Here is a 288,358-nt window from a genome sequence, read left to right as displayed (position 1 = left end):
CCCTGTGTCTTTTGATTGGGGCATTTAGCCCATTAACATTCAGGGTAACTATTGAGAGATATGAATTTAATGCCATTGTATTGCCTGTAAGGTGACTGTTATTGTATATTGTCTCTGTTCCTTTCTGATCTACTACTTTTAGGCTCTCTCTTTGCTTAGAGGACCTCTTTCAATATTTCCTGTAGAGCTGGTTTGGTGCTTGCAAATTCTTTCAGTTTTTGTTTGTCCTGGAAGCTTTTAATCTCTCCTTCTATTTTCAATGATAGCCTAGCTGGATATAGTATTCTTGGCTGCATGTTTTTCTCTTTTAGTGCTCTGAATATATCATGCCAGCTCTTTCTGGCCTGCCAGGTCTCTGTGGATAAGTCTGCTGCCAATCTAATATTTTTACCATTGTATGTTACAGTCTTCTTTTCCCGGGCTGCTTTCAGGATTTTCTCTTTGTCACTAAGACTTGTAAATTTGACTATTAGGTGACGAGGTGTGGACCTATTCTTATTGATTTTGAGGGGGGTTCTCTGCACCTCCTGGATTTTGATGCTTGTTTCCTTTGCCATATTGGGGAAATTCTCTCCAATAATTCTCTCCAATATACCTTCTGCTCCCCTCTCTCTTTCTTCTTCTTCTGGAATCCCAATTATTCTAATGTTGTTTCGTCTTATGGTGTCACTTATCTCTCAAATTCTGCCTTCATGGTCCAGTAGCTGTTGGTCCCTCTTTTGCTCAGCTTCTTTATTCTCTGTCATTTGGTCTTCTATATCGCTAATTCTTTCTTCTGCCTCATTTATCCTAGCAGTGAGAGCCTCCATTTTTGATTGCACCTCATTAATAGCTTTTTTGATTTCAACTTGGTTAGATTTTAGTTCTTTTATTTCTCCAGAAAGGGCTTTTATATCTCCTGAGAGGGTTTCTCTAATATCTTCCATGCCTTTTTTGAGCCCGGCTAGAACCTTGAGAATCATCATTCTGAACTCTAGATCTGACATATTACCAATGTCTGTATTGATTAGGTCCCTAGCCTTTGGTACTGCCTCTTGTTCTTTTTTTTGTGGTGAATTTTTCAGCCTTGTCATTTTGCCCAGATAAGAGTATATGAAGGAGCAAGTAAAATACTAAAAGGGTGGCAACAACCCCAGTAAAATATGCTTTAACCAAATCAGCAGAGATCCCAACTCGTGAGGGGGGAGAAAGGGGATAAAAAGAGATTCAGAAAGAAAAAAAAAAAAAAGAAACAATTAAAAAGAGAAAACGAATAAAGAAATAATATAAAAAAGAAAAAATATATCAGATAAACTAGTTAAAAAACGTTAAAAAAAAGAAAAGGGTAAAAGTTTTAAAAAAAATTTAGCAGAAGAAGAGAGGAAAAAAAGTTGAAAAAAAAAAAAAAAGTTTAACTGCAAGACTAAAGAATCATGGGGAGAAAGCCAAGAGTTCTGTGCTTTGTTTTCTCCTCCTGTGGAATTCCGCTGCTCTCCTTGGTATTGAAACTGCACTCCTTGGTAGGTGAACTTGGACCTTACTGGATTTCTTGTTGATCTTCTGGGGGAGGGGCCTGTTGTAGTGATTCTCAAGTGTCTTTGCCCCAGGCGGAGTTGCACCGCCCTTACCAGGGGCGGGGCTGAGTAATACGCTCGGGTTTGGTTTTGGGAGCTTTTGTTCCCTGAGCGCTTTCCGTAGAATTCTGGAGGACAGGAATGAAAATGGTGGCCTCCCGGTATCCAGCCCAGAGGAGCCGAGAGCTCGGGGCCCCACTCCTCAGTGTGCCCTCAGAGAACAGTGCCCACCTACTCCAATCTCCCTGGCCTCTAGCTGCGCTATGAGCTGACCGAGCCTGTGACGGGTTCAAGGTAACCCCGAGCTGAGAGCTCACTCCTCGGCTCTGTCTCTGTAGCTGTCTTCCCCGTTCTAATACCTGTAAGCTCTGCGACACTCAGACACTCCTGATCCTTCTGTGACCTGTGTGACCTGAGGCCACGCTGACCCCACGTGGGCTTCACCCCAGTTAAGCCTCTGTAGCAATGTCCCTTAGTGGAACAGACTTTTAAAAGTCCTGATTTTGTGCTCCGTTGCTCCGCCGCTTGCCGGGAGCCGGCCCCTCCCCCCGCAGTCTATCTTCACATCGCTTTGGATTCACTTCTCCGCCAGTCCTACCTTTCAGAAAGTGGTTGATTTTCTGTTTCTAGAATTGCTATTCTTCTTCTCTTCGATCTCCTGTTGGATTTGTAGGTGTTTGCAATCTTTAGATAAGCTATCTAGCTGATCTCTTGCTACCTGAAGTAGTCTCAGCCTACTACTTCTCCACCATCTTGACTCCCAACTCTCTGTTTACAATTTCTAATGGCTTCCCATCTTACACAGAGTCAAAGTGGAAAAGCATTGTAATCCCTTCATAGGCCCTACTAAATCTATCCTTTCTGATTTTATCCCACCTGATCTACCTTCATGTTATCTACTGGTCTCTTACATCTGGTATTACTGGCTTCTTTGCTGTTCCTTGAACACCCTAGGCATGCTTCTACCTCAGGAGCCTTCAACTTGCTCTTCCCTTTCCCTCTAGTTCCCTGCATGGCTCATGTCCCTCAGCTCCTTCAGATCCTTACTCAGATGTTACCTTTCAAGAAGGTCTACCCTAGCCATTCTGTTTAAAATTGGAAACTTTATTTGCCAACATGATATTTTCTTTGCTTATTTTGTCTTTCTCCATAGCACTCATTTAACAATTAATATTTAATTATTTTAGTATGTTATTTTCTTTTTTAGTCTATTTACACAAGGATGTAAGCTCTCGGAAGGCAGGGATTTTTGCTCATTTTCTTCATCCTGTATCTTTAGTGCCAAAAATAGTGCCTGGCATGGAGTAAACATTTAATGTGTATGTGTTAAATGAATGAATGAATAAATAGTCATCTTTTTGGTGTTTCAGGCATCTAGGCAGCTATAAAGATGGTCACATTAAAGGCAATAGATGTATTCTCCCCTAATCTTCTTTATCTTTTATTCTGTTTATAGTGTCTCCCAAACTCAGAAGTCTGAGTAGAGCCAATGTACAATAGGAAACTATGGAAGGCTCTGATATTTATTAACTACTGAATGAAGATTTTTTTAAAAATTTTGTTTATTTTTTATTTTTTAATTTAATTTAACTTTTTCAGTGTTCCAAGATTCATTGTTTAGGCACCACACCCAGTGCTCCAGGCAATACGTGCCCTCCTTAATACCCACCACCAGGCTCACCCAACCCCCCAGCCCCCTCCCCTCCAAAAGCCTCAGTTTGTTTCTCAGAGTCCAGAGTCTCTCGTGCTTCATCTCCCCCTCTGATTTCCCCCAATTCACTTTTCCTTTCCTTCTCCTAATGTCCTCGTGTTATTTCTTATGCTCCACAAGTAAGTGAAACCATATGATAATTGACTCTCTGCTTGACTTATTTCACTCAGCGTAATCTCCTCCAGTCTCATCCATGTTGATACAAAAGTCGGGTATTCATCTTTTCTGATGGAGGCATAATAAATACTCCATTGTATATATGGGCCATATCTTCTTTATCCATTCGTCTGTGACCCTGCAGTTGCACTGCTGGGTATTTACCGCAAAGATACAGATGTAGTGGATGTAGTTTTTTAAAATTTTTTTAAAGAGTTTATTTGACAGACAGAGATCACAAGTAGGCAGAGAGGCAGGCAGAGAGAGGGGGGCGAAGCAGGCTCCCTGCCAAGCAGAGAGCCCAATGCAGGGCTCGATCCCAGGACCCTGAGGTCATGACCTGAGCCGAAGGCAGAGGCTTAACCCACTGAGCCACTCAGGTGCCCCTGTAGTTTTTTTTAAGGTCACTTGGAGAGGTAGAACTAAGTAGAAGGAAGAGTATTCATTATAGACATTATTTGATTTGGGGCTATCTTCTACTTAGGTAGAAGATTCAATTGTGTAAATGAAGTGACAGAAGGCAATAAAGATGTAACTGTCCAGATGTCTTGATTACATTCTTATGACTGAAATCCACTAGTAGAGATACATAGACATTGCAATTTCTGCTAACATTGAATACCTGGGAGATATAACAGGCTATTAACAGTGATTTTCATGCAATTATAAATTGGTTCTAATAATATTTCTACTCTAGTTTTTGCCACATTCATTTTATTAATACAGTTCTTTTTGTTCATTTTATTAATCTTCCTTGGCTAATTCAAATACCATCAAAAAAGAAAATTCACACCACGCTTCCCCTCAAAAACATACTCTTTCTTAGTTAATTGCTGTCATTGTATTTAGCAAGCTATTGCTGCAAAAAAAGCTAAGATTTTTATGGCAAAATTTTTCGAACCTAGGGCAACTATAAATCTCAAGTACATTGTCACAACATTGTCTATATTTATAATTAAATTTGAAAATTAGAGCCAGTAATTTGGGTCTGATTCATTTGAGATATATTTATTTATGTCTTCCTAATATTTAGGACATATTGGCCATTCATTAGAACTTCTCTCAATATCTTTTGTCATTGATTGGGAACTTCCGAATTCAGCTTGTTTTACCAATCTAGACCTACTTTGCAATGTATTCAAAGTAACTTTATTTTATATGGGTTATAAGTAGCGAATGAAAAGCAAGCATAAGTTAATGTTTTTGGCTTGAAGTACAGAATATTTCAGAACATAAATAAATTTTCTTAGTGTGTGGTTATAATGATACTATATAAAGGCAGTTGGTCTAAAAATGCTGTTTTTTTTCTTAAAGGAGAGAGCAGGCAAAAACAACATCATAAAAATACATTGTATTTGTATCCCATAATTCTACAGATCATGTTAACTTCAGAATTTCTGCATAAAAACAGTATATAGTATTATTTTGGACTCAGGTCTTGCCCACTAACTAACGGGGAAGCTCATACCCAGATCTTTCCCATTCGGACTGGTGGTTTTGTGAGTTTTTCACATGTGCTCTAAACATTCTCTTTCTAGAGAGAGAGTGCTACAAGAATTGAGGGAAAAGTGGGTAGGGATGAGCACATTCCTAGAAATGGGAACATTTACTGCTCACTGCTGACATTACTATGTATTAGTAAATATGCAGTGTCTTAGAAATACAGTTCCTGTGACCAGCACCTATCTTACCTCTCCTCTGCTTCCCAATAACCCATGCTTCACTTTTCAACTTGCTTTTAAAAGGACATCATCTTGGGCATGTGGGTGGCTCAGTCCATTAAGCATTTGCCTTTGGCTTAGGTCATGATTCCAGGGTCCTGGGATTGAGTCCCGTGTTGGACTCCTGCTCAGTGGGGAGCCTGCTTCTTCCTCTACCTGCTGCTCCCCCTACTTGTGCACTCTCTCTCTCTCTTTGACAAATAAATAAATAATATATTTAAAAGGATATCATCCTAATCTATATATATGAGGAGAGACAGTGGTGGAGGCAGCTGTTGGAAGGTAGAATTAGGTAGAAACTAGGAGCAGGCAGAAGCAGGAGTCAGGTTGTATGAAGCCAGATAGAAACTAGTGGAGAAAAGTCAGGTAAAGTGAAGGTTATAGAGGCAGAAAAGTTCAAACGGTGACAGGTTGTCCTGAATACACAGAGGCTCAGACTGCTCGAGGTGACACTTGGGAAGTAGGTGGAGACTGTGGTGTGATATGCTTCTGACCTCAGTTTCCTATCCTCCTTGGGACCATGCGCTTGAAGCTCTGCTCTTCTCTTTGGAGAGTCTGTGTCCTTTCCAGGCCTGCAGTGTTCACACGTCTCACAGAGTCTTGGGTTGTCCTGGTCCCTTTTTTCCCCTACAGAACATTCTAGCTCAGGGTTCTAAACCTTGAGAGATTTGTTCCAGATGATTTGGTGATGTATATATGCCAAGGGATCAGTAGGTCCTACAGTGTAGGCCCCCTCTTCCAAACTAGTTCTGTGAAACTTACATCGACTCAACGAAGTGAAATGGGAATTTCAGACAGATCAGAAAGGAGACAATTTGGATAGATAATTTGGTCTTTGATGCCTCCGGAATTCCATCTCATAAGAGATCGTTCTAAAGTGTTCAACATTCAGAGAAGAGATTTACCTCAGAATCATAGGATTTTATAGCTAAAGAGGGATTATTTCTGCCAATACTTCCTAATCTCCTAATCACTTCCTGTGCATGTCTCCACAGCAGGTGCTCACGTAATGTTTGTTAACAAACAACATTGGCAGAGAAAGAAACGTTTCTGTTTTAGAATGACATCTGGTGTCAGTATTTGTGATGTGCACAACATAGTTGGTAAAATCCATAGTTGAAATAGAAAAGCAACTTTTTACAGATGTTGTGGGACTGGATTGTTATCAGATATTGGCACTTCAGTGGGTCGGTTTAATTCTCATTTGGTTGCTATAGGTACAGCATTTTTATAGCAGGCTCTATGTAGGAATGGGGGAAGTAAATCGACTACTGAAAGGATTTTAAGGCTGCTGGAAAAGCCCTCTGCCATCTGCTCCCTAAAATACTTCCCTTGTTTTCCGATGCCTGAAATTTCACAAATGGAGTTTCAGATTTCCTCTTATATTTCCTTTCCCTCTGAACACAAAATAACCATATAGATTCACCTGGGGAGGTACTAAAAACATTGCCATGCTTGGACCCGACCCCAGTGTCTGCTCTTACTAGTCTGGGTTAGGGCCCAAGTACTGGTGTTTGTTAAAGCCCCTAGGTAACTTTAATGGGCATCAGGGTTGATCAGCGCTGTCGGTGGGACACTAAGATGTGCCCATTTGCACCCGAGATAGCTGAGTATGGGCATTTTGCTTTTGTTTTAGATCAGCTATCTTCCTGAAAACCAGGCTACTAGAGGGGAGAAAGGCAGTAAAGAAAGAGAATTCTGGACACTTAGGGAAGTCAAGTGGTCAAAACCAAAGACTCAGAGTGGAAGACATGGGGTTTCTGTCTTCCAAGTGCTGTCCATTTCACTGTGCCGGAAGGCCAGCCTTGTTTGTATTGATGACAAACAGTGAAAAAATGCCAAGCAGAAGCGTCCGTTGCCTCCCTCCCGCTCCCTGGGGCATTCCAGCAGCCATCCATGTGTAGGACGGGGCTCAGGGAAAGGGCACGCATTCTGATCTGGAGGCAGCCCAGGGAGTTTTAAGATGCGTCGCCACAGTTGCTGTTGCTCTGCAAACCCATCCAGGAGGTGCATCGTCTCTCCTTTGATTGGAAGTTTCAGATTAATGGGCCTGAAAATCGAATTAGCTCAGTGACTGTTCAAAGATCCGTGGTGATATAAAAACAAGCCAGCACAGAAACCACCCGTGGTTAGTTGCCCAGAAGCTTTTTGGCTTGGAGTTTTCAGGGTTAAAGTGAATCTGAAATGGTAATATGACACGGGCAGATCAAGGTGGCGGTTATAGCTAAAATGTTACAAAATATTCCCAAGTGTCAAATGTCTTGGAGTGAGCAACCAATACCTAGACATTCTTTCTTCCCAGCTAGCAGTCCTTTGCTTTTCTTTGCTTAGATACTCCTCAAGTTTTCAAAACAGCAAGAGTGGTCAAAGAAAATACATTAATTGAAAGTGGGGTAAAGGGAGTCTTTGCGGGGAGTTAACATATCCTTTTAAATTGCCAGAGGTCCTAGAAATGTTTTCCCCCTATAATCAAAAACTGAGACGTCTCATTAAGTTGGCTCCCTGAACGTGCTTTGGAATGGGTCCCTCCAGGAGTGGATTTCCCTGTAGTAAATCTAGCATGCCCCTCTCCACTACACTAGTTTTCTGGGGCCCTAGAAGTGAGTTCTTTTTCTTTTCTCCCTTCCTTCCTTCCTTCCTTCCTTCCTTCCTTCCTTCCTCCCTTCTTCCCTTCCTTCCCTCCCTCCCTCCCTCTCTCTTTCTTTAGATTTATTATTTATTTATTTCAGAGAGAGAGCAAGAGAGAGAGAGAAAGCACGAGTCGAAGGGCAGAGGGAGAGAATCTTGAGCAGGGCTAAGCATGGAGCCTGATGCGGGTCTCGAACGCATGACCATAAGATCACGACCTGAGAGAAAACCAAGAGTTGGACGCTTAACCCACTGCGTCACCCGGGCGGCCCTAGCAATGAGTTCTAATGGTCATATGTTTTGTAAAATTTGAAAAACATAAGGTGTTTTAACAGCAATCAGTTAAGACTACTTGTTCCCCCTCCAGAATTCTCTCCTGCTGTGTGGGGTCAGAGAATGCATTTTTTGGGGGGATCTGATGAGGGGAATTTATGAGCTACTTTGCATAGTTTGCTGTCATCTGAGAATATACCTACGTGATTGCTCATCTCCCTGGCATACGCATAAGCTAACCAAACCATGCCCACTGTATGATGTGTCTGGCATCTTAACTTAAAAGCACAGTAGTAAGCAATAAACCAGCTCCTGAAACATGTAGGAAAAGGGGTAAAACAAACCTTGGAATATATGGAGCCTGAAACTACTCTGGAAAATTCTCCCAACTGTCCTTCAGATGCGGAAAATTGTAAATGGGGGTTCACACTGACACCTAACTAAAGCTGTTCTTTCTAGTCAATAACACTCCATCTTTTTTTTTTTTTTTTGATGAGAATTATATGAAATAGAATTTGTAGAAATTCCTGTGTTTATAGAGCATAAACCGAAAGCATAAACCTAGTTAGTAGGTCTAACTGCAGAGTTGCACATTTTGCACATTCCAGCACATCAGATGGAATGTCTTACCTTAGTATAGTTTGGCAGTTCCAGATAAAATTGTCTTCCATAAAGTAAAACAATCGACTATGCTCAAAGAAAGACTGACTTATTCTGCTAGTCTCTGTATTTAGGTAATGTTTCAAAATTGTGCATGAAGAAGTGATCAAAAAGAATGCAGCAAAAAAAAAAAAAAAGTAGGACAAGGTAGTGTAGAGAGGTATTTCTGGAAGGAGATAATAAATATATTATTTTTCAGGGTTTTGTAATGTTTTAATTTTTTTAAGATTTTATTTATTTATTTAGAGCATGAGAGGGGGAAGGGGCAGAGGGAGAGGGAGAGAGAGAATTTCCAGCAGACTCTGAGCTGAGCATAGAGCCTGATGCAGGGCTTGATCTCACAACCCTGGGATCATGACCTGAGCCAAAATCAAGAGCTGGATGCTTCACTGACTGAGCCACCCAGGTGCCCCTGGAATGTTTTTATTTTTAGTCAGCTTGAAAAATTTTATAATTTGCTGTGACTTCTTTTATTCTAACTAAATAGCCCTGTTACACTTAATCTTATATTCTCAATTTTGAATTCTTAAAGAAGGAGCTTCCAAATTGTGTTAAGTGGCAGGCTGCACAGAGTGTCGATCTGCCCCCTGTCTTTCTGCGGCAGCCATTTTCTCATGGTATGGACAAGCTGTAAAGTGTGAGTATAGAAGGGAATCGTGGCCCCTGAGCTAATACTTTTCTGCTTGGTCAAGAATCAGAAGCTAGGTTGTCTTCTGAACTCTGCCATTTATTGGCCAGATGGTCAGACCCATATCTCTGAGGGAAGGGAAAGGGGAGAGAAATGTTATTTAATGAGCATCCAGTAGTAAAATGCCAGGATCCTACCAGTACTTTTTCTTTATACAGTATCTCACTTCATCTTCACAAATGGTTTTACGAGTGTGGAGGAAGCTGTGATGAATGGAAAGATGGAGAACTTCTGTGAGTGAGCGCTCTGGAATTACAACGTATATCTGTCTGGCTTTATGGACGGTGGATTTTTGTCCTGACTTATAGATTTAAGACTCTAAGCTTCCTCAGCTATAAAATGAGGGTAATTAGGTCTTATTTACCTGCTTCCTGGGGTTGTGTCAGCCATCAGTTGAGGGAGCCTGTGAGAAAGCACTTTAGATATTATTCTATAAATATGAAATAACATTAATATCTGAGGATTGGAATGCAGCCCGTACGATTTGAGGTATTCAGTTATTTAACAACTCTGAGACACTGGCAAGGGGGGGCTTCTTAAATATGTTTCCCAGGTAGTGGTACGGCATGTGTTCTGTGCCAACTACCTGGGGTTAGCTGTTTCCTGCTTGGACCCCAACAGGGATGTGTCTCTTCCTACTAAATATGTTCTTGGTTCCACATCCAGGTAGAGAACAGAAGTGTAGAAGGATAATCACAATAGTAAAAAGAGATACAGAGCTTAGAGCTGAGTTTGGAGAAAAAAAATGGCACTGAATACACAGCCTATGAGAGGAAGTCATCATCCAACAAAAGCAATTATTATAGATTTGGTCATTTCCATGAACCTTGTACCTTTGTGGCATCTCAGAATAATATGGTCAAAGTATTACAGGCTCAAATAACAAGGTTACCACCAGAATTTTCAAGAAGATAAATCCAAATCGGACCAAAACAGAATTTCTCTTGGTGGGTTGGGTAAGGAAGAGTAATTCCTTATAATTCATGACTAAGAAGGAAGTTTGGTTAGCCTCAAAGATGACACTGTTGAGTTATTTAAAGAAAGTTGTGTACATGTTCATTCAGCATAAGTGATCTGAATATAGATGGTTTCTTCTGTTTAGTAGTCCTCAAAGAAACCACTGTTACTCTTCAAGGGATATGAATATAAAAGTCATCGTACATATTTCCGTAGACAGGTGCTTGAACTAGGTAGATCATACCTGGTTATTGTAGTCAAGATTCTGGCTTCTGTACGAGGTAGAACAGGGTCAGAAAAAGTACTCAACAAAGCATGTTACTGCCTGGGCTGTACAATAGGGAAGAGGAAGAGGCAGGTTCGATCCCTTGATGCCTTTCCAGATGGAAACTCTAAAAATATATTTTGAAACTTTTATGTAGTGGAGGTGGTAAAAAAAACATTTTCTAGGAAGTTATATGGACAGAGACATGTATCCATTCATTAATACCAACCAAAATATTTGTCACACTCTTTGCTATTTTATCTGCTTTTTAATCCTTTGATCTCTCTCATAATTTTCTAACTTATAGACGTTATAGAAGTGTCGAGTTCCAGGACAGTTTCTTAGAAGACGTCGTACAGGTTTCCCGTTTCATTAGCTAAATTATTCATTCCCCAGAAGCAGACCTATGTCTGACTTTATTTGGTTTTAGAAACTCAGCTCAATTTGCTGACATCGGACTTACTCAAATTATATAAGGGTAGGGATAAATTACTCAAAAGATAAAGTGATGTGGTAAAGGGTGTTTTTAGTTTTGACTTGATTCTCTCTACTTTAATGGGAGTGAGACCAATTACACTGTGTGAATTAATCCCAGTGATGCTCTAGAATCCATTAGAAATCAGCATCCCAGGCAACCTCCTGGATAGTCTGGCCATTAATTGGACTCAGATAAAAGTTACTTATTTTATTTTTTTATTTTCTTGTCTAGATATCCTCTTCTAAATTATGTTTTGCTTGGTTCTTATTTTTCATTTCTGTTTACATTTTGCTGGTTTATTGCATGGGTTCTGCCGTAAGTCATATTAAATCTTTTGTGGAAAATGATAAGGCCAAAGCAAATAATACTGGCTGTTTCCATCGATCTTGTTTGTCTCCTTTGTTTTTATCTTTTCCATCTGCCTCACAGTTATCAGAATTCTGATGCTGTGGTGGCCTGGTGCCTCCCTGTTGCCCTAACATTCATTTTCAACTCTAATCCAACTGCCGGCCATGTTTTCATAGAGAAACAGGTGCTTGGACTAGAGGATGTGCATGAAATCCTCGACCCAGACAATGGGCTGGAAGTTTAGGATGATTCTCAGTCTTTTCCTGAAGTTGATCTGGGCTGAGAAGCTGAACTTTTTTTCCTGAAGAGAGATTGGGCCTCGAGATCTGTGCATCCCCAAGAAGAAAAGCCTTGCTGGCCTGTGCATGTCATTCCAGGTGGATCTGCTGATTGTAAAGGCTTCAGAGGGGCACAGGGATCCTCCTTCTGCCTAAGAGAGCCCCAGTCCAGCTTCTGCCTGATGTTTGCAGAGGGGACTGAAGAGTTTCCATTTCTCACATCTCTGTCTGTGAATAGCAGTATTTCCTGCCTCTTGTGGTTTTCCATCACTCCCAGGTACCATATTATCTTGGTATATAAATAGACTCATGCGTATGCAGAGGAAATAATCACAATCTAAGGGGACCCAGCAGTGTCTTTGAGTTAAAACAAGCCAGAGGAGGGAGAGAAGAAGTGAGAGGGGAGAGAGAGTGGAGGGAGAGACAGCAGAGGGAGAGATAATGGAGGGGAGAGAGAGGGAGAGAGTGGAGGGAGAGAGAAGGAGAGAGAGAGAGAGAGGAAAGGAAAGGAGAGGAAAGGGAAGGGAAGAGAAGGGAAAGGAAGGGAAAAGAAACTAAAGAGGAAGGGAGAGGGAAGAGAAAATTAAGGAGAGAGGAGAATCAGAATAGGAAAGCTTCTAGCATGATGATAAAACTATTAGAGGAGACAGATGGCTATAAGAATGACCACAACAAAATGCTTTCTAAAAGACTCAAGATTCTACTATAGCTTTATAGAGACTTCCTGAAAGTTAAAAATCTGATAAATTTAAAATTTAGAAACGGAGTGGATGAATTAAGGAGAGATTAGTCACCATTGAGATCAGCCTGGAGGGTCAAGTGGAAGACACATTCAAAACAGCGAAAACACAAAGAGAATCAAATCATGAGGAAAGAGCTGAGAGATTTGGGACACAGCATCAGGAATTGTAAAATGTGGAGAATATGGATCCTACAAAGAAGAGAAAGGAACCGGTAGAAGGAAACATAATAATTAAAATAACAATTGGGAAAAATCACACTGGCTAGGAAAAAAAAGACTTGTTTATTCAGATGGAAAGTGTCCAGGCAGGATTGATTTCTGTAGCTGAGGGCTGAAGGTGAGAGGTAGAGAGAAAGAACAGGCTGGTGGCACTGGCTTTTCATTCTGCTCCCTGTCACACCCCTTTGGGAAGTACGTAGTGCTCTTTTCGTGTCATGAAGGAAACTTGTTATTTCCTGATAACGCCATGATGGTCACTCCTTAAATTTCTCATGTGACATATAAGCCTTTGTTACATTGGCTTCCACATCAACGATCATTACCTCATGGATGAAGAAGTTTTGGATAAGCATGGTTGCCATATAAGAGAATGGGTCCTGGCATGTGAGTTATTTTAAGCTGCTTTGTACCTCTGTAGGCTTGGATATACAAAATTGGCTTGAAAACTGGGTTTGGTCTTGGGAAATGAAGAGAGTGGATTTCTCTACAATTAGGATGAACTTGCCAAATTAGAAATATTCTGGAAAGGAGTAAGATTGCATGTGGCTGGGATTTGGTGTAGTGTGAAGTATCCGATGAAAACTTCCACAAGGAAATGACCCAGAGACGATAATAAAGAAAGGCATCTAATGTCTAACGCTCTTGAAATTGTGTTTCTGAGCCATAAACTCTTCATGGCATAAACTCTTCCCTCATAGTCAGTTAAATCTACTATTATGAGGAATACCACTCTTTGCATTTGAAGCAGAAAGAGGTTTCCTACACAAATATAGGTGGTTAGATAATGATTATTGAGGTTAAAGGAAGAAATCTAGGTCGTGTTTCCAGAAATGTCTTTAGGAAGACTGGATCACTGTCCTACTAGGTGACTGTTGTCTCTAAAGTCTCCATTGCAGCCTTGCTGGAAGCAAGAAGCTTCCCTTCCCCATAAACCCACCTCTCAACCCATGGAGCTGGACAGCGAGCCCTGGAACGCTGATGTTGGAGGATCTTATATTTCTGTGACATTTCTTGGCAGCAACCACAACCAATAGTCACAGGAATATGGTGTTCACTGTATTTCTGCCTTCAGAATTTTATGAAAAGACATCTGTTTAGCAGAACCTAATTTACTAACTATAGTACCCAGAAGGTGTTTGGTGCAAAGGTTAAGAGAGACAATCCAGAAAATGAAGCCAAAGCTGATTTCACAGGGTCACTGAAGTAGAGACAGAGAGATAATTGGTGTGGGCCTCCACACATTAGATGATGTGGAAGCAGGAACGTAATTCATAAACAGCAAATTGGGGTGGGGGGAAGCAGGATCTGGGGAATAGAATAATCATGTTGCCTTAATCTACAGTACAGTTGTCTTTGGGTAATTTTGATTATCTTAGGGTGCCTTGGGCTGAGTTAGGGTCATGGAATGAGTATACCACCTCCTGTAGCCCAACTCATGGCAAACATTAAGAAACCACAATGAGGGGCTCCTGGGTGGTGCAGCCAGTTAAGTGTCCAACTCTTGGTTTTGGCTAACGGTGGTGAGATCGAGCTCCGCTTTGGGCTCCCCACTCAGTGCAGAGTCTGCTTGAGATTCCCTCTCCCTCTCCTTCTGCTCCTCCCACTCATGCTCTCTCTCTCTCTTTCAAATAAATAAATGAATCTAAAAAAAGGAAGAAGAAGAAGAAGAATCTACAATGACCTGCTCTTCCATGGGCTTTAGAAACCAATTAAATTCTTTTGAAATTCAACTTAATGGAGTTGGCACTAAGAGAGAAATGAAACCTCTTTGAATACTTCCGAAACAAATTTAAATAGTCTGATTTGCTGCAGTGTCACAGAGCTGTTATGTTTAAAACTTGATGACCAAAGTCATGTGGGCAGCACACAGAGCTATGGGCTGTAAATATTCTTTCATATTTAGAGAATGTATTAGAAGGCAGGGACTATATATGGCTAGAGTTAGAAAACAACAAACAAACCAAAAAGGATGCTAAGAAGGGAGGCTGGGTGTACACTGCCTGTGCCTCAGAGTGGCTGGCAGTTGAGTTCGTCAGGCAGAATGGTCTATAAGAATTAACAGAACCCTTAGCTCCATTGAAGTAACTTATCTTAGAACTTCTGCCTATTATATTGTTCCACACTGTTGATGGTCTTAAGAAACTCATCTTCATCTTATGAAAAAAGGCAAGGAGAAGGCCAATGTTAATATATCGATGATATGCTACAAAGTTTCCTATGCAGTACATGTATGTTTAGATGTATGCTCTGAGTTGAATGGTGTGTCCCCGAAAATCGTTATCTGCTATCCTCCAGTACCTGAGAACATGAGCTAATTTGGAAATGGGGTCACTGCCAATGTATTTACTTAAGTCAAGATGAGGTCTTTAGGGTAGGGCCTAATCTGGTATGACCGTTGTCCTTATAAAAAGGGCGACTATGTACACGGATATACAGGGAGGACATCATACGATGAGGAAGGCAGAATTTGGGATAATACTTACACAAGTCGTAAATGCCAAAGATTACTAGCAAGCCACCAGAAACTAGAGGGGAGGCATAGAAGAGATTTTTTTTTTTTTCACAGCCCCTAGAAAGAACCAATTCTGCTGACACCTTGATCTTGGACTTCCAGCCTCCAGAGCTGTGAGACAATAAATTTCTGTTGTTTATGCCACTCAATTTATGATACTTCCTTATGGCAGTCTTAGCAAATGAACACAAAAGTCTAAAAATTCTAAAAAACATATAAAATAATTAATTTGTAAAGTAAAAATTAAGAAAAAGGGACATAATGACATTATATATACTGTGCCTACACTTTGGGGCTAATTATGTATCAACTTTCCAAGATGGTGGGACTTGGGCCACAAATTTCAATATGGCTGAACCAGCTGTAAGGAAGTTCTATACTGTTATAAATCAGTGAAGAATTTTAAAAAGATATCTAACCTCTTAGGAATGATACAAAAATTTCTGATTAGAAATGGAACATTTGAAGGCGATCTTTACTCAAAGAACATGAAAGCATTAAGAAAGATGAGTCAGAAGGAGAAGGTTAGTGTCATTTCAAAAACTGTATGTAGACATATTGCTTCATTTCTGACCTAAAATTTCCTTTGTGGTTTCACAATAAAAAAGATAATCAACTTTAGAGGACTGTCTAGAATGAAAATTACCTGGACTCTGCTTTAATTATATATCAAGAATAGGCCGGTAACTAGAACTGGTGCATACAGGCCCAGAGATGTCTGCTCCAAAGAAGATATAAAGAGGTCGTACCACTAATTTCTCCTCCAGGAGAAATCATGTTCAGTCATTTCTCCTTTCATTCTTTTTTTTTTTTTTTTTTTTTTTAAGATTTTTAATTTATTTATTTGACAGAGATCACAGGCAAGCAGAGAGGCAGGCAGAGAGAGAGGGGGAAACAGGCTTCCTGCTGAGCAGAGAGCCCTATGCGGGGCTCAATCCCAGGACCCTGGGATCATGACCTGAGCGGAAGGCAGAGGCTTTAACCTACTGAGCCACCCAGGCACCCATCTTCTTCCATTCTTAACCAAATCTTATATACAACACCTATTGTATTTTGTAGCAAATCTAGGGTGTTTGATTCTCCATATAGGGGAAAGCACTATTATTAATTATAAACTTCTAGCAGTTATACTTGAAAGGTTTTTTTGTTTGTTTGTTTGTTTGTTTAATTTTTTTCTTCTTCTAGAGCCCCCACATTTCTGAGTATTTTCTGAGAATGTTTTTTCCTACTAGAGTACATACTTTGTAAGAAACAGGAAATTTCAGAACCTGGAAAATATTTAACTTTCTATGTCACATGGGAAAATGATGATTATATTTTCCCCCTCTTGGGAGAGTTTACATCCTGTCAAAATTACCATCTCGATGCAGTCAGTAAAGATTTAAATCTAAATGGGAAATTCTATACTACAGGACAAGTGGGGATTATTTTGCTTTCAGTCCAAGAGAGAAACCAAGAACTTCTTGGAATTAATTTGAACTAGGACTCAAAAAAATCTTCTGAAAGTTATTTAAGTATTTGTATGAAATTTGCTAGTAGTAGCTATCATTTGTGGAAAGTTTACCACGCGCTAAGCACGATATTTAGGCCTTATGCACTTACACATACAGGATATTTATGAGGACCAAAATCCTGTATGTACAAAACTAGGGAAACTTGTAAGTTGCTGAGTGGCTGGAGTCAAACCCAGGACTAGAGTCCCCTGTCCACTAAAAAAGAAAACATATGCTGTGTTCACATATTTGAGTCTCCTAACTCAAAAATATTAAGAAGCCTCCAAAGGTTTTTGTCTATGAAGAATTAATTAATGGATGCTTGGGTGGCTCAGTGTGTTAAGCCTCTGCTTTCGGCTCAGGTCATGATCTCAGAGTCCTGGGATTGAGCCCCATATCAGGCTCTCTGCTCTGCGGGGAGCCTGCTTCCCCCTCATTCTCTGCCTGCCTCTCTGCCTACATATGATCTCTGTCTGTCAAATAAATAAAATATTTTAAAAAATCATTTATATAAAAATAGAATTAATTAATGATGGCAAACCATGAGAATTGGAATATTCTACTCTGGAACGCAAAAGAGTTTAGTATAGTCATTATTGACATTGAGGGGAGTGGAGTCCTCAGTTCAATGATACCATAAGAGTGAATCACCCTGTAGGCATATTTATTTAGACGTGTTGGTTCTACATCTTAGGAGTTCCCAGGGTGAAATCTGAAACTGATTCCTGTATGTGGAGGGCAAATAGAGACCGAAGAAAGAGGTCATTCTAGATTGGTACATGGTGGGTTGGATAAGCAAGGGAACTTCCATAGGAGGTTTGCTACGAGCAGCTGCAAGACCAGTAGATTCCTGCACCCACCTGCCAGAATCTTTAACGCTTATATGGAGGCTTTCACTGGGTTCAGTTACATATGCCATCCAGATGGTCTCAACAACACCTTACTCTCTCAAGCCCGAGTCCCCGAAACAGTTCCTACTGTGGGAATGGTAGGCGGAGTATTCCTTCCTAGAATGAGGGAAGGTATGAGGAGGCTCTGATGGCCTGGGTCCAGCTTGAGGGTCAGGTGGCAGTCCCTTCCTCTCAATGGCCATCTCCAATACACTGTGTAATGTGTGCAGATTATAATAATATTAAATACTTATTTATTCTGTTAGGTTTGCATATGTGTTTACTAAAAAAAAATAGAGGTATTCAGCATAATTATTTTGAGATTCCTCTAAGTTATGACTTGTATCAGTGGTTCATTCATTTCCTGTTGCTAAGTGGTATTCCTTAGAGTGGATGAACCACAGTTTTTATATCCATGGACTTGTCCATGGACATTTGGGGTGTTTCCAGTTTGCTGCTATGTATGTACAAGTATTTTTATATACATATGCTTTTATTTCTTCTAGGTAAATATCTAGGACTGGAATCGCTGGGTTATATGGTAGCTGTATGTTTAACTTGAGAAACTTTCATACAGTTTTGTGAAGTAGTTGTACTAGTTTAGTTTATGTTCCCATCAGCAGTGGGAGAGAGTTCCAGCTTTTCCATATTGCCCAAATACTTGGTATGGACAGTCTCTTAAACTTCAGACATTGTAATAGATGTGTAGTAGTATCACATTATGTTTTTAATTTGCATTTCCCTAATAATAGATGATGTTGCATGCTGTTCATATACTTACCTGTCATCAGCAAATCTTCTTTGAAAAGTGTTCAAAGCATTTACCTTTTTCATTTTTTTCCTCTTGTGTTGATAGTTATTTATATATTTGAATAGAAGTCCTTTTTCAGATATAAGATTTTCAAATATTTTCTCTCAGCCTGTGACTGGGTCTTTTTTTTCTTTTAACAGTGTCTTTTGAAAAGCAGAAGTTCTTTATTTTGATGAAGTCCAACTTACTATTTTTTATTTTATGGATTGTGCTTTTGATACCTAATCTAAGAAATTTTGACCTAACACAAGGCACAGAGATTTCCTCGTATGCTTTGTTTTAGAAATTTTATAGTTTAGATTTTATATGTTTATCTATGACCCATTTTTGAGTTAATATTTGTGTATGGTGTGATGTATGGATTGAAGTTTATTTTATATGTATATGAATTTTTATTTGTTGAAAGATTATTCTCTGAAATGTAGTTGAAACTTCATAGAAAGTCAATTGATTATGTATGTATTGGTCTATTTCTGAACTCTGTTCTAGCCCGATAGCTCAATTTGCCTGTCTTAAAGATGATTGACTTGATTACTCTAGTTTTATGATAAATAGTAAAGTAAGGTGGAAGAACTCTGTTTCCCCCCCCCCAAGGTTCTTTTGGCTATTCTAGTTCTTTTACATTTCTAAATAAATTTTGGAATTACTTATCAACATCTGTAAAAAGCCTGCTGGGATTTTTACTGCCATTTTGTTGAAGCTATACATACATTCATTGTGCAAGAATGCCACCTTAAGTAAATTGAGGTTTCTGATCTACAGACATGAAATATTTCTCCATTTAGTGAAATCTCCTTTAATTTCTCTTTTCAATATTTTATAGTTTTCCATGTTAGATCTTGCACATATTTTAACAGATTTATCCCTTATAAATTATATTTTTAACTGCAGTCTTCAACATTTGCTAATATATGCAAATTATAGTTGATTTTTGGACATTGATCTTTTATCCTGAAACATTGAAAACTGACTTATTAATCTTAGTAGCTACATAGATTTTCTGCAAGGATAGATTAGCAGGCATCTACGAATGACTAGGTATGTGTATGGGTGGTGGGATTATGAGGAAATTTAGGATGACCATCACATTCCTGACTTGATTTGCTGGGTTGATATTGATATCATTTATAAGGATTAGAAATATAAAGTCAATATGTTTTACAAGAAAAAGTATGATTAAATTTCCTGCTGGATACACTTAATTCTAGGTTCCCCTGGGAGTTCAATTGGAAATGTTTAGTAAGCAATCATATCCATGCTTAGGGGAATAATCAGGAATGAAACTATACATTTGGGAGTCATCACAGTAGATGGTGGTCTGCTTTGTATGAATATATAATATAAAAAAAAAGAAGAATGTCAAGGAAAGAACTATGGGGAGCATGAACTTTAATTTAGGATGAAGAGACTTAGATATTTTCATGGGCTGAGACAAGAGAGAGGAAATTAGTTTACAAGAAGACTTTTCAATTTCCTTTTCTTTAGCACTTTGCTCTGAGTCCTAATATGGCTTTGGATCCAAAAAAAAGTATGTTGATTCCCACACGGAGTCATATCTCTGTCTCTGGCTTCTGTCTGAAATCAGAGTTCATGAACATAAATCTGTTTCTCAGCCTGACATTGCATTTCTGAAATCGCAAATCTGAAACAGGTTCTATATGACAGTGAGTCTATCTATATGTCATAATTATTTTTAAAAGACTCTTATTAAAATAACCTTTTTTATAGTTATAGAAATAAGGCACATGCATGTAGTAAATTAAAAACAAAACAAGCAAAATTAAAAGGAAAACAAACATCATATTCCCACTCCCTCAGGGATCACCACAGTTAATACCTTAGTATGTATTTGTATTGTACACTCCATTTTGTAAGCTTCCTTTCTTAGTCAGTGATTTTCATCTTTCCTGTTCAGTAAACTTCTGTCTCACCTAAAACCCAGCTTATATTCAAATTTCTACAGTTGGCCAAAATGTCCCTTACAACCGATCTGTCTGAGTCAAGACCACACATCGCATTTGGTTATTATGCCTCTTGGGTTATTTTTAATTTGGTACCATTGTCTTTTCTTATGATCCTGACTTTTGTATCCCAAAATATAAGACTTAGTTTTTAGAAAGCAGCCCGCTTACTTTGATAGAGTTGTTCATTGGAACATATTGTCATAACAAAAAATCAGTAATGATGCTAGTAATTAATTACTAGTATACCAGTCAGTACTTTTGTCAAGCCAGGCTTATTTATGGAAGATACAGACAACAAGAACAATGTGTATGATGTATTAATTAGTGTTGCTTTTCTGGGCTTGGGGTAGCACGACCTGGTTTCCCTACTGTTTCTTAGCAATTCCTACGGCTCCAATTCCACAATCCTTGTTTGTTTCAACATTAACTCTTTCTGTTGTCCCACACATAAGGACTGGTAGCTGCTTCCTCTGTCTCGTGGTTTTAAATGTGTCCACAAATTCTCTGACATTAGCACTAGGAGATGGGGCCGGTGTCCCCTCTAGACCAAACATATTGACTAATCTAGTATCTAGACCAAACATATTGACTAATCAACCCACAGAGTAGAGCAGAAGGGACAGTGATGTTTGAGGGGTCACCTCTTCCTCTTGGATTACTTCCTTTGAAGCCTGAGTCATAAAGTAAGAAGTCTGGGACAGTCATGTCGTAAGGAAGGGGAGACTACATGGAGAAACTCTGTGTGAGTGTTCTGGCCCACAGCTCCTGCTGAGGTCCTAGCCAACAGCCAGTGTTGACCATCACACACACGAAAGCCAGTAAGCTTTCAAGATGACTACACCCTCCACTGCCATCTGACCTAAATGCGTGAGGGAACCCAAATGAGGGCCATCTCACTGTGCCCACTCAAATCCCAGACTTGTGAAAGATAATGATTAAAAAAAAAAAAGATTGTTGTGTTGAGCCCCTTAAGTTTGAGGTACTTTGTCATGCAAAACTAGAGAAATGAAACGGTCAGTGTCTCATTTCTGAGTTGTCTCATCATCCCTGGCGTTCTCTCTTATCTAACACCTGTTTAACAATTCTAGTAAATATTCTCTCTATGAAGTACCTAGGGTCATTGCTGTTTTCCCGACTAGAACCTTACTGATAACCCTCCCAGGCAGGGCCTACCCAAAACAGCCAGGAAAGACTGAAAAGAAAAAAAAATTAGATCACATGTTGGTCTTTTTTAGTTATATGTCTTTTGATATTTATCATCCACTGGTTTTCTAAGGCCAACATGGTAAAATGTTTCTGTTCTGTCAGAAACCATAAATATAACCTTTTCATGAAGTACAGAAAGCCACTACATTTGAATAAGTACAGGTCATAAGAATTTCAGCATTTTTTTTTTAAGTTCTTCTAAAATAAATGTGATTCCTTGGTGATATCCTTTGTTCTTTACCACAGTGAATGAACAGCCTTTTTCTTCTGTGCCTACTGCCTTAAAGGTGGGAAGGTTTAAAAACACACTTTTAACTTTATGTTTACTTTAATGTTCTTTCCTTAGGAAAGCTACAGTCTGTTTGTGTAAGATAAGAAAATGTAGTGGAGATGATTCTGGAACACAGTTGTTCTCACTACTTAAAAGTTGGCTTTGCTTGTGATCTGCAGCATATGTGGTAAGATGCCTCCTGCTCTCAGAAGTAGTCGTGCACTGTGGGGGACTTAAGACCTGGGGCTTGGATGTGTGTAGATGGGGGCAGGATTCCCAAGTGGACTGACTGCATGGGAACGTTCCTCTCAGGCTGTCAGGTTCTGCTAGGTACTATGTGGATTTACATTTCATCGCAGTGCAGTGCCTGGGTCCTGAGCTGCTGAGATTCCAGGAAGCTAGATTTTGGTGCTGGTTCCATGGAGAAGACAAACTTTCCAGAACTGACACTGACTCACTTTCAAAGCCCTATTTTGCATGGGTAGCAAGTATGCTAACATTGTTAGTACCATGATATGAATTCAGCTCCTCTGTCACCCTTACCACCAACTCCCTTGTCTCTGGTTTTGTTCTGCATGCTATCCATGACCTGGGGAAGCCTCAGCTTTCTCTAGTTCAGCATTGGGCATTGGGGTCCCATTCATTTCCTGACACAAGAGAGACTAATGTAGAAGACTAGTTGGCAGGTGGTGGGAGACCAGTTTTGCTGCCCGAACCCACAGACCCAGGGCAAGCCCCCTCAAAGCACTGACCTGCAGCCTTACCTTAATTTCTCCTTTGTTGACCTCCTCCATTCAGTTCAGTTTCTATCTGTCGCAAGTATCATTGCATCAGGTCCTTCTGGTACTAGAGCTTAGTCCTGAACCCTTGAACACTCTCCTGGGTCTCTGACAACCTGACCAGTTCTGGCCTAGCTCTTTTGCTAGCTCCCTTTTTACTATCAATTTCTGTAAGCTGTCTCCCATTTATTTGGGCACATGATGGAGTCTGTTCCCAGAGAAGGAGTCAGAACCCTGACCCTGTCCCCTCCCCCACGTCACATTAGCCCTGCATTGATCACCCTACCCAGACTCCTCTGCTGCCATGCCTCCCCTCCCCACCCCTCCATTGAACACAGGTGCTTATCTGAGTGGGAGATGAATTTGTCACACTCTTCTGGATAAACCTCTTTGGTCTGTTTTCTCTAATTCGAGTGCTGTCCATGCCTGGCTTCTTCTCTTTTTCCTTCCTCTCTCTCCTCTTTTCAGTAGGTCCTTTGAGTTTGCCTGAATAATGACACTCTTCTTTGGTCTTAATGTTTTTCTTGGCCTCTATCAATCTTCACTTTCCTGCTTGTTGTTCCAAATAAAATAACATATAAAGCTTTGCACTGAAATTTGAGATGGAAGGAAGATAAAGGCTAAGGTAAAGTTGTAAAGCCAGAGGCTACAGAGCCCAACAGGTGTGGAGTAGAAGGGAAAATAATGGAGAAACAGGTGACCAGCATCTATCAGGGGATCTAATAGGAAAGAGGATCCGTAACAATACTTATCGGCTCAGGGGGCTATATATTCAATGTACATAGAACAGCAATAAGCAAAGTGAACTTAAAACTTAACCCAAGAGTGTAGATATGATCTCTTAGGCATTATTCAGACTTGGTAGCACGGAACAGTGGTAATGAAACAACATCTCCATTGGAAACCAGTCTTAGTTTGGATAATGTCCCTAACCATCCATGAGACCACCCTGGTTCTCTTCTTTGAAAACTGATCAAATGTATTTTGATATCTAAGTTTCTAGTTCTGACATTCTGTAAGCATTGTCCATCGTCTCCCTTCTCACGATTGGGCTGGTACATTATGCATTTAGTGAACTGCTGTTTTCAGGTTCTTTCAAGAGGTACATATATCCTAGAAATGGGAGAAGAAGTATAGGTATTGGGAGGTGATGATATATGAAACCAACCGGAGCAGTTATAAAACATTACTGTGGTACAGTATTTGGCTTCTGGTTTCCTAACATTTATGACATTTGGCATCAGACTCATGAAGGGTCTACCACCATCAAGTGAGTTTGTACTACCATCTCTCAGAGACTTTTACTTTTTTTTTTTTTTCCCTACATGATGTTTCCAAAAGGGGAGTGAAACCTACTGCACAGAAGCTGTGGGGAGCACAGGTCATAGAATAAGGACGTATCAAGGATAAGAAGCCAGTTGCATTTTCTGAGCATGAAAGCAGGAACCTTATTCCAGCCAGAAGTGGGAGAATAGGAACATCAAAGAGTTGGTCTTTTCGTTCCGATACCATGATGTCTATAATCTGGAAAGCAAGAATCAGCCAGTTTTGTGCTTGAATCTCAGTTCTGCCTTAATGATTTTGAGTAAAGTATTTAGTGTCTCAGTTTTCCCATCTGTAAAGTTGGGACATTATTACATATTTCACAGGTTTACTTTAAGAACTAAAAGAGGTAACATATGGAGCATTTTTGGCACCTAGCAAATCCTTAATAAATCTGATTTCTCTCATTGTTATTTATTATTTATGAAGCATCTGAAATGGAGATTATCCAATAGTAAAAGCATTAGTATAAGCTAAAGTGAGTTTCTCACTTCAACTTATACTTTTTAAGGATCAAGGTTCTTATCTCCAGTTAGACTTCACAATTTAAAATTGCACAATTTAATTGCTGAGAAATTAAGAAAGATGTAGTTCACAAATGAAAAACCAAGAATATTTTGGCATTCAAAGCAGCCACCAGTCTAAACTTATCTAAATAGGCCATGAAAATGGAAAATGTTTTTATATCTTCCACGTTTGAGAAGCAACTTCTCAGTTCCATGTTCCAGCTATGATATTACTTCCAAAATAGCAAAAACAGTTTTCTCGGGAACATTTCTATTCTAAGAGCTAATCTTACTTATTGAATGGTAAGTTACCACCACCAAGCTTTTTATTTATCCTCTCACTTTATTTGTAAACTAATAGACAGTCACTAAAAGTGGTAAAAACATGTCTTTGGACACATAGTGCTTTTGGGTATTTGTGCCCTCAACTGTGGTGATAAAAATGTATATCCTTTTTATGGAGAAAGTGAGGCAAAACCAGATAGCATCTGTGGAATATTAAGAGCTCTTGAGAAGGAAATATTTGGGTAGATTTTCTTAATCTAAAGCATAGCTTGGGAAAAAATAATGAAGATAAGGACTTAGGGTTATATGATATTTTATAGGTATTCAGTAAACCTGTATTTATAGGTGTTCTAAAAACCATGTTTTTGAACGAATGGACTACCATCTGGTTTTCTTTCCATTGAGTATGAAACTCAGAAAAGGGGTAAATTTTTATCTTTAACCATGCAAGCAATATTTCTCTTTCCATTTGCCTTTATTGCAAAAGGTTTTTCTTTAGCGCTCTTGGGAATCGTATCAGCAGTAACTATTAATTTTTTCTCAGAAGCTGTCTATGACCTTCTGTGTCTTAGCCTAAGCATCCCTCCTACCTACTTGCATAGTCTATGGCACTTCATCTCTACCATACTGCTTCTCAGACCATACTGGAAGTTCTTGGAGGGCAGGAATTTAACAAGGTTTTGAATCCCTGCTGTTTAACATATGTGCTCAGTCAAATGGGTGGAATGGACAGCAGAAGAATGAATGAAACAAGGGTCTTGGGGAAGAAGCAGGGGCGATATGCATGCCCGCAGATGGAATGCTGCTAACGATCATGATATCAGGGTTCCTATATGGATGGGATGTACTGGGGAGGGAGGTAGCTGAGATTCCAGAGCATCTTCAAGGACTGGGTTAAGATTCTCTCCCAATTTAATCTGTTTTCCAAATCCTCCTAAGGCTACTGTGGTCTCAGAGAAACTGAAGATATATCAGTCCAGTGCTTTTTAAGGAAGAGAATTACTCTCCTCTGAGGGGTGGGGGGTGGCATTCTGAAAATGATGGGAGAGTGTTTTTCTGTTGTTTAAAATTTAAGGAGGGGTTTCCTCTGTCATTTAGTAAAGTTGGATCCAGGGATTCTAGATGTCTTGCCATGCGTGAGAGAGACCCACCCAACAAATGTGTATCTATCCTGTACAAATTCAAATACAAATATTAGCTTTAAAGTGAATTCTGTCTGATGTATGAACACAAGTTGCTTTTTAATAAAGTTCTTTTTAAAGATTTTATTTATATGACACAGAGAGAGAGAGAGAGCACAAACTGGGGAAGCGGGAAAGGGAGAAGCAGACTCCCCATTGAGCAAGGAGCCTGATGCAGGGCTCAGTCCCAGGATCCTGAGATCATGACCTGAGCTGAAGGTAGATGCTTAATTGACTGAACCACCCAGATGCCCAATAAAATTTTAATATACAGTTCATTTTCCAGGAAATGCAACTGATGTGTAAATTGAAGGGAGTATAGTATTTTTGCTTTGTTGGACATTTTATCAAAAGTTATTCTTCATTTCAGAAAATTATGTCATTGTTTTGGTCATGCAGTTGTGGACTTGACATGACCCACTCTTGCCAGTTTGCATGTGTGCCTATGATACCCAGTGATGGGTTGCTTCTAGGACTTGGCACAGGCATCAGTCCACTTCAATACATCTGCTACTATGTCATGTCCAAGGGCTTACACAATGATGTAGGTACGGGTTTTTATAAATTAGTATCCTTTATTTCTTCTTTATGCTAGAGTTAGAGTATATACTGAGTTTTTGTGTGAAGGTAGGTTATATGGTTACAAAAACCATTTTCTGAATATTTTATCCAGAAGTATTTTCAGTCGTTTTCACATTTTAGAAAACCAGTGAAGTACATACAGCTAATAGAATGTAGTACTCTCTGTGGAATATGGGATCTGCTACCAAATACACTGATTTTGTTGTAGCAACTATTCATAGCAGATGGGAAAAAGAAAATACATAATTCTCATCAATTCAGGTAGGGGGATGCAGCCAGGTAAATTTAAGAGCCAAACTTGGATAAAAGTTTTCAGATTTCAAAGCCTGGTGTGCTTTAGAATTGTAAAGAAGAAACAGTGGTGGGAATGTGTTATTTCTGTGTAGATGGATTATAGAGTCTATGCTTTTCATTTCAGATTAGTAAAGGGGATATTGAAGTATTTGGTACAAAAGGAGATTTGAAGAATGATACAGTTATGGACCATTGATACAGTCGGAGGGACTCAGACTTTTAACTAACCATATGCAGTGAATCATTGACTGAGTTATGACTTGGAGTCTGAGATAGTTCCCTGAGGCTAGAGTCCATTCATAAAATATTGAAATGTACAAGCCAGGTTATTTATCTCTATCTGTTTTTACAACAAGGGATTGCACTCAGGGCCACTGGTGCTTTGCTGACAAGAGAATGTTACTTAGTCCTCTGAAACATGAAACATAAAGCAACAGTTAGAAAAGCCAGATGAGCTCGCCAGGTTGTTAAAAAGGGGTTTTGTCCTTTTCCATTTCCCATAAAAGCCCAGCTGTACCATCTAAAATTGGAACTTATTCATGTGTTCTCCAGGTGCCAGGGCATAAAAATCAAATGTGGAGAAAGCTGAAACAAGATATTTCAAAAATAGAAACAGTATATGGGCATAGGGAAAGAAGTAAATGAAAAGTAAGTAAATGGAAAGGTAGAAAGGAAAGAGAAAAAAATCACCACATGGAAACACTTGGATGGTGTAAAGTGCACATAGGATTTATTGAACAGTGAATTTATTGGATAAGAAATGATAGTTAATCTTAATTGTTTCAGATAGGTTGGGTGCTCAGCTTCCTCCATTCAAATGATCTGGCCTATATTTTTATTTAAAAACTCAGAATGTAGGAGTTTTTATGTGGCTGGACTTGAAGCTAGGTAGCAGGGCAGTTTGGAATAAACCCAGATCTACCAGTTCTGAGTACAGTTTTCTTTTCACACTGAGGACTTAGGCATATGCAAAGGGATGCACTGAGATACATTTAGGAGGGAGCACAGTAATACTTACAGGTTTGGTAACCATGTGGAGAGAGACAAAGGAAGAGGATGGGATTGGAGGGCAAAAATTCAAATCTCCTAAAAAAGGAGTGCTATTGGCAGAAGTGGAGCTGATTAGAAAGAAGAGAAGGGGAATAATGATGTTCTATTTTAGATATTTTATGCTTAGGTAACAGAAACACATATGTTGGTAATGTCTGGTGAGCATGGGGACGTCAAGGAAATTCATGAAATAGCTTTGAACCATTAATATGTTTTCATTCCGATGTTCCATTTCCCTAAAGCCAGTCTATGTCTAATCAGGTCCAGAGAGTGAAAGCTTTTCCTGTTTGGAGTTTTGGGTCCCAGAGAAGTGTTCACCAGGGAGTTTATGCCTGGATGATGCTTTACAGAAATGAGAAGGAGCAGTTCCTTTGGTGAATTTTCCCCAGCGACTCAGTTATTGGCTGTAAGCCGCATAAATCTATTCAAAGTAGGTTCAGTAAACAGGTGGAGTAACTAGAGGTATACATCACAAGACATTATCCCAGACCTCATGAAGAGCCAAGAGCTGCAAATCCCTAGGAGTGAAGGCAGTGATTTTCTTTATCTTGCTCACTGTTGGAAACTCTCAGAACTGCTATGCTCTAATTCCAAGTAATCTTGCTGGGCCAGCCAAAGGGTAGGGTTATATGACCCACTGCCAACTTAGTAGAGCTGCGGGAATGGACACTCTGGAGAGGCTCGCCCAAGGCAAGCCATTTGAAAATACACCTACTAAGTGCCATGGGCAAAATCCTCTACTGGGAATGTGGAGGGCAGTGGGTCGTGAGTAGGTTGGAGGAAATATTGCAAGGCAACACATTTGTATAAAGAATACTGCTGTATTAGAATGTTGAAGCATTTTAAGAAAAGACTGGGTATGGGTTTAGTTGATTAACTTTATTATTATTTTACCAGCTAATTAAAATAAATATTACTATTTAGAAGGGAAACTCGTCTCAATCCTTAATTTTTAAATTCATTCAACAAGGATTTTTGGAATATCTTTCAAGTGTCTTCTAGGGATTGTTCTAAATGCTGGAATATAGCATTTATCACAATTGTTTAAGTCTTCGCTCTAGAGCAGTTTACAATGGGAAGACAGATTGTAAGAGACAAATCATTATGATGTGAAGAATAATAAGGCAGGTTAAGAGAAATAGTGGCAGATTTTATCTAAGTTGTCAGGGAAGGCAGAATGATTATATCAACTTTCTTTCTTTCTTTCTTTCTTTCTTTCTTTCTTTCTTTCTTTCTTTCTTTTTTTCTTTCTTTCTTTCTTTTAAACATTTATGTACTTGAGAGAAAGAGTGTATGCAGGCAGGGGGAGGGACCGAGGAAGAAGGAGAATCTCAAGCAGACTCCCCACTGAGCATGAGTCCAAGGCCAGAACTTGATCTCATGACCCTGAGATCATGATCTGAGCTGAAATAAAGAGTCAGATGCTTAAGCTACTGAACCACCCAGGCACCCCTCATTTATTTATTTTTACAATTTTATTTATTTATTTAACAGAGAGGAAAATCACAAGTAGGCAGAGAGAGAGAGGGGAAGCAGGCTCCCCGCTGAGCAGAGAGCCCGATGCGGGGCTCGATCCCAGGACCCTGGGATCATGACCTGAGCTGAAGGCAGAGGCTTTAATCCACCCAGCCACCCAGGTGCCCATTTATTTTCTAATGCAGATATTTTGAGTATGCAAAATAACCACTATTTAGTAATTCTGGAATAACAGACATCAACTGGCCCAGTCCCAGGCACCATTGACAGCAATCTGGTCACCCCACTGACAGTGTAACATTAAGTACAGAGATTGGGAGAAACTGGGGAACAAGTGATGTATTTATTTAAGGGTAAGTGGTCCAGGAAGAGGGAATGCTTGAATCATTCAGCACAGACTTTGGCCATTGCAAATTTATAATTTTAGAATTTCTAGAACAAGAAGAGGACTCCACCATGGCATTGCCTCTCTTAGGAATGGCACCTGAGGGCTAGCCATGTGGGGACTGGCTAACCTGCCCTGGCAAAGCCTGACTATATAGCTGATTGTCAGTATAGGGAGGGCATCACCAGCCAAAAGACCTGTTCCACACCGTGGTTGCAGAAAGATGGTATTCATGTGAGGTTGCTTTGTGGGGTGCCAGGGTGGCTCAGTGGGTTAAGCGTCTGCCTCCCACTCAGGTCGTGATCTGATCTCAGGGTCCTGGGAAAGAGCCCAATGTTGGGATTCCTTGCTCAGTGGGGAGGCTGCTTGTCCCTCTCCCTCAGGCCCTCCCCACCACTTGTGCTCTCTCTCTCTGTCTCAAATAAATAAATAAAATATTAATTTTTTTAAAAATGTGTGGTTGTTTGGTAAAAGGCTGAGCTCAATTTGTGGCTCTATTATATCTTAATTCTATTATATATCTTAAAAACACGAGGCATTCAAAACTCAAATTCTCATTCACCTGTGAGACACGTATGATGCTGTTAGATTTATCCCTGTGAAGTTACTTATCCTTTATCATTTTTGACCTGCAGAAATGACATTTTCATGTGGTGAGACCTAATATTTTATAGGCAAAGAGAGGAAAGTTCAGCGATGTTAAGAAAAATGAACTTACCAGTCTCACAACTTGACTCCTAACTAGTATTTTAATGCCAGTCGGTTGGCTTCTGGGTCTGTGGTCCTTGCACTTTGCCTCACTGACAGCTCTATCTTCAATAAAATAGATTAATTGCTTCTTTCTTTGGAGAGCTTCAGGATAGAACACAGTGATCCAGAGCGATCTGTAAAGCCCACGAATTCCCCTAATCCTGCAGAGAGCTGACCCACTGCTGGAACATTTAGAACTGAGGGAAAGACCCTAATACGCAAACTCATGAACACTAAGAGGGCGCTGTGAAGTCAGAAGCAAAGGACTCTTTTTTAAGAGGACAGGCAAGGATATTGCTGTGATCTGAATATGAAACAGGGAGGCTGACAGAACTGGCAACACTGCCCAATGGGGGTTCCTCAAATCCCAAGTTCCTCAGAGGTGTCTGAACCAAATAGGCTAGAAAACTAACTGTATCGTCCTGCAAGCAGACCAGAGCCAGGAATGGGAATGAGACTGGGAGCTAAGGGACATTTCTCTGTTTCTCTGTCCTGCTAGCACTCCCCACTCCAAACTCTGCTTCAGTTTTCCTCTGTTTATCTGCATTTCCTCTTTCCCTCTCTCTACAAATGGCTTTCTTGGCCTCTTCATGCATATGATGAAAAGTTATCCAAGAATGACCCTGCATTTTAATGCCTACAACCATGGATGAGAATCACTGCATAAAGTTAGAAGTTCTCCAGAGACAAAGCCAAACGATTAGTTAGGTCTAAGGTCTCCTGAGGCCAGGGATAGGTTTCGTGCACAGTCTCTAAGAAGGAAACATTGTACAGTAGGCAAATTGACGTGTTTCTTATACTTGGTGTCAAGCCACACTGAAAAGTTAGAGAAGGCTCTCTTCGCGCACTGCCACCACCCCCACCCCCACCGCTGCCCCTTTCTGGTGTGTCTGTGCTCAATCAAGAGCCTTCACAGCCTATCCCAACACTGGGCTCTGTCTTCCCTCTTCCCCGGCTGTCCCAGGCCACAGAAGGCTGTAGTCCTGGCTGTGCTTCAAGTAATATATGTCTGAGTTTGCAAATAATTACATATTTGCTTGCCAACATCATCATCTGATTGAAAATTAAAATTTTCTCTCACTAAGCAGCTATTTGGGTGATTATTTTGCAAAATCAACTTCTTCAGATCCCTTTTCATTGACCTGATGTGTGAGGCATGTGAGAGCCATTGGAAGCTAAATAAAGCACTAAATGAAGGCAGAGTGTTACCATCATCATCAGCAATGCAACTTTACGATGCGTTGAGGGCCATCTGGAAAGTTGGCAGGGAATGCTTCTCAAGATTTTAGTCTCAACTGTCCTTGGTCTTCTTTTAGATTTTAGAAGAGTATTGGCTGATCATTGGATATTCCTAAAAAGAATAAGAAGCCTGACAAAAGAATAAAGTCAAAGAGGCTAGTCCATTTTCTGTCGCCCCCCCTAACTGATGCTTCTTCGGAGTGTGTGTGTCCTGTGCTCACTGAGCCTGGGCAGATGACAATCTTTTGAACAGATTTCCTGTAACAAAAAGTTAGCTGGGCTTTAGGGATGGCTCATGTCTCCCTGGGCTGCAGAATGTTATTAAGGCTTGATGGCAATCTTCTAACATGATAAAAGTGAATTAAAGAACAGGAACGGTCTGCTTGGTAGCGCTGAGGGCAGTTGGAAAGCTCAGTGAAGGAGCAGGCATTAAGGAAGAAAGAACGCTGACAGAAGCTGGGCAGGCGGACAGGGCTATTTAACTCAGAGGGGTGGGTGTTCATTAATTTATTTTGGGTGAGGGAGATCTCATTTCTGAGCTAGACTACAAGCTGTTGCCAGTCTAGCTGGGAACAATGTCCTAACAGCTGTAGGAATATCATCCCATCGTCTGGGTGGCTGACCTCATATCGTATCCATCTCCTTGTGTCCAGACTCACTGTGATGTGTCGATTGGAGCCAGCGGCTCATTTTTCTTCCCCTTCAACATTATTCTTGTCTCTGTTTCTAATATCTCCAAAAACTCCCCTGGATCTCCCAAATGATCCATGGCAGGTAGAAAGAAGGACACCAGGAGTGAGTTGGATGTTATCACTCCTTCTACAATGGCGGACTTTTAAAGATATGGAGTCTTGGCTTCCTATCCTTTTAAGATGGGCCAACCACTATTCAGCAAAAAGGTTAGTCATTAAAATTCACCAAAGCAAATGTCAGGCCCACGATGTCCTGATTTCCTATCTGGTCTCTGCTTTCTCACTGTGAAAAATTACTTTCTCTCAATTCCATTGTTTCACCTAACAAAGGGCACATCTAATGATGTCCTCCCACATGCACTTGTATGGAGGCGTTTATTATAGTAATTAATTTTTCAAGATTAAAAAATGGTATGATGTATTATTATGAAATACAAACAGAAATGAAGGGAAGTTTTGGGGTAATTTTGTGAAAGTTATTTTGAGGTAGTGGGAAAAACACTGGATTTTGGTACAGAAGCTCTGGTTCAAGCAAGTCACTTAAAAATCTAAGGAGTCCTGTCTATATGTGTTAAAAGTCACCAATCTGTACTAAATGGGTACATTTTCTTTTGTATAAATGAACCTGTTTAAATATAACTCAAAAATCTGTGGAATAACTGTAGCGAGTAAGTATGAAAGTAAAATAGGCCCATCTGAAAATACAGAAAAGCACAAAAATAAAAAATAAAAACTAACCATCACATCCCAACCATGAGACAATCACATATCTATTTTTGGTTACAGTGAGGTGAATGAATTACAACCTACTATTCAGGGTGCTGCGTATCACTGGTCCATGCGAAGCCCCAGATTTCCCCTTCATCTATTCCCACTTCTATTTCTCTCTTCTCTCTTATGTACCTTTACCAAATATACATGATAGAACTGTGAGTGGCTTTTCTGGTCACGGGATCCAGAATGTATACACCCATCAGTAACTGTAGGAAGCTTTCAATTTTCCATGTCCTCCAACATTTATGTATTTAGTTTTCTGTCTCTATTTTTTAATAGAAATTTTCTTGTTCTATAATTTACTTTTAAAACTGTTTTACCATGCCTTTTTTATGTTCTAAAATAATATTCTAGTGTTATAATCAAAGCCAGACCTTAAATTATTGGACTATCATCCTTTGTTTAGCTGAGAGCCTATTTTGTGATATTCAGGTAAAATATGCTTCTAAGGACACAAACAAGTCAATAGTAAAGGGAACATAATTATCAAATTGTTAAGTTGAATTACTCAGACATGGGTAGGGATCAACTTCTTACCAGTCATGGAGTATTCCTAAGTATAACTCTGTGGTTAGAAGAAACAAATGAAACTTGGCATGTATTAAGAGGAATAATTCAGTAGGTAAAACAATAAACTGAAAAGAAAAGGAGACCTAACTTCTGGAACAATTCTATACATGATATGTCCTGACAATCATGTTGCTGGACATATGCTTAGTCAATGAAGTAAAAAACAACTATCAGGTATATCATGCCTATTACACAGAGGAAGAGTCATTGATCAGAATTACCTTATGATAGAAGGCATTAAAAAAAAATTTCCCCATTTAGCCATATGTTTACTTCCTTATGTGCTAAATTTGTGCTAAACTTCCTGTAAGGTTTTTGTTTTTTTTTTTTAATTGAGTAAAATTAAGCTAACAGTTCTGTTAAATTCTACAGTGATTCAATACTTTTCAGATGTTTGATGTAGATATTGATAATTCCTCCACTACTCACACTATCTCTGATATAAATCCTCAAGTTTATATTGAATGTGAGACTGATACTCTGAGAACATCAATGGTTTGCTATACGCTGGTTTTGGAGAATTCAACGTTGACATGTTGAGCAAGAGAGTTGATATTAAGAAGGATTTATTTCAGCATATGAAAATTAAACGGATCCATAGACTTTGATTAAGAAGTCTTCTTTGAGTCTTCAGCCTTTTATGTTGAAGATTTCTTGTGCATACAGTGTACATCATGATCAACATAAAAGAAATACTAGAAACTCTAGTGTGAGAAAAAGATGAGTGCTGATCATGATTCTCTTTTAAAATGTAACATTCTGCATTTGTCTGAGATTTCATTAGACTTTTATGTAAGGAGTGATGAGAAATACTGGAAAGATGAAATAACCTTCCATGAAAATGTTCTTTTTTGATGATAAGCTGTTATTCACTATACACTGTGCTAATCAGGACAGCATAATTCAAGTCATTTATTTATGAAGGACAAATATATTAATAAGGGAGCTCAAAGCAGACTATATACTAGGACATGTGGACATGCCTCACTTTTTTCTTGTGTATTTACTAGGAACATTATTTTCTGTGAAGAACACTATTTCTTGGGTACTACTTCTTAACCACAAACAATTGTAGATATCTTGGGAACTTTTGGAGGTTAAAATATTTATGTTCAAATTGCTCTGTGTTGGTATTTGAACTGGATATCAACTTAGAAAGGAAGAAGTAGAGCAGGCCACTTTCTGTATTGATGGAGATTAACCTTGTTCATATTTGTACAGACAGGGCCAAGGGCAATGCTGGGTACAAGAAACCTACTCAAAAGTATTTGCCAAGTAAATGAATCGGTTGGGAAATTAAGCAGTTGAGTTTGTGAGGGACAAAGTGAACATATCAAGATGGAGTTTGGTTTTCTGACTTTTGAGAGCTTACTGGCATTCAGCTTCAACTCAGATGTTTCATTATGTAGGACATAGAAAGGTGGGATAAGCAATCAATTAAGAATAATTTTATCTCACATGCCTCATTTCCTTCTGTCTGGAAGTTGGATATATTAATATTTACCTCCTATCTTTATTTTGCCCATGTCTCCTTTTTCTGGATTATTTTAAATTTATTGCATGTTGCTATCTTGCATACATTTCGTAGCCTACTTTTAGTGTCTATAAAAATTGGGTATATATAGGGGCACCTGGGTGGCTCAGTCAGTTAAGAGTCTGCCTTTGGCTCAGGTCATGATCCCAGGGTCATGGGATTGAATCCTGCATGAGGCTGCTTGCTCAGCAGGGAGCCACTTCTCCTTCTGCCTGCCTCTCTCTCTCTCTCTGACAAATAAATAAATAAATAAATAAAATCTTAAAAAAAATAATTGGGTAACTATAAATTGAAATAATAGTTTGGCAGTGGTGGCCGAGGCAGCAGTGGCAGTAATAGCTCTGGGTTTGCTTCTTGTAGCCACGGCTGCTGCTTGGACCTGGTGTTTACAAATGGCCGGCTAGGATTCTCGGCACCATTTTCCGTTTCTGTGACTGGCCTGTGCCCCCTTCCCAGGCCCTCCTAAAGAGGCAGCGCTCGAACAGCACTTTGTTTTCTGCAGTGGACGCTGATGAAATACCAGCCGAAAGACGAAGATTGGATTATTTCATTCACCAAGTCAAAACCAGTGTCTTCAATGGTTTCAGCTTATTTGGATTCCCATTCCAGCTGACCACAAAACCTGTGGTAACTTCCGCTTGTAAGGGAACATGGAATGTGACCCCTTCAGGAGAGGTATTTTCGAACTCTTCATCTTGCGAACTGACAGGTCCTGGAACAACATGCTGAAACTGGGTAATAAATCTCCTAATGGAATAAGTGATGGTAACCTGAGATCAGCCCCGCAGAGTCCTGCCTTCCTTTGGTTTTCCTTTGAACTCAGAGGGATATTAACAGAAAACCAGGTGGCCGTCATCATGGCAAAGGCCCTTCAGAGAGTTCCTTAACCTGGAAGCCTGAAGGACAGGTTGTAACGGAGGTGATTTCTGAAGAGGGTGGCAAGGGTCTGAGGTGTCCCCACTATACCGATGAGGAGGATGTTCAAAAAGAGGAAAGAGAGAAATACCAAAGGTTATTGGAGTGACTTAAAGAGGGTGGTCATGGACACTATGTTCCTCCTGTAATTCTAACTTATCACAGCTCTCAAAGAAGTCAGATGGACACAGTAAAGACCAAAGGCTGGGGGAAGAGCAAAGTCATGGAGTTATAGCAACTCAGTTTGTTCCAAAACAGCAGAGAGTTGTTGAAACAAGGGGACCTCTGTGCTCAGTGAGAAGTGAGAAGGGATGTTGTTCAAGGGGGATAATTTCTGATACAGAGACGACAGTTGGGATCAGACTTGAAAATGAAGGTAGGAGGGGACACCAGCTGGAACGTGACCTATGTGAAGAGGTGTCAGCCCCACCCTGCCTTGGGCAGTTGGAGCAATGGCTTACTCAGGAGGAAAATGTCAATACTTGAGACAAAAGAAAAGCATTGTTCAGGCAAAGAGAGGGATAAAAGGATGGATGATCTTGAACTTAAAGAGGTCATCGAAAGGGAAATCAGTAATGCCCTAGGTCATGACCCACAGGATGAGGTCCTAAGTAGCGGTTTCAAATTCTAAATCACTTGAGGGGATATCCAGACCTTGAAGAACTATCACTGGCTCAATGATGAGCTCATTAATTTTTTCATGAATCTTCTGGTGGAAAGAAACAAAAAACAAGGGTATCCAGCACTTCACACATTCAGTACTTTTTTCTATCCCAAATTAAAATCTGGTGATTACCAAGCATTGACAAGATGGATCAAAGGGGTCAGTCTCCTTGAACAGGAAGGTACATTGGAGCCTGGTGGTGATAGACCTAAAAAAAGGTGTCTTAAGTATCTGGATTCTGTGGGACAAATGGGACACAGGATCTGTGGGATTTGCCTTCAGTATTTAACGGGTTGAAAGTAAGACCAAAAGAAATATTGATTTGAATCTTTTAGAGTGGGCCCACTACAGCATGAAGCCACGTGAGATACCTCAACAGTTGGATGGAAATGATTGTGGGATGTTTACTTGTAAATATGCAGATTATATCTCTAGGGACAAACCTATCACATTTACACATCAGATGTCTCTTCTGGACGAAGACTGTGGGAAATCCTTCCTCAGTAGTTGCTGTGAGAAGGTCCTGCCCAGTCCCTCCAGCTGCTGGTGGTTCTGACAGGGAGGACAGATGTCTCCATGTACCTCATGCCTGAAGTCCCTGCCTCACCTCTGTTGTCTCACAGGCACTGAGCTGTAGGGCGTGTGCGCCGGCCTCTCCTGCACCCTAGTCCTGACCTGGCATGTGGAGGTTCTGCCTGCAACCCACGTGTGTAAGCCTGTGCCTCCTCAGAGCCCAGACGGCTTAACCCACACAAGAACAAACGCAAAAATTAATAACTTTTTTAAAAGACTTTTTTCCCCTATGAATGTGGGAAATGCAGGACTTTATGATTTGTCTTTTGTGTGTTTGTTCATGTGTGTTTGTTCGCTCACTCATTTGCTCACATGATGGGCAGTGGCTGTTTGCTGCTGCTCTGACCTTTACTCTGAATTGCCTGTTTGAGCTCTTTATTTTTGAAAGGAATGTTAATCAAGCTCCACTCCCAGCTGAAGATCTGGAGGGCAGTGGGGGTGGGGGGAAGCAGGGGAGGAAGGAAGTGTTAATGAACTTCTCTAAGGCTGGAGCAGAGACTGCCACCTGGAAGCCGGCCATCTTGTGTTGGAGTCTTGAGGATGCTGGGAGAAGACGTCTGGTCTGACAGGACAACAGTGGCTTGGGGGCCTGGAAGAGTGGAACTGGGGTCCTCCAGGCATCTTCCGAAGAGTGTCACGGTCACCCCAACAGTGGCTTGGGGGCCTGGAAGAGTGGAACTGGGGTTCTCCAAGCATCTTCCGAAGAGTGTTTTCCAAGCATCTTCTGAAGAGTGTCACCACTCTTTCTGGAATGGAGGTGACTTGGCTACTCTTGCAACTGGATTTGAAGTAACTCTAAACCCTAAATCTTCCTTTTCATCACAGATTTGGTTGAGTATAAACCTCAGAATTGTAAGGGCTGGCCTGGGCTGTTGATTTCTTTTCTTTGTTTTTTTTTTCAAAGATTTTATTTATTTATTTGACAGACAGAGATCACAAGTAGGCAGAGAGGCAGGCAGAGAGAGAGGGGAAGCAGGCTCCTCGCTGAGCAGAGAGCCCGATGCGGGGCTCGATCCCAGGACCCTGATATCAGGACTCGAGCAGAAGGCAGAGGCTCAAACCACTGAGCCACCCAGGCGCCCCAGGGCTGTTGATTTCAAAAGATATTATTCAACGTAAAAGCTGTTTTTTTCTCAAAGGTGTTTTTTTTTTTTTAATATATAAACTCGAAATTAAGTTTTGTACTCATTAGGATTTTTGTCCCCCTCCTCCCTTTCCATCCCCACTGAAATTGGGAAGAAAATTTAGTACTTGGCTCAGAGGCTGCCTGTTATATAATAATCTATTTTGCATATGAAAGTTTATGTTTAACTTTTTTGTTCATTAAAAATTTTACAGTGAAAAATGATTAAAAAAATAAATTGAAATAATAATAATAGCTGCTTTGTTTTAAGTCAAATTAGATCTCCTATACATAAGGCCTCATAAATTTGTCATAAACATTTGTAAACATGTGAGAGGTCGTTATTAACACACACTCTGCTTATTACTATTTTAAGTGAAATGAAAGACGGTTCCCCCCAGTGTAAATCCCAGCTAATGCGCTGCCCCAGCTCCTCATTCTACATGTCCCTGTTATAGTTCATGCACGACTCACCATTTAGACCCCATTTTGCCCTCTGTAAAATGAATGTTTCGCAATCCCCTATTGTCAGGCATGTTGTGAGGTTAAAGAAGCTAACAACGGGCAGTGTTCTCTCTTCTACCCAGTTCATTCCTTCTGTCCCCCACTTCCCCCCACCTGCAATGCATATTACATTCATGCTGTGAGATACAATCCATATGGGCAGGAGAACATCTTGGGGCTTTCAGAAAAGCTCTATTCTGAAATGTCTGGAAGACTGGAGCTTGTCTCCATGGAGGGGTGAGAGGAGCCAGATTCAGTGACTTTGACCAACACACAGTGACAACCAAAGGGAGTTAGATCTTGGGAAGAAAGCAGAGAGGCAGAAAAGAAGGGCGGCAGTGGGAAGATGGGAGTGGGGAGGAAGACAGGTTGGATGCCTCTCTGAGGCTGACTTTGTTAGTTAGAAAGGTGACATGCAAATAGCAAACAAATTAATAGCCCATGCTCTGGCTCCCAGTGTGCTCCAGACCCCTGGTAAGAATGCATCGCTTCTGGTAATGGAGTTATTTCTTGCCTGTCCCTCTGGATGTGGCACAGCATTAAATAAAAGTTACATGTATATGAAAATTGTAGCATATGCCCATATTTCATCAAATCTAAGATGCTATCAGCTAGAACATGCATCCTTATTTTATGAACCCCTGAGAAAGAAAAAAAAAAAAGCCTCGCTAATTTAATCATGGCACAGTATATTATTATGGCTTGAAATTTTTAAACATATGGAAAAAGCTCTTCTAGATGTATTTATATAGAGATTGTTCTTGTATATCGCTCTTGAGCATACATATAAAGGCAAAGAAATATAAAATAAATTAATTAGGATAGTCCCAAGCACTCTGAGTTTGAGTCTTATTAATCACTTTTCCTCTCAGAGTCATTGATGTGTGTGATGTTTTGCACAAGGCAGTCAGTCCTTCCTGTGATCAAAAGCACTGGTGATGGAGTATTTGTTAAAATTAAAATGCTTTGCTGTTGTCTTGGATTTTCTCCTGAGTCTGGGAAACCAGTCTTTAAGTTTTAATGTGCAGGCAGTTATGTCATGACCATTGCAGATCTATGTGAGGGTCAGATGCCCACCAATTTCGGAGACGCTAACATGTGAGAAAATACACCTCTTAGAATTGACGTAGCCCTGAGGTAAAGCCTCGGCAATGCGAAGATGCCCATATCTGATCTTGAACTACCCGAATCGCGCTCTGGGTTGAGCCTTTCAGTTATGCACTGCTGACCCTAAGATGCAGGCTTCCACAGCTGGAGAAAATAGATGGTCCCTCAATTACAGAGCCTCCAGCAGATGGATGGCTGGGCCTCAGGGTCCCTTGCTCCAAAAGCCTCCATAATTATTTCAGGAAAGGGGGCTCAGTGAATCTCAGATGGAAAACTGTGGCCGGTGTTTCCCTTTGGCTCATGCTTATCAATGGCCCTGAAGCTGCCTAGCTAAGCCTCCCAGATGTCCCCTGCTGCCCCCCACCCCTTGTGAAGCCCCAGTGTTCATGTGGGGGGGTGATACCTTCTAACGGTCCCAGGGATTGTTAATCTTCAAGCTGTCAGAGATGTAGCAGTTTTCATACAAAAGTGGGGACCATACTTTTCTCAACTCCTCATCCTAGTTTATTTCCCGGGTCTCAAAGCGTCAAGGCTTGTCCCGAGAGTCCATTGACTCTTCCAAGAGACTCCCAGCTTCAGGAGTTAATAATAGGCAGACAATATAAATGATTAATGAATTTTTATTTAGTCTCTAATATGACTTATATATTCATACTTGAAAAAGCTTCTATTTGCAAACAGAGCAGATCAAAGCCAACTCAGTCAGATTATTTTAGGGTTCCAAGTTTACATATGCAAAAGCTTTGGAAATGGCATTAACTCATTTGCAAAAGGCGATGCAAAAAGACATACCAGCAAAAGGTCCCCTTTTCAATGTGTAATTGATACTTTGAAAGATTTGACTGAACTCTCTGCTCTCTGGGGTGTGGTGCCTTCCCAGCCCAGAGTCATCATCAACATCGCATCATGCTTTCTCTTCAGGGAAGTTTTCCTGGTCATTTGGGGACCACTTTCGTGCTCTTAAGAAACTTTCTAGTTTATCTGTGGACTTGAAACTACAATCCCACAAAGAAAACAAAACATCTCTAGATCTCTGAGTGAACCCAGTCTGGTTTTTTTTTTTTTTCTTCTGTCTGGGCTCCCTGTTTTTCTTCTTCTTGCCAGTTTTAACCTTCATCTCAGACAGTAGAAACAACAGTCCCCTGTTACCCTGGGAACGGTGGTAAGATAATAGAATTAGGTTGTCCCAGGGCTCCATTTTGGCCTCATGCTTTTGGAAGAAAAAAGGCAACATGATTATGAAATATAATTTGTGATAAATTTATGGCATTTATTGGTAAAAGATATAACATGTCAAATTTTCAGTGACTTAAAAAAATCAGCGACAAGAGTAAGACAGGAAGTGTGTCTCAGGATAAGGATTTCTTTCACATATATTTTCCTGTCAGCTTTGTAGGTTTCTTTTGACATTTTATCTCTTTCATCAATTTAAAAAATAACAACTGAGAAAAATTTATCAGCAGGGTAGATTCTGGGAACATTGCTATTTTTCCTCAATACACTGGAAAATTTGTAAGAATCTTTTACACATTCTGCAGGCATATTCTCATAGGAAAATAAATTGCCACTCTGGGGATTTACATTCCTATACTACCACATTCAGCACTGACATCCTGTTGAAATCCACTGCTGATTTGGAAAGCCGCTTTTAGTTTTCTAGGTTGATGTTTCTAAGACTGTGACTCAATTTCCCTGTTCTCTTTTTCTATCCTGATTCTGGAAAAATCTCTGGGATGAAATCTGGTCTTAATGATACTTAGTAGAATCCCTCAAGTAACTCTGGATCTGATGTAGTATTTTTAATGCTTTGTTCATTACTCTATATTCTTTTTTTTTTTTTTTAATTGTGTTATGTTAGTCACCATACAGTACATCATTAGGTTTTGGGGCAGTGTTCCAAGATTCATTGTTTACATATAATACCCAGTGCTCCATGCAATACATGCCCTCTTTAATACCCGTTACCAGACTAACCCCCCAATCCCCTCCCCTCTAAAACCCTCAGTTTATTTCTCAGAGTCGGCAGTTTCTCATGGTTCCTCTCCTCTCCCCCTCTGATTCCCCCCCACCCTGCTTACTTTTCCTTTCCTTCTCCTAATGTCCTCCATGTTCTTCCTTGTGTTCCACAAGTAGGTGAAACCATATGACAATTCACTTTCTCTGCTTGACTTATTTCACTCAGCATCCTCTCCTCCTGTCCCATCCATGTTGATGCAAAAGTTGGGTATTCATCCTTTCTGATTACTCTTTATTCTTGAGTGCTGTGTTTATTCATTCTGTCCAAACTTCTCTCCATCCCAAAGTGATTGGATTTCCCTTGGATGGTTCCAAGCAGAAGAGAAGTAAACTTCCTGTGTGTAGGATAAACGTATGCACAATTTAATCCATTGATTATATCTTTATTAGGAATTAAGAATATTGAATCCATACACCAGTATCTTGGAGTAATAATACAATGTAGTTAGTTTAAAAATCTTAATACTGTAAGACATATTTATAGACATTTTCCATAGTGACAGTCTGATTGATGAAGAATGTAAAAGAGATTATTTCCCCTCCATGTTTGAAGAATCTTAGTCACAGAATACACAAGAAACTCCTTATTCAAGAGGAATAAGGAGTTTCATGCTTGAGAATGAAGGTTGACCTTATATAAAGTTCCTTGGTGCTAAGTGGGACTTGGGTTCTATAGGCAGAATACACTATTTACTCTCTAGCGTCCAATAATTTGTAACGTAGTATAGAAGGTGCCTTTAATGACACCAACAGCATTATATGACTCAGATATTTTGCCTGAAAAGTAAATAGCCATTATTTCCCACCTCACATATGAACTGGAAGCAGGACAGAAAGAGACGGAAGTAATCATGTCAGTTGTTATTTACCTCTCTCCTAACATGTGAGGTCACTTTGTTCTGACATTAAAATCTAACTTAGCTCATTTCAATTCAGCAAATATTTCTCTGAGCCCTGTTTATTTGCAAAACACTCTACAAGATATAGAGGTGAATCAAAGATGAAAATTAAACTATGAAAGTGGGAAGTAGTTTCTCTGGGGACTCTTTATTGATCTTTCTTCTGTGGTTATGTTAATTTTAGAGACTTTATATAATTGTCCAATGGAAATCCTGGGGTGCAGAGCTGAGTGGCCCAGGATGCTGAGACAGCTATGCCTACTCAGGGTCCATAGTGACAGGATGTAAGCCAGCACCGAAACCTCCTGCCCCCACTATAGCACTTAACATATGGTAAACTCTCAGTCCAGAGATGTAAAGAGTGAACAAGGCTTTGGTAACCGGAGCCCTTCTCCAGGACCTTGGTGAGGACAGACTGATTGAGCCTTGAAGCTCTAGAATCAGGCCAGAAACAGAATGGAATTGCCTTGACCCCCTGTCAGTTAATTACGCTCTCCTGGCTCCATTCTTCTCACTGTGCTCCAAACAGTATGTACTGGCTATTAGCTTGTTTAAGTAACAGATAAGAATTTATGGTAATCATTTGTTGAGCATTATGCTAAACACTTCATATATATCATTCTACTTAATTTTTCCAAACATTCTATGCAGTAGGAACTATTTGACAGATCAGGAAACTGAGATTCAATGTCATTCAGAGGTTGACTGATCCAAGATTCAAACCCCTATGGGTCCATTTTATGGACCCCTAGCTCCCGTTCATAACTAATATATAAATTCAGAAATCCTCCATCTCTCTTGTTGTATAATAAGAAAATAGTCCTGCTTTTAAAGAATACTGTCTTTAATGCACTTAGTTTCTTTTCTGGCTAGAAGTTCTCTCCACTTCAAATTAATAATTGAACTGTGAATTTTGATTTTTAAAGTCATGTTAAGAAGCGTTAAGAAGGGTTCAGTATTCCATATGCTGAAAAGTTTCAGGGACAGTTTATTTTCCCTATTTCACTCATGGTTAGTGAATCTCTTTTCCCTTCCAGTCAGCAGCATAGTTAGAATATAAAAATTGATAGGTTCTCTCCATCCACACAGGAGTTCTGAGAACAGCACTTGGGGAGTGAGTCATGGTTTATTACTTCTCGGTTGACAAGTGTTGCTGGAGAAAAGACGATTACTTTGTTAATGACAGGCAGAGTTTTGCTTTACTTCAATGACCAAGTTTTACTGTTTTCAATACCAAAAAACAAAATAGGAATGTGATAGTTATAAAATAGCAGCAAATGGAGACACGTTATATATATTTACTATGATTCAAGGGATTTTTAAAAATTATGTTCTGAAAGCCAGGGATATGGTTAAAATTACTTCTCACCATGCAATGCTAATCAGACACAGGATAGTATGTGGGGCAATATTTGGAGATAGGATGAGTAAAATAATAATTAAATTTTGGTGTCCTGTTTTTTCTACAAATAAGGAAATAATTAGATATTCTGATTAAAAAATTGACACCAACAAGAAATAAAAAATTGACACCAACAAGAAATACCCAGGTCTAGGTCTAGCTGCTGGGTTATCATTTCTACTGGGAATTGAGCAAGGAAATTTTTTTTTCTTTGAATTGATCATTAATAATATTTTCCAAAGTAGTTCTCGTTTGGCTCATGCAACATTCTGCCCTCTATTTAGCTTCTAGAGTTTATAATTTACTATTTTAAACAAACAGATGACCATTGGTGTTAAATTTATGAGTGTTTGAAATAATTCTACATTGGTAATATGGTTTACAAGTTTTTGTTTCATGTTCTGAGGGGGCTGCATGAATTAAGGAATTGGGTTAAGAAGGAAAGGTCTTGTTAGTTAGGTTAGTTAGTTAGTTAGTTAGTTGGCCCTCTTCAGAAGGGCTTTGCAGAGTAGGAGTCACAGTTGTCTTCAGCCGCTCTGCCTTTATTTAGTTCTTTGAACAAACCTGCTAATATTCGGCCCCAGGGCCTTATGTTACCACGGCTGAGGAACTGCCTCCAACTGCTCCCGCCCACCTCAAACCTTTACAAGATCGATCTCTTCCAGTTTGGGTAGACCCTCATTTAATGTCTCTTTCTCAGAGAGGCTGGCTGAGACTATTTTGTGTAAAGTAGGCTCCCTTCTTTTATCATTTCTTGTTATAGCCACCTCTTTTTCTCTGTAATGCTTATTATAATGTTATTATACCTTTATTTGTTTATTGTATATTATCTACTTTTTTTTTAAAAGATTTTATTTAGGGACGCCTGGGTGGCTCAGTTGGTTGGGCAGCTGCCTTCGGCTCGGGTCATGATCCCAGCGTCCTGGGATCGAGTCCCACATCGGGCTCCTTGCTCATCTTTCTTTCTTTCTTTCTTTCTTTCTTTCTTTCTTTCTTTCTTTCTTTCTTTTTTTCTTTCTTTCTTTCTTTTAAACATTTATGTACTTGAGAGAAAGAGTGTATGCAGGCAGGGGGAGGGACCGAGGAAGAAGGAGAATCTCAAGCAGACTCCCCACTGAGCATGAGTCCAAGGCCAGAACTTGATCTCATGACCCTGAGATCATGATCTGAGCTGAAATAAAGAGTCAGATGCTTAAGCTACTGAACCACCCAGGCACCCCTCATTTATTTATTTTTACAATTTTATTTATTTATTTAACAGAGAGGAAAATCACAAGTAGGCAGAGAGAGAGAGGGGAAGCAGGCTCCCCGCTGAGCAGAGAGCCCGATGCGGGGCTCGATCCCAGGACCCTGGGATCATGACCTGAGCTGAAGGCAGAGGCTTTAATCCACCCAGCCACCCAGGTGCCCATTTATTTTCTAATGCAGATATTTTGAGTATGCAAAATAACCACTATTTAGTAATTCTGGAATAACAGACATCAACTGGCCCAGTCCCAGGCACCATTGACAGCAATCTGGTCACCCCACTGACAGTGTAACATTAAGTACAGAGATTGGGAGAAACTGGGGAACAAGTGATGTATTTATTTAAGGGTAAGTGGTCCAGGAAGAGGGAATGCTTGAATCATTCAGCACAGACTTTGGCCATTGCAAATTTATAATTTTAGAATTTCTAGAACAAGAAGAGGACTCCACCATGGCATTGCCTCTCTTAGGAATGGCACCTGAGGGCTAGCCATGTGGGGACTGGCTAACCTGCCCTGGCAAAGCCTGACTATATAGCTGATTGTCAGTATAGGGAGGGCATCACCAGCCAAAAGACCTGTTCCACACCGTGGTTGCAGAAAGATGGTATTCATGTGAGGTTGCTTTGTGGGGTGCCAGGGTGGCTCAGTGGGTTAAGCGTCTGCCTCCCACTCAGGTCGTGATCTGATCTCAGGGTCCTGGGAAAGAGCCCAATGTTGGGATTCCTTGCTCAGTGGGGAGGCTGCTTGTCCCTCTCCCTCAGGCCCTCCCCACCACTTGTGCTCTCTCTCTCTGTCTCAAATAAATAAATAAAATATTAATTTTTTTAAAAATGTGTGGTTGTTTGGTAAAAGGCTGAGCTCAATTTGTGGCTCTATTATATCTTAATTCTATTATATATCTTAAAAACACGAGGCATTCAAAACTCAAATTCTCATTCACCTGTGAGACACGTATGATGCTGTTAGATTTATCCCTGTGAAGTTACTTATCCTTTATCATTTTTGACCTGCAGAAATGACATTTTCATGTGGTGAGACCTAATATTTTATAGGCAAAGAGAGGAAAGTTCAGCGATGTTAAGAAAAATGAACTTACCAGTCTCACAACTTGACTCCTAACTAGTATTTTAATGCCAGTCGGTTGGCTTCTGGGTCTGTGGTCCTTGCACTTTGCCTCACTGACAGCTCTATCTTCAATAAAATAGATTAATTGCTTCTTTCTTTGGAGAGCTTCAGGATAGAACACAGTGATCCAGAGCGATCTGTAAAGCCCACGAATTCCCCTAATCCTGCAGAGAGCTGACCCACTGCTGGAACATTTAGAACTGAGGGAAAGACCCTAATACGCAAACTCATGAACACTAAGAGGGCGCTGTGAAGTCAGAAGCAAAGGACTCTTTTTTAAGAGGACAGGCAAGGATATTGCTGTGATCTGAATATGAAACAGGGAGGCTGACAGAACTGGCAACACTGCCCAATGGGGGTTCCTCAAATCCCAAGTTCCTCAGAGGTGTCTGAACCAAATAGGCTAGAAAACTAACTGTATCGTCCTGCAAGCAGACCAGAGCCAGGAATGGGAATGAGACTGGGAGCTAAGGGACATTTCTCTGTTTCTCTGTCCTGCTAGCACTCCCCACTCCAAACTCTGCTTCAGTTTTCCTCCGTTTATCTGCATTTCCTCTTTCCCTCTCTCTACAAATGGCTTTCTTGGCCTCTTCATGCATATGATGAAAAGTTATCCAAGAATGACCCTGCATTTTAATGCCTACAACCATGGATGAGAATCACTGCATAAAGTTAGAAGTTCTCCAGAGACAAAGCCAAACGATTAGTTAGGTCTAAGGTCTCCTGAGGCCAGGGATAGGTTTCGTGCACAGTCTCTAAGAAGGAAACATTGTACAGTAGGCAAATTGACGTGTTTCTTATACTTGGTGTCAAGCCACACTGAAAAGTTAGAGAAGGCTCTCTTCGCGCACTGCCACCACCCCCACCCCCACCGCTGCCCCTTTCTGGTGTGTCTGTGCTCAATCAAGAGCCTTCACAGCCTATCCCAACACTGGGCTCTGTCTTCCCTCTTCCCCGGCTGTCCCAGGCCACAGAAGGCTGTAGTCCTGGCTGTGCTTCAAGTAATATATGTCTGAGTTTGCAAATAATTACATATTTGCTTGCCAACATCATCATCTGATTGAAAATTAAAATTTTCTCTCACTAAGCAGCTATTTGGGTGATTATTTTGCAAAATCAACTTCTTCAGATCCCTTTTCATTGACCTGATGTGTGAGGCATGTGAGAGCCATTGGAAGCTAAATAAAGCACTAAATGAAGGCAGAGTGTTACCATCATCATCAGCAATGCAACTTTACGATGCGTTGAGGGCCATCTGGAAAGTTGGCAGGGAATGCTTCTCAAGATTTTAGTCTCAACTGTCCTTGGTCTTCTTTTAGATTTTAGAAGAGTATTGGCTGATCATTGGATATTCCTAAAAAGAATAAGAAGCCTGACAAAAGAATAAAGTCAAAGAGGCTAGTCCATTTTCTGTCGCCCCCCCTAACTGATGCTTCTTCGGAGTGTGTGTGTCCTGTGCTCACTGAGCCTGGGCAGATGACAATCTTTTGAACAGATTTCCTGTAACAAAAAGTTAGCTGGGCTTTAGGGATGGCTCATGTCTCCCTGGGCTGCAGAATGTTATTAAGGCTTGATGGCAATCTTCTAACATGATAAAAGTGAATTAAAGAACAGGAACGGTCTGCTTGGTAGCGCTGAGGGCAGTTGGAAAGCTCAGTGAAGGAGCAGGCATTAAGGAAGAAAGAACGCTGACAGAAGCTGGGCAGGCGGACAGGGCTATTTAACTCAGAGGGGTGGGTGTTCATTAATTTATTTTGGGTGAGGGAGATCTCATTTCTGAGCTAGACTACAAGCTGTTGCCAGTCTAGCTGGGAACAATGTCCTAACAGCTGTAGGAATATCATCCCATCGTCTGGGTGGCTGACCTCATATCGTATCCATCTCCTTGTGTCCAGACTCACTGTGATGTGTCGATTGGAGCCAGCGGCTCATTTTTCTTCCCCTTCAACATTATTCTTGTCTCTGTTTCTAATATCTCCAAAAACTCCCCTGGATCTCCCAAATGATCCATGGCAGGTAGAAAGAAGGACACCAGGAGTGAGTTGGATGTTATCACTCCTTCTACAATGGCGGACTTTTAAAGATATGGAGTCTTGGCTTCCTATCCTTTTAAGATGGGCCAACCACTATTCAGCAAAAAGGTTAGTCATTAAAATTCACCAAAGCAAATGTCAGGCCCACGATGTCCTGATTTCCTATCTGGTCTCTGCTTTCTCACTGTGAAAAATTACTTTCTCTCAATTCCATTGTTTCACCTAACAAAGGGCACATCTAATGATGTCCTCCCACATGCACTTGTATGGAGGCGTTTATTATAGTAATTAATTTTTCAAGATTAAAAAATGGTATGATGTATTATTATGAAATACAAACAGAAATGAAGGGAAGTTTTGGGGTAATTTTGTGAAAGTTATTTTGAGGTAGTGGGAAAAACACTGGATTTTGGTACAGAAGCTCTGGTTCAAGCAAGTCACTTAAAAATCTAAGGAGTCCTGTCTATATGTGTTAAAAGTCACCAATCTGTACTAAATGGGTACATTTTCTTTTGTATAAATGAACCTGTTTAAATATAACTCAAAAATCTGTGGAATAACTGTAGCGAGTAAGTATGAAAGTAAAATAGGCCCATCTGAAAATACAGAAAAGCACAAAAATAAAAAATAAAAACTAACCATCACATCCCAACCATGAGACAATCACATATCTATTTTTGGTTACAGTGAGGTGAATGAATTACAACCTACTATTCAGGGTGCTGCGTATCACTGGTCCATGCGAAGCCCCAGATTTCCCCTTCATCTATTCCCACTTCTATTTCTCTCTTCTCTCTTATGTACCTTTACCAAATATACATGATAGAACTGTGAGTGGCTTTTCTGGTCACGGGATCCAGAATGTATACACCCATCAGTAACTGTAGGAAGCTTTCAATTTTCCATGTCCTCCAACATTTATGTATTTAGTTTTCTGTCTCTATTTTTTAATAGAAATTTTCTTGTTCTATAATTTACTTTTAAAACTGTTTTACCATGCCTTTTTTATGTTCTAAAATAATATTCTAGTGTTATAATCAAAGCCAGACCTTAAATTATTGGACTATCATCCTTTGTTTAGCTGAGAGCCTATTTTGTGATATTCAGGTAAAATATGCTTCTAAGGACACAAACAAGTCAATAGTAAAGGGAACATAATTATCAAATTGTTAAGTTGAATTACTCAGACATGGGTAGGGATCAACTTCTTACCAGTCATGGAGTATTCCTAAGTATAACTCTGTGGTTAGAAGAAACAAATGAAACTTGGCATGTATTAAGAGGAATAATTCAGTAGGTAAAACAATAAACTGAAAAGAAAAGGAGACCTAACTTCTGGAACAATTCTATACATGATATGTCCTGACAATCATGTTGCTGGACATATGCTTAGTCAATGAAGTAAAAAACAACTATCAGGTATATCATGCCTATTACACAGAGGAAGAGTCATTGATCAGAATTACCTTATGATAGAAGGCATTAAAAAAAAATTTCCCCATTTAGCCATATGTTTACTTCCTTATGTGCTAAATTTGTGCTAAACTTCCTGTAAGGTTTTTGTTTTTTTTTTTTAATTGAGTAAAATTAAGCTAACAGTTCTGTTAAATTCTACAGTGATTCAATACTTTTCAGATGTTTGATGTAGATATTGATAATTCCTCCACTACTCACACTATCTCTGATATAAATCCTCAAGTTTATATTGAATGTGAGACTGATACTCTGAGAACATCAATGGTTTGCTATACGCTGGTTTTGGAGAATTCAACGTTGACATGTTGAGCAAGAGAGTTGATATTAAGAAGGATTTATTTCAGCATATGAAAATTAAACGGATCCATAGACTTTGATTAAGAAGTCTTCTTTGAGTCTTCAGCCTTTTATGTTGAAGATTTCTTGTGCATACAGTGTACATCATGATCAACATAAAAGAAATACTAGAAACTCTAGTGTGAGAAAAAGATGAGTGCTGATCATGATTCTCTTTTAAAATGTAACATTCTGCATTTGTCTGAGATTTCATTAGACTTTTATGTAAGGAGTGATGAGAAATACTGGAAAGATGAAATAACCTTCCATGAAAATGTTCTTTTTTGATGATAAGCTGTTATTCACTATACACTGTGCTAATCAGGACAGCATAATTCAAGTCATTTATTTATGAAGGACAAATATATTAATAAGGGAGCTCAAAGCAGACTATATACTAGGACATGTGGACATGCCTCACTTTTTTCTTGTGTATTTACTAGGAACATTATTTTCTGTGAAGAACACTATTTCTTGGGTACTACTTCTTAACCACAAACAATTGTAGATATCTTGGGAACTTTTGGAGGTTAAAATATTTATGTTCAAATTGCTCTGTGTTGGTATTTGAACTGGATATCAACTTAGAAAGGAAGAAGTAGAGCAGGCCACTTTCTGTATTGATGGAGATTAACCTTGTTCATATTTGTACAGACAGGGCCAAGGGCAATGCTGGGTACAAGAAACCTACTCAAAAGTATTTGCCAAGTAAATGAATCGGTTGGGAAATTAAGCAGTTGAGTTTGTGAGGGACAAAGTGAACATATCAAGATGGAGTTTGGTTTTCTGACTTTTGAGAGCTTACTGGCATTCAGCTTCAACTCAGATGTTTCATTATGTAGGACATAGAAAGGTGGGATAAGCAATCAATTAAGAATAATTTTATCTCACATGCCTCATTTCCTTCTGTCTGGAAGTTGGATATATTAATATTTACCTCCTATCTTTATTTTGCCCATGTCTCCTTTTTCTGGATTATTTTAAATTTATTGCATGTTGCTATCTTGCATACATTTCGTAGCCTACTTTTAGTGTCTATAAAAATTGGGTATATATAGGGGCACCTGGGTGGCTCAGTCAGTTAAGAGTCTGCCTTTGGCTCAGGTCATGATCCCAGGGTCATGGGATTGAATCCTGCATGAGGCTGCTTGCTCAGCAGGGAGCCACTTCTCCTTCTGCCTGCCTCTCTCTCTCTCTCTGACAAATAAATAAATAAATAAATAAAATCTTAAAAAAAATAATTGGGTAACTATAAATTGAAATAATAGTTTGGCAGTGGTGGCCGAGGCAGCAGTGGCAGTAATAGCTCTGGGTTTGCTTCTTGTAGCCACGGCTGCTGCTTGGACCTGGTGTTTACAAATGGCCGGCTAGGATTCTCGGCACCATTTTCCGTTTCTGTGACTGGCCTGTGCCCCCTTCCCAGGCCCTCCTAAAGAGGCAGCGCTCGAACAGCACTTTGTTTTCTGCAGTGGACGCTGATGAAATACCAGCCGAAAGACGAAGATTGGATTATTTCATTCACCAAGTCAAAACCAGTGTCTTCAATGGTTTCAGCTTATTTGGATTCCCATTCCAGCTGACCACAAAACCTGTGGTAACTTCCGCTTGTAAGGGAACATGGAATGTGACCCCTTCAGGAGAGGTATTTTCGAACTCTTCATCTTGCGAACTGACAGGTCCTGGAACAACATGCTGAAACTGGGTAATAAATCTCCTAATGGAATAAGTGATGGTAACCTGAGATCAGCCCCGCAGAGTCCTGCCTTCCTTTGGTTTTCCTTTGAACTCAGAGGGATATTAACAGAAAACCAGGTGGCCGTCATCATGGCAAAGGCCCTTCAGAGAGTTCCTTAACCTGGAAGCCTGAAGGACAGGTTGTAACGGAGGTGATTTCTGAAGAGGGTGGCAAGGGTCTGAGGTGTCCCCACTATACCGATGAGGAGGATGTTCAAAAAGAGGAAAGAGAGAAATACCAAAGGTTATTGGAGTGACTTAAAGAGGGTGGTCATGGACACTATGTTCCTCCTGTAATTCTAACTTATCACAGCTCTCAAAGAAGTCAGATGGACACAGTAAAGACCAAAGGCTGGGGGAAGAGCAAAGTCATGGAGTTATAGCAACTCAGTTTGTTCCAAAACAGCAGAGAGTTGTTGAAACAAGGGGACCTCTGTGCTCAGTGAGAAGTGAGAAGGGATGTTGTTCAAGGGGGATAATTTCTGATACAGAGACGACAGTTGGGATCAGACTTGAAAATGAAGGTAGGAGGGGACACCAGCTGGAACGTGACCTATGTGAAGAGGTGTCAGCCCCACCCTGCCTTGGGCAGTTGGAGCAATGGCTTACTCAGGAGGAAAATGTCAATACTTGAGACAAAAGAAAAGCATTGTTCAGGCAAAGAGAGGGATAAAAGGATGGATGATCTTGAACTTAAAGAGGTCATCGAAAGGGAAATCAGTAATGCCCTAGGTCATGACCCACAGGATGAGGTCCTAAGTAGCGGTTTCAAATTCTAAATCACTTGAGGGGATATCCAGACCTTGAAGAACTATCACTGGCTCAATGATGAGCTCATTAATTTTTTCATGAATCTTCTGGTGGAAAGAAACAAAAAACAAGGGTATCCAGCACTTCACACATTCAGTACTTTTTTCTATCCCAAATTAAAATCTGGTGATTACCAAGCATTGACAAGATGGATCAAAGGGGTCAGTCTCCTTGAACAGGAAGGTACATTGGAGCCTGGTGGTGATAGACCTAAAAAAAGGTGTCTTAAGTATCTGGATTCTGTGGGACAAATGGGACACAGGATCTGTGGGATTTGCCTTCAGTATTTAACGGGTTGAAAGTAAGACCAAAAGAAATATTGATTTGAATCTTTTAGAGTGGGCCCACTACAGCATGAAGCCACGTGAGATACCTCAACAGTTGGATGGAAATGATTGTGGGATGTTTACTTGTAAATATGCAGATTATATCTCTAGGGACAAACCTATCACATTTACACATCAGATGTCTCTTCTGGACGAAGACTGTGGGAAATCCTTCCTCAGTAGTTGCTGTGAGAAGGTCCTGCCCAGTCCCTCCAGCTGCTGGTGGTTCTGACAGGGAGGACAGATGTCTCCATGTACCTCATGCCTGAAGTCCCTGCCTCACCTCTGTTGTCTCACAGGCACTGAGCTGTAGGGCGTGTGCGCCGGCCTCTCCTGCACCCTAGTCCTGACCTGGCATGTGGAGGTTCTGCCTGCAACCCACGTGTGTAAGCCTGTGCCTCCTCAGAGCCCAGACGGCTTAACCCACACAAGAACAAACGCAAAAATTAATAACTTTTTTAAAAGACTTTTTTCCCCTATGAATGTGGGAAATGCAGGACTTTATGATTTGTCTTTTGTGTGTTTGTTCATGTGTGTTTGTTCGCTCACTCATTTGCTCACATGATGGGCAGTGGCTGTTTGCTGCTGCTCTGACCTTTACTCTGAATTGCCTGTTTGAGCTCTTTATTTTTGAAAGGAATGTTAATCAAGCTCCACTCCCAGCTGAAGATCTGGAGGGCAGTGGGGGTGGGGGGAAGCAGGGGAGGAAGGAAGTGTTAATGAACTTCTCTAAGGCTGGAGCAGAGACTGCCACCTGGAAGCCGGCCATCTTGTGTTGGAGTCTTGAGGATGCTGGGAGAAGACGTCTGGTCTGACAGGACAACAGTGGCTTGGGGGCCTGGAAGAGTGGAACTGGGGTCCTCCAGGCATCTTCCGAAGAGTGTCACGGTCACCCCAACAGTGGCTTGGGGGCCTGGAAGAGTGGAACTGGGGTTCTCCAAGCATCTTCCGAAGAGTGTTTTCCAAGCATCTTCTGAAGAGTGTCACCACTCTTTCTGGAATGGAGGTGACTTGGCTACTCTTGCAACTGGATTTGAAGTAACTCTAAACCCTAAATCTTCCTTTTCATCACAGATTTGGTTGAGTATAAACCTCAGAATTGTAAGGGCTGGCCTGGGCTGTTGATTTCTTTTCTTTGTTTTTTTTTTCAAAGATTTTATTTATTTATTTGACAGACAGAGATCACAAGTAGGCAGAGAGGCAGGCAGAGAGAGAGGGGAAGCAGGCTCCTCGCTGAGCAGAGAGCCCGATGCGGGGCTCGATCCCAGGACCCTGATATCAGGACTCGAGCAGAAGGCAGAGGCTCAAACCACTGAGCCACCCAGGCGCCCCAGGGCTGTTGATTTCAAAAGATATTATTCAACGTAAAAGCTGTTTTTTTCTCAAAGGTGTTTTTTTTTTTTTAATATATAAACTCGAAATTAAGTTTTGTACTCATTAGGATTTTTGTCCCCCTCCTCCCTTTCCATCCCCACTGAAATTGGGAAGAAAATTTAGTACTTGGCTCAGAGGCTGCCTGTTATATAATAATCTATTTTGCATATGAAAGTTTATGTTTAACTTTTTTGTTCATTAAAAATTTTACAGTGAAAAATGATTAAAAAAATAAATTGAAATAATAATAATAGCTGCTTTGTTTTAAGTCAAATTAGATCTCCTATACATAAGGCCTCATAAATTTGTCATAAACATTTGTAAACATGTGAGAGGTCGTTATTAACACACACTCTGCTTATTACTATTTTAAGTGAAATGAAAGACGGTTCCCCCCAGTGTAAATCCCAGCTAATGCGCTGCCCCAGCTCCTCATTCTACATGTCCCTGTTATAGTTCATGCACGACTCACCATTTAGACCCCATTTTGCCCTCTGTAAAATGAATGTTTCGCAATCCCCTATTGTCAGGCATGTTGTGAGGTTAAAGAAGCTAACAACGGGCAGTGTTCTCTCTTCTACCCAGTTCATTCCTTCTGTCCCCCACTTCCCCCCACCTGCAATGCATATTACATTCATGCTGTGAGATACAATCCATATGGGCAGGAGAACATCTTGGGGCTTTCAGAAAAGCTCTATTCTGAAATGTCTGGAAGACTGGAGCTTGTCTCCATGGAGGGGTGAGAGGAGCCAGATTCAGTGACTTTGACCAACACACAGTGACAACCAAAGGGAGTTAGATCTTGGGAAGAAAGCAGAGAGGCAGAAAAGAAGGGCGGCAGTGGGAAGATGGGAGTGGGGAGGAAGACAGGTTGGATGCCTCTCTGAGGCTGACTTTGTTAGTTAGAAAGGTGACATGCAAATAGCAAACAAATTAATAGCCCATGCTCTGGCTCCCAGTGTGCTCCAGACCCCTGGTAAGAATGCATCGCTTCTGGTAATGGAGTTATTTCTTGCCTGTCCCTCTGGATGTGGCACAGCATTAAATAAAAGTTACATGTATATGAAAATTGTAGCATATGCCCATATTTCATCAAATCTAAGATGCTATCAGCTAGAACATGCATCCTTATTTTATGAACCCCTGAGAAAGAAAAAAAAAAAAGCCTCGCTAATTTAATCATGGCACAGTATATTATTATGGCTTGAAATTTTTAAACATATGGAAAAAGCTCTTCTAGATGTATTTATATAGAGATTGTTCTTGTATATCGCTCTTGAGCATACATATAAAGGCAAAGAAATATAAAATAAATTAATTAGGATAGTCCCAAGCACTCTGAGTTTGAGTCTTATTAATCACTTTTCCTCTCAGAGTCATTGATGTGTGTGATGTTTTGCACAAGGCAGTCAGTCCTTCCTGTGATCAAAAGCACTGGTGATGGAGTATTTGTTAAAATTAAAATGCTTTGCTGTTGTCTTGGATTTTCTCCTGAGTCTGGGAAACCAGTCTTTAAGTTTTAATGTGCAGGCAGTTATGTCATGACCATTGCAGATCTATGTGAGGGTCAGATGCCCACCAATTTCGGAGACGCTAACATGTGAGAAAATACACCTCTTAGAATTGACGTAGCCCTGAGGTAAAGCCTCGGCAATGCGAAGATGCCCATATCTGATCTTGAACTACCCGAATCGCGCTCTGGGTTGAGCCTTTCAGTTATGCACTGCTGACCCTAAGATGCAGGCTTCCACAGCTGGAGAAAATAGATGGTCCCTCAATTACAGAGCCTCCAGCAGATGGATGGCTGGGCCTCAGGGTCCCTTGCTCCAAAAGCCTCCATAATTATTTCAGGAAAGGGGGCTCAGTGAATCTCAGATGGAAAACTGTGGCCGGTGTTTCCCTTTGGCTCATGCTTATCAATGGCCCTGAAGCTGCCTAGCTAAGCCTCCCAGATGTCCCCTGCTGCCCCCCACCCCTTGTGAAGCCCCAGTGTTCATGTGGGGGGGTGATACCTTCTAACGGTCCCAGGGATTGTTAATCTTCAAGCTGTCAGAGATGTAGCAGTTTTCATACAAAAGTGGGGACCATACTTTTCTCAACTCCTCATCCTAGTTTATTTCCCGGGTCTCAAAGCGTCAAGGCTTGTCCCGAGAGTCCATTGACTCTTCCAAGAGACTCCCAGCTTCAGGAGTTAATAATAGGCAGACAATATAAATGATTAATGAATTTTTATTTAGTCTCTAATATGACTTATATATTCATACTTGAAAAAGCTTCTATTTGCAAACAGAGCAGATCAAAGCCAACTCAGTCAGATTATTTTAGGGTTCCAAGTTTACATATGCAAAAGCTTTGGAAATGGCATTAACTCATTTGCAAAAGGCGATGCAAAAAGACATACCAGCAAAAGGTCCCCTTTTCAATGTGTAATTGATACTTTGAAAGATTTGACTGAACTCTCTGCTCTCTGGGGTGTGGTGCCTTCCCAGCCCAGAGTCATCATCAACATCGCATCATGCTTTCTCTTCAGGGAAGTTTTCCTGGTCATTTGGGGACCACTTTCGTGCTCTTAAGAAACTTTCTAGTTTATCTGTGGACTTGAAACTACAATCCCACAAAGAAAACAAAACATCTCTAGATCTCTGAGTGAACCCAGTCTGGTTTTTTTTTTTTTTCTTCTGTCTGGGCTCCCTGTTTTTCTTCTTCTTGCCAGTTTTAACCTTCATCTCAGACAGTAGAAACAACAGTCCCCTGTTACCCTGGGAACGGTGGTAAGATAATAGAATTAGGTTGTCCCAGGGCTCCATTTTGGCCTCATGCTTTTGGAAGAAAAAAGGCAACATGATTATGAAATATAATTTGTGATAAATTTATGGCATTTATTGGTAAAAGATATAACATGTCAAATTTTCAGTGACTTAAAAAAATCAGCGACAAGAGTAAGACAGGAAGTGTGTCTCAGGATAAGGATTTCTTTCACATATATTTTCCTGTCAGCTTTGTAGGTTTCTTTTGACATTTTATCTCTTTCATCAATTTAAAAAATAACAACTGAGAAAAATTTATCAGCAGGGTAGATTCTGGGAACATTGCTATTTTTCCTCAATACACTGGAAAATTTGTAAGAATCTTTTACACATTCTGCAGGCATATTCTCATAGGAAAATAAATTGCCACTCTGGGGATTTACATTCCTATACTACCACATTCAGCACTGACATCCTGTTGAAATCCACTGCTGATTTGGAAAGCCGCTTTTAGTTTTCTAGGTTGATGTTTCTAAGACTGTGACTCAATTTCCCTGTTCTCTTTTTCTATCCTGATTCTGGAAAAATCTCTGGGATGAAATCTGGTCTTAATGATACTTAGTAGAATCCCTCAAGTAACTCTGGATCTGATGTAGTATTTTTAATGCTTTGTTCATTACTCTATATTCTTTTTTTTTTTTTTTAATTGTGTTATGTTAGTCACCATACAGTACATCATTAGGTTTTGGGGCAGTGTTCCAAGATTCATTGTTTACATATAATACCCAGTGCTCCATGCAATACATGCCCTCTTTAATACCCGTTACCAGACTAACCCCCCAATCCCCTCCCCTCTAAAACCCTCAGTTTATTTCTCAGAGTCGGCAGTTTCTCATGGTTCCTCTCCTCTCCCCCTCTGATTCCCCCCCACCCTGCTTACTTTTCCTTTCCTTCTCCTAATGTCCTCCATGTTCTTCCTTGTGTTCCACAAGTAGGTGAAACCATATGACAATTCACTTTCTCTGCTTGACTTATTTCACTCAGCATCCTCTCCTCCTGTCCCATCCATGTTGATGCAAAAGTTGGGTATTCATCCTTTCTGATTACTCTTTATTCTTGAGTGCTGTGTTTATTCATTCTGTCCAAACTTCTCTCCATCCCAAAGTGATTGGATTTCCCTTGGATGGTTCCAAGCAGAAGAGAAGTAAACTTCCTGTGTGTAGGATAAACGTATGCACAATTTAATCCATTGATTATATCTTTATTAGGAATTAAGAATATTGAATCCATACACCAGTATCTTGGAGTAATAATACAATGTAGTTAGTTTAAAAATCTTAATACTGTAAGACATATTTATAGACATTTTCCATAGTGACAGTCTGATTGATGAAGAATGTAAAAGAGATTATTTCCCCTCCATGTTTGAAGAATCTTAGTCACAGAATACACAAGAAACTCCTTATTCAAGAGGAATAAGGAGTTTCATGCTTGAGAATGAAGGTTGACCTTATATAAAGTTCCTTGGTGCTAAGTGGGACTTGGGTTCTATAGGCAGAATACACTATTTACTCTCTAGCGTCCAATAATTTGTAACGTAGTATAGAAGGTGCCTTTAATGACACCAACAGCATTATATGACTCAGATATTTTGCCTGAAAAGTAAATAGCCATTATTTCCCACCTCACATATGAACTGGAAGCAGGACAGAAAGAGACGGAAGTAATCATGTCAGTTGTTATTTACCTCTCTCCTAACATGTGAGGTCACTTTGTTCTGACATTAAAATCTAACTTAGCTCATTTCAATTCAGCAAATATTTCTCTGAGCCCTGTTTATTTGCAAAACACTCTACAAGATATAGAGGTGAATCAAAGATGAAAATTAAACTATGAAAGTGGGAAGTAGTTTCTCTGGGGACTCTTTATTGATCTTTCTTCTGTGGTTATGTTAATTTTAGAGACTTTATATAATTGTCCAATGGAAATCCTGGGGTGCAGAGCTGAGTGGCCCAGGATGCTGAGACAGCTATGCCTACTCAGGGTCCATAGTGACAGGATGTAAGCCAGCACCGAAACCTCCTGCCCCCACTATAGCACTTAACATATGGTAAACTCTCAGTCCAGAGATGTAAAGAGTGAACAAGGCTTTGGTAACCGGAGCCCTTCTCCAGGACCTTGGTGAGGACAGACTGATTGAGCCTTGAAGCTCTAGAATCAGGCCAGAAACAGAATGGAATTGCCTTGACCCCCTGTCAGTTAATTACGCTCTCCTGGCTCCATTCTTCTCACTGTGCTCCAAACAGTATGTACTGGCTATTAGCTTGTTTAAGTAACAGATAAGAATTTATGGTAATCATTTGTTGAGCATTATGCTAAACACTTCATATATATCATTCTACTTAATTTTTCCAAACATTCTATGCAGTAGGAACTATTTGACAGATCAGGAAACTGAGATTCAATGTCATTCAGAGGTTGACTGATCCAAGATTCAAACCCCTATGGGTCCATTTTATGGACCCCTAGCTCCCGTTCATAACTAATATATAAATTCAGAAATCCTCCATCTCTCTTGTTGTATAATAAGAAAATAGTCCTGCTTTTAAAGAATACTGTCTTTAATGCACTTAGTTTCTTTTCTGGCTAGAAGTTCTCTCCACTTCAAATTAATAATTGAACTGTGAATTTTGATTTTTAAAGTCATGTTAAGAAGCGTTAAGAAGGGTTCAGTATTCCATATGCTGAAAAGTTTCAGGGACAGTTTATTTTCCCTATTTCACTCATGGTTAGTGAATCTCTTTTCCCTTCCAGTCAGCAGCATAGTTAGAATATAAAAATTGATAGGTTCTCTCCATCCACACAGGAGTTCTGAGAACAGCACTTGGGGAGTGAGTCATGGTTTATTACTTCTCGGTTGACAAGTGTTGCTGGAGAAAAGACGATTACTTTGTTAATGACAGGCAGAGTTTTGCTTTACTTCAATGACCAAGTTTTACTGTTTTCAATACCAAAAAACAAAATAGGAATGTGATAGTTATAAAATAGCAGCAAATGGAGACACGTTATATATATTTACTATGATTCAAGGGATTTTTAAAAATTATGTTCTGAAAGCCAGGGATATGGTTAAAATTACTTCTCACCATGCAATGCTAATCAGACACAGGATAGTATGTGGGGCAATATTTGGAGATAGGATGAGTAAAATAATAATTAAATTTTGGTGTCCTGTTTTTTCTACAAATAAGGAAATAATTAGATATTCTGATTAAAAAATTGACACCAACAAGAAATAAAAAATTGACACCAACAAGAAATACCCAGGTCTAGGTCTAGCTGCTGGGTTATCATTTCTACTGGGAATTGAGCAAGGAAATTTTTTTTTCTTTGAATTGATCATTAATAATATTTTCCAAAGTAGTTCTCGTTTGGCTCATGCAACATTCTGCCCTCTATTTAGCTTCTAGAGTTTATAATTTACTATTTTAAACAAACAGATGACCATTGGTGTTAAATTTATGAGTGTTTGAAATAATTCTACATTGGTAATATGGTTTACAAGTTTTTGTTTCATGTTCTGAGGGGGCTGCATGAATTAAGGAATTGGGTTAAGAAGGAAAGGTCTTGTTAGTTAGGTTAGTTAGTTAGTTAGTTAGTTGGCCCTCTTCAGAAGGGCTTTGCAGAGTAGGAGTCACAGTTGTCTTCAGCCGCTCTGCCTTTATTTAGTTCTTTGAACAAACCTGCTAATATTCGGCCCCAGGGCCTTATGTTACCACGGCTGAGGAACTGCCTCCAACTGCTCCCGCCCACCTCAAACCTTTACAAGATCGATCTCTTCCAGTTTGGGTAGACCCTCATTTAATGTCTCTTTCTCAGAGAGGCTGGCTGAGACTATTTTGTGTAAAGTAGGCTCCCTTCTTTTATCATTTCTTGTTATAGCCACCTCTTTTTCTCTGTAATGCTTATTATAATGTTATTATACCTTTATTTGTTTATTGTATATTATCTACTTTTTTTTTAAAAGATTTTATTTAGGGACGCCTGGGTGGCTCAGTTGGTTGGGCAGCTGCCTTCGGCTCGGGTCATGATCCCAGCGTCCTGGGATCGAGTCCCACATCGGGCTCCTTGCTCATCAGGGAGCCTGCTTCTCCCTCTGCCTCTGCCTACCATTCTGTCTGCCTGTGCTTGCTCTCTCTCCCTCTCTCTCTCTGACAAATAAATAAATAAAATCTTAAAAAAAAAAAAGATTTTATTTATTTATTTATTTGACAGATGGAGATCACAAGTAGGCAGAGAGGGAAGCAGAGAGAGAGAGAGATGGGGGAAGCAGGCTCCCTACCGAGCAGAGAGCCCGGTGTGGGGCTCGATCCTGGGACCCTGGGATCATGACCTGAGCCGAAGGCAGAGACTTTAACCCACTGAGCCACCCAGGCGCCCCATGTTATCTACTTTTTAAAAAAATATATATATTTTATTTTATTTTTTTTCAGTGTTCCAAGATTCATTGTTTATGCACCACACCCAGTGCTCCATGCAATACGTGCCCTCCTTAATAACCACCACCATGCTCACCCATTCCCCCCCCCATTTACTTCCAAAGGCAGGGAACATGCCTGTTGTGTTCAACTGTATAGATCTAGCAACTCTCTAGTATTTTTTAGGTGCTTGATAAATATTGTTAAATGAATAGATGATTGAAAGAGTACATCTGAAGGAAGAGAAGAAGGAACTTCTTTCTGAAGGCAGGTGGCTAACCTGGCAGAGTGAGTAAAATGTAGGGAATAATAAACTGATACGAGGAAAAGGTGGCAAATGGAGTAGTAAGAAGTTGCTGTATTAACACTAAGCAGCTGGGAGCAAAGAGTAAGCAGAATGAGAGTGGAAAGTGTTGAGAATGTGGTTGATGTCTTCTCCTGGAGAGGACTGTTGATTTGGTTATTTCACGGAAATGGGATTATATATTAGCTTAGGATACACTGCATTGAACTCTAGCTATTTTGTTTCAGCAACGTTACCAATGGAAGGCATGGGCATAATTTTACATATCTTTATATTTGCCATAGTGGCTAGCTGTGTCTTATCCTTGGGTGGCATGTAGTAGCAACTTGTGGAATCATTGCCCGAATGGAAGAATAATTGCAAAGTTACCTGCTGAAAAGAGCTTATTATTTTTTTTTATCAGTCTAAGATAAGTATGTGAATTGCAATTATCAAAATGTATTCTCACCGCAGCAGATACCTCCTTATACTTGTGGCAGGCTGGTTTCCAGTTTACCGGACTTTCAGTTCACCCTTGAAAGAGAGATGACTCTCAACTAGTCTCATTTTAAGGTAGTATATAAGTATATAAATAATAGATATGCATACATACACATGTATATAGGTATATATATGCACGCTACATATTTTAACATCTATGTTTAAAATATCACAAACTTTTTAATCATCCTATTGAAATTTTTCTATCCTTCAAGTGTATTTATTGATTGCAATCTTGTGTAGTCCTTGTCTTGCCTTATTCAGGCTAAAATTCATTGTTTCCATCCAGAGGACACATGGTATATATAGACATCGTCACAAACACATTAAGTAATATGTTGCAGATACTCTGTAAGCCTGACTCACTAAGGCAGATATTGTTATCTCCATTCTACTAAGGGGAAAATTGAAAATTTGGGTGATGGAAAGAACATACTCACTGAGGTATGCTGGAATTTGAACCTAGGCTTTTTGACTTCAAAATTCTTCTCATGCTGTAGCACTCTGTCCAAACCAAACATCTAGAAAAAGGGAACAGGAGCAGAATACATAAGGAGTCCAGGGCAAAAAATAATTGGGATGATCAAAGAATTTTGATTTTTTTCTTGATTAGGCTAATATTCATGCCCTCACCACTCACTTTGATGTATTTTAAAGATCTTGACATTTGGCTGTAAAAATGAATTATTTTTTCGCTTCTTCCCCATTAAGTATTTCACTTATGCTCTCTTGTTATGTACTTTGATTATACTCTCTTTTACTTTGCCAAGTTAAATCCTCTTAATATTGTCACTTAGAAATAGTTGATATAGTGCTAGCTCTTTCTCTCTCCCTTCCTTCCCCCCTTCCTCTCTCCCTGCTTATTTTTCGGGATTATATAGAATTCTCTAATATTTGATTCCTAATTCAATTAGCCATGAAGCAGACATTTCTATTTTTCTCCCATCTTTTTCTTCAGTGAGAGTTCTATATGAAGAAAATATTCAGAATGAAAGTCATCAACAGGGCTCAGAGTTGGGAAATTATAATGTTACTGAAATACTGCTTTTCAACTTGACAAAATAAATATTATTGAAAATTAGTAATATGCACTATTGGCACTGGTGAGAGTGCAATAAAGTAAGAACTCATATGCTAGGTGAAGTGTAAATTATACAACTTTTCTTATCTGTAATTGGCAATTTATGTCAAAAGCTTGACATAAAAAAATATTCTTACCTCATCAATTTTACCCAAAGGAATTGACACTAAAGAACTACTTAGGTATATCTACACTGATTTTTGAACAAGAACATTCAGTGCAGCATTATTTTACTGACTATTTTAAATAATTTAAACATCTAGCCATCCAGAAAGAGAAAGAAAATATTGTACAACTATTGGAAGGGCTTTTAATACACACATTAAATTCATGTTTTTCAAAATAAAGATATAGGAAATGACTCGCTATATAATGGTGAATGAAAAAAGCAAGTTGTTAAATATGGTATAATTTTATATATACGAGCACTGACAAACAACCCTTAAATTTCAACCTCCAAGTGCTTAACACAGTAAAGGCTTATTTTTCGCTTATAACATAGTTCAGTGCTGGATGGCAGCGGGTGTGAATTTGTGACTCTGACAAGCTCAGTAAATGGCTTCAGTACTGCTGGGGTCATTCCAGCTAGCAGATGGGGGAGGAAGAGAGAGGTCATGGGCAGGGGACTCTTTCTCTTAACTGCCTCGGTCCACAAATGATGCATTACTTTTGCTCACTTCCCATCAGCAAAAGCTAGGCACTTGTTCCTTCTCCCTTTAAATTGCAAGAGGCTGGGCAATATATAGTCTTGTGACCATCAGAGCATCTCATCTTCATACCCACTGGAAGATATTTCACAAAATTATTATTATTTTTTTAAAGATTTTACTTATTTATTTGACAGACAGAGATCACAAGTAGGCAGAGAGGCAGGCAGAGAGAGAGAGAGAGGGGAAGCAGGCTCCCTGCTGAGCAGAGAGCTCGATGCGGGCCTCGATCCTAGAACCCTGAGATCATGACCTGAGCCAAAGGCAGAGGCTTAACCCACTGAGCCACCCAGGCACCCCCAATATTTCACAAAATTATTAACATCTCTAGTGAGGTTATTTGTTACTTTTCTTTTTTGGTTTGACTTTTATTTTCAGTGCTGTGCTATTATTGTCTGGATTTTCTAAAATAAGTGTAAGTTAAGTTTATATCAGATAAAACTATAAACATTAAAAAAGCTTGAAGTGCAGTATGAGGGCCAGCTGTGTGTCCTCGCTCTGGAGGTTGACAGGTTGGGGCACTCCCCATAGTGTACATTTTAATATGGTCTTGTATCTTAAGAGATTGTTCAGTCACTCGTCCAAGTGTCAGCAAACCCACGAGCACAGTGTTAGGAGGCCGCTTCTGTATGCATGGGTGATTTGGATATAATATTTATTAAGACAGATCACATGGACTGCTTTGCCTGATCTGGCTGGCTTGGAGGATCTTCCATTCTTCCCTGATTATTTCATTAAGTTTCCTTCCAAAACCTTTCCCTCTGTCTGAGAGTATGTTTGCTGCTAGCCAAAGTGGAAAAGTAACAAGGCAGATGTTCTCTCTTTTCATAGTTTGTTAAAAAGTTATTCTTTGGCAAAATCACTTGTGCACGAAGACGTAGGTTGAAATGCATCTTATACAATACTGAAGAAGTCTAATAGATGATTAAAGAACTAGTATTCAAAGCTCCATGTTGGCATGTAGTCCACTGCCCATTTTAATGATCCTTTGCTAACAGGGGAAAGAACAGATGATATAAGCCCTGTGGGAAGGCTATGACTCGTTCCAGCCTAAACATTAGATTCCACATTTTATCTCTGGCCTTCACCCTTGACAGTGAATTGTACAGATCTTTGTCTGCTAACATACTTTTCAACACTCATCACTGGCTTCAAAGTTGGAATCTTTCATTTCCTTGCCCCACACTTATTTTTTGTTTCATTGCATGCCGCTTTCTTGCACTTGTCCTGTTAGAGTCCCCCATAGCTATTTAATATTTAAAGGCTGGGATCATTTGCAGGTTTTAGTTTAAAGGTAACCATAGCACACACAGAGACATTCATTATTAATAGAGGTGCACTGTAAGTCTTAGGACTCTTCTTTCCTTTCGATGTTAGTTTCGTATGGATGCTGCTGTCAGGAGAATGAAGCTCTGATATTGCTATGTGGCAAGTGGACTCGTGCAATCACAGGGATCCAGAATTATGTAAACAGTGTGTGGGGGTGGAAGTGATCATGCTCAAGAGGGACATAAAGCCAGAAAGTGACAGGCCACGGAAAGTCCGGTTTCGGATCGCGTCATCTCACAGCGGGCGGGTGCTGAAGGAGGTGTATGAAGACGGGCAGCCTTCGGGCTCTCTGGATTCCGAATGTGCCAGCATCTGCGGGATAGATGGACTGAGTGAGTCTGATGGACAGCAAAATGGCCACATGGGATCGGAAAGCGATGAGTGTGAGGACGACCAGGATAGCTTGCTGGCGTTAGCAAGGGCTGCCAGTGAGAAGGGTTTTGGAACAAGAAGAGTCAACATTTTAAGCAAAAATGGCACAGTCAGAGGCGTCAAATACAAAGTGAGTGCCGGCCAAGCTCTATTTAACAATTTGGCCAAAGTACTGCAGGTAAGTCGATGCACTTTGCTCCCCCTGGGCTTTGTTCCTAACTCACCCTCTCAGTACCTCTGCCCTCCAGTTGAAAGCAAACCTCTCTTATTCATGACTCCTACATACTTCATGAGTCACTCCCCCATTGAAGATATTGTCTCAACAGCCATCGGTTAAAAATAGGGTCATTATGCTTAGCAAATTAGATGGATTCTCAAAGCCAAATTTCTAACATTTAAGTGGTCTTTTCTTCCAGTGTGCAACGGCTGAAACAATGCATCTGTTTCTTAGCCAATAAGAAAAAAACAAAAACAAAAACAAAGACAGACTATAGTGTTCAAAACATCTGAGCACAATTTGGAAGTTAATTTCTGGTTTATCATCCTCGTTATGGCAGATCAGCATTTATCATCTCTCGTATAGATTTTAAAACAGAGAAGTTGGAGTGCCGCATTCAGCTGCACTCGCTTAAGTTGGAATGATATGAAGTTGTAAAGACGAACTTGAACTTTCTCCTACTGCTCTGGAAGTTGCAGGCTTTTTCTGAGGTGGATTTCTTCATTCATTTGCCCACAAGAACTCTAGAGTGGCACTTGAAGAAGTTATTCCTCTATAATATATATGGAGTGAGATCCAGGTTTTATACTAAAAAACATTAGCCTTTAATATGTGATAGATTCTGCACAGTAATGTAGGAATGTATTATTCAGGTCCTGGGGCCTTTGGCAATGATCTAATGTTTAGACAAATTTTTAAATTGCCCGGAAGCACTGGTAAATGATTTTTGGTTGAAAATAGGCATCATTATTTCAGGAATAGAAGTCATAATCACTATCATTAAGGTAGCAAACCAATATTTTTCATTGTAATACCATTTTATATGATTCTCAATATTTAAATAAAATATCCTTGATGAATTATTCATTGCCTCTGCATTATAGAAGGATACAGTAGTGGTAGGGAGAAAGGATTTTAACCAAAGGTATTTGATTATTTTTCATTTTGAAGGAAGTATTTGGAAGGATCATAACACCAGGATTTTAAAAAAAGAAATCAAAGGGTAAAAACAGTTAAGATCAAAGGTTCTTTTCGTACTTAGAATTTACCCATGAAAGATTTCACTGATTAAGGCTGGAGGTGGGGAACTGATGACTATGTTTGACTAGGTTGGAAAAAATCTTGTATAGATTTCTAGAGACGTGACTATTACGTTGAAATCATCTTGGTGGTGGCTGTGTTTTACCCACTGCAGAAATTATTATTGCCAAGGTATAGACCAAGACTCTATAATAATAAAGTTTAAAAAATGTTTGCATTTATTTTGATTAATTTAGTTTTTAGTTGAATCATGATTTGAATTGCTTTATGATCTGGAGAGTTTTATAAAACTGCTGCACCAATTTTAGAATTTTAATTTGTTCAGATCTCCCTAAAAAACTGATTTATGCATAAATACTTAAAATTTTCAAATCCTACAACAAACAAACAACTTTTCCTCCCTATGGCTTTGTCCTGGTAGAGCTAGAAATCCACCCATAGGAGATAAAGGAAATTCCAAAATCAAATCTTAGTACTAGATTAGTTTACAATAGTTTACTTGTATATTTTCCTTTTTTTTTTTTAAGATCTTATTTATTTATTTGGAGAGAGAGCGAGCGACCACGAACAGGGGGAGAGGCAGAGGGAGAGAGAGAGAGGGAGAAGCAGACTACGCACTGAGTGGGGAGCCCCAACATATGGCTCAATCCTGGGACTCTGAGATCATGACCTGAGCGGAAGGTAGATGCTTGACGGACGGAGCCACCCAGGTGCCCCTACTTGCATATTTTTCTATGCATAATTCCATCACCCCTTTTCTTAAGAAAAAATCCAATAAAACTGTCATTTCCTAATAATTTACCACTACTCCATTTACCCTTGGCTTTCAGAGAACAGTAGTGGTTACTAGCAGAGGCCCCTCAAAGTCTGATATTTAATCATTTTTTTCTAGCTGGCCCTTCGTCTTTATAATGTGGGCAAACTCATCCATTTTGACCATCATCATTAGTTTCATCGTCATCATCACCATCACTGTCACGGACTGTTCTCTGATTTCTCCAGGAGGAAACATAAGTTAACAGAGCACCTACCTTGGATGGGGGCTGCCAGATGCACTATTTTAGGAGACTCCATTCACATGATGTGTAAAGAGCATCTCTTGGGGTGATGCGATGAACCTAGCATTATATAGAGAGCTAACTTGGATGCTTGCTGTTTCCTAAAGGATAGGTATGTCATAAGGAGTGACAAATGTCTTAGGCATATGCCTTAGGGTGACTGACTAGGTTTCCTGCAATGCAGTAGCAGAGAAGCCCCAGGGACGAAAAACAGAAGTTACCATTCAGTTACTCCTATGGCTATGGGACCAGATATGACTTCTCTGGACCTCTGTGTATTTTCTATATCCCTCAGAAAGTAAGCGGCAAACTTAACTGGATATAACTGTAATTTGGCAATTTCTCTCAGGGAGGAAAAAATGAGGAGTGGTATCTTTGATGTATGATTAAGATTTCAATGCACAATCTTATTGAAGAAAGGAAGTATAATTGAAAAAAAAAGGTCTTTCTTCCTGTTTTAAGTTATAAAATCTTAAAGCACTCAACTTGAAACTTGGGGAAACCCCAAATATAAATAAAAGCTTCCAAAGAATCTGTAAATTACTTGGCTTCCTCTCTGTTAGTTTCCCATTCTGTTACTCCTGTCTCATAGAATATTGGCATGTATCTTGCTAAAATTTCAACTGTGCAGAGAGTAGTCTTTGAAATTACTTGCCTCAAACATTTATACACTTCGTTGGCAGTACTTATTTTTTTTTTTTAAGATTTTATTTATGTATTTGTCGGGAAGACAGAGAGAGAACAAGCAGGAGGAGTGGCAGACAGAGGGAGAAGCAGGCTCCCTGCTGGGACTCGATCCCAGGACTCTGGAATCATGACTGAGCTGAAGGCAGTTGCTTAACCAACTGAGATACCCAGGCACCCCTCTTAGTTAGCAGTGTTAATTTAGAAAGTTATCTATAAAAGGGGTAGTAGAACAAATTCCCATTTCACTTTACCCTATAGAATCCTGGGTGATGGAGGATGTGCAAAAGTTTTTGTGGGTAGGAAGGGACCAGAAGGTAAAAAGAAAAGAGTCACTTGGATGCTTAGTGGGCCTTGTAGAGGGTGTGGTTCATTGTTTCATTTGTGAATCACTCAAGGACTCCAGCGGGTCTAGATTATGGCTCTTCAGATAAAGATGCTTGGGTTTCCCATTTCTCCCAGAAACGACAAGAGTATAATGCTCAAGAGAGGCCTGTTTGGAAATCTGAAAACCTGGGTTCTAGTTGTGGCCTGGAATATGCATTTATTAGCCACTGTTTCGGTTGTTTGTGCATACACTAAAGTTTGAGCATCACTGACCTAGCATGTGAAAGGGAAATTCATCTAGTTTACTAGCGTTAATAAAAATATTCCTTAATGTCCTTCATGTCTTTAATATTTAAGGGGGAAAACAAAGAAGTTGTGTGTTGATCTGTTATTTGTTCTTCTGATCATGTTAGATTACCAGGAAAGTCTTTCCTGAGCCAAAGATAAATAAAGATATCCTGACGGACTTGTTTCCTACTGGTATCCTAATTTATCAGTTAATTGGTTTAGAAATGGCTCTTGAAATTAACAGAACATTCTGATGTAGGTGTTCTGTTTTACTTCAAGATATTTTGCTGTAAGGATAATCCTACCCAGATAAATGGTTTTACTCCTCATAACTGGAAAATTTTAGAAAAATTTTTTTATTTTTTTTTTAAAATTAGTTACTTCATGGAAGACAAATTACCAAACCCCTATATAGCTCATAGCTCTCATCCACTCAGAGCACGATTAGATTTGAGATACACCTTGATCTTAGTAGCAACATATTTCCGAAGTTTCTTGGAGTGGGTCAATGATGCAGATAATTAAGGTCATTTGGTTTTTCTAATATTTTCCTCTGGGATTAAATTTCAGATGGTAATTAAGAATCAGTAATCTTGTCTTGACCCTGTCTTCAAACTTGTGTAATCTGCTGTATACTCAGAATCTTTCTCTGTAATTTCTATAATTTTCATCCCCTTTTTTTACACATTTAAAATTATTAGAGAAAAATAGAGGCAAAAAGGAATTTATACCACATACTATAATTTGCTGGCTCCTTTCTAAAAACTCAAACGTATAGCTTTCATCTTTGTATGTACATGAACATTTGTGATTAATGTGCTTATATTTATGAGCATTTTAACATCTCAAGATAAGGAAAATAAAAATAATCATACATTTGCAGAACAATTTGCATATTGCAAAGGTTTTCACATACATTATTTTACTAGATTGTACTGAAGATTGTTGTGAAATAAGCAGGAATATGACTATTATAATACCTGTTTGTTGAAAACTGAGTGTCAGAGAAATTAAGTGTCTGGCCCAAAGCTAAAAACATGAGAATTCTGCCTTTCACTATGTAGGCATAGTTTATCAAAGTACAATGCTATATACAAGAACACTCAACCTCACCTTTTGAAATGTCATAATTACAAATATAAAGATTGATAAGACTAAATCATATTATAACATAGTTATCATAGTTACCAATGTTATGATATGATTTAGTCTTCTGAAACTTCAGTATCTGGTTAGCAGATTTAATTTTTTTTAAAGATTTTATTCACTTATTTGACAGAGAGAGAGAGAGAGATCACAAGTAGGCAGAAAGGCAGGCAGAGAGAAGGGGAAACAGGCTCGCCGCTGAGCAGAGAGCCCGATGCGGGGCTTGATCCCAGGACTCTGGGACCACGACCTGAGCCGAAGACAGAGGCTTAACTGAGCCACCTATAACTATAAAGGCCATGTGGATATTTTGGCACCTACGGTTCAAGAGTTGGCTGCCCTTGAAAAGGAGGCTCAGACATCCTTCCTGCATCTTGGCTACCTTCCTAACCAGCTGTTCCGAACCTTCTGATTTTAACATACACTGAATAAGATTTGAATAATAAAAGTCTGTAGTCCTCAAACTCTAGAACAGTTGTACTGCTTCCAAGCAGTAGTATTTAGAGTAACAGGAGCTATTAATGCTGACTCTTGCATGTCAAGAAACATTAATCTTAGGAATTCTTCATAAAATGGCAACCTAATGAGAATAATAAATTTGATGACTATATTAAAAAAAAAAAACAAAAAAAAACCAAAAAAAAACCTAGATGCCTCTGGTTAGCAGATTTTAAAATCTATTGTTTATTGAACATTCAAATTTTCACTCAGGGAAGGTTTTTCTGCAGAGTTAAATAGCTTCTACCCAGTTTTAGATTGTATTTTTAAATGAGCAAATCTTATCATCCCTATAACATAATTTGATTAAAATATTTTGAGATTGCAAGGAAGAGTGTGATGGTTTAGCTCAAGGAAGACCCGTCCTCAGCGCTGTTCACTAACTTTAGGAAGGATGATTAACTGAAATTCCTGGCTGTATGTATTATTATTCTTCTCTGGTTCACTTCATCTAGCTTTAGCAATAGAATAATATTACACTGAAAACCAGGTGATTCTCTTGATGACTCCTGGGTTCTAGTGGGTTATTTGGATCACACTGGAAAATAGTAACAGTAATATTAACTATTGATTAAGTACAGACACACTGTTCTTATTATTTATGTGCATTGCCATTTATTTCTCATAGCAACTTTATGAGGTAGTATATTATTAATAATAATTTGAGCATCTTCTCTGTGTATGAAACATTGTTACAGGATTCAGTGTCACATTTATTCAGAAAAAAATATTATGTAATGTTCTATCAAAATAAGCATTTCGTAATGAAAATATTGCCTAATGAAAATATTGCCGTAATGAAAATATTGAAAATTAGCTATCAGGAAGCAGCAAGAAACTGTAGGGTTTTTGATAAAATTCCAAATGATGCAAGAAACTACATTAGGAAATTGGGTGACTGTTCTCCAAGGAGGAGGAAAAGAAGCACCAAAAATGGGCTGGTACTACTGATCTATATTTTTTATGTACAAATAAGAGTTGCCAACTGATGGGCCTGGGCGTCCTGTTGTTACCAGACAGAGAACTGATTCTAATCTTAGGTCAGCTGCTCACCTTGTGAATATCAATGCCCGAGAGACAAATGACAGGTTGGTTTATTCGGGAAGCCTCAACTTGGGGAGACGGTGGCTAATGTCTCCAAGACCATCTTCCCAGTCTAGGGGAAGGTGGGGCAGTGGGGGGTGTGTTTATAGCAGAAGGCTTGGGAAATGATGGGGGCTGTGGGCAGGAGAAGCTGATGCTCACACAGTTAATCATATGTCAACATGGCCCTGAACAGGCGGGCTGGCATCAGTGGCAGGTGTTTTTAACGGGGCTAGACCTTAGCTTCCGGGAAAGTCTGGCCGTTTATTCCTCAAGGCCCGTGAAACCTTAAGCAGAGGAGGTTGGTTCTGCTTCCAGCCAATGAACTGTAGTTAGCAGGCAAGGAGTACATCAGCTTGAAGCAAGGGGATGGTTCAGACTCGCTGGTGTGCTGTGACCTGACCGCCTTCCACATACCAACGCTTTGCTACTCTTGGCCACAGCATTTGACGCTGATACTGTTGAGGACCTCAATAAACGTTCTTTCTTTGAGTTAATGAATTAAGCAAAATTCTCTTCCACAGTGATTATTTTCTTCTTTTCCATCTCTTCCGGGTTTGGAGATTTCCCATATTGGATGTGCCAGGAGCACGCTAGGAAGGTGCACACATGAGGTGTGTCTTTCCCCAATGTCAGCTTTATTCAGTCGGAAAGCAAAGTGAAATCACATTTATTTATTTATTTATTTTAAAAAAGATTTTATTTATTTATTTATTTGACAGATCACAAGTAGGCAGAGAGGCAGGCAGAGAGAGAGAGAGAGGAGGAAGTAGGCTTCAAGCTGAGCAGAGAGCCTGATGTGGGGCTCAATCCCAGGACCCTGAGATCATGACCCGAGCCGAAGGCAGAGGCTTCAACCCACTGAGCCACCCAGGCGCCCTGTGAAATCACATTTATAAAGCAGGTTCAGGATTCCAAACTCAGTGACATTTCACCATATGATTAAACCTGACTCCTTACATAGCACACAGAGGAGGAGAGAAGCCAAACCCCACAGCAAACAAGACAACAGAAGAGGACAGGAAGTTCACAAATCAAACGTGAAGTCGGTCCGTGGGTGTGCAGTTGAGATAAGGCCTCGGTCTGATCTGAGGTCAGCTCTCAGCACTCGCTGCTTCTGATGTTCAGGCAGGGAAGGATCTCGGTTCTGTTTGGAGATCCACTGGGCAGACCTTCCACAGCAGTTGCCTTTTTGAAGTGGTCAGACATAAAGGGGTCAGGTCTAAAGAGTCTGACAGTCTGCTTCCCAAATCCTTCCCTTTGGAAATTGATTTAATTGGTTTTGGGTTCCCGCAAACCTCCTCTGGTTCTGCTCCTTATCAGTTCTGGGGAGTCAGCTGATGTGGGTCCCAGGGACATCTCCTAGCTGCAGTACCTTACCTGCTTACGTCATTGCTTGACACAGGCGTCTCCTTGACGACGTGAGAGACTCCATTTTGTTCTCTACAGATAGGAATAGATTTTGCATGGTGAGGGTTAGTCACTTGCTCCATTACATTCTTTCTGTTGTAGGTTATCTTCTCTATTCACTCAATCATTCTTTTAGTTACCATTTACTGCATATCTATTATAGAGCCGGCACTAAACTAGATAATGTGAGGAATAAAATCCAACTCTTGGCTTCATGAACTATTGAGTGGTGTATCGTGAATGGTTGTATAAAGTGATTTCTGTAAGAATTTGGATACAAAACTTGACTTTCTCCTCCTTTTCCAGAGGATTCTCCTTCTCTCTTTTTTGTTTCTTTATTGGCCTAACATAGCCTCTGCTACCCATTCTTCATTTCTCCAGTGCTTATATTTTCCTCCATTTAGTCTTTCTTTTATTAGACCTTCATTTTGTTGTGTTCCTTTCTTCAACTTTTCTTGCTTTCTTTCTGATTTAGTTCCATCTCACAGCCTAAGAACTGAAGGGTAATCTGCATAACTTGTGACTCTTCCCTTGATCCTACAAGGCTCCAGAAGTCAGTAACAGTGACTCCGACCATGAGCATTTATCCAAGTTCTATGGATCTTAGTACATTAGTTCAGTGAGTATCTTATTGGAATAATTCTTATTCTTCCCTATTCATCAGACCACTTGTATCATCAGGACATGGGATTGTCACGACATTTTAATTTGTGGAAGCTTGAAGCTTCATCCATTAATTTACCCAAATTCTGACATTGTAACAACATGCTGAGCAGAACCACAGATTCCACAAGATGACTGGAAATTGCTTAATGAACTCTTACTGGCAGCTAATGGTTACCACATAATTAGGAAATTAGCATTCTGATGTTTCTAAACATTATAAAAGCAATAGAATAGCAGGATTAGACAAACATCCTTTGGGTGGCCCTATGCATGCTTACAGAGTTTCTGATATTTTCTCTTAAATCCAGTACTTTGAATTTAGTATAAAAGCAATATAAACATTGAACAGTCTATAACTTGACACATTATATAAATGTGTCAGTTCCTCAATTGCTATTGCCTGGAAGGAATTTTAGAAATTACAGAACTAAAATTTTATGCAGGAATTTTTGGTAAGGGATGTTGGTTCACGTGCACAAGTCTATTCAAGTAATAGCTAGGATCTCATTGCTCAATAATATTTTTGCAATAATTCGTTATCTCCACCTAATTTCTGGCAAGTTATTTATGCCTTCGAACAACTTGTTAGGAAGAAAGAGATGAGATGCACATTTTGTTCATGTAATTCTCCCTCATAGTTAATAGAACAAATTGTAGTAGTATTCTGTATTTTATTGATTCCTAAACAACAAAATTAGAATGAGTTCCCAACCTCTGGAGCTTCCCAGGTAAAATCGGAAACTAGCTCCCATACATGGAGGGTCAGACTGACAAGGAAAGGAGGCAGGCCACTCCAGATTGGTAGGTGGCAGGTTTAATAAGCAAGGGAGCATACATGTGAAGCTTGTCTTGAGTGGCCACAAGATGAGTAGATTTCCATACCTGCCAGAGTTTTAAGTTTATAAAGAGGCCTTAACTGGCTTCAGTAACAGAAACTCTCCAGATGACCTCTGGCACCTTATTTTCTCAAGGCTTCATCCTTAAAACAGCTCCCACTGTGAGAAGGGTGGGCAGAGCATACCTTCCAAGGACAGGGGACAAAGTGAGGAGCCTGTAATTTCCTGTCAGCTGACAGTCATGTCTTCCTGATTAACTCCTCCAACAGTTAGGCCATGGAAGAATTGGGTAAATTCTCTTTTGCACCTTTTAAGTAACTAGGTGTATGGAATTGAAGATCTTTATTATATGAAAATTCTGAAAGCTTGACTTTTCCACAAAATGGGTAGAGTAGTGAAAGCCAGGTTATTGATTTGCAAGAGATGGTTTTTGTCAGAAGAGAAAGCACAGGGGAATTATTTTCTAACAAGTCAGTGGAGCTCAAACAGGGAGAAAGAGTGCCAATCTGGTGCAGACTGAATGAGGGTCACTTTAGAAAGGGAGAAGAGTTGGATGGGCTGTGACTTCAGGGCAAATTGGCAGGTTTAGAGATTGGGGGGTGGGCTTCCTGGATTAGAACAAGGTCAGCATGGACAAGAACCCTGCTCACAAGTGCCCCAGAAGCAGCCCGTGCTGGCAGAGCAGCTGTGCTTACCTACAGGTGCCCTTGGATGTAGAGACAGCTCTGCGTGTCCTCTCGTGACTGACTCATGAGCGCCGTCATTTGACAGCTGTCAGCACACTCCTTGGGAAACGTCTGGCAGAAGTGATGCCCTCTCATGTTTCAAGATTCTGCTGAGCTCCTTCCATTCTATTCCGAGTGAAAACTTCCCTTTTCAGCAACACAGAACTCCTGACTGTCCCCACAGATAAGGAGCAAGACCTTTGGCAACCACATTAATTATGTGGTTATGAGAAAGAAAAAAGCCTGTGATATTCATACTTAGGGGAGACGGAACAACGATAGTTACTCACCTAGTATATTACTGTCTTATTCCCATTGACACATTGCCACGAACTTGGTGGCTTACAACAGCACAGATTTATTATTTATGGTTCTGGAGGTCAGAAGTCTGGAATGAGTCTTATGGGACCAAAAGCAAGCTTTCTATAGGGCTGTATTCCTCCAGAGGCTTTATGAGAGAATCTGTTCCTTGCCTTTTCCAGCTCCTGGAGGTTTCCCACATTCTTTGGCTCCTGGTCCTGCCTCACTCTGACCTTTGCTTCTGTTGTTATGTCTCCTTTTCTAACTCCCCATCTTCTTTCCTTTCTAAAGACCTTTGTGATTATACTGAGCCTACATCGGTAATCCAGGATAATCTTCCTGTCTCATGATCCTTAGTGCAATGATGTCTGCAAAGTCTCTTTTGCCATATAAGGTACTATATTTGCAGGTTGTGGGGATTAGGACAGAAGGATTTTGGGACAGTCATTAGTCTGCCAGCCATACCCCCGTAGGTGTGGTAAACTTATTTTGTCTATGAGAAAACTACAGCTTTGTGGTTGTTTAATTTTTTTCTAATGTGTGTCACACATCAATACACTTCTGCCGTGGCCACGTGAGGATACGGCCCTTGACTTAAGTGTTGGCCACATGACTCCCTTTGGACAACTGAATGATCATGGGTGTGGCACATACAATGGCTGAGTTTTCCCTCTTGCACCCCTTCCATCACCAAAGAAGGGCATGCTGCAGGAGGCTGGCCCGTCCTAAGGGAGGGAGAGACATGAAGAACAGACCTGGACCCAACCAACAGTTTGAAGCCAAATCCTGCACAGCTTAGCACCGATCTACCTATTGCCAGCTAGACTCATGAGTGAGCAATAAGTGCATAGTGTTATACAGCACTTGGGGTGGTTGGTTAGGCAACAGAAGCAAGTTGGTACAAGTTCACAGACACTGAGTGCCTTGCTCAGAGTCACACAATGGTAAGTGATAGAATTATTGGAAAGTTTGTCTTCAGAGCTTGGGCTCTTATCCACTAAGCAACTAGTGCCCAACCACTCATTGGATACCTGATTCTATCATATCTCTGCCAAGATCTTACAAAGTCTAGGGGCAAGAGATTCAGAGACCTGGACTCAAGTCTCACCTCCCATGGGTATTGAACCTACCCAAACTGATCACACCAGGTAGGGGAAAGCCATCTCATCCACTTCTGTGAGTATAGCTTAAGACTAAATTAATTTTTTGGTGGCCATATCACACTGGTGTGTTGTTGGCTTGTTGACTCATTCCAACATCTTTTCTCAGTGAAAATATTCATGAGGTTAAATCTTTCAATCCCATAAAACATCTGTTTTTATTTAATATAATCCTCGTTAGCTTTTTTCTGTGTTTATATACAAGATTCTATGTTCAACAAAATTTAATTTCATTGTGTTAGTCCAAGATGTTAATCCTTTTGGACTCTGGCCTTGTAACTAGCCATGCCTTAGCACATATTTAATGGAGTCGTTGGAACACAGTTTTGATTATGGTGAATTATTAGCATGGAGTAATATTACGTGAGTAAGAAGAAATGAACTTAAAGGAAATAAAGCATCCCTAACTAAGTGGCAAATGTATTTTAGTAAATGTTAGAAAGCAATACATTTAAACTAGTGGACTTTTTCTAGCATGGAAAAAGAAGAGAAATAAATGAAGTGTAAGTGGTTATACCACAGACTGTCAGCCTCCGGGGGTTTCCCTTTATGACGTTCTTTAACAATGGTCTTTACACACGACTCATACGGTGCCAGAAACTTGGTTCAGGAAGGGAGTCATTTGTCTCCTAGGGGTCATGGATCCTATTGCCTATAATCTCAGAAAAATAACTGATTTCTGGGAAGCAGGTCGCTTGTAGTCATGGCACAAATTTTGTATGTTGGGTCAACTCGATCAATACTCAGTAGGATTGGGCTTCTAGAATCATGGAACTTCATTCGCCATTAAAACTTAGCAGCAGGAGCCCAAAGGCTGAAAATTTGCCTCTCTGAGCACCTCATGCTTTTAACTGTAGTTTTAGGACAATATAAAGTTAGGCGCATTTGTCAGGCAAAAGAGGTATTAGGAAATCTCGTACAAGAGAATACAAATAAACCCACCATCCTTTCCTGAGGTGACCAGCTCTCTTTTCAATCATAAGAAAAACTAAATCATGGAACTTTGAGACACAGCATCCTAGAGGGTCTTACTTAATCACAGAGGTCAGGGCTCCTCCTCTGATTGTGGGATTTTTCTTTTCATATAGATATATTTTTTTCTTTTATTATTCCTCTTAGTTCATGCCTACTTCAGCCTCCTCCATGGCCAGTGCTTTCTGCCTCAGTTACAAGTTGGCTTTCTCAAGAAGTGTTTTTCATATTTCTGAGATGTTGGAAGTGTAAATGTGAGGCACAACCAACCACTGCTGGAAACAGCATTTGACTTGATTTTTCCATACCAGATTAAAAGTGACTAATAATTTGCCTTCTGTTTCTCGGAGTGGGGGGTACAGGAAGTCCTATAGTAGTCATCACTGGGGCTTCTTTTCCTACCAGTTGTGATCTGCAGGAGATGCAGTTTTGCGAGAGGCCAGAAAACCTAGAAAGGGTCCCGGTCATGGATTCCGGTGTATCCATCATCATCTTGCTAGTTCAGCCCCGTGATGCTGCACTGATGTTGTAGGAGCTCACATGGCCCTTCACATAAGTTCTCCCCCACCCCCTGCCTTCTCATAAGTTCTTTCTCACAATGCCCAACTTGTACTTTCTCTAATTCTTGAAACTACCCAACTTCATCTTGTTTATGTCCAGGCCCTTGAAAACATAGCTCTAACAGTTATTCACAAGGGCAAAAAATCTCCCCAAGTTTCTAAGAATCCTTACTTTCCTTTGTGGGAGAAAAAAGAAAATACCATAATTCTTAAGTCATATCTTAAATGATTTTTGTATTCTCTTTCCCTTCATGAAGGGGTCAGAACACTATTCTCTGGAGGGAGGTGACCTGGTTTCAGATGCAGAGTCTGCTGTTTCTGGGGAAATTTATTTAACTTTTATAAGACCTAGTTTTCTCATTGCTGAAGTCAGGATAATGATTGTGATGATTTCCTATGAACTATTGTGTAGAAATCATTTTGCACAATGCCTGGCATATTGTAAGTACTCAATAAATACTGTTATTATTTTTATTATCCATTTTTAAAAAAAAAATTTTTAAGTAGGCACAGCATAGAGCTCAACACGGGACTTGAGCTGAGATCAAGAGTGTAATACTTAACCAACTGAGCCACCCAGATGTCCCTATTATCCATCTTCTAAACAAAATGTGAATTGTAGGGGAGGAAGTCATGCCTCTGCTCTACAAGGTCCTTCTAGCTGGACTTAGAGAATCAAATTGACATAAAACAGATTAATAGGAGAAAATAAAATTTAATAGTGTATATAAGGGAATCCACACAGACATGGAAATTCCAAGGACAATGAGGCAACATGAAGTTACATGAACTAAGTGGGGGGGGATGTCTGAGTTTACAAAGGGAGAAAGGCCATTAGCAGGAAGATGAAAGGAGATGTTTCGAAAAACAAAGTTTGCCATATTATACAGTTAAGAGTCTTAGGTAAAGGGGAGTCTCTGTTAATAACTTCCTTCCTGGTATAGGCTCTCCTTTCCAATTTAAATTTAGGCAATTGAAGATCGGGAAGAGAGCTTTTCCTTATCTACTGGGTTTTGATTACTTTTAACTCAAAATGATGTTCATGCCAAAATGGCCCCTCTTAGAGACCTCTTAGTGACCCTGTCATTGGTCCCTATAGAATCAGTCATTGCTAAGTACTCTGATAGCCAGTGAGACACAAAGACAAATAAAGCATGATTTCTGTCCTCAGAGGAACTCAATTACTATTATAAGTATTATAATATACTTGTAAGTATATACTTACGTAAGTATGCTTACACTTATATACTTATAATATATGTATTTTAAGAATGAGTATTACAAGTACTCAGAGCTTACTCGGGGACAGGGGCAGGACATCTGAATTCTGTAAATCTTACAGAAATCTTGTTCCCCTCACACAATGTCTTTTAAGGGCTGCTTGAAAGCCCTGGGCCACTCCTTAAAAGCTATTATGGTACTGCAAGTTTTGTTGGCTGAACTCCTTTCCTTTGGGAAATCTCAGCTGCTGCCTTTGAACTTGGCTTAGCCTCTGCCACACAAACCTGTTTTCCTGAGGCCATTTCCTCTGTGATTCAATCTTGGCCTTGGCTCTGAGCTCCGTCTTTGTCTTGGATTCTGCAGTCTTAACCTCCTGTGACGACTTGGCCTTGTGTTTGCCAGCCTGCCTCTTGGCTCTAAACCTGTGAGCTCGGCCAGTCACCCATGCACCTTGTGTCTGAGCATTCCTGTACAACACCTGTGATCCTAAAAGCCTGGCCTGCCTCTCCCAGGCAGAGGTGGACTCTTTCTCTCCTTTACTAATAGCCTGGATTGACTTGCTACACCTCTCAACACCAATCAGGGTATTATTTGTAAATATATGGAATGGGTTCCGCTCTAAGCCACAAAGCAGACTACTAGACGTGGCTTAAAAGATTCAGACATTTGTTATATCAGTTAAGAAGTCCACAAAAGGCTGGTGTGGTGCTCAGTTAGTTTGACGGCTTGATAATAGGGTGAACAACCCATTTCCTCCTGTTCTGCTTTCTTGTCCTTAGCTTATTTGTGTCTTTCCCTCATGGGTTCTCGATGACTGGCGTAGCTTAAAGCCAAGCCAGAGTCAAAAACAGAAAAAGAAGCATAGCAAAAAAGAACATTCTATACAGGTATGCCCCTTCTACCAGTACTTCTATCTAGAAGTTCTGTTTTCCATTTCATTAGTGGGAAGAGGGTCTCATGGCCACTGCTTGTTATGCCAAGAGGCTGGGAATGTGAATATGTATGGCATTGCCTCTCTGGGGGAAGGGAGCATGGAGCATGGGTTTGGAAATAACTGTTGGATAAATAAGCAACAGTGTCTGCCACACCATTACTCAAGAACTTTGATAAGATTTAATTTTTATTTTATGCAATTTAAGTCACACTAGGTCATGCTACTTGAATTAGGAAACCACTTTAATAGTGACCATATTTCATAACATTTATTCTGCCTGTCCTTGTTTTTCCCTGTCTTTCCAGGTTCATTTTCTCTTATTTATTTTATTTCATTTTATTTTATCTTATTTTTTTCAGTATTCATTCCTTTTGATTTGTGGCTGCCGTCCACCTTTTCTAAGGCCTAGAGCTTTTTTTCTTTTCTTTTTTTTTTAAGATTTTTATTTATTTATTTGACAGACAGAGATCACAAGTAGGCAGAGAGGCAGGCAGAGAGAGAGAGGGGAAGCAGGCTCCCCGCTGAGCTGAGAGCCCGATGGGGGGCTCCATCCCAGGACCTGGATCATGACCTGAGCCTAAGGCAGAGGCTTTAACTCACTGAGTCACCCAGGCGCCCAAGGCCTAGAGCTTTTTACCTGATTCTATTATTCTAACACCAGCACTTCACAGACCTCAAATGACATTACAGGTGGTAAACAATTTATTACTAACTAACTGCTGTATGAGTCTGTCTGTTAGTTATCTGCCATCATCATAGCAGGGCGCTAATTGTATCAATTTTCAAAAGATGCATGCCACATCTCATTTGAGCGGAGCCATCTGATACACAGAGGAGCGTCCCCCAGACATACATTGCTTTATTTTTCCCTTCTGCTTGCCTACTTTGACTCAAAAACAAAAGAAAATAGAGAACACAATGAGTTACAGAGTCGCAATGATCATTCCCACAGCTTCTTCCTTCGCTGTCCCTCTCCCGCCTCCCCCTCCCTCGCAAGCCAATCACCTCAGAGGCTCTGCAGTCAGTGACGTGGAACTCATTTCACATTTGAAGAGAACAATGATAGAAAAGCTCTCTGCATGCAGAGCAGGGCAGACTCTCTCTCAGCAAGCCTTTCAGCAAGGCTGCTCTGACTGTCCCGGTTCTTCTAGTCACAACACGCTTTTTAAGACAATTATTTCAAAGAATATTATTCGTATTGGTAATCAGAGCAACCCTTTATTGAATGGCTACCTGTGACAGAAATTACCTTAGGTAGCTTTCTAACAATACTGTTTCTTGAATCCTCAGCACATTTGCAAGCTGGATATTAACTTATTTTGCATGATAGAAGCTGACAACTTCCCAGTGGGATTTAAAGGACAATGAAAAAAAAAAATTTGTCCCCACACGTTTTGGTCTTCATTTTGATCCGCTGCCTGAAATTCTTTCCATTATTTTCCCCATTCTCCTGCTTCAGCGATCTATTAGGCGAGTTTGAAGTCGTTAGGAGCAGAACCTGAGATTCGGTTCTTGTGAAAAGTGATTTATTGAGGGAGTAGTCTCAGAAGAAAGGGGTAAAGGAAGCAGGTTAGGGCAGGGGAAGAAAACTCAACAAGGGAGAGATCTTGGCCAGAGACCAGCTGCCGTCTGGAGACTCAGAATACATGCAAATTGCATCGTGGGTTTGTTCCCACCTTGCAGGAAGGGGCTGGCATTTAGTATGCCATGCCGGTGTCAGTCTGTCACTGGCCATTGGCTGTCCTAGTAGGCATATTTTATGTGTGTGTGTCAAGGCGTCATCCATTCTGCTGAGACATTTATCCAGAGAAAAGAAAAGCTGTGAGGTTCGAGCAGCTAATACTCACAATGTCGGGGCTGCAGGGGGAAATGGGTCAGCCAGCCTGGTGAAAAGGAGCCTGGGAGCTTCCACTATAGTCTACCTCTTGCCTTGTTCAGATTTACTTGCTTCTTCCATGAAGTGTATTCCATCCAGGCACAAACTGGCCACAGCGAGTGGAAGAGTTAATGGGATAAGTTATAACCCCCCCACTATCGTTGGTCTTGAAGTGATAACTGGTATTTATTTTGTCCCTCTTTTATCATCCATTTCAGACCCCCTCCTCCTACCTCTTCTGCTGCTCTAGGTAGTTTGCTTGGTTGGGTGGCACATATTTTAAGTCCTTGTGGAGTCTGAGCCTCTGATCACTACGTCCTTGTCAAGCAATGGTTGCTGTACCTGACCACTTACATTTAAAACCAAGTGAGTACCAAGAGAGGCTCCTGAGAACCAGATGTATTTTTGTCTGTCCCTAATATGTAGCAGCAGTTCTATCTCTTTGAGACAACCAGGGTCAAATCTTTCTGCCAGTACAGTAACTTCTTTTTATACTAACTAGAGTACTGTCATGGCGAAACTATGTCAACGGTAGCTCTAAGTTTAGTGAGCCTCTCACTGTGTTACTTGGTGGAAGTATTTCCTTCTGGGACCAAGAACTTGAAACTAATCACACCTCAAGTGGTAGGAATTCCCCAGCTGGGTACCTAGGAGTAATGGTGAATGGGACCATCCTTACATCTTCCCATTTGTTCCTGGACCCATGAATTCTAGCTATTGGCAATATAGCACCATAGAATAACCCCTGGCTTAAGGTGTAAGTGGCATCCTGAAGAAGGATACCCCTTCCCACAGGCTGTCATCTCCAAGCTGATGCATCATCTGTACCTTCAAGATGCTGCTCTGAAGACCTGTCAGGTGGTAGGTTCTGGACAATATGGTACATGGTATGGCATGGTCTTGGTCTGATCCAGAGCCCTAGGGATTGGTGCTGTGTCTGTTGTTGTGGCTGCCTAAAGATTCTAACAGAAGGCCCTTCTTCCCTAAAGATACTCGAAGAACGTGGAATCTGCTGGGTTGTAGGAACCACACTTCGGGGTTGCTTGTATTTCAGCCTGTAGCTGGTCTTTGTGTGAGCCCTGGCCCAAACAAGCGAGCTTCTGTGCCACGTGATAAATGGAGGTGTCCTTTAACACCTGAGGAGGTCTACCAAGAACTCTGCTTCTTTCTTAGAGGTAGAAGGAGCAAAATAATTTGTCTTTTCCTTTTGAGAGGAGGTTCCAACATGCCTCAGTCCACCAGACTCCTAAATAATTCACCAGGAGTTGAAAGTTCTTGGCTCTTTGTGGGATTTATCGCCCACACTCTGGAGCAGTGTGTCTTATTATATGCCGATCTTCTTGTTCATTAGGTCTTATTAAGATGAGTTATTAGTCCTGGTAGGTCACTGTGAGGTCCTGTGTCATGTCAGTGGTCGGCTGCCCTTACCCCCTGCTGTCTCCTGGATAAAGTGGCTCCCATTCATCTGAGGGAGTTATCGTCTACTCAGAGGAAGAGGCAGCTGAGAAGAGTTCGCAGCCACCATTCACAGCAGCTGAGGACAGTGTACCAGCCTGGAGAAGGGGAGGGATGTGAATACACCCTAGCACCCACCACACCCTGTAGACAGAAAATGGTGTTATCTGGAGAGGAGGGAGGAGAAGCGTTGGATGGGGAAGGGATCAAAATTCAGGATGCTGGGATCTCTCCTGAAAAGATTTCATGGAAAGGCCCTGAAAGGCAGTTAGCATTTTGAGAAAGAGAGGAAACTGGAGTGCTGGTTGTCTGTGTTGAGTAGCCAGCGGCTTTCCTGTGGAAATGGCAATGGTGTTGGGGAGAGAGGGTTGTTAAATATTCAGGAAGTTAGTGAGTCAGTTGTGAAACACTTGGCAGTTTGAAATTGGCTGTGGTGGGAGTATTCCTAAAACAGAAATTGGCTAACACTGGAAATTGGGGCTTTGTTCCTCTCCCTGAAAGTAGTTTACCAGCACACCATTGTTATTACTAAAAAGTTTCTGAAAAGAATGTCAAAACAGGAAAAGGTGAAGAGTAGGAGAGCCCCCAAACCTCAAACTCTACCAACATAATAATTTATCCTAGAGCCAAAGCTAGTCCCGGCACATTTTTCTTTTCCACAAAATGCAATCAGAAAGTGCCATCTGGTTAGTCATTTTTAAAGGCCATTATTGTCATTTTCTCATTAAAAGAAATCCATTTACTTCCAGGGTTTTTTCAGTAACTTTATGTTGCCATAGATATGAAGAAACTCTCCCCCATTCCGTTTCTCAGCCTCCTGTGGATTTCTTCCTCATACAAATGAAAAGCTAATCATGTTACTCTCCTGCTGAAAACAAACCATGGCTCTTTGTAGCATTTACATATAAAGTCAAACTGGCTAGTCTGCTGTATGAGCCTGAGTTCTTCTCAAAAGCAGAATATGAAATAAGGACTTGCATGCAGGTCGTTTGTTAGGAAAGTGATCTCAGGGCAGGAGGGAGAGCTGGAGGAATGTGGAAGAAGTAAGGAGATAAAACCAATTCAAAGGTGCATTGATTACAGCCATGAGCAACTAGGGTTTCTTTGAGTCACATCCTGCTGGGGCCTTCCAAGGAGCGTCTAAAACGCCTTTCAAAATCCACATCAACAGGAAGAAGCATTTTTTTATGGGCACTTTCCCTTGGTGAGAATCGCCCCAAGAGATCTCTATCCCCCCACTCACCACACATGCATTTCTAGGCTCCATATGCCTAAAAGCTAAGGGGTCTTCTTTCAGGGCCCACCCTGAGGAGCTGGAGAAAACCCAGAGCTCAAAGCAAAAGATGTATAGCACAAATTCACAGGGAGTATCTCTCAGAACAAAAAGAAACAAAGTTCATGTGGAACTGTTTATCGAAGCCATGGTTGGGAGATGGAACCGAAGAGGCAGCTGATACACATGACTTACAAAGCTTTCCTTGATTTCTATTTTACTCTTCCAGTCTCATCTCTGGACATGGTAATCCTTAGAGCCTATATGTATCAATATAGTTACTCTAACAATACTTTGCCCTTTTATATAATCTGATTTTTTTCCCCTTTGTTTTTGGTGCATGCTGATTTCTCTTCTTAAAATCTTGAAATGCTGCCACTTTTCTCTCTTAGTTAACTCAATCTTTTAAACTAAACTCAGATGTGCCTCTTTCCTTGAAGCTTCCACTTTTCCCCCCAGTTAGTGTTAAATGCCTCTATAGCTCTTGAAATTCCCTTATTATAGCTCTACTAAAGCCCCATTACAACATACTATAACTCTAACACAGAAATCTGTTTACTGCTGAGCCTGCCACAGAGAGATCTGTGAGGGACTATATTTTAAATTTCCATATCCTGGGTGCCTAGCATAGTACTTGCTACATAATATATGTCCATAAATACCTGTGGACTGAATGAATTGAGTACATTTTGATTTTGCAATGGACTGCTTTTCCCAAACAGAGAAAATCTAATCTAATTTAAGGCCATTCCAAAACAATGGAACATGGATATATTTTGAAAGAAGTTTACTAGATGTCTAAATATGTCTTTGATATATATAAAATCAACAAAGCAGTAACAATGAAATTAAAAAAAATAAGCAATAAACCAGTAATAATAAACATAGGACTCCTACTCTCAAGAATTAGACACAAACACATAACATTATGAATAATAATATATAACATATAACATTATGAATAATAATAAAGGGGAGAAGATGACACACTGAGAGACGAAATACTGTAAAGTAGTATGGGTGAATAGGGAAATAACTAGCAGAAAATATATTTACTAGGAGGTCAGAGGGTTCTGAGGTCTTCTGGGGAATGAAAGGATAAGGAAGTTGCCTCATTTCTAAATATGAGTTAGTAATTATACTTAATTTATGTGGGTATTGTGAGGATTAAAATAAGGAATATGTTTATAGAGATTAGAACAGTGCCTGGCATATAATGCTTTATTACATATGGTATACTTACCTTGGAAAATGGGGAGGTAGTCTCAGCAGACATAAGATATGTTTGGGAGCCAATAAAGACAGTTTGAGTGTGGAAATGGGGTGAGGTAAGACTGGAGAGTTGTTTTGGATTCTTAGTGAGGACCCAAAAAGTCAGCCCTAGCCAGCAATGAGGGCAAACAGAGATAAGGTGACTGTATGTCTTAGTTTCCCCTGCAGTTTAACTAGTGCCTTGGTATAATTCTTAGGACACCTTTCACTTTTCAGTGTCTTGTTTGGACAAAAGATATCTAAAAAACCGATATTTAAACAAGGGTCATAGGGATTTGTGGAGATTATCTGGCATAAATACGTGACATACACTGAGAAAAACATTTCATGGGTTGGTAACAAACTGTTGTTTGTTTAAAATCATATTTGTTTCCATAGAATCATAAAAATCCAGCACTGAAAGGGGCCTGGAGATAGATGGTAGAATTCATTCTTCATTTTTTTATTGGCACATTGTAATTTGCTTTCAATGTATTTGGAAATGTTCAAAGAAATATGTGAAGCTGAATTTTTTGCATAACCAACAAAAAACAAACAAAATACAAAAAATAGAAGGAAGTCAAAGCTCATGGCAAAAAAACTACAAATAGCTCATGCATATGGGAAATGCTTTACTTCATATTCAAATGACAGCTCTGAACTATTTTCATATGCCAGATTTGGAATTGCATACGTTCGTCAATACTTTAGTATGGAAATGGCAGTTTTTGTGTAGTGATGTCAACATTCTGCACTTTGCCCTTATTATCTAACACACATAATTGAGAAATTGGGAAACTAAAGTACTGATAATGGTGATATGAACATGGTTCTTATGACTTTAATAAGGCAAAATTTAAAGTCATCAGTTGTACTTGAAAAAACAAATCAATCTAGTGTTGAGTCAACCTAAGTCTACTCACTGGGCAGGAGTAAGAGATGCAGGAAAGGACTTCCATGAGCCCTGTTGGCTTGTACCAGCTTGAAACTGGTCGGAAGCTATGTAAAGCTGATCACCACAGTGGGGAATAGGATATGTGAGATGTGACACCATGAGGATCTGAAGTGGTGTGTGAGAGGCGTCTGATACAAAATCTTCTTTAGATTGCCTTGGTATTTTCATTTCACCTGTACTGACTTCTTCTTTGAATTCAGTTCATTTTCTTCACACATTTGGAATTAGGGTGTGCAAGGTCACCTCAAATAGGACATTTCTTTCTCTCTCTCCACTGACCAGTCTGGTAGTTTTTGGCACCATCACTTCAGTCCAGAAGCATATCTTAAATGGTTACTTAAGACTTTTGTTCTCTGGTGATACTGGTTATGTTTTGTATCCAGTTACAAAACCAGGAGGTAGCTTGGCTCAGGTTCTTTTTGGCAGGGCTCTGTCTTGCTATATTTTGTATAAGCTGTATTTCTAGGCAGCTAATGAGTTTATCCCTCCTCCACCCCCTAGTATCTGTCACGAGATGGTAAGTCCTAGCCTCGCCTCATTTCAAGTAATGAGTCTGGCTTTAGTCTATTGCTGTGGGAACTATGTCACTTTATCCCCACCTACCACTTCGTTTCTATTTCTGGTCCTTGATGTGAATATCTTCTTTTGATTTTTTTTTTTTAAGATCTACACTTTTTCATTTTTTTAAAATATATTTTTAAAAAGATTTTATTTATTTATTTGACAGACAGAGATCACAAGCAGACAGAGAGGCAGGCAGAGAGAGAGGAGGAAGCAGGCTCCCCACTGAGCAGAGAGCCCGATGTGGGGCTCCATCCCAGGATTCCAGGATCATGACCTGAGCCAAAGGCAGGGGCTTTAACCCACTGAGCCACGCAGGTGCCCCTACCCTTTTTTCATTTTAATCTCCCATACTACTTGATGCATTGAGTTGGGGTGTATCTATACCTAAAGTTACTAGGTATAGTAACTTTATAGTAACCGCTATCTTGACTGGGCATCTGTTGGAAAAATGATTTTGAACAGATTTGAGTATCTCTTCCAGGAAAACTACTAATCAAGTATAAATATAGAACAAAAATGTTTCCATACATGCAAAGATTCAGGAGCATTTGCCTTCCTCATATCATTTCAGGAAATAAAATTAAGCATGCACTTTTACAAAAAAGAAAGGTACAAACCAAGAGATGAGAAAATTTTGGAATTTAGGAAACATTATGGGTTACTTGAGACACATCGACACATTAATCAAGAGAAAAGAAAGTAAATTATAAACATCAGGGAAAACCACAGGCTGAAAAATAGTCATGAGCCGATATGTAGCATATGCAAATTTATCATTTTGAGATGCTAGTCAATGTTTTTTGGTCTTTCATGCCGTTGACGTTTTGAAGAATACAGTTATTTAGTAGAACATTCCTCAATCTGGGTTTCTCTGATGTTTCCTCATGATTAGATTCAGGTTACACATTTTTGGCTGGGATATTATATAAGTGATGTATCTTTTGGGGGGTATCACATCTAAAGGCATATGTCCATTTATTCCTTATGAATAACATTACTTGTGATAACTTTATTATGGTATTGTCTAGTATCTCCACTGTATAGTCATTTTTCTTATTTTATTTAATTTTTCTTCAGATTCCTTTTTTTTTGTTTTGTTTTATTTTGTTGTTGTTTTTTATTATGTTCAATTAGCCAACATATAGTACATCATTAGTTTTTGATGTAGTGTTCAACAATTCATCAGTTGTGTATAATACCCAGTGCTTATCACAACATGTGCCCTCCTTAATACCCACATCACCTGGTTACCTTATCCCTTTCCTCTGTAACTCTCAGTTTGTTTCCCCAAGTCCAGAGTCTCTCATGGCTTGTCTCTCTCTCTGATTTCTTCCCGTTCAGTTTTCCCTCCCTTCCCCTATGGTCCTTTGCACTATTCCTTATATTCCACATATGAGTGAAACCATAAGATAATTGTCTTTCTCTGCTTGACTTATCTCGCTTAGCATTATCCTCTCCAGTTCTATCCATGTCAACGCAAATGGTAGGTATTCATCCTTTCTGATGACTGAGTAATATTCCATTATATATATGAACCACATCTTCCTCATCCATTCATTTGCTGAAGGACATCTGGGCTTTTTCCACATTTTGGCTATTGTAGGCATTGTTGCTATGCTATGTGGACTGGGGTACATGTGCCCCTTCTTTTCACTAAACTGTATCTTTGGGGTAAATATCTAGGAGTGCAATTGCTGGGTAGTAGGGTAGCTCTATTTTTAACATCTCGAGGAACCTCCATACTATTTTCCAGGCATCTGTAATGTCATTTGCAAATATCTTCTTCCATTCAGTGGGTATGCTCTTAGTTTTGTTTACTGTTTCCTTTGCTGTGCAGAAGCTTTATATCTTGATGAAGTCCCAAAAGTTCATTTTGGCTTTTATTTCCCTTGCCTTTAGAGACGTGTCTTGAAAGAAGTTGCTGTGGTCGCTGTTGAAGAGGTTACTGCCTATGTTCTCCTCTAGGATTTTGATGGATTCCTGTCTCACATTGACGTCTTTCATCCATTTTGAGTTTATCTTTGTGTATGGTGTAAGAGAATGGTCCAGTTTCATTCTTCTGCCTGTGGCTGTCCAATTTTCTCAGCACCATTCATTGAAGAGACTGTCTTTTTTCCATTGGATAATCTTTTCTGCTTTTTTGAAGATTAGTTGACCATAGAGTTGAGGGTCCATTTCTGGGCTCTCTGTTCTGTTAATAAATAATTTATTGGGAGATACTTTGAGGTTGTGTGATTATCTCGTTACTCATCAAATTTGTACACCCAAGATTAAGTACATATTGATGATTTTTGCCTAAATTTTTAGAATTACGTTTGCACAATGAAGATTTTCCCCCTACAGTGCTTAGTATTCTTCTGTAAGAAATATTTTGTTTCTCCTTTGTTTATAGATTTATTTATCCATCTATTTATTATTAGCATGTAGACTTGTGGACTCTTATTCACTGGGTTATAATCCATCACTGTCCTTATTTATTTTAATACTTTAAATCTTCCAGTTTGGACCAGTAGGAACCCCTTAAAATAGCACTGGTCTCTTTCTGACACAACTTAATCAATTTTTTAAAAAACTTTATTTATTTGACACGGAGAGAGAGAGAGCGCAAGAGGGAACACAGCAGGGAGAGCGGGAGAGGGATGAGCAGGCTTCCCACTGAGCAGGAAGCCCAATGTAGTGCTCAGTCCCAGGACACTGGGATCATGACCTGAGCCAAAGGCAGATACTTAATGACTGAGCCACCCAGGTCCCCAGCCCCAATCAATTTTTTTTTTATTAACATATAATGTATTACTTGTTTCAGGGATACAGGTCTGTGAATCATCAGTCTTACACAACTCACAGCACTCACCATAGCACATACCCTCCCCAATGTCCATCACCCAACCACCATAACCCTCTCACCCCTCTCCCCTCCAGCAACCCTCAGTTTGTTTCCTGAGATTAAGAGACTCTCATGGTTTGTCTCCCTCCTTGGTCCCATCTTGTTTCATTTTTCCCTCCCTTCCCCTCATGAAAACCTGCCCAGCCTCTCAAATTCCTCTTATTAGAGAGATCACATGATAATTGTCATTCTCTGATTGACTTATTCACTTAGCATAATACCCTCTAGTTCCATCCATGTCATTGCAAATAGCAAAATTTTGTGGTTTTCGATGGCTGCATAGTATTCCTGTGTGTGTGTGTGTGTGTGTGTGTGTGTGTGTATCACATCTCCTAATCAATTTCTTAAACAATTTGATTAAATTTCTTAAACAATTTGATTAAATTGATTAAATAATCAATTTCTTCCTGACTTTTGGCTTAAGGCCTTCCAAGCTCACTTTATACCTTCTCTGGTCATCTCAGGAATCAACCACTTCTTCAAAGAGCCTTGGTACCTTTTGGTGCAGAATGGCATTAGGAAACCAAAATCTGGGTAGTAGGCTTGCTCACTGCTGCTTTTCTGTCATTACTTGCCTGTCCTTTCAGTGAGCAAATCTAATGATGATGGTGGAGGGACCTCTTTCGTAATCTGGATTTTTTTTTAAGTTAATTTGAAGCTCATACCATTCTTTCTCTCCTAGTAATGCTGATGCTTGAAATGTATCATTTTTGCTCCTTGTTGATCTTACTTTTGGCGGGGAGAAGGTGCCCAGTGATTTGGACTCAGGAAGCCACCACCATTGGATCTCAGAACCTCTGAGATCCAGTCTTTTGGTGTCTTCCTTATCTAGGGCACTTTCAGTTTCCAGGGTAATTAAAATTTAAATGGAGATTTTCAATGAATTAATGTATATGCTGATAAAAACCTCAAGACTGGAAATCTATGCTCTCTCTCCCTATGATCTTTTACGTTAATAGTGTGTGGTTGTTTAGAGTCACAGAAGAAAGCTTGGGGGAAAATAAAGCTAAGGATTATTTCCTTAAAGAGAACACTGATAGCTTCTATAATTTGCTTTTATACAAAGCAAGAGGCTGCTGCTCTTTTCCCAATACATTTGGTATTTTCTCTCTCTTTCTCTTTCTGTGTGTGTGTATCCTTGGCATTTATGAAAGTCTAATCTGATCTTATTGCTGAGAGCAGAAATACAGAGAGGAGGGAAAAAAGTATCTCATTTCCTCCAGTATTGATAGCACAAATGAGAACTTAGTGTTGCATTCCGATGAGATTGTGGCTTTCATTAATTTCACACTCACAGCTGATGAATGAAAATTGTTTTGTTGTACTAGGCAGACTGCTCCTGCAGAGTAATTAATCCCAAATGAAGGGCTGGAACAACTTCCACTGAAAATGCTCTATGTCTGCAGCTCAGCTGAGACTCGAGAACGAAGGCTTTACTGGCAGCAACTCGTGACTTCATGATTCCTCTCGCTTACACGGGGAGAGTGACAAATGGAGACACTGACCCTTGTTTTAATTAAAGAGACTCTGAAACAGGTGGCCAGGCAGGATGAAGGAGGTACAGAGGGCTTCTTAGATAAGAGCTTCTTAGAGCGAATACGTTTGACTCTAAAAGATGCTGTCCTGGGCGGAAAGGCTACCTCAATACTAATGGATGGAACGGGAACAACTGGGATTATGAAGCGCCCACAATAGTCCTCTTCCAGGGAAACAAGACAGGAATTAGACGAAGTGACAGGAAGGAAGGACATCCTTGAAAGAGGCCCCTTAATGTTTAGTTTATTAATGTTATGAGATACAATACGGAACCTCACTGGTGAGTATGTGTTTGAAGATTCCAGCATTGCCAGTGCTGACTCGTATCTGAGTATAGATCCAGTGGTTTGAGATCAGTTTTATATGCACCTAATATTTCTCCCGAAGTCGCCCTGGTGAGCATTTTCCTTGCCATACCAGCTTCACCTTCACAAAGGGATAAACCCGGGGTCACTGTCATGTATTTCTTGAGCAACTCCAGCCCTGACAAAGCTTTGTTTTTTCCTTGGAGCGCTAAAGTTCCCAGAGAGAGTTGAGCCCCCTTGCTTCTTAACATGTCACGTAAGGACCAGCAGCTGCACCTGGAAGTTTACTGTAAGAAACAGAATTTTTTGTTCCACTGGACCTGGGGAACCAGAGTTGCCTTTTAACAAGATTCCCAGGGGACTCCTTTGCAAACCACAGTTTGAGAAGCACCGCAGGAGAGAAACGGATCTCACCCTTGACTTTGTGGTATCCCTCCGCTTTCCTCCCCTCATTCCAGCTCCACGTTCTGCCTCCCGCTGTTGCTGGCCGCAGCCGTCGTTCCTTATTGTTTCAGTGTGTCTGTCTTGCTCCTTTCTAGACTGCATATTCCCCAAGAGCATGTCTTATATCTTCCAGAGTGCCATTTTACTTGGCTTTCAGTAATTATTGGTTATAATCAGTTAACTGGTAGATTTGATTGATTAAAAAGTGAACATGGGGGGAAAAAAGAACCCATAGAAAAACCCCCTGCTTCTGCCCCTGCAGGTGCCCATGTGGTCTGTGATGAAACTCTGTGCTTTCTTTTGAAGGAGAAGATGACAACACAAAGGATACTTGTCCCCAGATCCCCCATCCCCCATGCTTCTTCCCATCAATTTTATAACAAATTCTTGTACCTTGACCATCTCTCTTCTGACACTGGAGTTATTTGCCAGTAGGTGTCTGAATTTACTCACATGAATAAAGTCCTAGAACCCTCTCCCCTTTGCATCTTTTATACATGCTAAATGTTGGGGTGAATCTATCTAGGTTCAAGCTGGGAGCTCTACTAGCTGACATTTTAATAATAACTATCATATGACTTAATAATACTCTGGGTTAAAAAAAACTATTAGTTGCTAATATTTTTAAATCAGGAGTTTTTACATAAATACAGGTTAGTAGCATCACTTGACATATCTGGGCCTGCAATTTCTCAGGTGACATCAGGTCAAGCTGTGTAGGGGACACAGTTGCACTTTCCAAAAATGCTACTTCTTGTACTTTTTATTATGTCTCTAACCCAAAGTTCAAGAGTCCTCGGGATTTATCCTCATATCTACTCTGTTGGTTTTTTATACCTGGTCCAAGTTCCTCCTGTTTACATTGCCTGCTTATCTCCTGTGGGCGTTTGAATTGGAGACCACAGGCTAGCTTCTTAGTCTCCTTTCTTGGACATGGTATTTTTAAGGTGTGCCATTTTCTTTTGCTTTCTGTTTTGTAAAGGTGTACCGTAAAACATCATTCTTTTCCAGGGTATACCTGGGGTACTGTGATTCCAAACACAGAAAGATTCAGACCTTTCACATCAGTGCCCTCAGAATTCGGGATTTGACAGAATGTGAAAAATACATCTGAATGATATAGAAACCCACAAGCCATGTTTTCTTGATTGCTCTCACTGGACTCTTTAGAACACAGGAAACCAGCGGGCACTGGCCAATTCCCAGCACGTACTATGTACTGAGTAAATAAACAAGCAAACAAACAAACATCAATTCCCCAAACCCACCCTTTATTTTCTTCCCGGAGCTTAAAATTTTAATTTATAGGGGTGTAAATTTCTATAATAGTTCTTCTCCACTTCCATTAATGATTTGGAAATCTGTCCTTGACTTCTGTAACTCTCAAGGAGGCTGATTACTACTGGTTTGCTTGGAGAGATATGGAGTGTGTAGAATTATCATGTATATCTCCAGCACGCCTGTGGAGTGTCTCCACTGAACAAAGCATTATGGCTTTTGTGGCACAAGGGAAAGGACCTTAGCTCTCAGAGAGAGAAGCAAAAAGTCTGACATACGTGTGAAGAGAAGGTAGGGAGTTAGGCACTGCTGGCCATCCAAGGGAGGGCTTTTCTGCAGTGTGCTTCTTCTGCATTTCTGGCAGGAAGAGTTTATTACAGGATAAGGGATACACTGACTTCTAGAACTGACTGCCTTACTTGGGAGTCAGCAATTGGGAAGGTGAAGGGGGAGGTGTGGGGGGAAGGATGAGCCCTGAGCATAGACAGTGAATACATTCCTTGGCAGTTATCCAAACTAAAGACAAAATTTTAATATTTCTAATCATATGCTTACCCATTCAGCCAAAAAGGCTTTTATTTTACAGCTTATGATGAACTAGTGTGAGAACTAATTTGCTTCCCCCGCCATCTGCCCTTAATGCACACATCAGACAGCACAGCGTTCAAAACCAATTACTAAATTATGATATATGTGTTGGGACAAGGTGCCACTTAGAAATAGCAAATAACAGTGTAATGTGTGGTAATCATACGTAGAGGAGCTGGAAGCTTAGAGAATGTGTTGACATGGTGTGTGCAGAACACCCATCAGAAGGTATGTTCAGAGGTTCAGCTTCAGGTCCCACCTCTGTGGAGTGCATGGGAGTGAGTCGTCCACGTTATCAAATTGGAATAATCCAGAAAATCTGCCTGCCTTCCTTCCTTTCATCTTTCCTTCCTTCCTTCCTTTTCCCCTCCCTTCTTTCCTCTTCTCAGTTCTTGCAAAAATTTCTCAAAAGTAATTTTCAGGAACTCAAATGTTGTATTCTTTTCTCATTTCCTGCACCAAGCCATTATATTAGTCCTGATTAAATCCTTATTATAGTGATCTTAATAGCTCTTCTCTCTGGTTTTTCTGCATTTCAATCTTTAGTAAGCAAAGGCCAATAAATTACTGCCAATAGGCTTTGCTCTAGGGGTATTATCCAGACCTACAATAATTTCCTTTTAAATCTCTGTCCCAGAAAATAAATAACAATGAGGCGTCCACACAGGTTCCATTTATACCCATATCCCCAGTCTTACCCATTTCTAGATTTTCCTCTTTTTGTCTAAGGACCATCTAAATTTGGGACTTCAGAACAGTACCATGGTTCTGGCTACCGAAGATCCCACTGCGAGAAATACTATGATGGAGGATGGTGAGTATTTTCTCGTTAGAAGGTTGGCGTGGGGCCTCTTGTACATGGGAAATACTGCAAATGCATACACATACACACAGACTTAGTTCATCTCTAAATAGTTTTTTGAATAGTCTGAATTTGGTGAGATTCATGTAATAAATGGTTTTATTCCTTTTAAATCACTCTCTTTACACGTTTTTCATCCAATGTCTTTATTTCATAAACATCTCAGACAAATCCCATAATTATGCCAAACTTTTCTACTCCTAAGACATTACTTCTCTTATCCCATTCAATGCTTTTATTTCTCTTCCAGCTGATTTGACTTAGGGCTGGAAGGACTTGGAGAGATGAGAGGGTGTGTTCTGCTTCTAGAACATGCCATCTGCCTTCCCTTCCCTCACCCTCCTCCCTTTCCTAAGTCTCCATGCTCATGCTTCAGGAAGGAGAAAAGTGATTGAAAGTGACAAGTGTTTCTCATTTATCTCTTGGCTAATACTGGTTGGCTTTTGCTAGATGTCTCTAGGGCATTGTTGCCTAGCCCTAACATCTGTGGGGCCTGGGGCATGAGTACAGATGGAGGTCTAGGCACCCTATGCCTAATATGAAAGAGTTATATATCAAGCCAACAAAGTATAAAAGAAATGTATCTGTATGCTTGATATATGTATATATATATGAATATATATATATATATATATATATATATATATATATATATGAATGATATGATATGAATATATATATTCATAATGATCTTCAAGGCCAGGTTAAAATTTAAAATTCTTGAATTCCTTGCAGTTTTGTGTGTTAACATGAGATGAACTGTCCCAGCCCTTCTCTCCACCCATGGTCCCAAGTCTACCATCCTTATCTTCCAGGCCTAGATCTGTTTTACACTGATTGTGGCCTTGCACACTTGTGTGTAGTTGCTGGAGTTAACATGTTCAAGATCTGTTTGACTTCCTGACACCTGCTTTGAACAGCCATGCTTTGGTCACCATTTGGGTGGAGCCATTGTGTTCCTCAGGGAAGAAGTCTTTGTGGGCTCTGGATAGGCACATCCCTTTGTCCCTCACTTTACAGGGAAGGGCATGACTATCGGAGAGCAAGAATAGGGTTCTCTACAGAGCAAGCTAACAGCTAGCTATGTTAAGGATCCTCTCTGCTCCTCTTTGTCTTCTGTTGATATAAGGTGGGGTGGGCGGTGTTGAACTGAGTGGGGGAGGTGGTTGGAGGATAACAGAGCTCCTTTATTTCTTAATAAACCCAGGAGGGTCTGTTGGTCTCCAATTAGTAGGTGATTTATGCTCCTGTTCTCAGTTTATAGTCTCAGTAGCCATTCCAGGACCAATAAGAAAACCTTTCAATAACCTAACACACATGCAAACCAAATATCTTTCCTATTAGAGTGGGTAACTTTACCAATTAAAAAGAAAAAGGACTGTTTAGCCAAATATTTACCTTGATCTTTGCTTTTTGTGTATAGAAATTTTCTTTTACTTCACAGTATACAAATAGCATAATTGTAATTTGGCTTAAAAACGTGTTCCGAGCAACATGGAAATTACCAATTTAATCCCTTCTCTTCCTAGCTTCGCCCCATGCTTCTGCATCACCATCTGTCACTAGGATAGGTGATGCACACACACAGTATTCCTGCAAACACCAATTCCTAAAAAATCTCCAAAGATGTGTCAACATGTTTGTTTGTTTTTCAGAGACATACATAATAGATATTGCTTACTTACTAAGCATCATTCCATAGGCGAGGTGATACCTACCTTCTGGAGGGTATCTTCTCTCTAATCTTTCTCACTCAAGATCATCTCAGAATGCTAGTGACTGAGCATGAAGTCGTTATGGGGATAACCTTGAATTCATGATACTTTATATTAAAAGGTAAATCATTAACAAACACCATTGTTACGATTGGTAAAAATTACCACAAATTGCACAACTGATTGTGATACTAAAATGACAAGCAATTCCCTTGATGATCTAAAGTAGAAAAGGCAATAGACAGCAGGAATTTGTAATAAACACGGAAAATCTGACTTTGGGGAGGTTCCCTAATTTATGGAAGGTCCTAGATAAATAGTCCTATATTTCACTTTCAGATTCAATAGCATTCAGTAGCTGCTACTGCCTTGCTTTCATATAGATATCAAATTTTTAGAAATATTTATATGAAACAAGGTGAGAATTTTGTAATAAACACATGTGTGCATGTGTACACATGTGTGCATGGAATATGCCAGGAATAATGATTGATGAATTGATAGTTTTACCTATATTTCACAACTAATCCTTAAAACAACTCAATGAAAGAAGTAAAGATAATTCCACTTTATATATAAGGAAACAGAGGCTCAGAGAACTTACATAATCTGCCCGAGTACATACACTTAAAAAGCAATGAACTAGTATCTTCTACTATGGAAAATAGTATGGAGGTTCCTCAAGAAATTAAAAAAAGAACCACCATACGGTCCAGCAATCCTACTTCTGAGTATATATACAAAGGAAACAAAATCACTGTCTTAAAGAGATACTTGGATTCCCATGTTTCTAGCAATGATATTTAACAATAGCCAAGGTATGGAAATAACCTAAGTGTCAGTCAATGGATAAATGGATAAAGGAAGTATGATATATATACAATTGAATATTATTCTTCCTTCAGGAAAGAAGGAAATTCTGTCATGTGAGACAACATGGGTGAACCTGGAAGGCATTATGCTAAGTGAAATAAGCCAGACAGAGAAAGACAAATACCACATAGTATCACTTGTTTGTGGAATCTAAAAAATATATTAAAATATTTAAAAAATATATATGTATACCCATAGAACTCGTAGAAACAGAAAGTAGAAAAATTGTTGCCAAGAGGTTGACAGTGGGGAAAGTAGGGAGAGGTTGGTAAAAGGGTACAAACTTTCAGTTATAAGATGAGTAAGGTCCGAGGATCCAATGTATAACATAGTGACTATAGTTGATAACACTGTATTGTATAATCAAAATTTGCTAACAGAGTAAAACTTTAATGTTCTCACCTACACAACAAGCTAAGTATGTGGAGTGGTCAATGTGTTAACTCAATGAAGGGGAATCCTTTCCATGTCATCATGCTGTATACTTTTAAATATCTTACAATTTTATTTGCCAGTTGCACCTTGCTAAATCTGGAAACAACAACAACAAGAGAAGCAATGAAATTGTGTCACAAATTCAGGACGTTCTAACTCCAAAATCAGTTTTCCTTTCCACCGTTTACTTCCCTCCCATTTTCTTTTACTGCTTTCCTTAACAGAAATGTAGGAGGTACTTATTCTGTGCCAGATGTGTTTCCAGGTGCTATGTATACACCAGGGGCAATCCAAAGTTCCTGACTTTGGCTTGGAAAGGCAGATGGTAATCAAATTAAAAAAAAAAAAAAAAAAACCTAAAATAAGTACATAATGTACCTTCAGATGCTGGTAAATTTTATAAAGGAAATCTCCAAAAGATAAGGCATTTGAGAAAGAGGGTTGAGGTAACAGGTCAGGGGAAGAGGTGAAATTGTTCTTCAGATATGAAGGTCAGGGAGGTCTAGAAACTGATGTGCTTTATAAGGCCTTGACTGCTTTATTGAAGTGACTAAATTTCACCATGGCCCTGTGAACAAGATGCATTTGTCAAAGAAGACCCTTGGTTGCTTTCTGCACTTTGTAGCTTCATGGTTTTATGCAGCAATGTCTGCATCTGCATCCGTTATGAAAAAGAAGTGTATGAGATGTCTTTAAATGCATGGGAAAGCATCTCAGTATACATAAAATGATTTTAAGTCCTTACATGGCAAGTAGGTACAGATCTTGTGTTTAGGTTGAATGCTTATTTAACGAGGACCAATATTACATGTTTCAGAAAGAGGAAGAAAATTAGATGGAAGAGAGAGAGTAAGTGAGAAATTAGGTATGGCATTAGGGCAAATTGCTAACGAAAGCAGAATGTGAAACCTATAGATACAAAAACAAAAGTCTCAACTTTGTGTTACTCGGGAGTGTATAAACCTTTGGACAATTCAATTCTAGAAGCAAATAAAACATGAGTCATTTTATGAAATGCCTCAGCATTGTAATCAGAGGTTCATTTTAAGAATTGCAGCATTCCGGGGCGCCTGGGTGGCTCAGTGGGTTAAGCCGCTGCCTTCGGCTCGGGTCATGATCTCAGGGTCCTGGGATCGAGTCCCGCATCGGGCTCTCTGCTCAGCAGGGAGCCTGCTTCCTCCTCTCTCTGCCTGCCTCTCTGTCTACTTGTGATCTCTCTCTGTCAGATAAATAAATAAAATCTTTAAAAAAAAAAAAAAAAAAAAGAATTGCAGCATTCCACCAATAGATAAATGGATAAAGACACACACACACACACACACACACACACACACACACATATCCATTGCATATATATATATATATATATATGCAATGGATTATTACTCAGCCATAAAAACAAATGCTATCTTGCTATTCAAAACAACATGGATGGAGCTAGAGATTGTAAATCTAAGCAAAATAAGTCAATCAGAGACAAATACCATATGATCTTACTAATATGTGGAATTTAAGAAACAAATGAGCAAAGGGAAAAATAGGGAAGCAAACCAAGAAACAGATTCTTAACTATAGAGAACACACTGATGGCAACCAGAGTGGAGGTAGGTGGGGGCATGGGGAAAATAGGTGATGGGGACTAGGGAGTACACTTACTGTGATTAGCACCAGGTGTTGTATGGAAGTGTTGAATCACTATATTGTACAGCTGAAACTAAGATTACACTGTATGTTAACTAACTGGAATTAAAATAAAAACTTTTTAAAAAAGTATAAATTGCAGCAGACCAATTAACTGAATTTTGCTGATTTTAATTGCCTATTATTTTTTTCCAGCAATTTGATCATTATTGTAACTTATTTCAACAATTTCCTTAATCTTCTCAGAGTGACACTCTCAGATGTAACTGCCTTTTTAAAAATGCTGAATCTGTACATATAAAAACTTTACAGTCAATTTCCTTCCTTTAAGTTATAAATGAAATGGAAACACTTGGGTTTGTACCCTTCCACCATGTTTGAAGGGGATTTAATGAGGTGGAGAGGGAGGACAAGATGGAGAGAAACTACTTACTTTGATGGAGGCAAATAGTGGAGGAATGGGTTTCGTCTAATTCATTTAATCTCATCAACCATTTTCACCACCTCCAAGAATCAGACCCTGAAGCTAAGTTGGACACTTCTGGAAGTAAATGAGCAAAAACTTCAGTATAGGATACTTCTTCTAGGTAGGAAAAGTTCAGATAACTCTACCTCAGTAATTACTTCATTAAATACTGCCATGAGATAAACTGCTTTGATTGAACATTTCCAATCTCCTTGAGAGATAGGGTTTCTTTCAAATGGGTTCTAACCTCCTCTCTCTATCCATCTGCAGATACATAATTGATATTTGTTTTAAAAATTTTTTGAGTATAGTTGACACACAATGTTACGTTAGTTTCAGATGTATACATAATGATTCCACAGTCTTTTACATTATACTCTGCTCATCACAGGTGTAGCTAGCATCTGTCACCATGCAGTGCTATTACAATACCACTGACTATATTCCCTATATTGTAGCTTTCATTCCTGTGACTTATTCATCCCGTGACTGGAAGCCTGTACCCCCCACTTCCCTTCACCCATTTTGCCAAACCCCTCATCTCCCTTCCCTTTGGCAACAATAGCTTTGTTCTCTGTATTTATGAGTTTGTTTCTGCTTTTTGTTTGTTTATTGATTTGTTTTGTTTTGTTTTTAGATTCCACATACGAGTGAATTCATATGGTATTTGTCTTTCTACATCTGACTTATTTCACTTGGCATAATACCTTCTAGGTTCATTTTTGTCACAAATGGCAAGATCTCAACATTTTTTTTAAAAGATTTTATTTATTTATTTGAGAGAGAGAGAGAGCACAGATGGAGAGGGAGAGAGGGAAGCAAACTCTCTGCTTAGCAGGGAGCCAGATGCAGGGCTTGATCCCAGGACCCTGAGATCACTACCTGAGCTGAAGGCAATCACTTAACTGGTTGAGCCATCCAGGTGCCCCAGATCTCAAACTTTTTTTTAAAGCTGAGTAATATTCCATTATATATGTAGATTACATCTTCTTTATCCATTCATCTATCAATGGACATTGGGGTTTCTTCCATATGTAGGCCATTGGCAATAATGTTACAATAGCATAAGGGTGCATATCTCTTTCCAATTAGTGTTTTCATTTACTTTGGGTAAATACCCAGTAGTAAAATTACTGAACCATAAGGTATTTATATTTTTAATTTTTTGAGGAACCTCCATACTATTTTCCACAGTGGCTGCACAATTTCGTATTCCTACCAACATGCACAAGGGTCCCTGTCCCCCACATCCTTGCCAACACTTATTGTTTATTGATTTTTTTAAAAAAAATCTAGCCATTCTGACAGGTGAGAGGTGATATCTCATTGTGGTTTTGATTTGCATTTCCCTGATGTTGACATCGTTTTATGTATCTGTTGGCCATCTGTATGTCTTCTTTAGAAAAGTGTCTGTTCAAGTCCTCTGCCCATTTTTTAATTAGAGTATTTGTCTTTTTTGGTGTTGAGTTGTGTAAGTTCTTTGTATATTAGATATTAACCCCTTATCAGATGGAGTGTTTGTGAATATCTTCTCCTATTCATTAAGTTGCCTTTCATTTTATTGTTGGTTTCCTTTGTTGTGCAGAAGATTTTTATTTTGGTGTAGTCTCAATAGTTTATCTTTGCTTTTGTTTCCCTTGTCTGAGGAGACATAGTTAGAAAAAATGTTCTGACAGTCAATGTCCAAGAAATTACTGCCTATATTTTCTTCCAGGAATTTTATGTTTTTTTTTTTTTCTTGTGTTTAGGTTTTTAACCAATTTTGAAGTTTTTGTGTATGTATGGTGTAAGAAGGTGGTCCAGTTTCATCCTTTGTAGGCAGCTGTCCAGTTTCCCAGCACTATTTATTGAAGATGCTATCTTTCCCCCATTGTATATTCCTGTCTCTTTTGTCATAGATTAATTAACCATAAAAGAGTGGGTTTACTTCTGGGGTCTGTATGTTGTTCTATTGATTTATGCAGCTGTTTTTATGCCAGTATCATACTGTTTGATTACTACAGCTTTGCAGTGTATCTTGAAATCTGGGATTGTGAGGCCTCCAGCTTTGTTTTTCTTTCTCAAGATTGCTTTGGGTATTTGGGGTCTTTTGTGATTCCATACACATCCTAGTAGTATTGTTTTCTAATTCTGTGAAAAATGCTGTTGGTATTTGGTAGGAATTACATTACATCTGTAGATTGCTTTGGGTTGTATGGACATTTGAACAGCATTAATTCTTCTAATCTATGAGTATATCTTTCCAAGTGACAATATATAATATTTCTATATATAATATCAGTCACTGCAAATAGTGACAAATAGTGACAGTTTTAGTTCTTCCTTTCTGATTTGCATGCATTTTATTTCTTTTTATTACCTGATTGTTCCCAGTAATGTGCTTAATAAAAATCGTGAGAGTGGGTATACTTCTTCCTGATTTAAAAGGAAAAGGTGTCAGTATTTCACCACTAAGTATGATGTTAGCTGTGGGCTTGTCATATAGGACCTTTACTGCACCGAAGTACATATTTAATAAATCCCTAAATAACATATTGATATTTAGTGATTTTCTTCTTTCCATTTCTGCTGGAGTTACTTATTCTCCATTCTTATGCTTATTGAGCATCTACTGTGTTTTTTTAGTACATTGTTGCCAATGTAAAAACTGATCACTATATACTATAAATTCTGGAGTTTGTGGGAGAAAGAAAATAAAAACAAACCATTATCCAAATCATTATTATTATTCTGAACTGTCTTATTTGTCTTTACCTTTGTACCACAATTGACATGACCTAATACAGAATGGGACCCTCTTAGAGAGCATTAGTTAGTCTGAACCAATCTAAAGGATCCAGAGATGAGTTAGTTTAGTTTGTAGGGTAGGGATGACCAGCTACTAGTTTTCACTAAGACTTTGAAGAGTTGCCTAGGTTTTATAGTTGAGTATGAAATACAATGTGTTCTGTTTTAGTAAAGTGGAGTGTAGTTGTCTTGCTCTGAGCTGAGTACCATGACCAAAGGATCTATAGCAGAGCCAGATATAGATACAGATACTAGAAATGATGATGCAGAAATTTATTAGGCCAAATTTGAGGGGAAAGTACTCTAAATCCCCTCCTAAGACTATACTTCCAAAGGAATCCCTCTGAGTCTGGCACCTGACAGTATTCATCAAACTATAGTTGATAAATTTGCTATGAACTTACATTTCAGACACTTACTGAATGTTTATGTGCTAAATACTACAGTAGACATTTGGGGGAAGATGTTTAAGAGTCAATTCCTTTTCCCAAGTTCTTTACGTATTACTTGGAAGAGACAGATGAACATGTGAAACAAAAGTAATAGCAAAAGATGGTTTGATTGTTTTTCAGAGTCCACAGTCTCTCATGGTTCATCTCCCCAGTCTGAGGGTTTTGGAGGGTCTGGGGGTGGGAAGTTGGATGAGCCTGGTGGTGGGTATTACAGAGGACACATATTGCATGGAGCAATGGGTGTCGTGCATAAACAATGAATTCTGGAACCCTGAAAAAAAATTTAAAAAATAAATAAAAATTTAAAAAAGACTTCACTAAAAAAAATAAATAAATAAAAATAAAGATGGTTTGAATGCCTGGATTCAAGGTAGAAAGGGATACAAGTAAGTGGAAAGTGGAAAAAAAAATCCATTTTACTAAGATCTTTGGAAAGCTTGGAGACCTGAGATAAGCTTGCTTTGAAATCCGGGAAATAAAAAAATAGAATAGCAATGTGCTTTGTTGAGGGGAGGGACATTTTCCTGTCAAGGGTAAATGTTTGTTTTAGCTTGGGTTCCCCAGATAAGGGTTTGAGTGAAGTCATCACAGGAAGCCCCAGTAGAAAAGTGGAAATTAAGACAGAGTAGGGAAGGAAGGAAATAAACATTGTTATTGAGCAAGTTACTGCTCTTGACAACCAGAGGTCAACCCTATAATATAGTATGCACTTCAGAAGGGCAAGGAACCTGCGATATATATTTTCCAGCCCTCATAAATCAGTGGTGGAGGGCTGTTCCACACAGGTGTTAACTGCCCAGAACTCCCGGCTGAGAGAAAGCCAACAGGTAGAGAGGTCACAGGTTTGTGTCCTAGGATCAGCGGCATACCCTGAAACTGCACAGCATGGGGAGATTGTGGCGGGGTTGGGGGGGGGCGGTGTCCTACTTTTGGAGCATGTGTGGGGAAATAGTCCTGCAGAGGCTCTCAGATTTGGCATTAAAAGTATTCTGATACTTAAATCTGTTAGGAATTGACTTTGCTGCAGGAAATGTAGAAGATACACACTCAGCAAATGACACTAGAAGGTATTAGTCCTGGGGATGTTCGGGAAGCTTGGTTTCTTATGTCTCTCCATTTTCTCTTAAGAGATGTGTTTATATTATCAGCAGTGGTCTTCTGCCTCCCCAGGGTGAGGTCCTGATGGTCAGGGGCTTACCACAACCTTTATACCAGTAACTGCTTTACTTGGTGTTCTAGATTCTTTTATGAGATGTCAGTCAGGTGCCACAAGAGAGGACAGAGGAGAGGCTCAGGAAAACAATGCTTTTTATACTCATGGCTTCTAGAGACAGGAGGCATGGTGTGACACGCAGAGCCACATGCAAAAACCATGAGGGTGGACATGAGGCAGAATACAGAAATGAGGAGAAAGCTTGTGTCGCAAACTTTGTTGGGGTTTCCATGGGGAATATAAAGTAGGCAGGGTAAACAGTTTAGAATTGGCTAGTTTGAATAATTTTGGCAGACTCTAAACTACGGGAGTGGTCTCTAGTTGTCCTAGTGGCCTTGGGGTGATTAAGGCAGAATATTGTCTCTTGGGGTACACAGATAGAGGCAGGGTTCTAGACTGGTTAATTTGCATATCTAAGTCATGCTCTTGGCTGAATCTTTTACCATCTCTAAAAATTGGCCAGCCCCAGAAGGGGCAGTCATTCCCCAGACAGAATTTTGCTTTTTTAAGATGTGAAACCATTACAATACATGGAAAACTAAAAATATGTGTATGATAAACTCTGGAACTCCAGATACTATCTTATTTGGTTGCAGAAATTGCTCATCTGGATTTAATGTCTGGGTTCTGGGTATAATTTCTTAGTCTGCCATCAGCACTCTCTTACTACATTGCCCATAGTTTATATAATAACAATGAGCTATCGCATGTAGGCAGTCACCTTGCAACCACGAAAATTAAGACCAGTCTATGAACAAGAGCCACCACTTATGTCTTGGATGGCAAGGCCTGGGAAGGATTCATCTCAGCAGGCAAAACTATCTCACAAGGAGGTTTGCTCAGTGGTGTATTCCAGTGTGTACGGAGAGCAGAGAACTATAAAGGAGGGTACTTTCAGTAGCACTCATGAGTCTCAGCATGAGGACCTTTGGCAATAATGACTTCATGTTGCCTTCTCAGCAGAAATATTGTCAGTAGACAAGAGAGACAGATGGTAGAGGAGAGGAGAAACGTGGCAGGCTCAGATGGCTGCCTAAGCAGTTGTACTCATTAGCATATGTGAGTTCTCTTATAAACACCTAGATTTGTTTGCAGAAGGAGTTGGAGGTTGCTGTGTGTGTGGGGTGGTGGACATGGTAGGGGGCTGTGAGGAGGTGGAAGGCAGAGAAATGCTTTTTCTTATAGTAACATGAAGGTAGGCTGCCTGGGCACTCAAACATTTTTTTTGTATTATGTAGGTCACATTTTCATGCAATCTCCAATAGAATGATTTAGCCCCGATTCAATGAATGGTGGGAAACCCAGTATTCCTCAAGATTATCATGCAAAACCACCACCACATCACCAACAAAAGAGTGCTGGGTGCTTTTATGCTCTCTTTACATATATTATCTCCTATATTCTCATGGCAACTCCTTGGAGCAAATTCTATTATAATTTTCATTTTAGAGGTAAGGAAACAAGTGTAAAGAGGTCAAATACTCATCTAAGACCACTGTTTTAGTCAGGTTGGGCTGCAATAACAGAACCATAGGGGCACCTGGGTGGCTCAGTGGGTTAAGCTTCTGCCTTTGGCTCAGGTCATGATCTCAGAGTCCTGGGATCGAGCCCCGCATTGGGCTCTCTGCTCAGCAGGGAGCCTGCTTCCCTCCCCCATGCCTGCCTCTCTGCCTACTTGTGATCTCTGTCTCTCTGTCAAATAAATAAAATAAAATCTTAAAAAAAAAATAACAGGACCATTAACTGAGTGGCTTAGGCAATAAACATGTATTTCTCATAGTTCTGGAGATTGGGAAATCCAAAATCAAAGTACCAGCAGATTTGTTGTTTAAAGAGAATATATTACCAGGTTCCTATTTTCTCACATGGCAGAATGAGAACAAAGGAGTTCTGTGGGATCTCTTTTATAAGGGCACTAATCTCATTTAAGAGCGCTCCATCTTCATGACCTAATCACCTCCCAAAGGCCCCACATCTAATACCATCACATTGAGGGTTAGGCTTTCAACATATAAATTTGGGGGATATGAGTCCCTCGCATTCTGCCCCCACCTTCTAAATTCATGTCCTTCTCACGTGCCAAATGCATTCACTCTATTTCAACAAGCTCCCCCACCCCAATCTTGACTCTTTCTAGCATCAATTTAAAGTATAAAGTCCAGGGGTGCCTGGGTGGCTCAGTGGTTTAAAGCCTCTGCCTTCAGCTTGGGTCATGATCCTAGGGTCCTGGGATTGAGCCCTGCATCGGGCTCTCTGCTCAGCGGGGAGCCTGCTTCCCCCTCTCCCTCTGCCTGCCTCTCTGCCTGCTCTGCCTCTCTGTCAAATAAATAAGTAAAATCTTTAAATCTTTAAAATCTTAAAAAAATAAAGTATAAAGTCCAAAGTTTGATTTAATTATGACCTAAATGAGATATGAATGAGACTCATCTTGAAGCAAAACTCTTCTCTAGTGTTGAAACTATGGAATCAAATAAATTCTCTGCTTTTGAAATACAATGATTGTGAGAGGCATGGACCAGATGTTCTTATTCTAAAAGGCAGAAATAGGAAAGAAGGAAGGCTGATGGGTCCCAGCAAGGCAACTCCCTGATATCTTAAGGCTGGAGAGTAATTCTCTTTGGTTTGATGCTCTGTCTTCTGGCTCCACTGGAGCAGTGATCTTATCTTCTGAACCCACTGGGACAGAGGTCCTACCTTTTGGACCTATTAGGGTAGTAACATCACTGCCAGAGTTCTGCAGAGCCCTGCCTAGTCCCTGGCTTTCTGCAGTGGCACTGCTCATGTTGCAGCTGTATCAGAGCTAGAGATGTGACCCAGAGCTCTACAGGGCAGACCAGCCCCACAGCTCCGTTAGGCACTGGCCCGGCCCTTTGAAATCAAGGTGAAGGCAGCCTTGCCTTTCTGGGCCTGTGATGGGAGTAGCAGCCCTAATATCTGAATTGCCTTTGAGGTTCCTCTTCTCTTATCTTGAAGAATATCCCATGCTTGCAACCAAAAAGTGCTCTGGTCTGGTCCTTTGGGATCTAAGAAGTCCAACAGTCTTCTTTCATTACTCCTATAGTCTCACCTGACAGTGTTTCTTCTGGTCTAATCCCATCTCTGTTGCTGGATTTTGTTGAGACAGTTGATTAAGTCAATGATTTTTCCCATCTTTACTAATCTCCTTATAAACAATTGCTCAGGCACACCATTGGTGTTCCCTTCCAAACATGCCTTCTCATTTTTTTTTTTTGCAATATGGACAGGTTGAGAATTTTTCAAATTTTTAAGTTCTGGTTCCCTTTTGTATAACAATTCCATCTTTAGCTCACTTATTATAAGCAGGCAGAAGGATGTATGCTACTTCTTTAACATTTTGCTTAGAAAGGTCTTCAGCTAAATATTCAATTTCATTGTTTGCAAGTTCTGCCTTCCACAAAACACTACAACCTGAATATAGTTCAGGCATGTTCTTTGGCTCGTTATGACAAGGATGGTCTTTTCTTCACTGTCTAATAACAAATTCCTCATTTTCATCAGAGCCTCTGTCAGAATGTCTTTATCATTTGTATTCCTACCAACTGTGTGTTCATGACCATTTAGGTATTTTCTAAAAGGGTGGTTCTTCTCTTTCATTCTCTGGTGGTCTTTTTCTTTCTGAGCTCCACTTAGAAACACCTTTACAATTTTGTTCGTGGCAATTGTGGCTTTTTCTAGCAGGTACCCCAAACTCTTCTAGTCTTTAACCTGACCCAGTTACAAAGCCACTTCCACATTTTCAGCAGCACCCCACTTCTCAGTACCCATTTTTATCTTACTCATCCACGCTGTCAGTACACAGCAGGACTGAGCAATGAACCCAAGCAGCTCTCTGTGCTCTGACCTTTGTTATTTAGTGGATTTTCTGTCTACTCTATGTCCATTCTTTATCTCACTTCTGTTTATGTGCCCTTCTTGACCAACCTGCCATCACCCTCCAACATTTTTTTCATTCCCTCAAAATTCCATTAACAATAGAAGTCCGTTGTGCATAGGAGATTGTTAGTAAAGTTTTGGAGACTGAGGGAGGGGGATTCCAGGCTAGCCCAGTGCAGGTAATGCACCAAATTAACACTTAGTATTTGACACCAGTGCTAAAAAGCCATCAGCTGTTCTCCATTATGGGGGATTTCTCCAGACCATTTCTTTATCTAAGTCAGACCTTATCTCCTTTCTCTCTAGGTTATTCCTTGCAGCAGATTAGCTTTAAACCTCTTTTCTAAACCAAGAAGTGGGCCTGGGTTTGCATATCCAGAAATTGGTTTTGGATATATTAATTTTGAGATACTCATTAAGTTCCCTGTGTTTCCTGTCCCTTCTTTCCTGTTATTCATCTATTTGGCTTTCTGGCCTCTGGCATCCAGGTCATAGTGCTGCTGTTGACTCTTACTGAAATTGAGACTGGGAGCCAAAATAAAAATTTGTGTTTTTTTCTAGTAGTGGTTTGCTCGGATTGAAGTTTAATGGTGTCAATGAAGTCTAGGTTAAAAACTAAGGCTTACAGATAGTAGTTCAACAAAAGGTAAAGTAAAATATTGTCTGATTTCTTCTCTCTACATCTTTTCTTTTTTGTGTAACATGTATATTGAATGAGCTGCATTTGTTATAATATGAGCCCCAAACCTCTATGCTCCGTTTCCTTGATGTCTTTCAAACTTACGGGATAATTTTTCCTGAAATTTTGCAAAATTTTCTGGCAGTTTACCCAGCTGTCCCTTCTTAGTAAGTAAAATTTCGTCTGGCCTGGTCACAGGTCATTTCCATAAATAAACTGCTCAATCTAGTGCAATAATAAAAACTTTTGAACTACATTCAAAGTTAATTTTTTTCTGTCCTCCAGTTGGGAATTCTTGGGTCAGGTCGGCCTGCCTTGGAGAAGGAGATGAAGACTTCATCTCTGTTTCCCTACTTTCTTCTTACCACTTGTTCATTACACTTTGCCTTCTTTAGGGTTTTTGTTGGGGGTGAAAGCTTGGTCTCAGGTGGCTGATTCAATGTCATCTGTGATGGTATCTTCTAGGAGTGTCCCCATTCCAAGGCTGATTCTGCCTCTTGTGGGCTACCTCTGTTTGTCTATGATATCCCCTCTGGGTCCTTTCAACTGATATCTTCTAGATGCAGGCAGCATTAGCCCCACCAGGCCTGAACAGATTCCTTCTTCAGCCTCTGGCATCCAGCTTCTTATGCCCCATCCCTTGAATGCATTTCTCTACAGCCGCATTCCTGGGCATGATTCACACCATCTCCAGGTGATTACCTGATTCATGGCCCACATTTGGTCCACAGAGAGAAAACACTCGAACCTCCCAGAGTTGGTTTAGTGCAGTTTGTTCTCAATGCCACTTCTTTATCAAGCAGCCAAAGCCTCTCAGCCAGTCTCTTGCCTGTAGACACTTTCATAAACTCCAAGAGAAGAGAGTCAAGCCAAACTCTCTCTGAGTGTTTCTCTTTAAGTTCCTCTCTGCCTCTAACTAGGTAAAAGGCAGAGAAATACCACAACTCTTCAAACATACTCCAAGAAAACGCTCTCCTTTTTTTCTTTTTTGGCTTTGATCCATTTAGATACTTCAGGTCAGTGAGGTTAGGGTTGAAGTTGGCATTAGCCCTTTTTCATGCTCTATGCATACGGATCACCTGGGGAGGCTGTTAACCTAGGATCTGATGTAGGAAGTTTTCATTGTGGCCTGAGATCCTGCATTTCCAACGGGGCCTCAAGTGATGCTTTTGTTGCTATTTCATACAGCACCCGGTTACCCATTCTAGAGAATATCTTTTTAGGATACAGGAATTGTTTTGCCACATATTAACATATTTCCACTTTAGGTCACAGTCAAAATTGTTACAGAAAGAGTCCCATCCCATCCTTCTGTCAAATGTCCAATGGTGAGCTAATGGCCAGGAAACCTTTTAAATATGTTATCATGCTGGATAAATAGTTTCTTATCTAGGTGCTCTTTTGGCCTATCAGTTTAAAATCGACCAAGTGCCTCCTATGAGTCAAGAAGTCTTCTAGAAGCTAAAGAAACTACCATGTTGCAATATGCAAACAGGATTCTAGCTTATTCATTTAATTTGCCACTCCTTTTTGGAAAGTCAACACCAAAGATTGGAAAGCTGGTCACCAGTGTTTTTCCTTATTCAGTATCACCCACTGAAGTTTCAAATGCGGTTAAGGGCATCTCAGAATTCATAAAGGTAAATATTTAAACATGGATCAAAATCTCTCTCTCTGGCCTATAAAGCATACAGAGAAAGTTTGCTTATCATCACGATCAGGTGAGTATCCTCAGAATGCAAAACCTAGGAGGTACTGTTAAGGATCAACCACAGGTGGCTCTAGAATGAATAAATGAGTATTTTTCTGAGTGGCAGCACAGGACTCTGTGCCACAAGTGGGGCCTAAGAGAAGTGTGATGTCATGTCTGTCCACACAGTTGTTTGCAGTTTATTTGTTGAAAGAGAATTTATTTCCTTTTGCCCTGGAAAGACCAAGGCTAAGTATAAAAGGAATTAAGCGGTCCTGAGTTTTAGAGAGCTAACAGCAGCTGGAGATGCCTGCCTCCCAGAAGGGTTTGCTGGGAGAACTTAGCCCTTCATTGACTACCATCTTGCCCCTTGAGGTGGAGAGGAAAGAAGTGGGCTGGTGTCTCCTTCTTTTTTAAGCTAAGGAAGGTCGGTGGAGAGAGTGATGAGAGAATCATCTATGATTTTCAGGAGCCTCAAAGTAGGAGAGACTTTGCTCGACTTAGACACATGCTTTATGAGAGAACCTTCTAAACTGCTAATGTATATTAAAGCACAGGAAGAGGGAATTAAAGAAAGATGGCATAATGAGATATTACAAGGCAGAGAGAAAAACAGGACACACCCCACATCTAATTCCTAGTTTAAATAGATACGGAAGAGAGGACATCCTTCCATATGTTGGCGATTGAGGGCAGTGATACCGGAGTCTTGCTGCAACCAGCGAATTATGGAGGAAAAAGGGAAATATGAGTCCTAAGGATGTTGCCTGAATCCATAAGCTGGAGGTCATCCAGAAGAAATGGTTCCATTTTACAAGGGACTGCCAGAGTGGAGGAGTGCCACTTGTTAGAGCTGCACCTATGCCTACCTACCTACCGTCCTATAATGAGAACGCCTCTGCCGCCTCAAGGGGAAATCAGCATGCCCACTTAGTGAAGTGAGACATTTCTCCTTTTTCCTCTTTCTCTTCCTTACCTATAAGGTGGAGGAGCTGGTGCTCTGAGAAAGGAAAATGGGGAGCAAAGAGCAGACTCCATGATTCCCCTTCCTTCTCCTGAGTCAGACACAGAGATATTTTACCTTAACAGGAAGGAGGAAGAGAAGAATCTGCTTTAGGTTTGAGACTGAAATTGTAAAATCAATAGCACTACTGAAAATATCTAAATGACACCACTGTAAGTCAGAAAGGAGCAGAAAGTTATGGCATCCTTAAGGAGACCTCTTCTTTTTGGTGGGACTTTGGTGGGATAAAGCACAGTGAGGGGCCATTAACTGAAAAACATAAAAGTGTTATGTTCAGTGGAGAATATACTGTAATATACCCATTACATATGGATGATATGACACTATAGCTATTCAAAAGTGCCACATGGTTTAGCATATCCTAAGTGCAATTTTGGTAATAGAGAAAATAAGCAATAAAAAGGGCAGAAGAGATATGCTGAACAATTTTGTGAGGAGACAAATGGTAATTCAGTTTAACACCCAGCCTCTGCACCACACGCACACGGATTGTCTCTTTTTTATGTCTGAACACATGGATCATCACTTCTTTTCATAGAATTAATTTAGTTTTCTTGAGAATGCTAATCTACAGAGAGGATTTTGAGGCTGCACCTAAAGAAACATGTTCTCTGTCCATCTTAGCTAACAGTAAACTACACATTTTCCTAGTCCTATATTTGCTCTGTCACATGACACAGTTAATTTCTTTTGACTTGACTTCTATTTTGTTTTTTATGAAATAGTTTCACTTACCTTTTCTCCATGTTTGCATTAGACCCACATTTGAATAAACTTTGAGAAAAATAAAAGCCACATACGTAATAGCTCAAATTAGTGCTGTTGGGTCCATTATCAAAGGAACGAGACTGAGACAAAGTGAAAGTTATGCAAAGCCTTATTCTATGCCAAGCATTAGAAGTCAGACTGACCGGCCAGGGCTGCCTCCGAGGAGAGCAATGATCCCTTGGTCTTACAGGCTAGTTTTATAGGGCACAACTGCAGACCTCTACGTATGTGGCTTTGGCTGATTGGATGTCTCCTACCTGTGTATTTTAGTAATGGTTACCCGAAACCAATACTAGTAACTGCTGAGGTGTTTATTAAACAACAAAATGGCCTTGTTTTAGGTATGTGTTTTAGCAACGGTTACCCGGAACTGGTATCAATAACTGCTGAGGCATTTATTAAACAACAAAATGGCTACCTAGGCAACATGGAGTCACTATGGCTAAGTAGGCCCAGGCAGACCCCAGGGGTTTAACAGGTTTTAATGTGGAATTGGCCCCAACAGTGCCTCGGACAGATTCATGTACAGATAGGGGCTTGGATACGAGATGAATGGTGATGAGAAGACCCCATCAATGAGCTCAGAGAAAGCTGGACAAAGATTATTCTTATTGTTAATGACACTTGTCTTTGAGATGTAATACATTTAGTTAAGAACACTTCCTACCCAGGATCTGAGTCTGACATTGGGATTTTGGTTGGAGGTTGTGGTGACTCCATTCACTTGGCTTCTGGTGACAGGAGGAAGATTATTGAACATGTTCCTTGAATATACAGATGCTTTTGGAATACCTGAAACCATGGCTACTGAGGAACATGTTAATGCAACATGTATTTGTCGTGCACCATATGTGAAACATTATGTTTGGCAGGCTACCGTCAAGTGAAGGACTTATTTTTTGCTTCAAACAATTATGTAAAGGACATGGCACACACAAGCATTCAGAGACAAACAGTAGCCAAATTAGCATTTTCTCTACCGAAGTATATGAATTTCTAGTACTAAGGGTTGGTTGGGAAAGAAAAAAACAAATAAAAATTGGATGGTCTGTGGAAACAGATTTTGAGATATATTGAATGAAGTCATTGGACATTGTACAGCCAAAGGCAAAGTAAGTATCATAGACAGTAGGAGGAAGAAGAAAGAAAGAAATGGTCCGGGCCAGGAGAGGTCAGGGAGAGCTTTGTACAATAGTGTGACTTAAGCTAATCTTTGAAAGAGGGAAGACGTTGGAAAGGAGGGAAGGAAGAAGGCATTTCAGATAGTCCGGTAAACACAAGCATCTCAGAAATCAAACTAAGCTCCAGATGAAGAGAGAGGAGCTTTGTATGAGCTGAGTTTCATGGTGAAGGAGTCCAAGATAGGGGTTGGACATGTAATGAAAGATAAACAGACAGTACAGCAGAGCAGTATGAATGCCAGGCAGAAGCATCTGGAGTGATGAAGAAGGGCATTTTAAGTTTTGATTAAAGTTCTTCCTGAATGATCTGAACGCACTTTCTTATTTGGAAATCTGGTGTTCTTTCAGATGTTAATATGTGCTTCGTGAAAAACTGTATAATGACCACACAAAGTGTCTTTACTTTAGGACTTCTCAGTCTTTTTGCTAAAGTACACTGTGGCTTTTCAAGAGAGGAATGTATTATTTCATTAAAAAACCCCCACTACTGGGTATTTACCCCAAAGACACAGATGTAGTGAAAAGAAGGTGCACATGCACCCCAGTGTTCACAGCAACAATGTCCATAATAGCCAAACCATGGAAGAAGCCCAGGTTCCCTTCAACAGATAAATGGATAAGGAAGATGTGGTTCATATGTATGATGGAATATTACTCAGCCATCAGAAAGGATGAATACCTACTATTTGCATCAACATGGATGGAACTGGAGAGAATTTTGCTAAGTGAAATAAGCAGAGAAAGACAATTATCTTATGTTTTCACTCATATTTAGAATATAAGGAATAGTGCAGAGGACCATAGGGAAAAGGAGGGAAAACTGAATGAGAAGAATTTAGAGAGGGAGACAAACCATGAGAAACTCTGGACTCCAGGAAACAAATTGAGGGTCACAGAGGGGAAGGGGGTGGAGTGATGGGATAATTAGGTGATGGGCATTAAGGAGGGCACATGTGGTGATGAGCACTGGGTGTTATATGCAATTAACGAGTCACTGAACTCTACATCAAAAACTAATGATTGGGGCACCTGGGTGGCTCAGTGCATTGAACCTCTGCCTTCAGCTCAGGTCATGATCTCAGGGTCCTGGAATCAAGCCCCACATCGGGCTCACTGCTCAGCGGGGAGCCTGACTCCCCCCACTCTCTGTCTGCCTCTCGGCCTACTTGTGATCTCTCTCTCTGTCAAATAAATAAATAAAATTTAAAAAAAAAACCCCTAATGATGTACTTACTATATGTTGGCTAACTGAACATAAAAACAAAAAAACAAAAAAACCCTCCCATTCTACTTTTCTGTTTTTCCTGTGGAAAAAATTGTGATTTTATGAAATTAAATTGGGAAAATACTCTACCAGGTATTTTCCCACTCTTCTCTTGGATGAGGGGAAGAAGAATGAGAAGTATCCTTCTTGGAGTGACCATGTTTCTTTATCAAATAATAGAAATATTAGAAAAACAAGACTGTCATTTTACTTTCTAATATAATTTCAATAAAAATATAGTAAGCACAATATGCTGTTATTTGAGAACACATACCAAGCTGAAAATGATCTTTAATGAGAGAACAACATCTAATTCTTTAATTTTAATTAATAATTATTTGAGTTATAGCAAACTATTAATATTTACATTATTTTGTAAACTTTTCATGACTAGTGTTAGATTTTTTCATGCTTATTAGCCTTTGCTTTTTAAAAATTTTATTCTATTTTTTCAGTGTTCCAAGATTCATTTTTTATGCACCACATCCAGCACTCCATGCAATAGCCTTTGCTTTTTTAAAAATAAATGTTTTAAGGGAGGAGTCAAGATGGCGGAGAAGTAGCAGGCTGAGACTACTTCAGGTAGCAGGAGATCAGCTACATAGCTTATCTAAAGATTGCAAACAACTACAAATCCAACGGGAGATTGAAGAGAAGAAGAACAGCAATTCTAGAAACAGAAAATCAACCACTTTCTGAAAGGTAGGACTGGCGGAGAAGTGAATCCAAACCGCGGGGGGAGGGGCTGGCTCCCGGCAAGTGGCGGAGCAACAGAGCACAAAATCGGGACTTTTAAAAGTCTATTCACTGAGGGACATCGCTCCAGAGGCTAAACCGGGGTGAAGCCCATGCGGGGTCAGCGTGGCCTCAGGTCCTGCAGGGTCACAGAAGGATCGGGGGTGTCTGAGAGTCGCAGAGCTTGCAGGTATTAGAATGGGGAAGCCGGCTATAGAGACAGAGCCAAAGAGTGAGCTCACAGCTCAGGGTTACCTTGAACTGGTTGCAGGCTCGGTCAGCTCGGAGTGCGGCCGGAGGTCAGGCAGACGGGAGTAAATGGGCGCTGTTCTCTGAGGGCGCACTGAGGAGTGGGGCCCCGAGCTCTCGGCTCCTCCGGGCTGGAGACCGGGAGGCCGCCATCTTCATTCCCGCTCTCCGGAACTCTACAGAAAGCGCTCAGGGAACAAAAGCTCCTGAAAGCAAACCCGAGCGGATGACTCAGCCGGGCCCCTGGTAAGGGCGGTGCAACTCCGCCTGGGGCAAAGACACTTGAGAATCACTACAACAGGCCCCTCCCCCAGAAGATCAACAAGAAATCCAGCTGGACCAAGTTCACCTACCAAGGAGTGCAGTTTCAGTACCAAGGAGAGCAGCGAAATTCCAGAGGAGGAGAAAGCAAAGCATGGAACTCATGGCTTTCTCCCCATGATTCTTTAGCCTTGCAGTTAATTTAATTTTTTTTCTTTTTCAGTTTTTTTTCTTTTCTTCTGCCAAATTCTTTTTAACTTTTACCCTTTTCTTTTTTAACGTTTTTTAACTAGTTTATCTAATATATATATATTTTTTCTTCTTTATATTTTTTTTATTCATTTTCTTTTTTTTAATTCTTTTTTTTTTTGTCTTTCTGAACCTCTTTTTATCCCCTTTCTCCCCCCATCACAATTTGGGATCTCTTCTGATTTGGCTAAAACATATTTTCCTGGGGTTGTTGCCCCCCTTTTAGTATTTTACTTGCTCCTTCATATACTCTTATCTGGACAAAATGACAAGGCGGAAAAATTCACCACAAAAAAAAGAACAAGAGGCAGTACCAAAGGCTAGGGACCTAATCAATACAGACATTGGTAATATGTCAGATCTAGAGTTCAGAATGACGATTCTCAAGGTCCTAGCCAGGCTCGAAAAAGGCATGGAAGATATTAGAGAAACCCTCTCGGGAGATATAAAAGCCCTTTCTGGAGAAATAAAAGAACTAAAATCTAACCAAGATGAAATAAAAAAAGCTATTAATGTGGTGCAATCAAAAATGGAGGCTCTCACTGCTAGGATAAATGAGGCAGAAGAAAGAATTAGCAATATAGAAGACCAAATGACAGAGAATAAAGAAACTGAGCAAAAGAGGGACCAACAGCTACTGGACCACGACGGGAGAATCTGAGAGATAAGTGACACCAAAAGATGAAACAACATTAGAATAATTGGGATTCCAGAAGAAGAAGAAAGAGAGAGGGGAGCAGAAGGTATATTGGAGAGAATTATTGGAGAGAATTTCTCCAATATGTCAAAGGGAACAAGCATCAAAATACAGGAGGTTCAGAGAACCCCCCTCAAAATCAATAAGAATAGGTCCACACCCCGTCACCTAATAGTAAAATTTACAAGTCTTTGTGACAAAGAGAAAATCCTGAAAGCAACCCGGGAAAAGAAGACTGTAACATACAATGGTAAAAATATTAGATTGGCAGCAGACTTATCCACAGAGACCTGGCAGGCCAGAAAGAGCTGGCATGATATATTCAGAGCACTAAACGAGAAAAACATGCAGCCAAGAATACTATATCCAGCTAGGCTATCATTGAAAATAGAAGGAGAGATTAAAAGCTTCCAGGACAAACAAAAACTGAAAGAATTTGCAAGCACCAAACCAGCTCTACAGGAAATATTGAAAGAGGTCCTCTAAGCAAAGAGAGAGCCTAAAAGTAGTAGATCAGAAAGGAACAGAGGCAATATACAATAACAATCACCTTACAGGCAATACAATGGCACTAAATTCATATCTCTCAATAGTTACCCTGAATGTTAATGGGCTAAATGCCCCAATCAAAAGACACAGGGTATCAGAATGGATAAAAAAACAAAACCCATCTATATGTTGCCTACAAGAAACTCATTTTAAACTCGAAGACACCTCCAGATTTAAAGTGAGGGGGTGGAAAAGAATTTACCATGCTAATGGACATCAGAAGAAAGCAGGAGTGGCAATCCTTATATCAGATCAATTAGATTTTAAGCCAAAGACTATAATAAGAGATGAGGAAGGACACTATATCATACTCAAAGGATCTGTCCAACAAGAAGATCTAACAGTTTTAAATATCTATGCCCCTAACGTGGGAGCAGCCAACTATATAAACCAATTAATAACAAAATCAAAGAAACACATCAATAATAATACAATAATAGTAGGGGACTTTAACAGTCCCCTCACTGAAATGGACAGATCATCCAAGCAAAAGATCAACAAGGAAATCAAGGCCTTAAATGACACACTGGACCAGATGGACATCACAGATATATTCAGAACATTTCATCCCAAAGCAACAGAATACACATTCTTCTCTAGTGCACATGGAACATTCTCCAGAATAGATCACATCCTCGGCCCTAAATCAGGTCTCAACTGGTATCAAAAGATTGAGATCATTCCCTGCATATTTTCAGACCACAATGCTCTGAAGCTAGAACTCAATCACAAGAGGAAATTTGGAAAGAACCCAAATACATGGAGACTAAACAGCATCCTTCTAAAGAATGAATGGGTCAACCAGGAAACTAAAGTAGAATTGAAAAAATTCATGGAAACAAATGATAATGAAAACACAATGGTTCAAAATCTGTGGGACACAGCAAAGGCAGTCCTGCGAGGAAAATATATAGTGGTACAAGCCTTTCTCAAGAAACAAGAAAGGTCTCAGGTACACAACCTAACCCTACACCTAAAGGATCTGGAGAAAGAACAAGAAAGAAACCCTAAACCCAGCAGGAGAAGAGAAATCATAAAGATCAGAGCAGAAATCAATGAAATAGAAACCAAAAAAACAATAGAACAAATCAACGAAACTAGGAGCTGGTTCTTTGAAAGAATTAATAAGATTGATAAACCCCTGGCCAGACTTCTCAAAAAGAAAAGAGAAAGGACCCAAATAAATAAAATCATGAATGAAAGAAGAGAGATCACAACGAACACCAAAGAAGTACAGACAATTATAAGAACATACTATGAGCAACTCTACGCCAACAAATTTGATAATCTGGAAGAAATGGATGCATTCCTAGAGACATATAAACTACCACAACTGAACCAGGAAGAAAGAGAAAGCCTGAACAGACCCATAACCAGTAAGGAGATTGAAACAGTCATCAAAAATCTCCAAACAAACAAAAGCCCAGGGCCAGACGGCTTCCTGAGGGAATTCTACCAAACATTTAAAGAAGAACTAATTCCTATTCTCCTGAAACTGTTCCAAAAAATAGAAATGGAAGGAAAACTTCCAAACTCATTTTATGAGGCCAGCATCACCTTGATCCCAAAACCAGACAAGGATCCCATTAAAAAAGAGAACTACAGACCAATATCCTTGATGAACACAGATGCAAAGATTCTCACCAAAATACTAGCCAATAGGATTCAACAGTACATTAAAAGGATTATTCACCACGACCAAGTGGGATTTATTCCAGGGCTGCAAGGTTGGTTCAACATCCGCAAATCCATCTATGTGATACAACACATTAATAAAAGAAAGAACAAGAACCATATGATCCTCTCAATAGATGCTGAAAAAGCATTTGACAAAGTACAGCATCCCTTCCTGATCAAAACTCTTCCAAGTGTAGGGATAGAGGGCACATACCTCAATATTATCAAAGCCATCTATGACAAACCCACCGCAAATATCATTCTCAATGGATAAAAACTGAAAGCTTTTCCACTAAGGTCAGGAACATGGCAGGGATGTCCATTATCACCATTGCTATTCAACATAGTACTAGAAGTCCTAGCCTCAGCAATCAGACAACAAAAGGAAATTAAAGGCATCCAAATCAGCAAAGAAGAAGTCAAACTATCACTCTTCGCAGATGGTATGATACTATATGTGGATAACCCAAAAGACTCCACTCCAAAACTGCTAGAACTTGTACAGGAATTCAGTAAAGTGTCAGGATATAAAATCAATGCACAGAAATCAGTTGCATTTCTCTACACCAACAACAAGACAGAAGAAAGAGAAATTAAGGAGTCCATCCCATTTACAATTGCACCCAAAACTATAAGATACCTAGGAATAAACCTAACCAAAAAGGCTAAGAATCTATACACAGAAAACTATAAAGTACTCATGAAAGAAATTGAGAAAGACACAAAGAAATGGGAAAATGTTCCGTGCTCCTGGATTGGAAGAATAAATATTGTGAAAATGTCTATGCTACCTAAAGCAATCTACACATTTCATGCAATTCCTATCAAAGTACCATCCATTTTTTTCAAAGAAAAGGAACAAATAATCCTAAAATTTATATGGAACCAGAAAAGACCTCGAATAGCCAAAGGGATATTGAAAAAGAAACCCAAAGTTGGTGGCATCACAATTCCGGACTTCAAGCTCTATTACAAACCTGTCATCATCAAGACAGCATGGTACTGGCACAAAAACAGACACATAGATCAATGGAACAGAATAGAGAGCCCAGAAATAGATCCTCAACTCTATGGTCAACTAATCTTTGACAAAGCAGGAAGGAATGTCCAATGGAAAAAGGACAGCCTCTTCAATAAATGGTGTTGGGAAAATTGGACAGCCACATGCAGAAAAACGAAATTGGATCATTTCCTTACACCACACACGAAAATAGACTCAATGGATGAAGGACCTCAATGTGAGAAAGGAATCCATCCAAATCCTTGAGGAGAACACAGGCAGCAACCTCTTCGACCTCAGCCGCAGCAACATCTTCCTAGGAACATCGCCAAAGGCAAGGGAAGCAAGGGCAAAAATGAACTATTGGGATTTCATCAAGATCAAAAGCTTTTGCACAGCAAAGGAAACAGTTAACAAAACCAAAAGACAACTGACAGAATGGGAGAAGATATTTGCAAACGACATATCAGATAAAGGGCTAGTGTCCGAAATCTATAAAGAACTTAGCAAACTCAACACCCAAAGAACAAATAATCCAATCAAGAAATGGGCAGAAGACATGAACAGACATTTCTGCAAAGAAGACATCCAGATGGCCAACAGACGCATGAAAAAGTGCTCCATATCACTCGGCATCAGGGAAATACAAATCAAAACCACAATGAGATACCACCTCACACCAGTCAGAATGGCTAAAATTAACAAGTCAGGAAATGACAGATGCTGGAGAGGATGCAGAGAAAAGGGAACCCTCCTACACTGTTGGTGGGAATGCAAGCTGGTGCAACCACTCTGGAAAACAGCATGGAGGTTCCTCAAAATGTTGAAAATACCCTACGACCCAGCAATTGCAGTACTGGGTATTTACCCTAAAGATACAAACGTAGTGGTCCGAAGGGGCACGTGCACCCGAATGTTTATAGCAGCAATGTCTACAATAGCCAAACTATGGAAAGAACCTAGATGTCCATCCACAGATGAATGGATAAAGAAGATGTGGTATATATACACAATGGAATACTATGCAGCCATCAAAAGAAATGAAATCTTGCCATTTGCGACGACGTGGTTGGAACTAGAGGGTATCATGCTTAGCGAAATAAGTCAATCGGAGAAAGACAACTATCATATGATCTCCCTGATATGAGGGAGAGGAGATGCAACATGGGGGGCTAAGGGGGTAGGAGAAGAGTAAATGAAACAAGATGGGATTGGGAGGGAGACAAACCATAAGTGACTCTTAATCTCACAAAACAAACTGAGGGTTGATGGGGGGAGGGGAGTTGGGAGGAGGGGGTGGGGTTATGGACCTTGTGGAGAGTATGTGCTATGGTGAGTGCTGTGAAGTGTGTAAACCTGGCGATTCACAGACCTGGGGATAAAATATATGTTTATAAAAAAAAAAAGATAGAAAAAATGAGAACCAGAGTCAAAAATCTACAATGTATATAAAGATGATCACAAAATGTATCAAGGTTTAAAGCTCTCTAAGAATAAATCAATGTACAGAAAAACTAAATTTGACTGCAAAGGAGTAACTATTTCTGTTCCTGATTTGCCCAAGTAAAAATTGAAAAGTATTTTCTATTAAAAAAGGAAAAATAAATTATTGAGCAAAAGACATTTTATGAAAGAGGCTATCAAAAGCCCATAAGCACACGAAAAGATGATCAACATCATTATTCAACAGAGAAGTGCAAATGAAAACCTAAAATAAGATGCCACTTACCAACTACTAAATGGTTAAAACTAAAAAGGCTAGTAATTCTAAGCATTGGCAAGGATGTATAGCAAGTGAAATTCTCAGATATTGTTGATGGGAGTGTAAATTTATATAATAACTTTGGAATAGTACTTGATAGTAACTCTTAAAACTAAATATGTGCCTACTATGACCAATAATTCCACCTTACATTTATACCAAAGAGAAATGAATGAATATGTCCACTAAAAAATAAGACAAGAATTCTTTTTTTTTTTTTTTTAAGATTTTATTTACTTATTTGACAGAGAGAGACACGGTGAGAGAGGGAACACAAGTTCGGTGAGTGGGAGAGAGAGAAGCAGGCTGCCTGAGGAGCAGGGAGCCTGATGCGGGGCTTGGTCTCAAGGCCCTGGGATCATGACCCGAGCCGAAGGCAGACGCCCAACAACTGTGCCACCCAGGCGCCCCAAGACAAGAATTCTTAACAACTTTGTTCACAATCACCAGAAACTAACACCCAAAGGCCCATTAATGGCAGAATATATCAATATTTTGTGGACTATTCACTTGCCTACAAGTTAAAAAGAAAAGGGACCATTGATTAATACAATTAATATGAAAATCGTGAGCAAAATGATGACCAAAAAAGGACAGTCTTTTTATAACAAAGCCTTTCTGTAAAATGTAGTAACTCCTAAAAGTAATCAGTCAGAATACTTGTTTTAGGAGGGAATTGTAGATAGGTGGGTTTTGATAGATTAGAGGCAAAAAAGAGCCTTCTGTTATGCTGGAAATATCCTGTGTCCTCATCTGTATAGCGGTTATAGCTACACAATGTGTGTGTGTGTGTGTGTGTGTGTGTGTGTGTGTGTGTGTGTAGAAACTCAAAACACATTAACACATAAACATGCATGTAAAAACTGATCACTTGAGATTTCTGTACTTTATAAGTGTGTGCTGTACATCAATAAAAAATGAATAACTAAAGGGTTACCTTGGTGGCTCAGTCAAAAAAAAAAAGTTTTATTTAGAATAGTTCTCATAGAAAGATTGTGAGGATAATACAGACTTCCCATATATCCCACATCCAATTTCCTCTATTATTAACATCTTAAAATTAGTATAGTGCATTTATCACAATTAGTGAACCAATATTGATACGTTATTATTAGCTAAAGTCCAGTGTTTATGTAATGTCCTTTTTCTGTTCCAGGATTTCATGTAAAATAACACAGTACACTTAGTTTTTCAGACTTCAATTGGCTTTAATAACTTTGATAATTTGGGGGAGTGTTGCATAGATAAAGAATTTCTCTCTGTTGGGATTTGTTCAGTGTTTTTCTCAAGATTATACTGGGGTTATGTGTTTTCGAGAGGAAGACACAGATATAAAGTGCCATTTTCATCATATTATGTAAAGGTACCCACTATGGACCTGACTTTTCACAGATGAAGCTGACCTTGACCGCCTGGCTGAAGCAGTGCTTGCCAGGTTTCTCCACTGTACACTCACCCTCTTTCCCTACCTCTCCTGCTGTACTCTTTGGAGGGAAATCACCCTGTGCAACCCACGCTTAAGGAAGGAAAACTTCCCACGAGTTCTTTTCCCTCTCTGCCTGGCGGACCTTGGGGGATCTTTACTGGTTCTTCACTGTGAGGACCTGTTGGGGTTCCTGGAAGTAAAACTCATGGAAGTATGGAGGTCCCCCTAAACCAGCAGCTCCTTGGACTTGCACACTGTCATGCTAGTCTACATTTAGCCACCAGCAGTTTATCAAAATTTTCCTTTAAGTGTCCTACCCATTTATGGCTCCAAAGACTTGAATTCTAAATAAGCAGAGCTCTGCTGTGTCTCTGAATCCATCTCCTTCCCTGGCTTCATTCATGGTGGCGGTTGGCCCTGCCACCTCAGTTCTTTGGTGGACGCCTTCCTCCCAAAACTCAGGGATTTTAGTTTTGTCCAGCTTTTATCTGTTTCAAGGATGGAAGTGACAACTTCCACGCTTGTACATGTTGGAGCAGAAACGAGAAATCCGAACGATCAGATTTTAATGGTTATCTCACTTGGCATTTTGGATTAAAATAAACTGTTAATTCCTGTGATCTCATTGCAGTTACAGTACAGTCCAATAAATGGGTCAAAGAACAGTGTTGGTTTTAGGAAATCTCTTCCATTTCTATAATTTTGATTCTATGACTTTATTAACTTTCAGAGGACATCAATCAAACACTTCTTAACTTTAAAAATTATTAACATTTTAGATAATTCGCTTTTTGTGAAAAGGTACCCGCATTCTTATTTTCTAGCTTGTTAATAACAACTAGTCCTCTAAGTACACAGTGCTAGTTCAGCAATTTAGAGACATCAAAATAACTTTATTTATTACTTATGGGATAGAACATTAAATAATGTTCACATACAAAATATTTCCTAACTTTCAAATATTATTTTTATCTTTCATTAAGTCTCTTGATTAAGGTTTATAACTTGAATATTTAATCCATTTTAAAAATGATTAAGCCTGGTTTGCTCTATTGCATAGTGCTATTGTAATTATTTTCTTTAAGTGGTATTTTAGGCATTTATTAGAAACGAGACTTAAAAGGATTTTTTATGAAATGGAGAAATGCTTCTGACAATATGTAGCATAAAACATATCAGTTAAAAACCTAAGTGAAAAGCAAATCTGAAGTATACAGTACGATCTTGGAATCCAAAATGCATAGAAAACTGACCAGGAAAATATGTCAAATGTCGGGAGTGGTGTGTCATTTCCAGGAAGCAAGCTCATGTAAGTAATAACTATTTCTTTGGTTTCTTTATACTTAAAAAAATTAATCCAGGGACGCCTGGGTGGCTCAGTTGGTTAAGCAGCTGCCTTTGGCTCAGGTCATGGTCTCAGGGTCCTGGGATCGAGTCCCACATCGGGCTCCTTGCTCGGCGGGGAGCCTGCTTCTCCCCTCTGCCTCTGCCTGCCATTCTGTCTGTGCTCGCTCTCTCTCCCTCTCTCTCTGACAAATAAATAAAATATTTAAAAAAAATTAATCCAAAGCAAAATTAATATATTGTAATCACAAGACTTGAGGAAAACATAAGGCAATTGCAACATAAAAATGGATGGATTGGCTTGGATAAATTATTTAAACTCTGTGTTTCCATTTTCTCCTCTGGAAAAGAGGGATTATAACCACATGCCCACCTCATTGAGTAATTATGAAGATTAAAATGAGTTATTATAAGTCAAGTCTTTAGCTAAGAGTCTGGCATAGAGTAAGAACTAGAGAGGGGTTAAAACTTAATTAATTAAAATATCTTTGCTTTCAGGTGATTTCAATGACCATTATTTGTTATTTTAGAATCACGTATGCTTAAAGCTGAAAGGCACTTGAAAAACTATCTAGTTCAGAGATCATAGGTAACTTGTGGGCTAAATTTGACTTTCAGAGGTTTGCTTAAGATACTGTTTTAAAATTATTTCCAATTCAAATGCCATTTTTTTTTTTTTTTCCTTAAGGGGGAGAGGAAGGAGGAGCAGGCAGAGGGAGGGAGAGAATCTTAAGCAGGCTCCACACCCAGCATGGAGCCCGAGGCAGGGTTGGATCCCAGGATCCTGGGATCCTCACCTGAGCCAAAATCTAGAGTTAGACACCAACTGAGCCACCCAGGTACTCCAATTCAGGTGCCTTTTCGGAGGGTCTGAAATCCAGTCCTGTTAATCCCCACCACAGCCTGTTGCCTTCTGTTATCATTTTGCTTCTACATTTGCTTTACCTGCTCAGCTCCTGAGAAACTTATGAATTTGTGGCCCTTAATCTAGTCTGCTCCTATCATTTGATAGAGTGGCTAGTGAGTTCCAGAGGGATTTTATAAAGAGCCCGAACTTGTGACCAAACTGGAAATAAGATCTAGGACTTCTGATTCCTAGGCTGGCCTTATCCCCCACAGTTTCTGCTTTACTTGGAGTTGCTTAGATCAAGTCCCTCTTTAATGACAGTTGACCGAAGGGCTTCAGATGGACCCATCATCTTATAATACATGTCAGTGGGGTGAGTGTAAATTCTTAAGGACAAAATTACCTTCACAATTAAAAAAAAAATACACACAAAACCCAAAAAGCTAAAGAAAGCAAAATGAATAGACTTAATGTGTGTGGCAACGTCCTCCTCCCCCTTTTAACACTATATAGAGGGGTCAACCTAGGAAACCATCAAGATGATTTTTTCTTTTTTTAATTAACTTGGCATGTCCTTTAAAACAGCGTTTTGAGTACATCATTTGAAAATCTGCTCACAAAGTTTTCAATTCAAGCCTGTTCCTGTGCTGTCCTTAAAAGAGGAAGTAAAAGAAACAAACTCATAAATACAGAGAACAAACCAGTGGTAGTTGCTAGAGGGGAGGGAGTGGGGTATGGATGAGACTGGTGAGGGGGGTTAAGAGGTACAAACTTCCAGTTATAAAATAAATAAGATGAAAATTCAGCATAGGGAATAAAGTCAATAATATTGTAGTAAGTTTGTAGGGTGACAGATGGTAATTACACTTAAGTGTGGTAAGCATTTGGTAAGGTATATAATTGTTGAATCATTTTATTGTACACCTGAAACCAATATAAAATTGTATGTCAACTGTACTTCAGTTAAGAAATATAAAGTTCTGGGGCGCCTGCGTGGCTCAGTCATTAAGCATTTGCCTTCAGCTCAGGTCATGATCCCAGGGCTCTGTGATCCAGCCCCAAGTTGGGCTCCCTGCTCAGTGGGGAGTCTGCCTTTCGCTCTGCCTCTGCTCTTCCCTACTGCTGGTGCTCTGTCTTGCTCTTGTGCCTGTATGTGTTCTCTCTCTCTCTCAAATAAATATAATTTTATATATATATATATATACATATATATATATATATATATGTATATATATATATATATATATATATGTGTGTTTTGTTTGTACTTTAAAGAAAAAAGAGAGTAAGCTAAAGTTACTTGTGTGGGACTAGAGCATCATAATTAGAAACTTCTGGTCATAAGCATGGTAATAACAATGAAATCATTTCTACAAAATATAAGAGGAAGAAAAATGATATCCTTAATTCTGAATACTCCTTATCTGGTGAACTGGATGCAATGAAGCCTATACAAGCAGAGAAGTTGGAGAAGTTGAGGTTTATGTAAGATGAGATGAGGGTTTTAACAGTGATTTGGACTTTTGTATAAGATTTCATTATCTTCAAGGTGCCAGGATGGCTCAGTTGGTTAAACCTCTGCCTTCAGCTCAGGTCATGATCCCAGAGTCCTGGGACCAAGTCCTGCATCAGGCTCTCTGATCACTGGGGAGTCTGCTTCTCTCTGTCCCTCTGCCTGCTGCTCCCCCTGCTTATGCTCTTTCCCTCTGCCAAATAAATACATAAAATCTTAAAAAAAAAAAAGGATTTCACTATCTTCTGTCACATTTCCTTTACAAAATGGGGAAAGAAAACAAGACAGTGTAGGTGCCTGAACCTGACTCACTGTCGGCTCCGTGGGAGGTTTTAATTAGAAGCTCTTCTCTCCATAAGAAAGAGAAAATGAGAAAAAGGTGTCAGTCTCACCCATTGATAGTCATAGGAATTAGGTACATTTCCTATGAAATGTTTGTTTACTCTCAAGGGACACAAATAGAATATGCTGTTTAAAAATTCTGTCTTGCGGCAAAAACGTGGAAAGACTTCAGGTTTCAGTGATTTGCAGGTTGTCATGTTCATAAGAATTGTCTGGGGTTCTTGGTGTAGAGTTAGGGCTACTGCTCCCTAGTCAGAATCAGTGGGGGTGGGGCCTGGGACACCCCCACCCCCACCCCACCACCACCCGGGCATGTGACGCAGGGTATCTACAGGCCTTATTCTGAGAAGTGATGAAAATGCATCTTGTTTCCTATAAGAATTTTAGAAAATTTGATTTTCTTCTTTCCTTTTTCCTTTCCTCTCATCCTCCTTTTCTCCTTCCCTCTTTCTCTCTCTCTCTGCGTATCTCTCTCTTTTGCTATGTTCAACTTTATTTTAGGAGCAGACAATAATACAGAGATGGAAAACTTGAAGATCTGACGGTTGCCCTCAAGGTATTCACAATTTATTTGTCAGACGTAATGCCATTCGTAGGTAATGTAGGAAAGCATACACTGAAGGGTAAGGGGAGAATAGGAAGGTGCTTGTGAGAGAAAGGGAGCCAAACAGCCCTTGATGGAAGGGCTGAGATGTGACAAGTTAGCAGAAGACCTTGCATCATCAGATTGGGGGGCAGAGATACTAGGTTCACTTCTGTTTTTCCACAACATAACTGCAATTTAGGGCAAGTCATTTTATATCTCTGAGTCTCAGCTGCCTCATCTTTCAAAGAAATAAGGAGTGTATATATAAATATGTATATGATCAGTAAGTTCTCAGGAAGAAGATTTGAAGAAGATTATTCTGACATTGATAGAGAGGAGATAATGCATGGGATAGAAAAATAGGGTTAGACAAGTAAGTTAGGGTATAGTAATCTAGGCAGAAGGTGATGAGAGTTTAATGTTGCATGGGGACAGTAAGAACAACAACAATACAGATGTGAGAGAAATTTATAAGGACAACCACAGTAGAAACTGATTTATGATTGGGTCTGATCAATAGAGAGGAATGGATGGAAGGTGAGTTCAGGACCCAGTAGAAGGTGAACATCCCAAAGTCAGAAATGGAAGATCAGAAGAATATGGGTTTGGGGAAAGGTCTTATTTTAGACTTGCTGAGTTTGAGGTTATGTTAGGATTTTTAAAAATATTTTTATTTATTTATTTGTGGAGAGAGGGAGAGAAAGAGAGAGAGAGAGAGAGAGAGAGAGAGAGAAAGAAACAGATTCCCCATTGAGCTCGGGGACTGACAGGGGCCTCAATTCCAAGACTCTGAGATCGTGACCTGATAGTTGAAGTTGAAGGCAATCAAATAGGTTAGTCCTTCAAGGGAGATAATTTTACAAAAGATACCAAAGATTCAAAGATTTAGTCTTTTTTTTTTTTGGTAAAAATTTTATTCATTTATTTGATAGACAGAGATCACAAGTAGGCAGAGGGGCAGGCAGAGCGGGGGGGAAGCAGACTCGCTGAGCAGAGAGCCTGATGCGGGACTCAATCCCAGGACTCTGGGATCATGACCCGAGCCGAAGGCAGAGGCTTTAATCCACTGAGCCACCCAGGTGCCCCTATGTCAGGATTTTAAGAAGGAAATGTTTGTTAGACTAGCTCAGGTGAGAAGAAAGGAAAAAAAAAAAATTATTGACCTTGGAGCCAGGAGCAGGAAGGTGATAGTTGAAGGTAATCAAATAGGTTAGTCCTTCAAGGAAGATAATTTTACAAAAGATATCAAAGATTCAAAGATTTAGTCCTGAGAAATGCCAGTGATCAATAGCAGTTACTTACGCATGACTGTACAAGATAAGGCAATGCCATCCATTTTGTTTAAACCTCATAAGAGCGGGGTGATGTGGACGCAGGAGGCTTTTACCTACTATATGGTTGTGAGAATCAATTTGTTATAGATCATTTTACTACAGATTAGCAGAGATGGGATTCACAACCTAGGTTTCATACCTCCAAGTTCAGAATTCTTTTTTTTTTAAAGATTTTATTTATTTATTTGACAGACCGAGATCACAAGTAGGCAGAGAGGCAGGCAGAGAGAGAGGAGGAAGCAGGCTCCCCGTTGAGCAGAGAGCCCGATGCGGGGCTCGATCCCAAGACCCCAGAATCATGACCTGAGCTGAAGGCAGAGGCTTAACCCACTGAGCCACCCAGGCACCCCCCAGTTCAGAATTCTTAATACCAGGAAGTCAAAAGAGAAGAGACCAGCCAGGCATTTCTGAAGTCTTCTGTCAATTATTCTATTCAAGCCTAGGTGATATATGAGTGTAGAAATAGGCTTTGTCCCAAACATGTGAAAACTGCTAGAAAGTCTGATTTTACCTAAGGAGGTTATTTTGGAAAGATGTTTATTTCTGGAGAGAAAAACATGATCACTATAGTCCGTTGAATCTGGTGAAATCCTGGGTACTGTAACAGCTTCTTTGTTTGGTTATGACAAACATGACCAAAGCAAAAAAAAAAAAACCAAAAAAACAAAACAAAAAAAAACCCAAACAACAAAACAAAACAAACAAACAAAAACCAAACACACACGCACACACACACACACACACACACACACTCACACACGAAGAGGAATTTATTTATTGGCTCATGTAAATAAACCATAGCCATGGCCGGGGTGGAGAAGGAAATGAAAATGAATATACTATTGTGAAACTTTCTCTCCGTCTGCTTCTTTCTCCTTTCTTCTTTCTCAACATTTGGGTGTGATGAGAATACCACGCCTGGCACCTTCTATGCTTACATTCTCATAGCTTGGGTAACAGAGAGAAGGATGGTTTCTCTCTCCCAGGGCTGGCTGAGGGTATGACTGTGGCATGCAGGTTTGGTATTTCTTTGGAAGGTGGTTGTTTTCTTATAGACATTTAGATACCATTTTAGTAGCAGCTGCCAGGTGGATGGTGGAGGACAATAAAGGCAATAGGCGAGCCTTTCCTCAGGCATGGCTAACATCTGTATAAGCATTTAACCACATTTAACCACATCTCTGCGTTACTGGAGAGACCTATGTAGAATAATGATGCTCTCTATTCTGTTTTAAAGGTGGTTAGCTATTTTTTAATCCTACCTCATGCTTCACTGCTTTACACACACACACACACACACACACACACACACACACACATTTAAAGTACTTCTTCGTAGTCTGTATTTTAAAAGATATTTTATTTATTTATTTGACTGAGAGAGAGAGGGAGAACAAGCAGGGGGGAGCAACAGTGGGAGAGGTAGAAGCAGACTCCCTACTATGCAGGGAGCATGATGCAGGGCTCAATCCCAGTACCCTAGGATGATGACCTGAGCCAAAGGCAGATGCTTAACTGACTGAGCCCCCCCAGGCGCCCCCATAGTCAGTATTTTTAAAATCATCATTAATTTGAATAAAACTACGTTATTTAACTTTAATGGCAAATGCAAGTCTTTTGGTCTTTTCCTTTTCTATATTTTATTGACAATAATAAATTGAGGACATGTGAAATCATCCTTTGGTGATTGGTTTGAATGCATCCTATTTGCTACTATGCAACACTCAGCCTTCAGGTTTTCTCCTGGCAAGTGGTTTCAACTTAATCAGAGATAACCACTATAAAACTATCCGGTCCTGGATTCCATACACCTATTGCAATGACCAAGCAACAACAACCACCTGCGTTTTCACCTTGAGTATTTTGCTAGGAGCAAATATATTATTATATCATAAGCTTGTTAATGACATAGGAAAATATTCACTGTAAATATTTCCTTAAGTAACAATCAATCTGATAATAAAATAGTGTGGTTTTGCTTCTTTTGGTTTGCTTATTTTGGATTAAAAACATCACTTTGGAGAGTTTTCTTTTTTCTTGATTTTCTTCTATCATGCTATATTGTGTTATTGTATTACATTGGGAAGTACGTATACTTTAGGATCCGATGGTCAGAGGTTTAAATCTTAGGTTGTTCTCCATTCAACAGAGATATGCTTAGTACATCTGATTATGGTCCAGATATTCTACTAAGTGTAGAGGATGCAAAATTAAATAACACAAATCGTTCAATCTTAGGAAGCTCATAGTCTCATGGTAGGGGAGGGAGGGTGGTGCAGAGTGAATGTTGGGGGTGCAAAAGTGGGACAGCATGCATCCCATTGGAGGGAGGAGGGGGAGAGGCTCCCTTGAGAGGTGTTGCTGGCCGTGGGTTGTGTCTGTTGAGAAAGAAGAGTGAACAATGGAGGAAAGTGTATTCTAGGCATAAGGATGACAGAAGAGAAAGTCAGAGGAACTAAAAGACATGACACGTTTTGGTAAAAATGTTTTGCTGTGTCTGGAAAATTTGGCACATAGTTGGAATTTATAAATATGAGTGAAATAAACAGTTAGTGCATGGCAATGAGTGTTATGGAAAACAAAGTCAGGGGACAAAATAAGAGCCACATCACAAAGGGCTTTATGTATTTGACCTTTATCCTGAAAGCTGTAGGAAGCAATTGTTTATTATTATTTTATGCAAAGACATGACATGAGCTCTGGAGAATGGATAGAAAGGGTCTACTTTAGGGACATGGATGCCAGTTGAGAGGCTGTTGCAATCCGGATGAGAATCTGTGGGAACCCTAGTTAAAGCCATAGGAGGGGGGACAGAGAGGAGACAGGATTGAAACATACAAAGAAAGAATTGATAAGAGTGCTTTAATTATAGAGTGTAGGGGGCAGTGATAAGAGAAAGCTCTGAAGGAATCAGGATTGTTCCCAGATTTCAAGCACAGGTTCAGTAGGTATAATGACAATGGTGAGCTTAGCTCCAGGCATTCTGAATTCAAGTATAGAGGGTATATCTGAGCAGAAATATTCTATAGATAACTGGATTTCCAATCTGGATTGTTGGAATGAAGTCAGAGCCGAGGCTATATCCTTGAGAGTTTATTACTCTTCAATTAGCTCTTGGAGATTTGGATGAGATCATCCACAGAGAAGGAGGTAGACCAAGCTGAGAGCCCATGGGAACTGGAGTTCTTAAGGGAAGAGGGGCTCTAGCTGAACATGGAGAGGGAGTAGCCTGACATACAAGAGAAAATCTAGGAGAGGAGGCATTACTTATGCCAACAGGAAAAAATTTTTATGATTATGTGCCTTGAGCAAATTTGCGATCTCTCTGTGACTTTTTTACTTTGTCGGTGAAAATGGAATAATGATATCTGTTGCATTGTATGTTATGAGGTTTGTAATGACAATAAATGCATTCATTTGACATGATGTCTGTGACATAAAATTCATCAGTTTTTTTTTTGTTTGTTTGTTTCCAATATTGATCAGGTCACTAATAAAATTGTTCATGATAAGATCTTCCACTTAATAGGACTTATTATTTTGTTCAAAAATTTGGTCATATTTCTTTCCTAATAACTGAATCTCCAAAATTCAAATAATGAACTCCAGTTAGGAGCTCTGGTATCAAAGCAAGCAGTGTCTGTTGAAGAATATTTCCAGAAGTTTATTTTCTTCCTTCCAATAATATTGTGATTAATATTATTTAAAAACACCTGCACTGGGGGGCCTGGGTGGCTCAGTTGGTTAAGTGTCTGCCTTTGGCTCAGTTCATGATCTTGGGGTCCTGGGATTGAGTCCCGCTTGGGGCTTCCTGCTGAGCAGGAAGCTTGCTTCTCCCTCTGCCCTTCACTCCACTGTGCTCTCACTCTTTCTCTCAAATAAATAAATACAATCTTAAAAAAAAAAACCCACCTGCATTTCATGCTTGAATATGCAATCAATATCAAGTAAACTTCCTCTACAAAATTACATCAGTCATCCCAAATAGTATGGTATATACTTGAAAAAAATAGGACTTGTAAGGTTTTGAGCATTATTCTTCACATCTGCTTCTGTGGGCTTTGTGTGCCTTAAAATTTAGTTGCTTTTATTAAAGCAACCTAATTTAGGGAAATCTGAGAAGAAATGGAAAGGCAACATTTTCTTGCCTTTGAAATCTTATTTGTTTGTTCTCTTTGAAGCTGAACTGAAAAATTAGCTCGATGCTTTTGGGGAGAACACAGACAAATTCAACCTCTGGCTTTAGGTAGAAATTTCAAACATATTCATTTGTGTTTTGCTTTTCATGTAACACAAAGTACCCCCCTCATTTGGTCATGCTTAGTGTCTGGTTTTCAGAGCAATTTCTAAGGCTTGTTTGGAGGAAGCAAAGCATATTTCTAGCAAGTAGTAGAAAAGACAGAAAAAACACACTGGATAGATAAAGATCAGGTGAATTTTTTTTAATGCACTTGCTTCTTTTTTAGTACCCTTTCCATTTATTCAGTAGCAACTTGGAGAATGTTCTACTTACAAGTAATTGTATCGCAGGTCTTAGACGAACAATGTGTTTCATGCCTACCTTACTAGAATTGCCTCGTTTCCTGTTTATAAAGCACACTGATAAACACAATGAGGAAAATGTAGCTCATAACCAGAAGCTCGAGTGTATTCTTGACATCGCCGTACCTTTGTTCAAGTTGGATTAGATGATCTCCAAGTTTCCCTTCTGTTTTAAGATTGTATAACTTGCAGTCCTTTTATTCCTATACCCATGATCCAGTATCTTAAAATCTGTCTATCTATGGTAGGCTAAATAACGAAGTGGCCCCACCCCCAGCCCCGGCAAAGGCGTCTATGTCCCAATTTCTAGAACCTGTGAATATGTTACCTTAACGGAAAAAGGACTTTGAGAATATGATTGAGTTAGAGATCTGGAGATGGGAAGATTATCCTGGATTATTGGTTGGGCCCAATGTCATATAACAAAGGTCCTTATAAGAGGTAGGCACAAAGATCAGAGTCAGGAAGGGAATGTGGCAATGGAAGCCGAGGCTGTTCTAGCATACTTTGAAGATGGAGGAAGGGACTAAGAGCCAAGGAAAGCAGGTGACCTCTAGAAGCTGGATAAAGGAAGCTAAGGGATTTTTCCCTAGAGCCTTAGTGAGGCGCATAACCCTGTTGATCCCGTGATTTATTCCCAGTCTCATTTGGGACTTCTGACTTTCAGAATAGCAAAGCTATTTTTATTGTTTTAAGTCACTCAATGTGTTTATGGGAATTTGGGAATTTGGGGAATTTGGGAATATGGGAATTTGGTGCCTCAGCCCTAGGAAACTAATACACTATGTATCTAAAATCCATATATATATATCTATGGATTTTAGATACATAGTGTATATATGGATTTTAGATACATAATATATATATGTATATATATATATCTATGGATTTTAGAAACATAGTGTATTAGTTTCCTAGGGCTGAAGCATATATAGATATAGATATAGATATATCCTGAAGTTTCATATATGTCCTGTATTTGTCCCTCCAATTCCTTGTTCTCTACAAGATGAGATGAGGTATAGATAACATTCAAACAGAGTCAGTACTTGACCAATAGGACCATATAAAGATCTGAGTTCTAAGAATTACTCAGGTCAAATACTAGGACCATCATAAGCTAGTTGTCTGACTTTAGACTTGTCACATACTTCTTTGTGCCTCAGCCTCCTCCTCTGAAGAGTTAGGATAATGAGTATACCTATGTTCCTTGTGGAATTGAAGGACTCAATGCTCATAAAATACATATATCAGCTCTGAGTGGCAGCTTCCAAGCTTCCCATAGAGGGCTCCCCAGCAGTTTCTTCTCCTGTGTGCAGTATGTGGAGTCTGGGGAAGAGCATGTTTAGAGGAGGTTGGAATCATGACAAGCAGAATAGTCTGGGGGACATGAGTTATACGTGGAAACCCAAGGAGGAGGTAGGAATAAGGATTTGCCTGAGGCTAGGTCCGATTTTCTCGACTTCTGAGTTTTCCCTGCCTTTGTTGCACTTGGTTCTCAGTCTATTCTGGGAATTCCACAGAGACTAAGATCCCTTCCCTTCATCACCCTGATATTTATGGAACCATCAAGCTGAGGGGAGATGCAGGTATTTCAACCTCTAAAGTAGGTTCTGATCACATCCAAACCCACGAAAAGGGACTGATTATTCAGGCATTTTCTTGGATGGTGAGAATTGAGGAAGAGTTTAATCTTTCCTTGTTTGGTTTTTATGATATGTATATATTTGGCAGAATGGGAGGAAAAAGGCACCTGTATCTTTAAGAAAGAGCACTGGGTTTTTGCAAAATACAAAGACGAAAGGCATGGAAAAAATGGTCGAGGCAGGGCTATCTAACCACTTATTATTCTGGAACACTTTAGTTCCTTTTCTTCTTGTTTTGTAACTTGAATTTTTCATAGGATGTGAGGGGAAGTATATTTTTTTCAATGTTGCCATTTGTGGTATGTTCCTAATTCATTTGCTCCCTGGCTTTTTACTGTTGTAAGCATATCACTTCGGGATTGGATGCTTCAGAATATGATGATTTGGGCACTTACCTTGATGTCAGTGTTAATCTGAAGTGTTATTTGCAGAATAGCAAATGCCAATCAATCATATCTGTGACAATGTCTATAGAAACCCAAATATTTCTATTGGAGGAGATGCTTTTGTTTGCTGGTAGGAAGGTGGTTTCCTGTAGAGGCTAGTTCCTTTTCTCCCATCTGTGTGACTGGGCAATGACGAGAGCTGCTATGTTTCTGAAGTATTATAATTTACAGTATGCCTTCAGAAGCATTTTACATATGCCCCTACAAATCCTTTGTGGGCTAGATTACAGCTATTCCCATATTAGAGAAGAGAAAACCTAGGTCCAGAAAAGTAAACTGATTTCCCCAAGTTCATACAGCTAACCAGAGCATTGACTCGAGATGGGTTTTCTTTCCACTATGTGTTGCTTCCCCCCCAAAAGTTGATTCAAGTAAGTAAAATGGGAGTCTCAGTTTCCCCCATATAAGATGTATGTACAGATTCTTTAGACTAGATGCAACATCACAAACTCAGATCAAAAGGAGCATTGCAGGTAATGTTAATGCAAGAAATTGTCTAGATGTAAGGGAATGGTTATTACATGTGGCTTCTAGAGACATGTGCCCCTCAAGGGGGTAGTTTCCACCAAGCTTCAGTTACTGTTTTTGCACAAGAAGGCAACAGAACTAATGTTATCAAATTCTGCTTTTTCAAAAACAGGCAAAAATCCAGATTTTCAAGTGAAATCTCCCTGTGTTTGTTTAGAGCTAAACTGGCAGAGCTATGGCCTTTTCTAAGGTCTCTATAGCAGGGGAATGGGACACCTTCATTTTCATGAACTCAGATGTGCTGTAAAATCAATATCATTTCCATTTAACTCTTTGGAAAAATCTTTTTTGTTTGTTTGTTTGGTATGGAGAATTCATTAGGTTCATTGACTTTTCAATTAATGTCTAGGCCAACTCAATAATTGATTTGGACAAATAGATAATTCCTAAAGTAATAATGTAAATTCATTTATTTACAGGATCTTAGGGCATTACAAATATAGAAAACACACTATCCAGAAATCCTTGCCTGCTAAGATTGTGCTCATGCATTTCTTTCACGCCACCTAGGAGGCACCCAAATTTAGAAAAGGAAAGATTTTTATGGCATCTAATATATATGCTCCACTTTGTTGTTTTCATTCTTAGAATTGATGGCATATTCAGTCAGATGTAAATTGTAATTTTAGTCATTAAAGAGATTGATCAATTGATTATTATTTATATGGTTATTATGCGGGGCTCAATCCCAGGACCCTGAGATCATGACCTGAGCCAAAGGCAGATGCTTAACCAACTGAGCCACCCAGGTGCCCCAAAGAGATTTATATTTTGATCACTGTGTAATTATGAGATTTAACTTTGCCATTCTAGCTTATGAGGTTGATGACATATGTGAATTTGGACTTGGTGTTCTGTAAAAAGGTGTGTGCAAATTGACCTCCCACAGCCAAAGAAGCTGTGAGACTGAAGAAAAAGGCCCATAACTCCAACTGGATGAGAAATAGTTTATTAAGGAGACCTGTGGACAGAGGTCTTGGGCTGCTGCAAGAGGAGTGGATCTCCATAGCTCCTCTTTCCCATTAAGACCTGCTTGTGTAGCCTACAGCCTGAGAGTACTGCTGGGGAGCCACTGGGGGAACTGTTTGAGAACAGTTGTGTGTCATAGTCATAGCTGGGATCAAGGACAGTATGCCTCCAGGGTGTACCTAAGGGCCATTGTGTGGTTAAGCAAAAAGAAAGAATGTGGAGGGAGGGTGCTGTGCTCAAGAAGGCTTCAGGTCACCGGATGGTCGTCATGGCAGATTTGTCCAAGATGATGTCAGTCTGGTTCATACAGTTGGTTGTAATGATAAGGGTGATAGTGTTGCTGCTGGTGTTGTCAGTAGCATTTTACAGTAATAATGATAGTAAAAATCCAAAGGTGCCATTTACTGAGTGTTTATTATGCATCAGGTTTCATGCCAAGGGTTTTTCTATTCATTAAATCATTAAGTTCCCATAAATCCTCATGAAAGAGACATTAATGTCCCTATATTACAGATCAGAAAACTGAAGTTTAAAGAAATTAAGTAACTAGTCCACAATTATCCAGTTGTTAAGAGGCAGATTCAAATCAAGTTCTTATTAAATGTATGCAAAAGAGGCCAGAAGCTATTTATTAAGTACCTACTATATACTGGGTCATATTTGGGGTTCTTAGTTCTAGTGAGCCAAACTAAGTTCCTGCTTTGTTGGGGTTATATTTTATTTGGGGGGAACCAAAAGTAAATCAATAAACAAACACAATATAATGTCTAGAGTACTAGGTATTCTAAAGGAAAGAATTAGGTATGAAGATAAAAGGCCCATTTTTTTAATGAGATGATGAGGGAAGTTCTGTGTAAGGAGGTGACATCTATCCAGAGATAGTAGAATGACAGAGGGATGAGCAGTGGTAATTTCTAGGGCTGTCTCTGTGACAGACCCTCTATGGTATAATCCACCACTCAGTTCTAGAACAGTACAGCCCATTGGTTGGTTGTATTTAAGAGGATTATGTAAAGCATCTTCTTATGGTAAGAGCAAGGACTTAGGAAGCAGACCCAGATGGAAATTTTGGTTCTGGTCCTTTTCCCCTGAGGTATTTGGGCACCTTAAGTTCATTCCAAGCTTTTGTTCCCTTAACTGTAAAATTTGAATTATAATCCTTATGTCATGATAAAGGAAAATTGCACATGTCAGGTTCTAAGCACTACATGTAGATACACAAGGGTCATGTCATAACTAATGTTATTATAATTATTTTTATAACCTGTGTCTTATGAAGGGACACAGAGAATTTCCCTGGGGTACATCCCAGAACATGTGTACAGCTATAGGGGTTTACAGAATAGCATGGAGAGGGAGAGACACAGAGAGAGATGTAAAATTCCCTGCCCTTTGTAAAGGTCTACAGCCCTGCTTCCACGGGCATGCACCTGCTCTTTAAGATGGCAGCTCTGGAGCCAGGTTGGCCTATTGCCTGATAATCAAGAAGTCTGGGTCTGGTCCCAGTTTGCCTTCTGATATGCTATATGGCTCTGAGCTCATCACTCCTCCTCTTTGTTTTCAGGTAGAGGAGAAAAGATCTCTCCACCTTCTCCATCTCAAAGGAATCTCTTTAGCCTGAAAAAAAAATGCACCTCTTGTGATGTTACTTCCTATTGTATGTGGGAGCGTAAATTAGTGAAGAGGCAAACCTCTTTAAATCACAAACATTATCTCACAGGCAATGACTTAGGTCTATAGCCATCTGTATTTGGGCAACAACTTTATTCTGGGGAGGGAGTAATAAAACAAGAGGGTGGTTCAGTGGTTCATCTTGGCTCAGTGGAAACGTGGATTTTGGAAAGGTGTACACCAGGGTTCCAGGTTTCTAAATGGCTTAATTTTTAACTCTGTCATCTTGTTTAGGACACTTATTCCCCCTTGAACTTAGGTTCTCCATCTGTGAATAAAGCAGCCACAACATGTCAGGTATTATGGGGATTAAATGAATGTAAAGTTACCAGAATTATGTCTGCCATGAACATCTTAAAATGTGACTTTTCATTTTTTTTATTATGTTCAGTTAGCCACTGTATAGTACATAATTAGTTTTTGAAGTAGTGTTTAATGATTCATTTGTTAAGCATAATACCCAGTGCCCATCATAGCATGTGCCTTCCTCAATACCCATCATCCTGTTACCCCTTTCCCCACCCTCCTCCCCTCTGAAACCCCTAGATTGTTTCTCAGGGTCCATAGTCTCTCAGGTTTCATTTGCCTTTCCAATTTCTCCTCCTTTGGATTTTCCTCCCCTTCTCTATGTTCCTCCATGCTATTGCTTATGTTCCACATATGAGTGAAACCATATGATAATTGTCTTTCTCTGCTTAACTTACTTTGCCTAGCATAATACCCTCCAGTTCCATCCATGTTGATACAAATGGTGAGTATTCATAATTCTAGATGGTGAAATAATATTCCATTGTGTGTATGTACCCTATCTTGGTTATTCATTCATCTGTTGAAGAGTATCTTGGCTCCTTTCATAGTTTGGCTATTGTGGACACTGCTGCTATGATCATTAGGATGCATGTGCCCCTTCTTTTCACTACATCTCTATCTTTGAGGTAAATACCAGTAGTGTAATTGCTGGATCATAGGGTAGTTCTATTCTTAACATCTTGGGGAACTTCCGTAAGGTTTTCCAGAATGGCTGTACCAACTTGCACTCTCACCAACTGTATAAGAGTGTTCCCCTTTCTCCATATCCTTGACAACATTTGTTGTTTCCTGCTTTGTTAATTTTTGCTATTCTAACTGATATAAGGTGGTATTTCATTGTGGTTTGATTTGTATTTCCCTGATGGCTAGTGACGTTGAGCATTTTTTCATGTGTCTGTTAGCCATTTGTATGTTGTTTTTTGTTTTTTTTTTTTTCCTGAGAAGTGTCTGTTCATGTCTTCTGCCCATTTTTTGACTGGGTTATTAGTTTTTTGAGTGTTGAGTTTGAGAAATTCTTTATAGGTCTTGGATATCAGCCCTTTATCTGTAATAACATTTGCAAATATCTTCCCCCATTCTGTGGGCTGCCTCTTAGTTTTGTTGATTGTTTTCTTTGATATGCAGAAGCTTTTTATCTTGATGAAGTCCCAAAAGTTCATTTTTGCTTTTGTTTCCCTTGCCTTTGGAGATATGTCTTGAAAGAAGTTGCTGTGGCCAATGTCGAAAAGGTAACTGCCTATGTTCTTCTCTAGGATTTCAATAGATTCTTGTCTCACATTGAGGTCTTTCATCTGTTTGAGTTTATCTTTGTGTATGGTGTAAGAGAATGGTCCAGTTTCATTCTTCTATAAGTAGCGGTCCTGTTTCCCCACCACCACTTATTGAAGAGACTGTCTTTTTTCCATCCGATATTTTTTCCTGATTTGTCAAAGATTAGTTGACCCTAGAGTTGAGGGTCCATTTCTGGAGTCTTTATTCTGTTCCATTGGTCTATGTGTCTGTTTTTGTGCCAATGCTGTGCTGTCTTGGTGATCCCAGCTTTGTAATATAGCTTAAAGTCAGACAACTTGATCCCCCCCAGCTTTGTTTTTCTCTTTCATCCTTCCTGTGGTCTTTAGGGATCTTCTCTGGTTCCATACAAATTTCAGGATTTTTTGTTCTAGTTCTTTGAAAAATGTCAATGGTATTTTAACAGGGATGGCATTGAATGAGTAAATTGCTCTGGGGAGGATAGACATTTTAACAATGTTTCTTCTTCCAATCCATAAGTATGGAATATCCATCTTTTTGTGTCTTCCTCAGTTTCTTTCATAAGTGTTTTATAGTTTCTAGAGTATAGATCCTTTACCTCTTTAGTTAGGTTTATTCCTTGGTATCTTATGATTTTTGTTGCTTTTGTGAATGAAATGGATTTCTTAATTTCTCTTTCTATAGTTACATTGTTAGTGTATAGAAAAGCAACTGATTTCTGTGCACTGATTTTGTATCCTGCCACATTACTGAATTGCTGTACTAATTCTAGTAATTTTGGGGTGTGACTTCCCATTTTATTTTTTATTTTTGTTTAAGAACTGCATTCCTGGAGGTGTCTGGAGGCCCCTATTTCAGGACACCTTTTCAAACCAGTGCCAGGCTGGACAGGCAAAGGGTCAAGTGGAAATAACCCACTGGATTTGCTCCAGCCTTAGGAGCTGGGTCTGCTCCAAGCTGATCCTCTGTCAGGGAGCAGTGGGGACTGATTCTTGGCCTGAATTCAGTGGCAGTTCCTGTGAGTGTAGGGACTCCAGAATTGACCCAAGATGACGAGGTATGACCATTTCACAGTGCCACTTGCAGGACAGTTGCAGGCTGAGGACATACATTGGCTATTTGGTAACCTCTTTGTCTTGTTCCCAGCAATTTCCATCCCTTGCCAACACATCTACTTTTGCTGCAGGCTCTTGTGAGGCTTCAGGCCACTCCTAAGATTCATCTCTTTAATCAATGGAAAGGAAGAAATGGCCTACCTTTATTATTATCTAGGTCGGCTCTCTCAAAACAAGCAGGCTGCAAATCCCAATGGCTTCTCAGCACTGTCTCAGAAGCATCCATCCTTCATTACGCTATTCCCATGGTAACCTTAGGCAGGGAGAAGAAGGACAGTTAACCATTGAGTGGCTATTTTTAGATTTCTGGCCAGATGCTTTGACAAATCTGTTGAGGGAAAGAAAATGAAACGAATATAGGAGAGGATTTTTTTTTTTCCCCAAAGACAATATCATTTAAATTCATATTATAAAACTGGAAAAGACCTTGAGAAATCATTCAACCTACAACCTCTAGGAAGATCTACTTCCAAATCAAACCAAAAAATTTTTCAATAAGATCTTCTTTAGAACATTTTACATAATAGCTTATTCTAAATAGATAACCAAATTTTCTAACTTGATTTTATCCTGTGTTGAATTTCAGTTCTCAGACCAACAGAGTTGGGAATAAGACTGAATATGATTGCTCAAGTTGTGGGCTACACAACCCTGAGGGAATAATTTATTTAGACCATGCTAATAATGACATCCCTGAGGCTTGTGCTGTGCACATTCTGTGCAACTATCTACACTGGTCATATTTCACTTACTTTTTTTTTTTAATGTAAATTCCTCCCTTCCTCCTTAAAAACCTTCAGGAATTTCCCATTACTCTGAGGTTAAAGCCCATGGATCTTTAAAGTGGTTATAAAAGTACAACATGTTATCTATCCTGCATACCTGTCCAGATTCATTTAGTACTACTGTAGTTCTCTTTCTCTGTGTTTTGGCAAAAGCCTTTCAACCAGAGTCTCAAACATGCCATTTCCCTCCCATCTCAAGATCTTTGCACTTATCTATAATACTCCTCCCCATGCTTTCTTACCTAATATCTCTAACTCCTTCCTGTCCTTTAAAGCAGAGCTCATTTACCAGAAAACACTTTCTCAACCTCTGAAACAAGAAAAGCATACACCTTCAATAGTCTCTTCTAACAACTTGTGCATTTCTTTCCCAGTACTTAACAGTTTGTGAATCTATATTTATTTATGTAACTTAAAAAAAAAAAAACCACAAATCTATGAGCTTCAGGTTGTAAGCAAATGATATTGTTTGCTCACAATTATATATCTACTACCTGTCACCATGTATAGCAAATAAATAATTCTAGTAACTGAATAAATGACTAGCAGTTATTTTAAAGGGACATAATCCCAGTTTCTCTTTAAGTCAAGCTGTCAATGTGATTACAGTAGGGTGCCTTAAAATGTAATGTGCATCCAAATTCCCCAGAGAACTTGTTAAAAATGCAGATTCTTATTCAGTAGATCTAGGTTGTCATTCATTCATTCATCCAAATTCCCCAGAGATCTTGTCAGTAGATCTAGCTTGTCATTCTTCATTTCCAACTCGTATGTGACTAGCTCTAGAATTTGTAGACTGAAATCACCTTAGGAGCTTAAAAAGAACAACAACAAACAATTCTGAGATTTCATTCCCTGGTGATTCTGGTTTAATTGTTATGTACTTGGCCTGGGTATGGGGAATTTTTATAAACTCCCCAGCTTAAAACCCCCCAAAACAAAACCTTCCCGGTTTATTCTAATATCCAGCGATCTTGGAAATTCACTGATTCCAGGCAAAGTTCAACCTTAACAGGAGGTAAAGGAATATTTTTGTTGCCCTTTGTATTAAACAGCATCCAACATGGCTACCTGATAGGGGTCCATCTTGTTACTGTTTTTTAAATGTGTATCTCTTAGAGACTCACAGCAAAGTGTTACCTAGCATTTGTTGTGTGAGTAGAGATAATCCCATAGGAGTTGGTTAATGTGGCAGCAGACTGGTCTGATCTTAAACTTTCCCACCTCTATTCACGGGGGAAATTTATGTCTTATCAACTATTTCAAAAGTAAGTGTAGTTATTGAAAGAAGTGTTACATTTTGGTAGAACCAAATGCAGTTATAGTATTATACAACCAGAGGAACAATGCATACTCACTCACATAATAGCATCAGAGAAAAGAGAACTAGAGTGCACTTCCAAAACCTGCAGTATTTGTAGTGAGTTTGTTGATTTCCTACTTGCCTATAACCAAGAACCTGAAGATGAGCATAGGTTTGGGCATTTGGTTACTTTCTCTGAAGATCAATGCTTTTTTTTTTTTTAATTTAAGATTTTATTTATTTATTTGAGACACACATACACACAGAGCATGAGTAGGAGAAGAGACAGAGGGAGAGGGAGAAGCAGACTCCCCACCAAGCAGGAAGCCCGATAGGACTCTCGATCCCAGGACTCTGAGATCATGACCCAAGCTGAAGGCAGATCCTTAACTGACTGAGCCACCCAGGCGCCCCGAACAAAGATCAATGCTTTTTAATCTAGAGCATAGTAATAACAGCCCCCCCTTTCTTGTCATTAATTACACTGTTTTATTTTTGTTTGTGTTTTTAAGTTTGAAACTTCCCCATTGTGGAGTGTAATCTTTTACACTAGGTAGCTGAGCACAGTCGTACATGTCGAGCTCTACACTGGTTGTTTTCATAGTCTTGATTACTTAGCCTCCTCAGCAAACCTGTTAGGTAGATCACATTTTATAGATGACAAAATTGAGGCTTACTAGTTCACTCTCTTCCCCCAAATACAAAGATGGCCAGTGGCAGAGTCCCATTATATCTGATGCTTTCTCCACCCTGGTGTTAATTCATGGTGTCAGGCCAAATTCGACCTTCAAATATATTGGTCCAGTGGTCTCAATACATTTTTAATGAGGTGCTGCCATTTAGAAAGCAGAAAATTTTCCATAAAAATCCAGATTCCAAGCTTATATTTAGAATAATTATGTCTTAAAAAAGTAAAATAAAAAACTAAAATAAAATCATGATATCTGACAATATTGAGTAACATGCCTGCCAGCCCGAATCTTGTGGGAAGCTGAGTAACATTTTTCTCTCCCAGCTGACTTTCTACGTCTCACTGATAGCTCTTTTACTCCTGGCCTGGCCCAACATTGATGACACTTGTTTGACCCCTCCAGGTCTCTGGGTTTTCAGCTTAGCCTCTGAACTCTATTGAGGGAAGAAGTAAATTTTATTATCAAGAAAAAAAAAATGGCCTCTTCCTTGGTGAGGTGAAGACCATTGCATTGCCATCTTTATGATTTAAGACCTTCTCAGGACTCTGTATATTTGCACGTAATGGGCTGATTTCTTTGACTACAGAGTGGTGAAGCTTAGTATCCTTTCTTCTGATTCTAGTATTTAGCTATCTGGATTGTTTTCCAGTCAAAATTTTGACTTCAGAGGGGTTTCTAAGTTGTGTGGCTGTGTTGCAACAACTGTAGCCCCATGAAAACCCACATATCCCTTGGACTCAAGGTACAGTTGTATTCCCTTTAGTGTCCTTCAAGGAAGACTGTGGTAAAGAAGAAGAGGCTTTTCCCTAATGTTGTCAGGGCCTAGCAGTGCCGGGCTGATCATCCCAGGAACTTAGTCACTGATTTCTGATGTAGCAGGAAATGTAGAAAGCAAGATTCACATGTAGGGAGTCTTCTCCTTGGTTTTGAGAGCTGTTTGCCTCTGTTGCAGTGTACCCGTTTCATTGTTTCCATTCCATGCCTGGCTCTGACCCACTGCCCACTAGGTTGTTGGTTTCTCTGCACTCCCTCTGAGTTATTCACTCCCTCTGAGTTATTCAATCTTTGGAGCGCCTTCTCACTGCGTGTCAGAGCCCTGTCACTCGACAGAGTGCGGGCACATATGCTGTGCTGCTGAAAGAAGATACCCATCCTCTTATTCCCAGAAGATGGTGGCCCAAGGATAAGGCGAAGGATTTTTAAACGGTTAAATGCTAACCTGACTGTTCTGTTACGTATTTCACTTGGGTTTAAGAGGCCAATCTGGTAACTGAACCCTGTCTAGGGAACATGAGAAAGATAATTCAACTATCCCTTATTTTACCACATGGCATGCCATGTGAGACATCATTGGTTTTAAGATATGCCATTATTTGATACGCCACTGAGAACAGAAAAAACACTGTCAAGTAAATTATGTCATTTAAATTATGTTGATTGTTCTCCCTTTCTCAAGTACAGATTTTCTAACAAAAACATGTCTTAGGATTGACAAATATGGCACTTCAACTTCTATTGCATGCCTTTAATGTAGAAGACAAGTGTCTTCTATGTGTGAAAATGTTAATTGTCTTAATAAGATAGAAGAAAGTCAATGAAAATATTTACGCTACCATGTTCTTCCTTCAGCAACCATCAACTGACCTAGAATTTGACCGCGTAGTGATTTATACCACTTGCCTTCGTGTGGTACGGACAACCTTTGAAAGATGTGAACTGGTTAGAAAGATCTTCCAAAACCATCGAGTAAAATTTGAAGAGAAAAACATAGCTCTGAATGGTGACTATGGAAAAGAGTTAGATGAGCGATGCCGACGTGTTTCAGAAGCCCCTTCCCTCCCTGTCGTGTTCATTGATGGCCATTATCTTGGGGTAAGTACTCTGCTAAGGAAAATCTTCTTTTTTTATTGAACCCAGCCAGGGTTGTTAGAAATCTGTAAGCCTATGACAAGGTGACTTGCAACATAACTCCCAGGACATTTGCTATTTTTTTGGAGTTCAGACCAAAGGGATTGAAGCACTTATTTCTATCCCAAATGATGTGTTGCTAACAGTGTTCATCCCTACAGAAGCATGGTGAGATAAAATCAGCATGAAATTGCCTTTTTTAATAGGAACACATTTTTCACTTGTTCAATTGACTTGAGTTTTGCATTATGAAGCTTAGCATGTGAGATACAAACTATTTTTTAGTGCACATGAGAAAAAGGGAATATTTATAAGATACACATTTATGAATTCTCTTACACCCCATTATCAAACACTCAGTTTCCTACCTAATGAAACTAAGATGGCAGTCCCAAAACAAAATCAGTAAGAAATGAGGCCTGGAACCAGAATTTTATTTTCTTGTTGTTTAAAATTATTCTGGATTTTGGTAATTTGGCAGTGTGAGATCCAAGTTTAGGCTTGCCATAGCAGAACAGAGCAAACTCCTGAGCATCAAGGAAACATGACTGCCTCGTTTCTTTTTGAATAATACTGTTAGCGTAATTAAGCCCCACTGATCTATGAACAGGCTCCCTCACTAAGAAGCCCAAGAAGAGGGCTCTGGAGAATGCACTTTATAAAGGGTAAGAACAAAGAGCCAAGGGACGCCAGAGGTTGAGGGGGTGGGACTGACTCCCCCAGATCACTTATCAGAGAACAAAGAGCTGCCTTCGGATGGCAGATGGATATTTGGAGCTTGGCTTTGTTTTGCATTTGGTCTTAACCTTCCGCTTTCAGAGATGGTTAGAAAAAACGCAGAGCAGGAAATGCTCATGTTTTGTTACAGGGAAACTGTTCTTCTGATATCCTGCCTAGAGCCATAGCTGTTAGAGGCAGCCTGTCATCTGATGGAAAGATAAATGGGGAGAAGCCATGATTCACTAGCTATGCCTTCTGCAATTTTACTTTTAACTTGAGTTGGACACAGACTACATTTTGAAGAGGAGGAATTTAGATTTGAAGCATTGAGCCTCTTTCGTTATATTTCCACATGTACCCTTAGGTCCCAGAAAGCCGCAACAATGGCAATGATAGTAACGATAACTTAATAATAATAGTAGTAATAACGTTACTATACTGTGTTCTTAGCTTTATACATTCATCTCATCTAATCCCCAGGACAGCCTTAGAGAACACTTCTCTGCTCTACTCGGAGAGGCAAGATTGGCCTTGTTTCAAATTCCTGCTCTGATACTTCTATGTGATTCTGGGTAATTTATAAATCTTTCTGTGTCTTGGTTTTCTCATTTGTAAAAGGAGCATGGTGATAGAACTTTTCTCACAGACTAATTGTGAGGATTTGACCATATATAATATATAGAAGTACTCAATTCTTATGCTTGGAAAAAAGTAGGTTTTTAATAAATAGTAACAATCTTTTGTTACTTAGTTATAAATCAATAGTAACAATCTAACTATTCTTGTTTTGCTAAAGAAAACATTAATTATTTTGCTCCAAGTCACATAGCTGGTCAAGTGACAGGACCAGGACTCAAAATTAGGTCTGACTCTCCAAACCCCTGCTTTTTTGCACATTACCTCAAAGAAAGGGATGTCTCTCTCTCTCTCTCTCTTTTTAATTGGAACATTTCACAGATTTGTGTGTCATCCTTGAGCAGGGGCTATGCTAATTTTCTCTGTATTGTTCTAATTTTAGCATATGCGCTGCTGAAGCAAGCACAAGGAAGGAATCTTTGATACTTTGTGGATATGGTCTTATACCTAGGACATGGTTTGGCACAAAGTGCTCAGAAACGTATATTGAATGGGTGTATGAATGTTGCTATACTCTTCTCTCACATTCTTTCCTCCTCTCCCTATGACATTCTTCTACCAGGAAAGAATCTGATAAACTTACTCCCCAGGGAGAAAATCACTGATAAGAGTGATTTTAACTGGCAAAATTCTTCTGATGATGTAAGATATTTTCCATTGTAGAATTTTAATTTCTGTGCAACTGCCCAGTTAAATTTAGTGGGTGACTGCCTCCTTACACAGGTGTAATATGGTTGGCCTTACCTGACACCCTGCTTTTGACCATACTTACCTTCTTCCTTCTTCTAAGGCAATCCAACAGGCAGTGATGCTATTTTTCTTTGCATTTGATGCCTAGAGGCAGAGGGCAATGGACAAAAGAAACAGGGTGCAGGTTCTTTCCCAGCTGCTTTTTCTGTGATTACTTTATTAGCACACAGTGGCCTAGAGAAGGAAAGATCGCACAGGTGTTAGTTACCTTGTTGATTCTGCCATTTGAAGCTAATGCCCCAAATCTGGAAAGAGACCAGAGGCAGAGATTTTGTTTTCCTCTTTCTTTTTTCTTATAAATGGAGAATTCTTCAAAATCTATAATTTGAAATGGAGGTAAGCACTCCAGAAAACAACTTCTACAACAGTTTATCCTCCTACCACAAAAGTGTCTTGATTTTAAATTCCAGGGCACATTTGTAAATGGAAGACATTGCTGGAATCATAGAGCCTTCTCCCTGCAGTATTCATTCATCTGAAATGGAAGGACGCCCTCTGCTGGGTTTTGGCACATGGTGAAACATAATTTTTAGGGAGGAAAGGACGCTGATGTTGGTAATTTCCTTAACATCTGTGATGTTTTAAACAGTCACATTAAACCACTTGATTTAGTTTAAATTTAGATGAGTGAGAAAAATCGAGATGTATGCATCATCTGTGCAATACAACTTTTTTTTTTTTTTTTTTTTTTTAAGGAGGGAGCGAGAGAACTAGAGAGGGCCAGAAAATGTGGGAGATAGGGACAGAAATAGGCCTACGGAGGCAGTGAGATGGGATAGGGAGAGCATGAGACCATTTTGTAGCCCCCTTATTTCCCTGCCATCATTGCCACCAGAGCCAGAGATGGGTGGCACCAAGGGAATTCACTTATCTTCACTGAGGGGAAGCTCGCAGAGTTCAATGGGCAAGAGCAGAAGAATTGACAAAAATGCTGAGCTTTTTTTCCCTGACAACTTTGATTCCCAGCCAAACTTCTATGTAAAGATGAAAGCAGTGATGTAGTCAAGGGAAAGAAATTACTTTAGAAAACAAAGCTCCTCTGCCCTGAGATGCTCCATCAGGAGAGGATGGGTCAGTCAAAGAGTTGGAGGCTCAGAGGGTTAGAGGAGAAGCAAGTTCATCTTGAAGCTTGCTTAAAGTCATTGTCCTGTTGCTTTCGCATTGGGAGATCTTTACACAAAAAGATTGCATTTCAATTGTTCGGACAAAGATGATCTTGGAAATTCTAGTAGGAAATAGGTTAGAAGTACTATCTTAATTCTAGACCAACCATAAAACTTTATAGTACAAATCCATGAAACCTACATTGGAACTGAGCTATAAAACATGGAATGAATCAGAGTGGGGACCCTGGTAACAGAGGAATGGAAGGACAGTGGATCTAGACAGGTGTTTAAACTAGCTGATGTTGAGCGGTGACTGATTTATAATTCTGTATCCATTGAAAGTTCTGGGTTTTTCTTTTTCTTTTTTTCAGTTTAAGAATGAAGGAATTGTTATTGAGTACATGTAGTTTATACATGAGAAATATAGACTCTAGGCATGTTTTTAGAGACAACTTGCAGAACTTCTCTGCAGAAATGGCCTCCAAGGAACCTCTGCCACAATCAGAAAGTGGCTGGCTCTCTAGAAATGCTGTCTTTGGTTCTCTCCAGCAAAACAGATGATTTGTTCTCTGGCCCCTTTTTCTACTTAATTCTGTTCCTAAGTAAAGCCTTGAGTGAGTGTATCTGTGGTTACTGAACAGTCACATATGTAAACAATGAGGGAAAATGAGAAATGTGGTTTTTAGCTTTCTGGCCTCTACAGTATAGGAAGACATTCTAGAAGATGATTGGATTGATTACGAAGTGAGCCAAACCATAGTATCTGCCAGATATGCTGTTTTCATTTATTTTGTTTTGTTTTAATCAGAATATTGAGGTACAATTTAAATATAATAAACTGTATCCATTTAACTTATAATTTGATGGGTTTTGGCAGATATGTACACTCAAAAATGTATCAACACATTTGAGATCAGAGCATTTCCATAACCCTCCAATATTCCTCATGTCATTTGGCAATCTCTGCCTCCAACCTAAGTCCCCTGGTGATCATTGATCTTTCTGTCAATATAGTTTTCTTTTCTTTTAATGACTTTGTCTGGTTTTGGTGTCAGGGTAATGATGACCTCATCAAGTGAGTTTGGAAGTGCTCTACTTTCTGCAATTTCAATTTCTTGTTCTCTTTATTGCTTAGTGTAGAGCATTAAATCATTTGACATAATTTTCTCTTTATGTGAAGGACTTCTTATATGCTACTATTTTAGTGTGGGTCTACTGTAGATAAATTCTTTTAGCATATTTATGTCTGAAAAGTTTTTATCTCACCTTTGTCTTTTACAAGATATTTTTGCTGGGTATAGAATTCTAGGTTAAAACTTTTTTTTTTCCTTTCCTTTCAGTACTTAAGAGACATTGCTCCTTTGTCTTTCTGTTTGCATAATTCTGATAAATTATATGCTGTCATCCTTATTTTTGTTCCCTGTATGTGTATCTTCTCACATTGCTGCTTTCAAGATTCTTCTTTTTGGGATGTCTGGGTGACTCAGTCAGTTAAGGGTCTGCCTTAACTTAACTCAGATCATGATCCCAGGGTCCTGGGATCCTGTCCCACATCAGGCTCCTTGCTCAGTGGGGAGCCTGCTTCTCCCTCTGCCTGCTGCTCCCTCTGCTTGTGTTCTCTCTCTTTGATAAATAAATAAATAATATCTTAAAAAAAGATTTTTTTTCAATATTGGATTTGAGAAACTTGATTATGATATATTTTGGTATAGTTTTTTTCATGTTTCTTTTGCTCAGGGTTCATTGAGATTCTTGGATTTTTTTTTCTTCTTTTTAAAAAATCAAATTTGGAAAACTTTTAGCCATTATTTTTTCAAATAAGATTTAGGGTTTCCCCCCCTTCTCTTCTTTTCAGGCACTTTACTTACATACAGATTAGGCTGCTTGAAGTTGTTCCAAAGTTCACTTCATTTCATCTTGGATTATTTCTCTTGCTATGTCTCCTAGATCCCTAATCTTTTTTTGTAAAATCCTATCCAGATTATTTTTTTTAATCTCAGGCATTGTAATTTTATCTTTAGACATTTATTTTTTTAAATATATATTCCGTATCTCTACTTAGCACATTCAATATTTCTTCTAGTTTTTTTTTTTAACATATGGGATATAAGTATAATAACTTGTTTTAATCTTCTTGTCTGACAATTCTAATATCTGTGTCAGTTCTGAGTTGGTTTCAGTGGATTGATTTTTCTCCTCATTGTGAGTCGTATTTTCTACTTCTTTGATTGCCTGGTAATCTTTTATTGGATTTTGCATATTGTGAATGTGACCTGGGTGGGTTAAAGTATTCCTTGTTGGAATATTTTTGTATTCCTATAAATATTCTTAAACTTTTTGCTGGGATGCAGTTAAGTTAGCTGGAAAAATTTGCTATTTAAGGTTTTGTTTTTAAGGTTTTCTAGACAGAGCCAGAATAATTTGGTCCAAAGCTAATTATTCTCCAGTATGGAGGCATAATATTGTGGGATCTTTATCTAAAGTCCCATTGATTATAAGGTTTTCCAGTCTTGCTGATGGGAACAGGCATTCTTCTCAGCCATATCTCTAGGTACTGTCCCTTTTAATCTTTTTAGGTTCTTTTGCCGGACATTAGTAGTTTTCTTTCATGCATGTGCTGATTTGTACTCTGCTGAACAGAATGTGGGCTCTCTGCCTATCTCTAGAGGTCTCCATGAAGCTCTTTACTCTCTTGTACTTTGTCCTGTAAACTCTAGCTGTCTTAGTCTTCTGTGTTTTTAGGTTTATTTCCTCAACACAGGGTATCCACCAGGTTCTGCTTGGATTCCCCCTTCACCTAATTTATTTCCTGCCTCTCAGAGATCTTAGTTCATTTTTGCCTAGTGTCCAATATCATGCAGACAATCCATTAAAAGTCATTGTTTATCAAAGTGGATCAGAAATTGGTCCACTCTTAGGCAATGTAACAAAGGAAAGTGGAATTTTCAGGCTGGATATCTATGGTAGTTGTGAATCACATTCTTTTCTGAATGACAGTGATTCCTTTATACACACAAAATAATCCCTAAACAAAAAATAGCCACAAACTCTGAAGACTTAAAAGTTGGGAATTTTATGGTCTTTTTTCTCACATGAAAAACATAAGGGAAGATGTTTTAGATAGGGCATAAAGTTCATGATTTCACCTGGGACCATTTTCTGTTTTATGGTATTGCCATTCTTAGCACATGTTGTCTATCTTTGAGGTTTCCCAAAGGTTCAAGGTAGTTGCTGAAACTCTTGACATCATACCTGTATTCCAGGCAGGAAGGGTATGAGAAAGAGAAGAGAAAAGAGAAGTGCATCCTATCTAAAGGAGCACTCTTCTGAAGAATTCTTCCAGAAATCTCACCCAATTTCCATTTACATTTTATGGTTCACCTTTTGTTGCTAAGTAGGCTGGGAACTGTGATCTTCCAGAGGGACACATTGATATGTTGAAAAAAATCAGATTTTTTTTTTTAAGAGGAAAGGAGGAAATCACAGATATCAAGTAGGTAGTTGGTGTCTGCCACACTAAACAAAACTTTTTTGAGTAGTTGATTAGAATAAACTCCATGCTTTGTGTTTCACACTAATTCTTTCCTTGAACCAGACAAATCCCTAGTATTTACTCTATTTAAGAGGGTTACAAAGATGGTGGGAGGACTAGTGGGGAATGTTGGGTAAATTTGGTTTCTTTATGGGAATGTGTTATGATGTGAAATAATAACTAGTGTCATAAACAATCAATGTAATCAATGTAAAGTTAAATATTTTGATAGATTTTGAGACCATTATATTTTAAACCTCTTGAAAATATTTACCATATACATATGAGAAGTGTTTTCTTTTTAAGATTTTATTTATTTATTTGAGACAGAGAGAGAGGAGAGAGAGAGCACACACACAGAGGGAGAGGGAGAGGCAGACTCCCCACTGAGCAGAGAGCCTGATGCAAGGCTCAATCCCAGGGCCCCAAGACCATGACTTGAGATGAAGGCAGGTATTTAACTGACTGAACCACCCAAGTGACCCAAGAAGTGGTTTCTAAATGTTGGGGTCATATTCTTCTTTGAAAATCTAATGAAAGTTATAGACCTTCTCATTATACATGTATACAATCTTCTTTATAATATCAGGGCTTTCTGAGAATTTATCCCTAGGTGCCCAAATTTTCATTAAAAGGATTACTTCAGAGATGGTGCCTACTGGAGTGTACTCCACTTCTTGGTTGTCTTTAAAGATTTTATTTAGTAATGTGACCCACTTCATCACAAGTAAGTACAATCATAGCTCATTTTGATATTTTAATATATAATTATGGAATTGATAAATTTATATCTTTATCTTTCCTCCCTATCCTCTTCCTCCTTCCCCTCCCCCCTTTTCCTCCTCCTCCTCCTCCTCCTCCTCTTCCTTCTTCTCTTTTGGAAGTCATCTTTATTCTTTTGTGGTCATTTCCTTGATCATTAGCAACTTCATCAGAGGTCTAGATGGATGAGAATCTCCTGAACATTCAAATCTACCCCTATTGTCTTGGATCTTATTCATAATAGGCACAGTAAATGTTTAATCTTCAAGCCTCCTTCTTCAAAGTCATGAAGTAGTTGTTCCTGACCGTTCACTCTATTTCAGAAAACACAGAGATGGAGATGTCTGAAATTTAGGCCTTAAGTCAGGTTCTTAGAATTTAAGTTAAGTAATATCTTCTTGTGTGATTGTTTTTTTGTTCTTTTCTCCTGAATATCGGAGGATAGTTTTTATTATCGACAACAATGAGAATAAGAGTAAAAGCTAACTAGAAGGGATATACTCTTCCAAGCTTTTTGCCTGCTTTTTTGCTTTTACATTGTAAAATAGTACGATCATAGTACTATTGTACTATGTATATAATACATTGTAAAATACTACTATCACCCCTCCACCCCAAATTTTGCACCTGAAGAAAAGTAAGGCTTAGAGAAGTTAAGAAACTGTTTAAATACCCCAGATCACAAGTGACATAGCCAGGATTCAAATTTGGCTGCATATAACTCTAGAGATCAGACCCTTTAAAATCAAGGCTGCAGAGTTCTTAACCCTCATCTACATGGCTTTCAATTCTACTCTTTAGCAGCACATTCCCACCCTGAATTACTTCATCACTTGAAACTGCTCCACATTCAAGATCTTGAACTTAGAAATGTCTTGCTGTGGCCATGATTTTCTGCCCTTGAGTCTCTCCCCTTGTCTCCCTATTAAACTTGCCTGACCATCAATGTATTGTTTGTCCTTTCCCTTTTTTTGCTTCTCTCAGTTTATAGTCACAATTTTGGCTTCACTTGTTTCCCTACTTTACTGCTTTCAGGAATATGAGAATACCTCGTTTAGCACCACCTGCTGGAAAAGCTCTCTTAGGCTCCATGTTTGTCCATTCCCAGTCCTATGCAACCCCCTTCATCTGTTTTTCCTCTTTTACTCCAGTACAACCCAGGGCATTTTTGGAGAAAATCTCAGTCACAGCAAAGAAGTCTCCAAAAAAGTTGTATTGTCAGCATTATCTAGGGCCATTATCTATTATTCTTATTAATATCTTTTTGGTTTTCTATTGCAATCCACATAACCAACTGCCCCAATGTTTTCTAATTTCACCAAACAGAAGTCCCATTGCATCTCCTGCTCCCTCTTTATCACATCCATTATTATCTTTCTCTTTTTCCAGTCTTCAGGTCTATTTGTAGCTCCAGTCTTGTAGGGTGTTTTAATTTTTGGCGTATATTTTACTTCAACATTAAACGCACACACACACACACACACACACACACACACACACACCACACCATAGAATGATTCCTCATTATTAGTTACTTGATTCAGTTCTCTGGTTTTGATTAGTGACCCCACAATTTTCCCAGTCGCTGACACTCAAAAGCTCAGTTTTCTTTTACTCCACCATCTTTCTCTTATTCATATCTGGTCTCTTGCCAAGATTTACATTGTATCCTATGGGATCTTAAGTTTCACATTTTGGGAGCTCCTCCTGGAAAATAGGAGTAGCAGAGTAAAGTGGAAGCAGATAGCTGGAATAAGTTCTTTTTTTTTTTTTTTTTTTTTTTTGCTGGTATGAGTGTTGGTCAAGTTATTTATCCTCTTTAAAATGAAAGTAGTAGGGTGCCTGTGTGGCCTAGATATTAAACATCTAACTTTGGCTCAGGTCATGATCTCTGGGTCCCAGGATTGAGCTCCACATCAGGCTCCCTGCTCAGCAGGGAGTCTACTTCTCCCTCTCCCGCTGCCTCTCCCCCCCACTTGTGCTCTCTTCCTCTCAAATGAATAAATAAATTCTTTTTTTAAAATTTGTAGATAAAATAATAAAATACCTACAACATTAGGTATTTTGAGAATTAAATGAGATGAAGCATAAAAACTCATAGTGCCTGGAACATGGTGTATCTAAATAATCCTTTGCTGATATTATTCAGGGAGAAACTTTAGAGAAAGCTTATATTTAGGGTGTATAGGTGGAAAGAAAGGGAGAGAATGAAAAGAATTAAGATAGGGCTGGATCAATAAATCATGGGAGGATAAAAGGTGGAGTATCATTCTAAGTCTGTCCTCAAACATCAATGTCCAAATGGTCTGATGGGGACAGGATGCTGCATAGCACCTGAGCTTTTGGATATTGGTAGTATTTTTCATATGAAGCAGGTTTTAGGCCAAATGCCATTCAGATTCATGTGAACTGTTGTGTGGGCTGTTAAAGATATTCTGTCTCTGTTCGTGACACTTTCCCATGAATATTAAACATAATTATTTAAATGTTATATTTGTTCTTCTCATACCAGATAAATTGTTAATATTTTTACTAACAGTGATATCTACAACATATTAGTGAGAATTTTTTATATATATAAGGTTTGAAAATTATTAGCAACATACCTATTTTCTCAAGATAAAACATAAGAGTTATATATAAGAAACTCTACATCTTAATTATTTCCTTACATATGACACTGATTTTTTCTCTTTTTAATAGTAAATCTCATTTTTCCTTTATTCAACTGAGAAAGCACTTTGTTATGTGAAAATACCAAAAAATGATATCTGATTTATTCTTTATTATTAGAGCAAAGCTAATCCATTTAAACACCTGTGCCCAAGTAAGAGGGGGAGAGCTGATGGAATTAATTTCTTACATTCTCCTGGTAGCACTTTTCTTTGCTCATATCCTCACAGATCAAGAGTAAGTTGGGATACTGGTGGGGCAATGATCATGATGAGGTTGCAGAAGACTTATTCTATTTGATTTTGTAAAGACAAATGTATATAGATGCATACAGAAGCCTAGAACCTTGCATTTAGAAGGAACCTTAGATAGCAGCTTGTCTAGTGTTTCTCTCAGTGCAGGAATTCTTTCTACCACATCCCTGGGCAAAGATGAACCACCTTTGAACACATCCAGTGACAACAACCTCAATATGGTTCAATGCAACCAATTTTATTGTAGTACCCTTTTAAATATTAGAAAGTTCTGCCTTCACTTGTGGGTCTGAGTTCTCCTACTGAGAATGATGCAAATTCAAACTGTTCCCTCATCCATAATTATAATTTCATGTTCAAAAGTGTTGGCAAGTTTTCTCCGTGGTTCCCTTGACTCTTACTCTTATCTCCTGGATGTCTGAACTTCCACATCCTAATTATTCTCCTTAGGACACAATCTAGTCTTTAAGTGTAGCACCCAAAGCTAGAACCAGGCTTCTAGATGATTATCTCTATGAACATTATCTATTGCTCTACTAATGGAGCTTACATTTACTTTAAACAACTATGCCATACAATTGATCTCATTGAGTCTCAGGCTATTAAAATACTTATGTAACTTTTATGCAAACTGTTTCTCAAGATAAAAGTCCTTATATCCTTGGTTTTTAGATCCATTTTACTGGGTATCAAGATCCCTTTCCCAATGGTTGTGTGGTTACTAGACAGTAACTAAGACAATAAGGAAATACAATTTTTCTGTGAAATACAGCCCATTATTTTTGATGACTATCATTCTCTTTTTATAAGCAGTCTGGTGCTAGTATCATTCCTTAAGTCAGGAAGCAAAGAATTTATTAAGTAACTCAAAATTCTGTCTCCAGAGAAATGTGGTCATGGACTTGGACAAATCATAATCGAAGTTTGGGCTGTATGATGGAAGTAGCCATATCAGCTAGCTTTTGCTACATGACTAACCACCCCAAAGCTTAAAGGCTTAAAACAACAATTCTTGGATAGACCGTAATGTTGGCTGGGTTTGGCTTCTCTCTTCGGTCTACTTGTGGCCTGGCTAGAGCTCAGTGGTCTAGGATGGTCTCACTTACATGGAAATTGGTTCCTTGGATTTTCCCCTCTATAGTAGCCTAGTTGGAACTTGTTACGTGGTGGCAAAGGGGCTCCTAGATGTGAAAGAGGCAAGCATCAAGGCTCATGCACATTTAAAACCTCTGCTTAAATGATGGTTGTTTTTGTCCTGTTGACTAGAGCAGGTAGTAGGGTCAGGGCCAGATTCAAGATGGAGAAAACACACTCCGCCTATTGCTTAGAGGACCACCAATATCACGTTGTAGAGTGATATGCACACAATGAGGCATGAACACATTGGTGGCAATTACTGAAACAAACCACCAAAGTGTAAAACTTTGACATCCTCCATCCTGGCTTTTTGCTGGAGTCAGGTGTGTTCACTGACATTTTCATGTTGGAGGATTGCACACTTTTGATTTGCCCAAGTCCATTAATCACGCTTTAACATTGCATGTGCTCATGAAATTGGTTTGTGGAACAGTTTGGGATTCAAGGCATAGGTGTGTGGAACTAAGTCAAAGCACCAATCCTCTTCAGATTTCCATAGTCACACACCATCACCTTATTCCTACAATAATCCAATAACTTCCCCACTAACATCTTGTGATGTACTTGGTTCATTGACCAAATCTTTATCTTCAGCTTTGCTGATTTGTTTCGCTCTCATCTTATTCTTGCAGAGGAAATGCAGAAGTAGTATGATTATGATGTTTTCATCTCATATTTTGGGTGCTGCTCTTAAATGAATGCCATGAAGAGTCATATAGCAGGAAGCACCTGGAAACCTGTTTCTGCGCTCTTCAACTTTTACTCCAAAAACTTAAGAATCAGTTAAAGGGAGATTTGGAGTCATCAGGCATTGAGTATTCTGAAATTATACACCCAAGGAAAGGCTTCACCACATATATATATATCCTGGCTTTGTCATTTCACAAATTTCAATGCATTGTCCCACTTGATCAAGACTTTGCCACCTTTCGTTTTGCCTGCTGTAATTCTGTGTATGGTGGGATACTTGCATTGTGTCTGGTAGGTACATTGTTTAGTGACTTGCATGATATATCACAACCTGAGTCTTGAATTTGGTGCTATGGACCTAGGTAGTCTGGAAATATATAATAGTTGTGTCTGTTTGTGACTTGGCCATAAGTTAAAAGAGGACACAGAGCATGCCACCTAATAAAGGGTCTAAAAGCCAATTTCCCTGTATCTCAATTTAGATGTAAATTGCTAACTATTCCCAATCTGATTGAAAAGAAAATGTATTTGTGCATTAACAGTGTTTTCTTATTTGGATTTAAAGACATAACGTAAGCATTTAAGATCTTTTTTTTTAATCTTAGAAAATGAAAAAAAAATAATGCACCATTCTATGAGTAGGTAAAAGTTAATAGCAATTTAATGAACATCCATTTCTAATAGAACTTGAAATCAGTAAAGAAAAGCTTTGGTTGGTAATGAACTGTATTTCTGTTCTTGTGAGCGTAGAGATTTAGTGTTCTCTCAACCACCAGAGGGCGCTCACAATGTAAGAAAACACATTGAATATATAGCAGAATAAATGAGATCAATTAAAGTTGTGTCTAAAATACATGGATAATATCAAAGCTTTGAACCCAGATTTCCTTTTAAGAAAAGATAAAAAAATTAGCAGGAACAATTTTAAACTGACCATTCAAAAACTTAAAACAAATTTAATAAATAGTTCATACTTTGGGGGCTTAACCTTAAATCAAACATTTATACCATTTATTTATATTTTGAATGGGAAAAAAATAAAAGCGAAGTGCATGTATTTTCTCTGAGAGTTTCTGGCCCTTAGGATCTATTTTTTCTATAAACATCTAGTTTGTTACCATGATATTATATATGATTACAACTGAGCAAACATCTCACACAGGGATTTGACAAAGTAAATAGCTCCTGTGCCAAGTGGCAGGCTTCCTTATGCTCAGGTAGGATTGTGATACACTGCGCTGTGTTTTGTTTTGTTTTTAATCACTCTTTGTGCTCCCAGCTTGGCTGAACTCAGCCCAAGATGCTTCTCTCTCCAAAAACAAAAATTAAGCTAAAGACTTGACCATATGTTTGGTCCTAGTGGTGTTTATTCTCTGGATTAGATTCAAAGAATCAATAGAATGAGTAAAATGAAGCAAAGCACCTGTCTAATAATAAGCTCTGAAATGCTGAGGTAAAAGCTGCACCCTGGGCTTCCTCTTGGGTGTAATGAAGTCCATCTTGCAGGAAATCAATAAGGTTTGGTGGCTCCTGTGGCCAGTGCTCATCCATTTACTGTGGATTTCAGCAATGCTCTCTGACTCCTATAGCCTATTTGAGGATCTGAGGAGGTGAATCAAAATTAGTGATTATCAACGTGCTCTCTGTGGGGCCCCAGAGGTTCCTTCAACCTTTCCTTAAAGGACACCTGATGGGTGTGAGTGGGAAGGATTTCAAGCTCTCCTTGGAATACCAAACTACACCCTCCAATCCACATGTTTTATAGTATACCTATGGTTTCTGTTGAAAGATTTGAAATAAACAAAAAGGTTCAGTTGAGGAACTTGGGAAAACCCAGAAACAAATGGCTACAATTCCCTTCAGGGATTTTGTATTATTTGTATTTTCCGGAACTTGGGTCATATCACTAAAATGCGGGGTGGGAGTCGTGATCTATATCAGGTAAGGGCAGCTTTGGATATGTCTCTTTGAATGGCTTCTGGGCTATCATAAAAGTAGTCATCCTGAAAAGCCTAGAAGGAATAAAGTGAACAGTCATGGAGCACACGTTGGGCACCCTCTGTATACAAAGCACTGTGCAACGTTGTAAGGATTCAAAGATTTTAAGTGCACAGTCCCTGCCATCTAGGCTCAAAACGTGAGATATGTGTGAAGGGGAGAAGAAAGTGAGCATGATATAGGCTAGGGCACTCTAAGCTAGTTGTGCTAAACGCTAAGTTCATTATAAAAGTTTAGAAGGGGAAGAGAGAAATATTCCAATCAGGGCAATGAGGGAAGGTTCTAAGCAGGAGATAGCATTTGAGCTGTGCTTTGCAAAATGAGTAAGATTTTAATCAGAGGTGGTGGGAATGTGTCCCTAATCGTGTGCCATATGTGTTCCTAGCATAAGAGATTTCTAGAGAGAAATCTAGTGTAATTTCTAACTTGTGAACATCTTTTTTTTTTTTTTTAAGGTATTATTTATTTATATGAGAGAGAGAGCACCAGCATGAGCAAGAGGGAAGCAGGAGAGAAAAGCAAACTCCTTACTGAGCAGAGAGCCCAAGGGAGCCAAAGTCAGATGCTTAACCAACTGAGCCACCCAGGCGCCCCACTTGTGAATATCTTTGATTCTTTCTAATGAAGTGTGATTCAGTTTAGTTCTGGGAAAGATCCAGGTGATGAAATGCAGGGTAAAAGAATTCTGGGGACTTACTGGGTTTTCCTGAAAGAATAACAGATCAACTTAGACCTCTATAAAATGGTATTACCTAGGAAAAAAGTTTTTATGAGCTTTCTCCGATGTACAGCTTAGCTCTGTGTTGATTACATTCAGCTTCCCTGCTACCATTGTGGCTGACAGTCAAAAGCCCGGAAGGCATTAGCGTCCACTGAGGGCAGGAGGTCCCTCTTTGTTCTTCTCATTGAGGTCGTCTGATGTCACCCATTTTTTGGACAGTGCTGTGCTCTGGAGCTTGAAATGACTTTAATCTGACCCTTAGTCTTCTGGTTTAACCTTGAACATGTCAGGAGAACTTAAAACATATGGTCAAGAGGGTGAGAAGGATCTGGGTGCTATCTTGGCTCTGGGAATTCTTGCAAAAAATCATGGCTTCTATATGTCTGTTGTGTTTTGTCCCTGAGGAAAAAAGGGTAAGATTTAAATTTTCAGATTTTTATAAGTTAAAATGAGAAATAAATCAATTCTATTCTTTCATTGACTGAGAACACTGACACAGAATGACACCCAATCTCAGTCCCTTCTCCAGCAAAAGATACAGTAAAAATAACAATATGATTTTTCCTGAAGATTGCTAAGTTCAGTCTGCTCTTTCACTTTGGGTAGTACAGAACTCAAGTGAAACGGAGTTAATTCGCAATGAATATTCATTCAAGATCGTTCTTTTCCCTGGGTTCAAAAATATTTATTTTACTTGCATTAAATTTTTAAAATTTTATTTGCAATTAAATTGCCTTGCAATTAAAAAAATTAAAACTAAATTACCTTGCAATTTAATAAATGGAGGTTGAAAATATAATTGAATGTTTAATTATATTTTCATTTTGTAGAAATATGCTTGATACATTTTCCTGAACTTCTTTTTGACTAGTTTGGTACTTTGGAAATGACTGATTGATTAATACATGAATGAGAACCTATTGTGTGCTAGGACAGGCCTTTTTAGTAGCAATATGAACTGTGATGTTTGCATGCTAGACACTTGTGGTAAGACTCTGAAGACAAGAGTAGGTGGAGTATTCTTTGTTCCATAAGGATATTTTTTCAGGTTACAAGTGCCAAAGGATATAATAGGAGAAAGAGATCAATGAAAGATCTCTTTCTCATCTGCAAACACTTCTTTAGCTCATAGAATTTCATTCTTTCATACTATCTATACATTTAACTCAACTTTCTGAGTGACCTTGAGCACATTAACTTAGCACTCTGTATGTCAATTTCCACATATATAAAAGAGAAATAATCCTTTTTGCCTCATAGGTATTGTTTTAAGCAATGGAAATATGGAAATGATAACATCACAGTCTCTGTCTACAAGGAACTCAAGAATTGGAAGGTAGACATGGCACTGACAGGGCAATGAAAGAAGTATGTGCTGTGTCTGTATATTAGGACATCTAGAGGCACGAAGAGTAACTGCCCGAGATAATCTGTGAAGACTTCACCAAAGAAAATATACCCAGTTGGGTCTTTCAAGTGGACTAGAAGTTCATAAAGCGGGCAAAGGCAGGAACAAAAACATAGAATGTGCAAACTTACAGACATTGTAGTTTCTGAATAGTTTGGTATGGCTAACTTAGCAGATGGGTTTCAGTTATGGAATTCCTTGTAACAAGTCATCCCAAAGTTTAGTGACTTAAAACAACGATTTGTTGTGTTTCAGAATTTCATGGGTTGACTGCACTCAGCAGGGTGATTTTTCTGCTCCACATGGCATCTGCTAGGGCCACTCACTCAGTTGTGTTTAGCAGCCAGTTGGGCTGGGCTGGGAGGTACATGGACCCTTCACTTAAAAGTCGTTGTCATCTTCCTCCTTCTTTCCTTCTTCTTCTTCTCTTTTGCTGACACAAAGAGCTCCTTTGTGCTCCTCCACTTGGCCTCTCCAGGGAGCTGTCTAGGGGTTTTTCACAACATAATGATCTCAGGGTAGTCAACTTTTTATATGGCATCTGACTTCCAAAAGAGAAGAAATGGAAGATGCTGGACTTCTTAAAGTCTGGACTCTGAGGTTCCAGAACATTGTATCCCCCCGCTTCCTCAAGGTCCAAACAAATCACAAGTCCAGCCTGAATTCAAGTGAGAGGACAGACTCCACCTCTTGATGGAGGGAGGGAAGAAAGTGATGGTGGCCATCATTGGATATTATCTACCACAAATATATAGAGGGAGCTGTGGGAGGTAAGATTGGAGAGGCTGCTGGAGGTAACGGAGTCATTCGCAGGTTGTGCTCTGTTTTATGGAGCTGGTTGGCTTTGCTTATATTCTTCTCGAGCCAGGCTGTGGTGGTAGAAGGTATCAGGAAACGTGCTCAATATTTCCCACCCACATTATAAACTTCCCTCAAAGGGTTTTAGAGTCTCCATAATTATGAAGTCTCTTTTTAGTGGTTTTATATATTTTTATTATATATACCACATTTTTTGTCTTTCCTCTGTTATTGAGAATTGGGGCTCAGCATTGTAGAAAATACTGCAATAAATATCTGTGTGAATGTAATTTTTACATATTAGACTATCTTTTTTTAGAGAACTTTCAAAAAATGAGAAAATTAAAGCCAAGGGCATTAACATTTTAGTGTAATTCAAATTTAGAACAAAGCACATAGACATTTTAGTATAATCAGGACTTAAGCTATTGGTATTCTCTGCTCACTTTCTTGACTGTCTGGTTAAACTTGATTCTAAATTTACAGCTTCATTATTTTCTCTTTTTTTTTGCGTGGATAGGACACTTTTGATGTTCATTGTGTCATTTCTTTGAATTTACTTGGGGAAAAGAATATGTAACCTCCATATAACCTTTTAATTATATCATTATATCATTCAAATACTCTAATTTTTATTTTAATCTCCTTTTTTCATAAATACGTAAGGAGAGCTATTGTATTTTAGTCTTCACCAGTGTGACTTCATATATTTAAATATGTAGAAATAGATATGTTCATGGTTTTTCTAAACTCACCTTTGATAAATCAATGCTTTTTGGCTTGAATTTTTCTTGTGTTATATCACTGCTCCCAAAGCCCAGTCCGTATCTCCCATGGCATATTTATGTACTTTGTTTTCATTTGCCTGTATTCTTTTGCTTAGTAATGTCAATTTAGGTACCTCTTTTGTAAACAAAAATATAATTGGATTTTATTTGTCATAATCTGTGAATCTGTTTCAGTAAGAGAATTCACCTATCACTAGAATTTTCTACTTTAGTGTTGACATTCTATTTTATGGTTTGTGTATTTTTTTTCTATTTTCTTTAAAAACAAATCCAAACTCTTCCTTTTGTTAAATGTACTGTGCTCTCTTTGCAGTCTAAGGGGAACATGATGGGGATAGCATCAGAGGGATTTGCAAGAATAAACTGCCTCTTTCAGTAAGGCATCTCGCAGGTGCTTAGAGAGCCCTGTGAGCAAGTGTGAACATCTCAGTGGTTCCTGAGTCAAAAAGCCCTTCTCTGTAGCTAGTGATACATATCAGTGTTTCTCAATTTTTTTGTTTTTCATCATTGCCTCCTAGTTAAGTGTGTATATACTTATAGAGTATATATCCTTTCCTCCCACCCTTAAGAATCAACTTTCAGGGCACCTGGGTGGCTCAGTAGGTTAAGCTGCTGCCTTTGGCTCAGGCCAGGATCCCAGGGTTCTGGGATCGAGTCCTGCATCGGGCTCTCTGCTCAGCGGGGAGCCTGCTTCCCTCTCTCACTCTCTGCCTGCTTCTCTGCCTACTTGTGATCTCTATGTCAAATAAATAAATAAAATCTTAAAAAAAAAAGAAGAAGAATCAATTTTCACCACCTTGGAGACAACATTGTCCCTTTGGAGGACACTTGCTGGACAAAGGTCTCCTGACTGCCACTCAACTCTGAATGAGTGGATGTTTGGAAGTATTTCCCACTTTTCTCGCAGGCATATAGCCCCTTTAATGGCAGAGTTCATGGAACTTTCAGTCCTTTTTGCTCTTTCTTTTACAACATTTCCTTTACCACCCTGGCATGTGGATGTTACCCCTTCCTAGTATTTATTACTAAATCACATTTCCCCTAACACTTACATTCTTTTTTCTCTTCAGGGGAAATTTGGTAGTGGAGGATAAAGGAGTTAGACCCATAGGGTTATGCCATAATCTTACCTAGAAACTCATGGCTGTTTCCTAATAAATTTCTGGAACACAACCGTAGGCATGCTGTTAAAATGAAACTCAGCAAATGTCCTTCTTCAGAAAGCTAAATAATTAAATATGATTGATAATTTGTAATCAGGAGAAAGAGGAGTGCTACAAGTCAAACCTGGGATCATCATTTTATTGAGTGTCAATTTCTCTGCACACCAAAAGTCATTCTTTAAATTAATTACAACACAGATGACTAATTTATTGTGATTTTGTGCTTTATATATTTTTACATAAGATGTATTATACTGCCTGCTATTTTTTTTCTTTCTTTGAAGATTACCAACACTTTATTATTCGGATACATAGTTGTCACAATTTCCCTGCTTAGAACTCTAATATTAGTGTGGAGAAGAGTTGAAAATAAGATTTATTTACATTACATTAAATACATTCATAGCAGATCATGCTATTTCCTTAATGACCTGGAAACCCTTGTCCTGGTTTTCATACTGGGACCCAGAAGCCCATAATGTTTAGTAGTTTGATTCAAGCACATAGTGTGCTAAGTAAATGACTTTGCATTGTTCACAGCTGTCAGTGCCTTCAGAATATTAAAGTGAGGTGGTTGTGGGTGGGGGTAGAGTTCACACATTTTAATATAATTACTTAAATGTAAAATATAATTAAATGGGTTTCTTAAAAAGATTTTCACAGTTTTTATGAAGATGAACATTTTTGTATTTCTTTTGGTTTATCGAGTTTTAAAATTTCTTATATTTCCAATCTGGGGAGAAAATGAGTAAAAATGTAGTTTTTCTTAAAACCTCCGTCTCTCTCTCTTTTTTTCCTCCTTTCCTTTCTTAGTCCCCATTTCACATACTACATTTCAGCTTTGAAAATGGCCAATGTGGCTTTAATTAGTGGTGGGATTTTCTTCTTTCCTCCTTTCCTTTCTTCCTTCCTTCCAACTCCAGTATATTTGACCTCTCACAGGCAAAACATACTTGATACTCGAGGAACAGCTGAAAAATATGCTCCTGGCCAGATGGAAACCATTCTTGCGTAACATCTCAGGAACACTCCCTTCATCTTCATTATCTATTTCCTCCCTTGCTTTTCCTGGACTCTGGGTTTTTCATTCCTTGATGCATCTCTACCTTGAGCTGAAAAAGTGGGAAAATGTAGTGAGGATGTAGACTTTTGCTTTTTGCCTATCATGACAGTTTCGGAACAACAAGCTTTAGTTTTCAATCACTTAATTTCAACTGAAAAATGTTGACAGGCTCCAAGTAGGCTGTGCTGGCGGCTGTGTACATTCTGAAGACTGGGACAAACGTGTCATCTCTTCTCTCTCTCACTGGCTTCTTAGCTGTTGTGCAAGAAAAGGGACCAGAACTCTGTGAGCACAGCCTTTACCTGATAATGCCCACTATAATAAGGCATGGCAGCATTTTAATTACTTAGGGAAGGAGGAGGAAATGTTTTATAGGACTTCAGCAAGCATAGGTCAGAGGAAATTCACTAGGTTTAAGGAATATTGGCCCAAACTGATTCTTGAAGGAGGGATTATTATTTTTTTTTTTTTGTAGATTCGCAACAACTTTTGGATGATTTGGACCATATCAGGAAGGATGGAGAGGACGGGTTAGGGGCTGAAGTTATTATGCAGCAGGGTAGGGGAGAGAAACAGCTTCAGAAGACAAAATAGGGGGCCCAAATGAAAAATTTTCAGTCTTTCAATGTATGTCATTCTAGATGATATAAGGAGTTGATAGGAGGAAATAAAGAGACAGAGATTCTGATTGACTCTACCCCAGTGTAGTACGTAATTCTAAGATCATCAAAATTCTTTTTTTTTTCTCAAGATTTTATTTATTTTAAAGACAGAGATAGAGAGCAGGAGCATGGGGAAAGACAGAAGAAGAGGGAGAAGCAGATTCCCCACTGAGCAGGGAGCCCCATGTAGGGCTCCATCCCAGGACTCTGAGACCATGAACGAAGCCAAAGGCAGACAGATTTAATACTTCATTGAGCACGTGCTGCCCTTCATTTTATCCCACAAATTATATTGGGTGCTTCCCGTGTACGCAGTGTTTCTCTCACAATCTAGTGAAATACACAAATCTTAGCAGTCATTCTAATAATCACGAAGTGAGAGATACGTTCTGGAGGAAAAAATATAAGGTCTTTGAGAACGTTTAATAAAGTACTTCTACCCAGACTGGAGTGTTAGGGAAGACTTTCCTGAGGAAGTGAGAGGGAATGGGCTATAAGGGGGAATAGACGTTGGAGAGAAGCAGCCGATTAGATTTGAATTTTGAGAAGTTCATTGTCAGCTTACATGTAGATATTTTCTTTTCTTTAACATTTTTTATTGGGGGAAACAAGAGATGTTTGAAACATTAAAAATATAGACTACATGGGATTTTTAGGGAAAATACCCAGTATGATACTGTAATGATGGATACGTGTCATTAAACATTTGTCCAAAACCCTGGAGGGTACAGCACCAAGTGTGAACCCTCATATAAACTCTGGACTTTGGTGATAACAATGTGTCAGTGTAGGCTCAACAGCTGTAATAATGTGTCCCTCTGGGGCGGGGATGTTGATAGTGAGGGAGGAGGGTCTGGATGTGTGGGAGCAGGGAGTATATGGGAAATCGCTGTACTTTCATCTCAATTTTGCTGTGAGCCTAAAACCACTCTGGAAAAAATTATGTTTAATAAGAAAAATAATAAGAAAATAAGAAATTTGTCTTTAAAAGAAAAATACATGAAATACATAATATTACTGCCTCCATCTTTCTACAGTACCTTCCAGTATGTATATACATATGTATATATATATTTTATGGTGACATTTCACAATAAATGAACCATTTTTACTTTCTTTTTAAACCTAATAGTTTACCAAAACAGTGTTCATCTTTTTCCCTAGGGCTTATAATTAAACATGAGAAGATTTTATTGCATATCATCGTGGTGACATATTTGAATTTGTTAAAACATTTCCTTCTTGTTGGAAATTAATCTTTCTAGTTTTGTGGTTTGTTTTATAGATAATGTTGGCTATAGATTTTTGTTCCTGGTGAATTATGTTTTTAGGACAAAATCCCAGAGCTGGGAATATTAAGCTATAGTTGTATTTTAGCTAGCAAATGTGTCAATAAATTTTAGTTTTGCTGCTTGAGACAATTTCCAATGTAATTTTTATTAGTAAGAGTTTTTAAGATGTTTATTTATACATGTGTTCTCTTTGCATGTGTAGAAATGATCCTTATAAAAATATTTCTGATAGTAGTAACTCTTTTTCACTTGTTTGTTTTGGAAGGGAATGAGGCAATATATATTATTTTCCCCCTTTTTGATTTTGCTGCAAAGAGGTAATTTGCACGACTATGTACCAACCACTAGGAGTCACTAGTTTACCACATCCACGCCATAAGATTCTGTACCTACAATTCTGAACATGCCCCTGAATTGGGTGGCTTGGGTATGCACCTCTGGTGCCTTTGCTGCCTTAAAAAGTATGTGAAATGGGGTTACCTGGGTGGCTCAGTCAGTTAAGTGTCTGCCTGTGGCTGGGGGCATGATCCCAGGATCATGGGATACTGCTACCCCTGCTGTACTCTATCTGACAAATAAATAAATAAAATCTTAAAAAAAAAAAGTATGTGAAATATATGTATGCCATACTTTAAGTCAATACAATGAATTGGTAAATTTGGGAAATGACATTTTAAATTTTTAATGCTTCTTCCCTTCTAAGGTAATGTGCAAGTCAACAGAATTTTACCTTTGAAGAATTGGGGGGCCCATTCAGCCAGCTCAAGACAAGGTCTCATTGAGTCTAAGGACTTAGCAGTTGTTTAAAGCAAAACTATGCTATCCTTGCGCAGGCAAAACCAGAGGCCTTAACTACCAGTGTTGAGTCTTACTGGAGAACACTTCAGATATAAGCAACCTGAAGCTTTCAGATTTCTTCATTACCGTGCTTTATCATGGGCAGCATTTAATCAATAAAGAGTAGATATTATTTTTTCAGATTACTGTGGTTACTCTAGAAACCTGCAGAAAAATGTATATATTTTCTCCAAGCATGTTTTTAAAGATGAAATTTAAGGTCAAAATGATTTCATCAGAAGCAAAATTATTATGGAAGTGAAGTGGAAATTTAATTTGATTTATAAATCCTGCTTATATGCAGTGTCACAGAAATCTATCTCTAACATAAATAGAGTTACAGTCATCTGTCCTTGTGACTTGTGGTTTGCTCTGCTGTGGCTAATACTGTCTGATTAAAAATACACATTATGGCAGGGTAGAAATAGCTTTGGTTACAATATGACAGGGAACAAAGCAAAGACATAAATTTACTACATGCATTGCTATTTTATGACCCTAATAAGTCATCTTTAACTTTGACCTAAAGTTACTTGGAGAATAAATCATCTTAGTTTTTTTAACTTCTGCTTTTTGATATGTGGACCTTTTGGTTTGTACAATGAAGAAAACTTGACTAATAATCTATGTACTTGAAAGATTTATTTTTGTAATTTCAGTGTAATAACAGATTTGCCTGTGATCAGTTTTTACTTTTGCTTTAAAAATTGTCAAGTATTCATTGTACTGCAAATCTACATAGCAAAACTGTAAATTCTCTAAGTTTATATTTATCATGGAGAGCGGTCATCCGTAATTATAGTGTTTTGCAGATGACTGTTATGCACCCTCAAAATTGTAACTATAGAAGATGGCAAAATAACATCCCAACTATATAAAAATATAAACTCCAGTAGGTGCTATAAATTTTATGTTAATATTTCAAACTAATAAGATAGGCATTAATCAAATATGAATGTCTTATAATATGCATGTGTAGTCCTCTTTTTTATCTCATCACTCGCAATGGGATGATCGCCCTCGACTACCTTGATGATCCCTTGACTACCAAGAACTCTGGATTCTACATCCTGAATATTGGTTATTTCTGCTTCTTTTCCTTATATCCTAATTCAGGCTCCTATCATGTTTAGTTTGTAGCCATTTTGACTATTGAGCGAATAAATGACATACAAACTTCTATGTATACTATTTACGGACCTCTTAATTGATAGGTGTATAAAAATATTCTATATTAATAGCAGATTATTACCCAGAGGTATGATACACTTTGGGGCAGATGATGTCTTAAAAGAGATCACTGAAAGTTGAAATCTGGATTACCTCTATGCTAGTTTTCCTTTTTTTGCCATCTGTGAGAAACTTCAAATATTTGGTGAAGTTAAGGGTAAATTCTAAAATTGTAAATGACTGAATAAAAAGTCATCAAAGTGGCCAAGTTTTATAAGTTTTTGTTTTCTTATTAAAAAAATAAAACAAAGAAAATACAGCAGGGTCTGTCCTTGGTCAGGCATACTTGAATTCCACAATTGTATTTCCCAGCAGAGAATCATCTAATCTAAAAATGTCATGTGTGTTCTGACTACTCCATAATGCAGAGGGTTTTGTTTCAAGGGACAATAACCTCTGAAAATGGAAATTTAAACAGAAGACATTTTTGTAGCTTTTGGATCATTCTTCTTGCCTCTAGTCGTTGTTCACTTTTGTCTGTCACAGATACATTTTGAGAACTGACTTCAAAAACCTATTAGCCAATTAGTTTGGCTTTCTTGACTGTGCAATGCAACTCGTGTTGTTGATTTGATATTTGGAACCTACATTTGGCCCTTCTTGGGCATCAAGAAGTATTTTCAAATGACAATTTAGGAACAAATGGCTTCACAGAAGCAAAGCCCAGGCGATGCCTGGGACTCCTGATCCTCACGGATATGGGTGACCTTCAGTTTAGTTGCAAAACTGCATTCCTGATGCATGTCCAAAATCCTCACCAAGACCTTTTGTGAATTCTTGAGGGTGAAGGGGGAATGAAGTAGAGTGATCAGCGTTTGTTTTTTTGTTTGTTTGTTTTTGATGCTCTGAATTTACCTTTCTTTTTTTAAACTTATTTATTTTTATTTATTTATTTTTTAAAGATTTTATTTATTTATTTGACAGACAGATCACAAGTAGGCAGAGAGGGAGGCAGAGAGAGAGGAAGGGAAGCAGGCTCTCCGCTGAGCAGAGAGTCCGATGTGGGGCTCAACCCTGAGACCATGACCTGAGCCGAAGGCAGAGGCTTTAACCACTGGGCCACCCAGGTGCCCCTAAACTTATTTTATTTTATTATGTTTGGTTAACTAAGATTGCTTCTGCCACAGACGTATTTCTTCTCTGTGCAGTTTCTGTCCTGTGCCGTGGTGAAATTGGCGTGAAACTTAGCTGTTCTCCTGTTTCTCTGCACAGGATACCTCCAAAGCAAACGGGAGCAGAATTTACTAAAGACTTTCTCTGCACTAAACAAACAGGCTTTGAGAGAGACAAATGCCAATTAAACATGAGCTTCTTTAAAGTTGTTTTGGCTGCGGGGCCCTTCAAGTTCTTCACCACAAAGCCTTAGATGGCTGCATTTATCACAGCCCTGCCCACCCTCTTTCCATCTCCCTGTTCTCTTTCTCTGAAAGCAAAAACAAAGAATCTTTCTTGTCTCCTACAGAGCAGTGAGACGTCCTCCTTTGCCACCTCTGGGCTTCTACAGTCCTTCTGTCCTGACCTCAGACTCACCTTTTCCCTCAAGCTACCCCCCACCCCCAACAAAGCATATCCTTGAAACAGCTTTTTCCCTTAAAGGTATCTTGCTTGGGGTGACAACAAGAATTTTTTAAAACTCATATAAAGTTTGCCATTCACTGAATTAAAAAAAAAAAAAAAAGCACTTTTAATTCACTAGTAGTTCAGGAAAGCATTTGGCGGGCTCCCTATTTTGCAAGTATCTGTAAGCAGATGAGCCCACTACTTTCCATTTCAGATGGTTGCTGGAGTTCAATTTCACCTTAATATCCCCTTTGTTACCTGTGGTGATAGATAAGCCTGCAGTGGTTGTGTTATTATCAAAACATCGGTGGGAGGAGGCTGAGTCTATTACCAACTCATAATTTTTTCAGTCTTCCCGTAGGGATACTATGTGTAGTTGGAGGCACTTTCCTCCCTTGATTCAACTCTTACCTCTTTGTCAAAGATTATTGGATACCTTTGTGCAACCGCCGAACTTGCTTCCCTTGATCTTCAATGAGCTGTGTTCCTAATAAAATACACGTTCAGGGAGTCTCTGCTTCATTTGTCTGCCTGCTTTAAAAATGGTTGTCTAATTTGTTCAGTTTTTGAATTCACCTGAAGCAGGGACTAAGGCTCATCTCGCCTCTGTGGGTGATGGCTTGGCCTGAGGTTTGGTTCTAGACTTTACAAAGGGTCCTGCTTGCTCTCGCAATTGGGTCTTGGACTCTTGGAAAGTATAGGTTGTAAAACACTGAATTCAGGAGTCAGTGTCATTTATTCTGCGTTATGAGGAAAGGTATCTGGAAGTAAGTGGAGTTTTTCTGGAGGAGAAACCTATGTATTTGTATACTTCAAAATGTAAGTTCTTAGCAGTGTACATACCTTACCTGGGGCTTCCAAATGCCGTGCTTGTCGTTGTTGGGCATGTGTGTGATATCTGTCTTATATTTAGCTGATTTGTTCCTGAATGCTGGTCTGGGTGAACCGGTGCTATGATTTTTTCTCTGCTTTTTTATCCTGACCAGAAATGTCAGGGGCAAAGAGATGACAGTTTATTTTGTTCTCATAGAAAAAGGTACTGATACTTATGGTCTGATAGAGACAAAACCGGTATTGAACCGGAATTCAGTTTCTGAGTGTTTGCTGGCATCTTTTATTTAAAAATATGCCCATATATATGCAACTGATGAATTACTAAACTCTACATCTGAAACTAATGATGTATTATTTGTCGACTAATTGAATATAGATTAAAAAAATATATACATATATACACATAAAAAATATGCCCATGTTATGGTAGCCTTTGAGAAACTGGTTAAATGCATTTTATTATTTGTAGCACATTCTTTAGCGTTAATTCTATGCTCCCTTGTTTGTGGACTGATATGTATGTATTAACTTGAACAATAACAAATTGCTGAGGTTTGATCATTTTTGGCAATGATGGCAATACCATGTCATTCAACCTTATTTTGTCCAAGAACAAAAAGCCACTGCAGGAAGGGAGTCTGTGACCAGATTGCAAACTGTACCCATCAAGGAGACAGGCCAAAGAATTCAACCTTGTTGTACCCAATTATCCTAACACTAATATCTAAGGTAGGCAGTACTTACGGGTGCATGGGAGGCCAGATGTGGGTGAGGTTAGGTAAGGAGACCAAGCATCCTGCTTTCTGGCCTTTGGTTCTGAATCTTGAGGATTCTTCCCCACCAGGAAGTCCAAAGCTTTGGAAAGGAAGCCACGGCATGGTGTTTCACTCAGCAAATATTTATGAGAAACTAATAGGAGTCCAGCCCCATGTCGGATGCCAGCTATGCACAGTGTTGAATGAACTAGCTATTGTCTCTGCTCCCGTGCAGCTTACATTCTACTGGGGGGGATGAGCAGGTAAATACATATGTACTCAATTATAGACTGTGAACTGCTAATAGGATCTGGGATTGCTAGTAATTAGAAAAAGAGTGTAATTAACTTGGGTGATCTGAGGAGGTGTAAGGATCTGGGACTCGAGGCTAAGACTTGGAGCATTGCAAGGAGGCCATCACAAGAGGTCCTGGGAGTTGTGCATTCTGATGGTAGAGATGTATTGTGTGCATCGACGCACATGCCAGTACGCTAAGGCATGAAAAAGTTGGCCTGTTCTAGGAGCTAAAAGAACATGGAAGGAACTTCCAGTGGGAAGTTTGTGAGCTTGAGACTGAGGTGAGGCTGAGGTGGGTTGGAGAGTTTGGGCCATTTACACAGGATCCTGTCGTTCACGGTAGGAGATCTGGCTTCTGATATGAATGGAAGGCAGAGGTGTTCAGTGCTTTTGATCAGGAGACTGGCGAGTGAAGTGACCCTTCTGACTTGGTAGAATATTACTCTGGCTTTCCCTGGGGCAGAGACGTGGAGGCATACAAGAATGAAAGCAGGGAAAAGTCCAGCCGTTGGAGTAGGATATCAGCAGTAGAGGTGGTGAGAGATGGGTGGATTCCAGAAGAACACTGCCGGTGAATCAACAGGATTTACTGGTTGGGTTGGATGTAAGGTGATGAAAGGTAGTGTCGAGGTTGATGGCTAGGATGCTGACTGGAGGAACTGGCTGCTTGGTGGTGCCTTTTATAGGTTAGTAACTCGGTGCTTTGGCTTGGAAAGCCTGGGTAGTTTCCATGCGAGGGTTTACCGGGTCTTAGAGGTTGCCTCATTTATGCATTCTAATAAAACCCTTGGCTTTTATTCTCATACCTCATAATACTTGAACTGGTTAATTTCCTACTTTCAAATTTTTTTTTCCTATTTCGTTTTATTTTTAAAATGTTCCTGGGACTCTCTTTATCTTAATTTTCTTGGTCTGTGGGGGCAATATTTTATTCCACTAATATCTTTTTCTTAGTTTTTATTTGCTACATTTTATCTAGTTTTCATTGATTATATTACATTTCTTTTTACTCTTGGAATCTACTTTTAGAAGTCCAATGCGCTATCCATTGCGCCACAGAGCCGGAATCTACTTTTATATTGTACTTTTTACTGCTTCAAGTATGCTTTCATTTCTTTTAGCTTATTTCATCCTTTGGCTATTAGGGTATTATTTCTTATCTATAATCGCGCTTGCCTTACTAAGGTTGGTAAGGTAAATGGTCATTTCACAAATGACTTTTGCATTAGTCCACCTTCTGAATAAGAGCACTACATATTTACCCTCTGGTTTTGCTCTGGAACAGACCTATCCTTTAACAGATGGCCTCTATTTACAGGTATTTACTTTTGTGCTTCAGGGAGGCAAATAGGAGATACACTGGTCAGAACCTTAGAGCAGAAGTTTGCCTTCCCTGATGACATAAATGAAAGGCTGAAACTGTCTAGGGGACCTAAGACATGACACGATCTAAAAGTTATGTTCTTTATCATCCACCATCACTGAACATCAGGCAAAATTTGTAATATATTATTATCATGGTGTGTGAGGATAATAGTAAAAGTTATAGGAATAATAGTACAATGGGCATTATTTATTGAGTACTTACTATGTTCTATATTAAACTGTGGCTTAATATGTTAGCATTGTGCTTTATTCTCATAGCATCCCTTAGAAGTAGATATTAAAATATATATAATATATATATGAATATAATATATATATATTTAAAAATGGAAAAAGTGAAGTTCAGTGAAGAAAAGTATAGACTTTGGAGCCAGATAGATCTAGATGTGAACCTTGACCCTGACAACTGTTAGCTGTGGGGCAATCTTGAACAAGTACTCTTGTGACACACTTTTCTAAACTCTTCGAGTTTCAGTTTCCCTATTTTAAAACTTAGGATTTTAAAAAATGTTTTGCAGAGATGCAGTAAAGATTAAATGGGTAATGCTTATAGTGCTCATGGTCATGGTTAATGGGAAGTTCTCAATAGACTGACTACTAGAGGCTTCACTTAGGGCCATTGCTCGAACCCCTCCCTCCCCCACTCCTTAAGAACTGTCCTCCTTGCATTGTCCTACCCCTGTAACAGCCAAGATTCACAAGTGATGAATCATGGGAGCATTATAACTTTGGGAAAATCCCAAGCTTGCTTTCTTTGGAGGCCACAGAGGCCAAAACAAAGGGAAATGACAAAGGAGTACCAGGCTTTGTTCTCAGTCCAGATTTAGAGACCTGAGTTTTATTCATCCTTCCTGACCTGCCTACACAATTAGTTCCTTGGTGTCCTTCTCCCAAGAGAAGAAATTTCTGGCAGGGAGAGTTCCTAAAGGAATGGGGAAGGAGTCAAAAATAGCTATTCGAAATCTCTCTGGACAAGGCTATTATTTCTACCCTGTTTTACTTCTTTCCTTAAATCTTATAGCTGAAAAAAATTCTTAAATTTTGAACAGTACCTGGGAGTTTATGCCAGGCTCCAACTCACATCTATGTTATCCTCATCCTATCTCTATCTCTCTCTGTCTCTGTCTCTATAACCCAATGTAAATCTGTCTCTGTCCATCATCTGTCCAACTATACATCCTTATGTATGTATACGTGTATCTATGTATGTATGTGTTTTTCCACCATTTATACAAATCAAAGATTATTGGTTGAAATAAGGTAGATATTTATTTGCCTCTCAACTGAGTTTGAGCTGGTAGTGGCCCAACGGTATAGATTGTCTCTGCTCCATGAGTGATTTTTATCTTATTGTACCTCCCTTCCGGTCAAGTCCTCACTTCCTGGTAGAAATGGCTCACCTTCATTACACTTTTTCTGGCTTGTTAAAAGGTAAAAACAGTAAGTATAGAACGAGCTGCTTGCTTTTAAGCGTCTGGCCTGGAAGCTGTACGCATCACTTGTGTTCACATTTCACTGGCAAGGTCTCACTCAGACCCATGGCTACATTTAACTGCACAGGAGGCTGAGGAAAACAGCCTTTTGCTGTAAGCTGTGTGTAAATGAATTTCAGAGGATTCTCTGACGAAAAAGGAGAATAGATAGTGACAGTGAAGTGGAGGTAATTAATATTCTCTCCTCACCAATAATAGGAGGAGGATAGTCCCACAATAAGGAGGTCACTGCTGTTGATTTAAGAAAGAAAACAGTTGACAATGAGGCTTTCAAAATAGATCTTTGGAATTAGACTCAGTGGAAAATCCATTACTTCTACTAGTCTGCTGAAAACAACAAAAATAAACAAATATGATTCTCATTCCCAAGGCTCTATATGTGCCTGGTACTATGCTAAGCATGTCACATGCCTTCCCTCATTTATTTCTTACAACTCTACCCAATACAGATATTTCCCCCTTCATTTTATAGCTGAGAAAACTGAGATTTTGGGGGCTTAAGTAACTTGCCCAAGCTGCACACCCAATTAAGTAGCAGAGACAGGATTTAATATGTGGCCGAACCCACAGTTTTAACTCCAGCAGTTCAGCCTTTCCAACATACCTTGTTACCCACGCAGTTCATTTCTTTTCACCCAAGGCTTTCAGAAACATTCTCATGTATCCTCTTGCTCTGAAGACACGTAATAAATGGACGCAAATGGCGAGCAACTCCAGTAGAAAGAAAGGAATCATGTGATTCATGGTTGGTGGGCTGGTTACTTTCTGTTTTCCCTTCCAGATCCATTCCCTCCCTTTCACTCGCCTGTTCTGAGCCAAAGAAAGGCAAACTTGACAGATGCCCCCACACAGAATATTCTGCCTTCTGACTTCAGTCAGAGGGAGTCTAAGGGGGGAAATCTGAGTGAGGCTGGATGGAGAGGCTGTCTATGTTCTCTGCTCCCTTCAAGCTGAAATGTAGGTCTGGCAGTTGCCGAGTTCGTCTCAGCCCCCTTCCCATGGCTATCTCTTTTGTTAGACTCTGCCATGTAATACCTTCCTCAAGATTGCTAGACCTAGGGTTAGTTACAATTTAGTTTTTGCCCATCCCCAGTGTTTCACCAAGTGAAGTGTTTACTAAATGTCGCCCACACTTCTGTGGATTATCCTTTCATTAAGTGCTCCTCAATTAAACTCTGGGCATCCACGTTTCCTGCTGGGATCTGAAAAGATGCATTAGGTTATTCTCATGAGTTTAAAAAGAACCATTATTAGACAACTCATGACTCTTTAGCATTATAGTACCTTATAAAAATGGGACATCTGTTTCATTTCATGACCCCGAACTTCAGGACGATGCAGAAAAGTCTTTCTGGGTAACAATTAGGTAGGGGTGATTATTTCACTAAGCTCATAATAAGAAAGATAGAGTAATTTTTATTGAATAAATAAGCTTCAGTGATGAATCTTCAGTAGCTATCCATGTCTAAATATCCTGGGATCCCCTCTGGGATTTAGGTCTATTTAAGTAGGAGCTCCCTCCTATTAATGGAATTATAATTGACATTTTGATCAACTAATTATATTTCTCAATTCCCCTCACCATGTGAATCTTTCTCATATATTTTTCCTGCTGAGTGATTAAATATCCATGTTATCCAAGAAAAATAATCAACTCAGTTTTTTTTCAGTAATATTGTTCACTGACTGTCCTTAGTTTCTAACTTTCCAGAGAGCCCTAGATGAAAGCTAGTTAAATCTCTCATAATAAAGAATACTTCAGCAATTCTACAACTTAGCTAGAAAGTCCTCAAATTTCCTATCACCTTTTCTTTTCCTTTTTGTAATTTAAATTCAATTAGCCAACATATAGTACCTCCTTAGTTTCAGATGCAGTTTTCAACAATTCAGACAATTCATCAGTTGCATATAACACCCAATGCTCTTTATACCACACGCAACTGTTCTTTCTAATAAGTCACTTTCATCCCAGTTTGTATGACACTCCACCTCCTTTTTTTTTTTTTATTACATCCTCTTTACTTTATGGTGGTATCATCCAAAAACTAGGTAATAATCTTGTTGGTCTCCACTTTTCTTTTATTATTTACTGACTCTAGATAGGAAATGTTTGCAGACCAAATTTTGTACACTCAAAATTAATCTTAAATTAAAATATGTCTAAAAGACTTCAATAATAATAATTATTATTATTATAATAGGCACCTACCATTTCTTGAATGCCTACTGTGTGTCATACAGTGTTCTAGACTTATATATCAACTCATGTAATCCTTACAATGACTATAAGCATAATTATACCCAATTTACAAATAAGAAAACTGAATCTTAAAGAGTTTACATTATTTTTCTAAGTTAAATTAATTTGTAAGTGGGGGCACTAGAATTGAATCTGGAGTCTTATTCAGAAAAACCTTTGGTTGTGAAAATTTACAACTGGGACTACATCAAACCAAAAAGCTTCTGCACAGCAAAGGAAACCATCAACAAAATGAAAAGGCAACCTATCAAACGAGAGAAAATATTTGCCAATCATATATCGGATCAAAGATTAATACCCCAAAATGTAAAGAACTCATACAACTGGGGAGCCTGGGTGGCTCAGTGGGTTGTCTCTGCCTTTGGCTCGGGTCACAATCTTGGGGTCCTGGGATCGAGCCCCGCATTGGGCTCTCTGCTCAGCAGGGAGCCTGCTTCCGCCCCCCGCCCCACCTGTTTCTCTGCCTACTTGTGATCTCTCTGTCAAATAAATAAATAAAATCTTAAAAAAAATCTCATATGACTAAATAGCAAAAAGATAAGCAATCCAAGTAAAAAATGGGTAGATGATCTGATTGGAAAATTTTTTTTTTTCAAAGAAGACATATAGATGGTCAATAGGTCCATGAAAAGTTGCTTAACGTTACTAATTTTCAGGAAAATGCAAATATAAACCACAATGAGATATCACCTCACACCTGTTAGAATGGCTATAATCAAAAAGACAAGAAATAACAAGGGTTAGAGAGGACGTAGATATAAGGGAACACTTGTGCATTGTTGGAGGGAAAGTGAATTGGTGCGGCCCCTGTGGAAGATAGTATGGAAGTTTCCCACAAAATTATAATTAGAACTACCATATGATCCAGCAATTTCACTTCTGGGTATTTATCTAAAGAAAACAAAAGCACTAATTCAAAAAGATTTACGCACTCCCATGTTCACTGCAGCAAAGTTTTCAATAGCCATGATATGGAAACAACCTCACTGTTCATCAGTGAATGCATGGATAAAGAAATTGTGATACACATATATGTTATAGGTATATGTATAATTCAGCCATGAGAAAGAATGACATCCTGTCATTTTTGACAACATGGATGGAATGGAGGGCATCATGGTAATCAGTGAAGTCAGACAGACAAAGACAAATACTGTATGACCTTACTTATTTGCGGAATCTAAAGCAGAAACAAAAAACCAATGTATTCATAGATACAAAGAACAGATTGGTGGTTGCCAAAGGTGGACATAGGACAAGGAGGCAAAATAGGTGAAGAGGGTCAAAAGGTACAAACTTCCAGTTATAAAAAACTGCTGGGGCTGTGATGCGCAGGATAGTACCTATAGCTAACAACACCGTATTGTGTATTTGAAGGCTTCTAAGAGAGTAGATCTTAAAAGTTCTCATCACTAGAAAACATGTGTACCTATGTGCTGTGGTGGACGTTAACCAGACTTATCGTGGTTATCATTTTGCAAACATATACAGATATTGAATCATTATGTTGTATACCTTAAACTAGGAAAATGTTATGTGTCAATTATATCTGAATTAAAAAAAAAAACTTCTGGTGAACTTCAGTCACTGCATTCTAAAAATCCGTTTATGCAGAGAATTTTGTGACACAGTAGACAACAGTCTTAAGTCTATTAAATAAAATAGTCTTCTGGCTTCTAGCTTAGCCCCTAGTACTATTTTTTTTTTTTTTAGATTTTATTTATTTATTTGACAGACAGAGATCACAAGCAGGCAAAGAGGCAGGCAGAGAGAGAGGGGGGGGGGGAAGCAGGCTCCCTACTGAGCAGAGATCTGGATGCCGGGCTTGATCCCAGGACCCTCAGATCATGACCTGAGCAGAAGGCAGAGGCTTTAACCCACTGAGCCACCCAGGTGTCCCGCTATCTTTTTTTTTTTTTTTTAACCTAGTGACTTGATGTCACTTTTATATAATTTGATATTAATGTTAAAGGAACAAGAACACATAAATAAATAAAGGCACAAAAGAGATAGACTTTTGAATAGAAAAGAGAACAATATATCCCCGTGATCATCTACTTGGATGATATGGCTTTATTATAAAAAGATCAAAATGGGCCCCCATGAGAAATTGTTCTTTATAGCTACACTGAAAAAAAAAAAAAAAAAAAGATGGCTGGGCATTAATTACCCAAAACCTAAATCACTGTCTTTGGCAGGCATTTTTTAAAACCCCAAAGTCCGTATTATATAATTACACAAAACAAGTCCACTAGTTTACAGTTGATTTTGTAGTTTCTTCTTCCTGCCAGGGACACAGAAGACCGTGCTCTTTAGAATGAGATTCTCTATGGAGGTTTTACTGTGTTTTATAAGACACTGGAGGGATACCGCTACACCTGCTTTGAACATTTTCCAGGCCTAAGTGTTTGGTGTAGAACTCCAGGGTCTCAGTGGAGTTTGCTCATGTCCTGGAGATGATCCAGAGCTGATTCCTGAAGTAAATTCTGCCGTTGTCAGCAGGGCTCAGGTGGCCTGTCTCCAGGGTTGATGTAACCTCCCGTTCTGGTGGGCACGGCAGCCCCAGAAACAAAACATTTATTGAGAGCATCCTTTGGCAGTCGCCGTGCTAGGTACTGGTTGAGCTCCTTGAATGCCAGCCCTGCCATCTGCTCTCCTGATTACACAGCAGAAAGATCCTTTAGCAACTGACACTAGGCAGTCCTAGCCTCCCCATCTTCGTCAGACCGTAGCCTCCAGGGGTTGGCTCTTCGCTTCTCATCAAGTGCCTGGCTAAAAGAAGCGATGGTTAGGGGAAAGCATTTGCACCGTGTTCATTCCTCTCACTCCTCTAGGGGTCTGGCATTCTATCATCAACCCAAATCAGCTTGCCCATTTACCTTCACCAACGTGCATTTTGATTTATGTCTTTGCTTTTCTGTCCTTTTTAAATCAGCCGTCACGATAAGAAACAGCCATTCGGAATTTAATGCTGTATTTACTAGAAAATGGCTGACGACATTCATGTGGAAAATACTTACTGAGTGTCTCTGGTGCCCCATACAAAGCACTGGGTCCCTGAAGAAGTCGCAGCCCCTGTCATCACTGCTGGGCTCACTGCGCAGTGGGACATAATGTGGTCTGAGAGCCCAGAGGAAGCAATACTGATTTTTGTCTGGGAAAATCAAAGAAGCTTCATTGATAGGGCAACATCGCGATGGGTTTGGAAGGACGTCGAGAAGTTTTCCAGGACAGTGTGGGAGGATAGAAGAAATGTTGGGCAAAGATACAGAACACATGTATTGGCATATTATCTCATGGAAGGACCTGGTATGTCCAGGAGAAGGAGAGAGATTCAGAGTATCATGAGTATAAGGTATTAAAGGACAGGGCTGGGAGGGCTGGGACCACCAGATCTTAGAGGTTTTTTCAACCATGCAGAGGAGTTTGGGTTTCATCCCCATCACCAGAAGATACTGCAGCAAGCAATGTAAGGTGTTCAGTAAAACAGGGAGAAATATATGGCAGGGAGGTAGTTAAGCAAAAGGCAAAAGGAGTCTTGCTTGAAGCCAGCAGGAAGGATGAAAACTTGCCCTATTTGAGTCAAGAGCCAATTGTCTGTGCTGGCATTTATTTGGAAACTGTTTTTATGGTTAATGAAAAAGCAGGGATATTATTTATTATAGTAACCAGATCATCTAAAGTATTATAGTAAGGCATTGAGTTGTTTGGTGACTATGCTAAGAAAAACTTTGTTTCAACCCAGGAGCTGGCTTAGAATTAAATTAAAGGCTCAATCCTAGCTATCATTTTGAAATGTATTTAGAATATTTCTTATGTCCTAAATTTTTATTCAAATTTTATTTTATTATATCATTGTATGGATCTTTCATTGTGGGCAACTTTCTTAGCAAGATGAAGTGGTATGTGAATAAATGTAAATAGAAAACAAAACAAAATAATATATAATATATAAGCATAACTCACAATATGCTCATATATATATATGTGTGTGTGTGTATATATATATGCACACACACACACACACACACATATATATATATATATATATATATATACATATATATATATATATGCACCTTAAAAGTTGTGTTTGGTTTTGGTTAATGAGAACATTTCTTTAGTTCTTCTGGACATCTCGGAAACAGGTCAGTGGTTTCCAAACATGGTTGTTCAATGTGGACTCGCAGAGCCTGGATATCAGCATGGAAATATATCAGCCTGGAGACAGCTAAAATCTATATGTGTGATTTTAATTAATTCTTCAGAAAAAGAATACTTGTTTGTATTTGTTTATTTTGGTTTTTGGTGATGATGTTTGGAAACCCTTGACCTACAACTCTTCACAGAGATCTGGAAGAGTATGAATCCAAGCTGGCTTACACCGACTTTATCTTCTCCTCAGCTTATTGGTAAAATTGATGGTTTACACTGTGGCCTGGTGTCTTCCCTCCGTTTCTTCCAAGGCACCAATCCAAAATACTATGTGGAATCTGATAGCATGTTTCCTGGAACGTGGTTTTTCTTATTTTGGATCAAAGGAAATGGTGACCACCAAAAGTCATGTACATATGATAATTGGTCACCTTATTGCCCTAATTAATTTCCTTCCTTCCTTCCATCTATGTGTTCAGTTACCTATTCTTTTTCATAAAGATAACAACTTAATCATTACTTTATAGAGTTTCCCCTAATCTTGTTGATTAGGTTAATCACACCTTTCTATATATACTTTTACAACATCTTGTACTGACATCTCTTTTGTGGGTATTTATGACAGTTATAAACTTACATTTTTTGTGTGATCTTTTGTTTACCATCTGTCTCCTCCAAAAGATTTTAGGTTCCCTCAGGAACAGGGAGCCTTTTTATTTATTGTTTAGATCTCTAACACTTAGCACAGTGCCTAACCCACCATGGAGGCTCCAAATTGTGTCTAATGTGGAAATAAGTGAGTGAACACGAGTATGGGTAGTATGGTGGCACACTTTTGCACATTCATGGATCAAAAATGGTGGGTGAGAGTCTGGCAGTCCTAATCAGCAAGGGGCTGATATCTTTTCTCAACTTGTTCTTGTTCCTTGAAAGTGTGAGTCTCTTTTTGGTGACTTATATGAGAAACGATTATGGAGTCTTGACTTACCTTAGTGTGAGGAACTTGTTACATGTAAAATAAAGTGGTTTCTTCACTTGTCATAGCTCACTGCTCAGAATTTTAAGGTGGGAAGAATTTGAGAATAGAGCTAATTTTATGTATTGAAGTTGATAATGAGCTAACCTTTTTTCCTGGAATATGCAATGTTTTTGAAATAACCAAATAAGGCATGACACTGACATAAGAACAAAACTGGGCTGTTTCTTGGGTTCTCCAGCACATTTAAATGGATTGTTTAAAGTCATTGCAGTGGAAGCTTGCACTCGCTTGATTTTCTTGTCAACAGCGAATCCCAATCATAGACCATCCTGTTCCTCAGACTAGGATTTATCTGTAGCATTTCTTCAACTAATAAATTCTGTCAGTGACTAAGCATCATGGAAAGAGTGCAGGCTTAGAGGCAGGGGGACCTGAATTCAAGATCTGACCAGGCTTTGTGTTGATGAACTAAAAGGTACTGGCCATGTTCCTTATTTTCTTCAAGCTTTACTTTCTTTATTAAAAAAAAAAATGAGATAATAATGCTTACTTTGCCCTGATGATGAAAAGTGTCAGCTTCTCTAAAGCACCCAGCACCTTCTTGTGATCATTAATTTCAAGATTGTATTAATTTTCAGAAAAAAATTCTGAATCAATTGGAAAAATACATTAGAAATATTCCCATTGGTGTCCTGGAAGTCCTGGTAATCTATGCCAAGGAACAGAAAGACTAGTTAATTGCTACTTTCCACTTGCGTGGAACTGAATGGTAGACTTACATTTTAAAAGCTAACCAACTCACACGTGATACTCTTAGCCAAATACCACCCAGGAAAAGAGTGTTCCCTAAGAGTGTCAACACTTACCAAAATACACTCCCTTTTTTGGACACAAAAGTGTTTTTATAAACCAAGTAATAATTAGAATGTTTTTGATGGAAAACTGCAGGGAATGAGACCTTTGGAACAGCAAAATGCAGTGCAGAGCCGGGTAGGTGGAGAGATAGCCTGAGAAATGTTCCAAGCCTCAGGATGGGAGGAATCTCATTTTTTCCCGAGACTTGCCAGTGAAGCTGAGATCCCCATCCTGCTGCTGCTTCGGAGCAGAGAGGACAGCGACTTCGTTGTCCTGTCGTGTAAAAGCTTGCACTTAGGTTCATCAAGGACAGGGTCAGGTGGAGGTTGGGGACGCAGGACCCAGTGGGGAGGCGGGGATTTTGACTACTGTTTCCGTTCAGTACTTGGCAAAAAAGCAGAGTGCTCATTCCGAGGAAATGATCTGAGGGCCAGCCGGGCGGACTTGTGGGCGGATGCCATATTGAGTAGCTGCCATGGAGAGAGGGACCGAGTACTCAGCTCCCCGGTCTTAGGTACAGAGCAGAATTTTTCCCACCTTCAGCACTTAGTATATCGGCTATGCACCAGACCCCAGGTGTGTCTTGAAGAGCGGTGACTATCATGCATTTAGGTATATCGCTTAATGTGAGCAAAGCCGGTGTTTCTATTGAAACGCAGAATCTGCTCTTGTATTACTGATGGTGCTGGAATTATTTGGCTGAGGCAGGGCGAATTTCATGTATTGACGGGTAATGAGAAAGCCCTTTGCAGGGCAAATTTCATGTATTGATGGGTAATGAGAATGCCTATGCATTGTATTCTAAACAACTAAGGCTCCGCTGACGGCTGAGATAAGAAAAGTGCTGGAAAGCAGATGCATGATAGCTTCTCTGGTACATTCATTTTGTCTAGGGTCATTGTGGTGCATGTGCTTTCATTGAAGAAAAATGAGTCATATATTCTCCTTGCTGAATTTGTTCATGGACCAGATTCCCCAGGAGCTTTTTCCATTTTAGCGCGTAGCTGACTCCTTTAAAGAAGTCGAATGCAGCCCAAGTAAAATAGTGCCAGTTATTGCTATGATTTAGAATTCCATGTTTCGTTCGGTGCTTTTGTTACCTTGGTTGCCACTGTAGGTATGTCTGTCTGTACTCCTGGCCAAGCCACCCCCAATGGAAACAAAATAACCTGATCTATATACATTCTCTGTAGTCCTGGGTATTCATTCGTAGTACTTTTTAATATATCAAGTTGACATTTCTGATGGTGATTCAGATGACATGAATTTTATAAGATAAACTGAAGTAAAATAAAACCCAGAACTCAATGCTCCTCTACACCAGTATGAAAATTGCCTACACTGTCTTAGAAACCCCCCTTCAGCTTCAGGGTCCGGATCAAATGCCGCTAACCTCAGAACACCCTCTCTGCCCTCAATAAGCAGATCCTTTCCCCCATGTTAGGATTTCCTCACTGTCCTTCTCTGCACTGCCCACTTGACACTTTTCTTTTCCATTCTACATTGTGGCTGGTTTTGTTGGGTATTTGCATAAAAACCTATTCTAACCTTCTTAAGAACGAAGAGCTTTAAAGAATTTTTAAGTGAGTCCTTGTGTTTTCTGCCCTGCCCAGCACGAATTGAATCCAAGAACTACTTACTGTGTGATGCGATTTTTCCTGCTCTTGTTGATTAATCAAAAATTGTTTCAACCTCTCTTCTGTGCCAGCAGTTGTTATTCTGTGCCAGGGAGATGTGGTGAACAAGGCATACATGGTCTCTGCCTTTGATCAGAAGTAATTTAAATCTTCCTTCTCAATGCCTCTACTTTGGGAAATCGAGTAGGAGAATATAAGAGGCTGGACAGGAAAGGAGAAAAGAAGAAACACTGTGAGTTTGTTGGAAAGCGCAAACGTTGTCCCTGTTCTCCTTTTCATGGTCAAGTTTGGGACTGGCTCAGGTTTGCATTCAGAGTTCTCCTGCTCTGAATCCTTTCTGGAGTTCCATATGGCACTGTTTCCTTCCATGTTGCAGGCTGAGTCCTCCGGTATTTCTTAGTCCCTGGGACTTTGGAGCCAGGCCTCTGGGAATGGACCTCTCAGAACCCAACCTAGGGTTAGGGTTAGGGCCTAGGAGCACGGAAGGTCTGACCAGCCAGCTTTGTGGTGACCTTCCCCGAGGGCCGAGTTGAGGGCATGGGTTAGGGTGAGTGTCAGGCTCAGGTTTTGTGTCAAGGGGGCTGTTGAAAGTGTCGGTTCTCTGGGATTGGCTCAGGTTTGTTCTGAATCCTTTCTGGAGTCCCAAATGGCACGGTGTCCTTCTGGGTGGAATGAGTTCCCTGCTTGTGCTCAAACTCCCATTCTCATTGTTTTCTGCCTGGCCCTGGAATTGTTGCTTAATCTCACTGAGGCTCACTTTGTGCTATTAATAGAGTCTACCACTTCCAATCAGATGATGTTGGGTGCCTGGTTCATAATGTGTGCTTAATTATGTAATTAATTAATTAATGTGTCAGTGTTATTAATTTCATTATTACTATTAGCTGCTGCTATCTTTACATGCATGGCTATAAGGGTTATGTCAGCACTGATGGGAATAGGGTGGAGACAGCCCCAGCTGGGAATTTGCTCAATGGTCTCCTTTCCCAGGTGGCACAGTGGCCTTCAGGCTCTCTGAACAACTCCGAGGGTGTGCTGGAACCTTCCATATGTGGACCTAATCTGACAGTTGTGGGCTTCCTGGCTCTCACCTCCTGCTGGCAGTCTTCCTTTGGCTTCCACTAAACCTTAACAAATGGGAGAATATGTGAAGGGAAGAAGAAATTTACTCCCCAATTTGGCCTCCTGGTTGTAAGTTTACTTAGACCTGAAGGGAAGAATGGTGTTCAATATCTTGTGGATTAAGCTGTTTCCTGGCTAGAACTTTGTTTCCTCCAATACTAACAAAATGGATTTTCTTCCCCCCCAACCCTTTCTTGTTAATAGGGTGCTGAGAAAATTTTGTCAATGAATGAATCAGGAGAACTGCAAGACCTCTTAACCAAAATTGAGGTAATTGTGCTTTTAGCATCTTATTTTTAGTAATCAAAATGTTAAACACATTCTGATTGTAATTGAGTTTTCCTAATTCAATTCTTCTCTCCATGTTCTTTCAAATATAGAACAGGATATGTGTGGCAGTTTTAATTTGATATCACCTGCCATTAGATTTGTTCCTGCTGGAGTGACTTTGGTGTTAGCTTCTACCAACCTCATACTATTAGCTGGGAATTCCAGTCAGCATTATTAGAGCCTAATTCGTCATAATAGAGATGTTGATGAAATGTTTCAGAATCAGGCAATTGTTTTGAAGCACATTTACAATTTTCATTTAAATTATTTTTTCCATGGACCAGCTTATCATTTCTAAAGATTACAGGAAAATGGTTTCTCCAAAAGTACACACTTTAATTTTGTTCTAATCCTTATGATTATAGCATCAGAACAGTGATTGGTTCAAATATATAATGTATTAAATCAAAATATATAATGTATCAAAAGAGGAAGCCCTCTGTTACACTATTTTATCAGCCTGTTTCTATCGGTAGGAAAGTCATATATTTTCTTGCCCAAACTGGGACACTTTGAATATGAAAAGGCTCTACTAATAATTGTTCTGGGCCAGCACACATGAACCAGGGCATTCCCAGGTGAACTGGGCAATATGGCCACCCAGTATCTATATGCTAGTACTGGCTCTTCTTGCTTTAGTTTCCTTTACTGACCTCATGTCTGATTCTCTACCATTTTTTGTATTTCACTTGAAAGAGAGAACTATGTGTGGCTTCTTCCTACCATTCCTTTGGGCAAGCTGTCTAGTCTGATTAGAATGCTCTTGGTCCAGCTCCTCATTTCACTCCACCATCTTCAAGACCCACATAGAGTATCCCTTCTTCCCCCAAATCATACCTGGTTCTCTCTCACCTTGGAATTCCTATAACCCTCTTTTTGTTGGATGCTTATCACTTTTTTTTTTCTTTTTGCTTTTTTATTACTTTCTATGGCTATTTGACTCATGTCCCAAATGAACTATGTGTTCCTTGGTTTTAGGAATCATGCCTTTTTCATACTGTGATCTTTCCCAAGGACAAGCACAATGAGGGCAGGTACTCCATATTCTGCCACTCCTCTCAGCTTGAAAATCTGTATGGATGGATTTATTTATTTTTTTCCTTTTGTTCCTATACTCGACTCCAACCCTTTGAAACCATTAATCTGGCATATCTTTTTATTTAAATGATTTAACTTGGTTAAGGTGTGTCATTTTCTGTGTACATTTTTAATTTATGTACCACTGTTATATACTGTACCTAACGGTATTGCAAATTATTTTTACTAGGTGCTATGTTTTTAAGGATCATCTATGTTACTATATGAACATTTAATCCATTTCTTCTAACTACTCTAGGGTGGAAATATTTTATATCTGCATTATCCAAAGTAGGAGCCACAGGCTATATATGGCTACCAAGCACTTTATAGCTACTATTATAGTGAATAATATGGCTAGTGTGACTGAGAAACTGAAATTTTAATTTTATTTAATTTTCCTTATTTAAAATTAAATTTAAATAGCCCCATGTGGCCAGTGGCTCCGTTTTGGACAGTGCCACTCCATGGTGACCACCCACTATTTTTTACATACCTACTCTTCCATTGATGGATACCTAGATGTCCTTCAACATCCTTCTCAGACAGTGCTTCCAAGAACAGCCTTGAACATATTCCCTTAAGAATTTCTCTGGGAGTAGAAATTGCTTAAGTATACACTTAAGAGACACATCTACTTGGAAAATACACTTAATTTTCCAAGTAGATGTATCTCTGAAATGGTTCACTTTGGAGATATTCCCTCTTGTAGAGAAAGAAGTTTAGTGTGTTGCCACATTCTTTTATTTGTTTCTGCATTCTTTATTTTTTTACATTTTTCTCTAATGTACTGTTCTCTAATTTCTGCTAGGGTAGTAAGTGTAAATATATATTGCCTTCCTGTTCTAATTTATATTTTCCTGATTACCACTGAGTTTAGGTATCTCATTTATTCTTGTTAGATTTTGGATTTCTTGTGTGAATTGTATATTCTTACATCTTACATCATAAAAGTTTTTTTTTGTTTGTTTGTTTGTTTTGGTTGGTTGTCAGAAGCTCCTTCTGTATTCTAAATATTAATATTTTGTTTGCTTTAGTCATTGCCAATATTTCCTTTCCTTTTTCCAGTTTTTTTCATGATGTCCTTCATCCAATAGAAATCCTCTGATATAATCAAATTATTCTTCCTCATAATGAAGTGAACTTTCATCTTAAGGTCACAAAGGTATTATCCTATATTCCTTTCTATTAACTTTATATTTCTTATATTTCTTAACTTTATATTTCTATTAACTTTATAATGTCTCACATCTAGGTCTTCATTCATATGGAATGCCTTTCATTTTTTCTTTTTATTTCATTCTTTTTCTTTTTTCTTTCTTTTTTTTTTTTTTGTGAATAAAATGATAGAAGTTTTTGAAGTGAAGATACAGAACGAGTTCTCAGGAGTGAGAAGGGTCCTGACAGGGTTGCCCTTCATTTTCTTACTTATAATGAAATAGCTTCCCCAAATCACCTACTAAATAATCTACCATTTTTTCATTGCTTTGTTGTGCCAGTTTTATACCATAGTAAATCCTCATGTACATTCAGGTCTTGGTTTGAGCTCTCTAGTCCGTTCCATTGTCGGTTCTTATTGTACCAATATCATACTGTTTTTATTTCTGTCATTTAACAGCATCTTTTAGAGCATAAAGGATACATCTTTCTCATTACTGTTCTTGAAGATTGATGATTGGCTTAGCTGCTCATGGACTTTTGTTTTTTGTGTCTATAATCCCTTAATTCAGATTGGTTAACACCATCATGCTATATATATAACCTTTCTCTCTCAGCTCAAAGAATTTTGGAAAGAAGCTTTTGTCTCTTCACTAAGTCTGTCTCTATTCTACAGATGACATAAATAAGGTGCAAATATTTAAGACGTTTCTTGATGTTGAAAAGAATTGTATGGTACTGGCTTCTGCTGTTGTAGTTGCCGTAAGGTGCTATAACTCTGTTGGGCTGCCTTTCCCGTATGGCAAAACTGGTGGAGAAATTGTGGCCATCCAAGAAAGCCCTAAACTCTGCCTGTGAAAGAGGCTAGGGATTAAGGCAAACTAACCTAGGTAAAGATACCTTCAAGAGAGGCAATTGGAAGAGCCAAGAAAAGTGGCTAGGGATGCAGGATTCAGGTCTAAACCAATCTCATTCTTCAAGTTGACTTTTGGCAGTGGAGTAGGAATTAAATATTCATGAGGTTGGAAACATTGGAGACTTAACTATGTAGCAAGTAATATTCTTGATGTTTTACATGTATTAAGTCATTGAAACCTCACAACAGTTCTACATGTTGGGTTCTGTTATTGTCCCTATTTTATTGACAAGGAAATGGAGGCACAGAAGATTAGATCACTTGCTAAAGACCTTACACATAGTGTTTGAGTCATGATTCCAATCACCTTGACTCCAAAGCATGAATCTATGCTTCCATGATTCTCAAATTAAGTGGCATATAGCTGTCTGCGATATCTGATCATATGAGGTATGACCGAAGGCTCAAGTAGACAGAGCATTACATCCAGGGAGCAGGCTAGATTTTAACATTAGGCTCTGAAACTAGGGATGGGGCATCCTGAAAGATAGGTAAATTGGTCATAATTTTAGAGAGAAACCAGACAAATCTTGCCAGGTTCTAGCTTGCTGTAACTTGGTGCTACATGGTAGATGATGCCTGTCCTAGTCCTCATAATTCAGGTCCTAGTTTTCAGTAGTTATTCCAAATGATGGTGAGCAAAGAGGCAGAGCAGTTGCAGTTGCAGTTAGACCATTAAAAATGGAGTCAACAAATAATTTAAAATTTCCTGGTTGAAGAATCTTAGCATACATCCAGCCCAAGTGAAAATGGCTCTGGGAAGCCGAGTGAGCCTGACTCATTGATGAAGATTGTCAGTGGACTTACACATGAGGAGCTGATCAAAGCCAGCAGAAGCAGCTGGAATATTGCAATAGCTGGTATGTATACTTGTGCTCAGTGGAGCTAGGTGCACCAGTGGGGTTTCTGTTCCTGAGATGAAATTTGCAGGGGATTCTTCCAGTATGAGAGTATGAGCTCCATGGGGACACAGTATGAGCAGTATGTGGACACAAGATCCTTGTCTACTTTGTTCTATTCTTTTCTTCTAGTGCCTAGAACAGGGATTGGCAAATAATAGACAATAAATATTTGTTGAGTGAAAAGATGAGTAAATCCTCCTTCATCCAAGGTTTCTTTTTTGAGAAGGCAAAGCAGTGAACTGTTGAAAAAGGAGAGAAAAATTATTATTTTATGTAGGATAATGCTTGGGTGAGAAGGATGAAATGAAAACACCATTTGAGTGAAATTTATTTATTTATGTATTTATGTATTTCTTCATATGAATAAACAAGCTGAAGATTAGAAGCAAAGAAGTGTTTCAGGCTCCCCCTAAACAATAACCATGATGAATGGCTGATCCTGCTGGTGTCCACACAGAGAAAGCCGGGGGAGCCTTGAGATGTATTAGCAAACACCTGGTTATGGCAGATACTGCATTAAAGATTGCAGATGGTAGAGAAGCTCCAAGTACGCTTTTGCCTTGCTATTTTTTTTAAAGATATGAACAAACATTCTTGTCATTTCTAATGAGATTGCCAATATAGTGTCCATTGCCTGTACTTTTTTCTTATAAAATCTGACTCTCCCCTCAGGGCTGGTAATTACTTATTGTTCATGAGGAACAGGGGTAAGATTTTCAGCTACACATGGAGCATGCTATGGCTATTTTTACAGGGCATTGGAGCTGTCAGAAAGTGTTCTAAACCTCCCTGGAGAAGCGTAGCTCTGGATGATCGCCCTTTCCGCTGGGGGTGCCCATGGCATGGTTATAGACCACTGCAGCAGAACACCACCTACTCACCTGGGAAATCAGGCCATGTACTCTGCCTGCCTTTCTCTGAAATCTGAACATCTTTTTAAGTACATTTGTGGCAGTCCATCACCCTGGGTTCAAGAATCAGACTCATAGGTTTAACTTACACATTTAGGATCATGAGCTACAAATTTCCTTTGTGTCTGGATTTTGTTCGGTGGCTTCTTTCTCAAGTCTGCAAAGGAGGACACTGGAAACTCTGATTATCAGGAAAGATTGTGTCTATTACCAGTCTGATCAGACAGAGAGGTGTTTAGCAGCCACTTAGCAAGCATTTGCTGAATTAAATTGTTGAATATAGTTTAAAACAAAATACACAGACAGAGGTAAATTGTCCAGAGATGACTATATGCCAAGTGTGCACTCTTTGACAATTTCTTATGTGGATAAATTCGCTTCATAGACAATCTGGGTGATGAGGCTTATGGTTACAGGAACTCAGATAAATTACTTCCTCTTTGCTGGAATACTTAAGAGTCTTTCCAGCTCTACTAGAATAGGAGTGGGCAATCTGAGGTTAAAAATAATAAATACATTCATTTCCTAATTTCAAGGAAAACATTGAAAGCCTTTGATGTTTCTGTATTAGATAAGGGGAAAATCTCTTTATGTTTCTGAATTTGAGTTTGTGCTACAAAGGAAATCTATTTGACAACCATTCATGACTTCCACCCTTTTCTCCTTGTGTCCTTGGTCCTTTGTTAGAAAGTCTGGAGTTCTTCTGTGCTTCTATTCAGATGATTGCAGTATGGAGTAGACTTATTCAAAGACCTAAGGGTGGGGTTGAGAGCTACTCTGAAGTGAACAGGAAAGTGTCTGGCTCACAGCTTTATCCCCAGTGCCTTGTACAGTGCCTGGCAAGTAGACACTTAGTATTTGTGGAATGGAGGAATACATGAAAGTGTCTCATCTACTGAGTGTCTATTTTTTTAAAGTCTCTCACCAAGTATATGTGAACAGAAATAGGTAAAATGGGAGAATGACTTCTCCCTCCTTTCTTTTTGAATTTCACCCCAAAGGGACATGCCTTTACCCAAACCACTATTCAAAGGAGGGTCATTCTGTAGACTCAGTCCTCCGTGTGCTATTCTCACCCAGGTCTACATAGTTTCTCACTTTGCTGGGCTACAGGGCATGGAAGAGCTAATTGCTTCAAGTTCAATGTTGCTGCAGTAAACCTCTTCATTGAATGTGGAAGTCTGCTTTGTTGCTAAGAATAATGACTATTGCTACGTTTGGTTCTTCCTTCTTCCTCCTTTCTAGAACATTGTGCCTGTTCAGGGGACTTTTCTAGTTCTTTTGACATCTGTCCTGAGGGCAGAACCATCTCCTTAGCTGCATCTAATACATCGAATCCAAGCCAGTTCTTTTTCTTTGTTGAGACTCTTTTAAGTTGGAACCAAAGTCTAATGAAAGTATAACGTTATAACAAAAGTGCTCTCTGAAGGAGACAGCTAGAAATGACTGAATTATTTATTTTTATTGGAAGAACAAATGGAGTAGATTGTGCTGGGTAACTTAACCAGAATGAGATTCCTGGAGGCTAATGGAGCAGTGCGAACTCCAGACCTGCTCACCCCACCCCACTTCTGTTTCAGTCACAGCACGTATCGTTTTAATTCTTTTTGGTTTGAGGATCCCATGTAATACAGTATTGGAGACAAGCATGGATGTAAATAAAGGTTAAAAACTACTCTTAAAGAGGAAAGACTGTGGGATTTGCTCTTTTTTGGTTGTTTTCATTTAAATTTCAGTTAGCATACCGTATAATATTAGTTTCAGGCATACAATAGAGTGATTCAACATTTCCATACAACACCTGACGCTCATCACAAGTGCACTCCTTAATCCCTATCCTCTATTTAATCCATCGCCACCCTGCCTACCCTCTGATAACTATGTTTGTTCTCTATAGTTATGAGTCTGTTTCTTGGTTTGCCTCTCTCTCTCTTTTTTTCCCCAATGATCATTTGTTTTGTTTCTTAAATTCCACATATGAGTCAAATCATATGGTTTTTGTCTTTCTCTGACTTACTTTGCTTAGCATAATACTCTCTAGCTGCATCCACATCATTGGGAATGGCAAGATTTCATTCTTTTGGATGGCTGAGTAATATTCCATTGCATATATCTTCCACATCTTCTTTATCCATTCAAGTATCAAGGGGCATTTGGGTAGTTTCCATAGTCTGGCAATATTTGGAAAATACCCATACAAAAATTTATTTGTAGTCTATCTGAAATTCAAAATAACTGGGCATCTCATCTTTTTAGTTGCAAAATTTGATAACCTTATTCTGCTTGGAACCAGACCTTGTTATAATTCTAGCACGAATAAGTGAAGTTCCGGACTCAGGGGCCCTGCAGGACCTTTCTTTAGAACTTAGGCCAACCCAACATTTGTTCTGACCAGTCAGGGCTCTTGCTGTACAAGTCATTATGTATTTTTAATATAAACTTCTAACATAGCTCTAATGAATGTCAAGGGCCTATCTTCATCATATTCTTTCTAAAATTCACTAAGAACACCATTATTTACTAATTCTCTTATAATTTGCTTTTTTCCCCTAACTTTTTATTTTATTTTTTAAAATTTTTTATTTTTTAAATTTCTTTTCAGTGTACCAGAATTCATTGTTTATGCACCACACCCAGTGCTCCATGCCACACATGCCCTCCATAATACCCACCACCAAGCTCACCCAACCCCCTGCCCCCCTCCTTCCCAAAACCATCAGTTTGTTTCTCAGAGTCCATAGTCTCTCATGTTTCATCTCCCCCTCCAGTTTCCCTCAACTCCCTTCTCCTCTCCTCCCTTCATTTCCTATCACTAGGTTTGCTTTTACTCGAAGTTGTTGGATTTTTTTCTAAAGACTTTTTAATATTATGCAAAATTATTGATTCACTATACCATGTTTTGGTCAATTCTTGCAAAAAGGAATAACAAAAACCCACCTAGAAAGTAATTAGATTGCTGTACACCTTAATCTAACTTTTTGGGGGCAGTTTTGAGTCTATAATCTTGATAAAATTCCTTGTTTGCTTCATTCAGCTTGCCAGCCACTACTTTCCATCAAAGTAATTCTGTGCCACTAACAATGAGATATTGCATAGATTTTGCCATCTTGATCTAATAGCTAAGTCAAACTGTAACTGCAAGTGAACTTTGCCATATAGAGAAAATGTATATCTGAAAATGAATCTGGGAACATACAGATTTTCAGGCAATCATGCCCTTCATGTTTGTTCTCCAAAGTGCATTCCTTAAGGTATTAATTGTGAGAGAATCATAGTTGTTTCCTGGGAAAACGGTTATCGTAGCTGTATGAGCTGGAGAAACGATGGATTAAACCTAGTTAATGGTTTCCTTTCATTTGGGTGCTTTGGGGACTTTAGTGTGTGCAGTTGTGAATCTCCAGAGAATAGCCATATGTATGTGTATGTAAAATATGTTTGTCTGAGTGTGTTTCTGTGTGTGTATATAGATTGTATTTCCCAATCTTATTTTATTTTATTCTTTCTTTCTTTATTTTTTAAAAAAGATTTTATTTATTTATTTGACAGAGAAAGAGAGAGATCACAAGTAGGCAGAGAGGCAGGCAGAGAGAGAGGGGGGAAGCAGGCCCTCTGCTGAGCAGAGAGCCCAACGGAGGACTCAATCCCAGGACCCCGAGATCATGACCTGAGCTGAAGGCAGAAGCTTAACCCATTGAGCCACTCTGGCACCCCTTCCCAATCTTATTTTAGCAATTATTCCCTTCACAAAGCCAAGCTTTCAAACACTGCTGCAGACTCCTATTTTGCAAGTCAGAAGCTTGGTCTTAATTCACTTTTCTCTCTGTATTCATTCTGTAATGACTCCTGCTTAATCTCCCCCCACTAGTCCCACTAGTGGATGCCAGCAAAGGATATGTGCTCAAAGAAGCAAATAGAAATGTGTGTGAATAATTTTCAAAATATTATCCTCAACACACTGCATAGTTATTTTCATTCTAGTAGAAGGGTGTTTTATCTTTACTTGAGGTAGAGTGGTAGATAGCCATTGTGGGAAGTTTTATGGACTTAGATAAATGTCTTAAGATTTCAATGCCTATTTCCTTAAATATAAAAAGAGGGTAAAGATGCCTGAATTACCTGCTTTGTAGTAGAAGGTGTCTGTATGTGTAAAGGATGAGCTTAGGGAAGGTCTATGCAATAAGGCATTTGAAAGCGCTTTTAAGAAACCAAAGCATTATTCAAATGTGCAGCACAACAATAAATCTTCAGTTGACAGTGGCTCCTCCACTATTCAGCTTTTAATTTTCTGATTTTCCAGACTCACTATTAGCGATACTCTTCTATAAACAAAACTAGAAAACTGTTAAGAGTTACTAAAGGGAAAGCTACAGTACTTTCCTCTAATGCAAATAACCATTTCCTGAATTGCTTGGTTTGTAAATGCATGTTTCCATAAGATAGATTTCCTGGGTTATGGACCCTTTCATCTAAAATGTACCAGTCATCACGAACCAAGGTTGTGCGGTTGATGGCCATCAATGGGATAATAAGTAGAACTTCAGCAAGCTTCCCCCTGGGTCTAATGTGCATAAATGGTCGGTGATTTCAAGTCCACAGCCATATCATGCCAATATTATTTTACGACCATCCATAATACAGAACTACAGGAAGACTGACTGAGTTGTTCATGCTAACACGTCTTCTGTCCTCCCTGTTCCTCTACAGAGAGTACAGCATCCACATGAGTGCCCCTCCTGTGGAGGCTTTGGCTTTCTTCCATGCTCCGTCTGCCACGGGAGCAAGATGTCAGTGTTTCGAAACTGCTTTACAGACTCTTTCAAAGCTCTGAAGTGTACTGTCTGCAACGAGAATGGTCTTCAGCGCTGTAAGAGCTGTGTTGGTTAGGTGGACCTCCCACCGGGGGAGTACCTCGATTTATTAACCAAAGTCAGTTGTATGGTTTATACTTTTTTTTTAAAGGTCATGTTTATGGACTAATCAGTAAACTTTGTTTATTGTAATTGCCTTTGTTTTGAATTTTTGCCATGGCCATTTTCATCGATTTACTAAATAAAGGTTTGTTTCCCAACGATGTGCCATGCCCTGGGCTAGATTATGGTTTCTGCCTGGAATTAATGGAGTACCCAGGAGTATCCCAGGATATCCGAACTCTGATTTGCTAAATGTGTTTGATTTTTCTGAAGAGAAGACAGAATATATCTAACAGTGCCTATGGCCATGTCACCCTTTTGTCTAAAATGAGTTAATCCAACTCCCAAGATGCATAATGCACTTCTGTGTGTCTCAGCTACAGAGAGGAAGATGGCTCTGGAGAGTGGAAAAGAATATAATCATATTTATACTTAGTAGAATTTTTTAAAGCTGTAAAGCAGTCTTGGAGTTGATGACATTAATGATAGATCATTAACGTTATCGGGTGGATTTCTTGGTGATGATTTAAAAGCTTCCAGAAGACTTATCTGGACTTAGTTTTTTAAATATTTGGTTTGTGCTACTATCACTGAAAGCTTTCCAAAAAGGTGCTATTGTACTTCCGAGCTGGACATAGTTTGAACACCTAGGCACCGTTAGCAAAGTGGACAAAAAGAAATTTTGTTGTAATTATTGGTCGATGCCTACCTGTACATGTATCTGTATCCTGATGGATTCCCTTATGAATAACTTTAATAAATCACTTGCTCAATATTTGTGAAAAGGTAATCAAAACATTATATACTTTGACATTAAAGAAAGCTATAATCTTTACCGAATACTTTCTTATTGGTGAAGCATGGTATAAGGTATGGTTTTTATTCTCATGCAGCTTACACTCTAAAAAGGAAGAAAGTATTAAATAAGTATAGGAAAGATGAGTCTTATACCATAACAAATGGTACAGTATGCTATGGGAATTACAGCATGAGAACCAACCTAGATGTGTTAAAGATGGTAAGAAAAGACTTTCTTGAACAGTTGATGTTTCAACTCCTGCATGAAGGATAATTGGAAACAAGTTAGCCACAGAGCAAGGTTGACTGGGCTCCAGGTAAAGGTAAAGGAATAGCATATGTGGAGACCCAGAAGTCAGAAAAGTTGTGTGTTGGAGGAACGGTAAGAAATCCAGTACGGGGAGGGACAATCAGTAATAGAGGAACAGTTTATAGCAGGCTAAGTCTTCTACTAATAACACATTTATTTTGAACAAAATAATGAAAAATAAACAACTGTCAAAGGCTTTGGAAAGCAGCTACTACCGGAAAGGAACTGGAAGGGATTCAATCACTGGGGGAAGGGAAACAAACAGAATGAACTTACATTTATCCAGCCTCTCTGAGAACACTTCCCAGTTTGCACAGAATATAGCTCATAAAGAAACTGAAAACTTATTGGATTAAAGAAATAAATATTGACATTTGGGGTTGCAGGATGCCTGGAACTGAATGGAAAATTCTAAGAAATGAGAGAACCAGAGGGGAGCCACCAAATCTGCTTATTAACTCCACTTAAATCCCAGGCTGATTCTTAACCTACTCATGCAGAGTAAAATTCTGGGACCAGTTTCAATGCATGTGGGTTTTCTCCACACCACCAAGCAATTCTCTGTTACTAGCTGGAGGTCCTACAGTTCTACTCAATTCCGACACTGTCTACTGGGAGATGGTATCAGATCCAGAGGTTAAGGGCCAGTCCCACAAGATGGCCCTCCCATCACCACCATTTCAGATGTCTATCAAAAGCCTAGGTTGTCACCTGTGCTTCCAATCAACCAGCTAGACATACGAGGTTCCAAAGACCTCTCAATCTGAGATTAATTAGAGAACTCAGAGAAACATCTTATCTACCAGATTACCAATTTATTATAAAAGGTTATCACTCAGGAGCACCAGATGGAAGAAACACATATGGTGAAGTGTGGGGAAAGGAACTTCCAAGTGCTCTCTGAACATGTCACTCTCCCAGCATACCCACATGTTCCACAACTCAGAAGTGGTCCTAAATTTTAAGGGTTTTAGCTCTGTGCCAGAAAAGACACAAAGATCAAATATATATTTATTATAAATCACACTATCACTCAGAGGAAAGAAGTAGCTGAGAGACCAGATAGTAGAGCAGAGATTTCAATAGCTGCTTATGTTGCAAAGTCAGAATCTGGAGTTCAAGTGTTAAACAGTATATATTTCCTTAAAATCCCAGAAGAGCCCCATATTTAGAGTTAAGCCCAAGGATTAAGGGCTATATTGTAAAGCTAAGTGAAAAAACAAAACACCTTTGCCTTCAGAAGACCAAAAACAAAATTTCTGTGGTATCATTGTATCTTTGGCTGCTTGCTAGAGCAAAACTCAACACTTGAACTAAAAATAAAAAGGAACTCATTGAGTATGAAAATCTATAGCTAACATTATACCTAATGGTAAAAAGATTAAATCCTTTCCTTTAAGATCAAGAAGAGTACATAAATGTCCACTTTTAACGGTTCTCTTCAATATTATGATGAAGGTCCTCTCCAATGAAACAGACAAGGAAAAAAAAGGTCATAAAGTTTGGGAAACAATAAAGCTCATTATTTGTAAACAACACGACTGGATTGTAGAAAATCCAAAAATATCTACAAATTACTGAACTTCAAGGTGAAGTTAATATTGTTGGATTTGAGGTCATTTTATAAAAATTAGAAATAAAATACATAAGAAACAAACAATATAAAATTAAAGTCATACAATTTATAATGTTATCAGCCATCTTTAAGAATGTGGAATACATTTTACAAAATATGTGTAGGATTTCCCATTTAAAACTACAATGTAAACTTTGCTGAGAAATTATAGAACTGAAATACAGGAGGAAACATCCCGCATTTTGGATCGGAAGATGACATTTTAAAATACATATAGTTTCGATGAAATCTCAACTAAATTCCACCAGACTTTTTGCAGAATTTGACCTGTAATTTTAAATCTATATAAAAATGCAAACAATCTAGGGTATTCAAGAAAATGTTTAATAAGTAGAGTGAAATAAACAAATAGACTGGAGAAATAGACACACACAATAAGGTCAATTGATTTTCAAGAAAGATGCCAGTTCAAGACACTGAGGAATGGAAAGTCTTTTTGACAAATAAGGCTGGAACTATTAGATTCCCATATGGAAAAAAATGACATTGAAAACTACTACTACTACCATTGCCACCACTCCAGCTATTGGCCTCTAGTAGCTAGAGGCCATGGATGATGTTAAATATCCTACAAAATACAGGATAACCCCACCTCTCAGTAAGGATTCTCCATCCTGAAATATCAATAGTGTCAAGACAGAGAAATTCTGATCTAAATGTTAATGCTAAACAAGGAGAGTATCTTTATAGTCTTGAGGTAGGCAAAGCTGTTTTGAATAAGTCACTAGACACCTGACTATAGAAAATGATAAAATCTCATTAAAAAGAAATGAAGAGGGGAGACAAAACTGGGAGAAGATATTTACAGTACAAATATCTGTCCAAAGACTTCTATTTAGGATACATAAGGAACTCTGAAAAATTATTATTAAAGACAATCTAGGGGTGCCTGGGTGGCTCAGTGGGTTAAAGCATCTGCCTTCAGCTCAGGTCATGATCCCAGGGTCCTGCAATCAAGCCCTGCATCAGGCTCTCTGCTCAGCGGGGAGCCTGCTCCCCGCCCCCCCCCCGCCTGCCTCTGCCTACTTGTGATCTCTGTCGAATAAATAAATAAATAAATAAATAAATCTTTAAAAAAAAAAGACAATCTAATAAAGAAGTGGGAACTTCACAAAAGAAGACATTTGGATGGCTGAAAACAAGGGAATATATTAGTCATTGGGGGAATGCAAATTAAAGCCACAATGCAAAATTACTGTATCACATTTAGAATAGCTAACCTTTTAGGGGCGTCTGGGTGGCTCAGTCAGTTAATCATCTCCTCTGACTCAGGTCATGATCCTAGGGTCCTGGGATGGAGCCCTCCCTGCTAAGTGGGGAGCCTGCTTCTCCCTCGCCCTCTGCTCTTCCCCCTGTTTGTGCTCACTCTCTCTCTCTATCTCAAATAAATAAAGAAAAAGAAATCTTGAAAAAAAAAAAGCTAACTGTTTAGAAGACTGAAGATCTAAAGTGTTGATGTAGATGTGGAACAACTGGATCTCTTACACATTGCTAATGAGAATGTTAATTGGTACAACCAGTTAGGAAAATCATTAGATGGTTTCTAATAAATGTAATTGCACACTCAATAATTTTACTCCTAGTTATTTATTCAAGAAAAATAAAAAAACCTATGTCCACATTGTGTACATGTTTCATGGAATCTATATTTGTAATAGGCAAAAAGCAAGATGCCCACTGACAGGAGAACTAATAAGAAAATTATGATATATTAATAAAGGGGCATACTACCCAATAATAAAAAAGGACCAAGCTATTGATTCTAGCAATAACATGGATGAATCTGAAAAACATTATGTGAATAAACTAAGCCAGACCTGAAGAACATATACTATATGTGATTCCACTTACATGAAGCTATAGATTAGGACAAAATCGATCTATAGAACAATTGTCTCACAGGAGGGAAGGGGCAGAAAGATGAAATTAAATATGACTGGACCAGAATAAGACAGCGGTGCAAATTATCACTAGTTGAGATTAGATTTCTCTTCTGTCAAGAAAGGGGTGGAGAAAGGGGAACCCTCTTACACTGTTGGTGGGAATGAAAGTTGTGCAACCATTTTGGAAAACAATGTGGAGATTCCTTAAGAAATTAAAAATAGAGCTTCCCTATGACCCCACAATTGCACTATTGGGTATTTACCCCAAAGATACAGATGTAGTGAAAAGAAGGGCCATCTGTACCCCAATGTTCATAGCAGCAATGGCCACAGTTGCCAAACCGTGGAAAGAACCAAGATGCCCTTCAATGGATGAATGGATAAAGAAGATGTGGTCCATATACACTATGGAGTATTATGCCTCCATCAGAAAGGATGAATACCCAACTTTTGCATCAACATGGACGAGACTGGAGGAGATTATGCTGAGTGAAATAGGTTAAGCAGAGAGAGTGAATTATCATATGGTTTCACTTACTTGTGGAGCATAAGGAATAGCACAGAGGACATTGGGAGATGGAGAGGAGAAGTGAGTTGGGGGAAATTGGAGGGGGAGACAAACCACGAGAGACTGTGGACTCAGAAACAAATGGAGGGTTTCGGAAGGGAGGGGTTTGGGGGTTGGGTGGTGGGTATTATGGAAGGCACGTATTGCATGGAGCACTGGGTGTGGTGCATAAACAATGAACTTTGGAACACACAAAAAAATTAAATTAAATTAAATCAAGGAAAAAAAAAGAAAGAAAGAAAGGGGGAAGAGTTTCTCTAATCAATGAACAAATTCTCCTCTCAGCTCCAATATGGTTCTGAGATTCTGTGAAGCAGTACAGTCTATCCAGAAATTTCCTGAGTACTCCAGCACTGGCTATGTGTCAGCAAATCCAACCACAGTCCCCACGTCCTCCTTGTCTGGGGTATAACCCAGATGGAGAATTAAAATAGTACAGGGGATTCTAATTTTCAGGTCCCATTTTGGACAAAAGCTCTCTTTCAATTGCATTCAGGAGGAATTTGTTTTTGTTTCTTTTTTTCTTTTCTCATGCATTGGCATGGAATTAAAGTGTTATGTTTTCTGCTGATTATTTGTGAGCCTCTAAAGAAGAACATTATGGAAGAGTAATGAAACAAACAAACAAACAAAAAAACAACAACAACCTCAGACATCTCATAGAGTTACAGAAGTTAGTGAGAATAATAAGCTTATAAATAGGCTTATTTAAACATAAACTTATGTTACCCTTCTGAAAGAACTTGATTTAGAAGTTTCACGTCTATCCATTTCTGTTTTATAAAATATAAATAAGGGATCTTATCTATATTTATCCCACAATGCGTTCCATGCAATTAATTAGAATATATAGGAAAGTATATCTATTTTAAAAACACAAAGCACTACAAAGAAGCATAGAACAACCTCATAATTACCATAATTTTATACATCAATAGTATCTTTTTATTAATCAGATAAGGAAATGAATTAACATTTATTGGACACCTTCTGTAGGCTTGGGTTTTTAGAAGGTGTCTCACTTGTTCTTTACCATACTGGGAAGAAACTGATTCAGAATGTTAATTCATTTTCCTAAAGTCTTGAAATTCATATTAATTTGTGGTATTATCCTAAGTGTTCATGTGAGCTGGTTTTATTTCTGGTGTAAAGTGGGAAATCAATGAAGCAAATAACAAACTTGCTCAAAGATAACATGTACACAAAGCAACAGAATAGGAATGAAAAGTCTGCCCCATGCTCCTACGCTGTTAGAATTTCATACAATCCCGCCTGCAATTCTCCATGTATTTCAAAAGCCAGGCAGGGCTGGTTGTTGGCAAAGGACACATAGTGATGCCATCAGGGCTAGGATGGTCCATGAAAACATTTTTAACAAAGATTCAAGGTGGGGGAGAGCTTAAAAAAATGATATATACCTAATAAGTATAAATGCATATTTGTTTTTTAATCTTCTTGTCATCCCAAGGTCTTTTTTAAAAAGGCTAAATTATTGCAAATTGATTAGAATTTTGGCTGGTGTTTCATGCACAAGCCTCACACCCAGTAAAGAAGTCAGTCTGGAGTTCTTCAAAGTGGAGTGAAAATTTAAAGACTATTTGGGCAAGTAGTCTGAACGTAGTATCTTTTTAGATTTGGGTGATTATTTCTCCTGATCTTTTGTAGTTTCCTCACTCACAATAATTTGACATTTTTTTTTTAGTACTTGATTTTATAAAGTTATTTCTAAAGGCATTAAACTTTTTTCCATAGAATAAACATCTCTTTGCTCTCATAGTTAACCAGTCCATGTGACATTGAGTTATAACAATTTCACTTAATTAAAATTAATGTGATTTAGTTATATAATTATGTATATGATTACTAATGCAGTTATAAATCTTACTGATTTGGGAAGAAACAACTGAATCCTGGGAGATCTATTGGTCCGCTGGCAGAAGAGCATTTCTCCTGGTTGCAAGCATCAGCAGGCAGAGAGCATCAGAAGGAATGTATTACGAGGGAATGGGGAGCATCTGCCAGCCTGGAGTGTACGTGACGTGGAGGCTTTAGAGGACTGATGTGACCTTAACAGTAACCAGGGGCGCTGTTGATAATATGCTCAAGGTTATTTGCCATTACCTTCCACACCGCCCTTCAGGCTTATCAGCAGCTGCTATCTAGCTTAGCTTCCTGAATTTCTAACACAGGCTGTGTTTGGCCTGCGGCATTTGACCAGAGACTCAATTACCCAGGAAGGCATGTTGCTCCCCGCAAGGCTGGAAGACCCCCACACCTGCCTTCCTGAGAGAGTCTTTTCCTGTGTCTGGCTTACTTCCCTTAGTGTAATGCTCCCTGCATGATCTCACTTATGTGTAGAATCTAAAAAAAAAAAAAAAAAAGGAATACATAGAAGCAGAGCGCAGAATAGTGGTTAGGAGGGTAGAGGTGGTAGGCAAAACGGGTGTCAGAAAGAATGAGGAAGTAAAAAAGTTGCATTATGTAGGATGAATAAGTCTTAGGGATCTCATGCACATCATGATGACTATAGTTAATACAAACGCACTGAATACTAGAAATTTGTTGAGAGAGTAGGTTTCAGGTGCTTTCTCGGACACACACACACAAAGGTAACTATGTGAGGAGATGATATGTTAATGAGCCTGATTGTATTAATCCTATCACTATGTATGTGTATACCAAATCAAAATATTATACACCTTATGTGTACTTGATATTAAACTTTTTTTTAAAGACTTTATTTATTCAACAGAGAGAGAGAGAGATCACAAGTAGGCAGAAAGGCAGGCAGAGAGAGAGGGGGAAGCAGACTCCCCAGTGAGCAGAGAGCCCGATGTGGGGCTCGATCCCAGGACCCTGAGATCATGACCTGGGCTGAAGGCAGAAGCTTAACCCACTGAGCCACCCAGGTGCCCCTTTATATTAAACTTTAAAAAAATAATCCTTTTTAAAAAAGAGAGAGTGTCAGAGAGCATGAAGCTATGCGGACTTGTGCTTTACTGGAAGCAATCTCAAAGGATACTTATCAAGAAGCCCTCTCCTTTAGAGAACTGTCAACCTCTTTGGACATTCCTTGATGAGACAAAGCTTTCCTTTTACTCTGGGCAGGTATTCTTGTCTTAAAGCACAGTTCCTCCAGGAAAAGAAGGATCACTCCTTCTGTCGGAAATGTCTCGTTCTGGTCCCATTCTGAACTTTTTGGATTCTTTCATTAAACTTAGCACAGAACACACTGAAAAACTCAGAACGCACGATTTGGTGGCAAGGTGACTTTGAATGGGACTATAGCTCTCATAAAAGAATGTAAGATGTCCTGAAAAGCATCGCTTATATGCAGCAAAACTGAAGACTACTCTTAATATTAATCAATATCTGGAAAATCCATATCGATTCTCTGCACCGCACCTGCCCCAGTTAGCATTCTGCACTCTTCTCATTTTTTCTCTCTCCATTTTCTGTGATCTTAACCCTTTTCTCTCTGCAACCTTGTTTGAAGAATATCAAAATAGATGTTATCTGAGGACTCGAAATCAAGGTGAGAGAAAACAAAAAGTGCAAAATCGGGAAAGTGGTGGCATGGAAATCTGGAAAGAGGGCTTATTCATTACAATAAAAGAAAAAATGTTAAGACTGGTGGAAGTAGTGACCTTTTAAATTTTTTTTACACTTTGCCGATTGGCCCACATATTGCATATACTGTGTATTGCTTCACATTTGCTGAATAAAGCCATCGGGAAGCCCGACAAGGCCCTCTGAGGAGCCCCAGGACAACACCTAAGGTGCTGTTTCCTGGAGAAGCAGATGCCACCTCATTGCTCTGAAGTTTACATATTTGCTTCGACCTTTAGAGGTCTATTTTGAGTGGTTTGCTGTCTGCTGTAGAGTTTACCTGGAGATAGAATTGTCAATACATCTTCTGTCACATTTTTGTGTGCTGGTTAGGAAATATTACAGCAGGCTTTATTCTTAAGAAAGAGAAATGTATCTGTTTTTCAGAACATTCTTCCCTAAGGTAAAATTGTCTGTTCTCTTTGTTGGGTTTTTGGGTTTTTTTTTTTTTTTCTTTTTCCAGTAGTTGCCATGAAGCCTGTGTCATTATAAATACATGAATGGCTACCAGTTGCTGCATTTCCTCCACCAAACTTGTCCTCTTCCCACTTTCTTCTCCTTCCATGTTTCCAGAAATGAGAATGAGGAAGTAATTGTGGAAAACTCCCTGAGTTTCTGGAACCCAAAGTAAGCATGTGACTCTCAGTCAAGAGACATACCAGGCATTGTGAGGGATGCAAAGTGAGAATAATGCAGCTTTGTCTTTACCATGGGACACAAACCCTATAACAAAATTATTGCTTTTCAGATGTCTGGTAAGGGCACTAAATATTATAAGTTGCTCAAAGAAGCAGAATATATAACCATGGAAGCCTTCTTGGGGGGCTTAGCATGAAGCAGGGCCTTTGGCAATACCTAGGATTTCTATTAGCCAAGATAGAGATGGAAGTCATGGCCCATGGTCTGTCTGTGAAGTGCCTGGCAAGATGGCAAACATCACTCCATGTTCCAGGTGACCCCAAAGATGATGCTTCCAGGCCAGGAGTCACTGGGGTTCAGAGCACAGGCTCTGGATTCTGACAATCTGGTTTTGAATCCCATTTCTGATATTTACGAGCTGTGTGATCTGAGGCAATTTTCTTACACTTTCTGTGCCTCAATTTTTTAATTTGCAAAATGGGAGTAACATTAATACCTAACTCACAGGGTTCCTGGGAGAATTAAAGTATTTATTTCAGTACCTGCCACATAAGATTAGAGATAGTTTAGAAACTGGTCGTGAAAAGCTTTGAAAGCACAAAACTTTGTATTCATCCTGGAGGCAATGAATACTTTTTCAGTCAAACTATTTATTCCTTGAAAGACTGGTTTGGAAAAAATAAAGTGATTATATTTTAAAAGACGTATTGGGGGTGGGGAATAATAACTCAAGAATTCAGGGTGTGGTATATATACTTTTAACCAATGACAGTGAATGGTGCTGGGTTGTTTTATTTTGCTTGTAATAATCAGAATACATTAAAAAAGAATACATGAACCTGGGAACCAAGAGGTAGAAGTAGGAATGGATCCTGTAAATATTAGTCTTATGGTTTAGCTCAACATATTTTCATCTTTATCCCCATGATGTGACACTATTAATATCTTAGCTTTTGGAGGAGCAGTGCTGGCATCTGGACCCAAACAATGGTCTATTGAACTGAAAGTTGAGACTTCCATGAGGCCATTTTTAGCTTATGAGGACACCAAACCTACAGAAAATAAGTTACTTTTTGGCTGATTGATAGATCCTGTTTGTCTATGGAGAATAGTATGAGAGCTTACATCACATATGCAAGAAGGAGGATATCTGGAACTCAGGACATTTCTTCTAGTTACTAGTAACTACAAGTAACTCACTGATAAAGGGTAATGGAGGATTAAAGTCCTGTAATAAAAGAAGGACAACTAAAAAGTAAGATAACCTGCAAAGAAAGTTTTGGGTCACTCTACTAGGAAAAGAACCTAGTCCACTGAGGTGTTGACAGAGGGCAGACTTAACATAGAATAAGATGAGCAAGAAATTTGGAAACACACACCAAGTGTCATGACCCACTGTAGAAACAATGATCAGAGTAGCTATTGATATGCCTTAAGTGTCCCCATTATCTCTATATGTATCCATATACCTTTGTCTTTTCTTCCCCCTCACCTTCCCCTGCTATTGTGCAGAGTGCGGAGTTGGTAATTAATTTTATAACTGAGTCCATATTTAAATTCATATCAAAACCTCATCAATCATTGTCAGTCACTGTCTCTGTCTCTGGGTTAGTTTCATTCCTTCTTTAATGCAGCTATAATTTCATTTTGGGGCCTAGGAGTAACCTAGGCTAGAATCAAAGATGTGGGTCCTTGTTCGGGGCGGGGGGTAGATATTTTCAGCATAGCACATAGCTGATGAGAAAAGCTTTTTAACAGTCGGTAACTTTATTGTGTTTTGGAGAACAGGGTCTGGAAATGAGAGTGTGAACTAAAAAGAACAGGGTGGTGATTTTACTATATCCTGGACAGGAATCTGGATTAGGGAGTGTCCCCTGCTAAGAAAAGACAAGCACCCGTCACTGGACTCTGCAGGATACATCTTCAGCAGTGACTGGTGGCTGTGAAAATCATACCCCCAGTGGAATGATCAGATGCTAGCTCAGGAAACCAGGATCTCCCCAGAATTTTGGAAAATTCAAGGGCTTGCAGAAATTCTTAAGTGAGAGATATTTATTCCCTGATGATATGGAAGATGCTTATTTGAGCAATTGCTTGCAAAAATCAGTCATGTTGCAGTAGGCTTTTAGGCCAGGAGATTTTCTTTGCCTGGCTGAGTTGCAGGAGTGATTTGCAGTGCATATAATTACTAACTTCTGAATATTAAATTTATACATGACCCTTTTTTACAAAATAAAGATAAAACTAAAGGGAAAAAAACAGCACAAATGCACACTTTGATGTTATTTAATTTAGAACTTTTCACCTGTATTTGTATGAACTTGTGTACATTTGGATCATTCTTTTTTATTTCCAGCTTTATACAAGTATAATTGACAAATAAAAATTGTATGTATATATACATTGTGCAACGTTCTGTTTTGATATGTACATGCATTGTAAAATGATTACCACAATCAAACTAATTAACTGATTTTAATTACCTCATTTACCTATCTTTGTACATGTGTGTGTGCTTGTAGGGGTGATAAAAACATTTAAAGATCTGGCCTCTTGGCAAATTTCAAGTATACAATGTAGGATTACTAACTAGAGTCACTATGTTGTTGGGAAAATGGGGAGATGTTGGGAAAAGGACACAGAGTTTCAGTTATGCAGGATAAATAAATTCACCAACAGTGAACAAGGGTTCACTTTTTTCCACATCCTTGTCAACACTTGTCTCTTGTCTTTTGAATAATAGCTATTCTAACAAAAATGAAGTGATATATTGTGATTTTGACTTGCAATTTCCTGATATTAGGGATGTTGAGTACCTTTTCATGCATCTGGTGGCCATTTGCATGTCTTTAGAAAAAGAAAAGTCTATTCCTTTGTCCATTTGAAGATCCTTTGTCCATTTTTAAATCAGGTTGTTTTCTTGCATTGAATTACTTGAGTTCCTTATATGTTTTGGATATTAACCTCTCAGATGTATGGCTTACAAATATTTTCTCCCATTCCATAGGTTGTCTTTTTGCTCTGTTGATTCTTTTGCTGTGCAGAAGCTTTTAGGTTTGACCATGTCCCACTTGTCTATTTTTGCTTTTGTTGCCTGGATTTTGGGGTTATATCCAAAAAAATCATTGCCCAGACCAATGTCAAGCAGCTTTTTCCCTAATAGTTTTGCATTTGACTTACCTTTAAGTCTTTGATTCATTTTGAGTTAATTTTTTGTATGTAGAGTGAGAGAAAGCTCCAATTTCAGTCTTCTGCATGTGGTTATCTAATTTTCCCAACAGCATTTGTTGAAGAGATGATCTTCTCCCCATTGAGTGCTCTTGACAACTTTGTTCAAGATTAATTGACCATATATATGTGGATTTATTTCGGGGCTCTCTATTTTGCTCCACTGGTCTATTAAGTCTGGTCTTATGCCAGTTTCATGCTGTTTTGGTTGCTTTAGCTTTGTAGTATATTTTGAAACCAAGTACTATGATACTTTGATACTTTCAGTTTTATTCTTCCTTCTTAAAGACTAATTTGGCTACTTGGTTTCTTTTGTGGTTCCAAATGCATTTTAGGATTGTTGTTTTCTATTTCTGTAAAAACACACATTGAAATTTTGGTAAAATTGCATTTCTTGGGTCAGTGGGTAGGTAAACTTGATGCCTGGGTACACAGAGTCCAGCGTGGAGATTTGCTTCATAGCGATAATCCTGGAGACCAAGTCCATGGAATGAAGCCTAAAGCCTGGGTCCATGAGGTCAACCTGATACCAGGGTATCTGTGGTGCCTGAGTCCCTGGGGATGAAACTTGTCTTGAGTCTGGGGCTGGCCTGTCACCCAAGACCATGGAATCAGGCCTGGTACCTGGGTCTCTGAGGATGAGACTTGTCCTGAGTCTAGGGCTGGCCTGGCATCTAGGTCCATGAGGCAGGCCTGATGCCTGGGTCTGTAGGAGGCTGGCTTATTGCCAGAGCAGGTTCGTTGCCTGATTTCTTGGCCATAGAACTGCTTCCTGAGGCTGTGAGGACTGACCTGGAGCTGGGTGTGCTAGATTCTGGGTCCAGAGAAGAGGACCTGGACTCTTGATTTGCTGGAGCCTTGGGCCACAGAGGTCGTTCAGGTGCTGGGGTAGACAGAGAGCCTCGCACGGTACAGCTCTTTGTACTGGAGCTGGCCTGGCTTTGAAGAGGGGTCTGGAGGTTGAGGTCCAGGGAGAAGTCTGCTGTTCATGTCACTCTTCTTCTCTCAACCCACAGGGAGGGTATCTCTCTCTGTGCTTCACTACCTAGGCTTGGGGGAAAGGTGATGCAGGAAAGGTGAAACTGTCCTTCCTACACTCTTGAATGACTCTTTTCTTGTTTCTGTGCTCCATCCAGGTGCCATAATCTCTCACCTGGAATCCTTAGCTCTTGTGAAGGTATTTTTTGCATGTATAAGTTGTTCCAATTGATGTTTCTATGAGGGGACAAATGATGGAAACTCCTGTTCTGCCATCCTGCTAACATCACTCTGTATCTTTCTGTATGTTTATTTCCTCTAGCTAATTTTTAGCATTGTATTTATTTATTTGACAGAGAGATAGATAGATAGATAGATAGATGGGGGGAAAGAAAGAATATAAGCAGGGGGAGTGGGAGAAAGAGAAGCAGGTCTCCCGCTGAGCAGGGAGCCTAATGTGGGCTCAATCCCAGGACCCTGGGATCATGACCTGAGCCAAAGGCAGAGGCCCAATGATAGCCACCCAGGCTAGTTAATTTTTTTATTTGCAGATCAAGAAACAAAGAACTATCTCTTCTTCAGCACTTTATTTGAGTTTGGCTTAAATGTCACCTCAACCAGAGAGCGCTTTCCTGACTATCCTATTTAAACTATCACTTTCCCAACCCTGTATTGTTTCCCACTTTTTTTTTTTTTTCATAACACTTATTGGTACCTGGTATTGTAGTGTATATGTAATTGTTATTAGGGCACAAATTTTGTTCACTTCATTATCCCAAGATGCCAGAATAAAGACAATTTTGTATAAAAACTCAGTAAATATTTATTGAGTAAATTTATTAAAATACATAATTCAGTAAAGTTTTATTTATTTATGTAGGTAATTTAAATATTTTGTTAGAATTATTGTTATTTATTCTACCCGTTTGGCTTTTTTAATTATGGTAGAATTACTTTTTTTTTTTCTTTTTTCTTTTTTTTTTAAGAGAAGAAAAGAGAGAGAGGTGGGGAAAGTGCAGATGGAGAGGGAGAGAATCTTAAGCAGGCTTAATGTCCAGCATGGAGGCCCACACAGGGCTTGGTCTCACAACCTCAAGATCATGACCTAAGCCAAAAAAATCAGGAGTCAACACTTAACCAACTGAGCAACCGAGGTGCCCCAATTATGGTAGAATTAATTTCATGTATTCTCCTCCTTTCTTTTGTTAACATTATTATGATGAATGATTATGTTTTCCAATTGTATTTTTGAGTGATTTATATGCAATTTTCTTTCTTTCTTTTTTTTTTTTTGGAGAAGGGGGATGGGGTTATGGACATTGGGGTGGGTATGTGCTATGGTGAGTGCAATTTTCTTTTTAAAAGTGGCTGTTTTTTGAAGGTGTTTTGTATCGGTCATTTTTTGAACTTTATTGCTGATTCTTAAAATACTGAAATTGATTCACTTGAATTTTCTAGAAATATATTTATATAATTGGGTGCTGAAAATGGTTGATTGATTGGTAAAGTAATATAATATTCTGTATAGATTGCAACCCTTCTGTAGGTGTTAGTAATATATTTTAACCTTTATATAGTCAATGCTAAGCATAAGGCTTAAATTATACTATATTCCTAACTAATAATTGCCGAGTGACTATCTGATCGCTGACACATTTTTTTTTTAATCTCTTGCCACCCAAACCTGTTAAGTATGGAAACATACCAAGGCGGAAGAGCCTAGGAATTGATTCTCACTGCAACTGGTCAAAATCTGTAAACAAATCATTTGTTTCTTTTTGGTCCCATTCAAATCCTCTTATAAGGAGCTAGAAGAGGAAGAGTAAATGAAGTTCAGTGACCTGACATGTGCTACAGTCATGCAAATGACTACATTTGTTGTCAGGTTGAGGACTTTTAGGTTTCTATGCTCCCTCTATTGTTCCCCTCTAATCTGAGCAATGCTCAATGGCTCAGAAAGAGGAGGGTAAACCACACTCAGGGAGTCAGCACATTTATCCATTTTCTCCTTCCAAGTGTAATTACCACTCAGTAGATCTAGTGGCCAGAAAAAGCTCTATGAAATATACAGAGATTAATTTCTTTGCATAGATTTTCCCTGGATGGTAGTGATGAGGCTTCTGAAGACCCACCATCAAGTGAATACAAAGTATTAGATAACCTCCAAAGCTATACCCATGGAATCACTGAATTTAAACGAGAGTCTATATCAACTGGTAATATTTTCATCTTCATAAAACCATCGGCAAAATTCCATGTTTTTTTCCCTTCATAATAGGGCAGACGAAATTCTTGCCAATAGTATTTTGTATGTACTTCCTTCCTGAAAACATATAAATATTTTATAGACAAAGTGCAGCTATAACATGAATTAAAAAGTGTATATGTAGAAGTGGTAATTCACTCCTAAATTTTACTTCATGGTTTGAAAAAAAATTATTACTTTTCTAAATAGGGGTAAGGCAATCACAGTTCAGATTATAAATGAGAAGTTTTTTAGGCATTACTTAGAATTTCCCACGCATGGCATCAGTCTACATCTAAACATTTTTTGTTCTTCAGAGAGAATTAATTGTCCCTCTAGTTTGCTAACTGATCCCTGATGTTGTATATGGAAAAAATGCAATGTGCTTTCCAAATGCCACAGGGATGTTAAAAGGGAACAAATAGATGAAACTCATTAGAATACTCAAGAAAGATTATTGAAAAATATTAAGACAGGATTAGAGGCCTTTAGTTTATAAAACAAAAGAAATAAACTATCTCTATGACTTTTACACTTACGTTTTAAGTAACATCAGAGATACAATTATAATCCATGAATTTTGCAGTTTCTGATAACCTGGGTAGCTTTCTTCACACTAGAGCATATTCACTACTATTCTAGCCCCTCCAATTTTTTTTTTTTTTTTTTAATTCAGGTACTGTAAAGTTCAGTGCTACACAGTAGAGCTCATACCTTCTGGGATGTTTGAAATTGGCATACCATAAACATATAATGAATGTAAAGTTAAATTATAGAACATCTGACTTATCATTGGAATTTATTGTTGTATAAGTGTGTTACTATTTTTCTCACTAGTTCAAAGCATTCGTTCAAAGTGCAAAGTGTTTGCTTTTCTTACACCAGGAATCTTTTAATTTGAAATCCAGCAAGATGCTATGAAAGATATTCATCATTATTCAAATACAATAGACAAACCTTAAAATTAAAAAAAAAAACAAACCAAAACTGGAATGCTATTACTTTGTGCTTCTTCTAATACCTAGCTCTGCTTATTTAAGAAAAGTGACATAAGACTTACATATTACTTGGTAGATTCTATTAGTGCTGACATTCCATCTGACAGCTTTGAAAGAGATTTTAAACTAAATTATTCAGTGATTTTTAAAAATAATGATCCAATGAAACAAATATGAACAAAAATTCACAACATGTGTAAATACATTCCCCCACCCCCTCCATATACTTTCTCGGACTGTATTTGTACAATGTTATTCCGAATAATTCTATCAATTATTCTTTGCTTAGGAAGTCCAAACATAAAGGCTACTAGTGTTTCTAGATTTTTTTTTTTTTTTTTTTTGGATGACAGTATAGGTTATGAGCTCAAACACAGTATGGAGGGTTTGACATTCCGAAATCAGAACAAAACCCACATGAGTAGATAATTTTGACAAGGAAATTGATGGTAAGTTTTTAGTAAAATGTCTTTTTCTGAGATCTACTGTAGACATAGGCTTTTTTTTTTTTTGAAATTCTTGTTGCCTCTTATGTTCAGAGCTTAAATATAGTTTGAGGGGGATGCATCTCTAACTCTTCTCTAACGGACTCTCAGTTTTATTTCACTTTTTCTGCATAGATGACAGCCTTCTGCCATTTTCTGTTGCTCATGGTTCAGAACATGGGAATAGAAACCTTTGTTTTTTTTTTTTCATGTTTTCTTCCTCTTCAAACTGTTGTCTTAAGAAGAGCCAAGTGATAAACCAGAGTATTTGCTAAATATGTGTCTCCTGCTGATACCCGGGACAGTTCCCCAGTAGTTTGAAAAGTAAAGTCTCTAAAAAGCCCGTGTCTGAATTTTCGATAAGTGAGGATGACTTAGAGTGTGTGGTATCATATCTGCCTAAGTTATGGGAAACATCGAGAATCAACACATGTAGTTATTATGTTTATAATTTTTTCCAAAATAGGGGACAGCGAAGTTGATGAACACATTCGAAATTAAATGTGATTGAAATAAAATGGCCAGTTTTTGTTTTGTAGTCTTACCAATATTTTTCAAACTGTTGCCAACATAGCAGATCTAGGTGAAATGCAATGACTTTTTTTTTTTTTTTTTTTTTTAATGGTCTGAAAGGAGGTGTGGATGCTGGTGAGCTGTATTTTTGCTACTATTCTTCATTGCTTGACACACCTTATCCTGGAAGTCTGCCCTGTTTTAGTGTAGACATTATTCTATAACAAGAAAACAAGTTAAGGAAATCTCTGCCATTTGAAAACCAAATTTCCACCTGAAACCATAATAGGGCTGTAATAATAAACTTAACCAACTGGTGGGTGTCAAATTCTGCTGAAAGACTTTCATAAAGACAGGACTTGATAATTATGAATCTATCCTCATTAGTATCTTCCAATTAACTAAAAACATTATTTCATCACTTCAAAACAGTCTAGCCAAGAGAATAATAAACTACCAATAGACATGTTTATTTTAATGTGTGACAGTCATAGTAGAACCCAGCGCCTTGGGATTCAAAGTGAAAAAGAGGGCTTCAACGGCTAGGTTTCAAGGAACATGCAAATTTGAGCAGGACGGGCCACTGAAGTGTGAATGAAAGTATTGCCTTTGGCCGGCTCATTTGGAGCCCTTTCCTAGCTGTGCATGTGTTTTCCAAAACCATTCATCTCGTATTGAATTTTCTGCAAACATACAGACACTTTGGCCCCATTGCACAACCCACCTAATGCTTTATTCATTTGATTTGATTTATTTATACTATGCCTATTTCTCCTGGTGCTCTGATGTGAACTTAATATAAATTCAATATCCAAGGCAAACCCAGCAGCCAAACTAGTTTTAATGAAAGCAAATACTTGCTAGCAAAGTATGGAAGGATGAGTCAAAGTGTTATATGCTAAGGATCCTATCAGGAGTGGGTACTGAAGGTTCCAAAGGAGTTCTAAAGGTGTTCCAAAAATAGAGATCTTTTTGCCTCTGAAAGCCTTTAGAGCACACAGTTGGGTTGGCAGTCACATCCAAAGCAGTGCAGAAAGAGAGAAAGGTAGAAGTTTTGAAGGCAGCTTTTCCATGTTGACTGCACGGTCAGGTTTTTTTTTTTTTTTTTAAGATTTAATTTATTTATTTGACATATAGAGAGAGACAGTGAGAGAGGGAACACAAGCAGGGGGAGTGGGAGAGGGAGAAGCAGGCCTCCTGCTGAACAGGGAGCCCAATGCAGGGCTGGATCCCAAGACACTGGGATCATGACCTGAGCTGAAGGCAGATGCCCAACCAACTGAACCGTCCAGATGCCCCGAGGAATGTCAGTTTTCAAAACTAACTTATATCTGTTGCCAAACTTCATTCCCACAGGCATCTGGATAGATGAGGGGGGAAAATACATTAAGAAAGTAGTGATATGGGGGTGCCTGGGTGGCTCAGTCGTTAAACGTCTGCCTTCTGCTCAGGTCATGGTTCCAGGGTCCTGGGATTGAGCCCCACATTGGGCTCCCTGCTCAGCAGGAAGCCTGCTTCTCCCTCTCCCACGTCCTCTGCTTGTGTTCCCTCTCGCTGTGTATCATATAAATAAATAAAATCTTTTTTTTTTTAAAGTAGTGATATTAGGGGTACTTGTGTGGCTCAGTCATTAAACATCTGCCTTCGGCTTGGGTCCTCATCCCAAGGTCTTGGGATCAAGACCCACGTTGGGCTCCCTGCTCAGCAAGAAGCCTGCTTCTCCCTCTCCCACTCCCAGGGCTTGTATTGCCTCCCTTGCTGTCTTTCTCTCTGTCAACGAAATGAATAAATAAAATCTTTAAAAATAAAGTAGTGATATTGTACCCTTCTAAAAAGAAATACAATGTTTTTTTTAATTTTTTAAAATTTTTATTTATTTTTTTAAATTTCTTTTCAGTGTTCCAGAATTCATTGTTTATGCATCACACCCAGTGCTCCTTGCAATATGTGCCCTCCATAATACCCACCACTAGGCTCACCCAACTTCCCACCCAATGCCCCTCCAAAACCCTCAGGTTGTTTCTCAGAGTCCACAGTCTCTCATGGTTCACCTCTTCCACTGATTTCCCCCATCTCACTTCTCTCTCCATCTCCCCATGTCCTCCGTGTTATTTCTTATGCTCCACAAATAAGTGAAACCATATGATAATTGACTCTCTCTGCTTGACTTATATCACTCAGCATAATCTCTTCCAGTCCCGTCCATGTTGATACAAAAGTTGGGTATTCGCCCTTTCTGATGGAGGAATAATACTCCATTATATATATGGACCACATCTTCCTTATCTATTTGTCCATTGAAGGGCATCTTGGTTCTTTCCAGTTTGTCGACTGTGGCCATTGCTGCTATGAACATTGGGGTACAGATGGCCTTTCTTTTCACTACATCTGTATCTTTGGGGTAAATACCCAATAGTGCAATTGCAGGGTCCTCAGGAAGCTCTATTTTTCATTTCTTAAGGAATCTCCACACTGTTTTCCAAAATGGTTGTACTAACTTGCGTTCCCACCAACAGTGTAAGAGGGTTCCCCTTTCTCCACATCCTCTCCAACACATATTGCTTACTGTCTTGTTAAATTTGGCCATTCTAACTGGTGTAAGTAAGGTGGTATCTCAATGCGGTTTTAATTTGAATCTCCCTGGTGGCTAATGCTGATGAACATTTTTTCATGTGTCTGTTAGCCATTTGTATGTCTTCATTGGAGAAGTGTCTGTTCATGTCTTCTGCCCATTTTATGACATGATTATCTGTTTTGTGTGTGTTGAGTTTGCAGAGTTCTTTACAGATCTTAGATATCAGCCCTTTGTCTGTAGTGTCATTTGCGAATATCTTCTCCTACTCCATGGATTGCCTTTTTGTTTTGTTGACTGTTTCTTTGCTGTGCAGAAGATTTTGATCTTGATAAAGTCCCAAAAGTTCATTTTCGCTTTTGTTTCCTTTGCCTTTGGAGACATATCTTGAAAAAAGTTGTTGTGACCGATGTCAAAGAGGTTACTGCCTATGTTCTCCTCTATGATTCTGATGGATTCTGCCTCACTTTGAGGTCTTTTATCCATTTCAAGTTTATCTTTATGTATGGTGTAAGAGAATGGTCGGGTTTCATTCTTCTACACATAGCTGTCCAATTTTCCCAGCACCATTTATTGAAGAGACTGTCTTTTATCCACTGTATGTTTTTTCCTCCAATTAGTTGATCATAAAGTAGATGTTTTATGGGACTTCTGAGTTTGAAAACTTTTGAAAAGTTTGGAGTGAAAGTGACCAGACTCCAGATTATATAAGCACAATTATTATTTAAGATGAAAATGATGTAACTGAAAGCCTGGAATTTAATTTGAGAATTACTAAGAGCATAAACTTTGGACCACTGTGCATTCCATAGCATATAAATAACAGCTGATAGCAGAATTTGATAATCTTTTTATCAGACATGGTACAGGGACCAACACAGAAGCCAAGCATATACAGATATTAAGGTTTGATCTATGAATTAAAGAGATACACAGGTGTTGGAGGAGCTGGAATCCAGGAAGCCAACGTAGAGGGAGTTAGCCTGAAATGTCATATAGATGGTTCTGAAGTCCTCCCCTGGAAGCTGCCATACTCCTTAAGCATCCCCAAGAAGATCTTATCAACAGGCTCGTTCATCAGTGGTGAGGCTGGTGGTTCTTTAACTGCCTACAATGGCTGGGCCTCATGATGTCCACACATCTGACAGCAACCCTCTCTGGAAAACAAGGGCTCCTTACTAATCTCACACAAATGCCTTTCATTGGCAAGCTCTAACCCAGAACTTCACAAAGAAAAGGATGGCAGAAAATACAGAATATAGTCCTTACCTTTACAGTCCTTCCCTGTAGTCCTGGGTTAGATGTCAGAAGTGATAGCAGTCATGATAAATTGACAGCAAACTCTCCAGCCTAGTTTTTGAAAGCAACTTCGTAGAAGGACAGGAAATTGTGTTTCAGATATAAAAACCTGAAAAACCTCGGCACTGGAGGGAGAAAATTGGACACTCATTTTACAAAGTATCTTATACTTGCACAGACAAAATATAGAATTCTGGAAGTCTAATTTCTTAGTGTTTGGTAAATTACTTTAGGGATCCCAGTTATTAAAGGATATGACCTAAAAGGACAATTTGCTTTAAAATGGTTGAGCTATAAGTTTTTGTGGTAAGCATATATTGAGTATCTGTCCAGCTCATGAACCAATAGACTCTCCTTTGCTCTGGAAATTTATGACAACCCTAGTCCCCAAAGCCACATAATGAAATCTTGGTTCATAGTTGATTTGACCGTGGGAAGGCAGCTGGCTCAAGGGAGGTTGAAATGATTCTTCCTCCAGGGAATTTTCAGTGAGCCTGCTCATACCAGATCTGAATTTGGTAACTCTGGGTTAGCCAAATTTTGCTGCCATGTGGGCAGGGAAGTCGATCTATGAAGAGAGAGAAATAAAGTCCAGAGAGAAGCAGGCTGAGGAGTATGATGAGAGCCCTAGATCTCTACAACTCCTACAATTCCATCTCTGTTGGAGACAGAATTGTTGCTCTTGGGTTCCGTGAAATATCCCTATGTCCATATAGTAAATTCCATCTCCTCAGCCTGTCTGACCTATTTTTTTTTTTTTTCCCCTTTGGTGATTTGTGAGCTGGTTCCTGTTACTTGCAACATAAAGCAACAAGGGATGTTTATTACATTTAAAATACTATTCAATTTAGAGAATATCTATTATATATTATATAATTAAATATCTATTTAATTCAAGAGAGGATCTAATGAACAAAATAATGCCATTATAGCTTACTGCTTTTCTGATTTATTTGGTCATTTCCAAATTTTTATTTTTCCTGCTGTCCTGTGGTTTATGAACTTTTAATTGACCTCCGTCCTCCTGAATCCCATCTTCCCAACTGATAAGAAGATGAAAAGAGAAATAAAATCTGCAACTCAAACTGTGTGGTTTGGACTTGCTAAAAGCAGCATTAAATGAGAGATAATTAAATTTAATGACAAAAATGAGGTTCTAGTAAGACTTCAAGGTAGTCTGTTCCTAAGCCCGAGAGACAAATAAAGCACAATATTATCTCTTGGCAATATAATCAAAGCTCTACCCCAGAGAGAATGCACTAGATTTCACATCAAATGACAGATTGCCAATTTCTATTCAACAAGGGCATTGGCCACACTGGTAAGTGTATTATTCCTAATATAAAATATTGTAATAGGTATTAGGAAACCTGAACTAGCAATGGCAGATTTAGAAGTGAGTTAAAAATTTGGCAGAGGAACGTTTATTTGTGACCGATTTTCATGTAAGTTTAAGAGTGAGAGAAAGCTAAAGACCAAAGAGAGCAACTTCTTGTTGGCACAAGTCTTGACTTAAAACTAAATAAATAAATAAGAAATGTAGATTATTGTCGAGATCGACTTCATCCTTTTCACAGGAAAAAAACTATGACAATCACTTCATGTATTATTTCTAACCATTGTTTTTGTATTATACCATTAAAGCTACTTTTATTCACTTAGGCCAAGACACAAAATGTGACCACGAAAGCATTCAACAGGAAACATTTATGCCTTAAATAATTCAGCCCGCAAAAGAATTTAGATTACTTAGTTTCCTTTAAATAATTTAGGGGTGGCACTTAGGGCACTGATTAATCCACCTATGAATTGAGGAGCAAAATTATGGTGCATAATTTTTGATATTTAAATCTTAGATGTCTTTCCTCTTTTATTCCAGTATCATGAATCTGAAAAGAATTGTTTTAAAAGGAGTGAGTGGGGAGTAAACTCTGAAATACCAGCTCTGAACAGCTTCTCAGTACTCCTTTGAGTGAGTTCTCTGCAAGGAACTGAAAGATTATAGAATATAAGGCCCATCTGCTATAAACTTTGCTATACTTTTCCTGCAAGACTCATATCACATAAATCATTTTCCCTTTCCTAACACTATGTATTTCTTTTTTTTTTTTTTCAGGTTTTTATTTTAATTTTAGTTAGTTAACATACAGTGTAATGTTGGTTTCAGGAGTAGAATTCAAGGGATTCAACACTTACATACAACTCCCAGTGCTCCTCACAAGCGCCCTCCTTTGTCTCCATCACCCAGCTAGCTCATCCTCCACCCACCCACCTCCCTCCATCAACCCTCAGTTTGTTCTCTGTCCTTAAGAGTCTCTTATGGTTTGCATCCCACTCTCTCTCTCTTTCTTTTTTCTTCTTCCCATATGTTCATCATTCCTATATGAAGGGCCACTGTCTCCTTGAATGTTTGATGCTCTTAAAAGATGATTGTACTGTAACAATTAAAAATGCTTTTAGCTTTAGGAGAATGCGTAAGTTGTGTTCAGGTACATTAGAGTCATGATAAAGCTTTTGGTGCCAAACATTTCAAATAATTTATTGGAGATCTGGATAATGAAGCCAGAGTTCTCCTCCTTGACCAAGCCAATCAAGCCATTTGCTAACTGAATTTGTTTGGTGTTAAAACACATTATTTTAACAAAACCTAATTAAATAAACTATTAGGCTAAGGAACACCACGAATAAGCAAATTTACATAATGAAGTGGTTTGGTTTAGAAATTTTGTTTTTATACAGAATTTTATTAAAACATAGCATTGAAATTGAGAGACATAAGTAACTTAAATACTTATAAGCTTATTATAGTTATTAGCTGATTTTCAGTAAACAGGTAATTTACCATTTTGTGGCTGTTTATTAAAAATAATTCCAAAAAGAACAGTCGCAACTAGCTTTTTAAAATTTGTTTTTATTGACATTTTTCTTGCTATTTTGTTTCCTCTGTTGTCATTGCTTCATTATTACCAGAAATATTTTATTTTAAAATCAACTTTAATAAGATATAATTGCATATAATAAAATGCAGAGGCACCTGGGTGGCTCAGTCTGTTGAAGTTTCGACTCTTGGTTTCAGCTCAGGTCCAGATCTCAGGGTTGTGAAATTGAGCCCCATACTCAGTGAGAAGTCTGCCTGAGAGTCTCTCCCTCTCCCACTTCCTCCCCCTCTGCCCTTCCAGCTGCTTGCACACGCTTGTATGTGTGCTCTCTCTCTCTCAAATAAATAAATAAAATCCTTAAAATTCAGATTTGTGACTTTTCTAAAAAAATATTTTATTTATTTGACAGAGAGAGAGACAGCAAGAGAGGGAATATAAGTAGGGGGAATGAGAGAGGGAGAAGCAGGAAGCAGGGTCCCCACAGAGCAGAGAGCCCAATGTGGGGCTAGATCCGAGGCCCCTGGGATCATGACCTGAGCCGAAAGTCCAGACCCTCAACAACTGAATCACCCAGGTGCCCCCAGATTTGTGACTTTTGACAAAAGTGTTCATCGGCCTAACTACTATTCCAATGAGCACAGCACATTTCCATCCTTCCAGAAAGTTCCTTTGTGCCACTTCGCTGCCCATATCTCTGATCTTCCACCCTCCAGAGCCAGGCAACTACAGATTTGATATGTATTATTATAGTTTAGTTTTTCTTGGTTTAGGATTTCTTATCACTCAGTAATATGTATTAACACAGTAATTATTTTTTGTGTCTGTTTTATTTCATTTGGCATAATGCTTGTGAGATTCATCTATGTTACTGCACGTGTCAATAGTTCATTCCATTTATTTACAGTGGTATTATGTTGTACGAATATGCTACAATCTCTTTAAACACTTGTTTTTTTGATGGACATTTCAGTTGTCTCCGGCTTTTAGCTTTCATGATATTTACTTCTAATTTGTTATTTATTAAAAGAATTCAGAAATAATTTCAAACTTAGATAAAAGTTACAAGAACAGCACAAAGAATTTAATTTTATTTTAGTTATTTAAGAATTAGTTGACAATATAATATTTCCTTACCCCAAATACTTTGGTGTATAATTCCTACAAACAAGAATATTCTCCTACATAATCAAAACACAATCATCAGAATTCACATTGCTACATGATCACCATGGAATCTACAGAAGCTACTTAAATTTCACCTGTTTTCAAAAGAGTTTAAACCAAGGTTGCATGTCAAAGTTCTTTTTTTTTTCAATTGAAATAGAGTTGACATACAATGTTGCATTAGTTTCAGGTATACAATAGAACGTGTTGCAGTTTTTTTAAAGCCCTTTAACAAAAAAACAGTCGACTTAGTTTTTCTTGTCTTTCCAGATCTTATTTTTTGAAGAATACAGCCAGTTACCTTCAGTGTTCCTCAGTTGGGATTTTGTCTGATGTTTTCTCATGATTAGATGTAAGTTATACATTTTTTTTTTTTGGCAATAATACCAAAGAAATAATGTGTTCTTTTCACTGTATCCTATTAGGTGGTACACAATTTTAATTTGTTCAGTTACTGGTGGTGGTAAGTTTGATCATTTGATTAAGCTGGCATCTGCTATGTTTCTCCATATAAAATTATTCATGTGCCCTTTTGTGATTAATAAGTATTTTGTAGAGAGGTACTTTGAGACTATGCAAATTCCCTTTGCTCATAAACTTTAATCATTTTAGCATCCACTGATATGTCTTGGGTAAATTAATATTACTATGCCAAATTGTGATTTTCTAATTCTAGCATTCACTCTACATTTATAAGTTGAGATTGTGCCAAAAGAAAATGTTTTCTTTTATCAGAATACTTTTATTCACTTATTTATAGGGTATGGCTTCATGGGTTCCTATTTTTTATATAGTGTTTAATTTGTTACGGTCATTATTTATTTTGATATTCAAATTGTCTTAAATGTGGCCAAATAATCTTTATAAGCTAGGCTTTTTGTTGTTGTTCTTTTAGCATGTCTCCATCATTTAAGCATTTTCTTCTTTCTTTTTTAAAACTTTTCAGGTTCATTTTTTATTCTCTGCCCCAGCTTTAAAAATAAGCCATTCCACCAAAAAGTTCTAGTTCCTTTCAGTAAAAACCATGATCTATATACAAGTTGTGCTTTTGTTATCAGGCTGTAACTACTCTAGTCCTTCTCAGTGGACAGTTAAGGGGAAGTATGTATGTAAATACATATATACATTTAAACATATAAATATTTGTATAATATTTATCTATCTACATCCACATCTATCCATGAGTTCAACTGATTTCTTCAATTCTAGTTCTGTAACAAAGTGTTCATTTTAATTTACTCCCTTTTCCTATTTGAAATTCTCTTCTTTGGAAAAACAGAGGTCTTATTGTTGTGGGAAACAAAGGCAAGAGAAAAAATTAAATTTTTCTATTGCCTATGGCCCACTGTCAAGTCTCTGAAACAGGTAGAGTGACCTTCCTCTAGAAACTCAGTTCCCTTGATGTTGACACTTTGCTAAGAGCAAAAGGCAGTCTTAGTTTAACATTATTCCAACCACCCATTATACATAAGTCAGTCTACTTTAACATAAAAATTCATTTAGAAACTTCCTTTATCTCTGTGCCCCACCCCACCAAGTTATATGTTAACAATTATCCTCTAAGCATATGGCCCACCAATAGACATCTGAAGGGTCTCATAACTCAGGTTTTACTAGACAATAATAAATGACTTTTCCTCAACAATCCGTAACTCCTTCAAGGTCCTGCAAACCTTGCTTCTAAAATTTCTTAGAGACTGACACTCTTGCTAAGCCTGCCCAACTTGAAAGTATAGAATCAGTCACCTCTCACAATTCCAGTGCAGCTCCTTCTGCCCTGTTCCTGTTCCTGTGCTTTAAAAAATCTTTTTGCACAAAGACGTCTCAAGAATTCTTTCTTGACCATTTGCTTGAAACTCCAGCATTTCCACTTCTCCAAAACCTTCAATCTATAACTTAGTGAATTCAGCCTCTCAGCATGTTTCCAATCACCTACTGCCACTATCACAACCCCCTTGCTCCTTATGTGGATGCTGTCCTTATCTTGCTGGGATTCTGTTAACAACCTACCAGGGGCACTCACTAGTGAGTAGACACACTCTTCATCTTGTTGACTCCAACATCTTATGCCAAATGACTGCCACTGTCCCCAACTCTGACTGCTCCCTCCTAATAGCTAGATTATTTAGAAGAAAAAAATGAAGAAAAGAAAGAAAGCAGACAGAAGTTATATTTAAGGAGTTTATAATCTCAAATGGTATTTTTTTTTAAGTTATCTATTCAATCACTACTTCAGGGTAACTAACAAGATAAAGAGGATGAACTATGGTTTTTCCATTTTTATATAAGAAACATGTTGATTAACATATTATTCATTTGTAACTATTGTATTTAAGAACTATCAGATCAAAATTTGGTACCGAGAGAGGAATTGGAATTCATCATCCAGTCACTTTAGAGCTCAAGTGGGATGACAAAGGTGGGATGATGTTCTCAAAGTCATATAACTGGTAGGCATTAGAACATTTGAGTTTAATTAATAAAATAAAAAAAATTATATCTTTGGTTTTTTCCCCCCACAATATACTTAGTTTTTCATAAATGCCAATAAAGACCTTTCGGAATGATTCATTATTTCTGTGGTATAAGCAAAAAACAAAAACCAAAAACAATAACCATCATCTATTGAGTACCTACTATATGGCATATACTATAGAAAAGCTTTCCATAAGCTTATTGTTAATCATTTGGATTTTATTATTTATAAATTATAAGAACACTGACCTGTCAAAAGGTTAATTAATTTACCTTGAGTTATACGTTTGGAAGTGGTAGAATTAGGATTTAAACATAAACGTGTATGATTCTAAATCTCTTCTACTATGTTGAAGAACCTTGCTTTATTTTAAGCAGAGGACCATTAGTATTAATGAAGTTGGCTTAATAAAAACAAGGAGTTTTTTGTTTATATACTTGAAAAGCCCTGGGCTAAGTCTGATTTCAGCTGTAGCTTGATCAAGCCACAGCCTCAAACTAGGGCCTTGTCCCATGTTATTTTTCTGTGTCTCTCAGCTTTGCAATGCTCTCTTCCATATGTTTTCTCTATTCTCAGTGTCTATGAGAGGGAAGTTGATTGTAGGAGTTACTGTCTACGTTGAACCAGATTTCAGGTCTGGGGAGAGAGAGGGAGTCTTTTTCCTCTGGATTCTTGGCAGAAGCTCCATCATGTTTCACTATCTCTGGCTTTGTCATGTGTTCATCCCTTGACTAATTACTATGGATAATTAAAGCTGTCTGCTGAAGCAAATCTCCCAAATTCCCTAGCATGGCATTGAAGTAGGTGTAAAGGAAATTTGGAGTACTGTTTTAAAAGAAGAAAACTGAAGGGATGTTAGGTGGCATAAGCAAAGGATATTTACTAAATGTCATAAAGAATTATTACCAAGTAGAGCTTCTGATTCTATTGTAGTTAACTGCCATTCACACTGCCCCAATGGGCCAATATACCTCACACAGCACTGTCTTGAATGTGCCTGAGGCTTTATGGTTACATCACAGCCAAGAACATGGGTGTCCTGGGGTTCAGAATGGCGCTAGAGTAGCAAGCCATACTTCCACAAGCCTCCATACTCTGCCAGTGTCTCAGCTGCAAATTTTAGTCACTTTTTTCCTGATCTTTCTTAATTCCCATAATTTACTATTAGCGTAATTTTCCCCTGTGATATCTGCTTTCACTTGGTTCCAGATTCTGACCACCTCTCTGATTTTCCCTCTCTGAAACAGATAATGAAATTTTAAAAGTAAAAGAGTCAAGTCCTAAATTTCTGATTATATTTCCATATACCCATTTGGAAGGACAAGCTTAACATGAAACATCATGTATCACATTTCTTTTTTGGATCTTTTAGTGAGTATAAGGCTTACTTTCCACAGATAATCAAGTGTATTTATCTTCCCATTAAGTAAAAATTCAATATATTTTCCAATTTTCCATAATGTCCGGTGAACTCTTGCAAAGTAGTTCTCAAGCTGGGTGATTTTGTCCTAACCAAAAGTATAAAAGATAGAAAATGCCTAAGTGGAAAATTCGATTTTTTAAAATGCCATAATTAACATCAGAGATAAGAATTAGACCATGAATCAGTTAACAAAGACTATACGGAATCGTTAGTTCACATCATGCCAGATGTTGGGACCAGTGTTTTCAGCCCATTGCTATTGACTCAGTAACTTCTTACCTGGATATACTTCAATCGTAGACTTGTCTCCTTCAGTTAAAACATTGTTGTTGTTGTTGTTTTCCTTAAATGGTTATATCTTTCCTGGTTAAAATTTGACCATGCATAAGAATCAAGCACTGGCTAATTTTTGGATCCCAGAAGTGTAGTGGATCTTTGAAGAACTGGAAATCACTGACAGTCAGGGCAGCTCATCGGACTGGATGCCTGTGGTCCTCGGGCTGCCAAGCAATAGAAATTGACTAGAGGCCAAACGGGAGTTCCAGGCAAGGCTTTTACTGGGACTCATGTTGGAGGACAAGGGAGGCAACACAAAGGAAAGGGTCCTTCTGGCTGGTTCCTTGAACAAAAGCTGGGAAATATTTAAAGGGACTGAAGCAGGAAAGGAATGACATTTAAGCCCTTAGAGGTGGGGATTTCTTGGGACCTGAGCACTTAACAGGTCAGGCATTATCAGGAGTTGTATATCTAATTAGCATGTTAAACCTCCACCTCTGAGTGTCACTTTTAGTATGATAATTGGAAAGAAAATCCGTGAAAGGTCGGCTCTGGGGTCCACCTTGACAGAGACTGATGCGGTTGGCTTTTATCAGCCTTCTTAGTGGAGTCCTTCCTTTAGGGACGCACCTGCATTGTATGCTTTTCAAGGGGCGGAGAGTTTCAGCCGTCCAGGAAGGCTGGATTTTGCAGTCAAGGTTGAGGGGACTGGAGCCCAGTCTCTGCTCTGTCTCCTGACCACCAGTGTGTGGGCTGTGAATTTTAACCACATTTTATTTTACCTGTTTCACATATACAAACAAAAAGAATTCCGAACCACAGACTCGTGAGTATCTTTTTGTCATCCTAGAAGCAGATCGTAAGTTACTCTAACTGAAGATGAATATGTAATCACACGTTTACACTGTTCACTTGATTTTCTCAAAATTTATACCATGATCTTTGAGCCTTAGGAGAAATTATAATGTCTACAACCTCCATAATCACTTGATTCATAATTTGTTTGAAATTAATACCAAAATACTGAGGGTGAATCCTTTCAACGTGCCATTAATAATGAAAAAAAAAATCCATATTCCAAGACACTTAAGGGTTCAAGATTGTGTGTTCTCTAGTTGATTAAAAGGAAAAGTAACTTTTTTTTTTTAAGAGGGAGTTTCTTAAGCTCCACATTCCAAAATAGATGCGGCAAAGTAAAAAGGGATAGGAGTATGACAAATTAAAGGATCTAAAGAATTCTTTAGAGAATGCATTGAAAAAGAAATTCATTTCTCCCTCAAAAGGGGCTGCTATGCGGGGCCAAACTTAACCTGCCATTTCCCATTCTGAAATATCGTGATGTGGAAATTCTTTTTAAAAAGCAAATAAACGAACAAGAAAGGACAGATTTTATGCATCCTTCAAAGTACTAAAAAGCGTTAACTATGAATAGCAGCAGTTCTTTCCAGTTATGACCACGTTGGTAAACGATATCGAATGTGGGATTCATCATGATCTAAAGACATTGATAGTATAATAATTATTGCAGAGAAATCCTTCATGACATGCATATTACCCAAAGATAATGGCCTTCATTGCATTGTGTTTGAAGAGCAGCTGGTGTTACCTGTAAATCTCTAAGTGTCTGTCCACGCTGTAGCACATACTGTGAATTATGAATGAACGGTGGTACATATTGGCAGTAGATGATGTCCTGTTTCCAACAATGGTGGTTTATTTTGTCTCCTCATCAGCATCCAACATATTGCTTGGCACAAAGAGGCACTTAATAAATGTTTGCTGAGTTGGATCAGTAATCACCCCATAGTGAAGTTCTTACTGTATTGTACTGTGCTGGCTTATTTACTTTTAATTATTTGTTTGATTATTTAGCTTACTGAGAGTAGGTCCCTGTCTTTTCAATACTGAGTCTCTAGAGTCAAATGTCAGGCTTGGCACCTATCAAGAATCCAGTAAACATTTGTACCACAAACAAATGAAAGTTGAATTAATTATGATGCCCTTGAAAAGTACTAGGTGAGAAATGCCTCAAATGTGAAAAATGAAGTCACCGAAACCAGAAGTCTGTGATGGATTTTTCCCAAAGACAGAGAACGAATCGCTGACTATAATTTAGCTATTTGGCTTTCTATTAACGTGGCTTATGAATCACATACATAGGCCCGTTTTGCCTGTTACTTTAAAATCAGAAATGCTTAATCCTTCTGCAATAGCTATTGCTGAACAATAAATCATTCACTTCCAATGCCCATTGCCCCAGAAAATTGTCTACTGGGAGAGTACAGAAACCATTCGTTTCCCCTGGTAATAGTTCCCAGTAAAATAGAAAAGATTCGAAAGAGATTTCAAGTGCTGAGATAATTTCTGTCTTACTATTTATATCCGTATTGTTTTTCCTCACCTCATGTAACAGTCCTTTTGAGGTTTTGGTGGTTTTGGGGTCGACACAAAACATCTCTAGTCTGTAAAATGGTCTTCACAGTTTTCTTAGTGTGATGAAAATCACAGCTTTTCATCTTTCCCTTATAAATGCTCTGTTTAGGTCTGTGACGGCGACGGGGGCGGGCTGCCCAAACAGCTTTGCTTGTCAGTACGTCGCTCTTCACCTGAGATCAGTAAGGATTTCCTGCTGGCTGAGGATTCTGAGTGTCTCCAAGGTAGGCTTGTTATGTCGCACGGCCTGTGGTGACGCATCCCCACAGCACAGATGTGGAATTAGGTAGGTGTCGGTTTATATATCACATGCCACCGAGATTTTCCATGTACAGGATTATATGTAGGGAGATTATATATTAATATATAGTATATATATATAATATAATATATATATAATATTATATATATATAATAAGTATATTATATATACTTATATATAAAAATATAAGTATTTGAAATTTGCTTTCAAAAACATTACAGGATGATGGAGAAATATAATGACAAGTTTTCTAAAGTGAATGCTCTAAGAAGGGAAGGGGTTATCTTTTCCTTTATTTTCAACAGGGAGGATGTGTAACATTCATTAGTCCTTATAATACTGGAGCATTTATCACATCCTAATTTATATTATTCTTGTGTTTACATGCCTATCATTGCAGATACTGCCAGGGCCCCTTCCACAGGCCCTTGACCCAGTCTGGCCTCCACACACAGAATGTTAACTCTGAATACCTCTGACTCTTGGTCTGAGGGCTGTTTGGCTGCCCATGTGCTTTTGGCTCAAGAGCAAGGTGGGCTGAGTGCTAGAGAATTAATACCCCCAGAAGCAGCCTACAGCTAATGATGGGCAGGAAGTTGAGGAATGGATATACCAGCTTCTCTGTCCCTTGTCAGGGATAACTCTGAAGTTCTTGACTCTTTGTGTATGCAGTAAAATTCTATCACCCAGAGGGTAGGGAAAGCACCTTTCGGACTCTCTTTACTCCCTTGTTTTGCTTCCCACTCCCTGTGGTTGTTTCCTGGGATTGCCTCCCAAATAAACTATTTACGTTTGAATCCTTGCTTCAGAGTCTGTCTCCGATGGAACCCATAGCCTAGATTATACTGCAGTGAACTGAGCCGAGATCCCAGCTGCTCTATCCATGCGTCTCACATCATAGACCAGAACAGACTTGTACAGAGCTGGAATTCAATGCGGGTTGAGTGACTTTCTGAGTTTGCATACTAACTAATTTTGCTATTAACAAAGATTGGCATGCACTATTAGACATGCTCCTAAGAATCTTCAAGACACGCTATTAAGAAGTAGGTATCCTACTCAAATGATAAAGTTATCAAGTATTGAATATCTCTACTGGTTGCTAGATTCTGAGGTAGACCTTTAGAATGGGCACCTTATTTTATCTTCATAGAAACATAAAAAACTGGTTAAGAAGGACAGTGTCTCTGGGGCCAGACTAGCCAACTTCATGGTCCATTGAAACTTTGGAAACTTCAGGAAAAAAAATTTTCCTACTTATGCCTGTTTCCTTTCTTAGAAAATGAGATGAAATTACCCACCGTGCAGGGTTTTTAATAAGATATGTGCCTTTAGCCAATACCTCACATGTGTAATAAATATTAGCTACCAAAATAACTAATATGATATATCATGATGAAGAGAAATGATTCATCCTATTAGAGTTGTAATAACTGTGGCTCAGAGAGCTCAAGGAATGTGTCCAAGATGGTACAGTTAGAAAGTGTCAGAGTCTGGGCTGGACATTTTGTCCTGAACTTGCATACCCAACTCCATCCTCTTTTTCCTGTACACACTACTTACTGTCTTCATCCTGACTGCTACCACTGAAACGGTTATGTTGAGAGAAGAGCTGCTTGATCCATCATAAGTGCATCACTGGTTTTCTAGTCAGTTTTATCATTCCCCACCATAGTGTCCCTTCCTTCCTACCCCAGCTTTCTTACCTCTGGCCAGACTGTGGGTATTCTTGCACTAAGACTTGTGCATACTGAGCTCTGCCTGAAATGCCTCCCCTGTTCTACCCTCCACTTCTTCTTAACTCATAGTTGTTGTAGGTGTCAGAAGAGATTTTATGTCCTCTACCAACCCTCTCTTGACAAACCCCCCAAAGCCCGAGTTAAGTACTATAGGTGGATTGTAGATGGACACAAGATGTTTGACACTGCTCCTTTTCAAGATATGGAATAGGAATTTGACATGGGCCTTCCATTCATGCTCACTTTGACCAAAGGCCCAGATTGTAAGAGACTGGTAATGTTGACTCCTTGTGTCTTGAAACATTGCCTCTTACAGCTCTGAACCTCCATATGAGATGTCCTACTACAGTGGTCATATTATGAGGAATCTGAAGCTAGCAACATGCAAAGGGTGGAGAAAAGAGATAGAGATAGAGACCGGCAGACAAGACAGAGAGAAGTATGTGGCCAGCCTGCAGCTGTTCCAGTCCTCAGCAATTCTAATTACGAGAGCTGAGGTCTCAGCCATTACGGAATACGGACAGGCCATCCTATATGTGCTCTGCTCAAACAGCTGACCCACCTAATTATGAAATATAAAAACAACAGATTGTTTTAGCCACTCTCTTTTGGGATGATTTGTAACATAGCGGTAGATACTGGAATTGATACCCCTCTGATTGGCTTCCATGGTGCTCTGTCCTTACCCTACTGTAATGCTCATCACAGTACTTCATAATTGTTTCTCACTGTATGTTTCTCTCATTGACTAACAAATACCCCAAGTGCAGAGATGGGGTCTGGTTCACCATCATTTCCTGGCATAGATCCGATGCTCCATAAATATTTGTTGAATGAAGAAATTTGATATTATTTTTTGATACGGAATTATGGGAGATTAAAAATAATTTTTGCATTATTGATTTTATTAATAATAATCCCTTTAATTTTTTTTCCTCTCAAAATTCCTGTTATCTTCTTCATTTTTTCATTAAATATCTATGGCACATATGCTATATTGTGGACATGATGGTGAGGGTTGGAAATTACAGCAGGAAACAAGGGTGCCATAGCACTTGCTTTCCTGGGAATGATCTTACAATTTTGCAAGGGTGACAAACAAAAATTTGCATAACTAAAAATATAATTAAAAGCTGTGGGAATGGATGCTTATACCAAGCATTTAGAGGGAGGCATGAGATAGCTTGAGAGGTCTGGAAGGCTTGCCAGAAGAAGTGACTGGAAGAATAAGTAGACACTAGGCAAAGAATTGAGGGGAGGTTGGGGCAGGGTAAACATTCTAGGGAGAAGAAGTGGCTTATGGGAAATCTTTGAAGTAGCCAAAATCTTTGCAATTTAAGGAACTGGAAGAAGGCCAGTGGAGCTGAATCTCTAGTGTCCTTTAATTCTCAACATTTCAGAATACCTTCATTTTTTTAGTCACAGATTTTTTCTGTACCACCCCCAAGTTTTTTCAATATCACAGACCTCTTATTCACCTTGAAGAATCAAAGATATTTTTTAAAAATTAAAATCTTAATAAAGTTAGTTCTAGCTGACTCACTTAGAGGTAATTTTTCAAAAGTTCTTAGATTTAAATATTCTTTTGTCAGCTTAACTTTAATTTCAGGGGTTTTAGAGAAAGAATAATTATATGCTGATTCTGATCTCAAAATGTCACTGAGAATAATTAACCAGAAAAGAAAGGGGTATTGTATTTAAATATTTTGTACCAGAATAAAGTAAAAAAAAAAAAAAGTGGGTCTTATTCTTTTGGATTTTGAACATTATCTATGAATGCCTCCACTCATATTATTTAATGTTTCTAAGTATTTAAATAAAAATCTAAGGACATTCAGGTTTTAACAGCTATATGTAAAATAGAATTTACAGTAATTTCATTGATGTGAAGTGTTATTGAAATATTTACTAATTTATAATGTAAATGCTTACAAAATAGTAAGGTTGGCATAATAGCAACAGTTTAATGTTATCCCTAAATAAAACGGATGAGCTTAAAATCTCCATGGTTTTAATTTGTAATTTCTTGCTATTGTTTTGATTGGCTGAATTAAATGACATAATGTAGTAAAATACTCAGAAGATTACTTATCATATAGTAGTAAGCATGAACTTCTTATCATTGCTCATTTGCACACATCTTCTCTATTTCATTCCAAATACTTTACTAACATTCATCTATAAGAACTTTAAAAGCATCTGATATGCAAATAATAAGCTTTTATTGATTATTAATCAAAATGTGGATTGGCCCCACAATACGAAGACCTGGAAGACTCTCCTCTTAGTAAACAGAACTCAGCATCTCTTATGACAAAATAAAAATCATTGGATGGTTTATTTCTGACTAATTCAATTCTAAAAATACTCCATATATTTCTTTCTTTTTCTTGCTATTATTTCTAAAAAATTGCCCAATTCTATTGTTATGACACTTTAGTGAGAGGAGAAAAGGGTACTTCTCATCTCCATGGCTATAGGGAGAAGTGGTTTTCTCAGTCATTCATTCTACCTTTCTTTGCTGCAGTCTGGGCTCTCAGTCCCTAAGAAGACCATGAATCCTTCACTGGGATGAGATATATAATATACCCCAGTGAATTTATATATATATAATATATAGATATTATATATATATATATAACTAAATTATTTCAGTTTGAACATCCAAGTTGCTGTCTTGTCAAGGTCACGGTTGTACCTGCAATCCAGGAAGATCATTAGTGACCTTGTAGAGAGAAGATATTCAGAAAAGTGCTACTGGTAGATAGGAGAAACAAAGTAACAATTTATTTTGATTCCTTTACTGGGGGTGGATGCAGAGGTAGGGCCTGTACTATAATTGTAATAATTCAGAGGTAGTGTTTGTAGACAACCTGTTGCTAACAATAAAATCATGGAGAAAAGAGTAGAAGGGAACTAAAGCCAGGTAATAACCTAGCATAAAACAGCACATCCCTTGCTTTTTAAAATTAGCTCACTTTTGAGCATTCCGTTTCCTTTTGTTGGAAAGAGGTGGTTGGGAAGGGGCTAGACAATTCGTTCGCACCAAATCATCATTGTTGCTGCCACCTTTCTCCAGAGAAGGGCAATGCACTGGAGATTTCATCGGAATCTGTCCAGGTCCTAAAGACAAGAAGGTGTCCTTCTTGTTATCTGTTATCAGTGACACAAATCATTGTAGAGACATGCAGGAATCCCAGTTGGTTCTGCTGCTTTGGGTCATACCTGAAGCATGAGCGTCTTTTGAGGCTGGGGTCTCATGGCTAAAATTCCTAAGGGGATGTGTAATAACCCCTTCCTAAGTCTGGCCCCATCTTGAGATATTTACCTGAAGCAGTGTACAAGCCTTCGCCCCAAATGACAACCACAGGTATCTGTCTCTTATTTTGGTCTTCAGAAAGGTCTTTTTCCAGATCTTCTTTTTATGTATTTCTCAAATGGACTCCTCTAAAGTCAAATTTCTTCTCTATTTCTCCAGGAAACATACCTCAGTTTTGTCAGGGGGTTTGGCTTTGGGAAACAACAGCTGACAAGGGAGATGTTTTTCCAATAACTTCTGCTTTCGGTACTCCTACAACATTTCCACTAAGTGAGAATGTACAGAGCAAGCAGCTGAAGCCTAAATGAACGAAGGGATAGCAGAATGTACAAGAACAACAAAACAATACTTCAAAATTCTATCTTGAAACACAGAGACAAAAGCAGCAGAAGTCAAATGAATATTTTTTGGTTGCTCTGATCACATTTAATGATAGAAGGAAATTTAAATTCATAGAGGAATTAAAACAGTGAGATAGATATACAGATATAGGTATATACTTTGAAGTCTCTGAGGATGTTTTGAAGTGGGATTAATTTTTTTAGACCAAGTTTTAGCTGTAGCTTCTATCCTCTGAACAATGGGCTTGAGATACTCAAGATCCATCAGAAGAGTGAGCTCAATTATTTCTCAGATTCCCAGACTTGTTTTTAAAATTTCCAAACTTGTGCTAGATCAACACTCCTTGTGCTTGGAGACTTACAAAGGCTTTCATAAGAGCAGTTATTTCCACTTCTCCCCTCTGGCCCTTCTCTTACAGATGCAAATATTTTACTGCCATCTTCATGAGCATCTCACTTTTACAAGTATACACAGTAATTTGGGCCAGTGCCTTACAAGTCTCCATTCATATATCGTTGAAATCCATCTCTCCATTTCAGTACCTCTCCCAACACAATAACTGGTAGGCAGAATAATGGTTCCCAAGATGTCCATGTTCTAATCCCTAAATTGCAAGTAAGTGTATGACATGACATGGCAAAGGGGAATTAAAGTTGTTCATCAATTGACCTGAAAATAGAGCTATTACCCTGGATCATCCACCGGGCTCAGTATAATAACGAAGATCCTTATAAGTGCGAGAGGGAAGCAGAAGAGCATCAGAGGGAGGTGTGACTACAGAATGGCCAGACAGGTGTGATGTTGTTGAGTTTGCAGATGGAGGAAAGGGGCCACAGCTGAGGATACGGGTGGCCTCAGAAGACAGAAAATGAAAAGAAACAGATACACCCCTAGAGCCCCAGAAAGGAAGATGACCTGATCAGCACCTTGATTTTAGCCCAGTGAGACTCTTGTCAGACTTGTAAGCTATAGAGATGAATGGTAATGAATTCGCGTTGTCATTATTTTGTGATAATTGTTCCATAGAAAATAAATAGAAAATTACTATGATAAATAAATTTACACGTAGAAAACTAAGGAAGTCTTATAGTAACATATAAAGTCATATGGTCCATGTAAAACATAGGTATTTAAGTTAATGTCTGCACCACAGTTTAACTTCTGACTTAATATTTGAATAATTGAAGAGCCTACTTGAAGTGATTTTCCTTGGGGGAGAATTAGCTGCATCAAAGAGGAATTAAAATCCTTAATCTTGAGAACTAGAGAACTGTTTGCAACTTTCGTACTGTAGCTTTATTTCAGTCAGTGTTTCAAATACCTTGGGGTCTACTCTCAGCTGGGGCACGTGAGTAGAGAGAAAAACTGAATCAGTACTGCAATGCAGTCCCATAGTGAGTAAGAAGAGTTGGAAGACTGTGGAGAACTTTATATAACAGGACACTTTTAAGAGACAAAATTGGTAACCAAGATGGAGAGATGAAGAGGCTTACATGGAATGGCTTGAACCGTTTCAGAGATGGAGGATTATGTTGAAATGGTGATTGAATAGAAGGGGTAAAAATATTGAACTATAAAGCAATAGACATGTGTCTCTGTTTAGGTTCTTCTAATACTATGTGACTTGATTTCTTTATTACAAATTTCTAAATGGTCTTTTTTAAAAATAAAATATTTAAGGTAACCTATAAACCACATGATGGCTGCAATTAAAAAAAAAAAAAGCTTTGGGTGCCTGGGTGTCTCAGAGGGTTAAGCTTCTGCCTTCGTCTCAGGGTCCTGGGATCGAGCCCTGCATCAGGCTTTCTGCTCAGCAGGGAGCCTGCTTCCCCCTCTTTCTCTGCCTGCCTCTCTGCCTACTTGTGATCTCTCTCTCTGTGTCAAATAAATAAATAAAATCTTTGTTTTTTTAAAGCTTCATTATATTTCTCAGTCTCCCTTGCTGTTAGATGTGTCCATGTAACTGAGCTCTGGTCAATGAAATGTGAGCTGACATGAGGTACTCCCAGTCTAGGCCCATTAAAAAACCTCCTGTTTCATGTACTTTCCTTTCTCCAGCCACTAGTTTAAAAAAAGAGGAATCCAAAGACTCAGATAAAAGATCCTGGGCCCCTAATGTATGATCTGCCATCCTAAATTGGTCTATGATTTAAGTGAGAGGTGGAGTAGCATTGTGCTAAGCCATTATAATTTTGGTGTTGTAGGTTGTAATAATTAGCCTGTCCTGAGTGGTAGAGGTCCTCCTTATCTTTCTAGAGCTCAGTTTCCTCATCCATAAGATTCCTCTTAATTCTATGGTACTGTAAGCTTTAAGGTTATAGAATACCTCATGAGTATACACTCTTGGGGGGTGAAAAATGTTTAATGCTGAATCTGGGACCAGAGTACATGTTGGTTTGCAACCCTCCTTGGGAGCTTCCCAACTTCTTTGGGAGCTTCCCAGATGTAATCTGAAGTTGCCCTCCATACATGGAAGGCAGGGAGAGACCAAAGAAAAAGGCAGGCCATTTCAGATTAGTAGGTGGCAGGTTTAATAAGCAAAGGAACATACACATGACACTTGCTTTGGGCAGCTGCAAGACAAGTAGATCTTTGCATCTGCCTGCCAAGTCTTAAAAATTTATATGGAGGCCTTAACTGAGTTCAATAAAGATATCATTCAGATGGTTCCACACCATATTATTATCTCAAGGTTGTGTCCTTGAGACAGTTTCTGGAAGTAAAGAAGGCAAGGAGAATCTGCATTCCAAGGTCAGGGAAGGGGTGAGGAGCTTTTGATTGTAGGGGTCTAGCTCACAGGTCAACCAGTGGCCATGTCATCTTGATGACCTTTCTCATCAGTAGATTTTGGTGAGGCCTGGATATATAGGTCTCTTCTTATTCTATGTATGAAGCACATTGGTAATACATGTGTATGTTCTGATTTTTTTTTTAATGATAGATTGAAAAGAATGCCATAAGTTGCTAAAAATGGTGGACAAGGAGTCCTTACCATCTATGACCAGTTTACTATTCTGAAGGTTCAAGGTGAGAGGTTTGGGGAGGATGGGAGTGAGTGACTGAAGGTTTTGGGGAAGGAGGAAAGCAGTCTGCATGAGGGAGTATCAGGAAGAAGACTGGTGTTGGTCATATTCAATTAAAGATTGTCAATGTGGATCATGGCTTGAAATTCTAAAGTCCATCTACAGGGAAGTATATAGAAACTAGAGGTGGATGGCAACAAAGAATGCCACTAAACCTGAGTAGAAATATCTAAAGGGCAAATAAAGACATCCAGTGACATCAGAGAATGGTTTAGAGATGAAGACTGTGAGCTTGAGGTTGGACATATCTGAGATAGAAATGGGTCATAGTTTATAAATGAGACTTAAAAGCAAGCATAATTCACCCAAGAAAATAATAAAAGGTGGGATGGTATTGGGTCTCAATTGGTTAAGCATCTACCTTAGGCTCAGGTCATGATCCTGGGGTCCTGGGATAGAGCCAATGTCAGGCTCCCTGCTCAGTGGGGAGTCTGGTTCTTCCCCTATTTCTACCCTTCCTCCCTTCTTCCCCTCCTCCCCTGCTTGTTCTCCTTCTCTTACTCTGCTCTCTCTCTCTCTCAAATAAATTAATTAAATCTTTTCTAAAAAGTAAGATGGTGTAGTGGAAGGGAAGCTGGTTCTCTCCTTACCCAACAGTGGGATGACCCTGAACAAGACCTATCCTGAGTCTCAGATTTCTCATCTTCACAGATAAGGATTTTATTGCCTGGCCCGTCTCAAGGATCTGTTGGGGGATCAAATGAAACAACATTTGTGGGAACACATTCAATAATATGTAAAATTCTATTTCAGAGTAATTAGTTGAGGTCATTATCCTCTGACTCTAGATTCACTAAGTGAACCTAGGCATGACCTGGCAGACTGTGAAAAGGAACCCAGGGGTAGAATGCAGAAAAAAATCTTAAGATGTGCATATGCGTTGTAAGGAACAATTCTATTATTTTAAATTGGGGATTTTGATGATCAGTCTAGTATGGACATGGAGAAACACTACAGCATGGCATTTGAGAGTGAGATAAATTTATCATACTCACAGGTCCTAGAAGAAGGAAGCATAGCACACCATAGCACATAGGAGCACCTCCAAGGGAGTGGGCTCAACCAAGCAGGGGTGGGGAACTGAGAGCAGGAGAGGGACTGTGGGGAAGTGTTTCCACTGGGCAGATGGCGGAATGCTCAAGTGAAAGGTATGAGGGGATTTCACTGGTGCATTTCAGTGTCACTGGATCACAGTCAGGGGAAGGACCAAAGTGGAACTTGTAGCAGAGACCAGCCTTAACCCACTGGGTTGGTTTCCTGCACAGGGTATTCACAGCCTATTTGTGGGCAAGTTGAGGCCTCAGGAAAACATGGATTCTTTAAAACATATAATACGATGTACTTGTTCCTACTGGAGTGCCAGCTTTATCAAGGCTCCCATGGCTCATTTCTCAGTGATAACTAGGAATATGCAGAGAAAAAGCAAATCAGGTGAGGAGGGACTTTTCATCTCAATTGGATTTTGCCCTAATTTGGGTAGACCCAGAGCGTGGGCTAAGGCTGCTCCTCCTTCTTTCGTGTTTGTTACTCACCGCTTACTAGAAACTAATATTTACTCAACTACTGGTCTCATATTGATTAGAGAATGATCCAGGTTTTAATAAAAAAATTAGTGAGTATAGCCTCACAATAAAAGGCACTGGCTCTGTGGCCAGACTGAGTGGGTTCAAATCCCGGCTCCTCCATTTATTTGGTATATATATATATGTATTTAATTGTTCTGTGTGTTGCTTATTCACCAGATAATTCTACATTTTAAGTCATAGGGCTGTTGTAAGGGTTAAAAGAGCTCATATATGTAGTTAGAAGAGTAGTTGGCATATACAAAGTACTTAATAAATATGAGCTATCATAATTTTGTTTTATTTACTTTTTTCCAAGAGAGGAATTCTAGTGTAGTGAGGAACACCGAAATATGGCTCCCAAGATCTGAATTCTTGTCTTATTTGTCAGGTAAAAGTGACAGAAAGAAAAAAAAAATAGGCTAGATGAAACAAAAAGAGAAGGAATTTATTGGTTTATGTAACTTAAATTTTAAGAGTAGGTCTGGTTTTGGGCACAGCTAGACACTACAATCAAGAGTCAAACAATGACCCCAAATGATCTCCTTTCTCTCGCCCAATCCCTCATTTCCTCCTCTACCCCCTCTTTTTGTTGGCATTGCTCTTCTTTAATTTTGAGTTGGTAGGCAGACATTTTCCATATGACATACTTTCGATACTCCTGTTTCCACTAAGCAACTTATATAGGAAAGGAAATAAAAAAGAGATTTCCTCTTTTTCCTTGACAAATCTAGTAGGAGTTCCAAAACACAACTTATCAGTTGTGTTAGCCACATTAAATGTATATGCCTGAAGGGAGGAGGAGTGGTGGTTTTTCCCAAACAAAATCAGAATATTATTTTTAGAATAGGTACTAAGTGCCAAGCTGATAAAAGTACAGCAGAGTTCTTCTTCTTCTTCTTCTTCTTTTTTTTTTTTAGGTTTTATTTATTTATTTTTTTAATATTTAATTTATTTATTTGAGAGAAAGAGAGAGAGAAGCAGACTCCCTGCTGAGCAGGGAGCCTGATGTGGGACTCAATCCCAGGATCCTGGGATCATGACGTGAGCCAAAGGCAGATGCTTTACCAACTGAGTCACCCAGGCACCCCACAGCAGAGTTCTAAAACATAGACCCACCTTTGAAACACACTAGCTATTTGACTATGGACAAGTGACCCAAGCTTTCTGAATTTTGTTTTTTCTACTATGTAGTGGGGTTAATACCAGCTTTGCCTAAGTCATTATGTCAATAGGAAGGATAAACAAAAGAATATGAAAAACCCTTTGTAAACAAGTTAGTTCAGTAAGAGCCAAAGGAAGCAATATTATCTTCAGCTTGACTTCTCGAGGGTTTAAAACATATGTCACCACCACTATTTCCTATTCATTTAAATTGATGTGCTTTAAAATATTGGCTTCTTGAATTCATTCAGGAAAATATTAAGCCAAGTAAGAGGCCAACTGGACTTCTATAGATTCTATTAATCACATCACCCCAACTCAGCGCACTGTCATCTATCATTACTCTGTGTTGATTAAAGTGTCAGCCAGTCTTCAATCCATTTCACGGGAGCACTACTAGTGCTAATTCATTCTAATTAGTGAGACTCCACATCTCAGTAACAGAGCAAGAGACATTTTGTTCAAGAACACTTTCTTCCCCATAGCGTAGTAACCGTTTCTTCCTTGTGTCTATTTTGCTGGATGTGCTTAAGATGGCTCTGAAGTTAACCTATCACTACATGCCTTACTACTTGTGGACCTCTCCCAGGTAAAAGTGACCTAATTTAAAAAAAAAAAATTATTTATTTATTTGACAGACAGAGATCACACATAGACAAGAGAGGCAGGCAGAGAGAGAGGAGGGGAAGCAGGCTCCCTGCTGAGCAGAGAACCTGATGTGGGGCTCGATCCCAGGACCCTGGGATCATGACCTGAGCCGAAGGCAGAGGCTTTAACCTACTGAGCCACCCAGGTGCCCTGTGACCTAATTTTTTTTAAAGGTATTTAATTATTTTGTCAAAAATGGAAACAATATGAGTGCATGCAGGTTTTAGGACCATTCTCTGACACGTAAAGGACGTCCTACAACCCAAGCCCCAGCAGCCTCTTTTGCACCACAGCATCTTGTTATTGCTCTAACCGTAATGATAGATGAATGATGCTTTTTGTGAAAAATTGCTTCTGGCCTGCTGCTCACTACATCCTTATTGAACAACCCTCATGTGGTAGATATGATATTCACCACTCTACAGGTAAGCAAAATGAAGTTCTGAGTACCAAGGTGTTTTGCACGGTGTTACACACTTTGGAAGTGGAGACTCAGTCACAGATCCAATGGCAGGGAGCCACGGGATCCTGGACGAGAAGGGCGAGGGAGCTGAGCCCTGCTGGGCTGCGTGTGGAGCGGCTGCTTCCAACTGGCACTTTTACTCCCTGCGGGTGGTTTTGCTCAACAACTTGGACGTGCTGAGCTTTCAGTAGTGAGTGCAGGAAAAGGGCATCACCGTGTTCCTGGAGCTATGAATCAAGTCACGGTCAGCTCAGGTGGGCCCATCTAACACCCAAAGGGCTGTTTCTGAAATACAGGCTGCAGGTTGCCAAGCCCAGGAATGAGTGGCTTTTAGTCGTTTCTGTAATATGCCCTAAAGATATTTTGAGCAGTTTTACTGATGTGCAACAAGCGGCGATTTGTAATTGTATGTAGGTAGAGGGAGCAGTGTATGAGGGGAGAAGGGAAGGAATCTTCAAAGGACAGAAGGACATTTTGGGAATGACAAATATTTTCTTTATGTTGACTTTAGTTTCAAGAAACTTACCCCACGTCCCCTACTTCCAGGCACCCACTGAGCGACTTTCTGTTACGATCATCTTCAGTTTTTAGAAATTTATGTAAATGAAATAATATATACTCTATTTTTCCCTCCACGTTAGCATAATGATTTTGAGATTAACATCTATGCTGTTGTATGTATTTATACTTCATTTCTTTTTGTTGATGAGTAGAATTTTGATGTATGGATAAATCACAATTTGTGTATGCATTCACTAGTTGACGTCTATGGCAAATGAAATTGCTATGGATATCCATATACAAGTCTTCGTGTAGACTGAAACTTTAAATTCTTTCCAGCAAGCATTTGGAAGTCAGATGGCTGGGTCGTAAAGTAGGTGCATAGTTAATTTTTTCAGAAACTTCCAAAGAATTTTCAAAAGAGATTCTACCATTTACATTTCCACCCATGATGTATGAAAGTTTCCGTTGCTTTACATCTTTATCAATACTTGGTAGAGTCAATTTAAAGAACTTCTTTTTAGCCAGTCTAATATGCCAATTTGCATTTTCCTTAAGGCCTAGAGACTAATGATGTTAAGCATTTTTTCCATATTCCTATTTGTCATTTGTATATCTTCATTTGTGAAGTGTCTGACCAAATCTTTTGCCCATTTTTAAATGTTTGTTTTCTTTTTATTGACTTTTGAGAGTTCTTCATGTATTCTGGATACAAGCCCTTTTCCAGTATGTGACTTGAAATATTTTCTCCCAGTCTTGACTTGTAATTATCTTCACAGTGTCTTTCAAAGAGCAGGGGTTCGGAATTTGATAAAATCAAATTTATTATTGCTTTCTTTCAAGGATTATGCCTTTGGCATTTTGCTAAGGATTTTACAATTTTTTTATTATTTAATTTTATTGATGTATAGTGTTTCAACTATTAGTTTTGAATAAATAGCTAAGAAATTTTTGCCTAATCCAAGGAAACAAAGATTTTCTCTTTAGTTTTCTTCTAGAAATTTTATAATTTTTAGGTTTCACATTTGCATATAATTCATTTTAAGTTAGTTTTGTATATGATTCAAATTATGAATTCAAATTAAACTTTTTTTTTTTTGCGTATGGATATCCAATGTTTCAGTACCATTTGTTGAAAAGATTATTATTATTATTATTTTTTTTTTTTTTAGTAAATTGCCTTTTGCCCCCTTTCAAAAATTAACTGACCATGTATATATAGTCTACTTCTGGACACTTTCTATCTTATTCCAATATTTTTTTCAACAAATCATTTATACCAATACTACATGTCTTAAATACATCAGCTTTATGAAAAATCTTGGAGCAAGGTATTGGTGTTCCAAACTTATCCTTTTTCAATTATATTTTTGGCTACTTTAGGTCCTTATGAATTTCCTTGTTTTATATGTGTTTCTGTTTAAATACACTTTATATTATATATATATATATATATGAATATGAATATTTATGATTTAAGAACATCTAACTCATGGTCAACAACACTATAACTAATGCCTGAAAAAAGCTTGTCTAAAACACTTCTTTTTCTTTCTTTCTTTCTTTCTTTTTTTTTTTTTTGGTGGTAAAACTCATCACAGCCTTCTTGCACAAAGGAATACTAGATAACACTTCAGGCTATGCTTGGAGACTATTTTAAGCAATAAAATCACCAACAAAGAGTGTGGAACTGTGAAAAATGTGGCACTCAATAATGGTGAAAAGAATCCTTGTTTGCCGTATAAGAGTTGTAACAAAAAAGTAGCGTGGCCTCGTTCCATCTCAGCTGGACACACGCACATCAACCAGCTCACTTGTCTGCTGCTTTGAGCATGTCCAGAAATAACTAAGAAAGTGCTCTGAGTACTTATTTGAGGGTTACAAATATAATCGTTTTCCACACTAATACATTTTTTATTTTATTTTTTGGATACTTGGGTTTCAATCACTCTTACGTTTCTTAAGGAAGAAGTTGAGGTCATTGATCTGAGACTTTCTTTTTTTCTGATAAGTCTTTAGTGCTAAAAATTTTCCTCTAAGTACTGCTTTAATTGGATTCCATGAATTTTTATACACTGTGTATTCATTTTCATCCATTTTAAAATTCTTTTTAATTTCTCTTTCTCTCTCCTTTGATTCATGAATTGTTTAAAAGCATGTTACTTAGTTTCAAAATATTTGAGGACTATCCAGAGTTCTTTCTTTCTTTTTTTTTTTAAGATTTTATTTATTTGAAAGAGAAAGAGAGAGTGCACACACAGTAGGGGAGAAGGAACAGAGGGAGAGGGAGACTGACTTGAACCCCAAGATCATGACCTGAGCCAAAGGCAGACACTTGACTCAGCCACCCAGCCACCCAGCCACCCCAAATTCCTTCTGTTTTTTATTTTAACATTCTATTTTTACGGGAGAATGTACTTGTAAATTTATTGATTATTGTTTTATGGGCCAGAATATGGTCTATTTTGTCAAATTTTCCATGTTTATTTGAAAAGAACTTCATTCTGCTATGATTAGGTGAAAGATCTGTAAATGTCAGTTGGATTAGATTTGTTGATAATGCATTTCATGTTTTCTCTTTGATTCCTGAATTTTGTATTTTTTAAAATAATTTATTGTGTGGGTGCTAATATTTCCAACTAGTCATGAATTTCTTTTTTTCTTTGCAGATCTATCCATTTTTGTTTAATGTATTTCAAAATACTGTTATTAGGTAAAGAAACATGTAAGATTATTATCTCCATTTGATGAATTGATCATTTTGTTATTATAAAATGGTACCCTTTATTCCTGGTAATATTCTTTGCTCTGAAATCTATTAAAAATTTTTAATTTTAATATTTTTATTTTTTTTACTTTTCATCCATTTGTCTCATCCATTGTTTCTAATTACTCCTTATTTTTTCTATATGGGTATCAAATATATTTATTTTGTTCTATTCACCTTTTACCTATTTATTCACTTTTCCTATCTATCCTTCTAATCTATAATCTGGGAAAATCACTCTTTGTTATCTTTTACTCACTAATTTGTTCTTTATTTGTATCTAAACTATTATTTATTAACATATTTAATTAAATGGTTTAATAACTGCCTTTCCCCTTTCTATTTGATTTTTCTTTAATAGATGTACATTCTTGTTATTTATCATAGATTAATTTACTCCAGTTTCTCTGAAGATATTAGATTATTTTTTAAAAGTGCTTTTCAAATTGTTTGAGAATCTGTTTTATGTTTGTACATTATGTTATTGAGTTTTTCATGTATGGTCTATGATATTTGATTTTCTCAGATATTTTGAGGTTATTAATTACTTGCTTTTTTTTTTGCTTTCTTCTTAAAGAAATGTTCCCCCACTGCTTTAGAATAAGGTCAGTTCCAGATCTGTGGAAGTAAATTCTGTTTAGAGCTGTATCCCTAGTTTTCTTTTAGGATAGAATCTCCATTTCTCATCTATAAGAAAAGAGAATTTCTGTTTTATTATAAGGGGGAAAAAAACAGCAAGCACTACTGTATTCCAAGTAAGATGTGAACCTATGAAGTAGAGCTGAAAAGACATGTCCAATAATTAGTTTTGTGATGCATAACTCCTCTTGAACTTTTAAGGCTTAAAAGTTGAAGTTGCCGAGGCTATAACTGGAAAGTAGAAAAAAGTATTTCTTCATACTCCGGTATAGTGAATTTGAGAAGGCCGTTGAGAGTCCTGGTCTCAATCCCCATGGAGGAAAGATTGGTTGTACATTATTTTCATCTCAAGCCCTTGGAGAGAACTTGAAATTTTTCCTGGAGTTCAAGGGCTACAGTTAACTTATGTTTGAGCTATTCCTTTGAGAGACTGAGGTTAGTTCTGAGGAAAGGTAGTCATTTGGCCATAACCTAGACTCCCAGAGTCACATACACCAAATCATGTAAAAGCACTCTTTGTGGATGAGACATGGGCCATGCACAGAGGGAGATGGTCTGCAGTCAGCTAATATCCTGCCAGAGAAGCCTGCCTACAGTGGCATCTTACCTGGGTTCCCCAAACTGTTGGGATTCACAAGTCTCCTGCAAAAAAGTGCAGCACCCATGTCAGGGATCTGCAGTGAGACATTTCAGCAACTGGAAGCAATATGAAAAGTATGTCTTGAGATAACCCACAGAGACCCTTAAAAGGAAAAATAAAAAGTCAGTTTTGAACATTTAACACTTCCAGAGAAACCAAATCTCCTGAAATATCATATAAACTTATATTATCATATAAACTTCTAATCTGTTCTCCTCCGCTGGGGCCAGGCACTAGAGCAGACACCCACTGAGCTGGGAGCCCAATGCAGGGCTTGATCCCAGGACTCGGAGATCATGATTTGAGCCAAAGGCAGATGCTTAATCGACTGAGCCACCTAGGCACAACTGGATATACTTTCATTGCTTAAGAGTAAATATCAGGAGTGGGATTATGGTACCATTTGGGAGGTATGTTTAATATTTTAAGAAACTGCGAAACTGCTTTCCCAAGTCATTAAAACCATGTTGAATTTTCCAGCAATGTATTAAAGTCTCTGTTGTTCTGTGATCTCTGCAATAACTGGTGTGTTCAGTCTTCTTAATTTTGGTCATTCTAATAAATGTGTAGTGGAATCTCTTTATGTTTTTAATTTGAATTCCCTAGTAATGAATTTTGGTGAGTGTCTTTTCATGCATTTATTTGCCATCTATATATCATCTTTGGTGGTATCTGTTTAAATCACTCCCAATTTTTAATATGAATGTTTGCTTATTTGTGAGGTTTGATATTTAAAAGTAAATATTTTGTATATAAGTTTTTCAACACATTTATACTTTGCAAATATTTTCTCTTCACCCTTAGCTTAACATTCTCTTAACAGTGTTTTTCAAAGAACAGTTTTTAATTCATTCTTTTAAAGATTGTGCTTTTAATTTTATATACAAGAAATCTTTGTCTAGCAAAGATTTCTTATATATAACATAACTTACAAAAGTCATGTGCATACAAAGTCTTGTACATGAATGTTCACAGTACCTTTACTCATAATAACAAAAACTGGAAACAATAGAAATTTCCATCAATGAGTGATTAGATTTGTAAATAGTGGTATATCCATTCAGTGGAATACTAATCAGCAATAAAAAAGAATGAACTATCAATACATACCATAACATTGGTAATGTCAAAATAATTATGCTGAATTAAAGTAATAAAAGATTACATGCTATATGATTTCACTTATACAATATTTTAGAAAATCCAAAGTAATGTATGGTGACAAAAGTAGATCAGCACTTGCTTGGAGATGAAAGTAGAGAGTAGAAAGGGAAGATAGGAGAGATTAAAATGAGCACAATGAAACTTCAGAAGTGATTCACTATCTTGACTGTGATAATGGGTGTGAAAGTACATGTTTATACTTTCAGGTATCACAACTAATCAAATTATATACCTTAAATACATGCAATTTGCTGTATTTCAATTATTCCTGAATAAAGTTGTTAAAAAATTGTGTGGAATCTGAGATTTCTTTCAGACTTACAGAAAGAATCCACCAAATTTTATTAATTTATTAATTTATTAATTAATTTATTTTAAAGATGTTATTTATTAGAGAGGGAGAGCACAAGTAGGGGGAGCAGCAGGCAGAGGGAGAAGCAGGCTCCTGTTGAGCAAGGATCCTGATGTGGGACTTAATCCCAGGACCCTGAGACCATGACCTGAGACGAAGGAGATGCTTAACTGACTGAGCCACCCAGGAGTCCCATGAATTTGCCAAGTTTGAATTGACAATTAAAGATAAAGAATAGAATTGTTTTCTGAATGGGTTCCAAGTATTTTCCTTATTCACTATAATTTATTATATTTATATAATTATTATATTTATATAAATAAAATTATTTACATAATTTAAAAATGAAAAATCTAAGTGAGACTCAGCAGAAAAGTAAAACAAATGACAACTGTAACAACAACAAGAATTTGATGGTTTACACACTCTTCTGCCTTTTGCCTCTGCTGGTTCTGTGAAGAAGAACTAATAACCAAGCCAGTTAGACCGCTGGTAACACACTGATCAGATTGGAAAGAATCAAGTCAAATTGAAGTATAACTTACAGCCACAAAGAGAGCAAATGATATTTCTGTGATAGAATGTGACAGTTTAGTCAGAAACTGTAAACAATTATGCATTTTGTAAATGGTGTGGTAAAAAAAAAAACAAAAACGGAGGTACTTAATAGAGAGAAGAAAATAAGGTTAACTTGGAAAGAGCCTCTTGGGTGGGAATTCAAATTCACTGTATCTTCCCAGTAGGTATACAGTTTGAAAACACAAGTGATATTAAAGGTAACAAAGGTTTTAATCTACTGTTCTGGTGAAAGCTGGACAAAGCTTACTAATGACTATCGAGGCTGACTAACATTAACAGGTATAAATATTCTGTAGTAGCTAGGGTACTAATTATGGCCCAGTTTATTTTCACACTCAGCTAGAATGAACTCTATATCCTTATCTGTTTGCTTGACAAGAAGCTGGTATCATGTTCTAGGGGGTTCCCATTTATGAATGATTAAGGACTCAAAGGGCCTATGTAATTCCAAAAGGAAGTTCTGTATGATTTCTCTTTCCAGCAAGAGAAAGCCCTCAGTTCTTCAGTCCATCTCTGCCATTGGTATCCTCAGTTCTAATTCCCCCAGCTAATCAGATACTCCCAGTCTGTCCAACACGGGGGGTGGGGGATGGTGGAAGGGGGTGTCTAGGTTGTAGCAAAATTTTCTTGGATTCCACATCCAAGGAGGGAGACATCACAAATTACAATGTTCTTCTTGTAATTTTCTGGCTTTTGGTTTTCACAGTTACAGCTCTAAGAGTGTGTCCTGGCAGGCACACTTCCATGAACAATCAGTCTAAAATAGAATGTTTCTATCACAACTGAAAAAAGTCAGTAAAATAAAAATATGTCTTTTAAATACTGGCTTTCACTCCTGAGGAATCAGTATATGTTCTCTTCAGTCCTGAACACTCACAAGCTATCTCTTGTTTGTAGGCTTCAGTAGCTCTAGGAGTTAGTTGTCTGTAATTGACAACACACAGCTGATTCTAATAGAATCCCTGGAGTATCACCTATGACAACCCGGTACTTGCTCTGCATACAAGGGCTTCCCACCCAGCCAGTGGCCCATCCTACAGGTCTTCAAGAGCAGAAGCCACCAGAATGCTCTGTAGCCATGTTTGAAACTTGTTCCCTTATCTACATGTCTGTCTTTCTCTCTTCACCTCTGACCAGGTATTCCTCTTGTTGTGCAGTCATGGTGGGGATAAGAAAGAGTAGCATGGATTGGAGGAGTAAAGGAGGGAGTGCTTCATAGCTCATCCAAATACGTTTTTAAGTTAAAATTAGCCTTAAAACAATATGAAGAGAAATTAAGAAGTATTTCCTAACACTCGTTTCTATTCGTAATAGTAGAAAGGTGTCATATAATCATGTGAGTATTCCTTAAGGGAGGCTTCCATGTCCTGTAATGTGTTCATTTCTTTCTTTCTTTCTTTTTTTTAGTAGGCTCCATGGCAAGCATGGAGCCCAAAGCAGGGCTTGAACCTGAGATCAAGACCTGAGGTGAAATCAAGAGTCAGATGCTGCTTAACTGACTTAGACACTTAGGTGCCCCTGTCCTGAAATGTATTTTATCTCAAATTTTTTGAAATTAAAATAAATACAAAAAATCACATTTTATACAGAATGAATAAAACTGTATCACTCATAAAATATAATATAAATATTAAAGCTTTTTTAGACCAATGTACTCTGAGCCCTAAACCTGGAAATGTCTATTGACTACCGTTTGTTTTTACTTCAGTATCACATCACAAACCATGCTTGGTTTCTATCCTGGGGAAAGGCAGGAATCTTAAGGGAGGTATTCATATTGTCTTTGTGCCGAATTCTCATTGAGCATTTAACTTAAGCCTGAGGAAATGGCAAAGAGAGACCTAAAAAATTACCATACACTGTATTTCCCTTGAGAGTTTCCAGTGATCATTCACATCTTAAGACTAAAATTTTGAAATATTTTCTGTTAAATTGAAATGCATCATACCTAAAATGTGAGGTTAAGTTTAAACTTTTCTTTGGAATTTGGCAACCTTCTATTCATGTTGTACATAAACAGAGTTCAAAGCAAGGAGAAGGTCCTCTTTTTGTTGTTGTTCCTCGAAAACCCATTTTACCATATTGCTCCAGCAGTAGTATATTTTTTGAAACGTATGTCACATGTGAAGGACTTGAATAATGAACTGTTGCAGTCCTTTTTTTGGTAAAATCATGTGTGATAATTGACAAAATCTCAAGAATGCAGTCTCTTTCTAAAGATCATACTAAATATAATTGTAAATGTCAAAAAAATTAAAAAAAGGAAAAGAAAAAGAAAGAAATCACGTCAAGAACTTATACCCAAAGGACTTAAACACAGGGGAATGGTCACACAAGAAATGTGATGGTGATAAAGACAAATGGGGTGGAGAAGCAGTCTAGAAATTAGCCATGGGAGGAAGCCTGGACCATCTAAAGAGGGAAGAGAAAGTGTTATTGGAACTAATGTGCTGTCGTCCCATTCACTCCATCCTTGTTACCAATGAGCAAGCTGGAACCATGATACACTATGGAGTTGTTGCTGGGAGGGGGTGAAGTACCCTGGTTTCTCCCTACTTCCCCATCTCCCAGGAGCTCTTCGTTGGCTGACACCTTCTGGATGCCCACTGTTTGAGGAATCTGTAAAATACATCTTGTAGGGATCAGATGCCCTGTAATAGGAGCAAAGGAGGAACTGGGGGACTGGATTTGGGAGCAAATCGATCCAGGATCAGCACAAAAGGATACGAGGAAAGTCACTTATGAATTGATACACGTTAATAAACATAAGATATATAATGTATTTTAATAAACATAAAAGTCAAAATGGAGACTGTAATATTAATTATAGGTGCAGAAGTAAAACGAAGTAAATATTTATTTATTTTTTTAAATGAGAAAAAAGGAAATAGATAATAAAATGGTTTGGAGAGTAAAAACAAGGCAAGAAAAATGGCAAACTTGTACATATGTTTTGAATTTTGGGATAGATAGAATGAATTTGGATACACCTCATTTGTGACATCTTCTTATTATGGAATGACTAGAAGAAGGTTGATTATTCAAGAAGAAGAACCTTGAGTAGGATTCTTCTAGATCAGGGCTCTGTAAACCTTTTCTGCAAAGGATCAGGTAGTAAGTATTTCAGGCTTTGGAGGGCCATATACTCTTTGGTGGCGACAGCTCAGGTCTGCCATTGTAATGCAAAGTCAGCTACTGATAAGACTTAAATGAGTATGGCTGTATTCCAATAAAACTATTTCAAAAAAATGGTGGAGGGCTGAAATTGTCTCATGGACTGTAATTTGCCAACTCTGTCTAGAAAGAGTTTTATTATAAAAAAAATCATTTCTTCTAATTTTCAATGGTTAACTTAGAGAGACAAAAATGTATCTCATATTCAGGATCACACAGTGAGCTCTGGTTTCAGACTGCTTTGGTTTGAATTACAACCCTGACACTTACCATCTGTGTGAACTTTGCTGAATCTCTCTAAGAAATTAGGTTCAGCATGGCACTGACCTCAGACAATTATGGTAGAAATCATGAGATTATATGTGTTAAGCACTTACACAAATAACAATTATGCATGGCATATAGAAAGAGCTGTTCTTGTATTTGCTGATCTTACCAATTCCAACTTTCATTTTTTCATAGATATTTAGTTGTAAGGGAATGTATTTATTTGAATTAATACATACATTTAAAGACATTTATCAATAAAAATGAGGAAATACTTAACATTTATTCAGCAGACTTTATTTCATTACATGTTATCCACAAAATTATGAATAACAAGTATAGTCACATTAGAATCCAGTACACTAAAGAATTTATGTAAGCAGTGAAAATTATAGGATCCATGGGCACAAAATAGGACAGTTCAATGTATTTGTTAAATGCCATGTAATTTGTGCATATATTAAATATGGCAGATACTCAGAAGAAGGAATAAGGCAACTCACAAATGGCCAAGAATGCCTATGTACTAATTATGTTAATAAGTTAAATTTACTCCAGTTGTCTTTTCTACCTCCCCAGTGATCTCTGTAATGGAATCACTTTCTCCATAATTAACTTTTGTTGAAGAATTGGGTCAAATAAACAGCAGAAATGTACACATAGTCAAAAGTTCAATTTAGTACATTTTTTGAGCATTAAAAAAGATTGAAATTTAGAGAAAAAAGGGTAACTGAAGATTTAAAAGACGTCTTCAACAATTCCATTTTAGAGGTAATCCTGAGACCCAGCAAGTGCCCAGTGGCACAAAGCCAGGTAGGGAGAGAACCAGGATGGGAACTCTAGTCCCTTAACAACCAAATGCCCTAATTTACATTTTAATTAATTTTCCACATCAATATTGAATCTCTCTAAATTCTCCCAAATGTTCAAATTTAATATTCCAGAGAAATTGATTTTATTTTTTCTTTATTTCTAATAGGGGTCTCATCCATGTCAATTCAGTCAAACTGGTTTAATATCTTCTATCCAGGACACCATGCCTACTCCTTAAAAACTTATAGCTATAAAAAGATGACGATGCTGAGAGTTGTTGGGGGGGGAGGGAGACCATAGTTGGATTATGGACATTGGGGAGGATATGTGCTGTGGTGAGTGCTGTGAGCATGTAAACCTGGAGATTCACAGACCAGTACCCCTGGGGCTAATAATACATTGTATGTTAATAAAAAATAAAAAGTAAAAAAATGACGACGTTCTATACAACTTACCTGTGTATTGTACATGATACTGGACACCTAAGGCATCACGATAGACATGGAGCTCATGGCAGAATAATCAATCAACCAGCTCACCTAACACACCTAAAGATTTTATATATGCTCAATCAATGTTACTACTTAAATACCATTTTCTCTTTTTGTTTGATTGATAAATTCAGCCAGGACTACAAAGATTTTTTTGAGCTATCTTACTGAAAAGAAAGGTATTGGAATAAACTCAGTTATGCATTCCTGAATAAAGCTAGACCAGTATAAGAAGTTCCCACCACATTCACTCTAGGACACAAAATAGAAGATTGTTTCATCGTCTCGTCTCATAACTTTTTTTTAAAGATAGTTTGCTTCTGGTGCCAAGAAAGAAAGACTACCAGCGACCACTTACGGTCTTGAAAGGATTAACCGTGAAATAGAACCTTTAATACAGCATATGGCCAAAACAAGGTACACAATAAATGTTTTTATTTTGTTTCCTTTTATTATTTAGCCTTTTGAAATTCTCATCCCTTTGAAGCCAGTGCTATTATTTAGATTCTATAGATAAGTGTCTTGGATCTAAAGCAAACAACAACTTGTCCAATGATGAAAACAAATTGAATTGAGTCAATATTAGGTTCAGAAAATCCCTAGAACTCTGTTTAGAGATTTAACATAGTCTATTGTAAGGGCATAAAAAACTCAGAAGATTTAGAATGAGAGACCACCACTGCACCATCCAATCTATCACTCATTTAGGGAAGTATTTCTCCCTAAATAATTGCTTACAACAATTGTAATTTTTAAGTGGAATTTTATTCCCATTTCTAGGCAAGCCTCCATGGTCTTTATTCCTTGCCTGTCTCCAGAACTCACTCCAATGGGGAGCCATATCTCAACACGTTAAATAAAGAATCATCTAATGCAAACTCTGCCACTATAATTCCCATTGAAACTCCATTAAGGAAAGAAAAGCTGTCAAGTATAAAGTCTGCTGATCTCTAGGGATGACTTGGAGGACATTTTTCCTTTAATGGCCTCATGCTTTGCCAAGCCATAATTCACTTATATTTCTGTCAACAGCTTCATCAGTGTGTGTGTTTGACTTTCCTGAGAATGACATTATGGCAACTTTCCTTACTATGCAAAGTTACTGCCTTGAACACTCCATGTGGGAAAACGGAAGCTTTTAGTCAACTCTGCTGTGAAAAGAGACATTATAGAACTTGGCTCTTGTGTCATAGGAAACATTTTAGCTTCTTGAGCAACCCCAGGATGAAGTAGACAAAGAAACCAAGTGATTCTAACCACCAGAAACCATAGGAATTCCCCTGAAGTGCTTTTCTTGTGTTGCTTTTGCATCTTTAAGAAATTGAATTTAGTAACAAGTCTAGTGGATCTTCAGGGTTAAATAAGTCATGAAATTATTGATATAGGAAGAGAATAAAAGGGACTAGATTTGTTCTTATTTTTAGCCTTTTAAAATAATGTAGGAAATACTGAAGTTATGTTTTGCGGGGTGTCTGCCAAGAAAACTGAGAGAAATATATCCTTCACTAGAGAGTGGATTTAAGTAAATGAGCAGTGGAATAGAATTTTGATATTTCTATATAAAAACTATAGATTAAACATAAATATCTGCACATATATATATATATATATATACATACATACACACACACTGCTGTATATGTATATATGTATATATACACACATATGTATATAGCAGAATATACATACATACAAACATATGCTCACATTTGTGTGTTTATCTGAGAAGGAAAACCAGTTGTCAAAACTGCTGTGGGGATGGCTTAAGAAGAGTCTAGGACTCACACCAACATTGATTTCCACGTATCATGACTGGGTGGGAAGGAATTGGTCAAGTGGGAATTTGGAAATTTGTGCCATGACTCTTCTACTCAGATATGGATATCCAGAAGTGAGACTATGCTTCTTGCTGCCAGTTTCAGAATCTTCAACATTTTTCTCCAATAAGTTATTCCCAGAAAGAGCTCAATGTGTACATTAGAGAGCTATAAGGGTAGTTGAGACACTGTTTGGACTAAAAGAGAGCACAGAGTAGTGGAGGAACATCTTGAAGAGAGAGCATTCTTGCTTGTCAATGATTTATAAGAATAATAACAAACCTATGAGACCCAAGGGAGGAACAACATATCTAAAATATCAGAAGTTGCTGTTACCAAACTGTGCTATAGGCAAGAGACTATGGAGAAACCCTGGTAGGATGTCCTTTTATGGAAAAAGGCCTCCATGGTCCTCGCTATGTCTCCAGGAATATAATATTCCCACAGGTGAAAAGGGGTGTTTAACATTTGTGCTCTGTGGGGTTTCCAACTCACAGAGCCCGAGTCAAGGATTCAGGTGCCTGTGTTCTATTGAGGAAGGAATGGGAGCTCCAGAACAGCCAAGGAAAGTAGTTTAGGAAGGATGTGGTCTCATCAGGAATCTAGCTTCTGCCCAATTCCAAGGAGAGTGTTGGAACATGAATTAACGAGGCGGACCAGCTTTTTAGCAAGGAGGAGTCTCTTGAATCTTCGTGTCACTGGCTGCAAGTTGATCTGGCTGGGGTTACAGGAGGAAGCACAGAGAAAGGAGGCACAATCTCTCCAGTAAGGTGGCTCCCGCTGGCTGAATAAAATTCTCCAGAGAAGGATGGAGCTATGAACTACAAGTAGCTAACATGTAGAAGGGGATCAGAGCAGCATAACTAAGCATACACTACAGTTTTCCATTTATGTACCCTCATATTTCTGGTGGAATAAAAGATTATTATAAGTTCCTTTTTGTTTTACTTCTTCCTACGAAATTATGAAATAGTGTCCTTTGAGTCAGGAAATATTCTATCTTATGTCTCCCAATTACAAAGGCTGTGATAATTTTTTTAAATTTTAACACCACAGATTTATCAATCTTTCCCTTTGAACTTCTTTTAATTATTATTATTTTTCATCTTACCTGTTTTTCCACTGTGAAATCCTCTTCAGTATTATAGACTAACGGAGAACAGTTAAAACTTTCTCCACTGTGGAGGCATTCTGGAGGTCTGCTGGTCTTTCTGAGTCATTGTTTCTTCTCAGTATCACTAAGTTTTAGTGTTCCCTGTGTCATTATTAGTTTTAGAAAGTGAAGACCAGAGAATTGTCCAAAGAAACATAAAACATCTAGATACATGTTGATTTGCCTATAGACGAATTAGGGGAATCTGATCATAATCTTATTTGAGGCTTAATATTATTATAGTATTTGGTATAGAAGGCCTTGAATAAAAACTAAAATTATATTCATGATCATAGTTTCTTCAGAATTTATAGAGGAAAGAACAGAATATTTCTCCCTCTTATAGATTGGAAGCATGGCTAATTAAAAAATTAGTGACTGTCAGTTGCCCACCAAATGTTTACCTCCTATTAGTTCTTCACTAAAAGTACTTGGACCTTGTTTGAGGTAGCAACATAGCAGGCCCTGGGTGATAAGTCTTAGTTGATATAAACCAACCATGAGAGTTATTTTTCCACTTTTCTTTTTCCTTTGTAGTTTGGGATGGCCATGCCACTCCCTCATGAGATTTAGTTGTACGATTAATTCTTCTGGGAGTTGGGAGTGGGCAGTTTGAAAAATACATACCTTGGTTCCTTCCCTTTTGTTCCTGGGTTGCACATGTTATGTCTGAAACTTAGAGAAGCCTTTTGTGACTACGGGGGAAAGGCTGAGTGAATTACAAGGGCACTGAGCTGTATAGATTAGCTAAATAAATAGATGGATTAATTAATTAATTAGCTAATTAAAAACTGTGATTTGAGAGAAGTAAACTCCTAATTAAGTCCGCTGTGTGTCAGGTTTTTCTTTACATACAATTGAACACATTCTTTTTTTTTTTAATTTTTTAAAGATTTTATTTATTTATTTGACAGAGAGAGATGACAAGTAGACAGAGAGGCAGGCAGAGAGAGAGGAAAGGAAGCAGGCTCCCTGCTGAGCAGAGAGCCCGATTCGGGACTTGATCCCAGAACCCTGAGATCATGACCTGAGCCGAAGGCAGCAGCTTAACCCACTAAGCCACCCAGGCGCCCAATTGAACACATTCTTGATAGGTGTTTCACAGTTTAAGGGCCAGTATCTTGTTGCTCTTCTGTGGACCTTGGTATAAATGCATAAAGAAAAGATTAGTTAAAGTTAATACAGATGCTCTATTATTTCACCCAATTTTAATTCACTGCATGCCATCATTACATTTGGCATTTTTCTTGCTTCTGTATTTACCATTTTGTTATCTGCCTACACCACTAGAATGCAAGTCCTCAAAGCATGGACTTTGTTGGTCCTATCCACTGTAGCATCCCCACTTCACAGAACAGTGCCTAGTGCAGAGTAAACATTATCCCGTGATATCTTGTTCATTCAACAAATGCATTCCCAGGCCATGTCAAATCAGAAACTAAGACTCAGAGTCCAAAGCTGAAATATTTGGCCCGAGGCTTGCACAGTCAGAAATTTCACTCTCAAAGAGTAAATAAAATAGGGTCAAAGAGGAAGGTTGGGTTTCAGCTGGAGAGAAGTGTAGCAGAAGGACACCTGGGACTGGAGAAAAAGTTTTCTAGGTAGCAGAATCCTCCAAGAGAGAAAGGAAAATAGCTTCCATTCCCAAACCAAATGGGACGGATTCACAGAGGAGCTGCCCTCGATTTTAGACACCAGCCTTTTGCCAATTTCTCATCTTAGGAAAGTCTTCTGCTTATCAGACCTGGGTAACTGTATAAATGTTGAACAGAAAGTGGCTGTGAGTAAAGAGTTAGAAAACCTTTCATTTCTTCAATATGAGAATTTGATCTTCAGTCATATTAACTTTTAGTTCTTAGGTTAACTTCTGTGAACTTTCTAGTTCTTTCTCTGAAAACCCGATAAAGACAAGAAGTCAAGTATGTTACTAGACAATATTGCTTATGGTTTAAACACCCTTTTATTGGCAAATTTCCTTTGGAATAGGATAAATTATAAATGAACTACAAATACTGGATGACAAGGTCATATTTTGGGCTTTTCTGAATGCGATGATTCTTAATGGTGCACATCTCTTATAGGAATCTTGAAAAAGATACCTGTGGAATTGGTACAGATAATAAAATCCTCCTTTACCTGCCCAAAGTGAGAATAATTTCTGTGTACTCGGACAAAACAAAGAGGAGGGCATCTAAATGGCCATGTGGACTGTTAAACACAGCTATAAGGATTTCCACATCTCCCCTCCCCCCCCAAAAAAAACCCCTGATGCTGCCGTTCTCCACACAACAGCAGTTTATTATTTTAGTTATTGTGCCTCTAGAATATTTTCTATTATTTGGAAAGGCAAGTCGTTCTGAAGGAAAATTTAATAAAATATTATGACCTAGATTATGGTGAAACATCTCTCCAAAGCATATTTTTCTTCCATAAGCCCTTTCTTCCTCTACATCTAGGACTCATGCTGAAGATTAACTTTTCCCCAGACTGACTGAGTCTCTTATATCTTCAGTAAGTGTTTGCCAAGTCACACTGGTGATCTCTATTTGTTGGCAGAGATGGGGCTTAAAAATTCCCCAAATGCAGTCACCTACTTCTCCATGAGTCAGCTGGTAATTCAGAGCTCCGTTTTATTCTTACCAATATCTTAGTCTACTTTGACATAATATTTAACATATTGTTAGCATTTTTTTTGCAATTGACAGGCTCTTGAGTGGTTACTGCCCCATGTAGATGACCTAGATTATGTGCCTACGTTTCTCCTATTCCAGGAATTTGGTGGACCATATGGCCAGATATGCTTGGCCAATGGTTTTCAAACTGTAATTTGTGGGTCATGAAATCAGTTTAGTGGATCACAGGCAAGGTTATTTTTGTTTGAAGAATATAAAGTAATAGAACAGAAAAGAAAATCCGAAGTCACCTAGCATGTAGGGAGAGTAGATACTGTCTTGTGAAACTTAATTTTAGTCATGTAATATACACAGACACATTCTTAGAAACTGAATTGTGTCCCCCTCAAATTACTATGTTGATGTCCCAACTACCAGTGTCTTAGAATGTGATTGTATTTGCATAAAGGGCCTTTAAGGAGGTAATTGAGGTTAAATTAGGTCTTAAGGGTAAGGCTGTAATACAATAAGACTGATATATTTATAAGAAGAGGAAGAGATACCAGGGATGTGTATGAATGGGGGAAGGCTTATTGAGGACACAATGAGATGGTAGCTACCGGCAAGCCAAGGAAAGAGAGGCCTTGGAGAAACCAGACCTGCTGACACACTGATCTTAGACTTCCAGCCTTCAGAACCATGAGAAAATAAATATCTGAGGTTTATTCTACACACTGTATTGTATTTTATTATAGCAGCTTTAGCAAACTAATGGACACATTCATATTTGGTGTACTGGCTCACATGTAAGGTGTGTTTGTAGAAGTAGGTTGTGACCAAAGATGTTTGAAACTCCTGAATGAGGGTACCTGGGCGGCTCAGCCGATTAAGCATCTACCTTTGGCTCAGGTCATGATCCTAGGGTCCTGGGATCGAGTCCTGCATTGGGCTCCCTGCTTCTCCCTCTGCCTGCTGTTCCCCCTGCTTGTCCTCTCTTTTTCTTTCTCACAAATAAATAAATAAAATATTTTAAAAAGTGGGCTCCTCTTCCCACCAGCTGTGTCTTTTAATGGGGTCTACATGTAGGATTCCCTGCTGAATGAGCCCTGAATCATGTGCTCTCTTTTCCAAAGGGAGTACCTTTCTTTCTTCTCAGATTTGTGGTTAGTCAGTGTTGTAGTCCGTTTGGGCTGAATAGCATAGACTAGGTAGTTTACGAATAACAGATTTATTTCTCATAGTTCTGGAGGCTGGGAAGTCCAAGATCAAGAAACTGGCAGATTCAGTATCTATAAGAATCTGCTTTCTGACTCAGAGATGGCTATCTTCTACCTGTGTCCTCACAGGTGGGAAGTGGAGAGGGAACTCTCTGGGGTCTCTTTCAGAAGAGCACTAATCCCATTCATGAGGGCTGAATCACCTCCCAAAAGCCTCACCTCCAAATACCCTCACACTGGGAATTAGGTTTCAACCTAAGGATTTTGAAGAGGGTGTGAGCATTCATTCAGTCTATACCAGCCAGTTGGTGAAACAGCCGGCTGATCCTCATGCCTGTTTTCTCCTTTACTATTTCCAGGTCTGAGTTTTCCAGGCAGATACTTTAAATTAGGAAACAGTGATTTTTTTTTTAAGTTTGTCTATTCTATTTATTGGCTATTCTATCAATGTGTTCAGATATTTGTTAACAATAATATGATTGTAACTTTTGTTGGTTTTTTCCATCTTTAAAGTATGGACTGGAATAATGTGAGTTAACCTGCATGAACTAAAAATTTGATTTTTTTTCTTTTTAAAGATTTTATTTATTTATTTGACAGAGAGAGAGATCGCAAGCAGGCAGAGAGAGAGGGGGAAGCAGGCTCCCTGCTGAGCAGAAAGCCTGATGTGGGGCTCGATTCCAAGACCCCAAGATCATGACCTGAGCGGAAGGCAGAGGCTAAACCCACTGAGCCACCCAGGTACCCCTAAAAATTTGCTTTTACTTACTAATGCATACATTTCAATACCCCTATGAGGAGCAAGGTGGGCAAGGGCGTTCTGACAGATTATGTCATGATATTGAATGACATTAAGTTGTAGTCTTCTGAAGTGCCAGTTCTTTCCCTTTTGAAATGCTTACGTCTTTGGATGATTTGGATGCATTTCTACTGAAACAGAGAGAATGCAGAAAAATGTTTAAGGTATAGGTCAGTTTTGACAAATCACTGATTTGGCAAATTATTGATACTTATATCTAACTAACATCAGGAAGAATGACATTCTAAATACTAACAAATTAAGCTTATTAATTTGATAGGGGTCCTGGTAGCTGCATAGAAGAGAACAGTAGATGCGGTAATTTAGAGTTACATCTTTCAGTTATCCAGTCTTACAAGCAACAGTGTCTAAAACTGAAAGCACACTAAGTTTTTTTTTTTTTTTAAAGATTTTATTTATTTATTTGAAACAGAGAGAAAGAGATCACAAGTATGCAGAGAGGCAGGCATAGAGAGAGAGAGGAGAAAGCAGGCTCCCCGCTGAGCAGAGAGCCCGATGCGGGCCTCGATCCCAGGACCCTGAGATCATGACCTGAGCCGAAGGCAGAGGCTTAACCCACTGAGCCACCCAGGCGCCCGAAAGCACACTAAGTTACATTTAAAATGTATGACCTTAGATTTAACTGAGGATCTCGGAAAGAATCCCACATTCTAGATGGTTGTTACCTATATTGTCTATCACCTCTCAGGGTTCTAAGATGAAATATTTTTTTTTTAGAAATGACTTTTGAGAATAGCTTTGCTTTCCCTTAAAAGCAGAATATTTTCCTATGGAACATGAAAACCATGTGCCATATATGTAGAATTACTTCTCTTATTGTCCTTTAGTGATCAGGAAGCTTAGAACTCAATTTCTAGCCTATTTTTTACTGTGTAGATCCTTCTGTTATATATGCAATATAAAAACGATCTTTTAATATATTAAATATACATTAGTTATATTTATTATTTTCCTTTCATGTTTTTTACTTGTATCATTTGTATTTTTCTTTGTTCTGATTTAAAAATGTGTACATTTATTTAAATTTTACTGTTTTATTTATATAATTAATGGAGGTATTTAAAATATGTTAATTAAAGTGGGGTAGAAGTAATAATGTAACCTAATGCTAGTTTATTTGTAAGTATCTACTGAACCACTATATATGCATAGCACAATTCTAGGCGCACCATATCTGCAACAGATAAATTCTCCTTCCAATATCTTACAGTCTAGTAGAGGGAAATGGATATGAAACAGATAAGTCAATATACAATGTGAACCAATATCGGGAATAATTTACAGGTGATCAGAAGGAGAGTAGGTAAATGAAATCTCTTAAGACTATCTAAACAATATGACAATGAATTTGGGTCTCATTTCCTGCTGGTAGCAATAAGTGATAAACATGTATGCTCTTTTGACTTTTAACCTTGTCTGTGTACTTTCCAGGTTTATTGCATGTGGTTTTCATTTTTAAAATTTTTGATGTGGTTGAGTAATAAAAATGATATGAGATTTTTAGAGCATATACTAGAGTGTTGTTTCATAATTTTCATTCACAAACTAATGCCATGATTCCTGTTGAGTGAATGCAATCTTGCTATTATTTAGTTTTTTAGAGAGGGAGAGAGTTCAGGGAGGGACAAATGGAGGGAGAAAGAGAGAATCCTAAGTAGGCTCCACATCCTGCATGGAGCCCAGTCTCAGAATCCTGAGATCATGACCTGAGCTGAAATCAAGAGTTGGACTCTTAACTCACTGAGACACCCAGGCAATTTGCACTCTTATTATCATTAAATACTATTTTAAAAAATCAATTTATTTTTTATGTAAATAAATTTGTTTTAGAAAGAAACTATTACTGTTGAGGGAAACAATATAAAATAATATAAAGGGTAGACTATAGTTGCTAAACTATAAAATAAAAAAAGTGTTTTAATATTAAAATAACTGAAATATAAGTAATACTGATTCTAATAAATTTCACAAAAATTTCCCCTGAAAATATTTCTCAGTTAGGGCTCTTTATGCTTAGTTTATGATAAAGAAATATTCAGGTTAATTAGGTTGAGATGAAGATAAGCTTTTAAAGGAAAAAAAATAACTTTTGTGTTAGTTTTAATAGAATCCCAACACAATGATACAGGTCATTGGAAAGAACTAAAGATATTTAACTGCTCTCTCTGTTAAGATTTAACACAGAGTTATTTTTCCAAAGAAAATGATGCGAGTTACTTCAAAATAGACTTTTGTTTGATGAAGTCATCTGATGTACACTTTTACCTACTTAATTTCTGAATAGGTCAAGCTTTGGAAAATAAATGAGAATCATGGCAAATTTCTCCTTATTCATGAATTATTGTGATCTGTTTTGGAAAATATTAATATAGACTATTTATACTGTCTTTGAAATGTCTCTACATAATGTTCATAACACATTTAGTGAATTATTCAGATGAGTTCATTAACAAGCCTTTTTGACACCAAAGGTCCGAGCCAGCTCAATAAAATGATGTCCTCCATAGCTCAGTTTCTCAGTTCTTTCATTTACTTATTTTTACATACAGAATGCTGATGTAAGCCTCTCTTCTGAGAATAACTGTAAGTTGTTCAAATGGGCAAATACATCAGCACTACATGCCCATTAGCAAAGCCAGTATTGGTTACACAAAGCACTGTACACCGGATGGTTTTCTCCAGGAAGACTTAATGTTCTTCTTACAATTCAAACAGATGAATGAAAATGCGTCTGCATGAAAGCCAATGAGCCTCAGTATGAAATAGTAGTATGCATTGATAGTCTTCTTCATAAAGCTGAGAAAGAAGTTGGGCATTCAATGTTCCATCCTTAACATGACTGATGGTTTTAGTAGATTTTATTCAGTTTAGACTCCGGAGCCTGTTTAAATTTGAATCCTGGCTCTATTAGCAGGACTCTACCTTATGAGCGGAAGAAACTTGGGCAAGGTAACCTTTTTGTTACTAAGTTATCTCATCTGTAAAATAGTGATAATAATAGTATCTAGCCCAAAGATACTATACAAAGAGTTGCCAGGAGGATTGCTTATATTGGTAAACATTAAGCTCTTAGAATATTATTTGGCATGTTGTAAATGTTGTGTAATTGTTTGCTGTTGTTTTTACTCATTCTTAAAATTCATTGTGTTATAGACTGAATTATTTCCCCATGAATTCACTGTAGCCCTATCCCCCAGTGTGACCCTATTTGAGGATTAAGTTTAAATGAAGTTATAGGGGTGTGACCCTAATCCAATAGAACTGGTATCTTTATAAGAGGAAGAGATGCCAGAAATCTCTCTTTCTGTCTAATCCTTCCAAGCACAGAGAAGAGGCCGTGTGAGGACACAGGAAGAGAACTCTCACCAGAAACTGTATTTGCTGGCATCTTGATCATGGATTTTTAGGATCCAGGACTTTGAGAAAATAAATTTCTGTCATTTCCGCCATCTGGTTTGTGGTATTTTGTTATGGCCGCTCTAGCAGACTAACACACCATGCCTACTTTCAAGGTTAATGTTTTCTTATGTATATGACAGTAAGTAGATTTTCTTTCAGAAGCAACAATGCAACATATCAAAACAAATAAAACACATGTGCTTATAGAAATACACCATTATGCATCCATACACATGGTCTCTATAATCTGAAAGCTCTATTTTTTGAAATAGGCATGGCCAAAATTCAATGATCAAAGTTTGAATCATTCACAGGTGGAAATGACCAGGATACTGTTAATACTGAAGTGGTTTGCGTAGATAAATTTCACAGGCTTATAGAACATAGGATGTATCATTTAAAACATAGAATGTTGTTCTGATTTAGCTATACTTAATTGTACACTTAAGATTTTGTAATGGTTACATGTTGCATTTTTTCCTCTTCAACATTTAAACATTTTGGGTAAGAGCTGTATTTATTTTTTCATTATATGTTATGTTAGAGTTGTAGAAAGAGCTAGAGATTGTGATATTATTCAGTTAACTTTGTACTTTAGGCATCTTGGGTCCCTGAAGCCTATCTAACTCACGCGAGATGACCGGACCGGTAAAGTTAGATCTTTTGTCTTTAGCTTATAACACTTCATGTTTCTTACAGAATTGGCACAATAACATACACAAAGTTAGTACTTAACACATTTTGGTCATTCATAAAGGAACTACTCTTTTAGGACCCAGTATGTTTCATACACTGAGTCAAATTAGCAACATTCCTGTCTTTTGGACCAGTGTTCACCGTTTAACTCCATCACAGTTTTAGTGAGGTTAGTATCAGGATATCCATAAGTATATGTGACTTTAACTCTTCACGTTAGAGTTTACGCATTTTTACTCTTATTTTGTTCACCCTGCAGCATTTTATGGATGACAAATTGCTGGAGAGTGATTGCACTTATATGCAGTTTCTACAAGTTATTGATTTATTTGACCGAGAGTACAGAAAATTACCAAGAGTGGATTGGACGCACCGAGCAATCAGTTTTTTCCTGAATCAGCTTTTTCCTGGCATGTCAGCTCACCAATCTTGTATAAGCCTTCTGCTGAACCCCTCTACAAATGTAGGATCTCTTTAGAGTTAATATACAGCTAAATTCTTCCTATGTCAAAAGCCATTGCCTTTTGAGGCTTACCAAGTGGCGTGCTGGAGCGGGCTTGTACCAGCTTGTGAGAGAGGAGGAAACTTTGCGAGCTAGTAAACACAGCCATCGTTAATAAATAAGTTACATACAAAATCACAAAAATAAATTATATTAAAAACTTTGTTATGTTTACTATGACAGTTATATCGAACACTTACAAACTCAGTTACATTAAATAAATTGTACTCAACAGTCATCACCTGCTAATTTTACTACTACATATTTGCCTCATCTATGATCTTAAGTAAGATTATATCCATTGTATCTGTGTGGTGGAAATACTGTGTAATGCTGTGCCATTGTGCTTATAACCTGAAAGCATCTATGGTGTGGGACAATTTACAACCCCCAAGTTGGGAAACTCTATGGTTGAAGATTTGGTCTACTGTTTTGTTGATTGTCTTGTCTTCAGAAAGTGAAGAAGAAAACGTCAATAATGTAGATGAAACTTAAAATTGTGGCATTCTGTGATGTGTTTTATTATGAATGGCATATAAAAAATTTTGAGGAAGCATCCTTTCAGTATTCAAAACTATCATCTGATTCAGGAAAGGTGTCACTTACATTACTTATAGATAAGCAATTCCAATATTCATTTTCATTGCTTTCTTTTATCTTACTTATACACAGCCAAATATATCAACCTACATTCATGTTAGAACTGTACTTGGTCATCATTTACAACCATAAATTGGCTACAGATATGAGTTTGGCAAAGATCAATAAAAAAAATCAACGATAGTCTATTGGTCATGCAGAATGTATAATAAAGAGTAAAGTATATTTTATTATCTTTTGTAAATTGTGTGCTACATATCCTTAATTTCAGTAAAATTTATAATAAACAAATATGTATGTGTATTTATACACAGACAAATAAAAACACATGCACACATACAAAACATACTTCTCCTCTGCTGGAAAGATGGTTGCTGAACATTTACCAACAAACCACCAATGGCCATACCTACACATTCCAGATAACTGATTCTTATATATGTAGTATGTTATGTATCTTATTTATGCATGCTATATTATTTATACTAGTAAATATACTATTAATATAAAATATAATCAATATTTTGTGTTTTAAAAATATTTGCCAATTTAAGTCTCTTCATTTTTTAAAAACACTTATTTATTTATTTGAGAGAGGGACAAAGAGAGAGTACACATGAGCAGGGGGAGGGGCAGAGGGAGAGAATCCCAAGCAAAACTCCCTGGGGAACATGGAAACTTAGTGGGGCTCAATATTAAAATCCTGAGATTATGACGACCTGAAACCAAGAGTCAGATACTCAACCAACTGAGCCACCCAGGAGCCCCTAAGTTTCTTCATTCTTGAATCAAAGTTTGTACCGTCAAGGCCACTTCTTAGCAAAGCCAATGACAGCCATTTGCTGGAATCTCCCAAATCCTGTTTTTCCATAGTCTTACTATTGGTTTCTATTTCATCTCAATGTATCTTAGTACTTTTTTTACTTGATTTTGTACAAGAACCATGACTACAAATCCATTTACTTTCACTTTCTTCCAAACCTCAGACAACCATAGAATTAGTACTTCTTGAAGCAATTGTCAATAATTTAAAATTTCTTAATTATTGATGCCACATCAATTTTTCCTGGAAATGGCATACTGGCAAGTAAACAGAGACATTCATAAATCATAGGACCATGACTCATGGAAGAAAATCTCCGTAAATTTTTTCAAGTGAAGAGGGAAGCCATTAATAATTACGTTACTCTGGTTGCATATTTTAGCATGTTTTTAGTGTTGAGTGGTTGCAAGTCAACCTTCCTTGCCAGGATGCAGAAGGCAGTTGGATGGATGCAGAAATCTGTGACTATTATGAAGTAGGGTTAGTGGCAAGTCATTTTAAACAGGATTTGTGGAACAATACTGCAACAATGAGATGAATTAAAAAATTAATGCCAGTTGAACAGCTATAGGTCACTGATTCTTAAATTATAGATAAACAAATGTGCTGTGTTAGAATTTTCATATAAAAAGATTACCCAACTTAATCCTGTATTTAATGAGGTAGTTCACTTATTAAAAACCTATTGTATACATTAGAAACTATTTAATGAATTACAATAGTATTTCATGCAGTACTAAAAATGCCCCATACTGAATAAGCTGACAACTTTTAATTAAGAAAAGTATGATCTTAACAAGGTACTAGAGAAACAAGGCAAGATCACATAAAAGGTATCTATTGGTTCATGCCAAGTTAGTGCTAGAGATAATAACACTACTGGTTGAGAACTGTTAATGCATACACTGTACTTAAGATATACTAGGTGGTGTTTTAGTGTTTCATATATAGATTCTAATTTAATCTTCAAAACAAGCCCAAAACGAGTTAGGGTCTTTTTTTTTTAAACAAACATAGTCATAAATAGCACATCTAATTTACTGTTTCAGATAGGTGGTAGAACTAGGATCTGAACCCAGATGGTCTGGCCCCAAAGTCTGTGCTCTTAATTCTCATTCTATACCCCTAAGGCAAAAGTTCCAATCATTGCTCCTCAAGTGCACTGGTCTTTGTGGAGCAGTTCATGCATGGATTAGACTTGGGGTTGGATAAGATTGAAATAAAAGGGAAGAGACATATTTATTCAAAACATACTTGTTGAGCTGTATTTTTGTTCTAGTCTTTATGGTAGATGATCTAGATGTAGCCCGAATGAAATTGAGCACGTGAAATTTACATTCTAGCATTAAAAGACTTGGGGTACAGGGATAGTGTGAGTATATTTTAATAATAGGATTTGCATCAGGGTTCCACTTTAACAGAATTGTGTATATACCAGGAAAATATAGAAGCCCTACGTGTTTATGGCACTTTGAATAATCCTAAAAAAGGATCCCTAAAATGAATATTTTGAACTATATATTTGACACTTTACCCTGCAATGTACCTTAACAAGATTTGGTTTCAGTGAGGGTTGTTCCTTTCTAGAAAAGTTGAAAAATGGGTATTTTCACTGCAGGCATTTTCCTAGTCAGGCCTGTTTTTTTTTACAGCATTTTTTTTAAAAGATTTTATTTATTTACTTGACAGAGAGAGATCACAAGTAGGCAGAGAGGCAGGCAGAGAGAAAGGATGAAGCAGGTTCCCTGCCGAGCCAAGAGCCTGATGCGGGGCTCGATGCGGGGCTCGATCCGAGGACCCTGGGATCATGACCTGAGCCGAAGGCAGAGGCTTTAACCCACTGAGCCACCCAGGCACCCCTGGTTTGGCTTGTTATTAATGAAATGCTTTTCACATTGTTACTAGGAGTGTAGGGTTTGGGAATTGAAGAAATAGTCTTGAGAACCGTAATAGCTACCTACAACCAAGCATGAAGAATCAAATTCTACCAATTACTTCTGCATATATATGATCATCTTTTCACTGATTTAAGCAATCATTCAACAACTATGCTTTAAGTAACTCCTGTGTCCCAGGCTCTGTTTAGTTCTATAAAAACTAGCCTATGAGTCTTGCTGTCCAAAATTGGAAGGGAGAAGGTCATGCAAAGGAAGATGGAAACACTATGTCCACTTTTTCTATCCAATATATTGTGAAAGAAGGGTGATAGAATTGATCAGAACCCAGTGTCTTTTTTTCTTCCCAACACTTTATTCCACATTTTGGACTATATCCTGAATGTACTCTGTTTTAAACATCCAGATATGTATGCAGATACCAAGAAAGTCGGAGTTAGAGCCCTGTTTTCCTGGGCACAGTAACAGAAGAAATGTACAGGCCATTAGAAAAACCTTAACCAGGACTCAGCATCACATTCCAATACAGCATAACAGTGAATTATGGAAGTAATGACAAGAGGCAGGTAGATAAGTGAGTCCAGTCTGGTGGTTAACCTAGCCTATAGTGCTTGATGGGAAACATCTGAGAGTTAAGATGACTCATGGACCAGGAGTATCCTTGTTTAGAACATTCAAGAATGTCTCCAAAGACAAAGGAAACAAAAGCCAAAATGAACTTTTAGGACTTCATCAAGATCAGAAGCTTCTGCTCAGCAAAGGAAACAGTCAACAAAACAAAAAGGCAATCCATGGAGTGGGAGAAGATATTCACAAATGACAGTAAAGAAAAAGGGCTAATATCCAAGATCTATAAAGAACTCCTCAAACTCAATGTTGGGGTCGATTCCACGTTAAAACATGTTAACCCCCTAGGGCCTGCCTGGGCCTACTTAGCCATAGTGACTCCATGTTGCCTAGGTAGACATTTTGTTGTTTAATAAATGCCTCAACAGTTATTGATATCAGTTCCAGGTAACTGTTACTAAAACACACACCTAAGACAAGGCCATTTTGTTTATATTGGTTCCAGGTAACTATTACTAAAACACATACCTAAAACAAGGCCATTTTGTTGTTTAATAAACGCCTCAACAGTTACTAGTATTGGTTCCAGGTAACCGTTACTAAAACACACAGGTAGGAGACATCCAATCAGCCAAACCCACATATGTAGAGGTCTGTGATTGTGCCCTATAAAAACTAGCCTGTAAGACCAAGGGGTGTCTCTCTCTTCGGAGGCAGCTCTGGCCGGTCAGTCTAACTTCTAATGCTTGGCATAGAATAAGGCTTTGCGTAACTTTGTCTCAGTCTCGTTCTTTTGATAACGGACCCAACACTCAACACACACAAAACAGATAAATATGTCAAAAAATGGGCAGAAGACATGAACAGACACTTCTCCAAAGAAGATATACAAATGGCCAACAGGCACATGAAAAAATGTTCATCATCATTAGCCATCAGGGAGATTCAAATCAAAACCACACTGAGATACCACCTTACACCAGTTGGAACTGCCAAAATTAACAAGACAGTAAACAACAAGTGTTGGAGAGGATGTGGAGAAAGGGGAACCCTCTTATACTGTTGGCAGGAATGCAAGTTGGTGCAGCCACTTTGAAAAACAGGTGTGGATATTCCTTAAGAAATTAAAAAATAGAGCTTCCCTTTGACCCTGCAATTGCACTACTGGGTATTTAACCCAAAGATACTGAAAAGAAGTAGTGAAAAGAAGGGCCATCTGTACTCTAATGTTCACAGCAGCAATGGCCACAGTGGCCAAACTGTGGAAAGAACCAAGATGCCCTTCAATGGATGAATGGGTAAAGATATGGTCCATATATACAATGGAGTATTATGCCTCCATCAGAAAGGAAGAATACCCAAATTTTGTATCAACATAGATGGGACTGAAAGAGATTATGCTGAGTGAAATAAGTCAGGCAGAGAGAGTCAATTATCATATGGTTTCACTTACTTGTGGAGCATAAGGAATAACATGGAAGACATTGGGAGATGGAGAGGAGAAGTGAGTTGGGGAAAATTGGAGGGGGAGACAAACCATGATAGACTGTGGACTCTGAGAAACAAACTGACGGTTTTAGAGGTGGGTGGGAGTTGGGTGAGTCTGGTGGTGGGTATTATGGAGGGCACATGTTGCATGGACCACTGGGTGTGGTGCATAAACAATGAATTTTGAAACACTGAAAAGAAGTAAGATAAAATGAAAAAAAAAAAAAAAAAAGGACAAAGTTTGCCTCACTAAGGACTTTAAATGTGGGTGGGCCCAAATGCCAGAACCACATGTTGCGGTGGTGTGTCTAATACATCTTCGAACTAAGACATGTGCAATCTTCCAGGAGTTACACAGACATGGTTTTAAGTATCCAGATACCTGACTTTCATAATATCTTTTCATAAAAACTGGCCTGACGGGTGCCTGCTTTCTCCTCTCTCTCTCTGCCTGCCTCTCTGCCTACTTGTGATCTCTGTCTGTCAAATAAATAAATAAAATCTTAAAAAAAAAAAAACAAAAAACAAGAGGCCAAACCAGTGATCCTCATCCTACCTCTTATCCATTCCACCATCCTAGCTCATTATCCGGAAGGAAAACTTTTTTTTAAGTTATTTTTATTAACATATAATATATTATTTGCCCCAGGAGTACAGGTCTGTGAATCATCGGGCTTACACATTTCACAGCATTCACCATATCACATATCCTCCCCAATGTCCATAACCCACTCGCCCTCTCCATACCTTCCCTCCCCCCAGCAACCTTCAGTTTGTTTTGTGAGGTTAAGAGTCTCTTATGGTTTGTCTCCCTCCCAATCCCATCTTATTTCATTTTCGAAGGAAAGCTTTTGATGACCAGCCAGAAGGTTATCCTCATGGAAATTCAAAAGAGGCAAGCACTTTCATATATTTTTAAAGCTCCAATTAAAATTTATCTACCATTTAATTTATTTAAACTATATTGAATTTTCATAGTTAATTTATCAATTAATTTAATTTCTGTACTATGGAGCAGTTATTTTTGGCATCTCAAACAAATGGCAGAACAAGAAATTTTGCTCTTCCATTCTCAACCGCTCTTTCCTTGGCTTTCCCAGTTGTGGTCAATGGCACCACCATTTACCCAGTTGTTCTGTCCAAACACACAGAACTGTTGTTGATTCTTCTTTTCTTCCTCTCTCACACCCAACCCCTAATTCAGACCTGTCAGTTTCACCTCAACACTTCAAAATGTACCTTGGATCTCAATCTATCTTTAATCACATCTTGACTGTTTCCAGGCTAGATCTCAGTCACCATCTTTTCTCCACAGTATTGTTTTCTAATTTGACCCTAACAAAGGCACTTCACACCTGGTTACTCTTTGTCCATTATCCACTACCCTTCAATGCAGTCTTTATGGTGATTGTCATTCTCTTAAAATATGTCATGCTATGTATTTTTTTCTCTGTGTCTTACTATATTTATCCTACTATCGTGTCAGCTCCATGAGAGCAGGGACATTTGTCTGTATTATTCACTGCTTTGTCTCTATTGCCTGGAACAGATCCTGATGCCTGAGACTGGGGGTATAGTTGCAGAATGAATAAATGACCAAATAAGAGAATCCTGACAATAAGAGAATATCTTAATTTTTTATTTTTAAACAGAGGAATCATATAATCAATCCAATTTTGATAGGTCATGCTAGCATTGGGAAGATTCAGAGATGGGAGGTAAGTATGGAGAATATTGTAATATCATAGGTAAGACATGCTGGTGGTCTTAGCTAAGGTAATGATGTAGAAATAGAAAGAAGGAGGTTCTAACCAGTTCCTGGATGCCTGGGAGGACACACATACTAGACCACCATCTTCAGTAAAACCCCCCAGATCCCTAACAAAGACAAGACTCATGCTCTTTTCCTTTCCGAGTCTCCCAGTTCTGTCTATATACCTCTCTAAATTCCAATAAACACTGCTCTCATTTCCTGCTGGCTTGTGCTTGCTTTCCTTCCTATGGGAAGCTGAGGACCCTCTTGGCTGGTCCTGTAGGACCCCTTTGGGTCCCTGGAACTGGACTGGTAGCCTCAGTGGTGATTACTGAGATAAGGAGTACAAAAGACAAGACATGGGGGAATGGGGAAGATTCCATTATAAACGTCATCTTTTAATTATTTCTAGAACATTCAGTTAAAGATATTTAGAAACCAGTCGAAAATAGAGGCTCTGAATATAAGGAGAATGGCTATAACTGGAGGTTCAACTTTGTGAGTCATTTGCTTAAATTTGGATGCTGATGATGACATTAGGCCAACCAAGAGGAGTAGAGAGGAGGGAGGAAGAAAGTGTGGTAAGTCCTGGGGCTGTTAATATTTGAGGGGTGGGAGGAGGGTGATGATGTAGTAAAGGACACTGAGTCGATGTTTTCTCTCAACAACATTTCTAATTACTCCTTTTCATGTATTCATTATTTCATTCAAATCGAACCTTTCTGAATACACTCTGTTGTATTCAAACTGGCATTCTCCTGTTTATCAGAGTTTCTTTTTCCTGGGTTGCTTTTCCTCCATTTCCACTCAATTCAATGGAGTCTCTTCCTTAAGGCCCATCGTAAATATTTGCTTTAGCTTTTGGACTTGCTCAGACTTCTCTTAGACCGCGTACTCTTTGAGAGAAAAAGCGAGTCCTCTTCCACATTATTCTAGGAACATGGCAAATTTTCAATGAATATTTAATGAATAAGTCTGTGGTAGATTGTGTTCATTTCCCTAGTTCTTCCCTCCTCCCTGTATCGGTGCCCTTCGCCATGTAATTCCGCAGTCCTTTTCCACGTAGACATTGGTTCATTGATGTGACTTTCTTTGGCCAACGTTAGGCAGAAGTAATGGTGTGCCTAGTCCTCAAGGGACTGTGAATGTTTCTGCCTGCTCTGGTGTTTCTTCCATCCTCCTGAGAAGGATAAGCCAGGGCTTGTTTGCTAATCCCAGAAAAAGGCTGTGGAAAAATTTTGTGTCACTTTAGCCAAGCCCAGCATAGATCATTGGAACCTGCAAAAGCATGAGAAATAAACAACTATTGTTGTATGACATTGAAGTGTCATGACTATTTGCAATGATTTTATGGCAGTGGTTTTAGAGCAATGAATTTATGGTAATAGCTAACATAATTTCAGAGTGAATTTTTTTAATAGAGAAAGAAAATAGATTTTCTGTAATTTTAGGGGAAAAAAAAGAGAGAATCACCCAATCACAAAGGATAGAGTCACCTATAACACTATGTGAAGGGACTTTTTAAACCAGCTTGCAATAATTAACATATTCAAATAAGTGTTGTCCTTTAGAGCCCTCCTCTGTGACACTACTCACTTATTTTAATCATGTTGCTATAGGTTAAGAATTTCTCTTTGTAAATTACTTGCCTAGTCAATGTTTGAATCAATAAGGAAAATCTGGGTTTTTTACTTCATACTCATATCTTGAGAATACAGAAAACAATGCTACATTTTAAAGCTCATTAACACACTTGTGATAACAATAATTAGATGCTGACCCAGACAGCTTGTAACCCCCTTAGCTTGATTAAACCACTGACAAATCTCTTCCTCATGCTAGGCCTTGACCTCCGTTTTCCTAGAGCATTTACTTTAGAAAACTTGTAATTTCTTTCTTCGGCCCTTTGAAAGTAAATTCTCAGCCTCTTGCCATTTTTACAGCCCACGAATGTCTTTGTCAAGGTGCCTGGGTGGTTCGGTTAAGAGTGCCACTCTTGATCTCAGCTCAGGTCTTGATCTCAGCATCTTGATCTCAGGGTCATGAGTTCAGGCCCAGCATTGAGCTCTACACTGGGCATGGAGCCTACTAAAAAATCGAAACAAGACAAAACAAAAAAACAAAAGGACTTGAGAGCCATCCCTTTGAAATGGAATCATCAAGAGAGATAGCACCCCTATCTTTCAGTTTCTGTGGGAGGAGAGGAGCCTAATTTAGATAAGCACCAATTAGCAAGCACAGATGTCTAAATCTCATTGACCAACCTCCCTTTTCAGTTTCAAGTACATTCTCACTAGCTCACCTCAGCACTTCAAAACCCTCCTATCTTTTGCTCCCTGTCTCTCTCCTACTGTGTTAGACTTGAGTAAAGTATTCCTTGTTTGTTTAATTCTAATTAGTGTGATTTTTTCCTTCCTTCCTTCCTCCTTCTCTCCTTTCCTCTCTCTTACTTTCTTTTCCTTCCCTCCTTTCTTCATTCCTCTGCCCTTCCTCCCCCTCTTTCTTTCTTCCTTCCTTTCCTTCTCCCTCCCTCCTCTTTTCTTTTTCTTTCTTTTTCTTTCTTTCTTTCTTTCTTTCTTTCTTTCTTTCTTTCTTTCTTTCTTTTTCTTTCCACTCTCCTCTTCCTCCTTCTTCTTCATTGCATACAATCTAAAATAGTTTTCTCAAAACAAATAAACCCAGCATGCAAATCTTTTAAAAATTGTTATTATTGTAACCACACCCAATAGGACAAGTAAAGTTGACGTGATTTCATGCAAATTCTTATCTGAGCTGCTCTTAAAATTCAACTTCCCTTTGCTCTCATTTCTATTGAGTATTTTATGTCTCATCATTTCTTAACTCATTGAATTGGTACTTTAAGATTTGAGGGAATTAACTTTCTTCTCCTTTTAATTTGTCCCCTAAAATTTTACTAATGTTGAAGTAACATTTTCTCTCCATAGAGGCTTAAGATGTTTAAAAATGAAATGCAGGGATTTTTTTTTCAATGTAACTCTGACATAAAGGATATTCTGTATTTCTTTTAAGGAGGATATCACATAACACTCAGTAATGTAATATTTGGTGTAAGCAATTATATTCCCCTAGAGGGATCTCTCTTAAAGATGCCACAATCAATTATCATTAACAGTAACATCAAAAACAACAGTGATCAAAATTACCTTTCCTAACTACTGGTAGTTCTGAGGATTTTTGGAGGAAATTTTGAGATTCTCAAGGTTTGTTTCTATTGTTTATATTAATTTTAATTAATTCTATGCAGCCAGCTTTAAAATGCTTCAAGAACTGTCTGAACAGTTGTCTTTTTTGAGGCCAGTTTTTTTAGTAATATGAGGGAGAGAGGAGAGATTTTTCTGGGTCTGAATTAATCAGAGCTGAAGAGAGAAATAAAAATAAGGGTTAAAGAAAATTTGCCTTTACAAGACAGAAAGATATTCGTGTATGGCAATATTGACTTTTTTAGATTAAGAATAAAGGAAAGACAGCATTCTTTTCATGGAAACATACACGGAGAAGGAATAATGAAGAGGAGAGAAGTTTTTTTTACAAATCTGCCTCTCAAATACCCGTTCATTGAGCACAGGTATGAGGCCTTCTGCATTGGTCACTAGGCTGCATCTGGTAAATTGATTTTACTTTTTGAATCATAAATTGGGACACTTTCCCTGGTAATTATACATCTATGCAAGGAGGAGAGTAAGGTAAATTGCTTTTCATATACTGAAGCTGGTTTTAAAAACATTTTTTGTTGGATTGTAGTGGCCTAAAGTTTAGCTACTCTGTAAAAGCATCATAGAAAAACGTCACGTAGAGTGGTGATAGAGATGGAGAGAAATCAGAGATAGGGGAAATATGAATGCCAAACTGTCAAATTCTATATAATGAAACGATCGTGGTAGAAGAAAACACCACCTTGCTAGCTTTTCTATGGAGGTGCCAGCAGGTGGCGATAGTGTGCTTCTGATAGGTGACAGGCTGTAAAAGTTGAGGTTTGATGGATAATGCAGATATTTTGCCCTCTGTAGGATTTCTACAGATGGAAAAAAAATGCAGTCTAGTAAAAAGCTGAGATATATACTCCTTTTAGTGTATATGTATTAAATACATGCACATACAGGGGCGCCTGGGTGGCTCAGTTGGTTAAGCGATTGCCTTCGGCTTGGGTCATGATCCTGGAGTCCGAGGATCGAGTCCCACATTGGGCTCCCTGCTCAGCAGGAAGTCTGCTTCTCCCACTGACTTCTCTTCTCTCATGCTCTCTCTCTTTCATTGTCTCTCTCTGCCTCTCAAATAAATAAATAAAATATTAAAAAAAAAATAAATACATGCGCATACAAAAAAGAATTCACAATTGTAGTTACAAATGTAGTCACGAGTTATTTCTAAAGAAAAATGCCTAATAGTAAAAAGATGTATTTAAAATCACTCAGTATAAGTTTAAAAGAATTTTCAGACCTCAGTTTTCTTTTAAGTTGTAGACTAATCCATCTGTTAAGGGCCATAATATTTTGTAGGTGGATAATGAAGAAAATTATCAGCGTTCTCTAGAGCAGTGCTCAAATTCGAACATGGAGCCCATCACACAAGGATCTTGTAAAATGTAGATTTTGATTCAGTGCATCTGGGTGGGGCCTGAGATTCTGCATTCTTAACAAGGTCTCTGGTGATCCTGTTGCTGCCAGTCCTCATGTAGACTGTCATTAGGTAGGTTGTTGAGAAATTCATATCAGACCTACGTCCTGCCCTGGTAATCTTTAATTAGCTCTGTGACCTTGGTGAGGTCATTTCATCACTTTGGTTCTCCAATAATGAAACAGAAAAATAAAAATAAATAAAAAATAAAAAAATAATCTCTCTCTCTCGCTCTCTCTCTTTTTTTTTTTTTTTTTTTAAATAGCAACTATCTTAGAATCCTGTAAAATCCTGACTCCTCTACCAAGGAAAACATTCAGTTACATTTTACATGTCTTTGGGCAGTAAATTGAATATACCCACTTGAAAATTTTAGACAATGCTTGTTGTGTGAAAATAAAATTATTGGCTAAATGTATAAAGCTTGTTTAATTCAGATTGTGGTTTTCTGGATTGACGTTTAACCCAAAGATCTCATTAAAATATGAAGTATGTGCAATGAAAGGTATCTAAAATGAAATCATTGACAGCAAATCTGAAAACTGGGTAAAATACTTCACTAGGAGAAAGAATGAAAAAACAGTAGCTGTAAATGATGTAATTATGATTTTATTTATTTATTTATTTATTTATTATGTTATGTTAGTCACCAGACAATACATGATTAGTTTTTTAGTAGTGTTCCAATAGCACCTCAAGATAGAATGAAAAAACAATCATTAGTCATTTAATTATGTGATTATAATAATAAATTAAGATCTCAGTGGAAGTATAGAGAGCAGGAAAGACAGCTTTCTTGGTGTCCATGATGTCAGGTAGGTGGAGCTGACTAAGTTCTGCTCCTTAAGTTAAGTCTCGCTGTGAGAGTTTGATGCCTGATCTCTTGTTTGACTGGAGTAAGAATTTCCTGATACATACTGCTTGTCCATATGTGTCTCAGCAGCAGGACACCAGCAGTTTTATTTGATTGGGCATTTGTTACTTTTGTAATTAATGTTTGAATGCTGAGTGACTGAGTAGCTTCGGTAAATGGCTTCTCGGATTGGTAGGAAAAATGAAGCAGGATCTGTTCACAGGCTTAATTCAGAAGTGCTATATCCAGTCAATCCGTCATTCAGGTATTGTTTGCTCTTTTCTTTTTATTATTATTTTTAATTTAAAAAAAATTTTTTATTAACATATATTATTAGCCCCAGGGATACAGGTCTGTGAATCGCCAGGTTTACACACTTCACAGCACTCACCATAGCACATACCCTCCCCAGTGTCCATGACCCAACTACCCTCTCCCTACCCCCCTTCCCTGGCAACCCTCAGTTTGTTTTGTGAGATTAAGAGTCTCTTATGGGTTGTCTCCCTCCTGATTCCATCTTGTTTCATTTTTTCCATCCCTACCCCCCAAACCCCCGACTTTGCCTCTCAAATTCCTCATATCAGGGAGATCATATGATAATTGTCTTTCTCTGATTGACTTATTTCGCTTGGCATAATACCCTCTAGTTCCATCCACATCATTGCAAATGGCAAGATTTCATTTCTTTTGATGGCTGCATAGTATTCCATCATATATATATATATATATATATATATATATATCCATCTTCTTTATTTCTTGGATTTCTTTATCCATTCATCTGTTGATAGACATCTAGGTTCTTTCCATAGTTTGGCTATTGTGGACATTGCTGCTATAAACATTCGGATGCACGTGCCCCTTTGGATCACTACTTTTGTATCTTTAGAGTAAATACCCAGTAGTTTGCTCTTTTTTTTTTTTAGTGGTAACTTCCAAAACTATTCTAACTCCAAAGTTTAGTACCTGAGGTTTGGACAAATTATTCCACGTCTCCAAACCATGTCTCCAAACCTCCAAACCTCAGTTTCCTTTCTTCCTCCCTTCCTTGCCTTCCATTGCCTAGCCATGTATCCCCTCCCCTCCCCTCCCCTCGCCTCCCCACTTTCCCCTCCTCTCTCCTCCTTTTCTTTCCTTTCCCTTCCCTTCTCTCTCTTTCTTTACTTCTCCCTCTCTTTCTTTCTTCCTTTCTTTCCATTTATTTTTATCTTCTTTTAAAGCTTTTATTTACTTATTTGAGATAGAGAGCAAGAGAGCACCAGCAGAGGGAGCAGCAGAGGGAGAGGGAGAAGCAGGGAGCCCAAATCAGGGCTGGGTCCCAGGACCCAGGGATAATGACTTGAGCGGAAGGCAGAAGCTTAACCGCCTGAGCCACCAAGGTGCTCCTCAGTTACCTTATCTTTAAAATGCAAATATTAGCAGAGCCCAACTTGGTAGGGTCGCTGCAGAAATCAAATGAGACAATATGTGGAAACACAGTTCTGTGTCCTGAGCCATCAGTGTGTGTTGGCTGCTATTACCTATCTGCCATGATTGTTACCAGTGGCTATTATTGCTAGATTGGAGGAACAGATACTAGCTCATTTCCGAAATCTCAGGTCATGGTTTCCTTAGGGCCACAATGATAGCCAGAATTCGATGGTCAACTGTGGACTACTAACTCAGTTTCACAGTTTCAACCCAGGTTTAAAGTCATATTTTTCCTGTAGTTATTATTTTAATCTTTGGCAATGGTTTCATCCTCTCTTAACATGGAGTCATGTTAACTGGTTAATTACTGTAGACAATTCTGTAAATATTTTTGCAAATTCTGTAAATTCTGTAAATATTTTTAATATTTTGGATCATTGTCATGATTAATAACTTTTGTAGTTTTCTCGAGAAAGCAGTAAATAACTATCTCTTGCACTTTTCACATTGACCTTTAAACAATATAAAAGCCAAAATTTGTCTATAGATGAATTCTCCCAAAGGTCCATCTAAATATTAAAGTTCAGGTGCATTCAGTGAGGTCCACACACTCTGGGTGCTTCCTTGGAGCCATCTTTTAAAATACATACAGCAATTCCATCTGGTAGGTTGGCACATGTTGTCATCTGGATTTCATGAATGAGGATTTAGGTTTAAAATGCTATGTCAGAACCATAAGAGACTCTTAATCTCAGGAAACAAACTGAGGGTTGCTGGGGGCTCGGAGGGATGGGGTGGCTGGGTTATGGACATTGGGGAAGGTATGTGCTATGGTGAGTGCTGTGAATTGTGTAAGACTGATGATTCATAGACCTGTACCCCTGAAACAAATAATACTTTATATGTTAATAATAAAAAAAATGCTGTGTCAGTTGTTTGTCCACAGTCATGCAATTTATAAGGAGCAGAGAGGAATTCCAAGCCCAGCCCTCATTACTTCGCAACAAGTACTCTTTTCAAAATCACAGAGAATCTTTGAACTCAACTGTAAGGTTTCAATGTATACTGCAGGGAGGTGTGGCATTCGACTCTGTGAGCAGATCTGTTAATCTCCTCTACAAAGTAATTGCAAGTTGTGAAAATGAAAAATATGAGAAGTGCTGTCAATGGGAGGAACTGATTCTTGGTGCAGATGGCGAACTGGAGGTGGGGTGAATGGTCTAAGAAGAATTTCCAGTCTCCATGCTTTGCATATTAGAAACATCATAAGGCACCTGGGTGGCTCAATTGGTTAAACGTCTGCCTTTGGCTTAGGTCATGATCCCAGGGTCCCACAATAGAGTCCCATAGCGGGCTCCTTGCTCAGTGGGGAGCCTGCTTCTCCCTCTCCCTCTGCCTGCAGTTCTACCTACTTGTGATCTCTCTCTCTCTCTGTCAAATAAATAAATAAAATCTTAAAAAAAAAAAGAAAGAAAGAAACTGAGGTCCTGACAGATAAAGTCACTGGCTAAGACCACTGAGGGAGATGGTGGACAAGCCTGCTCTGGAATTTACATCTCCCCACTCCAAGATCCAGGCTCTTTCACTCGATGTCCTCCTGTAAATTAGTATTTTCAGATAGCCTGGTAGGTTTTAAAATCTGATAACTGTTCTTCTCAGATACACATAACACTACAAACGTGTGTTTTTAAAAACAGAAAAGGAAGTCTTTTTCCCCAAGGAAAAGGCATTAAGAACAAGTAAAATATTTAAGAATGCTATCCTAATGTGAATTTTTGTTGTGTGTTAGTGTACATATTTATACTGCTATATATATACATACACATATACAGATAGAAAAAGAAATAGATGTTCACTGTATAAAATTGAAGCCTCTTTCTCCAAGTCTATTGGTAAAGTTCTGCCTGGCACCAGGCATGATCGCAAGGTAGAAATCACCAGCCCATGTCTAAGCCACCTAAGATATGACCTTTAGGAGAAATGACCTTGGAAAAAGATGATCAAAACAGTATGGGATTTTTCAGAGACTATGTATTTTATTGACACAAGCAACTACATTTATTAGCTCTCATGTGGGACGGTGAGTCTAATCTCTCTCTAACGCTCTGGGAACTACTCACTCAAGCCCAGGACTCCTCTGTTAAAGGCTAGTTCTATAAAAGGAGACTTATTAAGGGGATGAGCTCAATTCTTCAACTACAGTGTAAAATGGAGCACCTACCCAAAAGACTCGGTCATCTTCATTTCTAGGTGGTGAAATGGGGGAAACAGAACAGAGAATTAGATGCATCAGGTCACCCAGCAGTCAAGCTTAGGGTTGGTCTATGAGCTTCATTCTCAAATTTAGGGTTGGTGAACATGAACTTCTGGTCCAACTCTGCCATCCCATGGACATCTCTAATTCATGAAACTGAAGCAAACAATGGGCACATTCGAAATGAAAGGGTATTTCCTAAGGCTTATCAGGACCAAATGTCTGTGGGTATGTGGCTATCTGCATTGTAACATGTCCTTGAGGCTGTGACAGTCTTCAGGGAGAGGTTCTAGACTAAAGAGCTTTCTATACTGATAATATAGTATTAAGCCAGTTATTGTCAAACTTTCAACCCCAAGAGCTCCTTTTTATTGATTTTCCTTTAATGGGTTTCAAATTTTGATTTTTTCCTTCATTGTACTTATTAAGGGTAAATAATCAGCTGTCATATGATTATTATTCAGATGTATAGAATCATTAATTAGAATTTCTAATTATCCTATGATAACTAGTGGTACCATACTGAATTATGATCATGTTAACCAAATAATAAGACTAAAACAAAATTTGTTGTTTTCATTAATCTGTGGAGTTCAATCTAAGACTAACTTCAGTATTTTTTTAAATGTTGAATTGAGCATCTCATTGTTAATGGAGACACATTTTGCAAGAAATAACTAAGCTAAGTTTGATGAGTTTGTATCCTCTATTCCCTCCTACATTCCCTCCCTCCTTTCCTTCCTTCTCTTTTTCCTTCCCTCTCTCTCTTCCTTCCTTCCTTCCTTTCTTCCTTCCTTCCTTCCTTCCTTCCTTCCTTCCTTCCTTCTTCAGGCTTTAAAAGTAAGGATGGAAACATTTAATGAATATATATTTGCCTAACATATATTATATATGACTTCACTGTGGTAGTCAGAAAACAGAATTTCACTCAGATTCATCAGGCAAGGAAAGTTTTCACAAAGGGACACCTTCTAGAAATGTGGGCATGGTTAATGGAATCAGCAAGGGATATTGAGGCACCTAGAGACCAGCAATAGAAGGAAGCCATTATCACTCCTAAGCATGAAGATATAAGAGGAATAAATAATGACATGGAGCTCTATAAAATTTGGAATTATAAAGGAGGGCCTCTTGTCAAGAGCTTTAATTCTGGAGGGATACTGAGACATCAAGAAATGTTGGGCCAAAGCAGGGAAGGAGTAAAGAAAGGTCCTGGACTCTGTACTCCAGCCCTCCAATCCTACTCAATTTGATGGGCTTTACCTACCTTAAGAAAGGTTGTAGTGTTCTACAAAAGTCTTGTTTGCTGTTTGCACAATTTGATTTAATGTATAGGGATGGCATGGTCAAATATTACTAAACATATACAAAAATTTAGGCCCTGACTTGGTCATGGGAAATCAAATCAGTTCAGTTCTGAGGACTGTACAATGGTGAGTGCATTTTGGTGCTGTGATTAAAATGAGTGGAGAAACATTTTCCTGCATTAGCAATTTCACTGGAGTCATATCAAGTATTCTGTTTCCTAGAATAGCAAGTTTTACTTATACTCCTTTGGTACTTAGAGGAAAGCAGCAGAATGTTCCCAAAATATTTCCACAAAGGATACTAACTTCAGACTTGTATTCTTCTTCCCTGGAAATATGAAAGATGAAATGATATATGTAAGCACTCATTACATTCTAAACTCTACCCAGTGTGCTCTGTAAGAAATGAGAGACAATTTTCATAATCCCCAGCTCAATGACCAGCTTCATTTCTGTCTAATCAATGGTCTTTAATGTCTGATGCATGTCTCACATACTAGGTAATAATCCAAGAGCTAGAGGGATCTTTCATCATTACTGTAGAGTATATATAATATTATTCTGATCAACTCTTGTCATTCCACATAAAATATATGTATTATTTGCAGTCTTTTATTAGATTACCCTGACTCCATTCCACTTTAGAAGCACTTAGACAATGTAAAATAGCATAGCTCTCTATTCTGCTAAGGAGCCAACTCTGAACTTTACAATCATTGGGCTTATAAGCAAAGATTTCTTCTTTACATTTAGTATAGAATGAATCAATTCTTTTAGTGTTCACTGTCAAAGTGTGGGCTGGGTAGAGCAGGGGCCTTTGAGGGGTTGGGGAGGAGAAGGATATGTTTATATTGGTTCCAGGTAACTATTACTAAAACACATACCTAAAACAAGGCCATTTTGTTGTTTAATAAACGCCTCAACAGTTACTAGTATTGGTTCCAGGTAACCGTTACTAAAACACACAGGTAGGAGACATCCAATCAGCCAAACCCACATATGTAGAGGTCTGTGATTGTGCCCTATAAAAACTAGCCTGTAAGACCAAGGGGTGTCTCTCTCTTCGGAGGCAGCTCTGGCCGGTCAGTCTAACTTCTAATGCTTGGCATAGAATAAGGCTTTGCGTAACTTTGTCTCAGTCTCGTTCTTTTGATAACGGACCCAACACTCAACACACACAAAACAGATAAATATGTCAAAAAATGGGCAGAAGACATGAACAGACACTTCTCCAAAGAAGATATACAAATGGCCAACAGGCACATGAAAAAATGTTCATCATCATTAGCCATCAGGGAGATTCAAATCAAAACCACACTGAGATACCACCTTACACCAGTTGGAACTGCCAAAATTAACAAGACAGTAAACAACAAGTGTTGGAGAGGATGTGGAGAAAGGGGAACCCTCTTATACTGTTGGCAGGAATGCAAGTTGGTGCAGCCACTTTGAAAAACAGGTGTGGATATTCCTTAAGAAATTAAAAAATAGAGCTTCCCTTTGACCCTGCAATTGCACTACTGGGTATTTAACCCAAAGATACTGAAAAGAAGTAGTGAAAAGAAGGGCCATCTGTACTCTAATGTTCACAGCAGCAATGGCCACAGTGGCCAAACTGTGGAAAGAACCAAGATGCCCTTCAATGGATGAATGGGTAAAGATATGGTCCATATATACAATGGAGTATTATGCCTCCATCAGAAAGGAAGAATACCCAAATTTTGTATCAACATAGATGGGACTGAAAGAGATTATGCTGAGTGAAATAAGTCAGGCAGAGAGAGTCAATTATCAT

The 288,358-nt window shown here is 38.7% G+C and overlaps 1 protein-coding gene and 2 pseudogenes across 1 annotated transcript; all 3 read left to right on the top strand.

Moving 5' to 3' along the window:
• The first annotated feature begins 33,836 nt into the window (after positions 1–33,836).
• On the top strand, positions 33,837–37,339 carry LOC111148854 (annotated as a pseudogene).
• Positions 37,340–50,226: 12,887 nt separating this feature from the next.
• Positions 50,227–53,729, top strand: LOC111148853 (annotated as a pseudogene).
• Positions 53,730–62,351: 8,622 nt separating this feature from the next.
• Positions 62,352–200,355, top strand: LOC111149316 (glutaredoxin and cysteine rich domain containing 1). Its single transcript, XM_022506313.1, has 5 exons — positions 62,352–62,424; positions 66,086–66,587; positions 148,346–148,588; positions 190,382–190,447; positions 200,176–200,355. Exons 2-5 carry the CDS (start codon positions 66,132–66,134, stop codon positions 200,353–200,355), a joined length of 945 nt encoding a protein of 314 aa, XP_022362021.1. The 5' UTR covers positions 62,352–62,424; positions 66,086–66,131.
• Positions 200,356–288,358: the final 88,003 nt, after the last annotated feature.

The sequence above is a fragment of the Enhydra lutris genome, unplaced genomic scaffold, assembly GCF_002288905.1.
Source record: "Enhydra lutris kenyoni isolate GAN:26980312 unplaced genomic scaffold, ASM228890v2 scaffoldscaffold21, whole genome shotgun sequence".
In the NCBI taxonomy this organism is placed as follows: Eukaryota; Metazoa; Chordata; class Mammalia; order Carnivora; family Mustelidae; genus Enhydra; species Enhydra lutris.
The sequence above is the reverse complement of the archived record's forward strand: the minus strand, read 5'-3'. Positions and strand labels throughout refer to the sequence as shown.

Bases quoted from the DNA above. Each gene is read 5' to 3' on its own strand.
- LOC111149316 (XM_022506313.1), top strand. From the start codon at position 66,132: ATGTGGCAAGTGGACTCGTGCAATCACAGGGATCCAGAATTATGTAAA. The intron at 66,588-148,345 runs GTAAGTCGATGC...TTCTTCCTTCAG, and splicing joins ATTTGGCCAAAGTACTGCAG to CAACCATCAACTGACCTAGA. The intron at 190,448-200,175 runs GTAATTGTGCTT...GTTCCTCTACAG, and splicing joins ACCTCTTAACCAAAATTGAG to AGAGTACAGCATCCACATGA.